Source organism: Cheilinus undulatus, linkage group 8, assembly GCF_018320785.1.
Source record: "Cheilinus undulatus linkage group 8, ASM1832078v1, whole genome shotgun sequence".
Lineage (NCBI taxonomy): Eukaryota > Metazoa > Chordata > Actinopteri > Labriformes > Labridae > Cheilinus > Cheilinus undulatus.
This window is the reverse complement of record NC_054872.1, coordinates 36,574,624-36,862,981: the sequence shown is the minus strand read 5'-3', so window position 1 is coordinate 36,862,981 and position 288,358 is coordinate 36,574,624. Positions and strand designations below refer to the sequence as shown.

At 39.1% G+C, this 288,358-nt stretch overlaps 1 protein-coding gene across 1 annotated transcript; it reads right to left on the bottom strand.

Annotated features, from left to right (window-relative positions):
- Positions 1 to 63,898: 63,898 nt before the first annotated feature.
- LOC121513893 (glutamate receptor ionotropic, kainate 3) lies at positions 63,899 to 237,459 on the bottom strand. The gene is made up of 16 exons (XM_041793912.1): positions 237,191 to 237,459; positions 136,575 to 136,748; positions 136,185 to 136,442; positions 135,908 to 136,089; positions 129,090 to 129,143; positions 124,193 to 124,363; positions 118,706 to 118,849; positions 114,085 to 114,192; positions 110,503 to 110,616; positions 101,650 to 101,853; positions 90,029 to 90,252; positions 83,398 to 83,516; positions 72,370 to 72,587; positions 65,452 to 65,677; positions 64,970 to 65,220; positions 63,899 to 64,238 (listed from the first exon to the last, which is right to left on the bottom strand). Exons 1-16 carry the CDS (start codon positions 237,303 to 237,305, stop codon positions 64,044 to 64,046), a joined length of 2,757 nt encoding a protein of 918 aa, XP_041649846.1. The 5' UTR covers positions 237,306 to 237,459; the 3' UTR covers positions 63,899 to 64,043.
- Positions 237,460 to 288,358: the final 50,899 nt, after the last annotated feature.

The following is a 288,358-nucleotide window of genomic DNA, read 5'->3' as shown; positions in this document are numbered from 1 at the left end:
CATTCAGCAATCTCCATTACATAATGGCATATTGCAAACATCTCAGTTGAATCTGGACTGTTTTTGAAATCTCCAAATGTGTAGAAGCTGGCAAAGAAGAAGTCTAACCCCTATCTTACTGACTGTCTTATAAAATACAGATTAATGGTATCATAGCCAGAGGCCTCCATCAACCACCACCAACATGTCTGTCTTAATTCATTTTAAAACTAAGTGGTTGCTATTTATTGGCCATTTGGAGTGCTAATTTGAAGTCTTTATGCCGTAAACAACCTGGTTCTCCAAATGAAGCAAATGTGGCCTCATTTTGTTAAACTTATGAGACATTTGAGCCATTTTCCTTGACAAATATTGGATTTTTTGATTTAGCAGAAACGTCTGTGCCCAAAAGAAGAATGAAGAATCAAAGTTTTGACACCTAGCATCCAGTTAACTTTAAATCCACCGTCTGTTTTTCCCTGTAAAATCCAGTAATCCTGAAAGCTGGCACTCCATGCCGCCATGTGTCGGCGCCAGCAGCAGGTATGCTTCGCTTTCCAACCACTTGGCATCTCTCTCAGGCCTCATTAGAGGTTCCTGTGTGCCGTTCAGCAGTGCTCTGACAGGCTCTGCTTTACAGAAATCAACAGGTCAGTAACGTTAGGCCTAAATCACACTTTAACATGAATCCCTTTATATAGGATCTAGTGTATATGCCAAGACATATGTCTTTTTTTCTATAATTGATTTCTTATATAAATTCCTTTGACTGAGATGAGTGGGGAGAACACAGAGGAATGGGATGTACAAAGAAGAAAAGAAGAAGAACTTGCACATGCATGGAGAGAACAGTAAATTCCAAATAGAAAGAACCAAGAACCGTCTTCCCCATAGAACAGCACTAACCACTGACATGATATTATATGGGTTCATAGATATTAGACTGAAAAAATATTCCAGCGTGTGCTTTTATCCTTTTATATGTTTTGAATCTCTCAACTTCAATACAGTCTCAAATGAATCTGTATTTGCCCACAGCTGCTTTAGTTTTACATTTTAACTCGGTGTAGAAATGTATAAATTACAGAGTCAGACAGGGCCTTTCTGGGTAGAGTTTTCATGTTCTCCTCTACATGCATGGGTCCTCTGCAGGAACTTCAGCTTCATAATACAGCCCAAATATGATGACCTTCTGGAAAGTTCTTGTAATTATGCTCTCAGTACTCGGTTGAGGCTCCTTTAGCATGAATTACTGCATCTATGCGACATGGAATAGAGCCAGTCAGTCTGTGTCACTGCTGTTTCACTGTGTATGAGATGAATCTAGACTGTATAGATGTTGAACTTTTTGAATCACAGCAGTAAATGAACATTTTATGATAATCAAATATTTTGAGATGCACTTGTATATCACAGTATGACAGAATTAAAAGATTTTTTTTTCCTCTGTTGATGCCAGAACCGACTCAAACAGCTATTAAGATACACTGAAGAGTAAATAGTCTGAAGCCGAAGCTTGCATTAGCAGTCAGTACCAAACGCAGCAGCTTTATGGGTGAAAAATGAAATGCTTCAAAAATGTTCAGTACTGCATGCAATTGAACCAGCATTGTTATCTAGCCAATTTTACCTGAAACTCACCAAATTACGCAGCATTGAATAGTCTTGCTTCTCCAAGCGCACCATTTTTAAAGAGGCAACGCACACTAAAGCAGTGGAAGCTAATTACACTACTATTGCCAAGTACCTAATAAAAATTAACTTCCAAAATACTGAAATATCCCTTTAAATTTAGGTTGGACCACATTTTACTATGTCCACAGGCCCCCTCATTCTGCTCGTACCAAGATAGATTCCCCCTTTTGTCCCTCCTTATAGGCAGCCCTAGGGGAGCTAGCTTCACTCTTGGGCAGTTGTTGCTCTGTCCATGTTAATATAGCACAGTCCCTGCTTATGCTTGGATTGATATTCCATTAGAGGCCAGGTTTTTACATTTAACCCACATTAAATTATATCTTATCTGGTGCATTGTTTTACTTTTGAATTTTATGATTTATAGTATTTCCTCATATTGTGTATTTTTTAAACCTGACACTAGAATTAAAAACAGTATCTGTTTCATATATAAGTTTGGCTATAAATGATCTATACTGACTGACAAAAAACAATGATATCAAGATTTTATAACAACGTGAATTATGTAAAAAAAAAAAAAAAAAAAAAAAAAAATCTAACTTGTCTTTGACATGGCTGGATACTTCATTATAAAATACTCATCTTTTATAAAATTCTCACAGTCCTTGGACTGGCCTCCCCAGTTTTTCCAACCTCATCTCTGACTCGCTTTATTGTCTCCCCCAATCGGTCAATAAGACACCTCCGGAGTTCTGCTCCTGCAGGAGAATCTGGAGAAAGCCGTGCTTGTTTCAGGCATTAGCTCGCTCTTGACGCATAAAGCACTAACGAGATAGCGATCAGAGAGGGCCCAACTCCAAAGGCAGCCTGCCTGCCTGGCAGCGCTTGATAATCTCTTCGTTGGTTTCACTCAGCTCCCTTTAATCTGACTTCACATAATCCTTTTTTTTACCCTCCTGATCAAGTAAACGCTTAATTACGGCTAATGAATTCCATCCAGAGCTTGGGTAAACACGTCTATCAAATGAGATCATGCTGATTTTTAACTGAGGAGAGAAGAGACGGGGAAAAAAAACAAATATGGGAGAGCAATCAGAAAGCATGAACGTTTTTTGTGCCAAAATGACTGCAGTCCCACTAAGGACTTGGAAGAGAGATGATTCTATAATAGCAGCAAATTACTGCTAAAAGGAGGTAAAACTGTGCCTCGTAATGATATTATTTTATAAAACAGAATACCCCTATGAATTAACTCATGTCAGCACGTCACCCCTTTTGCATCGTACAACAAATGATCAGTCCCTGACACCGTTCACTGCAGAGATTTACAAGCTGTGCTTAGATTTCCAACAAAAATACAGCACATGGATGCAGAATCCTGGCTGTGTACTCACACAGCAATTTAGCAGTATCGTCACTATTTATGTGTTGTGCCTACCAAAATAATAGGCACATGTTCAGTTATAAGATATTATACCACAATGGTTTGACAACAGATCAAGAGAGGATAAAAGATCAAAAAAAATATTCATGCATAAAAATATGTGACAAAACAGCAGCACATTCTTCACTAAATTTAGTATTTGGCTGTGAACAAAATCACATCAGGTCAGGTAGGGGAGCATATGCCGGTTCGTTTCTTTGCCTGTACTGCTCTGGCATCCTGATGGTCATTGTCCAGGCCTGCCCCATCTCTCCAGGTATCCTCCCAGCTGCCTGCTCCACAGTGCACGCAGTCACCCCCCAGCATCTGGACCAGCCCACCAGGTCCAGGGCACCCAGTATGCAGTGATCAGGCCGAGGAAGGTGCCCTTCTTGTTCCAGACAGCTGACCATTCCAGAGCACGTCAGCATTAGACACGGTCTGGCTAAAGATAACCAAAAATGCACAGAAGAGAAGTTGTCACAAGTTGGAACTCATCGCCCCATGCGTGAGTCCAAGTCTGCACTTGATCTCAACCTTGCAGTCAGTTGATCAGTGGTTTACACTGCCAAGGTATGTGAACAGATTTACAGCTTTACAGCTTCCACACTGTCACCATTCACAGACACAGATTCAAAGGCAGCATCCAAGGCACCCCTGAATGCCAAGATGTTTGTTTAGACCCAGGAGAATTGTATTCTCAACACTTCAGCTGCTCCCTTCACTGCCCCTGTTACCCGCCCTATTATCCAGTCCATACAGGTACTGAAGAGCGTAGGAGCAAAGATGGACTCCTGCCTTTCTATAATTTAAAATTGTATTGTTTACAATACTCTTCTGAATTTTCTGTAATAATGTCTTTTTCAGGCAATTATTAGCAATGCTATCTCAAATGTCTGCCAACAACTGACCTTTCGAATGACACCTGATTTGACCAGTTTAGGTTTATTTTTTTAGCACACATTAACAAAAAAAAAAAAAAAAAAAAAAAAGCCTAATGGGCTTGTACAAGAGTTCCACCCCTTTCAATAGTTACAAACAATTCATATTTATATAGCTAACAAATAAACTGAAAAACAAGGAGACAAAGTACTAAAATAATCGATGTTAGATAGAAAAAAGCAAAAGAAAAAAAAGAGAAGAAAAAGAAAGAAGGAGACAAAGTACAGAATAATCATTATCAAGTGGAAGACAATGGAAACAACAAAGTCTTTGTGAATCCAATAAAATGAAATAAGGAGACAAGATACATACTGAAAAGAAAATCAACGAGGGATTATCATCATGGAGAAAAGGCATAGAATAAGATGTGAGGCAATATAGGGGGCAGGAAGTGACTAGATGATTCATGAAAGGAAAAGATTTTTTTTTTTTTTAAGATTTATTTTTGGGCTTTTTCATGCCTTCATAGAGATAGGAGGACAGTGGATGGATTCCGAAACAGGGAAGAGAGCGGGGAGAGACATGCAGGAAGTGGTGCCAAAGGCCGGATTCGAACCCGGACTGCCTGTGTACATGGTACGCGCCCCAACCACTCGACCACCGGCGCGCCCCAGAAAAGATGTTTTTTAAGCTGCTTTTGAAAGAGAGAGTGGGTAGATATGGATCTTAATGGGGGAGGTAATCCATTCCATAGCACAGGGCCTCTATAAGACATGTTAAGTTGATGATATGATGTGCGAGTAAAGGGTAAATATAGATTGTTATTATTACTGTGCCGAGTATAATATGCATGAACCTCATTTGAGAAAGTAAAGAAATTTTGAAAAGTGCCAGGGAGATCTTGGTTTCTGTAAATAAACTTGTGAATGAACAAACATATCTGATAGATATTTAACTTATGAATCGGTAAAATAGAATAATTTATGAAAAGTGGTGCTGATGGAGCATATCTATTTGAATGTGAGATGAATCTTAGAAACCTCTTCTGAATAATACATAATTTCTTAAGATGGTTGGGATATGAAGCTGCCCAGACCAAATTGCAACAGTTCAAATAAGGAAACAAAAAGCTGTAGTATAGGATTAAATGAGCAGAAGGATGAATTAGAGGACATACTTTTCTTAATATGCCCATCATCTTTGTGGACCTTTTGCAAACAAGGTCTATGTGATATGACCAATTAAGTCTTTCGTCTATTAATATTTCCAAAAATTCAGTAGCTTTTACTTGCTTTATTTCTGATCCATTAATGATAATTTTGCTCTCTCTTTGGAGTAAGATTTATTTATGTTGCAAAAGATCACAAAGTTACATTTCTTCACGTTAAGTGTTAATTTATTCAGTTGAAACCATTTGGAAATAGAGGATAATTTCGTCATTTGCACAGTCATTCAGATAATTGAAGTCATTATGAGTAGCTATAAGATTGGTGTCATCAGCAAATAATACAGGAAGAAAATGTTTGCAAGACATGGGTAAATCATTTATATAAATCAAAAATAATAAAGGGCCCAGGATTGAACCCTGAGGCACCCCATGTATGATTCTGGAATTGGTAGAAGAGCAACCATTAAGTGACACAAATTGTTCTCTGTTAAGTAATTTTTAAACCAGTACAAGGCAATATCCTCCACTCCATATCTATTCAATTTGGAAATTAAGATACTGTGGTTGACAGTATCAAATGCTTTGCTTAGATCTAAAAAGACCCCAAGGGAAAACGTACTTTTGTCCATGGCCGTTGATATAATATTAGTTAACTGGAGTAATGAATGCTCTGTTGAATGTTTTTTACGGAATCCATACTGGTGAGCATATAAAATGTTATTTTCAATTAAGTGCTTGGATTTTCTTGAATAAACAAATTTCTCCAATAATTTAGAGATGCAGGGCAGGATGGATATAGGTCGATAATTGCCGAATTCATCAGTAGCACCTGTTTTAAAAATGGGAATAACTTTAGCAATTTTAAGATGGAGGGGAATAATTCCAGATTGGAGAGATAAAGAAAGAATGTGGGTTAAAGGTTGGATTAAATAATCAGCTGGGACCTTCCTTACTCTGTCTAGAGCCTAAAATAGCCAAGGGGGGCCTTGGTTAACTTTAAGTCCCAGCCTCTCTTGTGATGTCATCAACCCCAACCATATAAGGACTGGCATTCTGGCTGTAACAGGAAATAGTAAAATCTGTAAATAATCTCTGCAGGATGATATGTAAATGTAAATTCATATTTCTATTATCACACCATAACACTTGCTTTATTATTTTTTCAAGCTCCGTTATTATTAAAAAAGCTACAAATAGGACTATATTCAATCTATTCCTCTATTTCTGTTCCAGTAATACTTCTATTTTAGACCATGGAAAGGACTGCTCTTTGTGTGACCTTTCCATACAGACCAAGATGATGTCTCTTTGTTGGAGCAATCAGGAGTAGCGGCCTTGTTATTGTAGGATTATTACCATGGTTACTAATATTCCTTTTCAGAATTTCCTGTTTGTTTGAAGGGCTTTTCCTCATAAAAACAGGGCAAAAATGGGCAATGAGTGGCAAAAAAGGCAGAAAATAGTTAAAAAGGGAAAAAGGTTGAGAAAAGATACTGTAGAAATGGGAGAAAAGTGGCAAAAATGGCTAACATGAAAAAAAATGCGCAAGAAGGTCGAAAAAATTGGTAACAATAGGCATATAGGCTCAAACGGGAAAAAATGGTGTACATGGGGATAAACTGACCAAAACAAAAACAAAAACAAAAATCTGCGACAAAAACACAAGAATGGCTATAAGGGGAGAGACAGCAAATAAGTTAAAATTTAAGGCTCAAAAGCCCTCAATTTGGGTGAAATGGGGCAAAAGAAATGGCAGTAATGGATGGAAAAAGTGAAACAAGTTTAAAAGTAGCACAATTAATTAACTTCAGCATCAGAGCCCAATGATAGCTTAACACATAAATTGACATCATCAATAAATCACAACTGGGATGGCCCATTTACTGGGGCCCAGCTAATTCTGTGGTTGAGCCTGATTGATATCAGCTTTGAACCTGAACTAGCTACAGCTAAAGTGCAGTTGAGTTTTCCAGCTAATACCTCTCAGCTACAATCACCTCTGTTTCACTATGAATTTATTATATTACTCAGTACCACTGGCAGCTACTGTGAGTCTGAAACTTTGTTGTTTGATTGTTACCTTGCAAAAGACACCTTGCATGTGCTTGTACTCCAAATAATTCAAACACAGCACTCAATCTAGTATTTGGATAGATTAATTTTACCTGGAGTTTTAAGGGCTTAAGTAAAGCCAATGTGCTCCTGTTTCATATGCAACAATTCTAGCCGATCTAGTGTTCATCTTCAACATTGCATACAGTGAATCTGAGCGTCCTGCATACTACATTTGACGTCACGTTTAGTATAAATAGTGTAAAAGTATGTTTCAGACACAGACATTGATTGAAATATAAAAAGACAGTCTTTTTGGTGCATTGCAGCAGTAAATATGATCTGAGAATATCCAGCACATCCAAAGAAATGAAGCAAGTTCATACATGCAGCTTTCATCAGAGTGTGATAAACCGTGTTTTCTTGTACTTGAAGTGTTTCTATTCTTAATTTAACTGATGTAGGAGGGTTGTTGTAGCTTTTCATGTAGATGTTTGTTTTGCTTTGCCTCTGTTGGTTTGTGAGTTTGTGTGAGCAGTTCATAAATTGTTAATGAGGGGTCTGCAGATGTCAGGATAGCAAAAGCAAAAAAAAAAAAAAAGGAAAAAAGTGTGCAGGCCAGAGTCTGTTGTGTCTCCACAAATATGTCAGTCCTGCATCTGGCTGCTTTTTGTTCTATTAGCTGGAATTGTAAATGCACACTGAAGCTCGGCTTCCTTTAAAGGTTGTGCATGAAAACAACACATTTGAGCTGAGATAATGGCAGTGAAATAAATGTTTTTGAGCTGATGTTGGAGGGAAGTTGATTATATGAGAATGTAAGATGAAGTTGAATGATTTGTGTGTATGTTTGTGTATCACCAGACGGTTGATTGGCCGCTAAGCTGTCTGTCCCATGCTGCTATTTACTCAGAGGAGCAGACCACATTGAAGCAATTCACCATGGTGCTACACAGGTTATTATTATGACACACTCCATCGGTTTAAGAAGCTCATTGCTTATCTTGGCTCTGAATGTTGTTTACTGGAGTATTTGAGCGATCTACGAGACGCCACTGTTTACTTTGGGTGGCCCATTGTCATTCTCTAGCCATGCTTGACAGTTGGGCCTGGGCAATTTGTGCTTGGCATCTTTGAATCAGTTTCCCCCTAATGAGCCTGATAGAATGACCATTCATCCACAGGGGGCTCTTGATGTGCCACAGTTCAAATGTTAATCACCCAAGCTACTTTGGCAAATTGACAAAGCCCCATTCACTGCTTGCTCTGTTAGTGTGTTCTCTCTAAAAGCCAGGCTTGTGTGGCTCCTCTCGTCTCCCGATGCAGGACGAGACACGGGGAGTCCCCGCTGACCCTGTTTTACAGTCCTCAGCTTACCTCTCGCTCATTTTTTTTTCTCTCTATGTCTAACGGACAGAGCGATGGCACCCTCATCCGCTGTGGTGATGCCCTGGAGGATGGCGCTGTGGCCTGCTGAAAAGCCCCCCCCATCCGGACACCCTCCATCATCATGTCAGTGTTCACTGGGAGTTCAGTCTTTCTAGAACAAAAGGGGCTTCTGTGCTCCTACAACTCAGCTAACTGCCCCTGAGCGGATGTTTACAACCACTTGTAGTTCATTTGGAAAACCAGGCCATCAATGTCATGCTGCAATTAAAGCAAACACAGATCTCAAAATAGGGTGAAAAGCAACATCATTTTGATAGCTTGGATTAAATACTTAAAAATTAAATAAATAAAATGATCCTATCAGCACATTTGATTTATTTCCCTGTGTAGTACACATGAGTCAGTAAGTGCAGAAACTTGTTTTAGCTTATTGTGACAACATTTCTAGGAGCAAAACTCTTTCTAAAAGCAAGCAAATATATCTAGTTTATTCTCCAAGAATGTGTCATTACACTTACAACCACATCCCTCTGACAAGTCCAGACACTGAATATCTAATTTCAAGATATACAAAAGCAAAAGAAGGCTTGCAATGCTTAAAATCTGCCAAAGGGAGCCTTATGTCTCCTTTAATTTTTTAAATAATATTTATGTCTGTGTTTGTCTTTTAATTGCAGCTTAAAGCAAGTGTAATAATCACAAATCTGGGTTATAGGTTGCATCAATACAATTAGCCACTTTTGGGGGTTCTCCTAAAGGGAGATGATTTCAATGATTTCTATTTAATTCAGCAATATCATACAGTCTCTGTGCAGCTGTGTAGCTCTTTTAGTACAATCTGTTTTTGCCATTGAGAATTTCCACTTCTCCTATCTGTAGTGTGGTAGTTGAGCTCTCTACCTGCAGTAATTGTTGTGAGGTCGTCAGACAGTCTACGAGTCACTCGGCCCACCTCCTTTGGTCACTAGTTGTTTTTTAATTGAAGAATCTTTTACTTTAAACCAACACTACCCCTTTTTTTTACAAGCATGACCTGATGAGAGAAGAAAGGATGGTCTGGTCTGTGTTGCTATGTATCACAGCATGCTGTAAGCCAGGAAGTTTTAGTTTGCAATACATGACCAATAGTGGCAAATTTTCAACACATCTGCAGACGACACAGCTTAGACAAAATCAGATAAAACCCCTGGTTAGAGTAAGGGTAAGGGTTAGGATACTAAAAGTTAAAGCCAAATCCCTTGAGTTTCAAAACCTAAGTAAAGCTCATTTATGCTCCACGTTTGATACAGATGGGTCTCTTGAAGCTCACAGACACAGACCAAAGGTAGCAATACTACTGCCAATATGCAGCCAACTGTCAACCCAGACAAGAGAAACACAAGGAAGAAGAATAGTTTGGAAAAAGGCTGAACTTAATCAAGTTTTCTGAGGAAATATCACTGAATATTGAGTGAGTTGTTGGAAAATACAAACAAGTCAATGAAGTTAGCTCATCTGGGCACAAAGACAGACAAACACAAGAGCACAGCTGATCAGAGGATGGACCTAGACCGTCTGCTTACAGGAAAAAAGCTTGTTCTCCATGAAAACTACAACTCAGCTAATGTAGCTAAGGCATAGGCTGCATTACTTACACTAGCTACATTACCAACATAGGTAATGTAGTTTATGTAGTAAACCACTAAATCTGACGTAACTGCAATGGCTCACGTCATGCAATGGTTCTCAAATAGTGTGGTTAAACACAAGGGTGTGCCTTGAGGAAAATCTGGTTGTGGCTTGGGAATCTGTATAACCATATGTTATTATTACTGTGACTATATGATGACACGGGGTACAGAAGCTATATTGCATGGATATAAATACAGCAGGCCTTGAGATTTTGGCTTGATTTTAGGTGTGCCTCTGACAAAAAATCTTTGAAAACCATTGACATAGTAGCATTAACTCCAGAGCAAGTGTAGCTATGTTAGCTTTTGTGCTTTAGCACAACTACTTCTAAAGCAGGTCTATGCATAATTTAATCATGGTTTAGACCTCTGACCTTTTTCACAAAAAAAGGGAATTTAACACCAATATTGTACGGCCGATTTTATGGTACATATTTTTGACAAGAATTTAATAAGATTTGAGTTGTTGCAGTGTGACTTCAATTAAATCATATCTCTACAATTCATAGAATTTGAGTTGAAAGGTTATGCAGGTCATAAACTTAATGATTCATTAACCATAATGATTTATTGAAATTGTGCTGAACTTAAAGAAAGTGCATCTTTTACCCATCTTGAAAAGCTCCAGTCCACAACGTTCATGCTGATCTGAACACAATAGGTGTCATTTGAGGAGATCAAGGCGGTAGAGACTGGAAGGGTTTCGTTGTGTTAAAAGCCTTCTGTATTGGCTGCCTCTGTGCAGTGATTACTTTGGATGTAGCTCTAGCATAGCATCAGTTTTATATGTTTCTGTTTCAAATAAAGAATAACAACAATACCAAAAGCTTTTCATGATGTTAAAGATGTTTTGGCTCTTCTGCTGACCTGCTTCAGCATGAATTTGTGATAGTTAAAGGGAAAGGTTAAGTTGTATGAGTGGTTGTATACAATGGCTGCTAGTGGAGTGATTAGCTTGGATGTAGCCACAGTGGCGGTTCTGTGAACTGGACAACATGTTTTCATTAAAACAAGGAAAGAGACCAACACTGAAAGCTTTTCATGACAGAAAAAGGTCTGCTTCAGCATGGGTTTGTGATAATTATAGGTGGGGTTTGCCAGTGCTAGCGATTAGCTTGGATGTAGCTGTAGGAAAATGTCAGTTTAACTGAAACTGGACCACATTTCTCTTTAAAAAAGGCGCACAGATCCACAAAGAAAGCTTGTCATGGCAAAAAAAGATGTTCACGCACGTCTTGGCATCAATTTTATTCACTGAGAAGCTCCTCCATTAACAATCTAGGGCGGCGGTAGCCTGTCAGCTCAAGAGGACGTTTGTGCCGAACGTCATTTTGTCTTTTTCTCTGGTCGGCTTAACTGAACATTCCACCAATCACCTTCAAAGAATTTTTGAAAAGTCCTGCCCTTCCCAGAAGCTTTCTATGGGAGTTTTCCCAGATAAATGTGAAATGTATCCAAGCAATGGATGCACAAAACAGTCTCTCTTGCATGCCAGGTTAATGCTCTGTCTATAGCATTGTGGATACCTTGTTTGGGGAAGTAGACGGAGCTACTCCTGTCCCCTGTCTGGCATTACAACAGGCATCCCTGATAGTTGTGGTCAGCCATACTCTAGGTTTTAACCTAGTCTTGTCATTTAAGAAGTTGCTTAGGGTATGTTAGTGCTTTATGAGAACCCTTTAATCGGTAAGATGCAAAAATATTTGTCACACAAACTGTTACCACTACCTTCATTTGTCACCTCTTTTAAATCATACATAGTACAATCATCAATTAATGTAAAAGATGTTTAAGTAAATACAAATAGATCTAAGGCTTGTATTTGCTCATAGCACAAAAGCTCTTCTTCTAAAATGTTTGATTTTGGGTTAATATCAACAGGACCATGTGAGCCAGCTGTCTGAGGGGTTAAATGTGTCTCACTAAACATGTTAATTTTACCCTTTTTGGGATTAATCACTCATAAAGACACACCTCTGATTGTTTTTTTCATCTTTTTTTGGCTGTATTTGTCAAATTTTGCTCCTAAAATGGCCCAGGAAATTAGATTTTTCACTTGAACAGCATCACCAGAACAGAAGTCAAATATCAACTGGCCCAGTCTGCTGTGTTGGACCTCCCGTTCACAGAACCCTGTCAGAAGCATGAGTTGTTAAATCTATAGAGGTTCTCTTTCCTTTATAGATCGCCCTGTTTACTTTCAGCAAACAAACTCGGCCTTGGTCATACGTTAGCCGGAGATCAAAGCCTCCCAGGTCATGGTTATGGATTTTGCCCCTGTGAGAGCAGAACAATCTATATTTATATTGCTCTTCAACAGCATGACGTCCACATGATCCAACGCCGGTCGGCTCAGAGGTTCAGTGGAGTCTAGGTACTCCATCATAGAGTGCACAACCTGCTCGCACAGATCCACACGATTACACTGTAGTAGTTTATGACTAAAAGCCATCGCCCGGCTGTGGTTAAACCCTCAGTGGTCCTAATGGCCGACAGCAGTGCACCTCCCTCGAAACGGGTGATGAATTGCAGCAAGTGTTACATTTCCAGCTGGGGATCTGCTAGCAAATGGGTTTCTTTCTTGTCCGAGGCGTTTTAGTGACAGCAAATTGAGGCAGATATCATGGGGACACTTGTTGTAGAGGATGATGCAGTATCTCCTGTATAAACACATACAGCTGGATTGATATTCTTCACAGAATAATGCACACCGATGAACGCTTTCTCCTCTTGTCAGGTTAGTCTGTTGTGACGAGGCTCCTCATGCAGCAGCTCGCCGTGGCAGGAGGGGGGGATCTCGGCATCTGTCGCTGACAGTGATGAAACAACCGTTTAACGCAAGGCGACAACCAACACGTGTAGAATCATCACTTCCTCAAGGTGTGGAAGTGGCTCTGTCATATTCTTAATCATAATATTCATCCCAGCACTGAGGCCAGATTAAACAGGCCATTACCCCGACTATCATTAAAGCAAGCAGGCTCCTTCAGAGGTGGAGCCTGTTTGTAGTGACATGTGGAGGGCAGAAATCTCTAAGGTATGGATGGAAATGAGGAATACAATCCGTCATAGTTTAATCAAATAATAATAAAACTGTTTAAGTCCATGACAGGAGAATTGAAATGACTAATTACAACAATTCCTGTCAATTTCTGTCACTTATGATAAAAGGATGAGGCTTTGGATTAAGCTTTAAAACCTAGAGCTCCTGCTCAGTATCTTTTTATTTTTCTAGTTGACCCTGATTTGCTCTGTCAGTTCTCAACTTGGTGGAGGTAAACAGAAAAATAAAAAAAATAAACACGAAATGTTGAGTGGATTCCAGTGAGCTAATGAAACACTTTCCTAATCATCTGACTGCTAAAGTGGAGTACACACAAGATACCGATGATGATTTTGGGTCAGATTCCCCTCTTCCCACCAAAGTCAGCAAGTGCCCGATTATCTGATGGTTCTAAAGAATATTTTGACAGATTTCCTGTGGTATGAGGTGTGTTGAGACAGATTGTTTCCTCAGTATCTCACTTGGTGGATTGTTAAGTTGAACAAAACCATAGCCAAACACATCCATGGCAATGGCAGCAAATCAAAAGCATGGCAAACACATGCATTTATACATTGTGCATCCTGTCAAACATAACACAGTCTGACTGACAAGGAGAAGAGTTAGGCATAACCTCCTCAGCCTGATTTGTTGTATACAACAAGAAGAGAGATCAGTTACTAAAAGTTAAATAACTTTTTAAACATAAATCATAGCCACTTGCTTTTTTCCTCTTGAAGCTAGCAGTTGTGTCATTCCAATGATGATATCCATGCCTTTGATACTCGTATGGAACCTTTTCTAATGATTCTGGAGGTTAAGGGTGACTTTTCAGGATCTTTACAGATTAAATCCACACCGCTAAACCTGACATTGAATGTCTTTTTATCCATTTTCAATTAATTTTCAATCATTCTTCCTCTTAGGCGCTAACGCTAATTGGCATATTGTTTCCCCAGAATGCTTTGTGATGTGCTGTCATCCAATGGCAGGTTGTTGCACATGTTTTCCTGGGCAGATCCTGGTGGAGATAGCCTCATAATGGAGAGTGAGAGAGACAGAGAGTCTGTGATGTCTCCCTCTGTGTCACTGCAGACAGGAAGTGCTTTGCCTAATGACTCATATAGAACAAAAACAAAGACGCTTAAAGACTGGTTTTGTAAATACAGTATGGAAATATTTTAAAGACTTTTAGTCATGGAAGGATTATTTTTTCCAAGACATTCTGGACGATGCTATGCTTCCAACTTTGTGGCAACAGTTTGGGAAGGCCCTTTTCTCTTCCAACATGACTGTGCACCAGTGCACAAAGCAAGGACTATAAAGACATGGTTTGATGAGTTTGGTGAGGAGGAACCTGACTGGCCTGCACGGACCTCGACCTCAACCCCATCAACCACCTTTGGGATGAAGTGGAACAGAGATTGTGAGCCGGGCCTTCTCGTCCAATATCAGTGCCTGACCTCCTAAATGCTCTACAGAACGAATGGGCACTAATTCCAACTAAAAGATTTTCAAAATCATGTCACTTTAGTTCCCAAGACCATCAAAGAACTGTTTCATTTCATATGGTAATCAATGAGATGTTTGCGCCATATAACAGTGTTATTTGTCATTGATTTAGCTTTACAGTCCCCATAAATCAATTCTTACTGTGCTTCTCATAATATTGGCTGATATTTTTAAATTGCTGCTGAATACTTGGATTCACCAGAATCACCTGTTTTGACAGAAAGGTGACTGACACATTCCTGAACCCTGATTTGACCGGCTGAGATATAATTCTTCACACTGTGAAGGGAGCTCTGAGTGTAAACATGGTAAGACCTTGGGAAATAACTAAGATTTATTGCCTGACAGCATGTGTCTTCTTAACCCTTTCTCAGATATACAAGTGTCAAAAGGCAGGATAGATAACACGCTTTAATCACTGTTGTTTACACTACATCCCACCTCACTGGGATGTTATACTGCTGACATAACAGAGGAGGTTATCAACCAAATTATAAGGGTTCATTCGGTACTTTACGTGGGAGGAATATCCATAGACAACCAGGCTGAACACGTTCAAGTCGAGTCAAACAGGGAGCATCCATGGTGCAGAGGATAACTGAATGTGAAGAATGAAGAAAATAACTTTGGATTAATGGTGTGCTTATTTGTTACAACAAATATGTTCCTTTCCCGGGAGTAGTGAATGAAAAAATCAATAGTACGGCTATGTTATACTATCATATATAAACACTCCCACGCAGAAATGACTTCTTGACCCTGAAATATGAAAGGAAATGAGAGTTTAGCTTTATGCATCATCAGTTTTAATTTACCAATTTGACTACAAAATGATTCACATTGACCCCTGTGTTGTCTTGGGGTAAAAAATTACCCATTTTAATCATCAGCAGCTCTAAAAACCCTCTAAATTATGTTTTTTGTTTTTACTTGAAATTTGAAGACTTCCAATCCCAGAATTAGAAAAAGTGAAACATTGCTTTTGCTCATATTTTAGTAGAAGTTGTACAACCATCAGGGTACAAAAATCACCTAAAGGCAGTTAAAACCACATTCTAAGTCAACGGAACATTATTAAAAACATTCATGCACGTATTCAACAACACAACATACAACCTCACACACATACAGAGTCAGAAATAGAGATTGTGTGTGAGCAAGTGATTGAAATCCAGCAAAAAATTAAGATGCTCCTCCACAACATTTCAAAGCAATGAAACATTTCTAGAAGGCATTCTTTACTATCAGGAAGTGCAGTCAGACGCTGCCTTCATACTTAGATCAACAATGGTAAAAAAAAACCCACTGGTGCTCCAGTGTGTGTTATGATGTAGTTGAAGAGCCAAAGGTTCAAAATGTAAATACACGATACGATCTTCACATATGGACACACTCAGCTCTGTTCAGCGTCTTTTACTAATTTCAGTTCCCTTTTCTGTCCCACCATTCTGCTTCTGTATTTTACACTTTGCAATTAGGCAAACAGTGCATTAGGAAAGTATTCAGACCAATTCACTCTTTTTTATTTTGTTATGCTTTGGCCTGATGCTACAGTCAAAAAAATCGATTTTTTTTCTCATAACCTTACACTCAATACCCCATCATGACAAAGGGAAAACAGAATTTTAGAATTTTTTGCAAATTTATTAAAAATGAAAAAAACTGAAATATCACATTGACATAAGAATTCAGGTGTTTTGCAGCAACACTTAAAATTAGCTCAAGTTCCGTCCATTTCTCTTGACCATTGCTGAGATGTTTCTAAACCTTGATTGAAGTCTACCTGTGGTAAATTAAATTGATTGGACACGATTTGGAATTACACACACCTCTCTATAGAAGGCCTCACAGCGGACGATGCATATCAGGGCAAAAACCAAGCCATGCCTGCAGAGCTCAGAAACAGGGTTGTTGCAAGGCACAGATCTGAGGAAGGGAACACAAAATTCTGCTGAACTGAAGGTTCCAAAGAACAAAGTGGCCTCCATAATTCTCAAATGGAACAAGTGTGGCACAACCAGGGCTCTTCCAAAGTCTGGATGCCTTAGTAAGAGAGGTGACCCAGAACTCTAAGTCACTGACTGAGCTCCAGAGGTCCTGTGTGGAGATGGGACAAAGTTCCAGAAGGACAACCATGCAGCCATTCGCTGATCTGGGCTTATGGCGGAGTGACAGACAGACGCCTCTCCTCAGTGCAAAACACATGAAAGCCCTCTTGGATTTTGCAAAAACAAAGCACCTGAAGACACTCAGACTGTGAAAAACAAGATTCTCTGGTGTGTTGAAACCCAGTTTGAACTGTTGGACCTCACTTCTAAACATAATGTCAGGAGGAAACCTAACACCGTTCATCCTCTTCCCAATACCATGCAAACAGTGAAGTATAGTGGTGGCAGCATCATGCTGTGGGGCTGCTTTTCAGCAGGAGGGACTGGGAGATTTGTCAGCAAAATACAGAGAAATCCTCAATGAAAACCTGTTCTGCAGCACTCAGGACCTCAGACCAAGACAAAGATTCACCTTCAACACGAAAGTGACCCTAAGCACACAGACAACACAGGGCTTAAGGACAACTCTGTGAATGTCGTAGTGTCGAGTGGCCCATCCTGAGTCCTGATTTGAACCTTATCAAACATCTCTGGAGAGACTTAGGGACTTGAAGATGACTGTCCACTGACAGTCCCCATCAAACCTGACTGAGTTTTAGAGGTTTTGCAGCCAATCCAGGCTGTTGAAGCTTGTTGACTCAAGGCTGTACCTGCTGATGGAGGTGCTTTAACTAAGCTCTGAGTAAATGGCCTGAATACTTATGTAAATGTGATATTTCAGTTTGTTCTTTTTGATAAGTTTGCAAAAATCCTGTTTTCACGTCATCATGATGGGGTACTGTGTGTAGATTAATGAGTAAAGAATGGATTCAAATGATTGTGGCATCAGGCTGCAACAAAACAGAGTTGAAAAATTGAAGGAGGTCTGAACACTTTCTGAATCACTGTATCTGACAATATTCTGTTTGAATATCTGATTTGATTTTAATATATTATTGTTGTTTTTAACCTTGCAGGTGTGATCAGTGTTTAAAAGTGACTAGTCTTTTGTGGTTAAACTCCTAATTTTACAGTATATTTGAAGAGGCAATTTTACTATGTTGCCAAAAAAAGTTGGTTTCATTTTCAAAGTGCATTCAAACCTACTTTCTACACATTTCACTGTGGAAACACAGCCACATTTCCAGCTACAAAGATATTTTTTCTGCCACTGAAAATCTGCTTTTATATGTCCATCAGCAACACTGTCTCTGCTCTGTGCACACCATTCTCTGTGCTTTGTCCACCATGGTAAATGTACTGTAGCATTGTTTTTTGCATCCAAGTGTTGCAGCTGCTAACATGAGTTTTTGTGTCTTTCTGGGAGGGGTTTTTTTAAGTTTTGGAAGACAAAAACATAGCATGTAAAAACAGCTGTAGGGAAATAAAATCGTGGTTACAGACTGCACTCAGTACTCCAAACATTATAGCTCCAATTTAGAATTTGATTTTGTTTGTTTTATTCAGGTTCTAGATTGTTTTACCTTTATTTCATCATTTGTTAGCAGGTTATCATGGGTTAAAAAAACTACCAACTGTTCTTTGGTTTACTCTTGAACTAAATTTTTAATTTTAGGAATTCAGAATTAGTTAAATTCAGTCCTATTACATTTTTTTTTTTTTTGCAAAAATGACTGAAAATATAAGCCTGTGTTTTGCATCACTCCTTTAGTTCCTGTCCTTGAGACCGATTTATCTGAACATTGAGACAGCCATCAAGAGTGCGTCATCACCTACGGTTAAGGAAATAGATTGAATTGAAAAAGCTTGAAGTCATATAACTACCACACATCTACATGACAATTTAGACAACACCACTGTCTATAAATGGGAAAGAAAAGAGAGGAAAGAAATAATAGATGTTAACAGGTCGGTGTCAGTGTCTACTTCAAGATCTCAGAGCATTTCAGGAAATGAGAGCAGAAGCAATATGGGGGTAAATTTCCCACAAACTCTCATCAGATCATAGGAGAATGAGTAAAGAGAGGTGTCACTTCATCTAACAAGTGAAGATTGACTCACATGGACTGTTCTCACTGCCTCCAACAGGCTGGCTGTGGTGGGGTCCCTTGTAAGTGTCCCCTGGTAACAAGATCTCAACTCATATGTCAGTAAAGCTTCTGTTCTGACTTGAATTCTCTGACTTTTTATGTCAAAGAGTTGGTATAAGGTTGACAACATGTCAGTAATGATCATTTAACACTTAATATTGATTTCAAAATCTGAAAGATTCAGAAGACTGATGTGCCAACTAAAGCCTTACTTATAGTTATGCATCGAATCTTTGCTTCAACGCATGTAGGCCTAGGCGCAAAGCCAATGTGCATCACCTGGAAAATGTAATCACATGTCCAAACAATGCAGAATGCAGAAACTACAACTGGTCAACATAGAAGCCAATGTCTGTGGGCATTGGGTGTACAGTGTGAGATTAATGACTGCAGATGGCCATACAACTCACTAAAACTACATACAGGCATTCAAAAAAAATTGAATGCATTTTACCTCTTCCATGTGCCTCTCATTTGATTGTGACAACTACAGTACAATCAACTCCTGCTCGATATTCATCAACTCCAACTTCAGATTGTTTATGTTTGGTTTCCTGTACACAAACAAGCAGGTGGTTAAACTGAGAACTGGATTAAGATCACAGTGCAAAGTTACATCTGTTGAAATGTTATTGAATGGCATGGACTCGCCAATGCAGTAGTGTGCCGTGCTCACAATAGCTTAGATCACTACAGCGCCCCACAATGCTCCACAGGGGAGCCCAGCATAAAGTCTGCCTACAGGATATAAGCTCCTCCATGGATACATTTTAACACGGCAGGTGTAGCTAATGAAGCCATAAGGGTAACGTAGCTATAGCTAAGCTCACAAAGCAGTTATGTAAACTCTGTGTTATCTATGTAGCTAAATAAGCTTTAGCTAGGTTTGCTAAAACTCACATTGCTACAGCTATCTTAGCTTTACATAACGGAGCTATGTAGCTGACATAGCTATGTAGCTAGTGTAGCTAAAGCAGCTAAAGCTAAGCTCACAAAGCAGCTATGTGAGCTACATTGATAACATTATCTACATAGATATGTTAGCTTAAGCTACCTTAGCTTTAGCTACATTTGCTAAAGATCCCATTACTCAAGCTAAATTAGCTACATTGGCTTATGTTTAATGTTTTTACATAGCTAGTGTAGCTGTGTTAGCTTTAGGTAAAGCTAATGAGGCTAAAGCGACTGTTCATGTAACTACCTCTAAAGCAGGCCTATACATAATTTAATCCAAGGTTAGATCTCAGACATTTTCCTCTAATTTATTTAGGTAATATTTCTTGGTCTGTAGTGTTTACAATGTGGTTATGTCATGAATGTAACTGCCAGACTTTGTGCATCAATAAAGTTGATTTTCGTTTTTTTTTTTTTTGGCAAATAATGTGTCCTTTCTGAGATATATGCCATTTCAAATGAACGGCCTGTGAGAGCAGCCCTCAGAGATGAGCGGTCTGCAGCCAGACCCCTCTCAAAAATTCCCCATACCCTACCTCAGCTGATTCATTGGTCGAATTGGTAGAACCAGTGCAAAAGTGGTGCTTATGCTGATGAAGGGCACTATGGTGCAGCTATGGCATAGATTAAATGTGGAGAAAGCCATGCTTTAGAGTGCCTGTGCAACATCTTGCCATGTCATCACCACCGTGGTACATCTTTGCACTACTGCAGCAGCATTGGTAGCTTTGTGTAATGTGTCAACAATTGTACCAGATGCCCAAATTTCCCCAAAGGGAACCTTTAGGGGCACAAATGAACCAAAAAGACTGCTGATTTTGAATCAGTCTCCTCTTACAGGAATAAAGTTAGGCTATAGTTTCAGCTCTTGGGAGTGTTTTTAAATGTTTTTAACAAGCTCAGGATGTTATGAATAAAAATGTACTGAGTTTAATTATGTTTGGGCCCTTGTCCTGGTAAATTATACTAAATGGCCCTTGTTATCTCAAATTAAGTCATTATTGTAAATGCTCTCAAATCTTCTATTGCTAGTTAGCTCAGGCTTATTTTTAGAGAGCGGGACAGAGAGAGTCAGTTACACCAAACAGCAGCAGTAAGTGCCAGAAGAAGTGAAGGAGAAAATCAAGCAGCTCTCCCAAAGTTTTTACCTCCCCCCTCAGGCTCTGAAACTTTAAAGGCAAATCTGCCAGTAGGAGGAGGGGGAGGCTATGCTCTTCATGCTACAGCTCACCTGGGAGACTGACAAGACCTTGCTTTATGGGTCTGCAATTCCCTTCATGTACAACATTTGAGTTAATAGAAGTCTTCATCCCTGACCAACCTCATCAGGAGCTTACTGCTGAGGAAATTATGGGGCTAAAAATGGCCGTACGGCAGCAGCAGGGTAACTGGGGGAGGGGGAGGGCTGTCGAGGTAAGGGGGAGGGAATATCATTGCAAGGTTAGATGAGATATGGATATCGCAAAATCATAATCAGAGCTCAATTCACACACACAGAGCGTGGCGGGGGTGAGGCTGTCTGTATTAGCACATTGTAGTGAAGAATTTGTGACATACTGTAGCACAATGGCATGACAACCCTTTCTCCTGTGGTTACTTTTATTCATGATGAATGCGAATCACTGGAGATTTTCAGACCACAGATGGATGAACTTTTTAGCTACACACGCTGCACATCAGTATCACATGTTTTGCTGTGTGGGGTGCATTCAAATCAAACTGTTGAAACATTCAAGTTCAAAATGCATTACTGGCATGAATGGTAACAACCTCCAGGATTGTGCCAGGCCTGTGCCTGATCCCTTCATGTATCCTCCCAGCTGACCCCTACATGAAATACACAGTCACCTCCCGGTATCTGGACCAGCCCACCAGACTCTGGGCACCCAGAATGCAGTGAGCTGGATCAAGCTTGGGAAAGCACCAGGTGCCCATAAAAGTGCAGCATATCAGGCACACTCGTTCTCCTGAGCATGTCTGCATTAGACACACAGTCTTGCCAACGATACCTAAAAATGCACTGAAGAGAAGTTGTCACAAAAGAGTGCAGCCAGCACCTCCGGCCATCATTTAACCTGGAATTTAGACATGTGTTTGATAAAAAAGCATGATTTAACCAACTTCAAATTCTTTTGCAGCTAATTTGAAGTCAGTAACAACCCAGGAATACCCTGATCTTCAGCAGATTTTGACTAACCTTCTGTTACTTTTGAATGGAATTCACAGATTGACTGTGATTGAAGTTAATGTTCATTCAATTGCATTTTTTGTTGAATTAATTAATATTAAATTTTTTAAATACATTTTTGTTTGCAATGTTGATCGTTTATGTTTACCTCTTACTACCTCTGTTTAAAATCCAACACACAGTACAGAAAATATTCTAAATAGGATATCTTCTCTGTCTTTAATAGTACTCTGCAGTCTCTGACTAAAGCTTCTTGCCATCCTGACTCACACAGACTCACCTTTTGCCTAATCAAGATGGATTCTGTGTAACATTTCCATTCAAAGCTTCTTCCTGAGAATGTTAAGGTGTTAGAGTTCTCACTGAAGGGTCAAATAAGTGGAATATGTGAATACATGGTGCCACAGGAGCAATACACAATTTATGGCATGGTTACATAATTAAATGTATACTCAATCTTTAAAAAAATTGGCAAAAAAAAGTTTCAGTTTAACTACTGTTTCTTCTTTGTGATGTCATGTTAGAGGATAGACACAAAAATCCTTTGTCTATGCCTTTTTCATTTCATGGGATGGAGGACTTGTAACGTTTTAGATAGATTAGACTTACCCTTACTATTATCTATGCAAATATTTCTCTGATCAGACATTTGTTGGTGGCACTGTGTTTGTACAGCACAACAAAGTCAAACCTCAGAGCAGATAAATTATGTACAGTGTACAAAGTGGATGGATAGCAGCGATTTAACAACCAAACAAGAGCCTCAGTCCTTTTCTGTGTTTAGTGTCTGGGAAGTGACTGCCTAAATGAGCTTTTTGAATGATGCATTATGGGAAAGACAAGGGTAGTGCCAAAACCATGCCGTCAGTGCCACTTACAAGGGGAAAAGCTCCAGATAAACATATGGTGTATTCAATCTTGTTAAGCCTTGGGGGGCTCCAGCAATGAGCGATACAGTGAGGAGTTCCATTAAGGACTGGCTGCTTGTATTTGCACTTTATTATTGCAAATGGATGCTTTCCCTTCTACCTCTTTGTTTCGGTTAGCCTCCCTATCTCCACTCATGTTGGCATGCCACATCCTTGCTCTATTTACATCTATTGGTGCTTATTTATTTATTTTTTTTTAATGGTCAAGTATAGCATAACCTTTGGAGTAATAACACTGCTTGACAAATAGAAGCTTGCCTCATGTTTGGTGGAAATGTACAGTTTTGATTTGCTTTTAATCCAGCAATATTATCACTATTTAGGTGCATATTTGGCTTTGAGTAAAAACAAATAATGGCTGGCTGTTCTGGGATTCCCCTGCCCTTCCACGAGCCTATGTGGAGAGCATCATTGATGAGAGATCTCACATTTTGGTAGTTTCATTGTTGATGTTTATTAAAAAACAAAAAACAAAAAAACAAAAACAAAAAAAACTTGTATACATTATGTGCTTTGCCTTCAACACTGCATGGCAGCACCTGCATCCAAATGGACTTGAAGCACTTTGTGGCACTTACTGATGTTGTTTCTTCTTGTCTAGATCTTTGCTTGTGTTGTTCTTGCACACAAATGTACGTCACTTTGGGTAAAAGCATCTGCTAAATGACATTTTAACACCGTAACATTGTACAAGGACAGCCTGAGGCAGAGAGAAGAGGCAAAAACCCAGAGCAGAGCAGGTATCAGTGACAACAGAATGACACTGATTAAGTCAGAGGCAGAATTAGGGAGGAGCTGGGGTGGAGGAGGGCTGCAAAAAGCGGTTAGCAGAGGGAGCAGCAAAGCATAGCTGGGCTAGAACAGTTAAGATATGGCAGCATGAGCGATTAGAGCAAATCAGCTGGCCGTCAGCTGACAAGGGCTTGCATGGGATGAGTAGTTTTCAATTAATAATGTGATAGCGCTTGACTCTGTGGCCCACCTGTACTAATGCTCAATTTTTGTCTTTGTTTTCAAGTCTCAAAAATGGGATGTTAATCAAAAAATTTTAATTAAAAGGGCCAGTAAAGGAAATTGTGATACACATAAATAACACAAGAGCAAATTGCAACCCATTCTAACATAGCTCAGTGAGTTGGTTTGGCCCTCTTAACCATCAAGGTTATGGGTGAAAGAATTTTTTGGGGTAGGCAGTGATTTGCTGGTTAGGAAACCGTTCATCTTTTTCATGCTGTATGCATTCATGACAGTGTTTTGCCAACTCATATACTTAATATCTTTTCTGAGAGTTTCTTATGTTAATTAGCAACCATGGCATGACATGGAAACATAGCATAATGGAGGTTCAGTCAGCACATTCACTATGTTGATGGCCCAGGTTCAAGACTTACCAATGGCTCCTTTACCGCATGGGATTCCCCCTCTCTTTGATCCTCATTTCCATCTCCACCCAACATCCTCCTCTATCAATAAATATCAATAAACTTTTGAAGTATACAGTGGAGCCAACTCCTAATTTCAGTCTTATGTAGCTAAGATGTAACCTCATTTATATGGATGTATTAATGAGATTACCAGGCTACACAAAAACAGTATCACCCAACCTTCATTATCACTCTTTGTTTAATGCCAAGACAAAAATATCGCTTTGGTCTAGATCTTTTGTGGTTTATAAGCTCAACAACAGCCATTTAGAAATTGTGCAAAAATCGATCTGATGTGTAGACTAAAAGGTTTTTCAGATGATGACAGGTAGATGAAAAAAAAAAAAAGTCATCGGTTGCATTGCTAGTCCAGATATCCAACCACAGATTGACGAGGGTACCCAAAAGGGCCTGAGCTATCCAAGGCCACTTTCTCAACACACCCAAAAACACAGGTAGATAAAGAAAAGCTAAACTTGATAATACATCAGGATGAGCAATCTTCATAAGAAAACAGAAGGATCAGTCTTGCAGGATAAATACTGTTGATATAACTAAGGCTGCAGTTCCTTGACGCATCAGCACTGATTCATTCTTTGTGTCAAAAGCTCTGTGAGCACCAGGAGGGTGTCTTACTCTCTGTTGGTTTTTTAAAACAGTCTTCAACTCAGGACTCTTGCCAAGAGTGTTGATATATGACACAGCCATTCACCTAGTTTACTGATCACAAGCTATGCCAAGTTAATTTCCTGTCCTCTCTAAAGACTGGTTAAAAGAGAAGGTAAACCTCCTTAAACCCACTTCTACCCATAGGAAAAGATTTATGCATGTCACACATGCAGGAGAAATGTTGTTAAAACTTAATATTTGAGGCACCCTGTAGGTAGCTGGAGACGTTGTTTCTAATTCTCCTCATGCAAAGGATTTCTTTCCAAAGCCAGCTGCAATATGTCTGCAGATTATAAATGACAGCTGCCATGTTTTCAAGAAAATAAGAAGTGATAACCGTCAACTGTTCGTGTAGTCGTCGTTCCTCTGCAGTCAGACCATCAGAGTAATGGGTTAGGACGCACTGAAATGTGCATTCTATGTCAAAATACACAATGAAAACATGCTTTCTATGTGTCATAGCCGTCCATTGGAGAAAAAAAATGCAGTTTTAACAACTAAACAAATCATCTTCTAGACCCAATGTGTAAAATATTTGCAGCAACATCCAAAAAACACTGGCACACACATAGAGTGGAGACAGTGCTGGCTGTACGCGGTGTCATTTTTAGCTTTGTTCAATGGAATCAGCTTGGCAGGCCTGACATGTTGCCATTGCTCAATATGTATAACACGCTCTCCAGCCAAATGAAATGTTCCCTCGAAATTGAGGTCATTTCTATTCAAATATTTGTTGTCCTGACAATTCAACAGGAGGTGAAAGATATAACAAGTAGGGAAACGTAATGACAAAGGAAATATTCATTGTAATCATAACATTGTAAGACAGCAAATGGGGAAGTAAAGTATTTTCTTGTGTTTCAAATTCTGTTTCTTATTTCATGGGCCATTCGTACATGAGGGATTTTTTTTCTTTCCCTGACAGCTGAATTAGCCTGTGCATTTTCCAATGCATCAGTATTTACATCGCCAATTAGAAATACTAATAGATAAAGGCCGTCTTGTTCTCTGCCTTCAGCTCACAGAGTTTCTGTTTCTGAGTAAGATCTTTTGCACATGAAAGGGAAAGCCCCGTGATTTGGGGGATTTGTAATGCAACATAATTTGGCTGAGCATCAGCCTTAATTTTTTACTTGCTTAATCAAACTGCAAGAAAGGCTAATGCACACTACTAATTGGATTGTGTCATTTAATTCAATAATGAAAACGTGGGAGAAAAAAATAAACAAATGAGCTATGCTGCTCATTTGTGCAATTCATTCCCAACCATGCTGTAAGAGTCAGTACATGGGAAGTTGGTTATATTACAAGCCTGCTATTAAATCCCATGCCATACCACAATACACAGTGCAACAAAGAGCATTAACAGCAAGAGTCTTACTGAGAGAGTTGGTGATTTCCTCATGAATAGGTCTGACTAATTTTCTCCGGCAGTTTGGATCAAAATGAAGCCAAATTTAAACACATTTTATTATAAGCTTTGATCTATCTTTGTCTTCTCAGGGTTCAGATATGATGATAAACTGGAAACTGAAATCATTTAATATTATTCTTTTGATCAACCTCAGATTCAATCTGATGAAAATTATGCAGAAAAGCTTGGAAATGTACATTGCATAAACCAGTGGTTCTCAACTGGTCCGGCATAAGAACCCAACAGTCTGTCTTATGACAGATAGCAACCCAAGTTTTCAAAAAATTGTCAACAACACATGTTTAGGTAATTAAATATAAAGCAGTTTGGAGCATGATTTAACTAAAACACCTGATATTAAAAAGAAAAGGGACAAAACTAACACATTTTATACCCTTTTCCCCATCATTATATGTCAATTTTGCCAATTTTACAGAAAACTTTTGAAATGACTTCATTATCATGTGAAAAGTAGCCAAAACGAGGAGATAAATTAGTTGAAATATCGATCAACTTTTAAATTGACCCAATTTCACAGTAAAACAGGGTAAAATAAAAGGGATTGATGCATGCCCATTAAGGACTTCAGGACTTTTGCTACATTTTTTTTCAGACACCTAGTTGCAACCCACTGAAAACTGCATAGCAACCCACTTTTAGGTCCCGACCCATCAGTTGAGAACCACTGGAATAAATGACATGTTACTATTATTTTTACATGGTTGTAGATGTTATGATAAATATGGTTCTAAACCAGACAGCATAGTTAAAGAAACTGAAACTTTGTTGTATTTTTAACCGAGCTTTAATCAGCAGAAATTTTCCTCAGTCTGTTTACATGCACAGGTAAGTGGGTTATTAATGTTAGATCAGGACATACTAGTATAACTGGACCACTGGACCGCTGAGATGTATTACAAAAATAAAAGAGATAATGCATTTAAATGCATATTCACATGTTACTATGCCCCTTTAAAACAGAGCTGTGATGGCATACTCAACTCATGCCTGTGCATAAGAAGTGTGTCAAGCTGCCACTGACTAAACCATATTTGCTTATGTGAGTAATCACAATAAAGCCGTATTCTACTGTGCAGGACTTCATGGAGATTGCATGTTTATCACTGATTTTGCTTAGCTTTAGCAGCAGCACCAATGAGTTTGTGCTGCTAAAGAGTTTACAGCTGCTTCTCTGACCTTGTTTAACACCACTGTTGCATTTTTTAATCATTATGGACTTAACACAAGTGAGTCATCAGTTAATCACACTGTTATACAGTTGTTAAAGACAAATCTCTGTAGTGCTGGGCTAAAGATAAACTGAATTGCTCCACTGCAGCTCACATCTTGTGTTAAAGCCCTGGACAGGCCAACAGATGCTCTGCAAAGCGGCCACACTCGCTATGTTGCTGTTATCAGAGAAATCAAACTGGGAGAAGCAAAGAGCACAGGTTTACCTGATTACTGCATCTCAGTCACAATGGCACAAGTGGGTGACGTTCAGTCAGTAACCTGGCTGTTCTTAATGCCAGAGCAAGACATGCTGATGACTGGACTCAGACGGTGCTGTTGTCTGTCACATATCACTCTGCTACGCTAACAGTAGCATCAGAAAAGCCTCATGTGTGCACTTAAACACAATACACACGTATAATCACTGATGACAGAGTTGCTTACAGTAATTCCATCCCACGGCAGAAATTTTACCAGTGACAGTATTACTGCCTGTTACCTGCCCACAAGCACTGAAGAAGATTCAATGTTTTGGTGGAAATATGCCCTGCTCTCCTGCAGTAGGTTGCTATATGCCCTCCTTTCGCTAGACACTATTGGATCTTCTTCAGGTGTGAGGGGTCTGGCTGCAGATTACTCATCTCTGATGGCCACTCTCACTGACCGTTCTTCTCAGATGTTGTCTATTTTAGAACGGAAACACATGCTGAAACTTTCAAAATAAATTGGATTAAACTTCCTTTTAGGGTTAAGGTAACCGTTAGGATACCAAAAGGTATTTGTGAAAAAATCTGTTTATTAAAGCCAAGTAAACATCTGCTTACAGAAAAAGCTCATCCCCCATGAAAACATTCAAATGAAATAGGCATACCTTTCATAGCTCCGTTAGCTAGTAAGCTACACAGATAGCATAGCTAATGTAGCTATGTAGTTAATATAGCTAACTTAGCTAATGTAGCTAAAGCTAAGCTCACGAAGCAGCAACAAAAGCTTTTTATTAGCGTTAGTTTTAGTTTTTTATGGATAGATGTCAGGACTGAGTGAGCCTCATACATTTTTAAAAACATATTAAAACAGACTACTCTTCACTTACCATTTTATTTACTTAATGAGGATGTTTGAATACAACTCCAGACATAAAACTACGTCTGTGTGAAGTGTTAACCAATCAGATTAGGCAATTTTACACTACCCAGACTTGTGTGTAGGTGCCAGTTAGTATGGTTGTGTCAAAGACTTAAACTAAACGTATTTTGTCTCCATTTTTACTTTATTTTAGTTAGGTTTTTTAAGCGCAATTCACAGTTTTAGTTAGTTTTTATTTTTTTGGTAAAGCTTATTTTTGATTTAGTTTCAGTTAACTAAAGTGATTTTTGAATTTTAGTTTTAGTTATTTAGTTAGTTTTAGTTAACTATACCAACCTTGCTGTAGTGTTTGCAATGTGGTTATTCTATTAATAATCATGATTTTATGACTGTCTTCCATCATGTTTACCCTGCTAACAAGTTATCAAGCAGCAAACAGGCTGTGTTTTGAATTTTGAAAACATAAACAGCTTTACATCTCTGTACATTTTGTAGATGTGCTATTCTTTACTTTGATGTAAGTGCAACACACACTATCCCTCCAGATTTTGATGTTAGCCAAAGGCACATGACAGTGCAACCTACCTCTGCATTTATACTGTTTGACTTCAAGGTAAAAGCTGCCACAGAAACTGTGGAGCATGCTTAGAATACCTATGTTTTTGGGAGGGAAATGAGTTGTATACATGCAAGACTAAGCCATCATTGAATCCAACCATGCCGAAGCACACTTATATCCATTTCTGACCAAAAGAACTCAAAATAAACCCAGTTTATTTATTTGGCCATTGTGCCTCCTGTGTGAGAGTGTGCATATTGTAAATTGTGGTATTACAATATAATGATGTATTTGTGCTCAGGCCAGGTTGGGCTTATTGTAGCAGTGTGAGGGCAGTCAGCAGGTTACTATGGAAAGGGGCAAGCTTGCACGAGCATGGCAACTAGCCATATTGTGGGTAATTCCATAACATGTTAGCCTACTTAGATTAATTAAATTTAGTATGACTTCAGTCACACTAACACATGTACGTGCATTTTTAAAATCCAGTTTTTCAAGCTAACCAATAATTTAACCTTATCTCACTGCATGTAAACATACTTTCTATAATCTTGAATTTTTAGTCAGGTTTGAAAGCCGAGTACCTCATCCTTATCCATCTTGGAGGTACAACATATAGCTGTCAGGCTCATTCTGCCTGAAAGTGACAGTGAGGAAAAAGGATGTGGGAAGCCTGAGGCGTCTTCCCCTGGGAAACCTGGGACATATGGCTGCTTGGATGCAGACTTGTTATTCTGCAGGAAAGCAGTCCCAGTGGACCAGTTAAGTAGTAATGACAGCAAGGAAAGAATTGACAGTCATTTTTCCACAGGTGCTACGTTCAACTCCCCTTCATTGCCTTTCTTACCATTTTAAATGAACACTCCAGCTAATCAGAAAAGGCCATTCCTGTTCAGAATAAACGTATATTTGTTGTGATAGCTCTTCCGTGTGAAGTGCTCATAACGTCAGTGTAGATTGTTGTTGTGGTGCTCGAGGCTATTGCTTACCTTCCCAAGGCTAATAAGGCTCTGATCACATTTAGAGCATCCTGATCTGGCAGGTCAACAAGCGTGTAAAAACCAGTGTTCTCATTAGAGCACGGAACATTGATTAAGATTAAAATTAAAATGCACAGAGGCACAGTGAAGCCCAAGGACCATGCATAAGAACATCAGCAATGTTTAATGCACCGCAGCCTGAGTTTGCTTCATGAAACTTTAAGTTTTTCTTTGCCAACTCACCAACCACAGCTGCAAGTTTTTCTCCCTTATTGATGCTCACAGAGCATTAAAAAATAGGATAATTTCCACACTTGAACTGCAGCTAACATGACGTATGACTGTTGACTACATTCCGCTCAATAAGGCACACATGTTCAGCCATTGTTAACAGATTTTGCACTAGTAATTCAGTGTTTTTGGAGTAGTGGGAGATAGTGGAGAAGATGAGTGTGTTTCTGTAGACATTACCAGAGCGGACATGCAGGGTGAGCTGAGAGCTGCAGAGAGGTGAACGGCTTCTCAACTGTCTCGGGTCCACTGATTACGATCAGCCAGCGTCAAGCAGCTCCCAGCAGATATCAGCACATTATCTCAGGTTTAGTACAGCCTCTTAATCACACCCGGCACAGAAATCCATTAGTCTCTGTCACTTTCTCCCCAACTCAGGGATCTAGATCCCAATCTGCCATTTGAATGTTATGGCCCTCTCTCCTTCCATTTTCCTCCAAGATTTTTTTCCCCTCTGCCATTCTATAAGACCTTTCCTTTTACCCTGCACACACACATATATACAATACTATTCCTGCATTTGTCGCAGGCTTGGTGTTTCCATTTTTGTCTGGGCAGCAATCTCAATTTGTATCATCTCACAATTCTATCAAGAACAAGATTTTCCTGTCAAAATTGTGTAGCACACGAGGCAACCATGCATTTGGACGAGTAACACTCATGCTTTAGGCATGTGAAGTTTTGATTCATATTCAGATTGCATACATATATTGATAGAAAAAGTTTATTGACAGTGATACACGTGCATTTTTTGACCTTTAAGTAATTTAAACATTGGAAATAACATGCCAGGCTAGACTGTGTATCCTTCAATTACAATGCCAGCAACGAGCCAAACAAAACACATCAGTATAGATTTACTTAAAGCATGTGGAGGTATGAGATACGAGGCAGGCCTGCCCACAGAATTCACTTGTCCCCTGAAAAAAAATGTTAAATGGGCCCACCCCAGTTGTGATTTATTGATGATATCAATATCAGTAGCAGTGATGTTGACATCTTTTCTAAGTTATCTTATTTTGGTGCGGAAAAGTGAGTCAAACTTTTATTGGGTTCTAAAGTTGAGGATATTTATTCATGCTAACTTTTCACCCCTTTTCAACTTTATTTCCTGTCCATTCTGCATCTTGTCAACCATTGACAAGGGTTGACAAGTGACCAAGTTTGACCTCTTCAACCCACTTTCAGCATTTTGACCTATTGTTACCACTTTTTTTATCATCATTTCACCATTATTTGAGCCCCTTTCTGCCTTTAAACTGAATCTGCCTCCTTTTCCCTATTTTTTTCCTCTTTTGACCCATTTCTGCCACTTAACCCCCTTTGTCCACTATTTCTGGCCATTTTTACCTCTTTTAACTGTTTTTTTTTTTTTTGTTTTTTTTGCCTCTTTTAACCTATTTTTTAAACAGTTTTCACCAATTTTTACCTTTTCAACCCCCTGCTACTTTTTGACCCATTGTCACCACTTATACAACCCCTTTCTCCCATATTTAACCCATTATTTGCTTAATTTCTCCCTATTTCAAACAGCTATTTTGCAATTTTTAACCAAATTTGTATCCATGTTCACCTCCTTTTACCCACTAATTGCCACATTAGACCACTTTTCATCACTTTGACTGTGTATTTGGTGCTTTTTATCAATTTTTGCTACTTTTAATCCATTCACACCCCTTAATCTGGCCATTTTTGCCACTTCTTAAAATATCTTTTACATTTTAAACATTTTTTTTGCCATTTATTTGACCTCTTTAACCTATTTATTGCCACTTTCAACCCAGTCTCACCATTAGTTGACCAACTGTCACCACTTTTTAACCCTTTTTCACCAGTTTTAACCCCTTTATGCCATTTTTGACAAAATTTTACCCCTCTTTACCACTTAATCTACCCCTTTTTACCCATTTATTGCCACTCAAACCCATTTTTGCCACAGTTTCTGCTCAAAATTGCCACTTTTAACTCATTTTTGCCACTTTTTCTGGCCAAATATGCCTTTTTTTAACTATTTTAGGCCACCTTTAAACAATATGTACCTTTTTTTTTCACCTCTTTAACCAATTTATTGCCACTTTCAACTCTTTTTGCCACTTTTAGCAACTATTTAATCATTTTATTCAATTTGCCTAGTAGTTGTCTCAGTTTCTTCTGCTTTTCTTTCTGACATCCTGCGTTCGTGTATAATGGCTTAGCTGGTATAACTTTCCAAATGGTTTAGTTCAATGTTCAAACCACATTGTTAAGAAAAAAAAAAGTCTTAAGAAAATATTTTAAAAAATGTTATAAAGTTAAACAGCATAAGTTGATTTGTTGCTCTGAGAAGAGTAGTTATTATTGTGTTTTAAAATAAAATATGGATATCACAGATTACCTTACAATGGACTGGTATTTTGCTGACCTTCATGGGCCCTCTATTTGGCTGGGCCCTTGAAAACTCTCCTCTTTATCCTCCCTTATGGGCCTTGTGTGAGGTGAAAACCAGTTGGCATTCAGTTTTTTCCAGAAATACCTCATACCTGATGGAAAAACCTCAATCTACTGTGAACCACATTTTTATATCTTGTTCGTTGCTTGTTTTGTAAGTAGTTCATACATTGGAAATAAGATTCCTGTTTTTATATATGGTATATACTTCAGTATTTAATGTTACAGTGTCCCACACAAACCAAACCAAACATATAAATATTGATCTTTTAAACCAGCATATGGACACTACCAATATTTTTTGTTTATGCCTGCGTGCAGACTATTTTTGCGTATTGAAAAATCAATACAGCTTGAGTTATCAAATCCAACGTGTGTTGGAAGAGAGTGCCAAAGGGGGAGAGCAAGCGGCAGCAAAATCGATCCTGAGATATTGCCTTATTTAACAGGTGCCATAAATAGCTGCATTATGATGTTAACTATTGCTGAAGTTACAGGGAGGACAAGGAGAGGTCAGACTGCATGTTGCACTTTCTTTTTTGCCAACTCAAATGCGTCCATCTAAGAACAGCAGCCTAACTTCTCTCCTGTGGGCAGCTGTGTTTACCAAAATACTGCAGCGTTCCTTCATCAAGTGCCAATATTATATCATGCTCAGATTTTATCATCAAAACATGGTTTGCTCATCACTCCCTGATAAGGTCGTTAAAAATGTATTTCTTGTTCATTTAACGGGAGGGCACCCTGCATGCACAAATGAATGTGTAGACTAAATATGGGAGACATTTGAGACATGATAGTGAAAATTAATCAATTCAGACAATTAGGAGGGACTCAAGCAGATAACAGAAACCATCAATAAGAGCAATGCATCATTCTGAAGAGGACTGGCAGGGCTAAGTAGATTGCATCAGGTAAATGAGTATGGGATCAAGGTGATTAATTGACAGATGGGGAAAAAATGCCAGGAGTGTAGAAGAATGCGTATTGTTAATGGAACAGTAGCACTAGTAGTAGATTTATGCATTACATGAATTTTCTTTAACCAGATTTTTTCAAAAACCCTGCTTTATTCAGAGCTACACTTTCGATTCATTCTGTATTGTGGACAGGCTGTTGCTATCCTTATAATTAGCTTGGGGCCTCCATATCTAATCTGTTGCTATATGGCCATGCTCCAGCAGCATCTGCTCAAACCTGTATCACCACCCTCGGTGTGCCCCGCTGCAAGTGAGCCTCGGATATAACCTCGTCCTAATCCTTCCACCTCCTCCCTGCTCTCCTCTCCGTGTGAGCCATCTTGGCAGAACTACAGAGGAATGAGGGGCTTATCAGAATTTTTATTCATGTTGCCCAACGTCACAGCGAGGCCCACTCACCATTCATGGATGATTCTTGCTCCTAGAGTCTGATCTTTAGAGTAACAGGATTAAAATAAGCAATGGAATCCATATGTAGTAAGAGCAGGGGAGTTGTGCATTTCAAGCCAATAAACTTGAGTAGCTGTGGATTAGCTGTATAAAATATAAGCATACCATATTAACAGTATTGTATGACAACTACAGCAGCTATCTCACTTTTGTGACCGTTCACTCCTACAATCCCTTGTTTTTAAATCCATGATTCAGCCAGTAGTCTGATATAAAAAGGCCTGTTGTGACTATATTTGGCACTTTTGTAGCCAGAGGTGTGTGGAATACCTGTGGAACTGTCAGAGAGTTGGTGGGAGTCATCAGTGGGTGTGATGGCACTAGCATTAGTCACAGCAAACCGAATCTCTCTCCTGTTTTTTGTTTGAAAGCGCTGCACTCCCATGCTGAACTTGCAGCTTCATACTGGAGAGCAGATAGCAGAGGAGACCTGACTGTGTTTGGATGAAACCTGTCATCCAAGGAGCTGCAGAGGAGCAACGCACCAATATGTGATACTAAATATCAGTCGACTGCACCTACATCATCAAGTTAAAAATGCCTACAGCCTAGACATACTTGTAAGAAACATTTTCAGCAAAGTTAACCTGAGAAGTAGAGTTATACAGCTAAGACGTTTTTTAGGCAATATCAATTTTATCCAACAGCCACTAACCACCTCAGGCCTTCAATTTAAATACTTTTTTAGTTTCCACCTCTTCTTTGGGATCAGTAGGACCCGATGTGCACAAATCTCCTGAAGGTCCCGTTTCTGCAGAAAATCCAGCCCTGGATCAGTTTTAGAGCAGATGTTTGGCTGAGTCTTGTTGGGGGTCTTCAGTCAGTCAGAAATGGTGTCAGTCATTCAGAGAGGGATGGAGGAGTCATTTTCGTTATTGTTCTACTGATGGATCAGAAGGACTTTTAAGGCCAACCATGGACTAAAACTCCACTGAAAGTTTTGAATTTATTGGAAATGTTGCTTTTTAAAAATCGACACAAACTCACCAATTTATTCTTAAATGTTTTTGTGGAACTTTATCATAAAGCCTAAACTTTCCATATACAATTTCCCTCCAAATTCCTGCAAAATTCCTGCAAAATTTCAAAGCAGATTCCCCCCCAAAAAGAAATGTCAAGAAAAATGACACCCCCCCCCCAAAAAAAAAAAAAATTACAAATATTTTCCTGAATTTTCTATGAAAGTACCTAAAAAAAACCCAAGGCAAATTCCCCCCCCCATAAAGTCAAACCAAATATCTCAAAACTACTCACAAAATTTCCACATTTTCAAACAAATTTCAAAGCAATTCCCCCCAAAACAACTGATCAAATTCCCAAATACAGTATAAACAGATGGCCTGAAATTCCAAGGATATTTTTGGAAAATTCACCCCAAACATCAAAACTTATTCCCAAAATATACAAATGTTTTCCCCAATTTTCAATTAAAATGCCAAAAAAAAAAAAAAACAAACAAAAAAAAAACACCAACAAATATCAAACCAAACACTCCAAAATGACTAATACAATTCCCAAATTTTCATTAAAAAATTCGTGAAAATTTTCAAAGCAAATTCCCCATGCACATTTCAAAATTCCCTCTGAAAAACTAAAACAAAAATCAAAGCAAATTTTCTCCAAAGTATCCAATGAAATGCTCCAAAATGTCCAAACATATTCCCAAAATGTCCAAATAAATACATGAAAATATCCAAACAAATTCTGATCAATTTTCTTGTGAATTCCTGAAAATCCATGGCATATTCCCACAATATTTCCCGCAAATTACTCAATGAACAATCTGGACAATTATCAAAAAATTCTCGGATCAGGAATGCTTACAATGTAGGGAAGCCAAACTACTATGTTGCACATCTACATGCAGGGTCAACAAGGTTAAACCAGGACCATAGCTTCATCATCTTCATACACTATAAAACTCAACCTCTCTGTGCACATCTATGAACTGATAGATAACTTTTTAGTAAGGCTGTCACCATTAATGCATTCATCTGGATTAATCAAGGTCTATAATTTGTGTGTACATTTTGAAATTGTGATTAACTGCATGCCATATTGTTCCATTTGGTATACAGTACTTTGATTATGCCATTATAGTGTCTCCCTATAGCCACAGTGATGTAAAATAAAATAAATCCACCACTGCACCTTCATGTCTCATTTCATTAAAAAAAAAAACAAACAAACAAACAAACAAAAAAAACCTCACAGATTGCTCAGTGGACAGGTCGAAGGTCATCTACTACACCTTGTGTTATCAAGCATTTTTCTTTTATAGTCTTCTCTTATTGTCCTTCACAGTCCATATCACGTTTCTTTTTCTGTGCACTTCAAATCATAATCTTCAGTCTACCAAGGCAGATTTGTATCCAAAAAGCAAGCCAATCACTCTTACTTTGAGATGGTACAAAAAAATCCAAACTGAAAATTAAAAAAAGAAGAAGGGAATTAAAAAATAGGGCGACAAAAGAAATGTTGTTGTTCATCACAATTAATTATATAATCATTAGACAGCCCTAATTTTTAGGTTATTTTTTCCCTAAAGCTGTTGCTGAAGGTGAGCTTGTAAAAAAGGAATTCTGACAGATGAACAAAAAGAAAACTACCAGGCCATCTTGACTGGGAAATGTTGGCTTCAGCAGGGACCACACTTTAAGATAATTGGGAAAATTTTGGGCCAACAAAAGTTGGCTAAGTCCAGATTTTGTAATGGTTATAAATGTAATCTTGCCAGTTTTTCCTGTGGTGTGAGGTGTGTTTAACAGGGCTTGGAAGAGAACTGCGGTCACACAGATTTGATGTTTTAAATATTGATGTTCAGCATGGTCCAGCATTCTGCTGTTTTGGGGGGAACCTCAGGGGAATCTGAGGATTCACTGACAGCCAATTGGAGAAGAAGCTGACCAAAGAAAGACGCACAATAACTGTTGCAAATCATTTCTTACATTCCTCCAGTTCATGCTGTAACACATGCAACCATTTTCACAAGTTCTTCTATAATATCATCTTTTATTTTATTTTCATTTTTTGTAAAGTTTTGGTAAAATAAAGTTCCTCCTTGGTTGTCATCTGCCATGTTTGTTTACTCTAAAGCTTGACCATGACAGATTTTGTGAGATTTCCAGGTCTTGCATCAGGACCCTGCCTGTTTGTGAATGGAGCGTGTGGGATGATGTTCTGGTGGAGATGCACAATACTGGATTGTTGCAGATATCCAGTATGCTGAAATTTCCAAACTCATTATAGTCAGTACTGGTATACATATAAATATTTACCCGGTCACCGAGTCTCTCCTTTACTAAAGCTGCTCTGTTTATCTTACTATGATAGAAGTTTTTTTCTAGGAACACACAAAAAACAAGACAATATTTTAGTTTGACTTTATTCTATAAAATAGACACAAATCTTCTTCAAATATAGACATTCAGTAATAACAGCAGAACACTATTTTTTGGATTAAATACACATATATTTAAATTATATAGTTTATACTTAACAGTAACTCATTCTTCTCAAGTGCAAACATTTAAACCCGCTGTGGTTCAGACTTCAGACTGCACAATGTTGTCCCCTGTAAGCTGTAAGTTTATTTGTAGAAAGTGCTGCTGAAATACTTGAAGTATTACATTCTAATACTGGCTCTCAGTCTCCGTATGAGTTCATCCCAGAGGTGCTCAATGGGGTTAAGATCAGGGCTTCGTGTGGGCTGGTCAAGTTCTTCCACACCAAACTCATCAGACCATGTCTTTATAATCCTTGCTTTGTGCACTGGGGGACAGTCATGTTGGAATAGAAAAGTGCCTCCCCCAAACTGTTGCCACAAGGTTGGAGGCATTAGCATTGTCCAAAATGTCTGCATACGCTAACGTAAGATGGGCCTTCACTGGACCTGGCCCAAACCATGACAAACAGCCCCATACCATTATCCCTCCTCCAACAATCTTCTTAGTTGGACAATACAGTCAGACAGGGTATGTTCTCCCAGCAACTGCCAAACCCAGACTCACCCATCTGACTGCCAAACAGAGAAGCGTGAGTTGTCACTCCACAGAACAGATTTCCACTGAGCTACAGTCCAGCGTTGGTGTGCTTTACACCACTCCATGGCATTGGACTGGGTGATATGAGGCTTACATGCAGCCTCTCATCATTATGAGAAACCTATTACATGAAGCTCCCACCACACAATTAACACAAGTGGAAGTTCATAACTCTTCCACTATAGAATCAGCAGAGCACTTTAAGCCATGTGCCTTAGTAGTCAATGTCTGTGATTTTATGTTGTCTTTTGCTTTGTGGCTGAGTTGCTGTTGGTCCTAAACACTTGCATTTTCAACCCTGTGGAGAAAGTTCGATTTGAGAACATTATAGATACATGGGCCAGACTTTGATAGTACTTTAACAAAGACATGATTCTATCAAGTTACCAATGAAATCCTATGTCAATGTTTTGCAGATACTAACTTATAAAGACCTTGAAGGATGAAGATACACATAGTAGTTTCTCACAGGCTTTAGTTTCTCAGCAGTATGTGTTCACTTATATAAGTCTAAAAATCTTAAAGGAAAACAGCACTTGTACTTTTTGGCAGACGCGTGCTTTACCCTGGATGTACTCTGACTGTAAGTTCAACCTAGACAATCATAAAACTTGAATTAGAAATTCCTAAGACACACTCTCTAAGTAGGTTGGCAGACATTTTGTCGCCAGCAAACAGAGTTGCACCTGTTTTTTCAGTCTTAGTGCTGCTTTATCCAAGCAGGAATGAACTGTGGGATAAATCCAGAGCAGAGAGAGAGAAAAGACAGAGGGGGATAGGAAGGGAGGGGTGGGGTGTTTCTGTCTTTGCTCGTGTTCCTCTGACAGCTACAGAGGCAAAGGAAGAGTCCTTCAGGTTACAGGTGCCACGCTGCAAATGTCACACAAATAGATGAGCTTATGTTGTCTCCAACAGTGAGAGGGGGAATGGGTCAACCATGCAATGATGATGAAAACCAATACCATACAACATGGGGAGGCCAGTAACAGCTTGACACTGACATGTTTCATGAAAGGAAATTGAGGATCAGAAGTCATTCATCCAAATTTTTCCTTCAGTATCAAGATGTGTGAAGGTCACTTTGGCCTTGATATGTAACCAGTAAGGGCATAAAAGAAACCAAACAGCTCCTCTGGTCTGGTATGCTGTTGTTCTTTTTCATAAAGAATTTCTGCAAATGTTGTGGTTTGGTGTATCCTTCTTCTTCAATGTCTGCCTACATCCATCAGAAATATGGCATAAAATTGCATTAACATATATGTCTAAGTGCTTAATACTGACAGCCATATTATTCAGAGGATGTAAATCTCAAAATAGGTCTTCTGACTAATTCAGTGTGGCAGGTTTTATAGACTTCAAGATCATTTCAAGGAACTAATGTGGTGTCTAAATTTCCCAAAATATAATGCTTGATGTGAATTATGCTGGTTTTAGATGTGACAGTTCTGGTAAGAAATGCAATAGAAGACTATTTTTCAAAGTAACAAGACAAGGTTGGTAAATGACCACCACAATACCTTTGAATGGTATTGTCTTTTTGTAACTGGAAGATGTCTTTAATCAACTAAAGGCAACCAAGACCAAGGTTTCTTTTGTAGAAGACACAACAGCATTAACAAATGTTTTTCAACGAACCAGTCATGTATTCTGTATCTATATATCTACAGTGGAGTTTCTCTTATGCCAAAACATAGGGAACTGGAGGCAGCTGAGTGGTATAAACACTGATACAGCAGACAGGACGAGGACAGGCCTGAGAATTGTAGTGGACTTCAGAGAGAGGGTAAATCTACTTATGACCAATTCTTAGATTAAGTGGAAATTCAACACAGAATCATGTCATGCTGAAAGGTGTGGCTCATTAGAGTTGATGGCGAGAGCACCAGCTCACTTCTCCATGGCTGGGAGTACTAGTTCTGGGCTTTCAAGCTAATCTAGCCTTTCGTAGCAGCAGCAGCAAACAGGACTTCAGCTGCAAGAAAGAGCCATCAATGAGAGGAGGACTGGACTGAAGTATCCACAATGGACATTTAGTCTTCCTTATGAACTCCTCAAAAGGAACCACAATGGTTGGATTTTACTGTTTTAGTGGAGGTTACAGTTGAGATCATCAGTTAAGAAGGACTAATATGGGACAACTGATATTTAGACTCAATTTTCATTTGTAATGCAGTTTTAACGTAGTGTCTAGTTAACGCAGCAATGGTAAGTTATTTGTTTGGATGATTTGTTGGTGTAGCTGCAAAGTTGTGGAAGCAGCTAATGTACAAATTTAGAGCTAATGAAGCTAATGTGAAGTTAAGTGCTGTTGTGTGTTTGTTAAACATAGGTGTATGTTGTGCAGCTGACTACATGCAAGGAACAGCTCACAGCTTTAATTTAACAAAAAAAAAATTAGCAAACATTTAACCTGAATTATTACCAATCTGAAGAAGTGGCCCGTGTAAAACATGGATATCAGTAAAAACACATTTTAACACACTGAGTTGTGAAAAATGATGAAAATTAGTCAATCTAAAAAAAATCACTGTGAAGTCCAACTGCACATACAACTCAGTAATATTTCAAGCTGAAGTATATAAATAAATGCAATGGATTGCCAAGGATGATGTATATTATTGAATGAGGTCTTCAGTATACCAGCTGCATGCAGAGAAATATCTTTACATATACTGAGTTATCGAAAAAGAGTCCTGTTTTGGATGTAACAGTAATTTTAAAAAAATAATAATATATAGCAACAACCTCAGTATCACAGAGCAGAGGAAGCTTTCACCTGGTGGTTCAGATGGCCTGGGGAATAAGCTGCTCTCCATAGGGAGAGAAGAATTGAAGAATCACAATGTGGGCCAGTCCCTCTGGTTCTCTCTTGGGCTTTGTAGGGTGCACACTCGATCCCACTGGGCTTGAATCTGCAGGGTCTTTCTCTTAGAAAGCAGCAAGACAGCAACACCTTAACAAAACTTTTCTACAGTTTGGAAGAGATGCAGCTGCAGGTTTTGTCAGAGTTTTGCGCTGTTGTTTATCTTCTAACCTCGGTCATAATAGTAAGCAGTCAGACTGCTTCATTTGTAATTCTATCATTACTGGTTGGATGCTATGAGCCCATTAGCCTTGACATCTGGTGAAGAAGAGTTGTGAGATGACAAAATAAAAGTATTCAGAGTCAGACAATAATGGCTGGATGGATGGATAGATCAGTGGATGGATCAATCCATGGAATAACCCACAACTGGTATGTTGGGTTGTCTGCCCATTCCTATTGTGGCAGAAGGCTCTTCACCAATGCACCCATGGACTTTGCTGATGATGCTGTTATCTCTGCAGAGACTGTAGATGTCCTTGTGGGGGCTCTTAACTTTCTGGAGTGAGGAGGCTGAAGCATTGGGAATTCACATCTCCTGGGATCAAAACAAAGATCCAGGCTTTTGGACTTGGATGCCTTTGACACTGCCATTGAATCTGTATCTGTGAATGGTAAGAGTGTGGACGTTGTAGAGCAGTTCAGCTACCTTGGCAGCGTAATCCATCAATCCACTGACTGAGGGGCTGAGATCAACCGCAGATGGGTTCATTGAGCATGGGAACAAAAGTGAGAGTCTTTTGGTCCTTGGTCCATCCAGTCTTCTTATATTCTTGTAAGGCCTGGATTGGCTGATGGCCAGAGGCTCCAGCTGGCCTCCTTTGTGACAACTTCTCTTTGTTGCATCTTTGGGTATCATTGGCAAGACTGTGGTCTAATACGGACAAGCTCAGGAGAGTGAAGCTGGGAAGGGTCAGCTGCCTGATATGGGAATGGCACATGGTCCAGCTCACCACATAATGGGTGCCCAGAACCTGGTAGGCTGGTTCAGATGCCGGGGGCGTTTGTGTGGAGGAGTCCGCTGGGAGGATACCCTGAGAGATGGGGCATGTACCTAGCACAGGCTCGGAGGATGGCCATCAGGAGGCCAGAGCAGTACAGGACCAAGGATGATGTGGCGAAGTGCCAGACCAGCATACCTGACCTGACCTAACTTTGTTCTGGTGTAAGAAATTTTTTTAATGAGATTGTTTTTTTTCTTTTTTTTACCTCTGCAAAGCATGTTATTTTGATTATTCCATGTAACTATTTTATTGATAAAATCTTGAATGCAAGGCTTGTACTTGAAATTAATAATGTGGGTCCTTTTCTGCCATTTAAATAATATTTTTGTCCAATTAGACAACATTGTTTTTTGTTTATGGTATAATGTATGGAAATCAAAATGGACTTGCAATCTATTTTTTATGTCTTTCACTTGAATAGTAATAAAAAAATCACTAATATATTCTGTTATCAAACAAAAAAATATTGTTGCATCCTCTCATGAGCTAGGTGTCTCATCATACCTCTATTGTTACTTTAACAAGTTATACAAGATTCCCTATTTCAGTTTTCTGGTATTAATTGTGTATCTCTTTGAAATATGATGATTATTATTAGGGATCCCTTACTGTCATTAAATGACACTGTGGCACCCAACGTCCTTTAATAGTCTTTTTATAGGTCATTCTGTGACCCAGAGGTCCTGTGGAGCAGTAGAAGTTCATTCCTTTCAAAGTAAGAGATCTGAAATAAGTCATTAGATTTTTGTGCAAATGCAAACTGTTCATTTTCTTCTTCATAAGTTTATTATCCCACAGTTTTGTCTGAGTTTTGTCATTATTAAAACCCACATCCCTTTAGGGGGTGCTACAAAGTTTGTTTACTAGCCTCTGATTGGCTCAAAGTGGGGCTGCATCCTTTGTAGAGCTTGACATGTTTACTGTTTGCTTCTTTTGAGAGGCTCATTCTACCAAAGTATCAGTGGACTAAGTGACGGGTCCCGGGGGGAATTACTTATAATCTTCTCACTCAGTGTAACTTCTCAAAATCTGCAGCGGTTCTATCAATTAACAGTTCATAGTAAAGTAGTGCTGTGTGTTCCATAGAATAGCTCTCATTATTTTGGAGCTGTTTGTTCAGTTACAGCAGAGTCACTGGTGGCTCGAGCTTAACAGATGAGGTCTCTCTCTCCTAGCAGCTGTTGCAGGTTATTGATGACCTCATTAGAATGCTGCCTGCGGCAGGACGGCTGACTTTGAAGGACTTCCCATATGCAGTGGCACAAACCGCCAACGAAGCTCGTGCCGCTTGCTTCGTGCCAAGCGGCATTTCCTAACGGTCTTTTAGTCAAAGGCGAGGAATTTCAATGCCGTGGAATCGTTGTGGGGGTCCCAAATCTTCTCTTAGTACTGGAGGCTTTTTACTGCAAAGTCTAATTTGAACACTTGGAGGTGTTCCAGTAAGAAGCTTCCAAGTTTCCTTTCCTGAGGCGTTAATTTCTATATCCCCTTCATTTAAGAAATAACTGATACCCACAAGTTTTGCATAATTTAATCAACAAAAAGTATAGATTTTGTATTAAATCTCCTAATTAGCAGTTATGAATTGAATTACCCATTATTCCAACACACTCTTCCACTACCCCCTTCAGGTTTGGCTGCAGTCTCTTTATCTTTTATATCTGAATCACACGCTTGCATCCACAAAGCCTCATTGAGCAGTAATGCTTTGTAATTAAATATGACTTTTACATGTGGCCTCACTCATAAACACAGGCAACAAGGAGCCACAGAAATAAAACACAATGAGGGACATAAATTGTTATCCTCAGTGGCTACGCATTAACATTTTTGCAGCTGTGTGGGTATTAAAACAACTGTAGCACAACGGAAGTCATCTGGCACGAATGCTGAGAGAAAGACAAGTTTTAATCATGCACATTACATCGACAGCGTTGTTTGCAACTGCATATTTAATGTGTGGCATAAGGTGCTGTTAGTTAACTGTCTGAAACAAGGGAACACCCTGCAGTGATCTGTCACAGGAGCCACATCCAAAAGACTTCAGATCTCCCTGAATGGATCTGCATCAGAATATTGTCTAAAAGGCAGAAGTGAATACATGAATAACAGCAAAAGGATTAATTTCATTGTCTTTCATATGTCCAGACTCTGTTGAATATTCAGAGTAGCACATGTTGCATCTGATATCCAGGAAATAGGGCTTTGATTTTACTTAACAGAACTATTATTATTATCAATAATAACCATAATAATGATAATAATAATAAACCCAGTTATATAAAAAAATACAGAATAAAAATAGACCCAGAATAATAACCCTGAATAATCTAGACCAATCCTAACCTGACACTCCAGATAGACTGTTTCATATATCTATTGCATGAATATATATTACACATGCATCTGGGAAAGCTCCCATAGATAGATGGAAAAGGCAGGGCTTTTCAAAAAATTCTCAGTAGGTGACTGGAGAAACGTTCTGTCACATTAATGACAAGTCAATCAGAGCAGCAAGACAAAATTAGGTTTCCCGCATGTGTTGAGAATGGTGGGGCACCTCAGCGACTAAATCAACAACAGCCAGTCGGAGACATGCAAAGACATCGTCTCTGACAAAAGCTTCTGGTGTGACTCTTCTTACGTTTTAAAAGAAAATGTGGTCCAGTCCCGAGTAAACTGCTGCTTTCCTACAGCTGCATCTGAGGTAATACCCAGCCACAGCCATTGAAAAGAGAAAAAAAAAAAAATCTCTTTTGTCATGAAAATCTTTCAGTGTGGCTCTTTGCTCTTGCTTTAATAAAGACATGTTATCCAGTTCTGACAAAACTGCAGCTGTGTATATGTCTGAGCTAATCACTCCAATAGCATCCATTGTATACAACCACTCCCTGTCAGAGGCAGACTTGCCTTGGGCCTCGTTAACACATAACCAACTTAACCTTTTGTCCTGCAACACCTATGTTTTAGCAGTTTGGACTTTAAAGCAGTTATCACACTCATTAAAAGCACAAAATATTAAGCTGACTCTTTGTTAACTTAATATTTGATTTGATGAGATGGGTGGAGTTTTGAATGATGTTGTTATTGAGCTGTAAGAAATTCTGAGCCATCCAGCAGTTGATATCCCTGATGTAATGTGGGTGTCGCGGTCTCCCAGTGGGAGGCTACATAAGGGTGACGTTTGTTTGGAGTATACGCATGACAAACATTTGCTGACAGTAACCAATCAATGTGGTTAAATCATAACTCTGGACAGGCAATATGAAAGCTCATATAAGAAAACCCATTAAATGAAATGTATTTTTTTGTAATGCCCAGAAAACATGACGTTGGGACGGACAGTCTGTAGCAATGCTGTGATGAAGCATTACCACTGGCAGGCTGTTTCACGTGTGATATGATTTGTTAAATCCCTGTGAACATGACTACATAGGATGGGTTTATTTTAATGTAGCCATTTGTACTAGCGGTAAAGTTAAATCTACTGATTGCGCTAAGTATTGTGTGTCTGCTTCAATCAAATTAAATAAAAGGTGTCGAATCATGTGGCCAGATTTGTAACTTTGTTTTTTATGTTTTTAGCCGGGTTTACCACAACATTAGGCACACGGCTGGTTGAGTGCTTGGTGTAATAATTCAAGGTATGTTTCAGGTTACTTCCTTTAAAATAAAATTCTTATTTCTAAACATGCATATGTAGTATTTTGATGTGTTGTTTATTTTCTTTTATGTTACACTAAGACTGTAACAGCAGCCAGACTTCCAGGGTCCTCCAGTCTCAGGGGAAGGTATAACTGTTCGTCGTCTGCATAGCAGTGAAAGGAGACGTCGTGATACTGAACGATTTGGCCAAGGGGCAGCATATCACTAGAACATAAAATCGGACCTGAAACCGATCCTTGTGGTACACCACAGGTAACAATGGAGATAGAGGAGGATGGATTACCTATGGTGACCGCAAAGGTTCGCTCTAAAAGATAAGAATAAAACCAGCTCAGTGCAGTGTCCCTAATGCCCACCCAGCTTCTAAGACGTTGAATAAAAAATAGCATGATCCACTGTGCCAAATACTGTACTGAGATCTAAAAGAATTAGAATCCCCTCTCTCTACTGCTAAAAGTAAATATTTCGTCACCTTAAGTAGGGCCATCTCAGTGTTGTGACCTGCTCTTAAACCACACTGGAATTTCTCAAAGAGGTCATCGTGAGACGTAAAAGATAGAAGCTGTGAAGAAAGTACCTCATTTTTTTTTTTACATTGTGGATAAAAGAATAAAGAAAGAGGGCCACATAGAAAGAATGAAACAGGTATGTTTTCAGTGTGAAATGAATGTGCGATTTTAGATTTTGCCGTTTGAAAAATTTCCTTGACTCTGCCAAGAGCTCCAAAGCAGCTGTTCTTCTCTTAACCACCACATATTGGGTTAAACAAAGCGCCCAGCCATCACTTGCAATCCCGCTTGAGGTGCCAAGAATGTATGCCAAGTCTCTCCAACTGTCACTTCCTTATTTAATATTAATGAGCAGTTTACGCTACACAAACCCATGCCACAGCCACTCCAAATGTCAACTCTTTCTTTTTTTCTTACATTTTTGTTTCCTTGGTGATATTTTTCTCCTTCAACGCTCTGCCGGAGAGTGAGGAAGGTGACGTGGCGTTTTTGGACTCCATCTGCAGGCCGCTCAAATTGGCCTTCACAGCCCATAAACTCTCGTCCTGCCAGCCAGACACCCTCTCCTTCCTTCCCTGTGGACAGACCATATAACGTCCTCTTATAGAAGAGAGTCGCACGAGAGAAGAGAGGCTGGGAGGATTTTTTATATTCTACCAAGGAGGCGAAGAAAGCAAAAGACATGCTGAAATTTAGCTTTAGAATTACTCCCTCTCTGCTGCAGTGAAGCAAAATTGGCTTCACCCCTTGTTGTAAAAGAAAACCTCTATTAAACTTATCATAATGAGAGGTCATTATTGTGAATATGCCAGGCCAGGGTCGCTGCTGCTTGCTAATTTTGAAAATGTACTGACAGCTGACAAGGCTGTGCAGGAAACCATACAGCTGTTATATTCAAAGCTGATACAAGCTATTAATGGTGCTCATTGCCTTCATACCATTTTGATATTCTTTTTACACTCTGAATATTATAAAGAAATTTTACACAACCTTACATTCTGAGAGCATCAGCAGCTTCCCAAGCTGAAGCATGGAAATGTAGGGATTGAGTTTGATAGAGAATAGTAAATCATCTGCTGGTGAACTTCATCCCCCTCTGGAGCTGAGTGAAGTCTGGTCCTGGGCCAACATCAAACAGCCTTGTTGTAGGCAGCGAGAAACCTCGGGATAAAACTCTGACAGTATCTCCTCAGGTAGAAACGAGCAAAGAGGTTTGGAGTTCCTGTTTGATGATCAGAAAGACCTGCCTTACAAAACAAATCCAAACCTTAAAAAAACATACTCAGTGGTCCCTGTATCAGATAAAAAAGTAGCCAGAAAAACTAGCGACGGTCCAAATCTTTTATTTTGGATGCAAAACAACTCAAGTTACTTTTGTGTAACTCAGTGTTGCTCACAAAAAAATAAAAACATAATAAATCAATAATTGTGAAGCAGTTCATGTCAAACTGTGCCATCTACAGGAAGAACTAGAACCAGTGGTGGTTATATGCTTCCACGAGGTAGACCATTTCTGGACAATAAAGCACAGTAATGGGGCAGAAATGAGCTCTGGAGTGGTTTCTATGGTATTTAATTTTTTTCACGCTATTTTATTCAAAGGTGTATCCAGGGGCAATCGCCATACTAGAAATCTGACTGGCCACCCTAATGACCACTGCAAACCTGTAAGCTATGACTGGATATGAAAACTACTTCTATTTGTCCTCTATTTCCATTGTATTTCTGTTGCCAGTGGCCTGCTTTGTCTAAGACACTTTTTTGCTGCTGTAAATTGGAATTTCCCCTTGTGGAACTAATAAAGCATATCTTATCTTATCTTATCTTATCTTATCTTATCTTATCTTATCTTATCTGTGCTTTGTCAGTGGCCAAGAATAAAAAATCAATTTTCAGGCTGTGCTGCAGGCTGCTTGTACATGTCCCATTTGCTGTTGTTAGTACTTGAAATAATAATTTCTGAAATTATCTTTTTAACCCCCTAACCATTTTGTCTCACCTGGACTTATTGTTTTTTTGTCTAACATCCTTTATTTAAGGCAACCTGGGCTTTAAGATTGTGTTTGCTGCAGTAATGTCTCTTGAATAAAACAATACATAAATTTTAAAAAATGCCTTTTTTATGACTTTTTTTGCCCAAGCTTGTCTCCCATCTCTTTGGTACCAAAAGTGAAAGACATCTTTCTGGGACAAACACGTATAATAAATATTCACATATTTACAAAACAAATTGATGCACTTCTTTGAATTGGCTGAATTTGTGCCATTTTTCAAAGCAGTTCCTGTCTGCAGTGACACGTCACAGCCTCTCTGTGTCTCTTTCTCTCCATCATGAGTCAACTTTGATTGCTTTCTCAAGATCTTAACATTTTCATCTCATCTCAAAGTAAAACTTTGATTTCCCACTGTAAAACATGAGAAAACAGCTGAAATCAACTCAGTGTCACGGACAAAGCAATGTTGATATGAGATAGCAAGAAAAAGGAGTCAAAAAAAAAAAAATTGGAAATGAAGCGAAATAAAATGCATGGTTCCTTTTTCTCTTATTTTGGTGTTTTCTTTCCATTTCTGTTTGAATCAAATATTTATGTTCACTTCTTTTTCTCAATATCTCACTTAAAATGTAACCATTCCTTTATTCCTCTCTTCCTTTTATTAGTATTGTGGCGATGATGTTCATCTTCACTTTTCGGCTCTGTATATGCAGTTTTAAATCATATTATGTATATTCTATCCATTTGATAAATTTGATTCAAAGATACCTTTGGTATTTCAATGTTATTGACATGATATGTTGAAATGAAAATGATCCGTGTTCCAGAAACCATCCATGCAGTGATTTATGTATGAATAAGTAATAATAATCAAATCACTACCATGTTTATTCACATGGCAGTGAGAAACCATGATGTCATTTACACAGCTTCATCACACTATACTGCTACAGCCTATTCTTTAAAATGAGATTTCTCTGTGGTGCTATTCAGTATCACACATGTTGGTGGCAAATACAGTTTTATATTTATTTTGTTTACTTGATCTTTACTGCACAGAAAAGCAAAAACAAACGTTTTGAGTAAAGCCTTTGTTTGGATGAGCCCTATCATTGTCTAACACTTCTTTATATACAAGGTGTTTTTCCTTTAGCATTGCAGCTGATTGCATTGTTCAGTCAACATAGAAAAAAGTATAATTATTGCATCATGTGTATTCTTATACATATCTTTTAACACTGAGTTTAGACTTTTGGCTTCATTTCCATATGACTCAGACTCTATAGAGGAGAGTGATACACGTCAATGAAGAGGTGTACCTAATCAAGTGTCCACCAAGTGCACAAAGCCATGTTAAACTGCATAGCACTGCACCTTCTTCACAAACAGCACTCTGTGTTAAATGTTGAAAAGTGTTCTTTTATGTACACTGGAGAAAATTGCCTTTCATCCAATTCTGTATTTATATTCATGAAAAGCTTCCATTCCAGTCATTATCAGGGTCAAAGACAGAGAACAGAAAGAGCAAGTCACCGAGGCATTTCATGGGCAACGTCTCTATCAGGCTATTTCACCTGAAGCCAAATGGATAATTCAATATGATGGTGTGAAGATAAAGCTCTGATACTGGCGGTGTCAGTGATTTGCAATAAAAGAGACAGGGTCTGGAATAAACAATGGTTTTCCCTCATTCCGATGTTCCACCATATGGTCTCCCCCTGTACAAATACGACACATGCAATGCCAAGCTCATTATGGAAGGTAGAATATGCATGAGTATTCCCACTGTGCTACCACTTCATTAGAGCATTATGCTGTGTTTTAATCACACACTCATTATTTGTTCATCAGTTTAATGGTATTAGGATGGACAGTGATATCGACCTTTTATTAATCTTCTTCCCCAGCTTTGGTACACAGCACAAATATGAAAATAGAAACAATCTTGATTTTTCGCTTGCATCTTTAAATTCATGGGACTGATTATTCCCTCATTCCCATGTATCATGTTTTATAGTGAGTTAAAATCACTAGTCACTGGTTAACGCTCCCACTGGGAGTTAACGCTGGTCATAAAAGAGACTGAAATTTATGCAGATGTCTCTACATGACCTTAGAAAGCAAACAAGACCACCTGGAACACAATTAATTATTTCTGTGTAATTACTTCTTTGTGCTTGAAACCATTGTCATGAGGTAAGTGGCACATATGTGATAATACTGTAATTCATACATTTCAGTGTTAAGGGAAAACTTAGGAGACTGTTGTTTAAATCGCTAACTAGAAATGCACAAGACAGTCAGTACAGAGACTAGACAGGCAACTGGACTTGGTTAGAATAAGATAAGATAAGATAAGATAAGATAAGATAAGATAAGATTAGACTTTATTGATCCCCAGAAGGGAAATTTTGGCATTGCAGCAACACAACCCATCCATCCATCCATCCATCTTCTTCCGCTTATCTGAGATCGGGTCGTGGGGGGAGCAGCCTAAGCAGGGAAGCCCAGACTTCCCTCTCTCCGGCCACTTCATCCAGCTCTTCCCAGGGGATCCCGAGGCATTCCCAGGCCAGCCAAGCGACATAGCCTCTCCAGCGTGTCCTGGGTCTTCCCCAGGGCCTCCTCCCAGTGGGACTTGCCCGGAGCATCTCACCAGGGAGGCGTCCAGGAGGCATCCGAACCAGATGCCCAAGCCTCCTCATCTGGCTCCTCTCAACATGGAGGAGCAGCGGCTCTACTCTGAGTCTCTCCCGGATGGCCGAGCTTCTCACCCTATCTCTAAGGGAGAGCCCAGACACCCTGCAGAGGAAACTCATTTGACAGACCAATGCAGAGAAACCGCATCACTGCTGATGCCGCACCAATCCGCCTGTCTTCCCTCACTCGTGAACAAGACCCCGAGATACTTGAACTCCTCCACTTGGGGCAGGATTTCATTCCCAACCTGGAGAGGGCATTCCACCCTTTTCCGACTGAGGACCATGGTTTCAGATTTGGAGGTGGTGATTCTCATCCCTGCCGCTTCACACTCGGTTGCAAACTGTTCCAGAGAGAGCTGGAGGTCCCGGTCTGATGAAGCCAACAGGATCACATCATCCGCGAAAAGCAGAGACCTAATCCTGAGGCCACCAAACCGGATGCCCTCAACGCCCTGGCTGCGCCTAGAAATTCTGTCCATAAAAGTTATGAAGAGAAGCGGTGACAAAGGGCAGCCCTGGCGGAATCAAACACGCACCGGGAAAAGTCCGACTTACTTCTGGCAATGCGGACCAAGCTCTGGCACCAGTCGTACAGGGACCGAACTGCCTTATCAGGGGGGTCCGGCAACACAACCGGTAGTAGAAATACAATAAAAATGAACAAATAACGAAGTAAGACTTAAATAAAAATTAAATTTAATAAGGGACAGTACGTATATACAGTTCACATTCCTTTTCAGGGATAGTAAACAAAGTGACGTGTTTGTGTAAGTGAACGTGAGATGGTACACTTGTTGGCAGTAAGTTATTTAGGCAGCAAGGTTCTTTAAGATGATTTGCCTCTCCTCCCAAAGGCTTCTTCAGCTCTAAAAGTTTCACTTTCACTCAAGACCATGCTACCTCAGCAAACCTTCAACTCTGCCAATGGCTCTCAGAGGACCACACAAATCATTAGCAGACTAATAGTCAACAGGCTGTATTGCTAGCCATGGCCCCAGTCATTTTTAGAGCTGAAAAAGCCTGTAAGAGGAGAAGCAAAATGTCTTTGAGAACTTTAACCGGTTGCCCCTTTGGATGAAGCTTTGGATAAACAAGACCTGTATGGATGAGAAGCCCATAAAACAACGTCCTCAAAGGAAGGTTAAGTTTGGACAACTATAGAATTGTATTTCAGGGCAGGGAAGAGTCAGGATTATGTTTCAAGTGAAATTTAGCGAACAATTGTGTTTCTTGTTGACAGAGCCACCCAAAGATCCAAAATATTTAATAATAGAGTTTTAGCAGTGATGAGTCACAATAAAAATGAAAACTGATTTATGCCATATAAGTTTAATAAAACTGTTATACCGTTGTAAAACTGACTAAAATCAGCTATATTTTACTATTCATACAATTTATTCCCTCAGAAAACCTAAAAACCTTCCAAATATTGAATGTCTAAATGGATTTAAGCAACAATAAGGCTCACAGTAAAAACAAAAACAGGCATTAACCATTTGTGTACAATAAAACTGTTGTAGTGTTATAAAAATGACCAAAAATCACACATATCTTAATAATAATTCCTTGAAAATTTCTGGCCATATGTTTTAACAGACACCATTTTACACCCTTGAATGCTCAGGTCAGGTCAGGTATGGGAGCATATGCTGGTTTGGCACTTTGCCGCATCAAACTTGGTCCTATACTGCTCAAATCTTCTGATGGTCATTCTCCAGGCCTGTGCCAGGCCCATTCCCAATCTCTCCAGGTATCCTCCAATTGGACCCCTCCATGTTGCACGTGGTCGCCCCAGGTAACTGGACCAGCCCACCAGGTTCTGGGCACCCAGTATGCTGTGAGCTGGATCAGGCCCATAAAAGAGCAGCTGCCATTCCCGTATCAGGCATGTCAGCATCAAACACACATCTTGCCAATGATACCCAATTATGCGCCGAAGAGAAGTTGTCACGAAGGAGTCCATCCGTGAACATCCAGGCCCCACAAGAGTATAGTAAACTGGAGGGACCAAGGACCGAAAGACTTTGGTTTGCATGCTCAGATACCAGGAATGTCACACTGTCTTGCACAGCAAACCCCTCACCCCATATGTTCAAATATGGCTCCTCCACTTTTTACACTAAAATTGTAATTGCTAGAAATCCTATGCATTACTGCTGACTGGTCAGATGGTGTGATGTCACTTTCTGTGATGTTGACTGATTTCCACTGATTAGCTGGGCAAAATCATTCTGGTTCTAGTGTATTGCAGAGAGTTGGGGGAGGCTACGAATTTATGACCAGGGGATGGGATTTACATTTGGAAACAGGCTGCGTTTTTACTGGAAAAACAATAACTTAAATATGCATTTTTGCTGCTCTAGTGTTTGGTGTGGTTTCAGAAAAATAGTTTATCTTTTTAAAAAGGAGTCCACCATGGTTTTGCCAATCTTCATTGGCCGCTATGTAGTGCTGGGCCACAGAAAGCTTTCCTCTTTAATCCCCCCTTAAGGGTGGCCTTGCTGGTTAGATATTAATAATTAAAAAAATGTCACAAGTCATGGGTGAGGTTTCACAATTAAATAAAATAATAATGCAGTCACTCGTGTTTTATGGTATTTTGTAAGATGCCTTTAGTCTGGAAACAAATGAAGAGCAGATTCAGTATAACTAGATTCATTTTTTTGTAAATGGAGAACACAATGTCATCTGCATATTGTTTGACTTGAACGCATTTTCCATTGCAAGTTGGTTTTATTTTACAGTGTTTAGGGGACATCTCTGTAAAGAGTTTGTGATGTGTATCTTGCAGCAGCTCTTCATCAAACAACTCATTCTGGATCCCTTTCTATAGAACACGGAAGAGGCCTTTATTGTCATTGTATCATGGTGTGACAATGCTAAGAGCCCTACTCCTGGCTGACGTTAAAAATTAAAAGGCCAACGTTGCACAATGGATTTAAAAGTTTTACACTTACAAGAAAGACACATAGAAAGAATAGTTTTTGTTGTTTTTTGTTTAGCTGCATCCTTACAGCTGAATATCCTGTGTTTCCTACAGGAGATTCGGTTTTTGGGGTTGATGACATTGCTCAGAATAAGGTTCAGTGCACACTGGCCCTCCTATCCAGCTAATCCTCTGCTGCAGCTATGGCTCAGATAGGTCTCCCACCCAGTGGGTCTACTGAGATGGGCATAGCGTGGGTTGGACATTCACCTCCCCCCAAATGGGTCGATGATGCACAGCCACCGGGCTCCAGCACATCACCCTGGTGTGTCAAGCAGAACATCACATGCTGACGGCCCTGTCAAGGTCATCAAAGGGAGCACTGCTCTGGACATGTGCCATCTGAGGGAGAGTAGCGCGACGGGCGTGCATGAGCAACCGACCGAGGCAGTCTATGTACTGGTGAAGAAGCTGGAGGTCAGATTTAGGTTGTGCTTTCCTCACACTGCACTTTACCTTTAGTACAGTACAGTGAAATATGTAAGATTCGGTTTGAGAACATGATGACTGAGACAGTACTCCAAGGTCCTAACAACACTGAATGCCTCTCCTCTTTCTCACAACATGAGAACCACTATGTAAAACCACTCTAAATAAATAGTTTATGCTTCTACATTAGGCTGCAGCACATTAACATTAAATCAAATGTAGACTTTGCTTCATAAAAAAGAAAAACGTGCCTTTTTCTTAAAAGCCACTCTAACGTAATTGAGCACAGCCACACACAACTGCCTTTTAATGGAATTTCTTTTCATTAAAACCCATTTTTTAACCGTGCAATTTATTTTCAAAACAGCTCATTTCTTTTAAGCATCTATACTGGTTGACCCACTTCCAGTGATTGTTATCTGTGTTACTGCACCAGCAGTCTGGCTGACAGTGTTCAAACTGAACATGAAGCTAATCTTTTTAAGAGCATGTGCATGAACTAGTGTTGAATCAGTTTCCCAGATTCTGTTTTATGTCTTCCCATAGACGCATTCTCTTCATCTGCTGTTTCAATACTCATTATTTTCTCCCTTTTGATTTCTATCATAACTAATTCCTGCATTTTCTTTTTTATTCATGTCTTATAACCCACTTCTTCACTTTTCGTTTGCATGTTTTTCCTCTCCATTCACTCTGAGTAGCTCTTAGTTTTATCTTCAAACCATTCTCCATCTCTTTTCTTCAACCCCACTCCATCCCACTCCGACTCTCCACCTCTCACACGTCCTTTCACATCTCTTTCTCTTCATCTGGCTGCCTCTTCCTTCACTCTCCCTCTCTCTCTTTCCTTTTTACATACTCCTGATTCGCCCCTGCTGGCCCCAGTCTGTCCGAAGGGATTAATTGATAGTGAGAGATAATAAATCTTCCCATTAGGCGCAAGGCCCCTGCCCATTGCTCATTATGCGCCTGCTGCTCCTCAACGCCATTGCCTGGGGTTTCCCCTTGTTTCTCTTTTATTTTTTTTTTAACACGAACGTCTGCCATCCTTACACCAGCAAGGTCAGTCTCTGCCATCACAGACGACTGGCTACCTCACCACATGACACACACTTGTTCATGCGTGATCACCATGCATGACCTCTATGTGAGAAACATGTTTTCTCTCTCTCTTGTTCTGCGTTACTCTTAGTGTTTTACATGAAAGCATCTTTCGCATGCAGGAACTGCTGCATGCAACCTGCACTTTTTCTTAGAATTTATTGACTTCAACATAAAAAACTCTGCCCCTACAAAGTGTACTTCAGCGTTTCTCCATGAATAAGAGTAAGAAAAAACAAGCTTATGATACTGTAAATGTTTAACAGCACTGAATAAAACCTACCTTGAGAGAGTTACAAGAGGTTCTCAGATATGCAGTCTGAAACCTTTCTTTATTTCTTGTTTTGCCATCTCATCTGTCAGATTCATTGGCCAGTAAATGACTTGTATCTTCCTTACTACATATGCAGCGATTTTCTGGTTTTCTTCATACATCTGATCCATCTCATTGGCTTTTTTTTTTTTTTTTAACCACAATAATTACTGGGACAAGCAAGAACATACAAGACAGTTACATATCTCTACTTGAAATATAATTGCAGGACGGTGAAGGTACAGTGGTTGGTCAATAAGAAGGAGTGTCGAAGCAATGACCTGGCCTTGTACCTCCAAAATCTAGTCTAGCTTACCTTTAAGTCAGAGTAGACGTTTGTGCAAAGTTTGAAGAAATTTCTGATACACCTGCGGATGTAACTAAAAAAGCACTCAGAGAGTGCAGACCTCCGCCATTAGCCCTATCTCCCAATAGTGAAGAATCCTTTGAAAACATTTCTGGATCCAGATGGTGATCCGGATCACTCCCAAAATCTAATTTCCCAGATTACTCCCTCCCTGGTGGGGTGGAGACACAGTGAGGCAAAGCATTGGCTTCGCTACATGTGGAAGTCATGGCAGAGGGTGAATATTCCTCTACTTCTCCCAGCATTGTGAGTATTCTCACTACAATTCGCTGTCTTTCTCTCTGTTACACTCCGACTCGTCTCCTCGACCAGGCATGTGTCTTTTAAACTCTATAAACTCCAAAATGTTGAATGAGTTACTCATGTCTGCCATCTCCTGGTGTAAAGTGGTAAGAGTGCAGACCACCCCCATTAGCCCTATCTCTCAATAGTACAGAATCCTTCAAAAAAATTCCTGGATCCAGACAGTGATCCAGATCACTCTCAAAATCTAATCAGTTTTTCCTTATGCCATTTCTGACATTTCTTGAAAATTTCATGAAAATCCGTCCATGACTTTTTGAGTTATGTTGCTAACAAATGAACAAACGAATGAACAAACAAATGTACAAACCCACCTGATCACATAACCTCCTTGGCAGAGGTAATAAACCCACACACACTCTGAGCTGCAAACATAGTACAAATCAACAGTTTTTAAAATTATAATCCCACAAACAAAACAGTTTTCCCATTAATGTAAACGCCGTTAAAGGTTGTAAGAAATTTCTAACAAAAGTAACTAATATTAAATATATGAAAGCTTTAAAAAAAAAAAGATTGGTATCCCACAAATGTGATATGAACATGGAAACTAAATGTTTTAGGATATTTAAGTGGTTATTGCAATTCTTCTGTTCACCACGAAACAGGAAGTAGTTTTTTCATAGTCTTAAACTGCTAGTAGAATAAATGAATCTTAGCAAAGTGGATTACAATGTATCAAAACAGCGCTTTGAGGAAATTATAAATAACATACAGAAATGCTATTCATTCTGACAGTTTTATTGTTTTACAATAACTTATAATCCCCGTCCCTCAAAAGAAAAATTTCCTAGTCTTGTGGTGAATATCACCCTATATATTAACTGTAAGACTATTAATTTTTTAATATAAAAAAGGTAGTTTATGGGGCGCAGATGGCCTACAGGTCTAATATGTGCCCCATGCATGCAGGCAACCTGTGGTCCTGTTTCTGACTATCCACTGTCCTCCTCTATCAATAATGGCACAAAAGCCCCCAAATAAATCTTTAGAAAAAGTACTTTATTTATTTATTTGTCAGCTCTCTATAAACTGTAAAATTACTTTTTTAGCAGTACTAAACTTCCTCTAAAGGCTTAATTCAAGAAGAACCCCTTGGACTTTGTGGAATTTTCCAAACTTTAAATCAATCCTTTCCTTTTCTCATTCAAAAAAAGAATGTACTAAGATTCATGGCTCTACTAGTTTTTTTAAGACTCAGGGGAAAAAAAAAACCTTCCTGTTTCATGGCGAACAAAAAAATACCATGTGACGGTAGTGTCACATGTCGCTACATTTAAGATGAAAAGCCGCACAGGTTAAGATAGGAGAGCTCATCAGAATGATATTGCAGATACCCACAGGTCCAGACAGGATGGCACCTGGGTCTAGATCTGGACCGCAGTCTGCTAATGAGTGACTTTAGAACTGGTTATAGAACTTTAATATATTATCTTGTAATTTTCCATTTCTATGATTTGATGATTATTACCTAACATTTTTGTGTGTAAACAAACATGCAAACTGATTTATGAGTAATATGCTGAGTGGCTGATATTATTTGAGAAGAATATTTGGGGGGATAAAAGGGGTCTAAGTCTGGGACAGTTTGGAGGGAGGGATAGAGGCTTTACTTTTTCATGTGTGTGAGTAATGTGTATCATGTCTTTTTTTCTGTTTCTTTGTTGCCAATAAAACTTAATAAAAATAAAACAAACTTTGAAATATTATCATACAGTCTAATCTTCTCTTATGTTATTTTTGGTACTTTGGTTAAATGAGCATTAAATATATTTGTTTTTTACTGGGGTGCAGTATTTTGTCAGTCTCTGTCATATCAAACTTAACTTAATATTACAATTAGGTATAATTAGCCTGTATGTAGGATTCATTTATTCATAACATTTCATTTAAGTGCCCAAAAGTTGTTAGTAATTTAGGATTAAAATACCTCAAATTTCACTTAACCATGTAAAATCCACTTCTGGCCAGGAACTACAACACCAACCAATTAACGGCTCAACACACAGACAACATATTTTGTATTTTTTTATTTAAAACTTCATATAACCCATACAGCAAACTGTACAATTGAATTATTCACAATGTGTTAAAAAGAAAATAATTTGATAGCATTTCTATAACATTTTGTTGAATTTCCCCATGTTTTAGATGTCAGTTATTCTAATGTTCTCTTAACACATACAGTTACTAGGAAAACAAAATCTTTTTTTTTTCTTTACAAAACCTTACAAAAACTATATTCATAGAAATTCTGCATGTCCACAAAGAAAACCCTGGTTGGCACCAACATATTTTTCGTATTGTTTGAAAGGTTTTCTGTCTAATGAAAGAAGCTGTGCAACGCAAAAAGAAAAGTTATACATAATTTAAAAAAAAAGGCATACCGTTGTGACTGCGGGAAAATCAAAACTCATATCACACACTGCTAATGGAACACAGGTTATGTAGCTTACAATTTGCATTATTTTTCTTTCACATTTCATACAATTTTGTGTAAAATTACATTATTATTCACATTAATTTATAAAAAAGATGTATATATTCAGTAACCAAAACTGACTGAATCAGCCAAATCAGAAACCCTGTTGTGATTCCAACTGATTTTGATTAGGATGAAGTTTTGAATTATTTCACGGTACAGAGGTGAAACATCAGTGAAGTTGAGTCTTTGTTTCACCTGTATGGAAAGCTACAGTACACGCGAGGGTTACAGTAATATAGTACAGCCACATAAATCAGCGGCCATACTTAAACAGGTCCTCATCAGGATTTCAAGAGAAGTTAAGGTCCAGTTTTATACGATAAACCCCATATCTCTAAGCGGGTTTAACATTTTCATATCATGTTCACCTCCTAGAAATATATTTACCATCATTATAGATGATTTACATAGGCTTTCCCAAATATTTACCATAAAAGAATGTACTTCTATTCATAAATAAAGAAAGTCTTGGGCTGTAGAACTGGGCTAAAGTGAGGAAGCAGGTTAAAGTGACCTCTCTAATGAAATAAATAGCATCTATAACATATCAGACTGTGAACAGAATAAATTTATAACTGTATAAATTTAGCAAAATACATTTTTTCTCCTGCTGATCTTATCTACATACTCTACTTTGCAGAAGGGGATCCATAAACAATTATACAGTGAAATCTCTACCAAACCAATGCTAACTTTTACAGATTGGACTTCTCCTTGAACCATACACAGTTCAGTTATTTTTATCTCCAAGTATCGACAACTTAACCTCACAGAGGTTTGCTGTTCGTGCCGCTTCGAGGTGACGGCAGCACGCACACTCCATGAATCTTCCTACGGCATGACGATTGCTGAGGACGTAAACGTAATCTTTAGGCATTAAAGTGAAACGGACACTTGTCTCACTCTTTTTGTCAAAGTTTCTTCTGGCATGTTCATAAAATCCAAGTATGGTTCTATCTGTACAACACGAAATGCTTGTGAATTCAAACCTGACATAACCTCTGAACCTTTTTGCACATGTAAACCAAAACCTTGTAATTGTCTTTGAAGGAGGCATATGATCGAATCCACTTTTTAGCAGTTTTGCACATTTATTTGGGTATCTACCAACAAACTGTGAAATGAACAGTCCTTTCTTCGTGGTCTTCCTGTGCCTGAAAACATAAAATCTGGCTGTTGATTCAGTATCTGTGCTCCTTTTTATATCATGGGCATAATTATAATAATGCCTGCTCTAACCTGACATCTTCTTCACAGGGATGCTAACATGCAGCTACAGACCTTTTGCAGACACCTCATTACTGTGACGTTACTCACTACAGTGGACTGCAGAAGAGGCAATGTTATACCAGAGGTAACATCCGGCTACCACACTTTTTGTTGATAATAACAATGGTCATTTGGTTCAAAAGTCACTCACAGACTGGGTCATATTTAAATAGTAATGCTGGCATATGCCAGTGTTAGCCCATTCAGTGCTTTTTTAAGAGAAACATTGCTAAAATGTTTTATTTATGCTCCATAATAATTATCTCATGCTGAGATTTTGAGCCGTCTACACTCTTTGTGTACAAAATGTGCACTACACAGATTGTAGAATGCCCCTTTTGCTGCCCAGGTGGGGGCGGGACTGTGTGACACCACATGCAAAAGGTCTATAGTCTTGTGGGCATATCCCCAGAAAGAGAGGGGCTGGATCAGAAAAGTCTTACTTGCATTTAAAGAGAAAGTGTTCTAAGAAAGGCTGTTAAGAGCAGGTTTAAACAGGGTCATAAACCTCTGGTGCTTAATCCATGTTTTGAACAAAGCACATTGCAGATGTTTCATTTAGACCACAGAGGACTGTTTTCAAAGGTAGAAAAGGGGTATGATATGTCACCTTTAATGTTTATATTACAGAACACCCAGTACCCTGCCATAAAGCCTCTCCATCACAACTGGAAAATAAAATTGATGTCATGTTTAGAAGTACGTTGGACATTCAGGGGTCCTGTAGCCACATATAGATAAAGTCCAGCATGTACTTCAATGGATATGTCAAGATTGCAACAAAATGCACTTCAGTTTTATGGTCACAGTCTCTTACCCTTTGTCTCTGTGACTTACAATTCTTTTTTCAGCTATGATGAAGACATAGAAACCCTGATCCAATGCCTTTCTGACCAGTGTATATGGGCCTGTGTCCACAGCTGGTGTTTTTAGTGCCGTCAGCACTCACAACCTCAGTTTCAGAGCACTTCTCACAGGTGTTTAGTGTTGCTATAGGTAATGAATGTTGGCTTCTGCTTTCCTTGAAAGGCAAAGTCCTGATGGGGAAAATTTACCCTTCAAAAGGCAAATTGTTCAGTTTCTCTTACGCCGTTATGGAAAATCCAGTCCCTTCGTAATTTTCATTGGCCAGTGAGGGAGAAGTGACAATCACTGGCGTCAAGCTATTCCAAAAGTTGAACTGTTTGGAACCTAGCACTGTGAGCACAGTGAAAAAAAAAAGCTTATGCTAATGCTGAAAATGTGAGGGGTCATCTTTGATGGCCACTCTCACAGACCGTTCAGCTGAGATGCCGTTTCTTTCCGAATGGAAATACACACTAAAACTTTTGAAACAAATTCAGATTAAACTTCAGTTTAGGGTTAGGATCTGATACCGAAGGTAGAAAGTTAAAACCTGACCTGCAAAACTTGATTGCAAAACATTTCATAAAGCCAGTAAACACCTGCTCACAGGAAAAAAAAAGTGGTCCTCCAAACATTCTAATGCAGCAAGTGTAGCCTGCGTAGCTCTGTTAGCTGCATAAGCTATTTAGATAGCGTAGCTACTAACTAATGTAGCTGTGTTAACTGTAGCATAGCTCACAAAGTGGCTATGTAAGCTACACAGGCACTTTTTCTACACAGCTAATGTAGCTACATAGCTAATGTAGCCACGCAGCTTACAAGGTGGCTACATAAGCTAAGTCGGTAAGTTCTCTATGTAGCTATGTTAGTTTTGGTGACATTTGCTTAAAACCCACATTGCTAGAGCTACATTAGCTACAATGGCTTATGCAGTAACAGCGATTACATAGCCAATGAAGCTTTGTTAGCTTTAGCTACAAGCTTTAGCTAAATCTAACATAGCTAAAGTAGGCCACTGTTAGCATAGCTACTTCTAAAATGGGCCTATACATAATTTAATCCCAGATTAGTCCTCTGATCTTTATCCATTTTATTCCTGAGATGTTGCTTAGTCTGTAAAGTTTGCAGTGGGGTTAGTTCATATATGTAACCTCCTGATTTTTGAATGAATAAAGTTGATTTAAAAAATAATCCAAAACGTTGTACAAGCAAATTATGGCTCTTCCTTTCTGAAATAGATGGCATCCCAGAAGAACAGTCTGCAGCCAGACTGTCTTGGAAAATGTGGACCAAATTGGCATTGTATTGATAATGGGCATTATTAGAGCTGAAAGCAGCCGCTTTGGACACAGGCCCTAAATGTGGTTTTTGAAAAGGACTGATGTCTTAACATATCAAGCCAAAAGGTGAGCCTAGCCTTATGAAACTAGCTGACACACATTTCAACATTTCCATAAGCATCTTTTTTAAATTTACAGGACAGCAATGTTGGGAAATTTGTTTTATCTATTTTAACTAATTCTTATGCTTCTTCTGCAATGATTGTTTTATTTTAGAGGGCTGATAGGAGAACTTGGAGGTGAGTTGGTTTTCAAACCAGTAAATTCTATGCAATGGCTGTGCCAAATGCAGCAAACTACCAATATACTCTATTACCCTGCATGGTTAAAGAAATATGATTGTAAAGTCCTCAAATATGCCATGCTAATTTGTTTTGCACTGAACTCAAAATAGTTGCCCTCTAATGGCTACAAGAGCAGGAAGTATTTATACTGTTTAGTATAGAATAATGTGGAGTTTCAGATCTTTGGCAATTTAACTGATTAAAATGAAATCATGTACAAAATGCTTTGAAATAAAATAAACTTCTGGTCAACTAAATCAGAACAATTTAATGCTCTAAAGGTGGACTCTTTAAAAAAGGCATCTTCCCATTCTAGCTTTCTTGTTTATTCCATTTAGGATTTTAAGAAACCTACACCTACTTTCAGACAGATGAGTTTCCCATCTAGCTTCCACCAATCATGATGCAGATACTGTTTGAGTAATTGGCCTGGTGGTCATTTGTGTCCATGTGAACCATGCTTTCAGAAGATCCTGACTCAGTGACCATCCAAGCCTTGACAAAACATTTGAGGTAACATTATTTTCAGGTGTCAAAGCCCGTCCAGGAGTTTGTGTGAATCAACAGGTTATAGGTATGAACTGGATATCATATTTGAGTGTGGAAAAAAATGGATCTCCATTGGAAACTCCTCTTCCTTGTCCTCCATGTTTATTCTGTCATTTATTGCCATTCCTAACAAAGCCTGTTGTCTTGCCTCGATCCTTGTAATCCCATAAAAATGGAGTCTTTCCTCTGATTGAGGATTCTTGATGTGTATTTTCTTGTGTTTTTGTGTTGCGCACGTAAACATCAGACTTAAAACTGATAAATTGAGTATATTGTTTTCCTAGATCTCCCCCGAATATTTTCTTTTACATCTTGTGGTTTGGAGGACAGTGGTGAATGTTGTCATACCTGTGTTGCTGATGCTGCCATTTTCAGTTGCCCATGTTTTGTGAGTGTCCCAAAGTCACTGTGGTTAATGGTGAATCTGGTGATCCCGTCTATGCCATTGTCTCTAGTCTCTGGCACGGTCCCCGACACGTTGCTCAGCAGGTTCTTGCCCTGGGGGGAGCACAGTGTCACGGGAACACGGGAGTCATCCCAGTGCTGCAGCTCATGTTGTCCTTTCCCGGGAGTCGTCGGTCGTTGTAGGCGTGCATGTTGATCACTGCATCCGTCTTCACCATGACTGGAGGCTGAGGCTTGTGTTTCACCCGCCTCTCGCAGGTGAACGACAGTCTGATCTCGTCCACCATGGCACTGCACAAAGACCTCTGGGCGAAAAGGGAGGACGCGGGGAGGGGAGCAAAGAAGGAGAAGAGGAGGGGGGAAAAGGGATGGGGGGTAAATGCCTTAGCTTTAAATTGTTCTGACAGCGGAGAGTGTCGACAGTCTAAAGAGCACAAAATGCATTCCAACATAACATTCATGCTGGGTTACTGCTGGTGTGTGTTTGTGCGCGCAAATCCATGGCTGTCAGCAATGTCAAATCGCAACAGCGCCACATGGAGCCTGCACACGGTTCATTATTGCTGCTGTGTCAGAAACAAGGAACAAGTTTGGTGCATGAGATTGCATGCTACTACTCACTAAGCATGGCTCACATTAGTGATTTACAGCAGTTAGGAGTTCATGCAATTCTGACATCTCAAATGACTAATAATGGATTAATTCTCTATGCTCCAATTTGCAATTATGCCTGTTAAATAAAGTAAATGTTTTGGTGTTATGGCCAAGTACTCCTAGGGATTAGCCCAGGGCATGCAAATCCTTTTAAAACATGTTTGATCTAAAAGCCATGAATAGAGCATAGCTTCAGTTTGAGGCGATGTAGAATGAGTATCATAACAAGACAAGGCATAGTTAGTTGAAAAAAAAATGAGGGTAAAATAAACTGAAATCCTGGTGGAGTTTTATTAAATTAGAGTTAGAATTCCCACTCATCCAGATCACACAGTAGAAAACAAATTAAGAATTTTTCCGTGTGATTTATGGGGACATATACCTGCTCACGTTCCGCTGTCTTCCTCAGCTTGTAGATGAATTCTGCAATTGCCACGAAAACAGACAGCACTAGGCCAGATGCCAGCACAATGAATATACCACCCAGGTTCTGGATACCCATGGGGCCTGTCTCGCGACGCTCTTCATCCAAACAGCTGCTCCCACTCCACCACTTCTCCTTCAGCATGTGTAGGCGCCCATCCTCCAAGATGCTTAGGATTGCTATGGTGATTTTGTCCCTGTACGGGGAGCCTGGAAGGAACATAAGGCCTGTTTTACTTTGGAAGGAACGCCAGCTGGATTCTGCGATAATAAGGTTCATAAACACATCGTGGCATACTGTCTGACTAGTAGCTGAAAAAACACGTCTTATGCTGATGTACTGTCTAAAAATCAATCCCTCCCCCTCATTCTTCAGAAGGCAGCACACGAGTTGAATTTTTTTATCACTGAGTGAATTCTCTGGTCATTTGGAGCTCTTACCGAGAGGAGTGCCGATGCCGTAGCCTTTGCTGTCGATGAGCCCTCCCACCTGTGTCAGGTTACAGTTCCTCCTCGTGATGTAATCGATTGTCGGCGACTCCATAATGAGGGCATAGTCAGACTTCAGCACCCTCTGGATCCCGTCCTCGATAGACTTCACCAGCGATGTGCTCGGTTTGCTACTCATAAAAGCCCACATCTTCTCAAAAGTAGAAACCTTAGATTTCTGCAAGGGATGGAGAGTGTTGGCTTTAAAAAAGAGGCACCTTTGAACATTATTTCAACAGCCTCTCCTGCTGCAGGTGGAGAAAAAGTAGTTGAAAAATATACAATTCTTTAGCACTAAGAGGTTCAGCTTGAAGAAAAGAAACTTTCAAATGTTTTAGACAAAGGAGCTGAAAATAGAGCGAACCATGAAGAATTGCTCACTCCCTGATGAATGGTAGAAGGAGATTGCACTGAAGAGGATTCTTCTGAATACTTGGGTATCAAATCTCAAAAATGACTGTAGTATTTTAGAACAAAGTTACTTAAGCAGGTGACCACATAGATCAGTGTGATTACTCCTGCAGATCTCTATTGTCATGGGATTAAAGGACGGTAAATTGAAGCTTTGCACACATCTCATCTCTGAAGCAGCAGTAATAGAATGCCTCTCCATTAGTCTTGCATCAGGCTATGTGGTATTTCATGCTATTTTATATGGGGTCACATTTATGCCATGTCTAATCCTAGATAATTACTGTCTAAAGACTATAAGCCATTTCAAATTGTGAAAGATGCTATTATAAGAGGCCCTCCATTATGTGTAGCTAGAGTGAAAGCTCAGTCCTGGTTTCTTAAAAACTGAGATTTGATAGTGTGATATTAAACTTAAAAGTACCAATTAAGATGTATGGTATAGAAAGTGCTGCCAAGTTGGCATCCTCGTCTGTGCATTTAGCAGTTTTCTTTCCCCAGATGAGGAGGCGAGGTCAGAAAGGATCAAATGGCAACCGAGTGCGGCTGGCTGTGATTTGCATTACAGCAACGTGTAATACACAAAAGGTCTCCTGATAACCACTACTTCCCTATAGATCTCGTATCTCTGCATAGAGTGCAAAATGGCACACCAGCGCATCCAGTAATTTTCTTCAACCTTTCAACAGTAGGTGAAAGCTGCTTCACTCACAAACAGTCGTTTCGCATACTTGTGCCCTTCAATGCTCTTGGTACAATGTGCAATTTAACAAAATAACAGATCCCCATAAGAAGGTTTCCGGCTGCTGTGAACACTCCGATGCTTCAAGTGGCTACAGAACCTCTAATTATACTCCTGATGCTGTGAGTTTGTCTGAACAATATCATGAGGCCGATGACTGATTCAGTATTAAGATCATGGCACAGAGAAGCCCTCAAGTCCAATAAATGAACATGTTCTCAGCAGACAAGTTCTAGCCTGTGCCCACAGAATATTCATCACGTGTCCAAAAACTTTTATTTTTTAGGAAGAGGTACTCATCTTTCTGCATAAGTAATGATATTGTGTGCACAATCTTTTTATTTTCTACCCGTAGCAAGAAGGTTCCTGGTTCTCTTTCTGTGCAGAGTTCCCATTTTCTCCCCGTGCATGCGTGGTTCTCTTCGGATACTCCTGTACTCTCTCCCACCACCAAAGACATGCTCATTAGGTTAAGTGGTGACTCTAAATAGGTCATAGGTGTGATTGTGAGCATGACTGGTTGTTTGTCTCTATATGTCAGCCCTGTTATTTACTGGTGACCAGTCCAGGGTGTACCCCACCTGTCGCCCAGTGACAGCTGGGATAGGCTCCATTCCCCATGACCCCAAACAGTGTAGATAATGGATGGATGTTCTTGTGGGAACAAGTTATTTTATGCGCTCAAGTTATGCACTGAAAGTAGAATTATCTTGATCATAAAGATTATTGTCTGGTAGGGATGGATATTGTTAATTTTTTTTTCTGATCCCAGTGCTAAAGTGATACTTTTATACGGTGCTTAAACTGTGTCTGAATTGATATTTTTGAAATAAAAAACGTGTGTTGAAACTCAGTGGGAGAATAAAAGCTTTCTGAATATCATAAATGATTCATAGAAATATCTTTGTAAGATGCCAGTCAAACATGGGATAAGAAAAGAAACCTGCTGTAACTTAACACATAAATCACACAAGTTCCATAACAAATGTCTTGCCTTTTATTAAGGTGGCAGGGGATCAAAATGAATTCCTGTGAACACAAACAAAAATCTTGTGCCAATGAGTAATTATCTTGTGTGCATAATTTAAATCACATAGGCACAAGATTCAATCAATTTTTGTGTAAATGATGATAACAGGATGATTATCTTGTGCTTGTAAGCATTTATATTATGGAAACAATAACGCACAAGTTATTATCAAGTGCATGTAACGTTAACCTCCTGTGCACACAAGCCATATCTCGTGCAAACAGATACTTGTCTTGTTCCAGCAAGATATAATCTTGTATGCATGATGTAATTATAATGTGAGCACTGTTAATTATATTGCAAAAATTTTCAAATTTTGATTTGGGAATAGTTATCTTGTGCAAACAAGGTATTTTGTTGCACTCATATAAAAGTATCTTTGAGGCACAAGTTCTGATCGAGTGCCTAGCATGTAACTACCCTGTACACACCAGCTATTATATTGTGAGGAGAGGGAGGTCTTGCTCCAGCAATTATCTTGTGTGAATAATTGAATCTTCAGGTGGGCACAACATACAGTAATGGTCTTGTGCTCATTAGCTGTAATCTTGTGAAAACACAATCATCTGCCCAGCATGTGTAATATCATTCTGTGCACAATATGTCCACACGAGTTATGATTGTATGTGAACATATTGTGTGCTCAATTAAAAAGAACTATTTTCATAGATTTAAGAAGCTCTATTAAATAATTTTCTGAAAAATGACTTAACTCTAATTCTGCATGTTGATGATCTAACTTCGATGATGAAAGTTACAGAAAAAAGTAGTCCAATGAAGTGAAAATGTCATCTTGTGCACAAGTAATTATCTTGCGTGCATTTTATGATCTTTTGGGAGGAAGTACAAGTCATCTTGTGCACTTAATATCAACTTGTGCGCATTGGATGCTACTTGGTGTGCCTAGAATAATATCTAGGGTGCAAAATATGTTGTGCACTCAAGAAAGAAAAAAGAAGCCACAGGGCTTCCTTAAACCCATTCATATTCCATGGTAAATCATTTACTTTGAAGTATTAGTATTGCACTCTTTATGCCTTATGGGGTCTGGAAATGTGTTTACAGGTGTTCATTTCAGATGATATGTGAATCAGAGTTGAATGGGGCCAGTTATGGCTGTGATTTGCATGTATTTATTTCAAACTCCATCTTGTATCACATTTAATTCCAGAGAAAATTGCAGACATTTAAAATATGCCACAGTACCATAAAGTCTAGGATCAAATACTTGTGGCTGCACATCTGCAAAGCCTTTATCCACTCCGTGGTCTCCTCAGTATTTATCATGCTTCTCTGCCTCATTGAGCCGACATCATTAGTCCTTTTCTGTAAGAGCAAGAGGGAGCAGAGGGCACTTGAGCCTTGCAACTCTGATGAGGTAATTAAACACCTGTGTCTGCTTCTATTTATGGCTCTACAACCACAGCTACAATTTATCAAAGTACACAGGATGATCTGGGAAAACTTACATTTACATAGCTATACAGAGGAAGTGGAGGCTGATTTTCAAAGAGTCAATGATGTGAGTCAGATGGGGGACTATCATGGTTATAAGACAGCTCAGATTTGCGGAAGCAGACTTCCAGTGCTGTATAAGAAACTTTTTTAAAATAACACAACAGGCTACCACTGTTGTTTTAAATATGCATGATATTAGCAAAAACCCTGAACCCAATTACATAATCAAAAGGGAATTTAAAAGACACAGTATTCAGCAGATTCAACAATGAGGCATACACTATTTATGGGCTCAACTACAGTTTTTTGAGTGCATAAATCTAGGGCAGAAAAATGCCCTGGAAGAATCAATTTTTTCTTGTTTCTTACTATTGGATGTCATAAACTTATGGACGCTCTTCAATAGAATTGTGCAGTGTTTTCATTTTCTTACTGGGAGAAAACTGTAACTCGGTTACATGTGTTATTCAGCACCACCGCACCAGCAGCATCTAAAGCAAAGCTCAAAATAATAAAATAAAGTCAAAGACCCTGCAGGCACACGCTGAAACTTCGGAATAAAAAAATCATTATGGAGGAACACATCAAACAGTGTAAAGAAGTGGAGAAGCTGAAGAATTTGCCTTTGCTGTGGGAATTAAGATCTGAGTGAAATAAAAATTTGATATATATACAGTTTCTACCTACTACAGAGAAGAAATAAAGTTTTTGAAAAGTCAATGTAAGAACTTGTGATTTAACAGCTTAGTATATAAAATATACATCTTTGTTGCCTCTGTGCATGTATGAACTCAGCATGCTTTGGCTGCAGTATGTAAGAGATAATACACAGTGATGGGAATGCCATCGCGGATTATTAGATAGCTGTTTCATACTTGATTCTTATTGATCAATCCTGGCATTTTTAAGGCCTGCTATTTATCAAAAGCATATTCTTTGCGAAAGAGAAGCCTCTTATTACAGGATCAAGTGGGCTAACTGTATTATAATCTGCAGAGAGAGGTCTGGTAAATTTAATGGTGAAAAAACAAACAGAGGTTTAAAGACACAATAAAGCTGTGGGATATGACAAGGAAACTTAGAAAGGGGGTCCTATTTGCCTTAATGGGGGTTTCATTCTGCTAACCACCCACTCACTATACCGTGTCCATAAAAAGTATTCAATCCCCTGTATTATTGATTTTATAAATAGTAGTCAATATAATTTGGCTTTTTTGACAGGAAACATGTTCAATACAAGGTGAGAATATATTTCTTCATCTCAGGTGATTTTAGTTCAAACACACCTGTGTCTGGAAGATCCAGTCGTGATTAATCAGTATTCCTAGCTACAATTACACCATGAAGTCAAAAGAACACTCTGCTTGACTCAGAGAAAATGTTATTGAAAAGTATAAGTCGGGACGTATAAAAAAAACTACACAATGAACATCCCTGGAGTTCAGTTGAATCCATCATCGAGAAATGAAAGGAACACATCACATGTGTAAATCTGCCTAGATCAGGCCGTCCTCACAAACTAAGCAACCATGCAAGAAGGAGACTAGTAAGAGAGCCCACCAAGACAATTATGACTACTCTGAAGGAGTTACAAGCTTGAGCAGCTGAGACTGGAGAGCCTGCATACACTAACTGTTTCCTGGGTTCTTCACTGGTCAAAGCTTTATGGGAGATTGGCACATTGAAAAAAACTCATAGATCTCGACTAGAGTTTGCTAAAAGGCATGTGGGAGACTCAGTGATCAAAATAGTGCTTTTTGGCCAACAGGTAAGATGCTATGTTTGACAGACACCAAACATTGCACATCACCAAACACACCAACCCCACTGTGGTGGTGGCAGCATCATGCTGTGGGGATGCTTCTTGGCAGGCAGCCCTGGAAGGTTTGCAAAGGTAGAGGGTAAAAAATGAATGGGGTAAAATATAGGAAGATCCTTGAGGACAATCTTATTCAGTCAGTAAGAACTATGGCCTGGGATAAGATCATTTGCTAGCAAGACAATGGCCCGAAGCATACAGCGAAAGCTTCACAAAAATGGTTTAAAGACAATAAGGTAAATGTTCTGGAGTAGTCGAGTCAAAGGCCAGACCTCAATCCAATAGAGAATTTGTGGCTGGACTTGAAAAGAGCTGTTCATGCCTGATTCCTGTGCAACCTGACAGAAATTAAGCAGTTTTGCAAAGAAGAATAGAGTAAAATGATGTGCAAGCTTGATAAGACCAATCTACACAGACTGTACGAAATACTAACTTGAAGGTGGTGAATATTTATGCAGTCACATTTATGCAATCCTTATCCTTATCCTATTAAATTGACCATGACGGATTTATAAAACCAGTAAAAGGGTCATCCATCATCCAAGGGGTTGAATACTTTCATATGCACTGTACATGTAATTTTGACATCATCAGAGGAGAGAGGGTCCCACACCAACCCTAGGCCTGGCCAGACACCAGGATGGAAACCACAAAGTCTTTATTTTTCAGCCACTCACTAAAGAAATTAGTTATTTTAAATTATTAAGAAAGAAAAAGTTGACCTTCACTTCTAATTGATTTCAAGGGGATCATATATCTGTAAATAAGAAACAGTGCCTTAGGCTCTACAGTTAAAAGTTGTCAACAGAAACAATAAACTGTGGAACTTTGTTAAACTCAGTCGACTTTTTCAAATCAAGCAAAAAGGGTAAATAGGGTCAGATGAATCATTGAGGCTTCCTGTTTCTTGACTGTTTGATACCGTCTGTTCTTTTTATGTCTTTTTTTTAGATTTTTTAAAATTACTATTATACCGCAACAGTAAAGTGTCCAACTTCAAAATGAGCTGGCCTTTTCGGGGAATTGATATGAGTAGCACCGCCACTTTCTGTGGCCAGAGCAACATACTTAAGATCCTTGATGAACAATACTAAATCTTGGAATGCCAAAATTAGCCAATCAGAATTGAGTATGTTACACCACTGTTCTTTAACCTTTATTAGACATGCTAGGTGAGGGCGAATGCACCAAATAGTGTCAGGACTGGACTCCAGTGCCATTAAGGCTGTTGCCTCTGTATCCAGATGCCTGTTCAAGTAAGTAGTGCTCTAATATTGGAGTATAAACCCATATTCAGACTAACCCTCAGTGTTTGTGTGGTTCTTTCTACTTCCATATTCTTAAACATAATCCTTACAATAACAAAATGCTTTGACCCTGTCCGGTGTAGATCTGTGTAGCGTACGGTACCTTGAAGAAAGACATAGTTGCACCATCTTTAACCACACCATACTCGATCTTGGTCTGCTTAGCGATGTCATCTGCCGAGTCCACAGGTGAGTCCATCCTCTCCACGGTGAGAAAAGCTGCTAGATTAGCCGTATACGAGGATATGATGATGAGAGTAAAGAACCACCAGATGCCTCCAATGATCCTGGTCGACAGTGCTTTAGGCATCAGTTCTGAGCCTGTGAGAAGCACAACAAGGGAGAGGTAATTAACTAGATAGAATTGTACTTGCCAACACTGCAACTAAATGAAACAAATGTGGAGACATGAACACTTTGCGTTTTTTTGTTAATTAGCCTGCAAATGTTTTGGCAGGGCCACTGGGTGTTGATCAAGGTACCTTCAGGGAGGAAAACAGGAAATGAAGCCAGTTTGGCAATTTAGCTTAACTCCGGGATGAGAAATCAGAATAGTGAGATGAAACCAGAAAGTCTTTGTTCATAAGCCTTCTGGATTAGTGATAAAAGCCTCTCTCAGTTCATTTCAACCTTTAGAGAAGATGGCAGTAACTTTTATTGTGTGCTCTACTATCCTCAATCAGCTTTCAGACTTCGATGCTCTGTAGCTCTCTGGTCTAAATCAATGAAAACTGAAATGGGTGTTAATTAAAAATAAAAAGGCTTGTGAAGTGTATCTAAAGCTTCCAAACAAAAAAGAGTAACCACATGCACGTGTTATTCTAAGATAGTATGATGTAGTTAAAATCTGGTATTTGCCACAGTTCTCATTAGTAGACTCCTTTGACATCTGATTGGATGCCACAGTGTTACTCCATAAACACTGATTAGTTATCTGTCCAGTCAAAGGTAAGACTGACAATCAAACCAGTTTATTAGGTATTAGACTTTTCTATGCCGCATATTTTATTCTTTTGAACTTTTAACTTTGACTTCTGATTATATCACCCTCATGTGCCTTTTTAATTACCAAATAAACTCAAAACATTAATTAGATAAGGCAGTGGAAATAAGTACTCCACCCCATCCCTGCCCTTTCTAGTGATATAGCTGGGCAAAACCAGTCAGAGTATTTTGGACACACCGCTACCCTTCATCTAAGTGTGGTACACCAAGTCACCATTTTCCCCTCATTTACTTTGGTTTACATATCAAAAAGGAGTGGGAAGATGAACATACTTGGTTAACCTCACTCCATGAGTCAATGACAGTTGATTACTCGGGATGCACACTATGATACTGGTATCAGCAGATATTACCTTAGGAAGTTAATTAATGATATCGGCAGAAATGAAAATTCAAAACGTTTATAGTTGGCATGCCCTAGTTTGAATGGCAGCAGATTAGGAAAAAGCAGTAGCAATGTGATTGAATGCTATGGCACTGTATCTTGAAGATCAAATATTTAAAAGGCCATAACTTACAATATTTTTTCATCCTCAATTGATGAAATAGTGTAACGAAAACCTCTGAGTCAATTGTGGGCTAAAACTAGAGTGGAGCAGAGGGGTCAAATGTTGAACCATGTTTCTAAAGACTTTAAGCCAAGGATCGTTAAGAATCACCTAAAACTTTGTTTATACTTTTATGAATCTGACCATCACTCTGAAATGTCATATTTATGCATAACTCTCCTGCTATTAGATTTGGCCTCTCAATAACCATCAGAGCTTTGGTTTTTCGTATTTTAAGCTTCTAACTAGCAAATGACCCATTTATTGTTATTTATTTTGATAAAAATACAGAAAGAGGTGGGGTCGGCATAATTTGCTCAAAGTACCTGGATGTAGAACTGGACAATTAATCGAAAAATAATCAAAACCAACATTTAGAGCCTCTAACCGACATAAACCTGCTGTGCCAATTATTTCAATTTTTTCCTTTGTAATTCTGTCTCTTCTAATGTACCACCCCCTTAAAAACAAACTACTGGCTGTGTGGTCACGTGATAGGTAGCCAGGTGTTGCAAGGCAAGTAGCCTACTGTAAACCCAAGAGAAGAAGAAGTCCTAGTCATGCGCTCATTCCCATCCAGTCCACTAAAACTCAAAACACGGAGCTGACTGTTCAATGTGAGCAGTAAAGTTATTTTCTACTTTTTATACAACAGTATAGAAATAATTAATTTGTTAGCAAGAAATATAAGTTGTTTATTTTATACTTCTCTTGAAAAATTTGACTTTTTACAAAATAGTTTCTCATTTCAGCTGAAGTGTTTTTTGATTTAAACTGTTTCAATAAGTAACCATGAATTTTTGATCTGTGCCTGTTCCTTTCAATTATTGTTTTAAGATTATACAAGTATTTTCAGAACAAACAGAGTAGGAGGTTGGGGGTGGAATAATTATTCATGAATCGAAATCGAGGTAATAAGTTCAATTAATTGTGATTTTGATTTTTGCCATAATCGCCCAGCCCTACCTGGATGGGTCGAACCTATCCATAAATCTGGTGTCAACGACAAGAAAGCCTGCCACACCTCCAATAACCACGGTTCATCCAGAGTCACTTTTAAACACTTTCTATCCCAGCTTTGATGCTTGGTTTGAACTTCAGCAGAACAATCTTGACTAGTGGTTCTCAACTGGTTGAGCCCTTAGGACCTGCCATCGATTCCTCAATGAGAAATTGCAAGCCAAATTTCAGATATTTTCCCACCAATCAGATTTATTCTATTAAAAATTGAACACTTTGGGGTTTCAGACACTGCAAAACATGACAAAACAAAGAGATGGGCTAGCACATGTTAAAAGAGTTTCATAGATTTTTCAGACACACACCTATTACCTACTTTTGGGTCATGAACCACCAATTGAGAACCACTTGTCTGGACCATGTCTATGTGCCTGAATGCATTGGTTACTGCAATGTGATTTGCTGATAAGAAATTTGGATTGATTGGCAATTGAACAGGTATACCTAATAAAATGATCACTGACTGATCTAGTAGCAGTAACAGATTATCTTCACCTATAACTGTGTTTTTTGTCTAAGATCATTTTTAGTGAACTAGTGGCCTAACAATCTTTAAATAGTTTCACTTAAGGATGCGAGATGTCTGATTAGGTGTACATGAATGAAATATGCTTATATTTAATGGTAGTGGCTCTTCATATTGAGTTATAGTGAGCCACTGAAGGTCCTTTCATCAGCATAATCCAGGTCATTCACACAAGTATGATTCAGACAGCTCACATCATGTTTGTGGAATAAAGGTGGTTATTTGTTGCAAGCACTCGTGAAAGTGTGTATATAAATGGAACAAGAAAAAAAAAAAACAGAGCGCTAACCCAGACTGACAGCACACCTCTGCATCAGCCTTGACTTTGAGCGGTCCTCTGCTGTGTGATACTGTGTTTACAATGGCTCTCTGACTGGTGTTAAAGTAACTTTATATCTCATCTCTGACAACCTTTAAAATACCCTTGTGCTTTGTGCACTCTGTTACTTTACTGAGAAGATTTATGAGGGCAATTCTAAAGAGTAACAAGCCCACAGAAAGGGAGCAGAGTGGTCAGCTCTTTAACCTCCTCTACCAAATTTGATTGGATTTGTCCTTTGTGGTTTGACAAAGACTCTACATGGTTACAAACAAAGGCAGACAGTAGCATCCTTTAATTCACTGTGACTTCAGAGAGGGAAGATCCCGATGCTTTCTCTGCTTGTACAAAGAATGATGTGAGGCAACGGGTAACTCAATTGAAATCCACACTATAAAGTGCTGTTGTCAGCAGGGAGCGGTATATGGGGCTGCATCTGAACACTCTAATAAATACAAAAAGCAGATCAGTCATATGGTACCAGGGAAATAAAACGGTGTCAATATGCCATACATTTTCCTTGAGGAAGGACTCTTGAAAACCAGGAATAATGGATGTTCTTTCAGGGAGGACGATAGTGATACTATTTCAGTCACCAAAACATCCCATTTATCTCACTGACTGCATGATGCACCACTCATTCACATGAATGCTTTAAATAGCTGCCTTAGACAGTATGCAATATTATGAAACACTGAGGAGGTGAAATGACTGAGGAATCTGTGTCATGAATGTTTGGTGGCCAGACTCAGGAATACACTTGTAGCCAATAAAGAGATAGTCACAGACGTCACGTGTTGATTTCAGAAGAGGTGTTTCGAGGCCCAAAATTTGTTATCTATGCCAATCTGTTCACCAGTCTAAAAACAGGTGAAGAAGCGGAGCTGAGGCAGGCTTGTAATGGTTTGGTTTGTCCTCCAACATTAACTACACACCTACCTGTCAGTCAATTTAACCACACCCCTTTTAGGGCAAATTAACATATGACTAACAGGTATCCTTCAATAAGCATATTTTAAACCATTAGGATTCTAAGATAAGTCTTTATTGTCCCTGAGGGGCAATTTAGTCCACAACAGAAGCTAACACAAGCCATAAAAAACACATAAATACATACATGCTATACGTAAGTCGTATGGATTTCATAAGGATAGATATGCAGTGAGACTCAATACACGCCAAATACACCAAAAATCGAACATCAAATGAACCAAATGACCTCAGGTATCTGTCAGGTTTGGTCCTCCTGACATAAGTAAACCTCCTCCCATGATTGCAGAAGTCTAAAACCTGCAAAGAGAGGGTGCCCTGGCCTTCTGTATGGCCCACAATGAAAAACACAGCCAAGATCATTAAGATCAAAGCCCACAATCTGTCTGCAAAGTTGAACAATACAGGTGCATCTCAATAAATTAGAATATCATCAATAAGTTGATTTAATTCAGTAGTTCAATCCAAAAAGTAAAACTCATATATTATATATTCATTACACACAGACTGGTATATTTTAAGTGTTTATTTCTTTTAATGTTGATGATTATGGCTTACAGCTAATGAAAACTAAATTCAGTATCTCATAAAATTAGAATTTTACTTAAAACCAGTAAAAAAGGGGTTTTAACAGAAATGTTGGACTACCTGAAAGTATTTATATGTACAGCGCTCAATACTTGGTCAGGGCTCCTTTTGCATGAATTACTGCAGCAATGCGGCATGGCATGGAGGCGATCAGTCTGTGGCACTGCTGAGATGTTATGAAGCCCAGGTTGCTCTGATAGTAGCCTTCAGCTCTTCTGCATAGTTGGGTCTGGTGTCTGGCATCCTCCTCTTCACACAGTATGGATTCTCTATGGGGTTCAGGTCAGCCCAGTCTGCTGGCCAATCAAGCACTATAATACCATGGTCCTTAAATCAGGTACCGGTACTGTGTGGGCAGGTACCAACTCCTGCTGGAAAATTAAATCAGCATCTTCATAAAGCTGGTCAGCAGAGGGAAGCATGAAGTGCTCTAAAACACTGATAAAACACCATGGACCAACACCAGCAGATAACATGACTCCCCAAACCACCACTGAGTGTGGAAACTTTACACTGGACCTCAAGCTACTTGGATTCTGTGCCTCCCCTCTCTCCCTCCAGACTTTGGGACCTTGATTTCCAAATGAAATGCAAAATTGACTTTCATTTGAAAAGAAGACTTTTTAACCACTGAGCCACAGTCCAGTCCTTTTTGTCCTTAGCCCAGGTGAGATGCCTCTGATGTTGTCACTGGTTCAGGAGTGGCTTGACACAAAGAATGTGACAGTTGTAGCCGATGTGCTGGATCTGTCTCTGGCTCTTGAAGCACTGACTCCAGTCTCAGTCCACTCCTTGTGAAGCTCCTCAAAAATTCTTGAATGGGCTTTGTTTCACAGTCCTCTTAAGGCTGTGGTTATCTCTGTTGCTAGTGCACCTTTTTATACCACATTTTTCCTTAATCAAATGTTTAACGTGTTCCAGTTTAAATCACATAAACTGCTGCTTTTATGTGTTTCTCTCCACTTTCTTTCATTGATTGTTGGCCACCGTGCACATCTCAAAGGTCATTCAGATATTGGTGACATTAAATTGGTAGGATTTATCTATCATTTAATACTTAAGGAAATGGTTCAATTAAAAGTGATTTGTAAAAAACAATGCCAACCCGAGGTCTGCTTGCAATAATTTTATGAAGAGAAGTTGAATTTTGTAATTCTAAAATTCTTTTAGTTGAGGAGTGTGAAAAACTGTGCTATTGCATTTTTAACTCCTTTTAGATTTGCCTTTTCATCCTCTCTTATAATTTATATATCAAGGCGAATGTGGAGTTTTAAAGCTCTCCATTTCTCACCATTCTGCAGTTTCCCTGCAAGGCATTAATATTCTTATTAAACCAGAACTCAGGGAAACTGACAGTATTTTTTTAACTGGCCGGTTGTTGATTGAGGTTAATACAATTCAAGTGGTCTGTTAATTTCTTTTGTGTGAGGTCATTCTTCAGAGATACTTTAATAGTAGATTAAACATGATAGCAAAAATGCACTGCAGTTTCTCAGCTCATATCCTTAAGAGGATATCCAGAAGAAGTCGGTCTGACACTGCCATTCTCCTTTGAATAAATGAACAGAGTGTTTTGTATCTAATGATGCTTTTTGAAATGTCATTCTGAGGAAAAAATGCAGTTCTCTGTGGATTCAGTAATGCATCGTGCTAAACATAATGCCCTGGTTTTCTGAGAGTGTTTCTTCCCACAAGCAATGTCTCACCTTAACATGAGAGAAGTAGACTTTCCCATGAGGACCATTACCTGCACTTAGCTTTCTCCCTGTGGAGTCACTGTGCAGAAACTTCCTCTTAGAGCTCGAGGCTTTACTATTTGTTAATTGCTTTAAATAGTGGCACTTGTGAAAGGAAATGTTTATTCCATTGCAGGTAAATCTTCATGCACAACACAAGAGGGGACAAGTCAAACCATGAGTCTTTTAACTGCAGAAATAATCTGTCACTATGAATTAATTACAACATAAAGAAGAATTATGTGATTCAAATCTTCAAAGTTGCACATTTTCTCACTTTTATGACACATATGCCTGTAAAACACACCCAGCATATATAAACATGCACCGGTTTGAGAGAGAGGATGTGACCGGGAAGTGATCACGACCTATGTATCTTCTAGTTCAGTGGTTCTCAACCTTTTCAGCACGTGACCCACAAAATAAAGGTGCTGGAGACTGGGGATCCCCTCTGTACCTACTGCACCTGGAGCTCATTAACATAGCCATGCACAATCAAGAATAGTCATGTGCAGACAAGGCCACCCAAATGGGGGAAAAATGGGAGAGATTTCAGGGGCCCAGCCAAACTGGGGGACCATGGAGGTCTGCAAAATTGCAGTCAATTGTAAAGTTGAGCAGTGATATCCATTTTTTTTTCAAACCTGAATAATAACCACTCTCATCAAATAAACAAATATTAGTTTTTATTATTTTTTGCCATAATAAATAGCCTTCTGAAAAATTTGAATCAATTTTCTTATAAACAGAATTAAAATGGGTTAATATTGGCTAAAATTGGTTCAAAATGTCAAAACTTAGCGGAAAAGGTGGTAAATGGGGTTTTAAAAGTAGCAGAAATGGGTTAGAAGTGGCAAAAAGTTGATAAAAATAGCAAAAGATAAGTAAAAAATGGCAAAAACAGGCATAAACAGTAGTAAAGGAGATTAAAAAGTAATGGTTAAATATGGTTAAATGGTAAAATATGGTTAAAATGGGCAAAAGGGGTCATATAAAGTGGTTAATAGAGGCAATAAGGGGTCAACAGAGGCAATTATAGGGGGGAAGTGGCAATAATTGTATTAGAAGTGGCATAAACAACAAAAGGGGTGGACAGACTTTAAAATGGACAAAATGGGATTTAAGTGGCAAAAATGTGTTAACATTGGCAAAACTGGTGGAAAAGTGATGAAAACTGGTTAAAATTTAGCAACATTGGTGTAAAGTGGCAAATGTGCAATTCAAAAAACATTCACCTTTTTTTTTTTACGGCATCTGGAGACCCCCTCTCAGTGTCTCGCAACCTCCAAGGGGATCCTGACCCCCACATGGAGAACCACTGTTCTAGTTCACCCTGCACGATGTATGATCCAATCTGGACTTAAACTTGCAACTTCCCTAAGGACTAAGCATCTGCCACTCAAAGAACATTATGATTCGCCAATCTCTAAACCATCATTCATCATTGTCTGATATGTGATAAATGTCTCTGATGTCACCACTGAACTCACCAAAGGGGAATTTCTCCACAATTCTGATGTAATTAGTGGTTAGAGTTGATCAATTTCCAGGTAAAACTTCCTTCAATTTCTTCGTCCATAACAACACAGAGGATAGCATACATTCATCTATAGGCTATGTAGCAGTTTCTCTCAGGCCCTTGTCAATCATTTTCTCTGTCATGTTGCCAAAGTTGACAAGGTAACAATGGATCTCCTGCAATCGCGTAATCCCAAATGTCTGTTGGGGGTGTGGAAGTAGGTTACAGCCATTAGGAATGACTTGAAACTGAGGAAAGTTAGTACTTAACAGCTCTAAATGGGCCTGTAGGCTGCAATTATCATCAGGTATTACCTACAGACACTGAGTACGATCCCTACATTTTATCAAAAAGTGATTCTTTCCCACAGTTTAACAGATTTACCTAGCATGGGTAGCTGAGAAAACAGGGTCAAGATCAGAGTTAAATGTGCTAAAAATAGCAAAACTGTTCTGAACCACACCGGATCACCTATGGAAACAGACCATACACAAGGGATTTTTCAAACATTTTTTCATTTTGCCTGAGTTTTTACTACTACTACAAAGTGGCCTAAAAGTTAAGAACACTGCACATCATAACAAACACATCATTCCCACTTTGAAGCATGGTGGTGGCAGCATTATGCTGTGGGGATGCTTCTTGGCAGCCGGCCCTGGAAGGCTTGTAAAGGTAGAGGGTAAAATAAAAGCAGAAAAATATAGGAGAATCCTGGAGGACAACCTTATTCAGTCACTTATTTTACATTGTATATTTTTGTTTATTGCTGTTATTTATGTCTTCAACTGAAGATTAGAGAGATTTTGCGTTTTTTTTGCCAAAAAAATTTCAAATGATATTTTCCTTGGTTTATTTATAAAATCAATAGAATGGTAATACATCCGAGGGGGTGAGTACTTTATTCAGGCACTGTAAATGTAACTTAGTGTGAAGATTTGTGGCTCAAGTTTAAGCGTGGGATTTTTAATGGATGGCAGCTGCACTTTCACCTGGATATTTGGTAAGAGGGAGAAAATCCATCAGAATACTGCCAGTGGGAGCTGATTAGTGTGTTTTTGTGGAGTTTTCTGCACACACTAAATCCTTCTGATACACAACTGATTAGATAGATTTGACATCTTTGTGTAAAGAAGGAGCAGTGAGGTAGACCTAAATTTTAATGAATATCTTCAGAAAATCCATCAAAAATATGAGAGCAAAAGGAAGATCCAGGAGCAGGTGAACTCATAAATCAAACAAACTCTAAAAATATTTCTTTCATGAAGAAACTAATTTATGTGAAATGATGCGACATATGTTTGTAGTGAGCAGAAAGCCTACTGAGACCCCCAGGAATGCATTAGAGGCACACGGCATGTTTGCCTTTGCACCTCCTCACATTTTGTGTTCTTTTTGTTGTCTGTGACACCTCCCTCCCACAGACAAGCTGCTGTTTTTTTTTTTGTTTTTTTTTTTTTTTTGGATCTCCTCAAACACGTCCATTTGCATTTTAAACACGTCAAGGAAATGGCTTCCGTCTCAGCTGCTGTCACCGTGTTTGGCAGACAAGCAGGGGATGTCTGTTTATGTGACACAGACAAAATATACCTCGCTGCAGATACCGCCCGTGCAGCGTGTGCTACAAGGTACTGTAGCAGGGACTGTTGTCACGGAACAGCCACAGACGCTCTGTGTCAAATTTAAACTCAGACAAATGGGATGTTGGAGATCATTTTTGGGATATCTTCACGTTGAAATGGTTATGCAAGGCTAAACAAACACAGAAATATCATTTAAAACATCAGTGAGAATGAGGAAAGACTGATTAGTAGCAGCAGCTTCGGATAAATATTAGAAACACTGCAGCTCAGGCAGTGACTGACAACACTGTGAGCAACAGTGCAGATTATAATGGGGACTTTTCCCCAGTTTAGTGCAATGATATAGGCTACTAACTAGCTCATTTTGTTTTGATTCCCTCTCCCCTCTCCCTCCCGGCTCGCTACCGCTGCACTCCCAGCCCTCTGCCTGCACACGCAAATTGGCAGAGCTGCTATGCAGTTTCACAAGAGTGCTGCCGAGCCTCTGTGCTTAATGAATTGCTGAATGTGTTTGCTCTCCTTACGGGCAAAAAAAGATCCACGGCCGAGTCCTCACTAAGCCTCCTTGATTTGTCTTGTTACATTGAGGTTAAACATTTTATTACTTGGGTCTTTTTCCTCCACAGTTGACTTCATTATGTTATCTCAGGGCCTTCATTTGCTTACCTACATTTAAGGGGCAGCTAGCAAGGGAAAACTGATTTGTATCCCTTTGTTTTTCTCACTGGAAAGGCAGTGGAAGGGTTAGAAATACATTTTGGATTCAAGAAGAAAATGCTGCTTTGGCTCTGACTGGTTTAAAAATGTAACAGAAGCTTATAAAAATCTGGTTTGTGGATTCTTCAAAGCTGGTCATTCTTAGTGTGACTGCTTAAAGACATCACACCAGCCACTTCTAGCATGGCTGACAGCTGGTATTTGTCAGACATGTTCCTCGATGTACCCTTTTCCTCCCGACACTCAGAGAGCTCTTGAGCAGGACCAGTGACTGCGTTATGGGGGAATAAATGCAGCCATGTTTCCCATCCTCAGCTGACAATCCCTGACAAGTGCTTGGCACCTACTCTTCCCTTTTTAAACAGCAGGTAGGTGACAACAGCCTGCCTTTGTCGTGTAAGAGGGAGCTCCGCAGTTGTTCTTGACAGGTAAACGTCTTATGAAACAGTCAGAGAATGGAAATCATGGAGGCTGTCAGTAAAAGAGGCAGAGAGTGGGAGCTAGCAGTGCACAGGATGAAGGGAGGAGCGCTGGTGTGATTGTATTGTTTCTGACAAGGAGGAAGATGAGTGCAGCGCCATACCTTGTTGCATTAAGGAGCCGACTCCGAACCAGAAGCTGTTGAGGAGGGTGAAGTTGTTCTCCACTACGTCTGATCCGGGGTTACAAGGATGGGCGTCGTACCATTCATATGGGCTGAATCTGGGAACGAGAGAGGAAGTAGGGAAGATGTCCTTTTTATCCTTTTCTGTTGTAAGATCCTTCCTGAACACCATTTTCCCTCTAAAAGAATCTCAAAAACTGAATTATATTAGCCTGAGAGCTATTCTGAGGGTTACAGCTGTCTTTTTTATAGCACCGCCTTTGGTTTGGAGTAAGAAAACTATTGATTACAGCTCTTTTTGCAGTAGTTAAAGCAGCAGTAACAGATTTTTTAGCCACTTGCAGCAGCACAAAAGCTCTTAAGACAACCTTGGCCAAGTTACACAGCTGTTGTGGCTGAATAGGTGGATAAGAGGAGTAAAAGTAATACCTTAAATCTGAAGGCTGTAAAAGCAGAGCAAACAGCTCAAAGATGATAAAAGGACACTATTAAACTAAGGAAAGATTTTGGGACGGTTTGCTGTAAGCCACAGCACTAAAATTTAATAGAGTTTTTAAACCATTGTTCCCATAAATGCATACACTAATGAGGCTTTAATAGGGATATAATACACAACATTTGGTGTCATTATACAACCTACAACAGTGGTGGATTCAGGATGTTTGAGCGGCAGGGCTGAAAATAATAAAAAGGGCACCGGCTGTATGTGGAGCACAAAAAAAATTGCTCTACATTTATGATGAAATAGTTAGAAACCCTGGTTAGCATTTAACATTTCTGTCATTATGATTAAACCTACTACACCTCTTTAGAAAGCACAACAGGAATAATAACCTATTTAACATTAAAAAAAACACAATTTAAAAAAATCTGTGGAAATGGACTTCATGGCAGTTAGCATTTCTTCCACTATTGAACATGTGCCCATTAGAAAGCACTTTATCGAGTTTTGTTCACCAAAAGGGTACTTTGTCATGTTTTCTACTTAGCAGGCATCCCAGAGGGCACTTTGTCAAGTTTTGTTCATTCACAGGAGATTCAAGAGGGCACCTCGTCAAGCTTTTTATTCTCTTAGAGGGCATCCCAGATGGCCTTTTGTCAAGTTTATTTCACTATGGGGCCTTTCTAGAGGGCCCTTTGTAAAGTTCTGTCCACTTAGAGGGCATCCAACAGGGCACTCAGTCTGAATTTTCCACATAAAGGGGACCATTCAGGCACTTTGTCAATTTTAGAATGCTTTGGGGGCATTTTAGAGGGCACTTTTTAAATATTTTCCATTTAGAGAGGCATCCTAGAGGACACCTTGTCTAATTTTTCCCACTTAAGCAGCAACATTTTTAAAAAGTTTACCCACACCCTTAAGATGAATTTATTGTTTTAATATTATCATGTTGTTAATCTTCCATAGGGGCATCCAAGAGGGCACTTCTGCAGTATTTTTTCAAACATTACCCCCCAAAGATGGTAGATACTGGTCTGAATAGCTTTTAGAGGAATTCTTCATGATGTCATTAAGATCATTAATGAAAGCATTAAGTTTATTTAGTTGCATTAATTATAAGCATTTTTGTCCTTTGGTTAAGCCACTGTGATGTCTCCCTGCAGCCACAGTGATGTCAAATAAGTTATGCCAAACATTCCACTATTTTCCCTCGTTTCCTTTCAATACTGAATGAAATAAAGATATTGCACCTGCAGAAATGTGATTATTGATAGAGTGGACAGTGTTTGTGTGTTGAATCGGTGGGATGGGTAGTTTGTGCATAATGGGTTCTGTGTTGTTTTGATTCCATTGGGGTATACATGCTACTTTAAATTTGGAATACTAAAATTTTGTCTGTCAAACAAATCTTTTTAAATCTGCAGACCTTGGCTTAGCCTTGCCGTCAGATGCCCCTTAACTATTTCCTAAAACTTTGGAGCTAAAGGCTACCACCAAAGCATAAATATATGTATATATATTTTCAGAGGGTGTTAAATGTCATGTTTGAGAATCTAAGGCCTGAAGACTCCTCTTAAAGTCACATTAAACCATAAAGCACACATTTCTCTAAATCTGTGCCATTTACTTTGACATCTGCTAAAAATGCTGCACACCTTTATAGCTCCAGTCACTCTCGGAGGCAGATGCTAAGATAAAACACACTAAATGTCACCAGCTTCTTCCTTGACAAATATATTTATATAAACTGAAAACCCTTTCCTGTCTCTTTATTCTTAATGTTCTGCTGAGTGGATCTGGGTCTATATAAGATTCCTGATATCTGTTTTAAACATGCCATATCTGTTACTTTGATGATACAGTAGAAAATCTAGATAAGTGACTAAAATGGTCTAGGCTGATGGAGGACACAAAGAGGAACCCTCTAGTGCATATTCTCAGTCCTGAAGGACCATAGTGAGAATAATCTATGAAGATTAAATTGGCAGAAATGTGTCAGAGAGTGATACACTTCAATGTAATTACATGCTGCAGAAATATGTTCTAATATGTCAGCAGTCTATTTTAATCAGACACTTAAAAAGGACTGATGGTTAATCTGGGAACAGCTTTGTTAGGAGACAGTTCCAACCGTCCTTTTAGAGTTACTAATCTTAGTTCAACAACCACAAATTAACTGATGGACAAAATGAGGGTGTCTTCAAATAGGGCTGACTCCTGCTTTATTACTGCATCTGTGAAATCTAGCTTCTTTGAAGAGTTTCTGTAAAAATCATGCAGTCTTAAAGGTACAGTGTGTAGAATTGCAAACACCAAGATGGCAGGGTCAGTGGAGGGGTCCATTCCCATGTAGGAATAAATAAAACAATTTTATATATTTAGGTGACTACACAGTTATTCAAACATAGGCCTACTTACTTTTTGTTGGTTCAGCTAAGTACTATTACGCTCAATATTACACACTTCACCGAAAGAAACAAGCAAAGTTTGAGCATAGAGTGTATAAAGCATGAGATGCCACCCTTTGGTTTCTTGAGAGATTATGAAGTCAAATGGTAGTGGTCCCCTCATTGAAATGCTGTCTAACCCTAACTTTCAATCAATCAAGACACAAGAAGAGCATTGGAGATGAGGCAGGCCAAGATGTGTTTGAGTGCCTGACTGTCACTAGAGCCAGTCAACCACCAGATTATGCAAATGTATGTACAAATCTTAGGCTTTATAAAATCAAAATGAATCAGTTATATAAAAAATTGAACCAGACTTAAAAAAAGAAGCTGAAAACTTTAATTAGGTAAATTAATCAACTATTAATTGCCTCTTTAACAAGGCTATACCCATGTTTATTTCGAAAGGGATCTCGCTGCAGTCCGCAGATCTCAGAAGCTCCCTCTTGCAGACAACTACTGTTGAACACCACATCTGTCAGGACAGATGTGCTGTAATTTTCCGTTACAAAATATTTGTTGTTTTAGATATTTTTTTTATTTTGAAAATTCAACTTTATTCTTAAGCAAAGTCTTGCAGTTAAACTCATAAAAAAAACACACTGCAAACATTATGTCCTAAGAAACATCTCATAAATAAAACAAAATAAAGGTCAGAGGTCTTATCTGGGATTAAATTATGTATTGACCTGTTTCAGAAGGAGATATGCTGGCAGTAGCTCACTTTAGCATTGTTAGGTTTGGCTAAAGCAAAAATAGCTATTCTAGCTACGTGGTTAACATATGATGTTAGCCAATGCAGCTACATTAGCTTTAGCTTTAACAGAATGAGTTTTAGCAAACATAGCTAATCCTAACATAGCTAAAATAGATACGTAGGTAGCATGGCTAACTTAGTTACATAGGTAAGTTAGCTATGTAGCTGACATTACTAAGTTAGCTTTAACAAACAAAGCTTAAGCTAACATAGCTCACATAGATCTACTAGCTTCAGCTACGTTAGATACGTAGCCATTTTAAGTGAATAAAATAGGGGTTTAAGAGATTTACAAAACTGTAAATGGTGTACAGTCATCAGCCATGTTATAAATGCTATTGGTTTTATATTTTAAAGCGATAAAAAGTGTCAAAAAGATGCTTACCATGACCATTCAGTATTAAATTAATAATAACTAATTAAATTAATGTAAAATAAAAATACAGCAGTTCTGTCATTCCCTGAAAAGTGGTTATTTTGGAGTGGTTAACTTTTGTTTTCAAGCTTTTTTCTTGGAAGCAGACTGTTGTCTTGGCTGTATTAAGCATTGCATTATTTTATTTTGCAGGCCAGATTTTTGACTTTTAACCTTCAGTGTGCTCCTTAACTCTTAATCTCATGCTAAATGGAAGTTAAAGCCAACTCTATTTTGAAGTTTTAACGTGTATTCCTGTCCTGACAGATGCAGCATCTCACATTAGAGAGGGGGCATAAAGTCATGATCTGCAGTCAGATTGACTTGTTTATTTCTGCTGTAAAAAAAAAGGAGATTTTAAGATGGGACCTAATGGGGAATCATTGACTTTTACACAGCCTCAAGTGGACACTCAAAGAACTGCAGTTTTTACATGTCTGCAATGGCATCATTTTCCACTTTGGAAGGTGCTAAAACACACACACACACACACACACACACACCCCCACACACCCCCCACACACACACAAAACATCACCTGCTGGCAGCATGTACAAGCTACCATGGCTTGAATCTCATGAACCATGGGGGCTGCCATTTACATTGTGTACCCTCTGCAGCCTAATCAGTCAGGTCTGGGGTGGAATCATCAGAGAAGGAAAATGTTTGTATAAATACTGGCTGCATGAATGCATTAATCACCAAATGACAAATGTTCTTTTCAACCTGTAAGAATAGTTTTTTGAATGTCTTCAGCAGCACCTCTTCTTTCTCTCCTCTAATGCCTGCATGTTGTCATTACAAAATAAACAGAAACTCAGGGGTAGATTTTGTATCATATGGGAAATTTCTTTTTAAGTACTGCTAATACTAGTGAGAATTTTCTGAAATTACTTTATTTTTATGTATTTTTCGCTCACTCTCTTTGTGACTCAATAAGACAGCCCTAACATCAGTAATTTTTGACCGTCAATACTTAAATATCAAACTGAGGTCAAGCAGCCAAAGAGCAAGCATTAATGGTTGATGCTGGACTGCATACTAGATTTAGAGAGACTGCAAATCTTAACAAGAATTTGAGACAAAACTAGATGCTTGCATCATCTGTTTACTTCTAAAAGCAGGATGTTAGCCAAGCTCACCCCTGCATCATCATGCTATTTAAATCTCTCACTGTAGTACTAACACAGTCGGAGATATTGACAAGACTTGAAAATGTGGGTTACAAGATTATTTAAATCAGTAAGTGAAATTCTTGTGGTAGAGCCCCATATGCAATTAAAAAGGGTCTTGATGAACTGAAACCATGCCTATGCAATAACAAGCACATACATGCAAAATCTTTCAATATTACACTTGTTAGAAAAAAAAAGCTGTCATGCATGTTTTCAGACATCCTCCTAAGTACAACCTAGTTTTGATGCTAAGGCTGAATTATAAAATCTTGCTTTTGGAGTCTTATTTTGAAGGCCCTTAAGCATTATAGTGTATTGTGCATGTTGTTGATCTGCAGCTGTGGACAAAATTGTGCCTTTGCAAGAGTAAATATAAGGTACCTTGAAACATAATTATAATGCTGCAGCAGAGCTTTTGAAAGCCAAAGTGATTTCTGGATAATATTGTTGGTAATGCCTTGACAAGTCTGTCCAACATTTAAAATTACCTACTTGCGCTGAAGTAGCCCACTTATTGTTCACCACTATCTGTTTTATGCTCACATGCTGCGCTTTCAGAAACTGGGGTGTTTTCAGCCATCTCGGCTGGTCTCCAAAAAAACTGATGCAACAATTTAAGATGATTTTGTGCTTATGTGAAGCCACTCCACAGTTTGTTTGGTCCCACTAAAACGCATGAGCATAGAGGAGTGCAGCTGTTTGCTCTCGAGCCCCTGAACTGCTTTCAGCGCCCGCTTTTCCAGAACTTCCTCAAGCACCACTTTGCATGAGAAGCAGCAGGAAATACTGACAATAATGCTAACAGGATATTCAACATATTCATGATGGAAAAGTGAGATTCTTTTCATCAAATCAATCAGATAATCTCCCTCCATAATAACTCTTGCCAAGAATTTCAAGGTTTTTTTATGCAGATGCTGATAATTGCCTATAAATAGTCTGCTCTGATGCATTTCTCATCAGGTGTGGGTGTATTTTTTCCTCTTTTTACTGTTCAACATGGTACAGAAGTTATAATCTTCTGCATCACCAAGTATTTCTTCTTTTTCAGTGATAGTTTTAAGGTGCATCATTTAAAGCCGCATAGCCAATTCCAAAGAAATCTCTCAGGAAACAAGAAATTGCAAACCAAATGGGACTTTTCAACCCCTCTGAATGCTTTTTTTGAATCCCTCCTCCCAGCACTAGGCTGTTAAGAGCCCATGCAGACAAAACTGCCTTGATCACTACCCGGCAGCCAAAGCAGTATGAGAAACTGGCTGCTGTGCTCAGCCTGCAGTGATAAGAGAATAAATTACTGTGTCTATTGACGGACGTCATGGAGGAATCTATGAAGGAATAATAGGACATACAGTCTGTCACACTTGGATTTACCTGGCAATGACAAAAAGGACGCAGCTCACACCCAGGTAGGCGAGAAGGATGTAGACCCAGATGTCAGGAGTCATGGGGTTCAGGAAGGAGAAGAAGCCACTGTTGGTGGAGTTGGGTTTGCGATAAATGATGCTGATGCCCATGCTCATGAAGGGCTTAGAGAAGTCGATGACCTTCTCACGCATGTAGGTGATGGTGAGAGGAGCAACGGCCAAGTCTGCTCTCTGGAGGGAGAAAACAAAAAAACAAGATGAATGTTTACCTGGATTCCAAATTTTAAATTGCCTTTGTTGGCAATATCTGGCAGCACATACATTTGTAGTTCCACCATTTTAATCAAGCCTGTAAAATCTCTGCAACCATTAACACTGATTTATCAGAAATTCATGTAAAAACTGTTCAATAATTTTCAAAGCACCTGAGGACAACAGGAAACAGATGTATATCACATTTACACTGACTGTCCACTTTAATAGGTACACCTGTGCAGCTGCTCATTCACACAAATATCTATTTAGCAAATCACATGACAGCAACCAATGCAATTACGCAGGTAAACATGGTCAAGCAATCTCCTAAAGTTCAAATTAAGCTTCAGAATGGAGAGGAAAGGTCAACGTTGAATGCATCATGGTTGTTGGTAGTCTCACTGATCCCATCTTTTAAATGTTGCAGCACAAATCCAGACTCACAAAGCCAGGTGGCACTTTTACAGTGCTCTATTGTTTTCTTCTGGTGAGTCTGTGTGAACTATAGCTACATTTTTTTTTTCTGTTTTTAGCCGACAGGAGTGACAACCACTGTGGTCCTTCCCATGGCACATCTGCTTCAAAGCTCCATGTACACCGCATTCAGAAAGTATCCAGACCCCAGCCATTTTTTTTTTATTTTTCTTATGTTGCAGACTGATGCTACAGTCATTGGAATTCCTTTTTATTCTCATTAATCTGCTCTCAGTTACCAATAATGACATAGCAAAAACAGAATTTTAGAAATTTTGCAGAGCTCAGTTAGGGTGACCATTGGTCACTTCTCTTACTAAGGCCCTCCTCCCCTGATTGCTCAGTTTGACTGGATGACCAAGGCTCTGAAGAGTCTTAGGTTAGTGTGTAAAGAAAGCTTTTAGGTTTTCTGCACCTTTTGCATGGAACGCTGTACAGTCTGATTTAAAACTACAAGACCAAGTTACCTTGAATGTTTGTTTTTTTAATTCTTACTGAAAAATCTTGAGTCTAGTCTTGGTCACATGCTATAGCTGATCATTATGGTATTTGTGTGAACTGAATGAGTTTTCTTTTTTGAAACCATGTTTTGCTTTGGAAGGAGTTCTCTGATCTCTTTGGGACTGCCCAGACAAAATAAAGGAGAAATTAAAAGGAATATGATCATTGGGGTGGGGGGTGGGAGACAATATTCTAGTGGAGAAAAGAAGTAGGCTTATTAATTTCGATAACAAATGAGCACCATGAGGACACAAGAGCAGGTACAGCCTTCATTTTAAGTAAGCATATCTGCTTTAAATTCAGGTGTGCACCTAGCAACTCACAAAAGTCTGAAACATTGTGGTGTAAAACTTGCATTAAAGAATTCGATAATGTGAATGTAATATATGTCTCCATAGATGCCTTTAGGAAGGAGAAGATATCAAAGTATCAAATTCAGCTCCATCTGCAGTTTAATAAAGCCATTTTTTTATTGTCACTACAATGATGTATAAGTCTTAGTCACCCATTATATGCGTCTGACTGCATATTCAGAGGGTTACCATTTACACTGGCGGCCCACACATCTCCCCTGCACCATGGCTGGACAGGAGGTTAATGAAACCAGCTGCTTGGTTCACGCTCGGATACCTCACTCCTCCAAGAAACGATGCAGCACACAAAGGGAGGCTTTCTTTTTCTTCCTACATACTGAGCCGAGCGGTGGTGAGAGAGGAGTGGGGCTTGTTCCTGCAGCAGCTCATGCTATAGCATTTTCACCAAGTTAAATGAGATCTCATGTTTGTTTTGGAACTTTTCTGTAAAAAAGTGAGAAAAACCTACAGAAATGAAGTCTGCTGGTTGCAGATATATACAACACCTCCAAAAATTTCAGCTAAATTGTGCTTTGTTATACTTTCCTGCTATAAATCCTAAGTTTTTCAGACCCTTAGGCTATTCTTAACATGAATTCAACTTTCCCTGTGGCGAGGACAGCTCTCCCTGCAGACTCCTGTGATAATAGCGGTAAACAAAGGTCAGAAAAGGAACGTTACATAGTCCTACGAACAGCCCCATGGTGGCTAAATACAGGGTGGCCTCTGAAGAGATGGGAAGATGGCAAAACCGATGCATCCCGCCGTGCATCTGCCGTCTTCCTTAAACTATTCAAATTTGAACATCACATACCGCTCCCTCTGTTCTCGGCTGCCAACTGCAGCTTTGAACGAACCTGCCACTCAGCCGGAAGATCAACCAGCGTGTGATTCCAGACATCCCCACGGTGGGCTAATATACATGCTGCATGTCCTTGTTCTGCTCGCTGCTTAGGCACACAGACTGGGCACAGGCGAGATAACCTGATAGTGCCCCGCTGAGTGCCACATGGCTCAGTGTTATCTGGGTTTGCAGATGGCGGGCTTTGTCGTGTTCTCCCTCTGGACATCCTCACCTGAAGACGGCCTGGAGGATTTAGAAGGTTACTCTTACATGCTGATATTTTTCCATCTACTGAACATACTCAAATTCATTAAAGTTTGCTGTTTCTTTACACTAATGATAGAGCCTTTTTCTTAATCTTTTTTTATATATTTTTTGGAAAACTGTATAAGGCATGGCTGCATTTTTTTCAGCAAAAAATATACCTTTGCTGATTTTTTTCTCATAACCAAACACAAACTACAATTCCAAACAAAAAAATGTAATAATAAACCTATTCCAATTGGATACAGCATAAGGATAGGGTATTTCAAACTGATGAACTTTATTGTTTTAGGCCCAACTAATTTTAGTTTAGCCAACTTAAATTTAGATTTCTGCCAGCTCAACATTTGTAGCTATGACCATGTTATGTCAGTGTTAAACTGGGCTCCTCAACTCACAAAAGCTGTGACACTTGTTACTTAAATATTTTACGATGGGCCCTCATATTCATTTTTACAGAGTGCATCTACAGCACAATCAGGGGCTTGTGGCAACCGTACTGTCTGGACCAAAGGCCGTGCATACTCGCCACATCCACCCGTTACTTACATTGTTATTTATTTCAACAGATCATTTTCCCATACCCCTAGTAATATGCAAGGACATCCAAAGCCCGACTAAGGTTTTGTCAATTCTCCTTTGCCCTTCGGCAGCTTAATGGCTCCATCAACGTCTTACTTTTAACCTCAATTTTGGCTCAAACATGCCTAAAAGTTCTGCACAGTACTGTATAAAAAACATTTAGAAGCACCATGTACTTCTCTGGGTCCAAGCTCATCTGAGATGGATTAACATGACATGAAAAAGTGTGCCATGGTCTTGAAGAGTCCATTACATTTTTCTTAAAATAATGGCAATTGTATTTTCTGGGCCGAAGAGGAAAAGGACCATCCAGATTGATATCAACTCAAAGCTCAAAAGCCAGCATCTTTGATGGTGCAGGGGTGTATTAGCACTCATGGCATGGGTAACATTCACATCTGTGAAAGCACCATTAATGCTGACCGGTACATGTAGGTTTTAGAGCTACATATGCTTCCATCCAGCCAATGTCTTTTCAAGGACATCCCTGCTTATTTTCAGAAACACAAATCACATCGTCCATGGGTTACAACAGCATGGCTTCACAGTAAATGAGTGCTGGTAGTAACTCGAAATAAAAAATAATGGTGCAATATGAAGTATGAAATATGACAGAAACCTGCACTGTTGAGTAACTTAAGGTCTATATCAAACTCTAACTGGAAACACTTCCACTCTCAATACTTCAACAGTTAGTCTTCAGTCTCCCAATACTTACAGATTACTGTTAGAATTAAAGGTGGTGTAACATGGGGTAAACATACTCCTGTCCCAAATTTTTATCTCTGCCAAGGAGGTTATGTGATCGGCAGGGTTTGTTAGTTAGTTTGTTAGCAACATAACTCAAAAACGTATGGGTGGATTTTGATGAAATTTTCAGGAAATGTCAGAAATGGCACAAGGAAGACCTGATTAGATTTTGGGAGTGATCCAGATCATCGTCTGGATCCAGGAATTTTTTTAAAGGATTCTTTATTATTGGGAGATAGGACTGATGGCAGAGGTCTGAGCTCTTCGAGTGCTTTTCTAGTTTTAAAAATGGGATGTAGGCATTACATTTTTAATGTATGCATATTTTCAAAAGGATCATAAAGTTTATCCGTTTGAACATAAAATATGTTAAATGTCTTAACCTTGTTCTGTATTCAATTGAATATAGTTCAGCTTTTTTGGAATCTGTCTTTGTAATTCTAACCTGAATAAACAGCTGCACTATGCTTTTATTTACAATATGTTTATTTTTCTTCTCTATTGTCTGTGTATGCACACTGGAACCTGAAATCTCCAAAAGCATGTAGTGAATGTTCTAAAAACATTTAGAGCTGATTTAAGAACAATACTGTTAAATGTGTTGCAGTTTCATTCTTTGCTAAACTATGCAGTTCTTAAAATACACATTTATATTTTCATTATTGGTGAAAGGGTGGATGTAAAAGTGTCAGAGTGGCAGCTTGAGCATGCATTTGCAAAACCCATGGTGAGGAATCAATGCACAGCAGGACATTTCCGTGCACAACAGTACAAATATGTCTAAGCCTGCTTATACAATGCAGCCTCGTATCCAAATATACAAGGCACTAATGATGAAGCATATGCAATGTAATCAAGAAATAGTTGCTTTGCATAAGCAGAGCATGCAGAGCATGCTGGCCTGGAAATGTGATTTACTCAGAGGGGGGCTCTGGCAGACTGAAAAGACATGTCTTGTGCTGAGGCAGTTGAACTTTTGACCTCACAGCTTTGGGTCAGCCTCTCTCACCAGCAGGTCACCCTGCTGTCACAGATCAAAATCAAAATCACACTCGTCCATCCACTCGCGGTCATGCGATTTCCTCAATCACCCGAAAAATCCTTAGGTGAGAAATGAAAGAGTCTCCCATTAAGACACAAATCTACGTCTGGGCAGGCTGAAACCTGCGGTGTATCTGTCGAAGCGAATATTAATTACCATGACAGATATAAATGATGTGCTAAGCATGCTATTAACATTTGCATCATGGCGTGATTAAGGTGATCATCTATTGTGACTAAATCAAGTTTAACAAGCCTGTTGCATCATTTAGCACCTTCTAAACAATGCCCTTTGGCACTGCAGAGCTTTGTTACTACACAGAGGGAAATAAAGGGCTGTATGTTCCTCTTTAATAAATCCTTGCACTTGGCAACAGTGCAGTTCCTCTTTTAGACATATCAGTTCACGGGGAGTTTGCATGATAACATCATAGACAAACTTAAATGCATAAAATACAACACCAGTGTCACAACTTTCGCTTCTTCTTTTGTGCCCGATCCCCATGTTCCCACTAAACATAAAAAAATATTCAGAGAATCAGGAGAAATCTCTGTGTTGGGGCCTCAGGAAGCACTGCCTTATAAACAGGCATGATTCTGTACTGGAAATCACTGCATGGGCTCAGGAACACTTCCAGAAATCATTGTCTGTCATTACAGTTGGTTGTGCAATCTGAAAATGTAAGTTAGAGCTATATCCTGTTTTATAGGATTTGCAAATCATTGCATTGCATTTTATCTACATTTTACACAGCAGCCCAAGTTTTCTGGAATTGAGGTTGTAGAATCACCATTTGAGAATTTTGGTAATTTGGTAATTATGACTATAGACATGGGGGATGTTAACAATCTTTATTTTCACATGGTATGTACATTACAAAGTTTAAGAAACTCATAATGTGTTCTATCAGCTAGTTCAGTTATATAGATGCACCTCATACTCATAATTTTTTCACTAAACATTAGAGGGGGTATTATGCCTTTTTTCATAGCTTTACACCATCTCTCTGATACCCACATAGTAGCTTCACATGGTTTACAGCTCAAAAAACTCCTCATGTTTCTCACACTGGCGTCCTGAAAAACCCTTATTTTAACCTCTGTCTGAAACGCTTCGTTTTCACTGCTGTCTCTTTAACAGCCCCCCCTCCACTGACCTGCTTTCCTCCAATTGGCCGATTTTCTGGAGGCTGGCCGGTGGCAGGACTCAATGTTTTGTGCCCGCCCCCTCCAATGTGGCTATGTTGTTATGCTAGTTGTTGTAAACTTTGAGTGAACTGGTCCAACTGAGTAAAATATGGCGAATTTTAATATACGTCCGTACGTGTTGGACCTGGAGGCTGACCCTGATAAACGAACCGTTTTCATCAGTTTACATGCTAATTCCAAGATTACTGCCACATACATTTATCTTGCGGTTTGAAAATTTGCATACATGGAGTATGGACACCCAGCATTGTGACTTTATATTTATGTTTTAAAGATCGGAAAAGTATAATACCCCCTCTTTAATCAAATTAGATTTTTACAGTGTTATTTAAGTGAATGCTTCTCTTTGGTCTCAAGGTGGGAATGTTTTATCCTAACAGATATGACAGATTTAAATATTTCAGAATTACTTTATGAGTATCCATTAGTTGTTTTAAATGTGTGATATAAGGCTGTTCTGAGTGGATTTAGCTATAAACGGGCATAATTATTGCAGCTCAAACTGCAGAGTCCACTTCCATTTAGTTCTGTGGTGTCAAGGAGTGACAGTTGTCATGGCATGCCATTTGGATTTACTGATCATTTGGGTTGAATTCATTCAACCCACAGTCCACTGGATTTTGATGAATGACACAAGTGTACCACTGCTGAGTGATGAGAGGAAACTGACATAGCAGCTCTTTACTTCACAAATATCTACAGCATCGGCTTCAAACCTGGGGCTGGGCCTGTTACACCTGCCCACAAAAATAATAAACCACAAACCTACCTAATCTATTAGTAAGGCATATATTGATAAGGAGGTCTGCGCTCTCTGAGTGCTTTTCTAGTTAACTCAGAAATAGTATTTTATCCATGCATGAGGAGGGTCCCCGCCATGGACTCTGCCATCTTGCATGTTTCTACAGTACCACATAGGGGACCAAATAATAATAGCACAATTCTATCTAGTCAGGTGATTGAACACTAATTACAGGAGGACTATTAAGCTTCATTTTTTCTGTTTGTTCTGCTAAACAGTACCGGGTTAAAAATTACACACTGCACCTTTAAAAGGTGTCTCTGAAATAGTCTGTGCATTTTTTGCTGTACAACTATGATTTATTAGGCTGCACTAACTGAGCTTCTAACATGAATGCAAAAGTCTCAGCACTACTTTATCAACTAAAACCAAATTTCCTTCTCCTGTTTTCAACCCCAGACCTTATCTAACTCTCTAACCTTTTTAAAGAAAAAGCAACGATTCCTGGAAAAATAACAAAATCTTATCAATCAGTATGAAAAAAGGAGAAGTGAGATTTTAGAAGATTTATAGCAAATTGCTATGAATAGGAATTTAACAGACATCAGGTAAGTTCTCTTCCTTATCTCTTTCATTTTGCACAAGAAGTGAATGCAATGCATGCATACTTATTTGATAGTATATTAGAGCCTATAGAACATTTAAATAGGGACATAACCTCAGGGAATAACGGTTGTTAGAGCTGGGGGAAATGCAGCCCAGACTTGTGTCCTCACTGAAGGTAGTGCAATAGTTTAAGGTTTACTCTCAGGAAATTTGTAGCCATAGCGACCTCTCATATCATTCCAGGGTCAGATCTCTTAAGCTTGTCTTAAAGTTTATGTTTCAGGTCTGCTGAATCAAGATCAGCTTATCCGTACCGGCAGAAGTAGGAAAGGCACCCGACCACAAAATAGAGCCGACTAAAAATCCACAAAGAAAAGTCATGCGTCCTTGGTCATGCGATAAGGAGCGGTAAAAGTAATAAGTACAGATTCTAATCTTGACTTCTGCAGCTATTTATAAAAGCTTTAAAGCTTAAAGGAAAAGGGCTAAAATATATATATACGTATGCTCTGAAATAAAAGTATCTTCAACTGAAAATTTCTCAGAAGCTGCTGGCTTGTGTGGATGCTTGTGTCTTTAACAGCTTACATTAATATTCACAGCCAGCTCAGTCTCAAGGTCTCAATCACCAGATGCTACATCTTAACAACACATGTAAACCTTATGTCACAAACAACAGCACTCCTTTTTTCCTTTTAGGCTGTAAGATAATGAGCAGACTCCTCTGTGGCCACCTGCACGCTCTCCCTTTAAACCAAAGAACAGACTAATACAAAGAGCCATGTGCTGTTTAATACCGGAGTCATGCATCTCCATTTGGTGCCAGCATTCTCTGCCTTTAGTAATCCATTTGTTCCCCTCAAGGTTATTGTTATTAACATGGATCTTGCAAAAAGCTTGGATGGAGAAATAAAGTGCTGCAGCGGGAGCCCACCTTTCCCAACCCTTTCAGCACCGAGCCATTGACTCCTGCCATAAGATTCCCTGCACTAAATGCCACTTAAGCTATTACAAGTTTTCAGCTGAGTACAGCGCTGACCCGATGGGGCTGAGGACAAAGAGAGAGCACTGACAGGGACACTTATGAAATGCCAGCGGAGAATTGCCACCATCACTCGGATGGGAGGCTGTTTCATGGTCGCTCACCGTGGCTTTGTGTTTGACACAGACAGCTGCGATTGCCCACTGCATGCCTCAGTAAGATGATTGCCTTTGTTTTCTGCTGCATACCTGCAATATATTCGGCGCAGCATGCCTCGTCTTACGTCTCAGCTTTATCCAGCTGAAGGAGATGTGTTTGTCTCACTGGGTGGCTTCGAAACACTTGTAACTTTTCGGCAACCTTGGCATAATTGTGTCATAAATGTAACTGACAGCTTCGCAGGCTCATTCTGACTTGTACTCAATCATAACTCTATCACTGCCAATGCAGAGGACATAACCTGCAGCTCAGTTCAATGGCAAGCTTTTGTAAGTCTGCCTCATGATATAGAGCTGCATTACTGAAAAGACCCAGTCATTACTGAGAGAACAGTCTAACCTGCTAGAAAATACAGTGATTTTTTTTTTTTACCTGCTTATAGTAAGATCAAGAGATTGATATTTTTTAATGTTTGCATAATAAATAAGGTACTGGAGATAGCAACAAATAACCTTAGCTTAGCATACAATCCTAAAATAGGGGGAAATGACTCATCTATCCACAAAAGGTAATGAAATCTGCATGCTAGCACCTCCGACCCTTCTTCTATCCTCTCACTGTTCATTTATATTATAATACTGGGTGTCACAATTAGTAAATATTCATGTACCATTTAACCACGTATCTCACTTCTCTTGTTCCTCTGGATCTGTGCTGGAGATGGCCTGCTGTTGTGGATCTGCCTGACTGACACCGCAACTATTAATATCAGTCTTATGTCCAGTACCATTACTGGAAATGTTATAGTGAATCAAATAGCTGCACAAAAACTGCTACAATTATCAATTACAGTCCCTCCCACTCTACTTAACCCTTTGGGCAAGGAACCAAATATGATCACTTTGGCCGACTTTCTTCCTCCCCCCAACTCTCCAATACCGCAGAACCAGATTGATTTTTCTCTGCCAATCAGTGGAGAACATTCAACATCATAGGGAGTGACATAACAGCATATGACCAATCAGCAATGGCCCAGAGCGTCTCAAACTTCCTGTTTCCTCCATAACTTGCAAAATGCAGTTTTACAACTCTTTGGTCCCGAACATATACGGCCCTAACATTCTAATTAACCATGATAAGTTGACGAAACTCACACATTATAAATATGAATAGTATAGCTACATGTCATGATAAGTTTTGTTTGCGTAAGATTTATAGCAATTACTGAAATGTCAGTGTGATAAATAAAGGGACCATATTTGGACGTACATCTGTTTAGGGGTGTTAAATGTTGCCCATATGAGGACATATGTCCAAGTCACTGAACAACCATACTGAGGGCAATTTCTTGACAAATAATTTATTACAGGGGTGTCCAAACTTTTTCCTTCTGGGGTCACATAGAGAAATATACAAGGATGATGGGGCCACTTTTATATCTCACCTTGATATCAAAGTTAGTAAAACCAATGTAATGTTGGCTAAGATATGCTCAGTGATTGAGTATGCTTCAATGACGAGTTGATAGCTGACAAGCCAAATAGCCAATCATTTTAAGAATTTTGGGGAGTCCAATCAGATTTCAGTGGGGCCTAATCAGCTCTGGCTACCACTGGCTCTGCACCTGGAACATCATTGGTGCTGCTATTTTCTGCTGTAATCCATTAGGGCATAATAAATCAATATTTTGGTTGCCAATATTTTTACTATGTATAGTGTCTCAAATAAGTCCTGAAAAACAGCAATAAATCCTTCTTGTCAAAATGTTTGTTTACAGTATTAGCATGGAAGCACTGCCTTGTGCTGAAACTAAGAAGAATAATACAGTGTAGCACAAGCTACATTCTTTATTGAGGGCCATATTTCATTTAATTCAAATAATTTTTCTGGGGCCAATCAAAAATAGGCTGCAGGCCACATTTGGCCTCCAGTCCATAGTTTGGACACCACTGGCTTATTATCATGGATAACATTATTCTATAGTGTGTTTGGATATTGGAACAGGTTTGTAAAAAAATTATAAGGAAAAATAAGTGGTGTAAGTAGTGAAATACATGTGCTCTATGAATAAAGTCTGACTTGAATTGACTTGACATAACATTTGTTCTAAACTGGAGTCATACAAATAAAAATTGATAATTTATTGGCTGATTTATTAATATTTAAAAGTCATACTGATTTTTTTAGTCCCTGTGAAAACCAGGTTTCAAGCAAAGCCAAGTCCAGTGATTAATATTTGTCAGTTTGAAGAAGAATATGTAAATATCACAGAAACTACCGTAAAAGCTGGGAGTAACCTTGTAGCCTCAGCTAGAGGAATAGCAACTGCTTACCATATGGTGGCTTGGAGTCGTAGTGCGGTGGTGTCCCATTATTTTCAGAATTCACAGTAGCCCTTTCATATTTGAAATTAAGGATGAAAATCTTTTGGGTATATATATTTTTTTAACTTTAGAAAAACCTTTTAATATACTAAATATCTACATTTATTTGATATTAAAAAACAAACATTACAAGATTATACAAATCCAAAAATAAGTATTTAGACATATTAAGTAATTCTAAAGCATTTTAAATGAAATAATATGGAAACAAAACATATTCCCAATGTGACTGTAGAAATCATTTTAAAAAATAAGATTTTCTCTCCTCAGATTTCTTTGGGTTTTAATAAATTCTTAGTCATTATATCGGACAGGAAGTAACTCTGATGGGACTTTTGGACTAGGGAAAGCCAAACAGTTGCTGACAACGGCAACATAAAGTGCCATTGATCTTCTCATTAAGTCCTTGCCAAGAGAGCAAATAAGCAAATCTGAAAATGTCAAACTATTTTACAAGGAAAATGGAAAAACATACAACTTACATGTTCAATGAGTTCCCTAATCATGCCGTTCCACTGCCCCTTCTCATCCTGAGAGCCATATTTCCCATCAGGCACCAGGCGGATCTCGTAGGCGAAGCCCAGGATGTTGGCAAGCTCCTTGAGCAAGTCGATGCAGAATCCTTCGAAGCGGTCGTTCCCAACCAGCGCCTTGTCAGACTTCTTAAGCATGACATATGGCTCCTCCTGCATGGACCCAAAAGATCAAATGAAAAGCAATGGTGAGGTCAGCTTTTTCAATTTGTTTCAGCCCGTGCATCTAATTGAAGCAAAGTGATCGGAGCTGATGAGTCGCTGTTGCATTTAACAGGCAGTGACAGCAGATTTCAGTTCAGTGTGCAGATACAGGGAGTGTTAAATTATGAGAGAAGGCTGAGATTTTTCCTACATTGATGCATTAAAGAAAGGAGACGTGAGCTAATTTAAGGCTGTAATGTAAGGGGATGTCTTATAAATTGCAAAGCTGTAGCTATTGTGTACCAGAGAATGAATGTTAATTCTTTCATTGTCCCTGCTGTGGTGAGCTACCTAATCCCTGCTCTGTTATGTTGACCAACATAGCTGCTGGTGCACAGGTCTGTTGATTTTATAGCGAGGTAGCTGACACCATTTACTGGCCTGTAATGTCCTGCCTGGCTGCTCATAATTTGCTCTGTATAAAAGCTTGATTAGGAACAGAATGCCGCAGTGAAATGGAACATGCCCACGTTGTTGCCTTCATCAGCTGACACCAACCTCAAAGAGAGCGACTGAGCCGACGCCTGCAGAGACAATGACTTATACCAAATAGCTCATAAATGATTTCCTTTATTAAGTGCCTGTTACCATTTCCCCAGCAGATAGACTCACAGATCCCGCTGTGTATTTCAAACCATGTTGGTCCATTTATGCAGCAGCTGTAACACAATTTATTGCCGCCGATTGCCAGATGTATAATTTACAAACTGAGCTCAGAAGAACAGTAATTGATTCTCTAGTGAAGGTGACCCCTTGCTTTGTCTGGGGGTTTTGTTGCACTAAGTAAATAGATACGGTCAAAGTGTAGAAAATAGGCAGTCACAGTCCTCTTTATTCCCTCAGGAAATTGTTTTTCATGGTGGGAAAGTGGAAATAGTGAGGGTGGAAGTGGTGAAAAAACAAAAAAGGAGTGCCATGTAATGGTGGCACGAGGACACAAATACACTGTTTGCTTAGGTGAAAGACCAGCGTGAATCAAGGTAACACTGGAGGGAGCAGTTTTTCATCAGTTCTCACTATAAAGGGGAGGCTGTGGCTCAAAGGTAGAGATCATTTTACAACTGGACGGTTGGTGGGTCTATCCCTGAGTCTGTTATTCCACGACATAGATTTTCAAACCTATTAGGGTCACAACCTCCCAAGAATAATATCCATTGTTATTTCTTATGACATTTAGAAAGCCAAATATAATGATAATAGATAGATTGTGGCCTTAATTTGTGTACAACTTTCAAAGAAAGTCAGGACTGACACTGGAATGGATGGATGAATGGATGATGTAGTGCAGTGGTTCCCAGTGTCTTTTTTTTCCCTTGGCACACCCCCCTACTTGTAAATAAGAACCTCAGCTTCAACACAAAGAAGTGACACATTGTTGTAAAAAATTAGCAACCCTACAAACTCTATGCATACTTTCCTTACCAAAACCTTTGTAGAAACTACCTCAGCTGAGAAGCATCTACTCAAGAAGTCTGGCAGTTACATTTATGAAATAACTACATTGCAAACATTACAGACAGAGCAATAATTGATAAATATAACAGAAAAAAGGGCAGGGGTCTAATCTGGGGTTTAATTATGTAGAGACCCATTTTAGAAGAAGTTACATGAAAATTGGCTTGCTTTAGCTTTGTTAGTTTAAGCTAAAGCAAACATAGCCACACTAGCTGCACAATTAATGTTACTTCATATGCCAGTGTAGCTAAGTTAGCATAAGCTACATAGCATTAGCAAATATAGTTAAAGCAAACTACATAGGTGAACTTTCTACGTATCTTACATAGCTGCTTTGTGAACTAAGTTTTAGTTACATTAGCTGCTCTGTTATCTATTGCTAAGTTAGCTTTAGCAACATCAGCTTTAGAAAATAACAGCCAAAGTCAACTACATAAGTGACATACCTTTGTATCTTACACAGCTGCTTTGTGAGCTTAACTTCACATACATTAGCTGCTTTGTTATCTATAGCTTAGTTAGCTTTAGCAATGTTAGCTTAAGAAACATGAGCTTTAGCAAATGCAGCTAAAGGTTAGTACATAAGTGACATTTCTACGCATCTTACATAGCTGCTTTGTGAGCTTAGCTTTAGCTGTGTTATTATATTATTTATAACTACCTTAGCTTTAGCAACATCAGCTTTAGCAAATGCAGCTAAAGTTAAATTAGCTACATAGATAATCAAGCTACGTAGTTTCTTTGTGAGCTTGGCTTAGGTATGTTAGCTATGTAGCTCTGTTAGCTGTACGCTGTGTTAGAGTGTTTTCATGGAGCATGAGCTTTTTCCTGTTTACTCAGCTTTATGAAACTTTTTGTAATTAAGTCTTACAGGTCAGGTTCTAACTTTTAACTTAAACCATTACCTTAACCTTTACTCTAACCCATAAGTTCAATCCGATTTTATTTCAAAAGTTTTAGCATGCATTTCTGTTCTGAGATATACAGCATCTCAGATGATGTGTCTGTGGGAGTGGTCATCAGAGATGACTGGTCTGAAACAAACTGTCTTGTTCTGCCCTGACGTTTCAAAAAGGCCTTTAGAGCATCATGGAAAGATTTGGAAAGGAGGGTGGATTATACAGGCCTGCTTGCTTCTTCTTCCTGTCCCTTATCAGCCACAACATCATTCAGTCTATGCTGCTTAAAGAATTGACTATGAGCCATAATGCCATCAACACTCAACTCATCAAGCTACCTTAGTGTGAAAGGATTGTATATGGTAATGTAAACAAAAGTATGTATATTTTTCAACTTCATTTTAAGAAAAACAAAGTTTAACTGGGATTTTAAGGGACAGCACTACATTACCCACAGTCCTAGAGGGTTAATAGCAACGTCTCTGATTCACTGATCCTGCCTTTACCCACAAAACGTCAGTGTACAGCCACTACAGGTGACTCAAATGGTGGTTTTCAACTAAAGATAGTTTCCAGGATTTCAATTTCTTAAATAAATCTGTGCTCTTGATCACCCTTTACATCTGTCAGTACAATTAACACATTTTAAACCAACAAAAAGTGTCAGAAAGTTGCTGATGTTGACCACCACATTAACCACAGTCCTAAAGCATCATGGCAACATCTCTGATTGGTGAAGCTGAAAACTTTTAAGCTGATCACTTTTCAGCGGCTAGCAGTGAACAGAAGACATCAATTTTTGAAAGCTTACAGCAGTTGTGTGTGAATTCCCAACCTTTGGTATACAACACTTGTTGTGATCATGAATCACATGGTTTAATCCTCATAAGTGCAGTCTCCTTATTGAAAGCCATACCTTCTAACAGTGACATTTTATACCACAGTGTATCATGACAAAGGATAATCGCCTTAGTCTTTAGAGAACGGGAATGGGAACAGGAGAGCTGTCGGTTCAAACACTGGTAAAGACAAAAGTTTGAAAATTAGTTTTGTTGCTTCTAAAGTGCTGCTCAGGTGCCTTTGAGCAAGGGAACCCTGAGTGCTGAGGCACTCTTTTGTATTCTGTTCTCTCCATTAATGCTAATTCACTGGATTCTGTTTATGCATGTGGGCTATCCTCGCCAAATGTTCAGCAGAATCCCAAGGAACCATCAAGCATTTCTCCTCCTCCTCCTCCTCCTCCCTTTTCTTCACTGGAGGCATTAGTGTATGAATGTGTGTGAAAGGGTGTAAGAGTGACCAGAGAACTAAAAAAAAAGCTTCATACAAGCTCAGTCAGTTTAGCCCTTAACATTAAAACTACTCGAAGAATGTGAAGATAAATATCTGTAGTTGTTTGCAATGAAGAAATGACGCCACTTGGACATTACAATGGGGTGGCCCTTTAAATAAATTATAAGTTATGAATACTTGATGACTATGCATTCAAAGAGAAAGTGCTTAGCCAGAAACTTTGCTCAACTTGTCCAATTAACTTGATCAAAAAGTTTGCATGTTAAGGGAAAAAGTCATTACCATCTGTTTCTAGCCTCCCGATTCTTTCTATTCCCTAAGGTTTGGACTCAAATCAAAGTGTTTATTCCAGCTCTCCCCTCACAGACGCAGCATGGGCGTGCATAAGAGAATGAAGAGGGAGGTGGGCCTGCGCAGAGACATCGCAGGCAATGGAGTGCAAACAATTAATGTAAGTGGGAAAACACATTAAGCGCCTTAATCTCTTCGACAAAGTTATCACGATAAAGCTGTCAGACGTCTCGTTCACGCATCACTGGAATCAGTTTGATGCAATGTCATTACACTAAGAGGGGAGATTGATATTAAAGTTGAGACTCTCTTCCACAATTGGGAAGTGGGTGTTTTTTTTATATCATCTTAAACTAATGATTCAAGGCGAAATTGCAAATCACAAAAGTGTCAGATTCAGTCAAATGCACTTTATGGCAAAAGTCATCAGAAAAAAAAAACTGGGAGCTCAAAATGCATTTGAAACACATCAACTTCTCAAGAGAAACATGAAAAACACTCCAACAAAAAACAGCAAACACTGGTTCTTTTTTGTGATGGTTCAACATCACACCACTTAAATCCTTGTTCCAATTCTCCTCTCTGAGACAGAATTAACACAGATGGCACCTGATAGGCACTAATTATGTTCTGCCTTGACCTCACTCGTCGTAATTACAGCCTTGTCGTCCAATATAAGCATAATGATAGTGTTTATTTTTGTAGCTTGTGTTTCTGTCCTGAAAGAGCGCACAGTGGGACATTTGTGTCAGCACAGACTGATGCTGACATCTCATGACAGTGTTAAGCACGAGTAACCACACTCTACAAATGAATGAGATGTGGAGCTATAGGGGGCTTTATCTGCTCTTTTCTATCTGTACATGTAATAAATGCATTCACGACATTTCACAGCTGATTATAATTTTTTGTCTCTATCCCTCTCACCTAAAGACGATCATGACGTGACTTCTGTGACATCTGCCACTGATAATTGTTGGTTAGTTATCATCCCAGCTCCCTTAGCTAGAGTTGCTAATCTTGTCAAGTTTTCCACACAGCATACGTAGATAAGCAGTTAATAATAATGTATGGATATCAGTGTTACAATGGATAACTCAAGCAGGAATAAACTGATTTTAGACAGGTAAATGGCATCTGTCTCTGGCTGATCTGCAGATTCCTAGCTATTATGTTAATATTAGCTCCTTGAGTTCAAATACTGTGATCAACTTAACTGAAAACTTCTGGCACTGAAGAATCAAATCAATGCAGAAGTACAAAACTGCCGTTCCCAAAGTGTCCACTTGGGGCTGGCTCCAAAAGTCCCAGAAGTCACATATACACCCCATCTTAAGATGTTAAAGGGATACTTCAACATTTTGGCAAATTTGCCTATTGCTATAATCCCTATAGTCTTACTAATAGGTTTGTTACCTGTAGTTGTTGGTGCAAGCTATTTTTAGATCAATGCTGCCGAGTTCGGACCTGCTATGCCAACGCAATGGATTCTTATGGTATACCGGCTTTCCCTCATCAAACTCATCAAATACACAATCCAACAACTCCACAACGCTTTCGTGGACAAGTCGTGACCTGTACATTCACCACGCTGTGAAATAATCATGGAACATTAGAAGACGGAGATGTTTTAAAGGTAAAAGCAAAGCCGGGACTACACTCCAGACATGGCTACTGCACTGTCACTCCACCTAGTCGTTTACTCAAGAAATAGTTCCAAGTATTTGCTTCATGTGTCATAATGTTACAAAATTTTACTTATTATTTCATAGCGTGGTGAATGTGCAGGTCACAACTTGTCCATGGAGCGTTTTGGAGTTGTAGGATTGTGTCTTTGATGAGTTTGATGGGGGAAAGCCTGACTACCATAAGACACCATAGCATTAGCTGAGCAGCTCCTAACTCAGTAGCGCCAATCTAAAAATAGCTCGCACCAACAACTAAAGGTAACGAACCTCTTAGAAAGACTATAGGGATTATGGTGATGGGCAAATTAGCCAAAATGTTGAAGTATCCCTTTAACTCTGAGTGCAGAAATAGACATGTTAATGGTCCGGTTCAAACAACAATTTCAGTCTAAACAGTTCACACCTTGATCAGAATACAATGCACAGTTTTTGGAAATCTTGTTGATAACTCATCCATTTGATTTGAAGGAGGATGCGAGTTATTCGTAATTAGGGGTGTGATCCATATGACTTCAAGTGGACACACTGCAGTTGTTTGACAGGGGGCTTAAAGTGATAGTTTAGTCTTTTGAAGTGGTGTTATATGAGGCACATGGCTATGCAGACATGGGTATTTGCTTCACGTCATCAAGCTAATTCTAAGAAAAAACAAACCAAAAACATTGGCGTAAATTTTGCTTTTAAATAAAACCTACACTGCTTGTCCATAGCAGGACAAGGTCAAAATAGACATGAAAAAATGTATTCCCAAGTGGTATGTTCCTATTGGTCAGTACCACTTTAAAATAACCTACTGTGTTGCCTAGTGACATTCGCCACTCCTGGGGTTTGCTTTTGTGGGTTGACTTACAAAACTTTTGTGGGCGGGCTTTGCTTTGTTGGGGAGTTGGTTGACAGTTGTGGCCAATTCAGCCAGACAACTGAGGACAATCCATTGCCATCCACTTTAAGGCATAAGACAGGCAATGCTGTGAGTATTTAATGTTATTATAAAAAATGTAGACATTATATTTTATAGGATTTTGTTGGAATATTTTTGTGAAAAGTTTAGTTTTATTTCATGTGCATGTGAGAAGCAGTTCTTTTGTAGCAAAGTAAAACTTGAATGTTTTTATATCGTTATTTGCAGTTTTCACCAAATGTTAATGTGGACAAAGTTTAATAAATGAGAGAAACCTTACTATGACTCTCTTCATTGCAATGGTTATGCTCTGTGTTATGTCAAGAGATTTTACACACAGGACAAGAACACTACACCTACAGCTTCCAGGCTTCTGTTTGTTTGACTTCCTAATGAAGGCTTGAGGCGAAACATTAACAAAGGGTGCTTTTAAGGTAAGTATGTCACCATGGCATGACAATAAAGGCACTTTAACTTACTTTCAGCTGTATGATGATAAAACTATGAAACAACAGCTATGATAAAACACATCAATACTGGTGTTATTTCTGAAATTTGCACCAAACTGAAAAAATCTGCATTTTACGACTTTTAATTAGCCAAAAAGGACATCTGTTTTGAAAAATCTCTTCTGAAAAGGCAGGGCTTCTATGTCACAAACTCGATATAAAAGATAGAACGTTACTGCCTCTAACCAACTTTACTATTCAGAGACTACTTCCACTGTCTCCTGCTCCTGCACTGACTAAAACTATGACTAAAAATGTTTGTCTACAGCCTTTTTTTTCCATGACAAAAACGAGACTAAGACTAACAAGAACAGATATGTGATGACTGAAACTGACAAAAACTAAGTTTAGTGTTCGTCAAGATGACTAAAACTAGACAAAAATGTAATGTAGTTTTCGTTAGACATTAAAAATCTGTGAAATTTCTCCACTATCAGTAGATCTGTCAAAAAACAATGCAGCTGTAGCTATTCTGCCTCTCAGCTGTAGAAAGCAGGGACCCCAGGTTTGGCAGGGTGCAGAGAACCACTACCATGACTTGGTACCACCTTGGGATACATTAGAGAAATGTGTAACTGTGACTATGAAACAAATCTGCTCTCAGCTTCTAAATTCTGCTCTAGAAAATTCTTGTGCAGCTAAGACTACAGCCATTTTTAAACAGTAAAAGTATGTATACATGATTTGTTGAGGTTTCAAGCAGCTTACTGTTTAAAAATCCAAAACCCCATAAACCTAAGCTTTACTTTTTATGCATTCAGTGGTGACTTAGATGATTGGACTTTATGACTACAGACAAAAACAGCATTAAAATTAAAATCTAATCCATAAACCATTTCTCACACAGGAGCATTTTTTTAAATCCCAGTCAAACATATGACTTTGTTTAATTTGTTTGGCCTACATGCTTGGGAAATCAAGAAAACACTTAGTGTTTTATTGTTAATATTCTTGGCATATAGCTCCTTTTTCTCACGGGAAATTTGACTTAGTAAATAACATTCTAGATGGGCAATTTTTTTTGGAAAGCAATGCATTTCCAGTGTTACATTACCCCGATTATTGATCTGTTGGTGCCCTATTATGTCAGTCTTTACAGCTGCTGTCTCTCAAAGTAGTACTATTGGACATGAATCCATACAATCTGCCATATAACCACAGGCCAATAAGTTCCTGTGAAGGCAGTACTGCTACAACCTGATGCTTACCTCCTCAAACCCATGGGGAAAACCACAGTTTGACAGACAGACCTGCTGTGTCCAGTATCAGTTGGTAAAGCAGCATCTTGCTGTAGATAAATCCAATTTGAGCGCCTTCATAAGAAAGACAAAATATGTGGTGTCCATCACAAAGATGAGAAATGTAAACCAGGCATATTTCTTTCATAAGCCACAACTTATTTGGAATAAAATGTGTCTGGTGCTTTTAGACTAAAAGGAAAATCCCCGCTGGAAGGCTGAATATAAAACCTTTAGTGAAGCTTGAACTTTGATGTATTTCCTGGAGGGAAAACATAGGCCGGGAGGTTATAACATCTTTAAAGCGGGCTATGTGTGACCTACCAGGATGGTGGTGATGACGAGGGAGCGGTTCGCCAGAGAGTCAGTGATGTTCATCCCTTTTCGCTTCGGCACTTCTGTGATGTTAAGACCTCCGGACGCGCTCCACTTCCCAACCTGAGGAAGATGAAACGTGTGTTGCTGAGTCGTCTGTGTTTGTTGGTGGGCTGTGACCCCAGCACACTTCCCCCCCGCCAACATGTCTCCCACATTAGTGCTGGGTTGAACACATCTGCAGCAGCATTAAATGATTGGATGAGCCACCTCTATGTCAGCAGGCCAGTGTGTGTTTAGAAGGCAGAGAGTAGAGGGACTTGTGTCTTGGAAGTAGAGATGGGACATTATATCTGTTACTAAATATTTTCATCTGGAAGTGGATGAGACAATTATCAACTGGCTGGCACAAATCATCTGTATTATTTTCATTTAGAAAATTAAATTAAGCCACAGAGCTGGTATGGTATGGCATGGAATGGTATGGTATGGTATGGCATGGCATGGCATGATATGGCAAGGCATGGTATATTATGTTAAGGTAGGATATGGTATGGCATGGCATGGAATGGTATAGCATGGCATGGTATTGCATTGCATGGTATGTTTTGTTAAGGTACTATATGGTATGGCATGGCATGGCATGGTATGGCATGGTATGATATGGCATGGTATGGTATGATAGTATGTATGGTACTTAATCAAATTGTATTCTATCCTATCCTATTGTATTCTATCCTATCCTATGGTATCCTGTAATATCTTACCCTTTTGTATCCCTTTGTATCCTATCATATCCTATTGTTTTGTACTATGAGCTGCCTTGCAACTTCCACCCCTACCTTTGAAAAGAAAAAAAAAACAGATTCTTGAAATATACACTCACAGATCACTTCAATAGATATACCTGTTCAACAAAAATCTAATCAGCCAATTACAAGGCAGCAACTAATGCATTTATGCCTATAGACATGCTGAAGAGGATCTGAGTTTAAACTGAGCATCAGAATGGAGAAGAAAGGGTTTAAGATACATAGACCGTGCAGCGCTCATTGATGGTTTGACAGGCCATGTTGTTCCTATTCAGAACATCAAGTCAGGTAATGTTTCTCCAGTCTTCTATTGTCTAATACTTGTGAGCCCATGTAGGATGTCTGTGTAGGTTCTCATTAATCCAGGTCATGGTTATCTAAAGCTTGATCCAAAGGGCCAACTGGACTTTTTTAAGGTTCTTGGGGATATTTCACTTCTTCTCAAAAACACTTCTTCAGTTCATGACAGAGTCAAAGATGCTCCTCTGCATGCGTCAGTTTTAATGGGTGGTTATTTGAGTTTCTGTTGCTTTTCTATTCATTTTAAGCAGTCTAGTCATTCTCTACTGACTTTTGCCATCAACGAGGCATTGTGGCCATAAGAACTGCTGCTCATTGGATATCTTCTCTTTTTCAGTCCATTTTCAGCAGTAGATCAGCAGATTGTGAAACATTCAGACCAGCCCATCTGCCACCAGCCAAATCCCTTATACCATGTTTCCTTTCCATCCTGATGTTTGAACTTCAGCAAATCATTCTGACCACATCTACATGCCTAAGCTGCCTGCATTTGTTGCAGGTGATTGGCTGATTAGATGTTTGCCTTAATTAGCAGTTATACAGGTATACCTAATAAAATGGCAATGACAGCACTTTCTCCAGAAGATGCAGACCTGCTGTTTTACCAACAATAACTGTAAAAATTAGCAACTATAAAAATAAAAACAACAGATGAAAGAATGTTGAAATAAAGAAAAGGCTGCAGTTCAACTCATTAGTCTTTTGAAACAAACAAAAACATATTTTAAACATTAATGCTCATGAAAAATACATATAGGTTAAACCATGGGGCTAACATAAAACAAAACATTATGAAATATGACTGGTAGCTGCCTTTAATTTGAATAACAAAACAGCAGAGAGGTTGCCAGTTGGATTACATAGTGAAAGTAATTTTTCTCCGCAGCCTCAGTGAGATAAGCCAAGAGATTTGAACAAATAAAAGGAGTTATACATGCAAGGAGCCCTCAGGCAGGAAGCTCTGCATATTGTAGAGACACACTCTGAAACATATCATTAGCACAAATAGTCCTGTGGCTGTTAGTAGCAATCTCTGTTTGCAAGTCAGGCCCCTCCACCAAATCCTCCTTCCATCCCTCCTGCTTCCTCTATTACAGCAGACACACATTTTAATATTCACTCCAGTTTGAGCATGAGGTGGAGCTGTTTAAAGAAATACAACCTCCTCCCCACGCTCAAAAAAGCACGAAAACTTCGGTAAATGTCCTCCCTGTCTGATCCAGAGACGGGCATATGCTCTCATTTGAAAAGCACATTAGCTACAGCTTGTCACACCACCAAAGAGAACTCCAAGAGAGAGGTTTAAAAATATCTTTGAATGCTTTCCGCTTTGCAAAATTCTCTCTAATTGTACCCAATTACAATTAGCACAATTCATTAAACATGATTAACACGAGACTTAATTCAAAAGTTATTTTCTCATGCAGCCACACGGAGAGCGTCGCATGCATTTCACACTCCTGAGCATGCCGGCGTTGACTCAAAGTGTCACCCTGAGAAAACCTGTTATAACATAATTCCAGCATAAGCTCAAACTTGGGCTAATATTCAATTACAATGGATTAGTGTGGAAAAAAGTCCACATCTTAACCAGCTCAAGCAGTTAAAGCCGATTCCACGGATATACAAGAAAAGAAAAAAAGGGATCCAGCAATCCGCGGCACGCTGAAGGATCAACGTTTACATGCTCGGATGTAGGATTTGTCATCTTCAAGATGAGAAGCAACTAATGTGTCTTCAAATACTTTAACAAGATGGCCGTGCCTCAACTTAATTGACCAAGAAATGAAGAAGAGACAGGATGAAAAAGATGAAAGACAAGATGCCGGTGAAACAAAGAAGAGGCAAATCATTTCAAAGCAGAAGTGTTGAAGCTCCTTTCCTGAACAGAGGGGTTACATCTGGAACACGCCTGCTATTATATAGTTTCAAGCCTTTAGGGAGTACTTGAGGAAGTCATAATGGGATTTATCCCTATTTGATGTATTCATAATGTATGAAAGCCCTCTAGTAGAGAAAAGCTGTTATAGCCCAGAGGGTGTTTTTGCCTTCCAGTGTAATAAAATAAGTTCTTCATTACCAACCTTTTAGTTATTCCCTCCTTTTTTTCTAGAACATGTTTATACAGCTCATTACCACCAAACAGCATTTTGGGCATCACCTCAAATTATCATTAAGAGAGGCTGCAATTAACACCCTAATGTGTACCCTAATCCAATTTGCTTTATGATCCACTAACTTATGCTTATGTTGAAACAGCCAATTTGCTTCCTTGTTAGGAGGTAAATGATACTGTCAAATCTGCATTATCTGCTCCACATCGAGAGGGAAATCTGAAACTTATTTCTGAAATCAATACTCCATTAAATTCTCTTCATGGCTCGCTCAGCACAGAGGATCTGCAGCAATGACGCATTGCAATCCTGCTTTTATTATATCCAAACAAAGAAAGCAATAATGAACGCAGAGGCAAAGATACCTTCTCAAGTCCGTCTTCTTTTAGACTGATGATGTCCAGGTCGAAGTCTGTGCGCAGGCCGGTTGTCTTGTTGAAGGACAGTCTCCCTGTCAGACCATCCCAGTGGGACTGAAAGACAAGAAAGATTTGTTTTTACATTATTCAAATACCTTTATGTCACAATATTAACATTAGAAACCTTAATATGATAGGATGGATCACAGGTTTAAATCTAACCCTGTACAACAATGTATTTAGCACCATTCTATACAGGCTACAATGCCTATAAAAAGTAGTCACCCCATTGGATGTTTAACCCTTTAAACGAGTTCATAAATCAGTCTTGGTCAATAAAATGTGGCTTTTGGACAAAAAAAAAGAAAATTTCAAATGTCAAAGTGAAAACATATTTCTAGAGTAATGTCAATTCAATAAAAAAACATGTTATTTAAAATAGTGACTGCATAAATATTCATCCCCATTTAGTTAGTATTTCATAGATGCACTTTTGGCTGTAATCACAGCACTGAGTCTTTGTGGATAGGTCTCAATCAGGCTTGCACATCTGGACCCTGCAATTTAACGCCATTCTTCTTTGCAAAACTGCTCAAACTCTGCCAGGTTGCAGGGTGATCGAGCATGAACAGCCCTTTTCAAGTCCAGCCACAAATTACCTATTGGACTGAGATCTGGGCTTTGATTGGCCACTCCAGATCATTCACTTTAGTGTCTTTAAACCATATCTGTGTAGCTTTAGCTGTATGCTTTAGGTCATTTTGTTGCCAGAAAATAAATCTTTTTCTGCCACAGTTCTCTTGCAGAGAGAATAAGATTGTCCTCAAGGGTTTTTGCGTATTTTGCTGCATTAATTTTACCTATACCTTTACAAGCCTTCCAGGGCCGGCTGCCGAAAAACATGATGCTGCCACCACCATGCTACACATGGTGATGGTGTGTTTGTGGAGATGTGTCTGTCAAACAAAGCATATTCTCTGAGGGCCAAAAAAGCACCAAAGCACCACCATCAGACCAAAGAATTTTATTCCATTTGACCATGGAGTCTCCTACATGCTTTTCAGGCAAACTCTAGTTGAGATTATTATGGCTTCTCTTCAACAGTGGCTTTCTCTTTGCCACTGTCTCATAAAGCTTTGACTGGTGAAGAACCCGGGCAACAGTTGTTGTATGCAGAAGGAGAGTGTTAGCGAGGAGGCTAGGGCTAAGGCTGCGGATCAGCTGTTGCACACATTATATCATTAAGTGATATCTGGTAAGGGGCGTTTACATTTTGTTGTTGTTGTTGTTGTTGTTGTTGTTTTGTGGGCAGTCCTGAGGATCACTGACAGCTGTCAGTCAGAATTCTGGGCCAGTAATGTTGGTTAAAAAGCAATCATGTTTTGATCAGGTTAAGAGAGCAGAATATCCGATAGCATCACTCCTTAATTTGCTCCTCTCTGGGTTTTCTTTCTAAGATCAGGTTCTGTAGAAGTATGACTCAGTTAGTGCATCCAGTTTCATCATGATTTTCTTTCATTAAAATTCTTTATAATAAACAGGCTAAAACAAGAAGGTGGCATCCAAGACTTCTCTATATTGCACAGCAGAAGGAGGTCATTCATGTCTACCTTAAGTGGGACATAACGTCAAAGCTATGAGTTGTCGGTATTGTTTTGTATTGTCTCCTCAATATTTGATTACCCTTCACCTACAGTGACATATGTGTAACAAAAAGTAGTAGACATTAAAATATGGCAAAAATATAAAGTGAGAAAAGAGAAATGGCTGCTGATGATACAAGCACATATACACAAAACTACCACACCTTCAGTCATTCAGGAAAATATTTAATTCACGCCCACGCACACATGCATGCACATAGAGTAAAAGTACAAACACAAGCCTGCATTTCCTTTTTTTAAATTACATTTTACATCTCAACGCCTCCAACGCATTTTCCCCCCTGACTCTGGAGTTAATTAACAACCATCTCCTTTTGCTTAATTCCCCATGAGGGGGGAAAACACAAAACTGCCCCCTTATTATGATTCCCTGATACCCGTCACATCCTTTGTAGGCCTGCTCATAGCAAACACATGGCAGTGTTGACACATCTGTTTCTTTTTGTGTGTAGTTAGCTGTTTTTGGACTCATGGCATTTACAGTTGACTGTATCTGATTGTCCTTGTGGGTTTTAATGAAGTATCTTAGCAAAATGAGGGGTAATATTATCATAAAAGGCCATGCAGAGACATGCCCTTCCTTATTTGTTGACTCTTTTGTCTCTTGTAAGCGATCTTTTTGTTGCTTCTCTGTGTCATTTTCATTCAGTCACAGTCAGACGCAGGCACTAAATCTTTAACAAGTCCTGTAAGAATGGAGTAATCAATGCCAATGTGTCATTTTGCAGCACCTCGCTGATATTTAAAATCCAAACTGTGACAACCTCACAGGCTATAGTTTGCATCTGTCTTCCCTGGAGCTTGCCAGAGAAGATCGGAGCTTCAAGGAGAAATTTGTGACGCTCTCCTCTTCCAAACCCCCTCGTACCTCATTCCATCTGGCCTGTCGCCACCGAGGTGGGTGGCATGTTCAAACAGCTCTAATTCAGAGAGTGACAGAAACGCCTGAGCCGCATCACATCCAGAGGGCCGATTCGACCTTCAGAGCATATCAGATGCCTGTCTTGAAGAGGGCGTAAATCAGCCCTGAGTAAGTGTTTGGATAACGGTGCACCGCACTACGTGTGTATAAGGGCAGTGTAATAATATGTCAGTGGCTTCAGTCCTGATTATTACAAGTTACTAACATAGCTTCATATGGTACAGCTTGTTAGCTTTCGCTGTTTAAACTCACCCTATGTACCACACACAGTAGACAATGTTTGTTGTGCATTGTGATGTTATAAGCCTTGGTGATACTGTGTTTGCACATTTGGCAGACAAGCATAAGTGGTTGCCAGTGCTCATTCACAAACAATAGAATTCATGGATGTTGTGCCAGACAGGGATGTACAGCTTATACTACATGGATTGAGTTCAGAAAACTTCATGATGGCTGAAAACAGCTGTCTTGAAAGCTTTTGCTCCCCTCTAAATGATGATATGTTGCCTCATTGGTCCCTCATTATAAATGGATGGTTTCACATTGTACTTCTAAGTCTAAATATACAGGAGCAATACTCTGACCCTTACTTTTGGGGCTGTCTTTGAACACTAGATAAGAAAAGCTTGGTGGCACAGTGGAAAATCATGCTTTCTCTTTTGCAAAGACGTTGCCTGCTGGTGGAGAAAACCCTTCGAGGAGCCACTAGCAGTGGCCTTTTCAAAACCTCCCACTCACCAAAGCTTTTCTTTCAAAGCAGATGCTTTAGGGGGGAACAGAAGGTTATACTTTTTCTCCTTTAGTGCTCATATTCTGCCCCTGCTTGGCACTGAACTTGCCTGCAAGTCAGGTCATCAGTTAGACCATATACCACATTGTGGTACTCGAGCCTTGGAGGGGACTGGCCACTTATACAATGAGTTTGGGGTCACCCTGGACTCTCTCTAATCAACTTGATGGACCGCAAGAGGATTCCAACACACATGTATGCTCTTTACTCTCTATACTCTTGGGTTAAGGGTCAATGGACCTACAATATGTGAGAGTTTGATAAAGGGATTATGTTTTTGAGACATTTGAAGGTGGCGACCCAAGTCACGATGGTAGCCAACTGTGACTTTGACCCCTCACTTTCTTGGTAATCCTACTCTTTAGGAACTTAAACTATTTAATTGAGACTCAAGTTAAAGTTATCTCTTCCAAAAGAAAGGTATTGATGGACAACTTGCCCAAGTGTGCAACAAAGCAAGCTGCAAAGATGCATAGCAGATAAGTTCACCATGGAGGCATGGGGAAACCTCTGGACAAAGGCATGGTTATTAAACAGAAGTTGCCATCCATTTTGCTAATGAAAAGTGGTTAAGGAAAGAGGTTTAGTTCTGCCCTTTTATACGGACTACCCCCATAGCCATCATTCAGATTGCTCTGTGGAAATATGCAAATTTATTGGGCAGTTACCACAGAAAGGATATGGCTAGAGGGCAAAGCCTGTGCAACCACAGTGCAGCAGATCCAGGAGGTTAACAATTTAATTTAGGAATAATGGTGTATAATTAGAAAAGGTAAAACAAACAGTCTTTGTCATTTTAACATTTCAGAACCACACCTATTAAAAATACAAATGATTTTCTTGTTTGAAAGATAAAGAAACAAACAGCAGCATCTCTGCAAACCCTTTATCTGCCATTTTCGGCAGCCTTGTTTGTGTATTCTGAGACACTGTCAGACTCTCATGTTAGATTAAATAACAGCCGATTACGCTAGTTGTACTTTCAAAAGGTTACAGTACGTGCTTTCTGGAAAATAGGTTATGAAAACAGGGATTTTATAAAGCTGACAACAATGCTGCTTTGATGTGTCTATCAAGGCTTGGTTTGCTTTATATGTGGATATGATTGATTTGCTGGGTAAATATCTGAGTCCCACACGCCCACACGGCTCTCGCTCCACTCCTAATGTTGCTGTTCACCCCCTCAATCAATACGTTCTAGTACCAATGATGCTTAAATCAAATAGAAAGAGGCCAAAGGTGGCCATTCACCTCTTTGATGAAGCTCATGAAGCGTCCTCCGAATCTCCAGGGTTTGTGGCGATGGCACTGCAGCGAGTTCACCGTCATCTGCGGGGCGTGCTGGTACGAGACGGACACAATGTGGACCGCGTCATAGGTCAGAGCTGCATCTGTCTGGAATAAGGGGTGAACATTATTTCAGCTGATGCCTGTGGAAAGACATAAATGGCTTTTTTCAACAATCTAACCTCCACTTCACAAACCAAACCAGACCAGTGTACCATAGATATTCAGTGTTTTCAGCAACTTACTCTGGACTTTGAATTTTTGGGCACTTTGAATGTATATATGAAGTTTTCCTTTGTGTAAGAGCATGGGCTTGTTTCAAACTTGCAGCTCTTTACACTGACACTCAATGGAAAGCAGATGTAATAACTCACACAGCATCATGTATTTTGTTAGAAATAAGCCTAAAAGCTATATAAAACCACAAAAATCAATTAATTTGCCAAAATAAAGAACAGCAGACTAATAATTTATTTAAATCATAACTGAAATATAACGCATGATGTCAAGTTTAGAGGAAAAGTGAAACTGAAAATCAATACATGAAGATTTAACCAATGATACTGTGTAAGATTTTCCTGAGCTACATGGCATTTATGACCTTCCTTCAGCTATCATAATTTACTCTTAATTTTGTCACTTATTCCTAAATAAGTCTTACTCTTAAGATTGAAATATTTGTTAGTTTCCATCACATTTCAGCCAATTTTATTCCTTGTAGTTTTAATCGTGTTTTACACAATGAAAACTTAATAACATCTTTGTCCTCTTTGATTAAAAAAAATCCCTTACATTTTAGTTTTTCCTTTTAGTCTTGACATCAATTTTATTTGATCTCATTTAATCAGCCATCTTGTGAAATGTACATAAATACAACACACTTATACCAGAATTGATTTGAAATATACTGAATAAAACACTGACATATTTTATGAGCACAGTGGAGACATATCATGGATTCTGAATGTCATAAAGTCCCCCGATAACATTTTAGTCATGTTTGAGACTCCTTGATAAAAACGTACCTTACTTTCCGTTACAGTTTTTGTCATCTAAGAACATTAAACCAGTCCTAAATTGGCCTAAATTTCATACTTGTGTTAGTTTACTTAATCATTTAACTTAATCATGACAGGTTAGTATTGTCTTAAACTGTGCACTGTCATTTTGCACTCACACAAGACGACAACGGTTTAACCTTCTCTGTTTTCGTCTTCCACTTTTTTTTTCCAAAGATGTTTTTTTTTTTTTGGTAGGGCCTTTTGCCTTTATTCTGATAGAACAGCCAAAGAGAGACAGGAGAGCAGGGAAAGACATGCACCAAACATGCCCTGAGACCAGGAATCGATCCTGTGACCAGCACGCTGAGGTCTATAGCCTCAACATATGGGCACTGCTCTACTAGCTGAGCTACACTGGCGCCCACTTCTACTTCTTTTTCAACAGGAAGTTACAACAGATTTTAGGCAATTATAATCCAAAGTTTTGCTAATTTTACGCACATTTTTTCATGTAACTTCGATTCCATGTAAACATTTTCTGCTTAAGAAAAATGAACTTGTTTTGTCTTAATTGCCTTTTTCCTTGTTGAAATGTGCTATTGTAGCTAACAACATGTACACTAGCCAGCGGATGCTTACATTAGCTTGCGCACCAGCATGCTAACAGTACGATAGCTGTTACGTCACCAATATGGCACCCATTGAAGGTGCGAAGAGTCCATCATTCCACTCTCAATTCCTGAATGGTTTTGCACGTGTCAGTAGTAAATCTGCTTTAACTATTCTTCTCAGTGTGAACACACTAAAATAGTTAGTACAGAAGTATTCGATTTGGGACGCACTGCCAGTCTTGTCCTCTTGAAAAAAGGTTGTCGACAAACAGTTCTTGTCATAGTTCCAGTTGACAAAATTAACTTGATTTTGAAATCATTTTTGCTGCACAAGCTGGTCAGTGGGAGGCAGATCACTGTCTGACCATCCACTGAAGTGGCTTCATCATAAGAAACCATGCAGTTATGAGAGAAAAATTTTCCACTGTAGTTATCAGTGTGTGTTAAAGGGTTAAGTTTGTTTAAGCTAAACATCTATAACCCATCAGTGACATGAGTGGCTGTGGATCAGTGGCAGAGATGGCTGTCTCTTAACTTGGCAATTGCATTACTTTATACTGATAAATGCTCTACATAGCAGCTTCTACTATCAGTGTGTGAATGTGTGAGAGTGACCTGTGGTGTAAAATCCCTTTTGAGTAGTTGGATGATTGTATACGTGCGATACAAGCTCAGCTCCATTTACCACGTACCCGAAACTGCACATGATAATGTCAGAACCACTTATGTTTTCTGCAGCTGATAATACAATCTGATGTAGTATTTGTTGAGTTTATGTCCCTGATGTTTGCCTACAGAGGCTTAAGACATCATTTGTTATTTCTATTGACTTGCTTCATACTGTCAGTCAGTCTACAGGACGTCCTGTTAATCCATTTTAGAGTGCATAGAAGGTTATAATCCTTTTTGTTGAAGGCTGTGGTCAGCTCATGCTTTTGCATTAGCATAATTGCCAACTGTAACTCTAAATTTACTTTGGCACAAGTGTTGCATTATTGATTTAAATGAAGAGTAAAATGAGGTTGTGGATTTCAAATTGTTAATAATTTGGACTGACAAATTAGTGGTCATCTAACTTTTACAAAAGATACATGGAAATAGACCCCCTCTTGAATGTATAAATACAGACCTACACCATTTACCACCAGGTTATGTCAGTCAGTGTGACATAAATGGGACCTTTTAACCAGAACTCTGTTCACACCTAGCACTATAATGAGTGTTGTTTTTCTTCAGACCCAAAATGTTATTATTGACCATATACAACCTGTAACAGGGTGAATAATCCTGCAGAAGAGTGTGCAATCATTGAGCCAAAAATGCTGACATTTTTTCTCCTTTAAAACTAAATAAACCTTTCCCTGTCTTATCAAATGAACTCCACCAAGTCCATACAGACTGTGTTCTGGAGCCATGGTCCCCATCACTTCCAGATAAACATACTGAGACAATGGTTGACTATCCATTATAAACTACACATCTGAAACAGATTGGCTGTAAAGGGATGCACCTGGTCAGAAACAATGATTAGGGAGACTTGCTCGTCTGAAGAATAATTGGTGTGAAATGGCTTCATGAATGTTCTGCGAGCTATTACATCATCCCATCTGCACTACTGAAAGCATAATTGATCACCTGTGGGACTGAGATATTCCTGCCAATATATGAACCAATAACGTGCCACAGTAAGGACTTTTTCTGACTTCTGGATTTTCTGAGGTAACATTTTTTCTTCTCTTCTGCCATTTATGCTCACAACTCGGTTGCTGTTATAAAAGAATAGAAAATAGGCTTGATCCAGGCTTCTCTTTACCTGGTTTACCTACCCACTATTTCAGCATTTTCTTTATTTTTCAGCATATGGGCGTACACCAGTATCCCTTTTAAGATTAACCCTTAGAGCTCACATGGCACGGATCCGTGCTGCAGGCACACCCCTTTATAAATTGCATGGTAACTTTTGAACTTTTGACAATAACTAGCTCTTTCTAAATATGTTCTTCATGCATTTGTAGCTCTTAAAGAACATTTTCTTGTGAGCCTGGAACTTGGCTGACTTTCCGGGTGAACCATAAGTCATAGATACTAACTCTTTTTTTCCTCTGAAAGCTGACCATATTGCCATTTGTTTGCTTCCCTCAATGTCTCAGTAGCCTTAAAGGACACCGTTCTAGCAAGCCCAGAACTTCTGTGACTTTTTTGGGTCTTTACAGATTAAATCCATGGTGTTAGAGCCAATAATAAGCATATTTTTGTCAATTTTTAATCCATTTTCAATCATTTACTTTGGCTTTCTTTGGTGGGTAGAGCCATATTTGTTTAGGGCAATATTTACTTGCAGTGCATTGTGGGAGGCGCTGTCCTCTAATAGCAAGATGTTGCATCTTTACTGCTTAAAGGAATGGCACAAATAAAACTGCAAAAAAGCATATGGATATTTCTCATATGTAGATATTTTGAAAACCGTTAGTCACAGAGATGGGCGAACAAGTCTGTGCAAAGAAAATGCAGTCACTACTGTTTATTGTGTGTTATCAATAAAATATTTGAGTTTCAAATTCGGTTTTTTTTTCTTTTGTCTTCAGAGTCCTATAACTTGTTCAAAATTCTTTAATCTTTAATCCATTTTCGATCATTTACTTTGGCTTTCTTTGGTGGGTAGCACCATATTTGTTGAGGGCAATGATTTTTTTTTTTTTTTAATCAGAAATTCCTGACTTTCTGTCTATAAGAAATGGTCACCCTGACAGAATATCATCTGCTGATGCAATCTTGATGGTCAAATTACCATTAAATAAGGTGTATAATATAGGCTTTAAATAGGTTTTTTTGCGGTCATGGGATCCTGATGGTGCACTAATGTCATATAGGGACAGGAAGTAAAGACCAACAGTTATGAATCGATGGGAAAAGAGGAAAGCTAGATTGATAAAGCTCTACATGGACCTGTGTGCTGCAGTTATCATCAGACAAAGTCTACATACACTAAATATGATCTCTACACTTTACAAATGGGCAATTCCCCCTTATGGGCAGCACTGGGGGGTCCACTGTGTTTTTCAGAGGCCCAGCAAATTCTGTGGGCAGGCCTGCCCATGGGTTAAATGATTTGTCTAACATGAAGGTGGTAGATATTACAAATAACTTAGTCCCCTTACTATATGCCTAGCCAGATGAAAGAAGACAAGAGTCTTAAAGAGGCTAGCTGCTCCCCTTTTAACAGCTTTTCACCATCAAAAAAACTTTTGATGGAAACGGGGATACACCAACAAGCAAACAAACCTTTTGCCGTAAATGATGAGTAAAGCTGTGTTGCCTGTTCTACAAGGCATTAAGTATAGAAGCTGGCTCCTATTTGAGAGCCAGTTTCCCATTCATTCATTTTGCTGTTATTAAATTAACATTTAAAAGCCAAAATGGTACAAAATGAAGAGCAGTTTGGGAGCCAATATAGCAGCTCTTATTGCTGAGCTGAGCTAGAGTGCTGTCTGATACTGCTCCTCCAGACATTAGATAGAAACCATGTTGACCTTCTAAAACCTATTTTCCCTGAATGTGCCACCTTTTTGGACTCAAACCTGCTTTTTTATGTATGCTTTATACTTTATTTATGTTTAATTAATACTTGAGCCACAGCATGACAGACTCTGTATGGATCAGAAAGTGGCATAGAAATCTAGATTGATGATTATTACTGAGGTAAAAGTTATGGGTAAAGCTACAACGGCTTTATGGGAAGTAGCCATGACATAGAGATAAGGTAGATAAATGTGTTCCCTTTATATTGACACACCAATCCCTGACTTGAAATGGACCCACACAGACATTTTAAAACATACCGTCATGATGCCCTCCAGCAGGCCCGAGTCAGGTTTAGGTGGTATCTGCCTCTCCATCGACCACTTCTCCACGATGGATGCGACCTGGGGATTATCCACGTTGAGGATGCGGAATCCTGTCATGTTGACCCCGCAGAAGCGATACGGCTCCAGGTCAATGGCCATCAGGTCCTTTCATAGAGAGACAGTGGTGATGATGGATGGATTCTTTTTTAGACTGCCAGCACTGAGCATCTTTCTTTTAAGTGTTTGTCCTGGAAGCTTTCTGCTCAAATGAAAACCCAATGATGCAGCAGCTGATTAAACAGATACTATATTAAGAGCAGAGAGAGTGAAAAGAAGGAGAGATACAGTACTTTTCAATGTCACATCAGGAGATTTAAGTGTTGTGTCTGAGGCAGGGTTTGTATAATAAATGGAATCTAAAAGGCTCAGGCAGCAGAGCCGCTCTCTGTCAGCAAATCCTTTTAGAATTGATAAATTGTGATTGTTTTTGTACCTAAAAAATAATAAATTATACTCATAAACACTTCAGACTTCCAGCATTTTGTCTTTCTAAATCATATTTATGTTAAAGTATCTTTATAGGTGCAAATTTGTTATTTCAGGGAACATTTTAATTATCTTTTGTAGCTGGGAAAACTCTTAAGTAGAGGAAAAAATAACATCATTTCTGTTGGATCGCATAAATAATTCAACACTTGCATTCCCTTGGCAACTTCCAAGCAAAAAAGCAATTCAATCTGAGCTGCTGTAATTTCTGGGGCAGCCATTGTAGCTGAAGTGTGAAGTCACATGTTGACACATGTCGTGGTGGAATGGGCCAGAGGGCTCGGAAAAGACATTTGGATGAACATAGATATTTCATTAGCACCCTGTGGGGTTAGTGCTGCGGGAACGGGAGCGTGTAAGACACTTACTAAAGAATGGTTGCCGCCAGTCACTGAGATATTCCTGCTCTTTTTTCTGCCTCTTTCCCACCAGAATGCAGTACAGTAGTCTCTTTTATGAGCACAGATCAAAGTAAATCTCTGTTGTTCTTCATGACATTCAAAAATTGCTTGGAAAAACTAGATCAGGTTACAAGTTTTTTCGTATCTTTGAAGCTAAGAATACAAACTAACTGGGACAGATTTGTTTGCAGGAGTATAATTCATCTTTGGTGATATTCTCATTTCTATCAGGGCATTTTTAGGATGTCAACTTGTTCCAATTATAAGTTCACTTTTTGCAGCGCTGCCTTGTGCACACACCTATAATGCAGAATCAACATAATCCTACAATGGCATTACACTGAAATCTTTACCCGGAGAGCATGCTGAGTGCATGCAGAAGTGGTTTGTAGGAGGTAAACATAACAAAATTCTTAGCTTTGGGTGGCTCAGAGATAGCTACAGCGAGGCGGGGAGCAATGACAGACTCATTTCAAAGGACAAGGAAGTTATTACCCCACACCACTCGGCTGTTGCCTTTTCACGCTCTAATAAGTCGGCATTTCACCTCACCTCAGAAGATAAAACACAGACATCAGTGGATTCCATCGAGGGGGAAATTGTATCGCCATGTATACCGCACAAGTATTCATCATTTTGGATCAAATCAAGCCGCCAGGTATAATCTCTTAAATGGCGTGTCTATCAAAATGACAACAGCGTTAGAAAGATATCCCAGATATCCTGTCTCTGTGTGGAAAATAGTGTTGCAGAATTTTATCCAATAAAGTTAATCCTTCAGTAAATATTTTCTGTTCCGTCTGATCTGAGAGTGTTGCGAATGAGCCCGCAAAGAGAAGAAATTTAGGATTTTTCTCCATTAAAGCAATAGACACGCCACAAAAACGTGAAGCATGGCGGACCAATGCCATCGCCGCGCTGTCGAGCGTGAAAAGATGACACACATCACGCCTGAACCCTCAGTGTCATATCACATTATCACAGCAGACCGGCAGAGTCCGAAGAGACAGCGAGTGTGTGTGCACAAGTGAGGCAGAAAGCGAGACAATAACAGGGAGTGAAAGGAACAGCACAGATCATGCTGGTATTCACTCCCATTCAGTCTGTTTGTCACCAGATAGCAAACGTCTCAGTGAAGAGCAGCAGCGGCTCCCTGCTGAGCCTGCTTGTATTAGTCAGAGAAGATCTTCTCTTCAGAGCCGGAGCTGAAAAATGCTCAAGATGGGAGTAAACTGCAACAAGCTCAGGCTGCATTAAACATGTCTGCCACTGAAAACAAAGAAGCCTGAGCCAAAATGAATTTTAATTTATAATGAAAAGGCAGGGGCATTTCTTGTAATGTCAACAAATCTCAGAAAAATCAAAACAACTGACAAGTCTTTAATATTTTACATCTTTTCTCGTCCGACTGTGGCAGACTGCCTCTAGCCTGTCTGTTTCTACCAAGACATCAATATAACTTTGAGCTTATCATGTACAGCCAGTTAAATGAGCACAGTCTGATACTAAAGCTGGAAAGTAAAGCATTCATCAGGGGTATGATTTCAGTTTTTGGTCTTACAGCTTTATTTTTCATTTTGGCAGCAGTTGTTTGGGATGATTTTTAGTTAATTTGGATCATATGAGGAGGTGCTTAGGCCATATACAGTGCATTCATCCATCCATCTTCTTCCTCTTGTCCGGGGTAGGGTCGCGGTGGCAGCGAGCGAAGTAAGTCAACCCAGACGTCCCTCTCCTCTGCAACACTTTCCAGCTCCTCCTGAAGGATTCCAAGGCACTCCCAGGCCAGATGGGATATATAATCCCTCGAGTGAGATCTGGGTCTGCCTTGGGGTCTCTTCCCAGTAGGACATGCCTTGAAGACCTCCACAGGAAGGTGCCCAGGAGGCATCCTGATCAGACGCCTGAACCAACTAGACTGGCTCCTTTCAACGTGAAGGAGCAGTGGTTCTACTTCGAGATCCTTCCAGATGTCTAAGGTCCTCACCCTATTTCTAAGGCTGAGCCCAGCCACCCTCCTAAGAGGGTGAATCTCAGGTGTCTCAGTTTACAGGCACTGTACAGTACCATTGTGGTGAAGAGGGAGCTGAGCTGTAAGGCAACGCTTTTGATTTACCAGTCCATCTATGTCCCAACCCTCACCTGTAGTCATGAACTCTGGGTAATGGCTGAAAGAATGAGATTGTGAATACAAGCAGCGTTCAGACCTCCCATCACTTTTTTCTTTCAAGTTTGTTATAGAGCTCACGCAGCACGGATCTGTGTCGCAGTCACACCCCTTTGTAAATAGCTTGGTAACTTTTGAACCGTAAGTCGTAGACAATAACTTGTTTTTTTTTCCAGTGTAAGCTCTCTTTTTCACTTTTCTAATTATGTCCTTTATGCATTCGTAGCTCTTACAGAACATTTAAAACAAAAAGTGACAGTTTAGAAAAACGTTAATGACTTTTGACCCATAAGTCATCGACACCCTTTTTCTCCCTGAAAGCTGACCATTTTGCTGTATATTTGCTACCGTTGATGTCCCCGTAGCCCTTAAGGATGCCGATCTAGCGAGCCCAGAACTTTGGTGAATTTTGGGGTCTTTAAAGATTAAATCCATGGCATTAGCTCTGATAATAAGCTTTTTTTTTGTCAATTTTAAATCCATTTTCAATCATTTACTTTGGCTTTCTTCGGTGGGTAGCTCCATATTTGTTTAGGGCAATGTTTACATGCAATACATTGTGGGAGGCGCTGTCCTCTAGTCGCAAGATGTCCTCAACACAAGGCCAAAATTATATCAGCAGAATTTTAAAATTTACTGACAGATGGGGAGAGTTGTTTCCTCCATTTTACATGTATGCAATAATGTTACTAACATTTCTATATTGAATGTTTCTTTTGATGATGTCAAATTTTTTTCTTTGTCTTTCTTTTGCTGTTTTCTTCACTGCCTAAAGGAACGGCACAAATTAAACTAACTGCAAAAAAGCGCATGGACTTTTCTTGTATATATGTAGATATTTTGAAAACCGTTAGTCACAGAGATGGGAGAACGAGTCTGTGCATAGAAAATGCAGACACTACTGTTTATTGTGTGTTATCACTAAAACATTTGAGTTCCATATTCCGAATTGTTTTTTTCTTTCAAAATTCAAGTGACATTACTGTAGTAGATATATTCTTAAAGCCCAGGTTGTCCTGTAAAAAAAAAAAAGATATTTAGAGCTTCACTGTGCACCACAGGGTTGATGTTTTACAAACTTTTTAACAAAAAAAGTCCAGAAGAGACATGATGGTGAAAAAAATGTGAGCTCGAAGTGTTGAGGACTTGTCAGTGGTGCATCTGATCATCTGATTATTTGGACGTAATTCCCTGCATCATTCACCCTGATGATTTACCCTAACCTGTAAAGCATTTATACCTGTGTTTATAATGACATTTAAGTAATGAAAATGCTGTATTGATTATGAATTAAATATTTACTGATGTTGAACTTTAGTGCTATGCTAATGCTTAATAGTGTGTGTTTTTATGAAGTGTTACACAGAGTTCTCACAAAAAAAAGACATCTTACATGATAGAATCTTGCTTTTATACTACAGCTGGAGTGCCATAATACATATAAACAAGCTATTCTTTAGAAGAATTTATTTTAAATCCCCAGGGGAATTTTGATGTTTTTCAAACTTGGAAGTCACCCTTAGCTTTGAATCTCAAGCTGCTGTGTTTTTTCAAACCGGCCACCTCAAAGACTCGTGTTGACTTTCCTATGAAGCCGAGTGTTTACTATACAGCCTGCTGAAGACTCTATTATGCCTCCAGCTTGTCAAATAGAATTGATATTATGGACCGGATCCAAAGCCCATTGGCAATTAGCCACTATTCATCAAAAACCTCGAGCGGTAGGGAGATGAGAACAAACGAGCCTCTATTTGCATTAACAAGCATAGTACATTACCAGAGTGGTGAAGATATAGTGGTAATACTCTGTCATCATCCCCATGGTCTGGGCCTGCAAGGATACAAAGACAGAGAGAGGGAAGGAGGGTGAAAACGGTCATTTTACCATGTCAGGGCATTTTAAAATCAACAGCACAGGCTGAGTAAATAATGCTAAAGATATGCACCAAGGCCCTGTGCCAGTTTTTAATGAGCCTTTTCAGTTAAACTGTTCATTGTGTGCACAAGTTTCAGCTTGAGCTTGTTGGGATTTCTACCATATGTGGTGCACAGACTTATAGAATATAAGAATAGCAGCAGCGCTTGACGCTTTCCTATGCATTTAAATGGTTTGCAATGGCTGCGGGGCACATGGCGTTATATCCCAGCAGAGAAGAGGGGCCTTCAATCAAAAGAACTCGGTAATCTTTGCCTCATATCCGCACACTCCATCACCGCCACTTGTTTCACTCAATCTACATTCAAAGGCAGCATGTTCTCATGGCGGCTGTTTAATTGTACCATCTGTTGTGAAAAAATAACCAAGGTTATGTAAATAAGATGCTGTGCTTATGTGGAGACAAATTTGCTCCTCAGTCAAGTCAAATGCATGACATTGAAACTTTGTATCATATTTTGTATTTTATGCTGCAGCATTGGGTAGTTTTTTTAAAACTTTAATGCCAATATCCTTTAAAAACTGTAGTTCACGAAAGAAATGCCTTTAAGTGTTTTAAAACAAGGAAATCAAATCTACTAAATGATATGTAAATAGACAGAAAATGCAGGAAGAATAAATATTACATTTAATATAAAATACACTGCTGCAGTAGGATTCATTTACATTATAATGCAAAGCATTTCTGGCAAGATATAAAGCTCCATATGCCTGTTTCCCTTCACCACAGTAGCACGGTCAGTGCACAATTAAAATAAAATACACATGACAACTGAAGGCACACAGACACGCCAGGGACATGTGTCCTATTTTCTCCTGTCCACCCTGAGAGGGAGTGTAACCTGACAGAAGCATGCTATACACAGGTGAGACTGTCAGAGAAAAGATAGGACACATGTATGGTGCAGATCATGGCATGTGATGCAGAATATTCCAAGGGCAAAACCTGGTGCTGTACAGGTGGTATCTTTGTCTGAAATAGTCATGTCAGATCTGTTTCTCCTGTACACAAGGACACACATTTAATGCTTTTGCTTTCTACTTATTCATTTAGACAGGACCCACATTTAGTACAGGTGTAAACAGAGCAGTATTCCATTTCGCACAGTAGTTTTTGTAGCTGTATGGTAATTAACACAGATTATATTCACACTTAGTTGATGAATAGAGGAGATTGTAGCTGAATGACATTACATTTAACAGATGGCATCAAATGATGTGGCCAGTGGGTCAGTGCAGGTTATATGTGGACATACGGCTACGTCAAAATTCCCTCTGATGCATATCTTTCAGTTTGCTGCAGATTTTTAAAAATCTTTCCTTTTTTTCAGCCAAAAATAGTTCACACTGTTTAGGGGGTCACTTGGCTGAAAAATATTTCACAGGGGGTACATCACTGAACAAAAGGTTGAGACCCACTGGTGTTGGCAACTGGTCAGGGGTGGAGTCAGACAGCTAGGTAACATTTAAAGTCACAGACACAGCTTGTTCTGAGCAGGGCTGAAACAGAGGGGTTTTAGACAATGCAAAAATCTAATAATGGAGTGTTTTTTCAGCAACAAACTTCACAGGCATGTTGTGGGGATCTCCATGACCAATATAAACTCGTCTTAAAAGGGTAAAATATGCCCCCTTAAATGCTGCCCATGACACATGAGAGTGAAAGCAATGTGGACAGATGTGTGCCATGTGGTCGGAGGTGTCAGATCACAATCCTTCCTCAGGACGCCTTTAGGTGCATTCACACTTACCATTAAGGCTATTCACTTTATATAAGATCAAAGTGTGTTCTGGTGTTTATTATAGATTTTATCTGTTGTGAAAAGCCAAATAAACTAAATACACACCACTGAGACACTATGAAATTTGAATTGCTGACATCATTGTTTGAGATGGTTTTGTTTTATAAGATATGACCTTTTATAGTGCTAGCTCTTACCCTACTTCTTAACATGATAATTGTTTCCCTTTCATTCATGTCTTCTTTTATTGCTATCACATGCCTTCTCTGATGGTTTAATTTGTCTCAGTCTGATTTTACTTGTGTCTTCTCAATTGTTTTCTGTACCTTAGCATCAGTGTAAACAAAGGCTCTCTGTAATGTGTTTTCATCATCTTTAGGAAGATTTAAATAAATATATGAATGAATATTTCCTTTTTTAAGAGAAAATGCCCTAGGACCTCAGTTTTCAAGCTCAAGTATCAGATCTAGTGTTTTGCAACCACATTACTGGTTTAACAAACTAAATATTTTGGGACATTTTTTTTAGATAATACATGAATGTGGGTTTTTAATCATTGTGATGGAAATTTTCACTTATTTCCAACATGTTTCAGATCAAATAATTAAGGAAATAACATATATTTAACAGAAATACAACAATTTTTCAGTTAATGCCAAAATCCATTTTTAATAATCAGTCAAAATTGTCCAAAGATTGCGATAATTACACTAAAATGACACATTTTTTTCTTAAAGGCAACATATCTCAGTAAGTGGAACAACAGGGTGTTGAAAAAGAAAGCATTTAGCTTCCCTACCTCAGGAAAATTCATCTACCCAGTACTGAATGTGACCATGAACAGCCCAGTGTCAGTCAGACATGCATCATGACTTTCTGCTTGGCTTCTATTTGTGCTGCATTCTTGGAAACATTCATATCCCAGCCCCTCTCTTCTCTTCATTTAGAAGCTCTGTCTTGTGCTGTAGCGCCAACTCAACTTGGTCACAGACGGGGCTGTCTATCTGTCCGTCTGAAGTATTTTTGCCTCAAAACCGTCTCTTTCTTCCTCTCTCCAGAGGACACTGAATCCTTGGTGCGAGATGTGCCGAGTGGCCACGAGCAGATAAGTGTCACCTCAGATCTCTGTAACTTGGGAGGACTTTGAGTTATTTAAATAACTTGGGAGGAGATGATGCATTCAGTAAACATGTTAACAGAAGCTGACAGCAAACTGAATGGAGGGGAGGAGGGGGATTCACCAGCCTGTTCCTGACATCTCTGAGCATCAGACCACCTACACAATCTGTGCTTGGTGCATCATGCTGACAGCTGTTTGTTCACTGACAATCATTTATATCAAACACATGTATGCACTGCCAGGGTAATGAAACAAACTTATCCATTTGTTGGATGAATATTAGAGTCAAACTCGCCCACGACTCATCAGGAAAAAATAGAACAAAAACATATTTTTGTGTTTGAAGGTCATAAACCAAATTATAGAGTTGTCACTGCACTGGATTTTTAATATTTGATATGATAAAATAAATTATATACATATATACTGATACTTGTTCTGATACCAGGGCAGGAAAAACAGAATGTCTAGGCACCCAGCAGTGGATCATTTCTTGTTTTTAGTGATGACAAGTTGCCATCAAGCCCCTTTTAATGCAGTCTGTTGTATGCATTTGGAACTAAAAAACTTAAAGTACCAGACTGGTCCAAATGTTTCACGCATGCTCCAGTTTCCACTAAAGAATGCTGTAGTCATGGTGCAGTATGTCTGTCACTTACCAGGAAGTAAAGATCATGGTTGATAATTACCAAATATAAAACATGATTAAAACTCCTTTAAACCCGTTTAATGAGGCAGGGGGAGAGGGAGAGAGGTGGTCAGGTAGACGATGAAAAGCAACAGCTGAGAAAAAAAGGCAGAAGCTGCAGCTGAAGGAAACTCAGTGTTGTTGATTTTAACCCAGAAATTAAATCACATATTATTCAAATAGATAATTTAATGCAATAGATAATTCATAGATAATTTAATAGCAAACATAAGAAAACAATTCCAGAATAAATAAGAGAATAAAGGTCAAATGAGATAAAGGGTAATATAAAAGGGCACATGGCCTACCTGACCACTTTTTAAGATTATTTTTCCTTTAATAACAGCTTTACTACAAGACTACATTGTCTACAGGGAAAAACATTTTTCCTGGACTCTTAATTGTGCTCTCAAAGTGCATTACATCCATGCTAATTAACTTTAAAATGTACACATTTTTCTCCCAGAGATGCATGCCCCCTTAGGTTCGGGTCATGTATTTTTTTCCTTTTTATTTTGTTTGCATTTTGTGCTACATTGTGTTGTATGAAAAGTGCTATACAAATAAAGATTGATTGAAAGTACAGAATGATCAGAATGGTACCACCTCTGCCTCAATTTCAGCCAGCATTAACCCTGAAAGATCCATAGAAACTATCTGAAAAGGGACATATCGCCAACCCCTTTAGTGGAGGTGGACATGTTGCCATCATTAAATCGATCCTCCTGTGGTGCATGCTGGGACAGAGAAAGTATCCAGTGAAATAGGCTGAACGAGCTATAACCATCTCTCAGCTTAACTGTCCATGTAGTCGTACTCACTTTTTTAAAACAACAGCAATGTTTAATGTTGCCATGTTCGTACAGCTTGTACCGTGTTTAGGAGTTTTCCTGCATCTTATGAATGCTTCATTCCTCTCTTTAGCACTTGTCTTATAAAACAAGTGTGCAACTATTACCAATCATTAAAATAACAGAGATTTAATTTTAATAAGTTGCATAGTATCAACAATTTTGACAAATTTACTAAAATATTATTACTATTTTCATTATACTATTATATTATTTTTTGAAGGTCACATATTTGGCACCCTCCCGTCTTTGTTGTCACATGTTAGAGTGTGATAAAAGCCAGCCAACATAACGAAGAACGTGGAGGTAAAGTTAAAAATGTCAGGGTTTCTTTGTGTCTTGGAAGCATCGTAGATGACAAGAACAGGAGTTATTCAAACCAGTTTGTGCTAATATATGAAAACAGTTCTACAGACAAAGGGGACAACAACACACAGACTTCAGCACCAAATATTTACACCTATGTTTCAAATATAAGTATACATAAGCACCTATATGTTGAATTACCGGATAAAGACATATATGTGGTTAAGTTATTCCCCCTATTATGTTTGTCTGGATAATCAAAATTGAAGAAGAAAACTTATTCACCATTTTTCCATTCATATGAATGAATTATGACATGGGTGTTTAAATTCATGTGGAGGTGAAAGAAAAAAAATTGTGCTTTCCTTCAATTAAAGTGTTTAAAAATTGCACCAGACAATAAAAAACAAAGAAGGAAGGAGGATCCTCAGACCTCCTTCTCAAAGAAAGGTTTGTGTCCTCATCAAAATTGAAGACGAAAGCTAACATTCACCCGTGTGACTCATCATATTCACTCATAATTAAACAAGTGTGACACTGAGACACATCTCTTGGCACCTCACATCCATTGATCCCCCTGCAAACCTCTCAAAATTTGGAACCTAAATATTGGCAGGCATGAAATAAGAGTATGAGGGGTTTTTTGGCATTGATTTTGCAGTAACACTTACTATGCCTTCTTTCTCTATAATGAATTTTAACACATTATAAGTATACTCATAACTATGGTTATACAGCATTATAGGTGTGTAATGACACATTATAAGCACTAATGACTATTTATAATGCATTATAACAGTAGTCATACCTAATTATAATGCCAGTGTCTATAATGGCTTATAATGTGTTATAGTGTTATAGTTATAAGTCATTATGGACACTGGCATTATAAAGAGTTATGCTCACTGTTATAAGGCATTATAAATAGTCATAAATGATTATAACTATGGTTATACAGCATTATAGGTGCATTATGACATATTATAAGTTTACTTATACGCATTATAAAGGAAAGTGCTGCCAGGTTTCCTGTATATTATCCAATATCTATGTTTGTGTGGTTCCTCTATATCTTCTTTGCATCTTTACTTGATCTTTTACACGCCAAACTGGTAAAGCTAAAATGCATCAAATCATGACGGCACTGTAACAACCACATTCCTTTGTAAAAGTGTTAAAATGTACTAGCATAATGCAGCCACCATAGCTGCATTACAGCGATGCTGTTCATAAAAGGCTAACACACTTCAACATTATATCCTGATAAACGTGGAGAAAAGGAGGTTGAGTGCTACACAGGGTCAAAAATGTTGAACGAGGTGTCCTCATGAAGACTCGCTGGAGTCACAGTGTTCCCTGTTCAGTAAATGATTCTTATTACATTATCAGTTCTGACCCCCATTCCTACCATGGACTTTATTTGCAAGTCATCTGTCTTCTTTTTTCATTATATCCTGATATCTTTTCTGTGATAAAAGGATGTGGTTCTGAACCCCCTCCCCCACGGTTTCAAAAAATCCTGGAGGAAACCCTGTACTTTTTCTGCTAATTTTGTTGAACATTGCAAGAAGACATTAGAATGGACCCTTGTGTCTAACAATGGAAAAATCCCACTTTGAAAAACGATAGCTAAAATCTATATTTACTTTATAGTCTGATGGTTGCCCTGTGCTGGGTTTATGACCTGTACTGCAACATGTCAGAAGGAGAAGCCCTGAATATTTTGCCTTCATGACTGATTGATTCCTTAATTGAGCGCTGCACACATCAACATCCCTCCACCACACTGCTGCTTAACAATAACAAACCCTCAGGCAACTGTTAGTCTCTCTCCTGACCCATCTCTACCTTTGACAAGTGAAAGCCTCCACTTTTTCATTCACAGTAAATCTGATAACAATCAGCCACATCTTTCTGGATGTGTGTCCAGAAATGAAGACGCGTTCACTGACCTGTTTGAGAATCTGTGCAGCCATGTGGTGACTGCAGTCGAAGATGATGCGGAACTCGCGGCTCCTCTTCATTTCTTTGAGCAGAGGCCTCGTGTCCTGCGTGTCGAGGGGGAGCTGACGAATCTTTAGCCTGATGTTGTACCTGGAGGGGGCCATTATCAGCTCCTGAAGTCTTATGAGACCTGAAGAAGCAAAAAAGATGCAAACAATAGCTGGCTAAGGCATTTACTTTCTTTGCATTTGTGGAGAATGTTTGCAGAAATACAGGATTGTATACCTGTGCTGTCATCGTATACAACAGTGGCTGTTTTCCATTTGAGAAACTGCACCAGGTCCAGGATAGCATAGCTTAGTGATGAATAATCCGGGTATAAATTGGCATAAAAGGTGTCCCTGTTGTCCATGGGATGGTGTTTCCACCGCACTTGGACGTGCGGTACTTCCAATGCATTGCAGATAGACTGCACCGCATTTGATGATGAACTATGTGAGGGCCCGAATATTGCAACCACGCCTAACGACAGCTGGTCACAAGCTGAGGAAAAGCAAGAGGAGGACACTTAAGAAAAAGGAGAATATACTTTTACTTTTAATAGATATTTAGTTGATTTGACTGACCAGATTCTCGTCTTCCTCCCTTGACTAAACACAAAAAAGAGCCACTCACCTTTTCTTGACGCCTCAAAACTGTCGTAGATATTAATCCTCTGTATGTCATATGTAAGTGTTGTGTTTGGCAACAAAGTCCTGTTTCTGTTAATGTTATTGACAGCAAATTTAAAGGCAAGCTCCTCGGCGCTAACAAGCGGAACAGGTCCATCTGTTTGTTCGAAGATCCCACCTGAAAAACAAAAGAGACAGAGATGTAAAGCCCCTGACAGTCGGATTCAAACATAATCACAAGCAAAAAAGGGAGAAACACAAACACGGCTGCAGGTAGGAAGAAATGGAGGAAAATATTGAGAGGCATTTGCACTTAGGAAGAACAGTGAGGGGAGCAGCACACATTACACCACGTATTAAATTTGCTCAGCAAACACGGAGCAACCCTCTCCATTTTCAGGGAATGCTGAAAAAACCAATATCAGCTTTGAAGTCTAAAGCCATAATGGATTTAAGGAGTGTGCGTTTGGGTAAAATGTGTGTCTGTCTGTCTGCTCCATCAAGGCAGCAGAATATCTCAAGCTCTTGTCCCTCCATTAAGAAGTTCTTTTATTTTTACCAGAAAAGCACATCGCTGGAGCAGATAACTAGACCTGTGTGCTCTTCTTTTACATCAAATTCAAAGGAAAGTTCTTTTTCTTTTGTAAGGGCTGGACTACAGCTCAGAACTTAGAAACATGTCTATGTACTTCAAAGCAGAGGATCAATTTAGATGGTGTGTTTCAGACTCATCAGCCAGTAAAAAAGGGAAAAGCTTCAGCTGTTTAGTAACCTTGCAAAGCAGATGGATCCGCCCGTTTCCTTGTTTTTCACTGGCGAATCCATCTTCCAAAGCTCCCGTCTGAACCGTTTGGGCCCGGTTAGAAAGTGACAGGACCAATCAGTGACGAGGGGCAGTACTTTCAGGCGCGGCGGAGTCTTGATGTGAGCAAGAAGCATCAAGAGGCCGGTGCAATCATGGCGGAAGAGCTAAGAGCTACAGCGCCAGTTTTATCAGAACTCGACAAAGTTCCTCCAATAAAAGAAGAACGTCACGTTTTGTTGCTCTGATTGGCACGTAGAGATGTGACAGACGACATGTTCATCCAATCACACTCTGAGTTTTTTTCAAAGCCTCTGCCCTTTCCCAAATGCTTAGTATTGAAGGTTTTCCAGATGGATGTGTTTCACACATCCATCTGGCATGTCAGGTTAGCTGTTTGGAGGATGTTCAGGGATTTCGTGATATACTGGGCCTACACACCACATCAGACATGACATTTCTTATTTTAAATTCAAATTATGTCTCCTAAAAGAGAATCCATCCAATTTTGTACTCACAGAGTGGTTTATTTTTATGAGCACTACTTAACCTATGAAATTGGATGTGTCATCTCTCCTGTAGCTCAAAAAGGAGCAGTCAATAATCCCTAAAAATAACCCAAGGGAAATCTTAGAAATAGTAGTAACTAGAAAAATTCTGTGATACACAAATTAGAAGTTTGGGCCTCAGAAAAGTGAACCTCTGGCACGTTAATGCAATGGAACTAGTATTTTATTTTCTTTACATTAAAATACTAAAAATGAGGCATCTTGGACTCTGTTACTTTCATTTTCAGTTTTAACCTGTATCTCATTGTTATGCAAATCTCCAGTATTTCAGATATTTCTAACATTTCTGTCTCCACAGATATTCTAATGATGGTTAAGTTACTTCAAGGCCCCAGGTCAAGCTGTTAGGTCAGGAGTGGGGACTCTAGGAGGCTCCCCTCTCATCCTGGGCTTATAGTCTAAACATGTGGTTTTTAACCTTTTTTGCCCAAGGCACACCTTAGATCAAACCAAAATTTCAAGGCACACCAAATCCATATCTATACAAAATTTTCTATTTAAACATGTTCCAGTAAATCGAGCCTATAGCATTAGTACAGGCAGGCCACGGAGCCAAGCACTGCTATATAGCTGAGATCAGCTGATCTCACGCAAGCCTTCATCAGCTGACGGCCAGCTGATTTGCTTTTTAGCACGCTATTGGATAATCGCATCCATGCTGCCATATTTCAACTGCTTTGCTGCTCCCTCTCTAAGCCACTTTTTACAACCCTCCTCCACCCCAGCTCCTCCTTCCCAGAATAGTCACATATGAATAAGAGCAATAAGTACAAATTTACACCTGCCAATAAAGAAAAAAATCATAATTTATGATCTTAGGTCATGTCTCTTTCTTGATACAGTGGTTCTGACTGAACTTAAGTTATTGTATAGTTGCAGGAATTATGTATGGTTGTGTGGCACACCAAGGTTTGGCTCAAGGCAGCCAAAGCATTTGAGAACCACTAGTCTAAACTCACTGGCTTGAGTTAGATAAAATGCTGTCTCCTCCTATAGTCAAGGTTGTTTCTTTACAGCTTGTGTGTCTGTGAACCTTAGACAAAGACAGTCCGACTCCAGAACGTCTTTACTCTCGACGACAATCAGAGGCGTCTGTGTAATCATAGTTTGAATCATAATCAAGGTTAGTGTTGACCAAAAAGCATAAAAGGGTGAACTACTTTGGGCTTTGTTAGAAATCTGGCATTAGCCTCACAATGTGTTGATGTCAAGCTTTCTCCTTGCCTAGTAAACAGCTCAACATAAGCCAGCTGAGTCCCCTGTGACTCAGTGTTAGGAATATTTCTTTACCGCCTACAATTTAGAGTTCACTGGTTTGATACCAAATTTAATCAGTAAGGAGGAAAGCTAGACTTGGAAAACATTTTTTTGTTTGTTCTGAATGAATATAAAAGGTTATCACAACTCACTTATTTAAGTCCAGTCAGTCTAAAATGTAACTTCTCATACTCGAGAAAGATTACCACCTCGCGTTGAAGGTCTGTACTCCTGACTTTACAACATTAAAACACATCTAAAATGCATTTCAAACACATCCAAAACTTCATCCCTGGGCATGGTGGGAAAACTCAGCCCCTCAGATTTAAAATGGCAGTAGACAGAGCTTAGATCAAGTTACCCTAAGAGGTTGGATTAACATTGAATCACTAGATACTGTCAACTAACTCCACCACTAAGGCCATTTTACTTAGAATGGAGTTAAAATGACACTTTGAGAGTTAAAATCAACTCTGAAATGTTTGACACTGAGGTATCAACACTCCAGATTTTGCTATGTTTGTGAGACCAAACCACAAAGCCATCTGTGCCATGAGTAATGCATGATTAGGAGCATGGCAGGCAGCCTAGGACCCCCCTCACCTTTTTGTCTGGCACTAAGTTGATTTAAAGTTTCAGTGCATGTTTTCAATATGGCAGCCATCATTTCAATGGCTTCACAAGTCCCCTTTAGTAACCAGAAGGCTGATATCATCCAGACTTTATACAATATTTTATATGCTGTTATCTGTAGAACAGGAACACATTATGCACATTTCTTTTGACTGGGAAATCCAGAGAAATGGTAAAATGATAATACATTTTGGCTCTGGCTGTCAGCATTAATTAATTAATTGCATTGCGATCAATGTCCAAAAGCCACTGCAACGTCTCCTTGCTGACGTAACTATGTAAAAAACACTACCATTCCTTAATGTCTCATCTCACATCTCTTATTCTCCTTTTTTTTATATATTTGTTTGGATGCAATGCATGTTGTGTAACACTATTTTGTATGAAAAGTTGTACACAAATAAAGTTTGATTGATTGATTGATTTTTCAATCTATGACCAGTTCATTTTTTCATTTCTAAGTTCATGTCATAATCTTCAATCTGCCAAGTTCCTTATCTTACTTTAAAATAAAAACAGACCTGTGTCCAGACAGGAAGTCCATTACCTTCAGATTGAGGCATTACAACTAACAAAATGAAAGAAAACGAGTTATATATCCAAAAGAGTGGAATTACAAAACGCAATAGAGGAGATTAAACTTGAATAATAGAAATCCTGAGATTAATTGGGGCTTAAAAAATGAGCTGTATGACAGCCCTAACTGCATTTCAGTTTAATGCTCGAGCAATATTATACTCACTGGACAAAAATCAATTTCTTTTCCATGTAATGTAAGAATTTCTTCATAACTCAGAGTAGTTTAAAAGTCTTAAGTTTCACTTTTTTGTGTATAATTTGTAAGTAACAAACATTCCCTGTCCTGTCAAATGTTAGACAACAAAGTCTTTGTGTCTCAGCTGCAGCCCTTAAAGACGACAGTTCAGACAGCTGCTAAAAAGGCGCCTGTAGGAACATCAGCTTATGGAGACGATGGCTCCTCCACCTCCGCTCTCATCATGTTATCCATTTCAATAACAAAGCAGAATGTCTCTGCCAGCATCCATCAATTCACAGCTAAAAAAAAATCACTGTCATCAGAAGTTGAAAACATCTTGAGTTTAACTTTGGGGCCATCATTTCAGTAAATTGAGGAACTTTTAAAACATTTCTGCTATGAGATCACAGCACCACATAACACTGAATTACAAACTATAAACTAACAATTTAAATTTGTTTTGACTTTTTCTGGATGTTACAGCAGCTTTTGAGTTGTATCTAATTTTGGGGCTGATTATCCATTTACATATCCATCTATTTACAATTCAATTCAATGTAGGAAATGTTGGATGGCTTTTTATTTTACTGCTCTGTCACTTTTATAAAATAATGTGTTTCCAGTTGGATTAGTACTGAAGAAATCTGCCTTGAAAGTTGTATAAATAAAACTATGTCTGACTAAATAAGCTTTGACAAATCATTAAAGTAGGAATTTCCAGTAAAGTCATCCAAGCAACCACAACAGAGTGTCATCTGCGAAAAGCAGCAATAAATTTTGCGGTCCCTAAGCCAGAAACCCTCCACTGTCTGTCTGTACTTTTAAATTCAGTCCATGGCCATCACAAACAGAATCAGTGCCAAGGGACAGCAACGGCAGAGGCCAAGACACACAGGGCACATTAATCAATGACTTTTTTGTCATCATCAGAATATGAGCCATTGCAAATAATGCACCTCAAAGTTTGGAATTTATTGCAATAAACCAAAAAATACATCTTTATGTAGTCAAGCATTGCTTTCTCATTGTATTTTATACATTTGATCTGCTGTATTTAGGTCTGGGTAAAGTGGCCCTGCCTTTACACCACTTTGTTAAAGTCAAACTGAGCTATAAGCTACCCCCAGGTGAATTGCTGCAAATTAACTTGAGAAAAAATCAGCCTTTTTAAATATATTTTTGATAGAAGTGGGACATGTTGTAAGCATAGGTTTCCTATAAAACACAAGAACAACAGATTGGACTGAAAGACTGAGTTAAAGCCAATAGTCATCCATCCTGGTGTCACGGGGGGTTGGAACCTGTCCCAGGGTACACCCTGGACTGGTCACCAGTTAATCGCAGGGTGGAGACAAACAACCAGGCACTCTCACTCTCACACCTATGGTCAATTTAGAGACAAAAATTCACCTAATGAGCATGTCTTTGGTGGTGAGAGGAAGTGGGAGTCCTGGTGAGAACCCATGCATGCACGAGGGAGCACATGCAAACTCTGCATAGAAAAGCTCTGACTAAGACGGGAACCAGGATCCTTCTACTAGTCTACATGCACTGTTTATTTTGTTTATTTATTGCAGTTCACATCATAACTATGAACAATGTTACTGTACAATGCATGTTTTTCTTATGTTATGCAGGCTTGATACTTGTTGTCCCATGATATGTTGTCCAGATAGTTACTGGGTCCATTTTTGTATCATTATAGTACAACAAAACTCTGCTATAAACACCAAAAAAATCACTACAAAGAATTTGAATGCAGCCTAATGAAACAAGAGAAAACAAAGGATTTATAGTTGTTTGCCACCTTGCTTGTATTTTAGACTTTTCAGCCCCATGGCCTGGCACACCTCTACCACCTGCTGGTCTGGTATTATTACACTAATCCTAGAGAATACCTGGTTTCAGAAAGCTGAGCTTAGGAACAGCATCTGTGACCTGCTGCTGCCCTCAAACACACAGACCCCTGTGGCCTGGATCACAGAGTCACATATCTCTGTGTGTTGCTGTGGCAGAGCAGCATATCTGGAAGCCAAACTCATCTGACTATTTATGACTCAAAGCCTCCCTGGATTGCAAAGGGACGTGATGCATAAACCGCCCGGTGGAATGCGTCACATTAAAATAAATGAATCCTTCCATTTCATGGGGAAATCTCATTAGAGTACATTAAGTAATTGCTGGAGTATATAGTAATTTGACTGTTAAGAGGATAAAATGTGCATTGCTCAGAAGCACTTTAACAAATTTAATAAACAGGGGGGAACCTGCTCCTTAGGAGGAAAATCCTGTGGATAATTTGCTTTTTCGTTTCCAGAGTTCTGCCGTTAGCACAGCAGCAAGGCTTAATGTGCAAAAGCTCCTGCAACTCCCTGAAATATGGAGCTCTTTCTGCATCCTGCAGATATGATTATAATGATGTAGAGATTGGAACATGGAGGAACATGTTTACAAGCTCCCATTTAAACAACTGCTCTACATGTTTGTTATTTCAGTGAGCACAGGCAAATTGAGATGCATGTGTTTCAGAATCTCAGTCAAAAGGCTTCAGATTAGCACGTCTGCAATAGACAAGAACACAAAGGCCTTTAATTAGTCTCTGAGGTCCCACCACAATATATAAATCAGCCACTAATTGCAGCTGTTTCCATAATTTGTCCTTTGAGGACTTTGGATCGGCTGAATTCAAAAGCTGACTGAGGCTTGTGAAGAGAGAAAGATTCCAATTTTACTCATGAAGTGAAGGATATGAAACCAGAGCAGCCAAACTTAACAGAAATACAAACAAGGACACTAGAGGGGCATGCGTAGGCGTGAATCAAATAGTAAAATTAACTACTCTTATTGAATGGTTTGTTGAGAATTTACATTATGAAGCAACAACTTGGTCTGATACTTCAAGTATTTAACGGTTACCAATATGAGTCACTTATCCTACCCATTTTGTTATGTTTCTCTTAAAGATACTATGAAGAACTTCCAGTTGGTGTCAGTTTTGGCGCCCCCTGTGGCCAAAGTGATTGGTTTCGTATCTCTGCTGATCTTTTCCTGTATGGTTCTTTTAACAGTCAAAAATCATTATATAAATCCTGCCCATATTGATTAAACACACACACTAAGGTGCCACACTGATACAGACATCCTCGCTTATGTATATGGACAGAAGTTTTCGTCTGCCTGACCATTACACCAACAGGGACTGTATTGACATTGTCTTCAATACATGAAGTTTAATAGGGAGTTGCCCCCTATCGCTGCTTAAACAGCCTCCACTCTTCTGGGACGGCTTTCCACAAGATTATTGAGTATTTCTGTGGGAATTTGTGCCCATTTATTCTGTAGAGCATTTATGAGGTCAGACACTGATGTTAGACGAGAAGGCCTGGCTTGCAATCTCCTCTCCAGTACATCCCAAAGGTGCTTGATGGGGGTGAAGGTAAAAGCTCTTTTAAGTTCTTCCACAACAAACTCATCAAACCATGTCTTCATAGTCCTTGTGTTGTGTGGTAGTTCACAGTCATGTTGAAATATAAAGGGCCTTCCCCAAACTGTCGCCACACAGTTGGAAACATAGCATTGTCCAGAATATCTTGGTATGTTGAAGCTTTAAGATTGGCTTTCACTGGAGATAAGGGACCTAGTCCAAACCCTGAAAAACAACCCCATACCATTATCCCTCCTCCACCAAACTTCATAGTTGGCAGGTAATATCCTCCCAGAATACCCCAAACCCAGACGCACCCATCTGACTGCCAAACACATGTATAATTCATCACTCCACAGAACATGCTTTGGCTTAACACCACTCTATCTGATGTTTGGCGTTGGACTTGGTGATGTGAGGCTTGCATGCAGCTGCTTGGCCACAGAAATCCATTCATGAAGCTCCTCTGGCACGGTGTTTGTGCTAATATTAATGGCAACGGAAGTTCTGAACTCTTTAGCTGTGCACACCATAGGTCACAGCAGTCACTGACGTCACTCTGTGATTTTATGTGGTCTTCTGCTTTGTGGCTGTTGTTCCTAAATGCTTCCACTTTCTAGTAATACCACCAACAGTTGACTGGAATATCCAGCAGTGATGAAATTTCACAAACCATCTTGTTGCCAAGGTGGCATCCACCACAGTACCATGCTTGAGGTCACTGACCTTCCAGAATAACCCACTTTGAATAAAAAATGTTTGCAAATGGAGGTGTGGCCAAATACTTTTGTCCATATAGTGCATGTTAATAGTCCGCTACAGCCGGCAGTAATAGGAGGGCCTACATGGAGGAACAGTAGAAGCACAGATAGGAGTACCATTTGTCCACAAGCTTGATGATACTTTTGGTAATCAACTTCCAGTACCCATCTCTATTTATCTGAATTAAAAGAAAGTCTTGTGAAATTGATGTGTTCATTTTTTTTTTCTTTTTTATTGTTCTTTAGTTTAATGATTTTCAGTGCTGTTGATCATTAAAATCACAGAGATTGCATAAATTCAAAAGATGACATTACACCTCCCTGGTACCAAATGTGGCAGGCAAAAAAACCCCCAAAACAAACAAAAAAAAAAAACACCCTACTTCTTCCTGTTGCTTCATTTTTGCTTTTCTAGCTTCCAATGAAGCATCAGTATTCGTTTCAGTGTGTTTATAAACACTTTTTAACACCTCACTAAAGCTTTAATTTAAAAGATCTGTACTCTGCTGCGTTCCCCTTTTAAAATAAGATTCATGTAACTGAAATATTTGATACTGACTGTTGTGGCTGATAAATATTACTCCTGTGGTTCTGTAATGTAACATATCATAGTATAATCACTCTAAGTCTGCTTGTGTTTGTACAATAACACACATCATGAAGGGTAACATAAGAAAACTACAAGGTAAATCCTCCCTGAATACTGCACAGATTATTTTGTGGGGTTAAATGTTGATTTTGATTGAAAAAATAACTCCAAAATATGACGGAAAAAGTGCAAAAACATTATTTAAGCCAATAAATTATGCATCAAAACATTTAGCTAGCAGATAAATGAGAGGTTTTTTTTGGTAATGTGTTGTGATGGAAAATCAAGCTTAATTTTCATCTAAAATAGAGGCTTTGGTTCAGTTTGGTTCAAGAGGCCTGAAGGAGCTGACAGAGACATGCTGTGCCGAGTCAGAATCCGAGTTTTCATATTTCAGCTCTACATGGCCGTGCACAAATCCACGTTGTGGCATGAAAGCCCTGCGTGTTATGTACCCGCAAACAATGTAGGCAAGCGCACAAGCATAAACCCACTCTCCACCCGCTGTTGTGTAGTGGCAGATTGCCTGAGAGCCAGCTTAGTTTGTAAGGCTGGAATCATCTGGGTACCACTGAAAAGACTTATTTTTAACATCTGCTGCATTTACTGACTTCAAAGAGTGCGATCTGAGTGACAACATGACAGTGTGCCAAAACAAAGACATGGAAAAATGGATTAATGCTGGAAAGATGTTTTTTTTCCCTCCTCTACTTTTTAAATTGCTGTTGTTTTGATGGAATTTTACAATATGAAGCTATAAAATCTCTAGTTTGGAAGTTTTTTCTGCGTATTCTAAAATGAACCATCTTCCAGGCAATTATGACAATTATTCAAATTATGCACACTTATTTTTAGACTTTTAAATACAAGACTACTGATATAACACTGTCATTCTACTGTCTGATTTGAATGGAATATTTTAGGGGTCGACCAATAATCACCAATTATCTACATCTGTCTTTGATTTCACTGATCACTGATATGTTTAATTAGATTACAAAAAATAGCTATGTCAGCTCCACTGCATGTATTTCCTCCCCTTTATCTCTGCTCTCACTCACTGATACTCTTTTACCTAATGTCCTGACCTCTGATTGGTTATAGCCAATCAACACTGCAGCCTGAGTGCCACTGACATGTGACACAGCAGGCTGGAGAGGAGAAGTTGAGTTACGGGCAGTACTGGGAAAATAATGTGGCAGCTATTTCTGAAGTTAAAACCATTACAAGCCACAGCGTAGCTGCAAATGTAGTCCTGCAAGCAGATTTTTTAAGGGCAAGCTTGTCCAGTTTCCCAGTTAGACTGCAAAAAATGCCTGAATAGTGAACTTTGTTGGAGTGCTAATGTTTCCCTGAAGTGTCCAGACTAAGCATTATGAAGTCTGAAATGATATACTAAGCCATGGCTGCAATATATCAGTGACAGTACAACTGTTGAAACATTTCAGTTTGAACACTGCAAATTCAACACTACACATCCATTGACATCATGTTTTTTTAATGCTATATAATGTAACGTTAGCTGAAAATAATCAGTCTCTTAGAAAATACCCATAAACCCGTTCTCTGGTTCATTGTTTAGCCAGATGAATTAAAAAAAAAGAAAGAAGTGGCATTAGTTCTTGCACTCAATATTATCGGAGCGGGGTCAGCAGATGCTGAGGCGCATAGTGCACAGAGGTCGCCAACTTTCTGCAGTCAGTCGCTACAGACCTCCAAACTTCATGTGGCCTTCAGATTAGCTCAAGAAGCACAAGTGCACAAAAAAAGGTCCATAAAGACATGGATAAGAGAGTTTGGTGTGGATGAACTGGACTTGAGTCCTGACCTCAACCCAATAGAACACCTTTGGGATGTATTAGAGCGGAGACTGAGAGCCAGGCCTTCTCGTCCAACATCAGTGTGACCTTGTGGAAAGCCTTCCCAGAAGAGCTGAAGCTGTTATAGCTGCAAAGGGTGGACCGATATCATATTAAACCCTATGGATTAAGAATGGGATATCACTTAAGTTCATATGCGAGTCAAGGCAGGTGAGCAAATACTTTTGCCAATATAGTGTATTTGCCCTGTCCAAATTAAACCAAGCCAGGAAAGAGGTGAACAACTTTCCGATTGTCTAAACATTAAAAAAAAAAAACGAAAAAAAACAGTCACACATAGACGTCAGTGTTTTAACATGTTTACAGCAACTGTATTCCAACATATCTAGTGCGTTAAGACACAAATTTTGGATTTCACTTAACAGGGACTTTAAAAGGATGGAAAACTATTTGTCTAAGAACCCTACTTGGTATCTGAAAAAATATATTGGTCAGCCATTGACTTATTTGCATTTTCTCTAATATCTAGAATCATCATCATCTAACATAAAATATTGCTTCATTTAAAATACACTAAATTGTCTTTATGATAAGATCTGATTGTTTTTCTAACCCCTTGTCCTGTTCATTTTCTGAGGCTTACATCTGAAGCTGAAGGAGAAAATGGTGTTAGAAATTTAATTTAAACACAGGCGAGCATTTCAAACCATAATCACACAACACATAGAAGGTTCTTTCACAAAACAAAAAAATTGTCTGATTTAAGCAGCCATGGCCATTAATAAATAAGAGTTTCTTGTTTTAAAGAGTTCTCTGGCTTCCTTTTTCCAACACATGTGTTTAAAATAAATGCACTCCCCACATTTTAAAAGCAAAGCGAGGTCAATATTTTTTGTAACTGCTGAGGCAAAAAAGTCTGATGCGATTGACCTTGTGGAGCGGGAAATTTGTGCAGAGGAGAAGCAAGTTCAGTGACCTTTCTATTATTTGTGCCAAGCAGGAATCTGACCTTACAGGAAGATTCACAACAAAAGAGAGTCTGATTTCATTATTATTTTACTTGCCCCTCTGAACCTGAGTGACCGCATATTTTGTGGGGTTTAGCAAGGACATAGCCATGTATGATATAGTTTGGATGTCTAAAATTAAAAATAAATAGGAAAGTACTATTTTCTATGCATATGAATACATTATAACGCCATAATGGAGCAGTATGCATAGGTAGATGTAATGCAAAGATATTGAGTTTTTATTGCAGTCTATTATATGAAACATTGAGCTTGTTAAAACCAGTTCCTTCCTGCCAGACAAACCACTGCAGAAGCTCAAACAATGAAACCAGCTCATTATGCTCTTGGATGCATGTGTGTTCGCCCACTGCATTTCTGAGTGTTGCTCTTTTGTACCTTCTATTCACTGGTGGGATTCCCAATCTCGCCGTGAATAGCTTCTTTTCTCCCTGGACGTGCAACAACATTCACTTCCACAATGATGGCATCACACAATGACCGGCACACAGCACACACACACACCAGCACGAACGCTCGGAAATGCAGCCAATTTTGGAAAGAATGTGTCGCTCCATAATTACGGGTAACAACACATCACTTGGGGCTAACTGTCATACAATACCGAGACCAGTGGTTAAGCTAGCCAATTCTGCTTTTTGCACCACACGAAGCAGAAAAAGCACGCCAGGAATCTGTTTCATTTAATCGATGATAAGGATCACGAGAGGAAATTAACGGTGCTGGTTAATTAATGGTGTCTGGCAGCATGTTAGCTCATTAGTAAGCAGAGTCGGCGCACAGCAAGAAGGTTCTGGGTTTGATCTCAGCCGTGGTTCTTCTCCCCCCAGTGTTCACTTGGGTTTCCCCCTGCACAGCTTGTTTTCCCAGTTCAAACACGCACAGGTCAGGGAGGCTCTGAAAGCGCCTGTCGGTGTTGGTGTGAATGTGTCTGTGTGTTAGCCTGGGAGTGGATCAGAAGCCTGTTCAGTATGTTTCCATGTCTGTCCTGTAATTCTTTGATCAGTCTGTGACCCTTATCTGGAATAAGAGAACATGAATAACTAAATGAATCCATAATTACTTCAACAAATACTCTGTGACTAATGATTCAAAACATGAGCAGATGATGTGAAAGCCTGTTAGAGGGTTTGAGTTGAACCAAATACTGATGTCTCTATATGACCTACTAACGCAAGCAAGACCTCCAGAAACAAGCCTGATCATTTCTATACCTGCATCTGTTCTGCTATGTATTTGCATGGACAGTTTGGACTACACTTTCAGTGCCTATAAAGATTATTCACCCCCTTGAATGTTTTACCATTTTATTGATCTTCAACCATATCAACCATGGTCGATATAATTTAGACTTTTTTTTACATAAATAACTACAAAAATCTTCTACATTATCAAGTGAAAACAGATTCCTACAAAGTACTATCCATTAAATAAAAATAAGTGACTGCATAAATATTACCTTTAAAGTGGCTGACCTAATTCAACAGCAGTCCAGCCAAGTGGTCCTACTAGTCTCTCAATTAGTGAGACAGGGATCATCTGAGTGAAGTGATTGTGTCTAATGAGATCGTAGTATAAAGACACCTGTTTCTGGAAGGTCCAGTCACTGGTTAATTAGTATTCCTGGCTACCATTACATCATGAAGTCAAAAGAACACTCAGAGAAAAGGTTGTTGACAAGTATAAGTCAGGGATGGATGCAAAAAAATCCAATGCGCTGAACATCCCCTGGAGTTCAGTTAAATCCCTCATCAAGAAATGGAGGGAATATGCCACATGTAAATCTGCCTAGATCAGGCCTTCCTCACAAACTGAGAGGACGCCAAGACACCAATGACTAAGCTTCAGCAGCTGAGATGGGAGAGACCCTGCATACAACTGTTGCACAGGTTCTTCACCAGTCAAAGCTTTATGGGAGAGTGACAAAGAGAAAGACGAAAACCTATGTAAAATCTTGACTCCAGTTTGATAAAAGTCATGTGGGAGACTCCATGATCAAGTGGAAGAAAGTTCTTTGGTCTGATGAGACCAAACTGGTGATTTTTGGCCATCAGACAAGACACTATGTTCGGTGGACAACAATTACTGCACATCAACACAAACACAACATTCCCACTGTGAAGCTCGGTGGCAGCATCGTGCTGTGGGCATGCTTCTCAGCAGGCAATTCTGGAAGGCTTGTAAAGATAGAGGGTAGGAATGTGGTTAAATATAGGAATCCTGGACCATCTTAATCGGTCTAGAAGAGAACTATGGCTTCGGAAAATAATTACTTCCCAGTATGACAATGACCTGAAACATACAGGGAAAGCTACACAGAAATGGTTTTAAGGCAACAAGGAGAAAGTTATGGAATGGCTGAGTCAAAACCCAGACCTCAATCAAGTAGAGAATTTGTGGCTGGACTTCAAAAAGGATCACAATTCAGACCAAAAACACTATAAAAACCATTCAGTGTGACACTCCTACCAGCTAACTTGTGTTAATCGTGCTCACTTTGACTTTCTTCTTGACTAATTGACTCTTAAATAAAATTTGTGTTTAAACAGACAAGAAAATTAGCATTCCAGGAACATCACTACATTTTAAACAGCAACAAAATAAATCATTATTAAGAGATAGGAAGACAAATTTACACACAGACTTATTTCTTCATCCACTGCAATGGAGTTAACACAAGTAAAACTTGCATTTAGAAAAGAAAGAGTGGTGAATTTGGAAGGACCAGCTCATCTTATAACTGGTTTTAAAATTTGGTTTAGTTAGATAAAACTGATGTCATTTTCAATAGAGACACAGAAGAGAGAGAGAAAAATTAAAGGAATATGTTATGTATTGTGCAACAATTATACAACTTTCTTTCCCATAATTCTCCCCATAATCTTGGCATGATGTACAGCACTACACCTTTTTCTACTTACTACTCATAATTGCTTATTTTTACCCAAAACTGGCTAGGAATACACTTTGTTTCACTCACTGAAGCCTACAGCGGGCCACATCTGCCATCTGTCAGCTTGTGTACATATTGCCTTAGCCGAGGTGTTAACTCTTAGATTATAAAGGTCTCCAGTGTTGATATTGTTTAAAGGTGTGATGGGGTGACACAGAGTGACGGGTGTGTGCTGACATGCTAATGGGTGCAAACGTGTTAATTGCAAACTGCCGCAACAGGCTATTAAGAGTGTAAAGGCCTCATGAGTCTGAAGACTGAATTCTAATTAGGGAAATGTTACCTGACACATTTGTGTTTGTGTAAAGTCAGGATACTACGGCATCAAGTAGGAACATTTTTATCCTTTAAGAGTCATATATTGCTATATGCCAGTGGTAAAACAATAACCATGGTGTTTTATGTTGTTATATGCTATTACATACATTTTTATGTTTACTGATGATACCTTACATTAGAATGAACATTATAAAGCTCTTCCCAGCGAATATTCACCCTTTATTTTCACCTCAACAACTGTAGTCACCACTGACATTATACTAAGCCCCTATAATGCCTGTTTAATCCCTTTAATATGAGTAAAACTGATTTATCCCTGTGTAAACACACAGCAGGACAACACTTGTTATTAGAAAGGGCTCTGTAATCTATGGCATAATAGTTATGATTAAACAGTGACACATTTAAATGTCATTTGGCTGTGGGGAAAAAACTAAAATGATGCTCGGTTATTGTGTTGACAGAATTCAGATCTTATTAGAGCTCTGTACCAAAACAAATACTCCATTCAAATAATCTGATGCTAATATACTTTTGACATTTTACTTAAGTGTTTTTTCATGAATTAAATGTTAAACTATTCACTTATTTGTAGTAAATTCTGTTCACACAATGCAGTGAAAAGAATAGAATAGAATACCGTATTTCCTGCTGATAACAGCGTATGAACACCAGAGCAGGAGCCTAAGGAAATTAGCCCGATAAATGACCCTGCATATCATTAAAATGGGCTAATATGGCAGAAAGGAGTGAGGTTATTTTGCTAAATCATAACCTTGTCATCACATTCACTAAGGTAATTAGCACCAGGTTTTTAGTAATAAAATAAATACACTTGAATTTCACATTAACAGCAGTTAAAAGGTCCTCCTGTTTTCTAATGTCTCTGAATGTTGAACCAAGAAAATGAGCATTTATTAGTGAAACCACAAGAGCCAACATATTTGCCACTAATACTGTTTTATCTTACTGATAACTTTAAAACACCAGTAAAATACAAGAACAATGCACTTGCATGAAGAATGTGACCATTTTGCTAAACATTAAAATGAAGAGAGAAAGAGAAATCTGCTTTCAAGTCTGATGACGCATGCGTCTTCATCTGTAAAGCATTGTCTAGCCTCTGGTCTTAATGTCATAGCACCCTTTGTAAGAGTCGTACAGTAGCAATGACAGGCCCCAAATGACACCATGGCCTTTGTGCACATGCACACACATGAATGCCCAAGACTTGCACAAAAAGCACATAACATTAGGCTGGTCATTGGTGAAAGAGAGGATTATTATTTCTCTGCTTTCTTTTTACAGAAATATTTCATTGTATAAAATGCCAAATGTTCTATTTACTCCATTGCTGTTTGGTGGTAACGGTTGTATGACTCCCACTCACATGCACCAACTCAGGATAGCAGGCTGTCATGTTTAGAGGTATGAAAATGTGGAATAGTCCTCATCACACATCACAAGGTTAACTAGTAAAACTGTTTGATAAAAAAAGATTAAAAAAACAATATCTAATGTCTTCAACTCCCTCCAAATAGACTGAATCAAATTCTGAATTACAATTTCTGATTTTTTTGGTTCTTTTGTGCACCTGTGTGTCATTGTGAAACTACTGCACTCATGTTGTAAGAGGAAACATTACATTCAGACCATATTTTGTCAACATTTAATATAAGCCAATGGGAGATTACCTTTTTGATTGCCAGTCTTGGTCTTATTGGTGTCTACTGTAATTGTAATCATCTTGTCATCTTTATTCATGTTTTAGTTATGATTTTAACACCTTATATGTTTCTCCTGTATGGACTTTTATCATTGAAATCTGCACTGATTTTTAGTGTGTGCCTTGGTGGACCCCAGGAAGAGTAGTTGTTAATTCGGTAGTGACTAATGGGGATGCAAATAAATAAAATAAATGCACACACAATTAGGAGTTTCTATATGTATCAACTAGTGGTAGCAAACCAGTACAACACTGGGATGATTTCTGCTATAGAATGGATTTTTGCAACACCATCATCGCCAGTTTAAATGCATGAGTTGCGACACAGTGCAAACATGAGACACAACTGATGCTGCCATTATTGTAACAGAGGGATATGTGACGATCAGCATCTCAGTCAGAGTCCAGTCTTGAGAATGAGAGCAGCCAGGTAACTAACCAAACATCACCCACTTGTGTCAGTGCAATTAACATGAAACACAGTAATCACATAAACAAGTGCTCTTCCTCTCCAAGTTTAATGTGTAAAATAACAGCAGCAAACAGTGAGCAGAGCATGTCTGTCGACCTGTCTGGTGCTTTAACACAAGCTGTGAGCTGCAATAGATTGACTGGGTTTGTCTGAAGCCCAGCGCTGCAGAGATTTGATTTTTAACAGCTTCAACAACTATTTAAAAGTGTACTTTTACTACTGACTCGCATGTTTTAAGTCCATGATGATTCAACAAAGGGGAAGTTTTATAGTTCATGTAGTTATGGATTTCTACTTATCTTAACACCAAGACATAGATCTGTGGATCAGTGTCTACTGGTTGAGACTCAGGAGCCACCATCTACTCCTCAAAGTCCCTGTTAAGTGAAATCCAAACTTTGTATCTTAAGACACTAGATATGTTGGACTAAGGTTGCTGTAAACATGTGAAAACACTGAGATCAATGTTTGACTGGATTTTGGATTTAGACCCTTAGAAAATTGTTTACCTCTTTCCTTTTGGTTTTATTCAAGCAGGGCAAATATCTGAGCCCAAGACATCACCAGTCTTGATGGGGAATTACCCCGTCCCCCTAATGCTACAATAATATAAATCACAGTGCAGTTATCTCTGTACAGTCTGTTGTTAGCTGATGTCACTGCTTTCATTAAAAGCTAACAGCCAGTTACATGCTGTGTATCAGCCACAATGGTCTGCAGGTCCTGTTAGAGATTTGTGCCAGAAAACAGTAAGTTTAATCCCCAACACTGCCTCTGCTCTAACACAGAGGCAGGTAGCTGTGCTCTGATCAGAAGGATTTTTTTTTTTTTTTTTCAGAGGCTCATATTTCTCGTGAGTGGGTGTGGCTTCAGCTCAACCAACTGACCAACCACACCATGCTAGAGGAGATGTTTCTAACTTATTTTTCAGGATTTTGAGGCTTAATTTTATAAACTTACAGATGCTTTTCATGACTGAAATTTGGCCTACAAGCCTGTCATACAACAAACCTATAAAAATGTTTTTTTTTTCTTCATGACTTTGCAGGGACTTTAATAAGGATTTGTGACCCAAATATTTTTATATTTTGGAAGTCAGGCAGTAAAATAGATATACAGAGGAAAATAAGCATGTATGAGGAGTTTATTTTTCTAGGAACACATTTGCGATCCAATGAGAAGCTACAACCTACTTTTAGGTCAATGACAGTGATGATTTTGCAGGTTTGAGGGTATACCAGATTGTTTCTCTGATTGCATATTTTAGAAATTTCTTAGCAAGGATATATTTCTGAAAAATTACAGATGCATTTTGATTTGAAGGGGTCCCAATACACCATGGGCCGAGTGCAGCTATACTGTCTGTAGTTGCACCTCTACCTATTGTTTTTTCTACATTTGAAATCACATTTGCTTAAACATTTTTTACCAACCTGGGGTCCAGGCCCTCTAGGGGGATAAAAAATCTCAGGAGGGGTGCTCTCTGCTCTGAGGGACTCAAAATTTGATTTGCACATATAAACTAGAATAATTGTTACAATCTCACTGAATAGTTTCTTCAGACGTCTTGAGATAAAACTGAAAATAATGCATTTCTTCCCACTCCAATTACCATATTACTTTGTCAGCCACACTTTAAATTCAGTTTATAATAATAAACATGAAAAAGTGTATTGATTTTTAACTGCAGTGTATGTTTCATGTGCATCCTCAGGGGCTCTGCTATATAAGAACGAGGGCTCAAAGGAAGAAGGTTAGGATGAGCTGCATTAAAATGCAAAATTCAACACTTGAAATAACATGAAACCAACTGTTACAGAACCGCAGATCTAGAAGTGTCATTAATGTGATACTAGTGCCAAGACCACTGCACTTGAACAAATTCAACAACCATTATCTGTTTGAAATCTAAAGCAATAATCATAGGGTAAGAAATCCCTGCAGATTTATCACCTGGGGAATAAAACCCCCTTTTGTATGTTTAGTCATAGTGAGACACATTTGCACACACAGACATGCACAGCATTTCCTCCTGCAGAATAGTGCAGATAAAGCGTGCCTCCAGTGTCTGTCTCTCTGCTAAGCCGACTGGAATTAGAGCTTTGTCATTCAGACTGATTCATTCACTCCTCATTGTTGTCTTAATGATGTATTTAGCTTATTATTTGTAACCACCAGCGACATGCAAATAATTGTTTCCTCAAATACTCTGCCTCATAGCGATCCATTATGTACTGTACAAAGAGTGTTTGTATTAATTCTGACTTTGACAGGCTGTGCAAACAGTTAATGTGTGTTTTGTTATTTCCTCCAACTGCAGCAAGCATGGATTTATCCTCAAGTAGTTTCACTGTATTACAGCATCCAGAGGAAACTGATTATTATCGTTAAACAATTAGATATCTGTAATTGAAAGCAGCAGGGAGCTCTCACAGGCCGTATGATGCTAGTTCAAGCCCACTTTATGCCAAGTATTTGTCAAGTAAATGTGTTTTTGAGCTGATGATGCAAACTAAAATACACACACAAGGAAGGAAGGAATAATTTAAAATGTTTTCTAGAGATTTTCCTGAGTCAGTGACATTGGTTAAGAGTCCCAGCATTTAGACAACTATGTGGTAATGCATACAGCTTTTATAGAGCATAATAAATTATCATATAAATTGAATTTGAGCTTCTAATGTTTGAGTCCATAATGAGAAAGGCTGTTTTAATTATGTTATTTCTCCCTCTGACTCGCCGTCCACATTGAACCTTCATCCAGCTTCATCACAGCTGAGAGCCATTCTTATTTATTTGATACGATTAGTAGTACTCATGCAGCCCTATAATGTTGTGATATCTCCTCTGTCAGAGGACTGTCAGGTAACAACACATTTGTAAAATCTAATTTTATGCTCAAGTGGTTCTGCTTCTGCAATTTATCGCAGCTATCGCTCAACCCCTCTCTCCCGCCGTACGCTCTCGCTCGCCTTTTTTCTCTCCTCTTTCCTCCCTCTCCCGCCTCTCCGGTCTCCACCCTCTCTTCCCGGCTTAGTGAGGTGTTTTGATCTCATTATCATTCCCAAACATTCACACCGGATAATCTGTCAGGGCGGGGGCCTGTGCTCTGCACCGTACAGGGCACCCTGGTCATGATTAGGGCTGTCGGGGCGTGCTTGCAATGAAAATACCTTTTTTTTCCACTTTAAAACCAAACTAGGAATAATGGCGATCGTTTCCCCTCCATGCTATAAAAAATGTGTGTCAATTAGCCCTTTTAGCAAAGAGAAACTGCCTCACACTGTACCAGGACAGTGTGGAATGACCCAGAAGGGGCACAGAGGGACTCAGATGCCCTTTTACAAACCACAAATCCCTTTCCAGAAACATCACACAATGCACAGCGAACCTCCATTAGACAATCCACTTCCACAATACACGACACAAACACCCTCTCCCCTGAATGCGGCCTATTGTTATCACAGAGGTAAAACCATCCCCAAGCCAAATCCTCACCCCACCGCCACTGCAATCACAGGCTGTGCCAAGAAAACAGGGCGCGAGACAATGGAAACTAATGCCAGGTGGACAGGGGCTCCGAGCTCTGCCAAGCTACCTGAGTCCATCACGGTCCCCACCCCCACCATCCCCATCCATCTCCTCACCCACTGCCACCTCTCTTTGTCCACATATAGTGGCAGGAAACATGCAGGCCTGCAGCCTTGGCACCTCGTCACGGTGGGAGACAAAGGTGGCTAGCAGCAGGAAAAAAGCTCCACACTGAGCAGAAACAACAGCTTCTGGAAGGTGAGACCTCGATATTTAGTGCACGAGTAAAAGAAAGGTCCTAATACTATGATACATTTGGGTTATAACATTATAACTCCAAACTGGCTTATTTCACACGGTTTGCATGCAAAAACTGGAAAAAAAAAAAAAAAAAGTAGCCAAAGATATTGATTTATTGAATAAAGTGAGCACAGTTATGGATTAGAAGTCACCGTAATCATTTTAACAGTTTGTACCAGTAAACAATAAAAACAAGGGTTATTTATGAGGTTCCACAAGGGTCTGTGCTCGGTCCTTATTCAGATGAATGGTATCTGTACCTTAAGAATAAAAAAATGACTCTGTTTACCATGAATTCTTAACAAATATGCTCATTTTGGTAGCAGATAATGAGTTAGCTCTGTTAGAAATTATTATTGATTAATGTTAAGATTAACAAGTGTAATACATATATCAGCATTTTGCTATATGTGAATTCTTCGAAAACCTAAATTTATGTCTTTGTATGGAAAATCTACAAATAATTGAAGCTTTTTTTAAAAGTATCAACACTGTCTGCTCTCCAGCAGCGCTCCAAATGAGCACAACTTCATGTAGGTTAAGCAGAATTTCACTATAAAAACACCTACGACAAAGACAGGCATCTTGGCTTATTTGGTAAGCTCTATTAAGTACAGGAGGCAGACTCGAGCTACAAATAGTAATTGCTTATTGTTGCACCAGCTCTGGTGATGTTAATCAGCGACTCCTTGGTGCCAAATACTGGCTGGTGATTCATGACATTATCGACACGATATCGATATCAGCAGATAATGGCTTAAACACATCATTAATTACCGGCTTGGCAGATATGAAATTTTCTTCTGATGTTTACATCTTATATAGCTGTGGATGTTTTCAGCATGCCCTGTCCTCCTGAGCTTTCAGAAACTGCCCAACAAAACAAAGCCAACCTGACTGCGTTTTCAGCTAGTATATATAATTAGAGATGTAACTTTATTGTTCATTTTGCAGTACTGCAATGACAATAGATGGTCTTCAAGGCAAAAAGTGTAGGTTTTTTTCAGTACGTCAGGCCTGCCTTGGACAAAGAATTACAAGAGTGACAAAGTTTCAGAGATTGTGGAGGCTCCAGCAACTTTTAAATCTGTTATGTTGAAGTGTTTTGGTTTCCCGGTGTCAAGAAATGAGTCAGGAGAAAAGGTGACGGACAAACAAAAAGACAATATCCAGACACTGAGGTGACAAAATGAGTAAGATGAGGAGCTGCTAGTTAAATCATCACCCCAAAAGAGAGTCACAAAGATGAGAGGAGCAGGGTCAGGCCAAAAGACTCTTAAGGAAGCGTTCATAACCCCACTTCTCCATAACAGTGGTGGACAACGAAGGTTTCAGAAGGTTCGTAAACACACTGGAGCCAAAGTGTAAGTGTATATTTTTCAGCCTAATGCACACCTACGACACTTTATTTATTTATTTTTATTTATTTTTTACTGTAATACTAAGAATGCGATTGCTAGATAGTTAGTGAAATGTATTCCCATCCTAACCCTATACTTTCAGAAAAAAAAATTCTGAAGTATTTGTGTCTTACAAAATAAATGTATCAGAACTATTTACCTCTTTACATGCTCTAAAGAAGTGGTTCTCAACATGGGGGTTGGGACCCCTTTGGGGGTTGCAAGACACTGAGAGGGGGTCTCCAGATGCATTAAAAATAACTAAGTATATATATATATCTTTAATTACACATTTGCCACTTCACACAGTTTGTCAAATTTACACATTTCTGCCACTTAAAACCCTTTTGTTCTAAATTTAGAACCCTTTCCACCACTTTTTCTGCTTGTTTTTGCCACTGCTAAACACTGCCTATTGTTGCATCTGTTGACCCATTATTGCCACTATTAACAACTTTTTACCACTTTTTATGCCAATTTTAACCACATTTTAACCACATTTTACTATTTTCTATGCCCATTTTTGCCAGTTTAACCAGTTTTTCTTCCCATTTTCATCACTTTAAACCCATGTTGGCCATTCTCTAATCCCCTTTTGTCACTTTTTATGCCTGTTTTTGCCAATTTAACCCATTTTTGCCTTTTTTTGCTCATTTTTCGTCACTTGTATATAATTTTTGCCATTTCTAAACTATTTCTGCTTCTTTAAAAATCCAATTTTATCACCTTTCCCACCAATTTTAGCCATTTTTATCCCATTTAAGCCAATTTAACTGTTTTTTCTGGGATTTACATTTTTAAGGTGGCTATATATTTCTAACCTGACATGCCAGATAATAGGAAACGTTTGAGAAAAGGCAGAGGCTTTGAAAAATGCTTGGAGTATGAATGGGTGAACATTCTGTCTGTCACATCTCTACGGGCCAATCAGAGCAAAAAAGCACGTGACGTAGCCGCTAGCAAGCTGGGTGTGTGCAGCTACTGAGGACTAACGTGAAACATGGCAACTATAGACATGTCAGTACTCGACTTTTGTCGTTTTTGAAAAGAAAACAACTCACTGCTGTTCTTTGTTCTTCTTTAAACGAAGAAATGTTGTCAAGTTCTGATAAAACTGGTGCTTTAGCAGCATCCATGCTAATCTCTTCCTCCATAACTGCACCGGCTCTTGCTGCTGCTTGTTTACATCACAACTCTGCTGCGCCTGAAAGTACTGCCCCTCGTAGCTGATTGGTCCTGTCACTTTCTAACCGGGCCCAGACGGTTCAGATGGGAGCTTTGCAAGATGGATTCGCCAGTGGAAAAACAAGGAAACAGGCGTATCCATCTGCTTTGCAAGGTTAATATACTACAGCACAGAAGAAAAAAAATGTTAATTGATAAGAGTTGTTATTATTCAGGTTGAATACAAAATATGTATATCAGAGCTTAACTTTACAATTGACGGGGATTTTGCTGACATCCATGGTCCCCCAGTTTGGCTGGGCCCCAGAAAGCTGTTTTTTTTTACCCCCCTTTATGGGCAGCCTCGTCTGCACATGACTATTCTTGAATGTGCATGGCTGTGTTCAACCACCCTCGGGTATAGTGGTCTCTGGTCTCTGGTATCTTTATTTTGGGGGTCGCAGGCTGTAAAGTTTGAGAACCACTGCTCTACAGTGTAATTATTTAGTTCATCTTAAAATGCACGGATAATTTACAACGCACAGATAAATGTACTACTAAATTGTGTAACTGGGTTGCTCAGAATTAGGGGGAGTGGGAAGCATCCATGTAAAAACACAAACGTCAGGAGAGATTAAATGCAAAAATATGCATCTGTCGACAATGTAAACCTGGAATAGTTTTGAGGTTTTAAAATGTGTTGGCCGCTTACTAAAATAACAAACTGCAACTGTATTTTCACACTAACTTTACTCACAATGCACAGAAATTCAGAGTGTCTAACTTCCCAAAATGTGCCTTTCATGGTAGAGCAGATTGAGCTTTTTAAAGCACTATTTCTAACGCTTATTTCCTATTTAGATATAAAGCCTGATTAAGAGCCTAATCTGGCCAATTATCTTAAATTAATCTCTTTAGCTTCACTGTGACATGAATTGTGCCTTTAAGGTACTCACACATACTGACAGTAAAGGCTCAGCCATACAGAATATAACAACAGCGTTCTTGTCCTGATATACCCTCTCCTGCTTCCTCTACACACCCTTTAGTGTGGAAAAAACAGTTATGTAAATAAGCAGCATTGACCTTGTAACAATTCTCCTTTAAACAGTGATCCAGTACTACATCACCGAGTATAGAAACCAGCCGTCTGGATGCTGTATGTTTGAAAACATTCAAGCTTTCATACCGGCGGCCGTGAAGAAAGTTATGTCACATAAAAAATAAAGGGGATGTTCGTGATCTATGAATGACACAACATCAATTGTGCAAGAAGACTGAGAGGAAAAAAAAAACAAAAACAGGCAGTAAAAGTGACAGACGGCGATTATATTTAAGGCTAATTATCAGAATGTGGCAGAGAGGAGCTATTTTTGGAAGTAAAAGGGCTGTTATGCAAACATAAGAGGGCTTTCCCAGAGTCTTCAAAAGAGAAGACAATTTGAAGCACAGAACATTTTGTATAATATTTTAACCCACTCACATCCTCGCCAAAAGACAAAGTAAAGTGACAAACCATCAAGCACTGTAGACGCGAAACCAACTATAGACTTTACAGGACAGCCGAGTATTGTTTGGTTAAAATATAGGCTGTCAAATATAAACACAGATCTCTGCCCCCCCCAAACACACACACAAGTTAGACTGCGTTTATCAGCCTAGGCACACTAAATACAGACAAGTCTCAGCAGAGTAACACTCTGTTCCTTCAGACAACAGCTCCATGCTAAAAGATGCAGCAGCTTCCCCCGGGCCAGCGGCACCAATGTGTTAACACAGCAGGGGTGCCACTGCAGAGGACTTTGGCAAGAAATATGTGGGTAAGAAAAGGAACCTGGCTTTCATTTTTACTGAAAAGCATATGGCAAAGTCCTGGATGAACCAGTCAAGACATGCATGAAGACATCTCGAGGAAAAGCACTTTCAAACAGGATTCAAGCAGGCAGGTAGATGTAACTAGTTTGATCTATTTATGTTTATAATAAGCAGTGTCTGCATTCAGACTACTGCAAAGAAAGACTTCTCAACATGCTTTAAATATTGGGAGGATGTGCTTGGAAATTTTTAAGTATTTTAATGGAAATTTGGGGATAAATTTGCCTATTTTGGAGAATTTCATTGCAAGTTTTGGGGGGATATTTTGGAGTATTTTCATGGGAATTTGGAAAATTTGTGATTTGCTTGTTTTTAACTTTTTAGGCTTTTTCATGGAAATTTGAGGAATTTATTTGTAAGTTGTGAAAATTTGATTATTTGAGAAGAGCTGCTTTGATTTTTCTTCATCTACATTGAACTTAGGGAAATTGTTTTGTAATTTTTCAGGGGAATTTTACTTGTTATTTTAGGGATTTAAGGGATATCCTTTGAAATTTTCAAGATTTTTCATTGATTTAGGAAATTTGTTAGGATGTTTGAAGGAATTTTCAGGGCATTTTGGGGAAGGTATTAGTTTGGGGAATTTAACAAGAATTTTAAGGGAGAATTTGGTTTGAAATTCTGGGGAATTTGTTTGAAAATGCCTTTGAAGTTACATGGCATTTATGGGGACTTATTTGGATTATTTGGGCTTTATGATATGGTTTCACTGAAACATTTGGGGAATATTTGAAGAAATTTGGTGATATATTTATGGGATACTGTACATACGAACATGATTAAGAATTTTCAAATACATTTTTGGTAATTTCTTTGAAATTTCAGGGAAGTGTGTATTTGTACTACTTACATATTCTAGGCAACATAGTTAATCCAACAAAATCGATATATCTTAATATGCAGGGTTCCTTGGTATCAGGCCCAATAGCAATATCTGAAGAAAAAAAGAAAAGGAAAAAAAGAAAAAAAAAAAAAAAAAAGTACCCAGCCCTAGCTGTGTCTAGAGCAGGGGTTCTCAATGTTGGGGTCAGGACCCCATTGGGGGTCACAAGACACTGAGGGGGGTCTCCGGATGCTTTAAAAAAATATATATATTTTTGAATTACACTGTTGCCACTTTACACCAATTTCGCCTAATTTTAACTCATTTTTGCTACTTAAAACCCATTTTTTGTCAGTTTTAAACCCTTTCCACCACTTTTTTTCTGCCTGTTTTTGCCACTTCTAAACCAAATCTTGCCATTCCCCACCTATTGTTGGCTCTGCTGACACATTATTGCCACTATTAACCCCTTTAACCTCTTTTTTTTCCACTTTAATGCAATATCAGCCACTTTTGAAACCCTTTTTAACCACTCAATCTGCCCATTTTTGCCACTTCAACCCATTTTTGCCTTTGTGTGTGTGTGGGGGGGGGGGAGTGTGTGTTATTTTTTGCCACTTTTATGTAATTTTTGGTATTTCTAACCCATTTCTGCTACTTTTAAAATTTAATATCACCACCTTCCCCACCATTATCTGCCATTATTAACCAATTTTAGCTATTTTCAATGAATTTTAATTCTGTTTTTAACAAAGGGTTTTACCATTTTAAGTGGACTACTCCTTACAAAAATGAGTTAAAATTTGTTTCATTGATAAGGGTCGTTATTATTCAGGTTAAATATAAAATACCACAGCTTAACTTTACAATGGACCATGATTTTGCTGGACCACAGTTTGGCTGGGCCCCAGAAAGCTCTCCCATTTTTCCCCCCTAATGGGCGGCCTTGTCTGCACAACTATACTTGAATGTGCATGGCTATGTTCCCCCACCTTCAGGTATAGTGGAAGTCCCCGGTCTCTGGCACCTTGATTTTGGGGGTTATGGGCTGAAAAGGTTCAGAACCCCTGATCTAGAGCATAACAGTGGAGATACCAAGGTGAGGAGCAAGTATTACTATAATGTTTCATTGTAATGTCACAGTGAGCAAATGACTGTTTGATTAAATGTTTTCAGACATAGGCAGACCACAAACAAAGGACTGGGTTGGTTTATTTTCACATTTCATGGGTCGGTAATACTCTGGATACCCAGATTTTTCATGAAATGTTCCCCTTGAGGTTTACTGCCATACAATTTTGCAGATAGGGTTACATCCACACACAATGGCCGATTATTCAGGTATAAGTTTTTTTTATGGACATTAAATTTCTTACTTGGAGGTAAAGGTAAAGAATTTAGCAGTGAGTTTTAGTCTGTGCACAGGGAGGAAAACTCTGGCTAGGCTTGTATGTGTGATTTGACTTACTCTTCTTTGCAGGGGATAAAGAAGACTCTTCTAAACTAGCTGCCCGAGGGCCCAGTGCTGCAAACACCAGTGAACCTGGTTCAGCCCACATAAACTCAGCAGACCAAGGAGGATCTGCTCCATCCAAACAGACCTGGTTTGAGTTTAATCCACTACTAGCTCAATGAACTGTAGGTCAGAGCTAAATGGATGAAAGTATTTGGCAACAGTTGTTAATCATTAAACTCAGGCATTTCATCAGGTCTGTTGCCACACGTGTATAAAATCAAGCACCTAGCCATGCAATCTCCATTTGCAAACATTTGTGATAATAAACGGGTCGATCTGAAAGCTTTAAGTCTGGCACTGTGATGGATGCCACCATTACAATACAGTTTGTGAAATTTCACCCCTGCTGGATATTCAATAGTCAACTGTAGGTGATACTGTTAGAAGGTGGAAGCGTTTAGGAACAACAGAAACAGAAGATCCCATATATTCACAGAGCAACTGTTGGGCCCGTTACCTTGAGAGACCAATCAGTAAAATAGCTGCAAGTTGAAAATGGGGATACTGGTTTATCAATGTGAGAGTTGTTTCCTTTTATACCGCCACAACAAAGTAATGCAAATGTTGCTTACTAAAGTATACAGCAGTAATCCTGTTCATCCGTGACAGCAGTTACTAGTGACCAATACAGTAGTTAACAAAATGATGCAAACAGAGATTCCCGCAGGCTTTGCTTTGTGTATTGTCATTGCTTTTTTCATTAAATGTCAGGAAACCTTATATTTGGAGACAAGTCAAGGTCCAGTGACTACTGTTTCTGTGGTAAATCTGAGGAATATCTCAAATGTCCTCATATTACCAGATACTTGTCTGTTTTAGTGCCATTTCATCGTTTGTTTTGTTGCTTGCAGCTGTTTGCCACCTATGGCAAGCAGTATCAATGTATACACATGAAAATGAAAGATGCTGCTAGAACTCTCCAGGGTTATATCTTTCTTCCAAAGTAAATGTGCAGTGAATTGGCCTAAAAATCTCAGTGTTTCAGTTTTCCACTTCAACTGCCTTGAACTTGACTTTCCAAACTTTTATTCTCAAATGATACAAAAATAAAGTGAACTATGGCACATCTGAAAGTTTAAGATGACAGAAGGAAACTCAATATGAAGAGCAGTTTGAAAGACTACCTTTAAGCCTGTATTTTATATTTTATGTTTGGATCAATATGTTGTGACGATTGCCAGTGAAATAGCGGCACTGCAGTGTTATAGCCTCCCACCTCAAGGCCTCACATGGAGTTTAATGTTTATTTTCTCTCTGACAGGTCACCCGGGAGCTGCAGGGCTTCATTTTCATTAGCGCTGCTTTGGAAAGACCTTTTAATTTTTACTGTCGCCAACCTGTTGCACACAAATCGACTTCTCCTGAGGGTTAGAGCAGCACAGTTGGATATATGGTCTTTGGAGTGAAAGGTTAGATAACCGCTCCGTACCACATAAAAAAATGTGCTCTGTAATTGACATTGATTTTACAACTAAAGGTGCAATTAATATCAAGGCCTTTGTGTTTACCCCTCGGAGCAGCTTCAAAGTGCGTACTAAAATGGAAAGGCATTGTTTAATTTAGGCCAAGTTATTACCGTGCAGTTTTGACAACCACTTAGTTGCTTTAATGCGTAACATAATTAGAACAAGAGTTGGAGTTGGGCTTGGTATAAAACTCTTTGACAGTGCTATTATCGGCCTCCACCCACAGGAATGACTGTCTTTGCTCTGGGCAGAATGGAAACAGGATGAGAGTGTCTGTTTTTGATCTCTTGTCTTACTTTAGGAAAAGGCAGTAAACATATCATTCCAGCTTTAATTGCATTTACACAGTGCAAGACAAAAAAGCCCCACAGAGCTTGTTTGTAACCCAAATAATGCCAAAAAGGCATCAAACTACACATTTGATTAATTACAATGATAAGCAGGCCTGCCTGCAGAGTCGTCTGTGCCCCTGAAAAACCCAGCGAATGGGCCCTCCCTAGTTGTGATTTAGCGATGACATCAATGCATGATTAGATCATAATGAGATGAGTAGCATTGGTGCTAGAGTCCTGTCTAACAGTTACTTCATTCTGGAGCTTAAAAAATATGTCAAGCTATGATGTTCTGATGTTTAATTTACTCATTCATGCCACTTTAAGACCCCTATTATTACAGTTTCCACCCATTTTTGCCACTTTTTACCCTTTTTTCCAGCTTTTTATATATTTCCCACTTCTAACCCATTTTGGAAATTTGTAAACACCTTTCACCATTTTTCACACTCATTTTTGCCTTTCTTGACCCATTTTTGCCATTACTTGATTATTGTCCATATAAACCCATTATTTCCACTTTTGCCTATTTTTGCCAGTTTTTTTTCCTCTTCTAACCGCTTTTTACTTTCTTTCCACCCATTTTTGGACTCTTTGTCTTACATCCCCCAAAATTGCTGGTATCCCACTTTTTGTCTCCTTGAACCCATTTTTTGCCTCTGTTTGCCTACTTTTGCCCATTCAAACCCACTTTTAACCACTTTTCCCATTTTTCCCACCCATTATTGCCCCTCTTAACCCATTTTTTGCCACTGTTGTCCATTGTTCTCTACTCTAACTCATATTGCCAACTTTTACCTATTTTTTGCCACTTTTTAGCGGCTTTTCACAGTTCTTTTTAGCCGTTTCTCTGCTTGCTTAACCTATTTGCTGGTATCCCAATTTTTGGTTCTTTTCAAGCCATTTTTGGCCACTTTAACACTTTTTTGCCTCTTTTAGCCATTTTTTGCCCATTGTTAACCACTTTCCACCATTTTTCTATTTATTTTGGCCTTTTCTAATCCCTGCTCTAATCCCATTTTGCTACTTTAAACCCACTCTGTTACTGTTTTACACCTCTTTTATTAGCCAATTTTTGCCACATATAACACGTTTTTGCCAGTTTTTAGCTTTATCTAGGCCTCTTTTTTGCAATAAATGAACTAATTTTCCCTTAAAGTATCTCAGTTCCCTCCACTTAATTCACTTGTATCCTGACATTTGTGCACATCATGCTCTGTTGAAGTCTGACATTACTGTCCTAAGGTTTAGTTCAATGTGTCCATCTACATTGCTAACATCAGAAACAGGTAACTCTGTTTTATGAAGATGGGTTTTTATTTTGATAAAGGCTATACTGTACTACAGCATGAATAAATGCTAGGCGGCTCAATTAAAAGTACAGCCAGAATTCATGTTACTGGGTAGAAAAAGGGTGTGAGCTATGCAGTTGACAGGGGTCTGAAGAGAAGAGTCACCCTGTTTTTCAAAGTCATTGCAGCTGCTGCTAAATATAAAATCTGCCCCACTTCTAACTGGACGGACCACACATGCAAAGTTAATGTAGACAAATGAGGAGGAGGTGCGGGTCACATCGTTTGGGACACCTCTGGCTGCTTTTCTGGGACAGAAGGAACTCAAATGGAAATTCAGTGTGTCTGCGGGAGCGTTCACAACCTCTGGAACAAGACCAATCTCAACAAATCTAAATTGAAGCCCCCGGCGCTCATTTTTATCCACCTTCTCCAACTTTTTTTTTTTTCTGGTGGCATGAGGAGGGAGATTAGTCCCTTCGGGGCACGTAGGAGGGCCATGTACTCGTGAGGATTAGCAGAGAGCGGAGCAATGAATGTGAGGGAGCAGTCAAGCGAGGGACATTAACTGATACCTCCTGAACGAATTTCAACATTCATAGAATCTAAATTTGAGTTACAACCGGAGGACTGTTTTTCATTTTAACACGCTGCTTTAAAATCAGTCATTTTAAAAGCCTTTGACTGTGAAAAACTAGCCTTAATGATTAGCTTCAAAGCACATTCATTCCTGGCTGTATGTAAATCAATGTGCTCCACTGCACTGATGTGACTGACAGCCGACATGAAGCCTCTCTTGTAAACACACCGTCCACAGCCGGTCGTGCAGATTCATAAAACAGATGATGCAAGATAGGTCTGGATTTAAATCACAAAGATAGAGACTTTTATGATCTCTGTTTCAGAGCCTCATTGTGAAATAAACACATCAATCTACAACTTCCAGACACATCCCAGTTGTCGCCAGAGATGATAAGACAAAATGAAACGATAAGACAAGAGGCATTGTGAGAAAACTGTTGATCCTGAATGAGAACCATTTACCCTCAGCATGGAGAACAAAATGAACTGAGCTTATATTTTAGTTCTTTTCAAACATGGCTCCACCATTGTAAGTTTATAATAAAAGCTGCCTGTTTTATCACACAGCACAAGCATTATTCCCGAGCACTTTGCACCATCTTTTCAAAGCCGATTAGAGCACGAAGGAGGAGGCCTCAGCTCATCCTCGCAAAAAAAAGGCAGGATATTTACATTTCAGTGCCACGTGCCGGGAATTTTAATTTTAGCTCCTTGACGCGCCGGCTTCTTCGCACTTTCACACACGAGTGCTTAATGGCTTCGTTAACATCCTGAGGGACTTTTCCTCATTACCTGATCTGGTCAACTCTGACAGGTGCAACCGGTCTCATCAGTGATCTTTGTTCGGCTGGTGCCAAGTCCCCCCCCTCGTGCCATCGATTGCGGCGAAGCCAAAATCAAAGGAACACATGTGAGTCAAAAAGCCAAAGCACAAAAAAAAAGGAAACGTCAGTCAGCAGCAGAAGGGGAAAATTCTAATGGGATCAGCGCCCTTGACAAAAATCTATGGCCCACAGTTAAATGTCTGAATTATTCCTGTATTGCCTCTCGGAGTATCTTTGGACACAGACCAAGAACACCATTAGGACATTTTAAACAAACCCATTAAGTGTGTGTTTCATTACACAGGCACTGATACAGTTTAATGCTGGCAAAATACTACGGATTTTTATTTGTTTTCTGCTTTAAAAGACACAAAAATATCAGATTATCACCTGCATATGTCCTTGAATTTGCCAGCTTTGACATGCTGCTTATAGTATGCAGGGAAACCCCCTTAACAGTCACAACTTAGATCTTCTAATCCAGCATCCTGTGTCATATCATCGCCTCAAGGTCAAGGAAGTTATCTAGAATTGTGGACAGGTCATATCCAAAAACAATGAAAATATGCTATGCAGAAAAAATGACCTTTTTTTTAATGACAAATCAAACTGTTAATTTCAAGGTCATTCTTTGTAAGCCCTCTTTATTCAATAATCTAGTTCATAATGAATTGATCTCCTTTATGTCACACTGAGCAAATGACACACCCAGTAGTATTTGATGTGACTCTAAAAGAAAAAGAAAAAAACAACCATCACAGGGTTGTAAAGGGGTCCTAGCAGCAGTCCTTTCTTCTCGCCAACATCTTCCAAAGGCTGCAACAACTTGTTTCCTCCCATCTCTTCCTCCCCCCCGACGCCCTCCCATTGATGGTCACACACTCTGCACAGCATAAATTGTCTTCACTGTTGGCTTTGATCCCTGACATGGACATGGCATCCCGCTAAAGCAGCTCGGCGTGGAGCACTGACAATCAGCCCTCACTTTGTTGTTGAAAGAACACATAACATGTGTGCACCGTGTGGATCGCCTACACAACAGACTGTGCATCATGTCTGCTCACTCACCTGAGAACCACAGAGGAAAAACAGACCTGTCTGAAGTGGAATACTGATTTATAGCCAGACTACAGACGAATAGATGACTGTGGAGCAGATATCTGGAGTAAATTTGCTTTTTAATATATAATTGTAAATGACTGTCATATTTAAAGTCCCTGATCCCCCTGTACAAACTGAGACTCTCATCTATGTGTTCCCTTATTGATGAGAGCCAATAAGGTAACACAGTTAAGCCAACCATCTGGCTCTATGCATTACTTTAAGACAATGCATTCAGACTTTTAACTCAGTACATCCAACATTGTCTTCAGGTATGGAAACAAGTCACTCCTCATACACTGAAACAATGGGATAAGATGTGAAAGTTTCTCAGCTTTTAAAAATTCAACAAAAATGTAAAGTCACACCAGTCAAAATGTACAAGTAAAAACTAAATCTACATCACAATAATGGCCAAGGGATTCATGTAGGTATAGAATTAACAAGATATATCCATAAAGCCCTCTCTTAACATTTGAATGCCTTTATGTGACACAATTTAATTTTGACACATTTTTCATGGCCAATGGCATAAGCCCAGTCATTCACCAACCCTGATTCAGAAAAAGTCATATGAGAAAACTTGGTTTATACTGGAATAGCTAATGAGCCTCATATTCACAGTCTAATTTAAAGTATTTTCAAGGCAGCTCTGAAGATGCCACAAAGCACCCCAGGGTGCCATTGCACCCCTGTTGAGAGAGGCCAGTATAAGGTAGGATAGAGTAAGAGAGGACAGGGCCAGATGGGGTAGGGTAAGGTAGAGATAAGGTAGCGTAGGATAGGATAAGGAAGGGTAGGGTTGGGTTGGGTAGGGTAGGGTAAGGTTGGGATAGGATTGGATAAGATAGGATAGGACAGGATAGAATATGTAGGGTAGGGGTAGGGTAGAGTAGGGTAGGGTGGGATAAGGAAGGATAGGATAGGATAGGATAGGATAGAATAGGTAGGGTACGGGTAGGGATAGGGTAGGGTAGGATAAGGAAGGGTAGAGAAGGGTGGGGAAGGGTAGGGTAGGGATAGGGTGGGGATAGGGTAGAGTAGGGTAGGGTTATTGTGTTGTGATTAGTACAAATCAGATTTCTTTAATGGTGTAATAGCATGCTTGTAATAAATTTTCAAATAGAAAATTAGTTTAGTGTAAGGATGTCCAAGTGTAAGTTTGTGCTTCAATGCATTCTCTGAATATTTTTCTCACATAATGACCTTGAGCTTTGCCCCTCAAATGGAATCAGTTTATCTGTGAATCAGAGTGGACATCTGTGCAAAGTTTGGAGCAGCCTGGATGTAAAGATGAACAACCAGAAAACATAATACCTCTGTCCCTGGCTATCGCTGGAGGTATAGTTATCTCCCTGTCCTTTTAAAATCCTCATTTATAGGGCCATCTATTATTTATATTCATAATGTTGCCTCTGTTTTTCTTCTTTAGCTGGGAGGATATCTGGAAAAGTAAAAAAGTGCCCTTTAATGTCCAAATAACATACTGGCACAAATACATTTTCATTTAAAACAAAAGCTTACTATGAGGAGGGTGGGATGGGGGAGAATTTGGCATTGGTCCACGAGTTCATGAAACCATCTATTGATCTGGACTAAATAAAAAATCAACTAACTGAAATTTTAGACATTAATGGGACTAATTGCGAGAGATAGGGATTAAAGTTTAATTATAGATAATAAATACCATTAAGAAAGATGTACAAGCATTCTTGTGGCTGCTTACACAATAAGTCCATATTACTCACTGAATTAGGTTATCTGCTGATTAATGTTAAATAGATGGTTTTGTGTATAGTAGGTTTTGCTGTAATATCCACCCACTTAAAGGGTAATGTTGCTGTATAATTGGGAAGTTACCATCAAATCAGTAGCTTTAACTCCTTTTTGGCCATGATTTAGCTTTTAAGTACCACAAGGCCACACAGGGAATCATAAAAACTTCATCTCTCCGACTGCAGCGAAACGTATGCTACCTCAGCCGACAGGCATTTTCCTCTGCCAAATGAAAAAGGCAAGAAATCTCAAATGAAGTGAAAAAGGACTGAGGCAAATCCATACCTCATACTAACCCCAGCTCCTTGTGCAGTCAGGTCTCAGTGCTTTTATCTGGCAGGCCTAATACTATTGATGGGCTGTTGAAAAAGAATAGAAAATCCCCTTGCTAAAATGGCATTTTGGCTGTTTAGCATTTGTGGGAATACACAGTAGGAGCATTATGGGAGCAGATTATTTATTTTGAATGAGAGGCAATTCGATTTCTGGGGTCCAATGGGAGACGCTAAAATGTGTTCCTTGTGCAAAACAAGCGGCCGAGCGGGGACTTGAGAAATCATTTGGGGGAGAAGAGCGACCGAGGTGCTGAATTGAATAATAACAAAAGGCAACAAAGCCAACACTCTCTAAAACCTCAAGCTGACAAGTTCATTACCCACTGAAACCACCTGACTAGCAGCTTTTCTTATGAGCCTTTCACTAATAAAAGGTTTCAAAATAACTGCACACGCTGCATTTTCCATTTGGCCACCACAATGCTCGTGGCGGGGTGTCAAATCAAGGTCATGTTTTTAATCCCATATTTCCCCTTCTCAGGTTCAAGCTTTTCTATAGCTGCTGCTACTTATCAACCCAAGTATGTTTCTCCTCCATTATTTAACTGCAGAGGCGGCAGCTTGTCCACGCCATACAAAATGCATTTTGATGAATACCAATGAGAGCTTAATCGAGATATTTCTACTGATTGGGTCGAATAAGAAATATCAGTGCTTTAAAGTGGTGGAATGAGGTCATAGACACAGATTCACAAGGCAAATGAATGTTCATAGAAACCAGAAAACAGAGAAAAGCTGTATCCAAATCAAGAGTAGCCCTTATGCACAAACAGGCTCTTATCTTCTAATTGTTTAGGACAGTAATGTGCAACCTGCTGATTGAGAAGACAAATGCAACCTGCCTGTCTTCCAACATTTTAGGAATGTTAGATACTGAAAGTGCTTGAATGTTAACACACAACATGTAAGGTAAATATTCACATTTTTTCAATAGAAAAAATACTGTTACAATATTTTACAGATTAAATCCGTTTTCAAACAATTTTAGGTAACAATAGCACATTTATTTTTCAATTTGTCAAAGCATTTATTATAAATGTGTACTTTTAATATTTACAAAAACTACAGCAACATGTCTGGAGATAACATTTTTTATTGGATTAACTGTGAGTTGTAGTTCAGTTGTTCACTATTGTAGTTATTCAAGTTAAAGGCAAACATTCTACATCTTCAGATTGATGTGAACAAACAATTAGCATATACATACACTCATAACGTTATCCAAATGTCCAGCTGAAGAAACTAAGAAAAAAAAACATTTGGGCTTTATGGTCTCATTTTTAGAGTATTTACCTTCAAGAGGGGCCTGGCTACAGACCGTACATAATTTACAGCCACTCTTAAAGACCGTTCATCTGAAACACTGTTTATCTCATATAGAAAATTCCGTAGTATTTACATTCTTAGATGTTTTTTTTTTTTAATTTAGCTTTATTCATAAACAAAGACAGGCAATACATCCATGAAATAATTGTATTGTGTACATCACATACTAAGAAAAATTTCAGAAATAAAAGTTAATCTAGGATTAAATTAATGCTCAAATCTGTTTAAGAAGTAGTTACCTGAACAGTGGCTCACTTTAGTTTTGTTAGCTTTAGCTAAAGCTAACATATTTATACTAGCTGCATATTTAGCTGTTAGCTTCAGCAACGTGAGCTTTAGCAAACATAGCAAAAGTCAGCGTAGCTATGTAGATATTCTACCTACACATCTTGCATAGCTGTTTAGCTTTAGCTACGTAACTTAGCTACATAGCTCTGTAGTCTTTAGCTATCTAGCTTTAGCAACGTGAGCTTCAGCAAAGGTAGCAAACGCTAACGCAGCTATGTAGATAATGTACCTACACAGCTTACATTAGCTATGTATCTCTATTTGCTACATAGCCAACAGAGCTAACAGAGCTACATAAGCTACGCTGGCTGGGTTAGAATGTTTTCATAAAGGACAAGCTCTTTCCCTGTAAACCGACTGTTTATTGGGCTTTATTAAATGTTTTATAATCAGGTTTTGCAGGTCAGGTTTTTGACTTTTAACTTTTGATAACCCTAACCCTAAACGTAAGTTTAATCTGATTTTATTTTGGAATTTTAAATGTTCATTTCCATTCTGAGATATACAGAGTCTCAGATGAACAGAAATTAAAGGGCTACAGCTGGGATGTCTTGGAGCCCACTGCAGGGGTCTAACTATGGCAGGCACCGGAGTTCACAAATCTCCATAAATGTAGCCGTGCAACCTGAAATCATGTTAAGTTTAGCTGAAAGGCAGGATAATACCACTTTGTTTAAAGTTAAGAAATACGTGTATCTTCTTACATTATAAAAAGGCCAAAAAGTGCCTAAAGCAGGAGTTATACAGCACTGTTTCATCGTGTATTTGTTTGGCTATGTCAGGGCTGAATTGTAAATGTCCATACATGATGCATGTAACTCAAGGATACCTCTAGAGATTACACAAGAAAGCTCAGGCCATAACTAACTAAGTCTGGTATATAAAAAGTATTTGTCCAGACCTGTTGATTATTGAATTCAGGCGTTTCAATCAGACCCTTTTCCACAGGTGTAAAATATAAAGAGCCTAGTCATGCAGTCTCCATTTGCAAACATATGATATTAAATGGGTCATTGTACAGAGCTCAGTGACTTCATGTGTGGCACGGTGATGGATGCCACCTACGTATGTAATACAATGACGGTCAGCTGTAAGTGATATTATTAGAAGGTGAAAGTGTTTAGGAACAACAAAAACTAATAATAAGGGTTAAATGAAGCAGTTCTGTAAAGAAGAATTCCTCCTGAATGTTGTGCAGGTCTGATCAGCAGCTACCAGAAACACTGGATTGAGGTTATTGCTGCCAAAGGAGGTTCAACCAGCTATTAAATCCAGGGTTCACTTACTTTTTACAGCAGATCTGATGCTAAGATGCAGATCAGATCATTTAATGACCAATTATTGCAGAAAAGGGTTCACATACTTTTTCTTGAGACTATAAATGTAGAACTACCTGTGCAACAATAGCACTTCAAGAAAGCATAATTCAGGCAGGGATTTATGCAAATAAACATAATCTGATGGGACTAGAACGCTACAGAGGGAGTTTACTGACTGCTGTAGCATGTATGAGACATTTCTGTCTTTGAATCTTGGCGGGAACCTGCTCTATAACCTGCAACACAGAGAGAGAGAAAGGCACAGTTGTTTTCAAATGCTAATCTCACAGTATATTATGGAGGCCATATACTTGGAAGACACTGCTAAATCCTCCCAGCCAATCTCAAGGGTACTTGTGGGATCAGGAGACCAAATCCAGCATAACGCCAGGTCTAAAGAGAGCACACAGTGCGGTAAGAGGAGCGACTATGGCACACAGAGAAACAAATATGATGCAGTCACTTCCTTAAGGACTTTCTCATGGCTCTAGTTTAGTAACAGTCACTTGAAACGAGAAAGCAGAGATGCTGTAAAGCTGATAAGTGGATGGAGTCAAGAACCTATTTTGCCATTCAAAGCAGAGACAGCCTGGAGCAGTAAGAAGTTAGAAGGAAGTCGAGTATGAGCTGATCTACCTCGCCCATGATATCCTGTTACATTTTTCCAAGAGGGCACAGGGGAGCGCGGAAAATCAAGTTGTACAGCTGCGCAAGTGTTGTGCATCACTGAGTCCGGATCTCGAACATCAAGGGAGCCTGAGCATGCTGTCAACTTTTAAAGGACACTGCGCTAAATCATTCCCAGTGTCTGGAGGAATCAGGAAGGGACGGTTCATGACTCATTACATGTAATGCTTAATGTTTCAGGCACCGTCATAATCTGTTAACTGACTTAATTAAGAAGATGAGTGACTATGCAATCACACTGAAGTCTACTGCCGAACCAACATTTCCTGTTTGTTAATGTAACGCTGATTCAAACGGGGACAGTCACATGAAATCAAGTCATCACTTGCTAATGCCCCCGTGAATACACTTCGCCACCAATGATTCATAAAATATATTACTCCGATCACAGGTTACATCCACACCATCAATCCCCAAGATTAATTTGGCCAGGGAGATGAGTTGTTCAATAATTCATTGTGTAATATTTGCCTGCAAATTAATCCTTATTCATTGTGACAAGGGGAATTAAATGATTGCTTACCAGGTAATTTGGACATAATTATTCTTCTTTCAAGCTGTGGTCGGCTGTGCAGATTCTACAGGGTTTTATCTGCTTTCTGCCAGGTGTTGTTGTTAAGACAAAGAACCAGTCAGGATGCATTTCCCAGAAGAAGAAAAAAGCTATGTTTAGACCAGAGCATATGAAAATGATGCATGTGCTCTAGTTGTTGTTCATCTCAGTAGAAGAGATTTATGATTGGTATATTACACAAAATTTTAACCCTTGTGTTGACAGAGGGTCGAAAATGACTTCCCATTCTTGATGTCCTTTAGGATTTTGTTTCCATATGTCAACTTATTTTAATCTTATCTGAAGTTCCTTCTACACTGTGTGGATGGGCGAAGACATCACATGGTTGAATTCATTATATAAACAAAATGAACAAGACAAAATATCCTTTTATTCACAAAAGTGTGATTCTTCCCTTCAAAATAAGGTATTCAAATTCATACTTCTGCATATTCCTGCTGTGTTTTGGGGTATACAAGTTATGTTTTGTAAATAAGTAAATAATAACAGGGTTGTCGAGATTAATCAAATTAATTCCAATTATTTAAGGGCCACAATTACTGCACTTTTTTAATTGCATGAGTTTTGTCACATTCAGTACACAGTGATGTAGAAAAACTCCACCAATGCCCCTAAATGTCTCATTTTACTTTTCTAGGTCACATATAATGCAAAATACACTTTTGAGGCTTTTCTTGCAAAAAAAATGTCATGATGACATGTGGGGAGTTAGCATCACCCCCAGGTTTGGTTAGCCCTCCCCACTTTGAAGAAAGTTCCACCCTCCTCTCCAAATCTTCCTCGGGAGAGCCACATCCATTTCCGAGGGGGGCGGAGTCAGACAGCTCTTTAACATTTAAAGCCACAGTCTCAGGTCGTTTTCACACCTGATAGTCTGGGGGACTCGGTCCGTTTTGGGTGTATTAAATCACATATAAATCCTTATATCATTACGCTTTATGCCACTTCCTGTCTTTGGTTCACAAGTTGGTCAGCCTTGCTCCCCCAACTCTAACGAACCGCACCAGGGTTTGTTTGGAAGTGGACCGAGACCCCCTATTTGCAGGTGGTCCAGTGCCCGCTTGTTTGGTCCGCACCAGAGTTTGTGTGAGCTTTCACACCACTCCAAACGAACTGGACTATCCGGGAAAACGGACCAGAGTTTGTTTAAAGCAGACCAAGCAGCTCTGGTGTGAATGCGCCCTCAGAAACATCTTGTTCTGAGCAGGGCTGAAACAGAGGGGTTTTCAGACATGCAATAATCCAATACTGGAGTGTTTTTTCAACAACAAACTTCACAGGCATGTTTTGGAGACCTCTGAGACCAATACAAACTTGTCTTCAAAGGGTAAAATATGTGACCTTAAAACAAAACTCACCAGCTAGCTCAGTGGACATGTCAAAATTCATGTGCACCTTGTGTTTTCCAACATTTACCTTTTTACTGTTCCCTTTTTTCCTTTTGAATCCATAACAAGTTCCTTTGTCCATGGTTAAGTTTATGTTAAAACCTCTGACCTACCTGTAAAAGCAGCTCTGTATCCAAACAGGAAGTTAATGAATCTCAGATTAAGATAGTGAAAAATACAAAATGAAAAAAAAAATGTCGAATGCAAAATAGAAGAATTTTAAAAAGGGGGAAAATGGGGTTTGGGATTGTTTTTTTTGTTTTGTTTTGTTTTTCTGATACCAGTGCTAAATCAATACTTTTTATATGGCACCTGAAACAATACTTTTGAGATAAAAGAAGTTTGTTGAAGATCAGCGGGAGAATAAAAGCTGCCTGAGTATTGTAAATGATACGCACAATTATCTTTGAAAGATGCTAGTAAAACATGGGATAAGATAAGGAAACAAGTGAAACGTCTTTAAGGCTATAGCAAAAGTCATATGTTAGTGTTTCTGCCACAGACAAACAAAGTAAATGTGTCAGTCAATGTGATTAAGTCTTCAGTAGGAAAATGCAAGAAGAGCAGAAACATTACTCTAGAAAGCAAACAATTTAAAGACATTTATGCTCGGCTTAAATATAGAAACAAAAATCACAGGTTCCAAAGTGTATTCCTTGCTTTTCATTTGGGATGGCAGGGGTCACACTGGGTGGTAAGGTACTGAAGTATTGATATCTGTGTTGTAATTCAGTTTGGAAGGTATCAGATGTGTTGGTACCAATACCATGTTGGTACCAGCTTTTGATACTTACCCCTAAAAAAGGATGCAATTAATCATGGTAAACTACATACATTTTGATATTCATCATTCTGATCTGAGTGTTTATGAAACACATGGAATTTAGTAAAGAAAACACTAGGGATATGTGTGTTGTCATAAATAATGAGTGGTGTCCTGTAATTAAATGCAGTCTTTCTTCACCATGAAGACAAAATTATTGATATTAACTGAATATTGAATGACAGAGAGGTTTTTCCAACATTCAAAAGAACATGAAAATGTGCGAAGGCCGGTCATTTTTACCCGAAAGACAAGGGGAGTCTGACTACTAACACTGCAAGGGTTAAATGTAGGGGTCTGCCATGTAACAGGCTCAAAAGTCTACATTTTGCTGGTTGAAGAAAACTCACACTTATTCTCCACTAGAGTTCACTGAAAGGCATGCAGGAGACTACACGGTCAAGTGGAAGAAAGTTCTGATGAGACCAAAATGGTGCTTTTTGCAAATCAGGCAAGATGCTTTGTTTGGCGGACACCAAACACTGCACATCACCACAGACACACCATCCCCGCCATGAAGCATGATGGTGGCAGCATCATACTGTAGGGATGCATCTTGGCAGCTAACCCTGGAAGGCTTGTAAAGGTAGAGGGTAAAATGAATACAGGAAAAATATAGAAAAATTCTGAAGGACAATCTTATTCAGTCTGCAAGAGAACTATACCTTGGGAAAAGATTGATTCTTTTATTTCCCAGCCAGACAATGAGCTGAAGCACACAGCAAAAGCTACACAGAAAAGGTTTAAAGAGAACAAGGTGAATGTTCTGGAGTGAATGAGTCAAAGCCCAGACCTTAGAATTTATGGCTGGACTAGAAAACAACTGTACACGCCCTAAAAATTGCTGTATTTCCCTGCTTTCCAATACTTTATTAGTCTTGAATCCTGCATCCACCTGGGTGATACTTTCAGCTGCTTCCCCTTCAAACCTTAAGACATAGAAAGCAATTAAGCTGGCTCAGCATCCACCTCTCTCCTCTCCTGGTGACCCACATTTAGCCTGGATATGAGCCGTGAACCCAGTGCATGGAATCTGACAATAACAGCAGATTTTATTTGCCTTTGAGAGCAACAAAATTAAGACCGGAAAATACTGGATCAGCACTTACTTCACATTAAAAAGAGCGTTGACATGTTCTGCATTGTTCAAATCAAAGAGTGATGTATTTGTAAGACATGAAATCTTTCTTGCAGCCAGTGCTTTAAAAAATCTCATTCTCACCACGGTCAATGAAGTGCTTTTTTACACTGAAGTAGCAGCTGTACTTGTGAATTCAATTCAAACTGAAGGTCAACTTGATTAAGAGCAAACTTGGACCAGAATTAATTCATGTGAGGCTGTTAACTCCACAGTGAACCCTTAATTATACAAGTCTTCAGAATGGAAACAGAAGCTTCAGTGAAGTGACATCAAAGGCAGTTTTTCATTCTCCGCTTTCTCCAATAAAGACTGAGAGAGTTATTGCACCGGGTCGCTACAATTACTGCAGAACAACAAACCCTTACTTTGACATTTTACAACTTGGAAACTACAAAGCTCTCCACTGGAACGGGAAGAGTGGATGGATTTATTACCCTAAATGAAAAAGAACACACAGAAGACTAAGCAAAGTCCAGACGTCTGGGGAGTTTTACAAACTGATTTTAGAAAAAAAAAAAAAAAAACAAAAAAAAACACCAGAAACACTTGAAGTGAAACAGCCCTGGAACAAGTAGCTCCTTTTTACTCACACCTGCTGTCTACCTGTCAAAAGCCTTCACTGTTCTGCCGTCTCCCTCCCCTCACTACCAACCCCCCTCACTAGCCAAGCCTGTTCACGATTGCAGACCCCCTTCTGCGGCCTGTCAGATGCCAGACTCAGACATAGTGCACCACTGCGCTGGAGAGTACACCGCTAACTGTCACTTACTTTTCCCTGTGTTTCACATGAGAGGGAAAAGCACCAAAATACACCAAAGGCCGAAAGATATGGCCAAAGCTGTCAGTCGGCGCTATATATCATTAGGTTTATACATGTTGTAAGGAATGTACCATTAGGACAGTCAGTGGTGATGCTACTGAGGAGGATGTGACTGCAAAGGCAGGATAAGGGATGTGTATGTCAAATCTGACAATAAAATATGTATCCTTATCAAGCTGCAACCTCTGGTTTAAAAAATGAACCTAATGTGGGAGTGCAAAAATCTGCAGTTCCTCAACTGTCCACTTGAGGCTGGCAGCAAAAGCCCCAGAAGTCCCAATAACGCCCGTATTAAAATCTCCACATTCACTGCAGAAATACACTTTTACAGCCTACTCTAGAAAAAGGACGGTGTGGGCATGTCTGTTGAATGAGATGAAGCCACACCCACTCAGGACAAATACAATCCTCTCAGATTGAAAAAAAATGTTACAATCTGATTTGAGGAAAGCTCTCACACCATTAGCCTGCCTCTTGACTTCTCGTCTTGTTGACCTTAGAATAAGAGACAAAGTCTGTTTAATGGCTTAAATCTCTGTTATGATGCTTTAAACGATTCATAGGCCACTGTGGCTGATAGAGTTTGCAAATTTACCGAACAATAAACAGAAAAACAGCATCTAACTGACTGTTAACTTTCAATAAAGGCAGTGACTTTAGCTAACAAAAGACTATACTGAGATGAACTGCTCTGTGATTTTATATTGTAGTGTTAGTGGGGCGAGGTCATTCCCTACTGTGGGCTCGTGACATCATAAGCTCACATATTTGCCCCGCCTACATTAAACAAGGCCAGGAAATAGGTGAAAAACGGTCTCATTACAGAATTCAGTCACATGTAGATCTCAGTGTTTTCACATGTTTACAGCAACCATATTCCAACATATCTAGTGTGTTAAAACAAAAACTTTTGATATCACTTTACAGGGTCTTTAAATTTGACACCCTTTAAGTTTGTATTATTTTTACGTGTTCAAGGTTAAATTGACAATTCATTACGTTTTGGTACTTTAACACTCTAGATGTGTTAATTTTTTTCACTCAATTCTTTTTTAAACATGTAACATAATATTGTTATTTCCTTTGAGAGTGAGTTGCAGAGTTAGAAAACAGTCAAAGTGGTCTACAACCCCTTCCATATAGGTAGATCATCCCAACCACAGGAGTGAAGTGGCCAACTCAGTGGATAACTTAACTCATAGTGCATAGGTGTTTAGCTTAAAAAACAACAATGATTCACCAGAAATATGAGCAAAGGAATCCAACAGTGATCACTGTACAACAGGCATCAACTAAACATATCTAAAAACATATAAACACATCCAAAACCTGTACTAAACACTCTGCCCAAGGGCATGATGGGAAACCCCCTCGGATTTGAAATGGCAGTGGGTTTAGATCAATTCACTCTTTACAGAGTTGGATGGATGAGCACTGTCAAATAACTCTGATACTGATGGCCATTTAATTCAGAGTGGAGTTAAAATTACACTTGAGTGTTAAAAACAACCCTGAAGTGTTTAACATTGACAATTCAACACCAGTTTTTGCAAAGAAAACCTTCTATAAAACACCACATAAAACGAGGACAAAAGAAATGCTTTAATAAATTAACAGCACACATGGGAATAGGAATAAATAACCAAGGAGGAACAACAATTTTAAAGTAAAGTGCAAACTGTGCTCAAATCCTTGGAGGTCAAAGGTCAAAGGCTTGCCTCAGCTATACCTCTTTACTTTTGTCTACATCAACTAAAAATAAGTCAGGGACAGGAGAAACTAATGGGTGATATCACTGAGAATACATCCTGTGACCACAAAGAAAGGTTTATAATTCACTTATACATGAAGTGATGTTGTAAGCAAGGTGGTTAATACAGATTTATAAATCTAATTTAATGAAAACAGGCCTTTTATACAGTACACATCACTTTAAAACCATAAATGTGGGATCTACATTAGCCAAACAACAACTTGGTGCTACTTTTTGTGCAATCTAAGAAAACAATTCACATTTTTAGTCAAAAAATTGATCTTTGAAAGTAAATAAACGAGTTAAAGAGCCCAACTTAATACTGTTGCCATTTGGTTGACATGACATGCTCAGAACTATAAATCTCAAGATGACAGATTCTTTTTCCTGAAGAAATGGCTCAACTACTTTAGTTAAGCCCACTATTTCCCCCTGAAAATGCTGGCTACATGAACTTAAATTTATATACTCACTTAGTATGTGCCTTACATCGTTTAAGAAACTAGTTAAGTTATCAAAAGTGTGGCAAATATTACGCTTGCTGGTGTTGATCACTTGTAGCAGCGCCCTCAAGTGGACAAAAAAGCCATGGATGAAAGTTTAAACTCCCATCACCAGGCCCCTGCAGTGCTGCAGTTACATAACAAACCAATTTTTTTTGGTTTTGTAACTCAAGATTCACCTGTGGGAATTGTGAAGTTCCCTTAAGTAAAACTTCTTTTGGGCAAATGTCTCTGTGTGTGCGGAGTCAATAATGATCTTCTGTACGCTGCACAGAGCTTAAAGGACCAGGGCAATATGTTTAAATTAATATTAACAGAAATGAGACATGTGATCATGGCTGATCTGCAACCATTATGATTTTGTGATATCATATTATATTATATTAGTGTAACTGTAATGTTATATTTGTTAAAATTAATTAATAGAAAAGCCATCAAGTAAGAACTTGGCATTTAACAAATTACCTTTGGTACAATGTACAAGATCATTATCCAAATGTACTAAGAGTGAAAAATGGTTTAAATGAACAAAATGGAGAAAAAAAATGCTTTTTTAAATTGATTTCGGCTATATTGTTAACCCCATATATGCTTTAGTATATCAATCATACGTCTATGTCTAGCATCAACCCTCCTTCCCTTCCTCAATCCCCCTGCTGCTCTCTACCCTCATGTCCACCTCGAGAGGTGAGGCTTTTTTCTTGTACATGATATTGGCCAAGTACAGCCCAGCTGAGTTAATCTGTTTTCTGCATCAGTGACTTGCAACAAGTCCACTCTCTTTTTCATTAAGTGACTGAGGGATCCTGGAGGCAGAGCCGAGCCGGGAGCAGAGCTGCTGTCAAAACGCCCGGCCCAACAGTCTCACACATTAGCATGCAGGCTCTCATTCTGGGAAATAACAGGGTTTGTGCATAATAACAGACTCACACAAAATCATGAGCAATGTCAAAACGTATGTTTGCAACAAGTTAGCATCACAGCGGGGGAATTAAGTTTGAAATGTTACCAAAACTCCGTCCTGTATGGAGAAACAGACATATCAGATGGACTATCCCAAGGCAAAGTATTTGGCAATCTGTCTGTGGATGATGTTTTTTTTCTTAATTCCATCTTGGTAAGAAAACCATTGTTTACAGCTTTTAGCCTCCACAAGCCAGAGAAAAGAACAAGAGGGATCAGCCTCCCCGACCACGAGGTGCCACCGTCTCGTCTCTCCATCTGTCTGCCCACTCTTCCGGGGGCTAATTATCCTAATCCCTTGAATCCAGAAAGTAGGCTGGTGGCGCGCGCCTCAGTCCCAGGATGCTAGCGTTTTGCCTCCCAGTTAAAATGTGGAAATTAATTACCGCCTGCCCTGCTGCCAGTGGGAGGAGGAAGAGGAGCAGCAACCGCAGGAAGGCCTGTCCCTGGCAGGTGTAGGAGGGTGCTGCTTGGGGACTTGTGATGGGAGACTGATGTGGGGGCCATGACTGCACTTCAGTTTGTTCACTGTATTGAACCGATGAAGGACTCTTAGCAATTTAAACTGTCTGCAGGTCATATTGAATTCTCCAAGACTTGTAGAGAAAGGATTAGAGACAATAAACATTCAAAGGGTTGCTCTTTTACATGTGTTTCTGCATACATATTCCCAGCAGTGTAACAGTTTGATCCTCCTCAGTTCCACCTCCTTGTCTGTTTGTAGACTGATCTGACCATTGATTTCAACACTGGACTCACTGTTTTAACCAACAGGACTGTCTACAAAATTCAGGATTACTTTTCAGCATTGCTCTTAGAAACTTAAGAAGAAAATTGTCCTGTAGCAGCTGAAGCCAGTGATATGATTGCATGCTACTCCCAGAGCAGGTGCATGTGATTGTGTACTACTGGAAGGCAAAGTCCGACAATTAAAGGGTCCCATTTTTGGTTCAATTCGATGCACAATGATTATATGCTTTTAGATTATGCTCCCCTGCAAGAACTGATTTGATTTTTCACCAATGAAGTGACCGACTGACTTTACATCTCAGAGCCTAAGAAAGCAACATTGGTAAGCTAAAACATTATTGTTTTTTTAGGAAATCAAAATGACTACAGAACTTGGTCTTTGGGTCTCTCTACAAGACTTTGGATTTTTGCCTATATCTCATATGTTGAAATTTAAATTTAGACCATACTGATATTGATACTGATAGCTCAGATCTAAAACTTCAGTCCTTAAAACACACTTTAAGTGTAAGCAATGATGATGTTAAAGAAAAAGACCGACTTATTTGTTTGATATCCAGTATCCATGGCTGATGCAGGTGGATTTTTATAGCCAAAATAATGGTTGTAAATATCCACAGAAACTTTAAATACATTGCAAACATTTCAGACTAAGCAACATTTCAGAGGTCTAACCCTGGTGTAAATTATCTGTAGACTCATTTTAAAAGTGGTTACATGAACAGAGCCTCTCTTTGTTATTTTTAGCTAAAGCTAAAGTAGCTACGTTACCTACACCACTAAATAAGCTAATGTAGCTAAGTTAGCTTTAGCAGTGTGAGCTTTAGCAAACGCTAACATAGCTACGAAGATAGCATAGCTTTGTAATTTACATAGCTGCGTTGTGAGCTTAGCTTTAGCTGCTTAGCTACATTATCTAAATAGCTTACACTGCTAACAGAGCTACATAAGCTACACTAGCTGCGTCAGAGTGTTTTCATGGAGGACAAACTTTTTTCCTGTATGCAGAGTGTTTACTTGGATATATTTAATGTTTTATGATAGAATTTGCAGGTCAGGTTTTTAACTTGTGGTATGCTAACCCTTACCATAATCCTAACAGGAAGTTTAATCATTTTTATTCTAAAAGTTTTAGCGTGTATTTCTGCTCTGACAGAGACAGAGTCTTACATGAACGGCCTGGGAGAGGGGCCGTCAGAGATGTATAGTCTGCAGCAAAAACCCTCTTGAAATATTAATATCTGATAAGGATAATTCATTTTTAAGCCATTATCTGCCACTAACAATATTTTGCAAATAATATCATGCATCCCTTTTTGAGACGGTTTTTTGTATGGTGGCTCCTATGGATTAGCTCCAAAAGGCCCCTGCAGTAACCGAACGGCTGACATCAGCTTTAGAGTCCCTGTTCTATTTTGAAAACTCCATACTTGGCCATACTATGTAGTAGATTTATTAACTTAGAAAACATTTTTCTACACTTCCTCATTTCTATTTATAGTGATGTCACAGTTTGTCATTTCTGTTTTTAATGAGCCTTTTATTTTTCAATTTCCCTTTTGTTTTTGATAAAGGGAATGGAGGTTTTGTCTGTTGGTTTTTATCAATTTTCTATATGTGCATTTTCTATGACAGGTATGAATTTTATAAGTAATCCAGAATAACTTCAAATCTTTAGCTAATGCATGGCTTCAAATGTGCTTGAGTCTAGCCTTTCAGCCAAGCAAGCAGCGTGGTTCTTTCCACTTGTTAACACGAGCAGCAAAATGAAAAGCAAGAGGTTTCAGGACACATACACACATACACACACACTTCAGGTAGGACGTGTGGCCTGAGTGTTGCAGCCTTGAAGGCAAACAGTGGAGGACTTTGACAGAGAAGTGAAAAAGAGAAAGTGACTGAGCAAAAGGCTGAACAAAAGTAAATGTCAGAAGGGTCAGTAGTCGTTGGAGTGAGAGCGTACTGATAGCACTCCAAGACTGTTTCCACTTCAAATAAAAGTCTTAGTAAGCTTTGTGACAGTACCATGAGTGATGAAACTACACAGTATACAAACGTGATTATAGCATATAAATAATAAACGTTAAAATAACACTGATGTAAAACTTGTGGAGCTGAAAAGTCTGAGACAAGTGCGAGCCATGGATTGCCTTTTAGTTGTGTTATATTAGAAACATAGTGACGGATCCCCAATATGTTGTCACTGTTTTCTTTACACACTCAACTGAAAAAATAACCGTAAAGATACCTGAAGGCTTGCATTCTTTTTCAGAACACCCACATGGTGAAATGACACTTCTATTTAGCCAAGGAAAACAGGGTGAAACTTAAAACGATTAAAATGATATTCAGAGTTGAGAAATTACATTTTTGGCATCCATAAATGCTCTTTTTTTTTTCTTAAGAGGGCTTGCTCTCATTAGCACAAGCACTGGTCTTAAAACAAACTGCCTGAAATGAAGCCAGGATCAGGATAAGGTTTCTTTTTTGGAGATGCAGTCTCTCAAAACATGTTGGATTTGATGCACCATTGTGCCCTAGATCTGCGCAACATAGCCCTGCCTTACACCTGTGGACACATCAGATAAAAAGTAATAGAGGAGAGAGTTTTCCCTCACGGACACAATCAGCTCTTGATCACAGACACCACCCTCACAGGTCCGGCCAAATAGAAGCCAGCGTGTTGTTGCCCCAGATCCTACAGTATATCTGGTGTGCCCCAAATTTCACAAATGGGACAGCAGCGCTGGTCAGTGTTCAACCCAGTGACCGATGCCCGCAAATAAAGGTGGAATTCTCTGTAATAAAAACAACACTTTCAATCCTGGAGATATTTCCTATGTGCAGTTGAGACAAACTAAAAACACAAAACCAACACAGTGGCCGGTAGATGTTTCAAACTGAGTTTGTTTTGATCATAAGTAAGATCAAATTTAGTTTCCCTATGCTGATGCTAAAAAGCTATTTAAGAATCAACAGGTTGGGAAATAAGGTTAAATGCTGCACCAAAAAACAGTTAAAGTGGCCTCAAACAGGGTGATTTTCAAGCAGCAGAGGTCATATGAAAAACAGAGAAGTAGTGGCAAATCTACCAGCTCTGATAAAGTAAAGCTACAGTATATATGCAGTCAATGTGGTGCAAATGTTTTCAGCATATAGGGCACTCCAGATTCATCATGGGGCCTGATGTGTCACAACCTGGGGCTGAACAGAGAGGCTGGGGCAGAGTCAAACTTGACACATGTCGACATACGTCCATGCCATGCTTACTCACCACACCCACCCCTTACTCCCCTTACTCCCTTAAAAGTGTGGACTTTGTAAATTTTCCAACATTCTATTTTCTCATGCCTCTGGTAATATGCAAGGACGTCCAGGTTGTGGCTTTGGCTCAGGCTTACTTCACCTTACTTCAGCCTCTATTTTTGGCCCAAACATGCATTCAAGTTTAGCACAGTACTGGTGAAGTTTATGACAGATAAATCATTACAGTGTATCCGTGCCATTAAGTGGTGCCATAGTTTTGCAAAACTGGGGGCAAATATTATTAATATTGAAAATAAAAGCAATTATAGAAGCTTCTTGGATTCACCTGAATAAATACAACTTAGCTGTTTTTTTCTGTTTGTCTCCCTCTCTGTTTTTCTGAGGGTTTTTTTCTTACACTGGATGACACCCAAAAAATCCAGCTGACACTGAAGCTCTCACCTGCATGCGATTGCTGCTCCTAATCAGTCCGACCCAACAATGGCCTTTTCTTTTTTTCACAAAGTCTCATTATCAGTTTCTTCAAAACAGAAACAAAAATAACTTCCTGATGTGAATGCATTGTGCTTCTAAACATCTCAGAAATGTTTCTTTTTAGTCTGTTCGTTTTTTATGTGTCTTATTTTCTGAGGTAATGACATCACTGTCTGATGACATGTATTTTCTCACATGAATGTAATATAGCTTTTTATACAGGGATGTAGCCTTAACTTGTTCTGCAGAAGGGACTGACACAGTAATTCTTCAACCAGATAAATGTCTGCTTAGTGTTGATTCAAGTCAGTCTTTTATAAGGTAACCTGATAATGTAAGATCAATTCCAAGATGCACTATCTTATATGAAAATTATCAGTATTATAGAGCTCCAACAATCCTTTAACATAACAAAAGGCCATAAACTTCAATACCCATAAGAAGTAGCGACATTTGATGATTTAATCCACCCTTTACATTCTTAGAAATATATGGTGATGTCTTTGACACAACTCTAAAGATGAAAATGCATCTTTGTGTGTTCATGAATCTTTGTTTACAGACAAAGCATTCAAAAAGCAAGATTAAGTGAGCATAAAGAACATTTGCTATTCATGTCAACAACCACAGGTAGAAGTAAATATAATAAAACCATCACTTATATGCACACAGACATGTGTGAGGTTTGATGCAGTATGTTGCAGGCCAGTCTGTGATTAAATCAACCCACAGATGCACAGATGGTTCCATTGTGGCCGAGGACCCTCGTTCAGCCTCTCCATATTTCCTGTGGCCTTGTGAGTGAGATTGTCATGAAGTGCATTTTATTCGACGCAATATGTGCCTGACCCGAGTGCTAGGTAGGTAATGGAGGTCATCAGTGAGCATGTTGCTAAGGAGATAATCAAATACCCAGAGGTGCTACGAGGGTTTGTGGTGTCAGTGGTCTCATGCTCTTTCCTGCCAAGACGATGTTCTCTCCCTAAAGCCAAAACAGAGCAGGGCTCCATGCACGCTGGGCTTAACACTGAGCATTCTGGTTCTTTTCTGAAAGATTTGCTTCTATGCATACCATTTTTAAATTTTCTTTTAAATGGAAGAAGGCACAGAGGCACAGATTTAAAATGCAATCCGGATATATATTTGAGGGAAAACCCTCCATGGTATACACACAGTTACTTTCTAATTGCTAATTCCCATTCCTTAAATCTCAGATCTCAGTCACAGGTTTGCAAAACTCTAAACCCAGTCTACCTTAGGCAATTTACAAACCTTCACCAAATTTAAAAACATGGGAAACTAAAGAAAGTTTTAACAGATTTCTATCCTTCAGGGGTACAGAACAGACAATTTTGCTATACCTCTAGACCATTTTTGTATAAAGGATGATCAACATCACCTCTTTTGTGGTATGTCTTGATGAGAAATTATAAAGGCACTCATGTTGTTGCCATTATTACACCAGCTGGTCTTCTATTTCAGTATAGCACTTGGCATGGGGCAGTTGTGTTTATGTTTGCTGGCATGACTGTGAGCTGAAGAAGAGTCTGGTTGGTGACGCTTCCCTGGACAGCACAGTCTCACTGATGAAGAGTCCGGGAAATCATATATAACATTTTTGATATTTAACATTTAAGATCAGGAAGGTTCTAACTATAGGAGCAGTACAATAACAATCAGCCTGACACCACACATGAGGGCTGCACAACTTTGGCCAAAATAACTGTTGCAATAATTTATCACCATTGAGATCACATCATATCAAGGACTTTTTTAATTATTTGAGGTTTATTGAAAAATGATGTATATATCTGGGGACTTATCCCATACTGGGATGAAAATCTGACCAGGTCTGTATTCAAAAGTTTATTAGTGCTTCACTACCACACACTGGAGTATTATTTAGACAATTAAGAGATAGCAACAAGCCTTGAATTGGGCCACAATTACTTTATTGTTGGAAGTCAAATCAGGCTCAGCATCTGCACTATAATCATCAATGTGTAGCTGGACTTTTTGTAATGTGATGCACTTGTGATGCAGAATAGTATTTGTAATTGCATCTTTGACTTCAAGATTTTCCCACAGTGACTCCAAACTGGTAGAACTAGTTGCTAATGATGTGATGAAATTAATGTAAGTCAGTTCAGAGTCCACCTGTGAGTTGAAAGTTGATATCAAAGATGAACCGAGACAATCTGAGAGACAATGCAATATGTAAACCAAGTGGTGATTTTCTTTTTCTTTTGTAAAAAGACAAGAAAAAAAAAGACTCCTGAACACTCTCATCCGCACTAGCAATTCCACAGCGCTGGGTATTAGCCAATACTACTGTAAACTTCTGGACCAACTGTGCTGTGGAAAACTGACACATTTAGGCCTACAGTGAACTCAGAACATAGCTCAACAAATAGATTTGTAATGTGCAGCCTCTCTGTGGTGCTTAAAGTAGCTTTTCCTGCTAATTATTGAGTTTAACTGCTAAATATTAAAATAACAGCAACAAAGAGGGCCACATCACAGGCTCTCTATCTTTTTTTCCAATATTCTGCATATTTAACCATGCAAAGTTTTACAAAGCACGATGTGACGACAGAACAGCCTGCCATTGGTTGACAGCCCCTCACAAAACAACAATATGAGCATTAGCATTCCTTAGCATTCAAGCTAGTGGCAATGAATGATAGAAAATTATTAAAAATTGATATAAAGACATCCAGTATCAAATTAACTGGTGTGGATTTAATCCTTAAATTCCCCAAAAAGTCACCTGAGTTTCAGAACCGCTGGAAAAGCTCCCATAAGGAATTCAAAGGCATGGACAGCATCAACTGAACAGCAAAATGGCTAGCTTCAAGAAGAAAAAAAGTAGGAGGCTATGATTTATCGTTCAAAGGTTATTTAAATTTTAATAACATGTGTCATATCTTGTCGTTTACGACTTCAGTCTGGGCAGTCTTTTGACAAACGCACCCAGATGTATAATGAATGTGAATCTGTAGCTCGTGCATGCAGAGTTCATGAGCAGCGAAGAATTTATCTCTGGTTTATTACGCTAACATTTAGCATGGCTAAGCATTAACATGTGTACTCATCAATACCAATACCTGCATTTTAAGCAGTTTGGGATATATTTCCAATACTGGTATTGGAATTGGAACAACCTACTTTACAGTTTAGAGAAGAGGGTGAAAGGTTTCAAGAAATGTGTCTCAAGCTTGATTGATACTTCAGGGTTGCCATAGTATACACCGTAGGTTTGCATGGACCTGAACCTTCACAGAAGCTGATGTATAAGCTAACATTGACTACTTATTTAAAATTTAACTACATGTTGAAACAATGTAGGCCACAAGCCCTATGATTAGTCTACTTAGTAGCAGTGTCAAGTGACAGTCTTCAGGCATGTGCACTCAAGCTGGGGGAAAATGGCTACAGATGACTGACCATCAAACCTACTAACCGACATCCAGAGAATATCAGAGGTGCAATTCCTCATCCGTGTTTCTCTGTGAACAAGCTTGAGCAAAGCAAGCAAAGCGCTGCTCCTTTTTTTAGCATGTCCAATGAATGCATGCAGTTTCAGTTGCCATGATTTCCTGTACTCAAACAAGCAGAGATCGTGATGGGACCAAAACTAGTACTACAACCAGAATTGCACTGCCAACAAATGCTTTGGCTGAGTATTGCAGAGCGATGCAAACTCATTGCTGCTCACCATTGACCAGTTGATGTATAAATATAAACCAGGCATCATCAGTTGTCAAACACAGACACACAAACCTGCAAAGAAGGAAAACTATCTAACTAAACTAGTGTTTTTTTTAATTTTGCCACAAAAATCTCCAATGCCAGAAGTTTTACAGTATACCTACAATGCGCTGTAAGCAAAGAGCAGGGAGAACATCAAGTTCCTTTCAGTGCAGATCTCAGACAGGCTCACTGGAGACAGCACTACCTGAGGAAACTGAAATAAGCACCAGTCCCCACCAACATCCTCAGGACCTTCTTCCAGGGCATGGTTGAGTCAGTGCTCACATATTGCATCACCACCTGGCAGTCCTGCTGCAATATCACAGACAAGGAAGCCTTGCAGAGGGTAAAGCTAGAGGACCAGAGAGGTTCAAGGGTGTCTCAGTACACTCTGCCCGACAATTTTACAAAGCTGCTGCATGAAAGAGGTGCTGAACATTGCAAGGGGCCTCCACTATTCCCTGCACTAACTCCTGTCTTCTGACATTAGAGAAGAGATACTGCAGCATCAGAACCAGAGCCTCGACACAGTCGTCCTGCTGTTGTTAACTAGCACCATATATCCTTTTTTGGACACTTTTCCATACTGGTCACTTCATCTTGCACTGGTTATTTTAACTGGTTTGAAATGTGATTTCCACAATAGCATGTATATCTGTTTTTTGTAACTTTACTGAATAATTAATTGTTTTAATAGTTTTACCCTTTTAATCCAGCATGCTCAGGAGCTGTGCTATTTTTATCTCATCCTGCCATTTACTTCTCTTTCATTGGAAACTGCCAGTTTGATTTGATTCTGTTTTTAATGTGTCATGCACAAAGTTAATATATGTTATCATGCTTCCTTTTACCTGACCGACTTCTTTTACTCCAACATAAAATGCTCTGTCATTAATACTTTAGTCCAACCTTTTTTGCTACAACCATCTCAGCAAGCTACCCTAGCCTGATGCTAAGCAGATAGCTAACAATTAATGCAAAATGTACAAATGTAAAACAGTATATTATTATTGGAAGACTCAGGATGTTTGTGGACCAGGAGTGAAATAGTCAAGATGAGGGGTGCACTTCATTGCATGTTGTCCACTGGAAGAGAACCCTGGATGTCACTGTATCACATATTGTCACCTTAGAGAGCACCCTAGAGGGCACTTGATTATATTTCATCTACGAGAAGGGAACCCGAGAGGGCAATGTGTCAAATTTTGTCCACTTAGATGGCATCCTAGAGGGCATGTTGTCACATCATTATAAGCCCCTGCATGTACATAGGAGGACATGACATTTTAACTTTCCCTCAACATAGTAATAATTTATGCTGGTAGAATTTTTCAAACAATCCCCCAGAATGTCAACTGAAGTTTGAGTAATTCCCTCAAACTGTAGGGAGATTTTCTGCTGACATTTTTAGGAATTTTCATGGAAATTTCGGGGATATGTTTGCACATTTTGGAGAGTTTCATTGAAAGTTTTGGGGGAAAGTTGCTATGACTATTTTTTTTTTTCATTTCATGGGAATTTTTGGAGGAATCTGTTCAAACATTTTCAGGCATTTTCATGGAATTTCGCAATAAATGTATTTTAATTTTTTAGGAATTTGATTTTAAATTTGCTTGAAACTTCCAAGAAATTTACATAGAATTTTTTTGCAGGGATTTGTATTGAAATGGTTGTATGGGATACGTATAAGAATTTTAAAATAAATTTTAGATAATTCTTTGAAAATTTAGGAAACTGGAAAAGGACAACTTCAAAAAAAATTCTGAACTTTTAGTGGAAATTTCCATTTAACAAGAAAAATGACTACCTCATACCTCTCTCAATGACCGACACCATTTCTTACTGACTGAAAAAACCCCAACATCTGACAAAATGGCAAACACACAGACAAAACATGTGCTCCAAAACCTATCCAGTGCTGAATTTTCTGCAGAAACATGACCTTCAGGCATCGTTTTTGCTATATAAAAAATGATCCAATTCCTTTTTAAAGTCAAGGTTGAGCTTTAAAACCTATCAGGTCCAACTGATCCCAAATAAGTGGAAGAAACTACAAATGCATTCAAAACAAAAACTTATCTCTCAGCATGATAAATTGTCCACTAAAAGGTAACCCCAGAGGACACATTATCACTGAATGTCTACTAAAAGGGTACCTCAGAGGGCCCTTACCACATTTTGTCTACTGGAAGGGCACCCTTGAATGCATTATGTCAACACTGGTCTACTTAGATGGCACCCTCAGGTCAGGTCAGATGGAAGCATATGCCGGTTGGGACTTTGCTGCGTCAACTTTGGTCCTGTACTGCTCTGGCCGTCTGATGGCCATCCACCAGGCCCATGTCCCATCCTTCTACCAAGCTCTCCCCTCAATAATGCATGCTGTTACCCCCAGTGTCTGGAACAGCCCATCAAGTCCCAGGCACCCAGAAGTGCAGCTGCCATTCCCATTCTCACTCTCCTGAGCACATCTGCAATAGATACACAGTCTTGCCAACAATACCCAAAGATGAGCTGAAGCAAAGTTGTCACAAAGGAGTCCAGTTGGTGCTTCTGGTCATCAGTCGTCCAGGCCTCACAATAGTATACTGAGACTGGATGGCACCCTAGAGGGCACTTTAATATGTTTATCTACCATAGTGGCAGTAGCATTAAAACAAAGATGTTAACACCACCTAGTCACTAAAGGTCAAATGAGAGTTCAGTGTTTAATACAAACAAAGCACAGATGATACCGACATTTTTATATAAACTTCAGCTAAAATCATGTTAGATATGTGTCATTGTGTAATTGTCCCTGTGTTGTATTTATATTTACGTGTTTATTGATTTTTCATGGAGATATCTATCCATGAGTCTGAAATGAGTCAGGTAATATTCAGCATCTGAATCTTCTGACATCTTGCATAATCTATTGTCAAACTAACCTTCTGCACTGATTTAAAAGGAGAGTGCTTGTTCCAATATAAATTAAGTTAATTAAATTTGAACTTTGGATTCAATGAGTGGATAATAAAGCTGCCTAAATGGCACTGGCAGAAATCAATTCACTCTCAACAACTCTTACAACTCAGGGATAAGCAACCGTGTGACAGGAGATGGCTGACTGAGTGGAGGTTTTCAATCCAAAGCAAACACTGCTGATGAACATGCATTCTCACAAACACAAGAAACTCATCAGTGTAATCACCTGCTGCACATGACAACACGGTCTCCATGCTTTAAAGCCACATACCTCTGTCTCTCCCTGAAACGGTGATAGCTCGGTTGATTACAGCGTCTAATGACCTTGATAGTGTGATGAGTGGGCCTGTGAGCGTTCACAGCTTTTAGCATACTGCTGGAATCTTAACACTGCACTTGACTTCCAGAGATGTGATCCCACCTTCACATATCCTCATTAGGAGCCCTTTGCTGATCATTAGCACCTTAAGTGCCTTTAATTGATAGTCATCTCTCACAGATGACTTTCCCATTATTTGCTGACTAGTGCCTGCACTTGTTAGCCTGACAATTCCCCCACTCTCACACCTTTTCACCCCTGACTAGATTGCACAGTGATGCATCGGCACACTGCTTATCATTCCGGGAAATCTAAGCATCTCCTACTCTATATAGAGTGATAGCACTGCAGGACATTGCAAGTCATTTGTTTTACTACTCTAAAATCATTTCCCTTGAAAGCAGAGTATGATGCTTTTGATGGTGCGCATCATTTTGAAGGTGAGTCAAATTAAATTATATTTTAGGGCTCAGTCCCATCGACGGAGCGCTGCAGAGTGAGTGACAGATGACACTTGGAGACAGCAGCTACAGCCACAGCCCTCATTACTTTTTCTCTCTTTCTCCCTTTTAACCTTTACATCACCATGACCATCTATCCGTCTCCCCCCTCTACCATCATCTTAATCATCTGCTGCTGTGGTTTCCATCCATCTTCCTCCACCTACCTGATCTGTCACCTACATCACTGGCTTACAATCCTCCATGTTCCTTTACAAATGACTGTCATAATCAAATCCCTGCTTCACCATACTATATCTTTATGTTTAATAATATAGAATCCTGTTATATTCTGGGAAAAAGAACACTTTATGTCAAACCTGATTTATTTTGACTGATGTGATGGGCATCTTCTATCATGGGTAATACATGATGAGCTCTAAAAGGTAACATTTCGAGAGAACACTCTTATAATATGGTTACATCACAAAGTGAATGAACTGTGTACCCTCACTGATCACTTCATTAGGTATACCTGCTCAATGAGGGTCCAATGAATGGGGCTGAAAGGTGGTTTAGGTGACTTTGTATGTGCCACGGGTAACGGTGGTGGTCTGGAAAGCTTTCATGTTGTTAACGCCAAATTCTGACTGTAGTGTTTAAATGCTGCAGCAGAAATCGAGACTCAACAGACTAAGCAACATTTTCCAATCTTCCATTTTCAAGTGTGAATTTTATCCTCAGTTTTCCATTTTTAGCATTAAGTTTCAACGTGTTTAACTGCCCAAATATCGGCCCAAATATCATACCTTAATATTTCATTCTCACAGCATTATATCACAATGTTATAAAATTAAGAGATTTAAATGGGTATTCAGGGGTGCCCTCTTCTCCCCCTAAAATGAACCCGTGATGGCATACTCCGCTCATGTCTGAGCACAAGATCCCAGAAAATTTTTTTATCATCCTCTCTGTGTTCACTTCTTCAGCCTTAGAGGTCCGTTGGCTATTTTGCCATTTAGTTAATTTTTGTTTGACCAAATCAGCTACTCAGAAATTGTATATCATGCTCGTGTTTGGTATAATATTTTTCAGCACCACCTCAACTTAATGAAAACTATATTCTTTTAAGTTTAATTTACTGTATTAGATGTAGGGCCTCCAAAAAAACCAAACACCCCACAAAAATGGATTTTAAAAAAATATTTAAAACAATGTATTGTCATTTCTAAAAATAGATTACAATATGCTTATATTATGGAAAAATACTAGTGCCAGTGCTGCATAGCATGGTCCACTGTCCCCTATGTGTAACATTAATTTTTATATCAAATTAAAATGATCATATTTCCTGTTTCACTTGGCCTATTGACCTCCAACAACAACTAAAAGAAAGATTAAAGATCATGCTTTACACACAAAGTGATTGCAATGCAAAATGTGGCTTTGTTTTCATGCTCCATGTGACAAAAGTAGTGCGTGATGAAATCCCGTCTGAGTGATCGTGGACCCCTAAGGGCTACAACTGAACCTGTAGTTTTAAGTTTAACTCCTCCTTTGCTGAGGCGTGTCAAGCTGTTCCTGAAAACTCTACATTTCCTGATGTGGGCTTTAAGAATAAAAGCACTCAAGCAGAACCAGATCTACAGACTTGAATAGTGAAGGATTTTTTCAGTGGTACCATATTTATCATTGATTCAACATAGAAGCCTCTGTGTTTAGCACTATTTTGCAGTGTGAGCTTCGGCTACTGGCTACGTGTTCTTTCACCTCAGCATATCTGATCAGCTGTTTTGGCTCAGCATGCTACGTCAGAGGAAATAATCCTTTATTTCAGGAAAACCTGTGCTTCATTAAAACTTTACTTGAAGACAAGCAGTCTTCAAAATATTGACATCTGTACAAAAAATACCTTGGACTTTTTTTTTTAATTGACTCTATTTGAGCAATTAATCAAAGCAGTTCCTGTCTGCAATGAAACAGAGGGCCACATCACAGGCTCTCTGTGACTCTTTCTCTTCATTATGAGCTTTTCAGGCCATCATGATAGAAGTGTTAAGGCGTGCAGAGTTTGACACAGCATGACACGACGAGGGAACAGCCTGCCGTTGGTGTTCAGCCCCTAACAAAGCATTTTAACATGAGCCAGCCTAAAAATTCAGAAAATGCTGCATGCTTTTTCAGCCTTCCAGGCTTTTTTCCTGCAGATAGAGTGGCATGCAAATATAATAACAATATACAGACAACAAATCTTCTTCCTGGTAGCCTAATTTTTTTGTTTGTTGCTCATTTAAAGGATTTTTTTGTTCATTTCAGTCTTTTTCATTACTGGTTAAACCTCCTCACAGGAGCCTTCATGTATCAAAGAGGCTTTTCTGTGGTTTAAATTTCAGCATGAGGAACTAAGTTGTTACTCACAGGAAAAAAATACGTTTGAGAGCTTTATGGATATTTTCTGCAGTGCTGTTTCCCAGTCTGCTGTTGACACAATAAATGTGAATCTAGTCATTAATCACCATCTCTAAAATCCTGAAGAAACACAAAATCTGGTAGAGCAACATCCCTGCTAGTGTTTTATCTGCTCACAAATGAAAGAACAGACATCCACAGTCTGTTCTTTTTTCCTCTCCAGCAGCAGGAATTTGGCAGTGAGTGTCTGACCTCCAGGCACGCTAACAGGCTAACGATACGCTAATGTGTCCCATTACGCCCGATTTGCCAGGAGGGGATTCTTTTTGTCGAGCATCATGCTGCTGGTGGATTTCAGATGGGCACTGTATAATGATGCGCGCCTTTCTTCCTGGCTCATAAAAGATACAAGAAGTAGTCCTGCTGAGAGTCATTAGGAGGGCCATTTACGCTGCGCTTTTCTTATTCACACACTTTTTTTTTGTTGGTCTTTGAAGAGAGCCACAAGGCTATGCAGACATCCCGAAAATGAAACGTGAGCCGCCACCCGGGCGGAAAGTACTTTGTCTGTAATGCTCCCAAACAGATGTTCGGCCTTTTCGCATTTTTTTTTTAATGCAGCCAGTGTTTGAAGTCAATGAATTCACAGTCAGCAAATAAATAAATAATTAAAGGAAAAAATAAAACGTGCTTCAGGATTGAGGATGAAAAAAAGGATGCATTTTAACTTGCATTTGCAGAGCATGAAATACAAGTTAGCATGATATGATGCAAGCCTGTGGTAAATCACTCGCCATTTTCTGCCTCATCTCTATGACCTTACTATTACCATTCCATGGACAAATTGAATCCAAGGCTAATTTGAATTGCACTGCCGAATAACCTCTTATTTATTCATTGCTTTTCTCTCCCCTACATACCATTAAATCTAATAACTCTTTTTCGGGACAGCAGCAGCCACAAACAGTGGACACAGAGTTAGTCCATACTTTCAAAAGCATGCTTCCCTATGAGAGGAGAAGTGAGGAGAACATTTTCCACATGGTTATTGACTCTATTATATTCTATTTTCCATCTTCTTCCATCAAACTGGTTTGTTTTGACTAAAATCCTGTCGTGCACTTTGCCAAGTCTTGGCCTGAGTGGGCTCTGAAATACACAACGTGGAAAATCCTTCATCACAGTTAATATAGTATGGTATATTATCTCTAACATGATAAATACTGCTGAGACAGGGTGCTGTTTGGGCTAAATTAGTAAAGCTGGAACCCCATCTACAGACGCTACAGTCCTCCCCTCACTGGACGTGGGCCTGATACCAACCTGACACAGTTTAGCTCATGTCAGCCTCCACTCTTCCTCCCCACATTTTCCTCTCTATCTTCAGCAGTCCTGTCCAAAAAACGAGTAAAAAGCCCACAATCTTAAAAAATGACTTTCAGGAGACTATCTCTGAATAGTAGGAAAGTAGGAAATAATTGTCCTTTCGATAAAGAGAGATTAACAGATTTTTTACTTCTCAGTCACTTTCCTTAAAAACATTCAAGCATACCTTCCATGTAAATGGCAGAGCTTCCCACAAGTGCCATCTGTCAGCCAAACAGCCACTTAATTACAAATAACTACTTTTTTCAGGAGATGACTCCAGAAAACAGCTAGACTAACAAGTCGTGACTTGTTTTTCTGCCTAGTTGAGATCGCTTTCATTCTTGAATAAGTTAACTTTTAGATTCAAAACATTTCCTTGCGGCTTCAACATAAACTATTCCTCTTACTGTGGTAATATTAATCATCATATGTCATGTATTTGGCTGTTATGTAGGGTTTATGACCCACATTTTAAACTATAAAAGTCTTTAAATTGGGGAAAAAATAAGATCTTGCAACACTGGGATTTCTAATAATATTTTATAAAAACTATGTTTTTCTTTTTACACATATACAGCCCTACCACCAAATGTTGCTTAAATACACACCAAACTGCAGGGTATTAATTGTTGGACGCTCAAAATGTCCTTGGGGAGAAGCCCCAGATGCTCTCTTATTATTTGTCTACATCTATTTTAAAAAATGAAAATGTAAATTAGATAAATAACAACAGAAGAATATCAATAAAAGAATGGAGATTTAACAACGGCTGTTCTTCACAGGAAGATTTTTAAAGTTTATCACAATTAATCTCCTTATTCTACAAAACTTTAACATTCTACTATTTTCCGTTAAAATCTGAGCTATTGGATTTGTGTACCATCTTGAACTAAGGGTGCTTGACTTCCTGTTGGATACAGACCTGCTCTTATTTTGAAAGAAAATAAAGAACTTTGGTAAGATTAAGGATAATTACCACCAAACCACGGAAAAAGGAACTTGTTATGGATTGAAAGGAAAAATAAGGGAACAGAAAAAAGGTAAATGCTTGATGACTTTTGACTCGTCCACTGAGCTGTCTGTGAGTTTTTAAAGTGAAGGAGCAGTGGTGAATCTATTTTACATCACAGAGAGACGCTGCAGTGGTTTAACCAAAGTGTACAATAATATATGATCAATGCAATAAAAAATAATGCACCCAGTAACAAGCTGAAAGACCCTGTAAAGTAAAAATAAATCTGTATTTATGTTTGTAGTATGATAGGTCACTGTGTTATGAACCCCCAGGTCAAATTTCAGGCAAATAAAGCATCTCCAAATTTATAAAATTAAGCTTCAAATAATGAAAAATGAGGCAGTAAAATCTGCTCCAGGATGGTGTGGGCGTGTCTGTTGAATGAGCTGAAGCCATGCCCACTCAGGAGGAATATGATCCTCTCAAGTTTTAAAAATATTACAATCTGAATGGAGGAAAGCACTCGTGCCATTAGCCTCTCTCTTGACTTTTTGTTGACCTTAGAAGAGGCAAGGTCTGTTCAAATCTCTGCCATGATGCTTTAAATGATCCATAGACCACTGTGACAACAGACTGTACTGGGATGAACTGCTCAGTGATTTTAGATTGTGGAAAACTGTGATGAGGAGTGGCTCATAGATAAGTTGAATGAGTTTAACAAGCCCTAATTCAGGAAGTATGAGCAGCTGTCTTTTATTTAGCACCACAGATTATGAAACATACAGGCAGGGTAGTCTGCAGCATTAACCCCCTCACTCATGGTGTCATACTTGGAAAAAATACTTTCCCCTAAAAACATGAACCAATAAACAAAACATGCATAACTATAACTTTGCAATGAAACATGAACATTATAGAACGGTACAAGAGTGAATTCCTTTGCACAAAATGAACCCAGAAGTCCCTGCTCCAGGTGACTGCTTCCTTCCACAAAACTGTAGCGTTAGAGGGGCGGATCATTCCCTACTGCCATGCCATGACATCATGAGCCCACATGTTGGCCCCGCCCACATGAAACCAAGCCAGGAAAGAGGTGAAATGGCATAAATCCAGAATTAAGTCACATGTAGATCTCAGTGTTTTCACATGTTTACAGCAACCATATTGCACCATATGGACAGAAAAACTTGGATTTCACTTTACGTTGTCTTTAACTGCATAACAAACCAGTCTTATTTCTAGACAGAAATACCTCTTAACACTTACTTTAGGCCTCATCCACCTGACACATGTAGATACATGTCTAATTTTCAGATATTCAAAACAATTCCAGACTTGTCAGTGGCTTTTTAATACATTCAAGGATTTATTCTGACATAAAGTTAGTCCAGAAAATTGATAATATGAGATTTTTGCATTTTGGTGCTTTGAAAACAGAGTTACAGAGACCTTGTTTTTGCTGTAAGATTATTCAAAGTGAACTAAAATTAAAGAGAGAGTGCTCTTTTACTATCAACCTTGATGATGTTTCAAAAATGGATTTTTATGTTCTCGTCTAGCTCTTGGTGCATTCTGGTCTCGGGCATGTCTTGGTCTCGGATAGTGTGATCTTGACTCAATAATAAGTGCTTACAGTAAAGTTTCAATCAAATACTTTTTACTTTTACTTGAGTGGATTTTATAGCCCAGTACTTTGACTTCTACTTTAGTACATTTTAACCCGAGTATCTCTACTTTTACTTCAGTAGGATAATTCTGTGCTTTTCCATTCCTGAGCAAAAGTGAGGAAAAAAAAAAAAAAAAGAAAAAAAGGTTTAAATATCTGTCAATGGGGAAAGAAAACTTTTACTTGAGTGTCTGTGAATGAGATGTACAACTTTTTTTAGACCCCTATGTAATAAAAAGGACGTTTTTACTTCTTACAATCATTGCAGGTGTTGTTCTTTTTGGGTTTTATGTCTAAAAAAGTAAATTTTATCTGGACCCATTAGTTAAACATGGTTTTAGATAAATACAGTAGATATTTTGACCTGAGATTAAACAAATACACTTGTTCGATTCAAATGTTTACAGTGTAGACATGTTGGTATATTAATAAGAGATATTTTTAGACATTCTGCCTGGGTAAAATACAATACTTCATGTTATTTGTGTTATGAAGTGATTGTTGCTTATTCTCAAAGATGCTTCATCTGTAAATAGTAGGCTTTAAAATTTCTCCTGAAAGTGTGAATGTAGCATCCGTTTGTGCATTGAAATCCTTTAGTAACAGATGCTGCAGGGATGGATGGGAATATCTGTCTGTATGTGGATGGTATTAAGGATTACAATGGACTAGCTTAGGCTTTAACAAAGTGGGCTTTTAAACCATACAAGTGATTTAAATATAACAACTGATTCAAAGATCCCTTTAATTCTGTTGATAATAAGTGTATGTCCATTATAGTAATCCATCTAAGATCTACCAGCTGTTGACTCTGTGCTTGACCTCTCACACTGCAGTGTCTGCTGACAAAGAACATCATGGCATAAGCAGGACGTGTCAGCACACGGGTGGGTGTGTTCATGTGTGCTGTTGGTATAAAAATAATGTGATGCCAATCAGGGCTCTATGTGAGAGAAAGGGCTTAAAAACCAGACAGATGCTTGTGTTGGAGTACGCGTGTGTGTGGGTGTGTGTGAAATGAGGCGAAGTCACAGTGCTGTGTTGTGTGAAGTGTGTCCTTTTTGGACAAATTTCACTTCCCATCAACAACCCCTATGATCAATGCCGATCATGAACTTGGTAGGAAATTTGCAGACACCCTTTTTCAATTAAACACTGTCAAAGAGCATGACAACCATGAGGTGATATGAGAGGGAGTGTAATGCATACCCTGTTTGCTAATTAAGGAAAAAAAAAAGCCAAGTGAAGAGCAGTATCACTTCTGTCTTTATATGAACAAACTTTGCACTGATTACATTCAGAGATACATTGATATCATGCTGGCAGGAATTTAATTGAAGGTCATTTTCTGAGATTTTGTTTTAGGCTGATGACGCAGGATGAAAAAGAAGGAGGGACTTTACTAGAATGAAAATATATTAAGGTTATAAAGGTTTACGCTGTGCTGGTAATGCCGTGTTGAATCAAGATAATCTATCCCCAAAGTGCTGCATTTCTCCTGATCTAAATCCATACCAGGAAAAAAAAAAGACTTCCAGCTTTGACTAGTAGTGAACACATAGTTCCTCCATCCTCTAGACCAGCTAAAAAACAATGCCCACATGCTAACAGCAGCTCCTATTGATCCCTGCATTCCTGGGAACTCCAAAGAGATTATGGAATTAAAACGTCGTCTGGCAAACACGGTGGGGCCGTTCTGTATGTGCACCAACATTGACCTTTTGCAACGGAAGGGCTGAGGATATAATACACACCAGCACCTAGAGGTACCACTTTGCTGCTCAACATTCACGTGGCCTAATGCTGGGAGTCGAGGTCAACCGAGTGGATCTGCAGCCAGGAGGTCACTGATGTAGCCTGGAGGAGGATTTTTTCTGACTTGCAGAGAAAGAAAAAATTTAAAAAAGCACTTCAGCAAGTCAGTTTAAAGAAACGAGCCTGCAAGAGATCCTCTGTGCTAGCACAGTGTTAATGCCTGAAGCCACTGGTGTTTCTGGCCAGTTTTGGCAGTTTTCAGTATTAATGTTGTGTGCATGAGGTGTTCAGTAAAGTGGCTGTGATTTGAAACCATTGACCTCAGGATGAGCATTTTATTCTTTACTGTACTGAATTGAGTCTTAACACACCTCACAATACAATGACAAAAAAATCAGAACACTTGTGCATTCAATTCAAATTAATTTTTCCACTCGCCCACATGCACAGAGGTAACTGCATTCATGTTTTAGGATATGGGCAAATGATGAACAGTCAGGTTAGTTGTAATAAAGACTGTAGAGATGCTCAGATGTTAAGTATGGCTTAACTTCATTTATTTATTTTTTTATTCATCTATTTTGCTAAAGTAAAAAGGTCCACTATTGAAAACATATCAAGTGGCACAGAGTTAAGAAAATCATATTTTAATTTAAGGTTATAAAACTTCTGCAAGATTATGTAAGTGAAATGTTTAATAAAGAACAAAATATGCATTTTTTTCAAAGATAATAATCTTTCACTATAAAGTAACAATCTGTTTGATACAATGCTCCAGCTGACATGCATAGTTGATGTGAACAAAAAATCATGCTGTCTACCCTACATTAATCTGCCCACATCCTTGCATATTTCATAATTCTGATTTGCACAACTTGCAACCATGCCATCATTGTACATAGACCTACTTAAAAAAATTACCTAACAGGAGCTTGTCTACACTTAAACCTTGTTTTTTTATACTCATATGGGGATATAAGTTTAAAGTATTGGCTTCTGGATGGTACATAAAAGGTCTTTTGGTAGTGAAACATGTATATGGGCCTGTTTTATTGGGATTTAATGATTGAAAAGATTTAAAGCTGACTCTAATCTTTGGCAGTAATGCATCATTTCTGGTCCTGACGGGGCTCACCATTTTAACAATACAAGCAGGGGGGGCTCCATGGAAAAAAGGTTGGAATCACTTATATAAAGCAAAATCAGTTATAAAACTTAATTTGTGTATAACACCAGTAAACATTTGAATGCATCTTTTGAACATGTGCAATCTTCTTTGAGCGTGTCTATCCATCCATCGTTGTTACAATAGAAATTGTAGGATATGTGTTTTAAACTCTAATTTCAATGGAAAGGTCTTTTACAAAGGCTATAAAAAGAAGTGAAATGAAAGGGATTTTTTAAGTCCAGTGAAGGTGAAATATTGAGAGCAAGTCGTAATAAACTCTGTTCATTCACACAAGGTCAGACTAAAAGTAGAACCAAAGCACAAACCTGAGTCTGCACTGGTCTCTAAATCTCTAAATACTGAAGGTACACAGTTCCACCATACACTGTGGGCATACAAATACAGCACGTGGTAAAGTTTTAAAAAGGGAAAAAAAAGTCATTCATTGTTTAATAAAAGAGATAAAAAAGCAGAGCCAGAGTCCAGTGATCATCATAGTGCCAATGTTCCCTCTAAAATAGGTTGAAAAGTGAGTGATGTGGGTGTTGAAAATAAAATTATTCTTGACAAATTTCTTTAAAGTGATTTTTTTACACATCTGAATTGATTCAAAACATCAAAATATCTGTGTCTTTCAGCATACTTTTTGATATTTTTACACTTTGAGTACAGCAAACCAATTGCTGCTATAACGCCTTTTCACTTGTTTGGTTCATGCAACAGAGTTCTGTTGGTGCTGACTCATTAGCTGTGCTGCTAGCAGTAGAAACGCTAGCTCTCAGCATCAGTAATCTACAAGAGCAGCTGTGTTGGACATACCAACCTACTGTCTGTACCCTGAACTTTCTATCGAACTACAAGACACTAAGCCCGTCCTGTTATTTATTACAGATAAGTGTTGTGACGCGTATGAATTCCACAATCCCCCAAGTAAGAGGAAGCCTGACCCAACATACATGCAAGGTCTGCTTAATGAAGTGAAGAACATCAGGAATGAGCCTAAAACTAGAGATGGACTGATTATTGGCCTGGCCGATTATTGCTGCTGATATTTGGAATTTGGCCCATCATCGTTTCAGCACTTTATTATGATATCCAAAAAAAATCAATTCATCAAAAAGTGTACTATTTTGGCAGCACTGAAAGATATGTCTTCCCTTTGGATTTATTTACGCCCTCACAAAGTGTCCTTTATACAGCATAATCTGATTGGCTAGGTGTCATATGAGTCCAAGCCAACCAGCACTTAAGCCAGGGAACCACAGACACTGTTAGTGTGTGGATTCACTTCCTGTTTTCCTGCTGCTACTGTGTTTCTCTGTGAATTTCTTATGCTGACAGAGCTAGGGCTAACTTGTTAATTTTCCATCTTTTATTTTAATCATACAATTTCACTTTTGCAACATAAGGTACATGTAAACGTCATAATAAATGTTCCAAATATCCTTTATCAGTCTCACAAACGGCCATATCCATATCAGCCCTGAAAAGACAATATTGGTTGACCCTGACATAAAACCTGAGCTCCAACCCTACACCACCCCCTGGATGCAGGGCCGGCCATAAAGGGGGGGGACTGGAAAACTTTCTGGGGTCCGGCTATAAACTGAAAGCCCATTAAGGCCAATATACAGTTATTGTAAGAATTTAAAATCATAATGTGCATTTGCATTCCTCATGTATACAAGACTTTAAGGACATACATAATGCTTTATCCAGAAGTATAAATGTTAGATAAGTCAAAATTAGACAGCAGCTTTGTAATGTTAGGCACTTATACATTTTGAACCACCATTATTCTTCTTCTTACCTGCATTAATACTAAGAGTGTGCATGAGCAACTGTTTTTACTCATTGCATCAGCTCTATTATTATTCGGCCTTTGATTCTGAGCTCCATCTAAATGCTCCAGTTAAGTGATCTGAGCGCACCGTGCTGACAGACTCTCGGTCTGAAAGCTGATTTTTCTGAGAGAAAATAAAGGTACAGCATGTCTTCCCAGGCACAATCATGCTCACAGGCGCCCAGCTACTGCTTGTCAACAAAATGACATGCTGTACTTTGAACTGAGGTGAGTGTATCTGTCTCCAGCAGTGACACATTACTGGGAAGGTGTGCAGCTTTTCAAGGTTTTGCGTATTATTCAGCGCATAAAGGAGGGGAATCTTGAGGGGGGACATTGGGCTTAGGTGTCATGTTTCATCCCATTCCATCAGTGGGTGAAAAACCTCCCAGGTTCACTGAAAAACACTCCATTTAAAGGTTTTACTGTTATATTTCAAGAATCAGATTGCTGATATTTCTGGAGTTTTTCTGAGCCAAAGCTAAAAAATGCTGAAAGCAAAGCCTGTCTTTATTTTCAGCAGACTGTTTGACATAAATAACATGACATTTTGTGATTCCTGCCAAATGTTTACTTAGAAACATCAACATTTGTGGAGACAGACTTCGTGTTTTTGCTCTGCTCAGTACTGTGCTGAAGTCTGATGCAATAGAGCATATGTTAATGCAAACACAATGCTTCCTGTCGCAGCTTATTGCTGCTTGAATCAATGTAGGTGACTGCGGTTCGGAAAATACACCCACATAGAAAAGAATGACAAAATAGGAACACCCACAGTGAGCTGGTGTGTTGAGTACACTTAAGGTTAGCATGATAGCATAAAAATCTGAAGTTACCAGGGTAAGGAACATCCCAGAGGGTTCACTGGTGTTGTTTTAACCGACAAGCAAAATTCATTTAAAGCCCTCAATCCTCATCAGTTCTGCCCACTTTCCCAAATATTGCCCAAAAAATTGCAACTTAGACACAGTACAGAAAGTTTCCTGCAACTCTTAAAGATTAAAAATCAGTTGTCCAATATTGGATGTCTAGGACTTATTTAAGTTATTGTGGTGGTGTGTAACATATCAATAGCATCTGTTTTTCACTAATAATATAAAGCTCCTAAAATACAAAGAATAATTAAAATGATTATCTGAGGCACATATAGCCTAGCTATTTCTATATGGGCATGTGCATAAGCTTTAGGTATGCAGGGTGCTACAGATTCATCATGGGGCACTATGTGCTACATCCCGGGGCTGAACAGAAGGGGGAGGGCTGCCGGAGTCAGACTTGACACATGCTGACAAACATGTCTGTTGCTCAGCAGTCAAGGTTAACAGCATTTCTGTTGTCCAGGCCTTTTTGCCTCTGGTGATATGCCTGCAGACCGGCATCATTTTTCAGGCCCCTGCAACATCCACAGCATGATCAGAGGTTCATGGTAACCCTACGACCCAGATGGATGGTACCCTAGGCCAGGGTTTCCCAAAACTTTTCTGCTCATGACCCCCAAAATGACAGCATCGCAGACCAGGGACCCCCACCTTCCCTGGAGGGAGTTACAGTGTCTGATGTTGTACACATTACTCACATTTAAGCACAAGTATAACTTAAATACTACAGTTTTATTTCACATTGAACAAGTTTTAAGAATATTCTTTACAATAATTGATAAGCTATACCACTTCGAAGCATTCTAAATTTTAGAAAGCATCCAGCAAACCCCCTTCAGAGTCTTGCGACCCCCATGGGGTTTTGATCCCTACTTTGGGAATCACTGCCCTAGGCCATTTACTTGCCACAACCAGGCGAGGTGCAGACTTTGTTATTTTTGAAATAACAAATAATATAATATGCAAGGACATCCAGAGCTCGACCTGGGTTGTGTCAATCATCTAAGAGGATCTGGCTGCAGACCTCTACAGTGGGGTGTTTTGGGCTCATGTGTTGCAGTCCACTACAATGGGGTGACCTCAACCATGGGGTGGGAAGTGATGTACATTACCCAAGCCAGAAACAGAATGATGTACTAAATGAGGTATATTTTCCACTTGTTACCAGAGGTTACGGTAAGTGGCTATTTTTTCACAACAGCAGAAATGTGTGCAAAAAAGACAAAAATTTACTGAGGGGAATGAATTTGAATTAAACACACCAAAAACTAAAGAAAACCCAAAGAGGGTTAGGATTAGGCACCCAAACCCTAAAGGTTATGGTTAGAGTAAGGGGATAAAATTAAAAATAACACACCATAAACTAAATAAAAACCCAACGAGGGTTAGTACGTCACTTCCCACCTCATGGTTGAAGTCATCTCATTGTAGAGGTCTGCAACAAGTGAGCCCAATATACCCTACCATAGAAGTCTGCAACCAGATGTCTCGCCAGATGTCTACACTTTAATGCAGCCTCAAACATGCCTAGAAGTTCTCCGTAGTACTGTACATCTCAAACATTCAGGACTGTGTTTCCCAACCACATTTCCCGGACCCAAGAGAAAAGAAAAAGTGACACACTGCCGCCAGAAATCAACATAGATTTTAATTTTTTCACTGATAAAACCCTATAAAAAGGACTATGCATGCTTTTCTTATCAAACAACCTTTGTGTAAACTAGATATTAACTGCTTTTTCATGGTTTTAGTCAATATTTGCAAATCTAGTTTTGACAGCCTCAGAGCAGACAAAGCCTCAGGCCCCCCTTAGGATCTTTCCCCTCCTGGGGGGTCCCAGACCCCAGACTGGGAACCAGTGATTTAGAATACACTTGAAGAAAAAAAAATCTGGTCTCTGTTTAGCTTTGTACTTTAAGGGTACTCTGGGAATATTGGCTAGATCCTCCTGAAATGTGTACCTTGTTATAGCCAGTGTTACAAAGCCTCTAGAGAAATCTACTCTATGTTGATGATGAACCACTATACCTTAGAGGAGAAAGCAAATCAGGCTTATTGTACCCAATAATTAAAATTTGAAAACATTTTTTAACACCCCCTCTTATCAAACAGACATCAGAAATAATACTGACCCATGCTGTTGTGATCAGCTCTGTGCACACTCTTCCTCTACCTGAGTATGTACTAAAGCGTGAGCTGCTTGGCTCTTCTTATTTGTATTTGAGGAAAGTTTCCCCCATGTGTCTTCTTCATTCCCTTTGGTCAACAGTTCACAACGTGGGGCGCTTAAGGTAAAAGTTTACCTTCCATTTGCTTGTCTGTTTAAACAGAATGAGCAGAGGTTTAGATTTATCAGAGGCTGTAAACACAGCAGAGCTCAACCTTCACCTCTTCACCTCTCTGTTGTTGGAACACTTGACTTGTGTCTGTCTGAGCAGAGCTATTCTGACAATGCCCTGAGGATAATCCAAAACAGAGGCCGTTAGAGCAAAAATGAGAGTGCAACGAGGAATTACAAGCATTGAATAAACAAAGGTGAGCTCTAAGGAATTCCTTGTCAAATAATGGCACGCACACTATTCAGATGTGTCACTGAATGTGGTGGTATGAAGAGGGTGACAAAAGCTGCAAAATTGATCCCCATGAATCACCGCCTTGACCTAAATAATCTTATTAATACCAGAAAAATAGAAACACTCAAGATCTGCAAAGAAATGAACCACTATCATTCCCGTATCTATGCTATCTGTCTCTTGCAGATGCTCAAACATAGAAGGCTAAGGAGAGGCTAAACCAACATGTCATTTTTACCCTGGTTACAGCGCTCTTCAGGGACCCTTGACAAAGCTTATATTTTTCTCTGAGGCTTCCCTTTTGACACACCGTGAACACCTTGGCTCAGTTCTTGACTGAACAAATTTGTTATGTTACGTCAAGCCACTCATCTGCTACAGGCCTCTACTTCTTATGTAAATGCTTCAGCTGAAAATGACGGTGGATTTACTTTTCAATACAAATCTCCTTCAGCGCTATAAAGTCTATCAGCCTGTACAAGGCTGACACTGAGTCCTTTTTTATTCAAGAGCTGTGAATCTATTGCATAGGCATAAAGAGAAAAGCCATGTTTATGGTTGAGGTTTAAAAACTGAAGAAGGTGAGATGATCAAAACTATAACGGTTCAGAAGATCATTAAAAAAGCCAAAAGATGCAGAAAAGGCCAGTGCAAAAGTGAGTTATTGGAAACTAGCCTTTTATTTATGTCATGGGGGAAATAGGGTTAAAAGAAGGAAAGTGCATTAACAAACTCCTGAGTAATTTTTATCCAGTTTGTCAACAGAAAAAAGTCTATTTGGTGAGTTAAAAGTCCAAACATGAATGAGCCTGTGGCTGCAGTCACCACTTCTTTGGTGGAAAATAAGATAAAAGCCAGCCAGTGGTTAAATGCAATTGCACACATCACAAACAGTAGGCGAGTTATTTTACAAAACATGGAGCTGGTCTTTTACATCTGAAGTTTTACTGCGCAGAAGCTCTGTGGGTCTTGAACACAGGGAATGGCTTTCAGGAGCCAAAACAGAAGAGGGATGCCATTTCATGTGTCTCGCTTGAGTGAAAATCCGCTGCTGCGCTGAGTGTCTGGAGGTCATCTCAACTATCATGTGAGTGGAAAAGCCTTGCATTTTGTGTGAACATGGCAGACCTGCTGGGTCTTTCACCGGAGGCAAAGTGGGACTGCCTGGAAGCGAAAAAGAGCGCACCTGAGACAGAGTTCTGCTGGATGCATGTGGCACAGAGCAGCTCTGTTATCCTGGCCTTTAAAGCACCCTTCCATTTCTGACTTTTTGATAAGAGCAGAATACCAATATGGTCTGACTTGTATGTAAAAGGATTTTGATAGACAGTTTTCTTAACACCAAATTTTGTTCCAAAATTACTGCGCTTTAGACTTCCAAAACTTTGATATTAAGGGTGTTAAAACCCTTCAACTTCAAAATAGGGCTGCAACTTAGTGCTGTAGCAAGAAGGTTCCCAGATCTTCAAGACAGGTATCCCCCAAATACATTTTTTACCCATCCCTCACCCTTGTCCCCCACAGGCACATGACAATTCTAGACAGCTCAATTACAGACAATTAATGTCACCATGCAGAAAAAAAAACATTATATTGTCATCCAAAGCAACCTCTGATCAGCACCACGGACAGCAGCCAGAGCAGGGACTTTATGCACATTGATCTAATATCCCTTACACCATCTTAGTCGGTTTTAATTCATCTACAAAACATCTAAATTCACTTCAAGAAGTATCTCACAGTGTGTAAGGGGTGCGCGACAGGACAATTTTAGATCATGAAGAAACAGAATGTGTCTGCAATCTGCTGAAACAGAAAAATCAAGGGGAATCAGATTCTACTTGACTAGATCTACATCCACTCACCCCTTCCTCTTCTGCTTTGGCAGAGCGGGGTCTGATGGCTGAAGATGAAACTTAAAATTCTGCCCTTTAAAAGAGCTCTAATAGGCCTATAAGGAACTGCTTCTGGTTTTGCAAGGAACAGTCATTTGAACATTCTTCACAAGGTTTGCACAATTTCTAGAGACAGCATCCTAAAAATCTAACAGGTGGGCGACCACAGACACACGACGAGTCAGCACCGCAGTCATCACTGCATTACTGTCTATCACACAATAAAGTATTTAAGCTTCTTCACCTCTACATGGTGGTAATGTCACCATGTAAATTTTTTAAATATTCAAGAGTATTTTTTATGGCCAGAGGCAGTGTTGCCAACAAGGTTTGGACCTCAGTTGTTTTTATTTTAATTTTTAGACAGCAGTATCAGTGATTTCAGTGCATTTATTTGCATTCATGCTATGCTATTCAAATGGACCCTGAGTCTGCAGTTCTCTGTCTCTCATCCAGTCTGAATCAGGCAGACTAACGTCATCATTATTTGTCCATAAATAAAGGATTTCCAGACCCCTTTATGACTGAATGACCATGTTTCACAGAAATTAATCCCATCCTGGGTTAAACTTGTTTTATTATTCTTTCAAGTCTATCAACAAAGCTAATTTAACAGTCATATAGTATTGCATACGAGCATGCTACTTGTATAAAGCTGCAGCTGTATGCACTCTTCCTGTAGTCCACATTTTAAAAATAAAGTAAATGTGTAAAATGTGCCTGATGAGCACTGAACTAGATTTAAAAACTAAAAACACACTCAACAAAATCATAACTTTATCATGGTGAATGCAGGGAGATAAAACAAATATTAGGCTTAAATTATTTGGGAGAAGACCTCCAGACCCCCACTTAATTGGTGGTGCCAGTTCTAATACGGCAGATATTTAGATATCGAATGCTTTGACCAACAGGTTTTTGCAGAAGAAAAAGATTTTAAAAAAAGGTAGAGTTTGATTTTAAACTCAGCATTTGTGCATTTAAAATATTGTATGGAAAATGCTTTTTTTCATTTTCTTTTTTTTTTTTTTTTTTGGCCAGTGATTTAGAAATTGGCATCAGAATGCAAAAGAATCATGATAAAATTATGATAGTGATCTAGAAAAATATTTTTTTTTAAATCCTGATGATTTATTTTTCCATATCGCCCACCCCTAGTGTGTCAGAATTAAACAAAAAACCATGAAGAAGCACATGGATGCATCACTGTATGTTATGAATGACAGCATTTGCGCATGCACATGCAGACTTTCTCTTTTATAATTAACGACAGTCTTAGCAGAATCATGTTTTTTTATGAAAGGTAACACTAACATATTATGGAGTTAACTTCCATCCTACCCCACAACAATGAGAAATCTGAAAAGGCCACTCATGCCTGCATACAGCTTGGGCCCTGGTGCAGGTCTATGGTTACGCCTCTGCCTCTCTTGAATACAAGACTAATGCCTTTAGTGTGAGGTCAACATTCTCCTTCTGAAGATTAAACAAGAAATCAGTTGTCAATTTTTAAAAGGAAGTAGAATAAGAATGTAAAACATGTAAGAATTGGAAGAAACCTCAGTAAGATTGCCAGTGTCTTCTAATATCTCAAGTTTGCACCAAATCATATTTTCCCAAAGCCAAAGCGCTCTGGACTGCAAAACTCTGATTTGGGATGTCAGTCAAACTTATGTGCCCATCTTTATTTATGTGTGGACAGGAACTTTGTGAATTTCTGCATAAAGTTTGCCAATGATACAGTAGTCATAGGTTTGATTGGCTAGAATTATCAGAAGCTCTACTTTGAATGGGGGAAGCCCTGTCACAATTATGCAAGGATATTTTTGAAGATTAAGCATAAGCAGTCAGTTTAGGTTTTTAAAAGAAAGTAGTTGATGAGTTGATATTTTCAGGACCCTTGGTTAGAACTGGCAGGACACTTCAGAGTGTCAGCGTCTTCAGTTAGCTGAGAGCTCACATAAGAGTCTGACATAAACCACACTCCCTGAAATATTGGCCAAGACAGCAACGCCTTAACAACCTCAGACAGATTAGGAATCTGAGTGTCTTTGAGGGAGCATGTCTTGAATTTTTATCCACTGAAGTTGTTTTTTTTTTTTTAAGCTCCCTTAGCTCTTTAAGTACAGCCTTTAGCTTGTGTGAGGAATAAATAAAGCTCTGAAACCTTGGAAACATCCATTTACGGTCCTAATCCACAGATGCTGAGTTCAGGATCCAAAAACTGGCTCCAAAGCAATATCAGCCAGTTTATCACAGAATGATTGAAACACCACGGGCACAAACCTCAATTTTAAGGAGTATACCAGAGATGAGACTTAAAAATAATTAATACAGCGTATGATTTGATGAGTTCCCCACCTCAGGGCAGTTCATCCACAGAGGCTATATGAATCAATAAAGCCGGCCCGAAGTCGGAGTTCTCCATTCTGACTTCTTTAACTTTCAATCACGTCGACCAACTCAATGATTATAAATGCCAAGACGGCAATTCTTTTCCAATTGCCTTAGTAAAAAAGACATTATATTGGGCCCATTTGCTGCTGCCTGTGCTGGCAGACAGAGAGACAGAGAAAGAAGAGGAACTCATTGAGATCAATGTTATCCTGAATATCTGCAGCTGGTAGAACACTTTTACTTTGTATTCACTGAATTTGCTTTTGATTTTGTGCAGCTATCTCAGCTGTAGTGTTGGTCTTTTGACATAAAATGTCCTCTAGTCTCATTCACATTTCACTCATTTTCACCTAATATAGTTAAGTCAAGATTTAGTAAACAAAAACACAAAACTGAAGTTTAGTTTTAGTCAATAAGAAGCTCTTATATTTTAGTCACTTCTTCTAGTCGGATTGTTTAATCTGTTAATACAAACTTAACTAGCCAAATTGTTAAATTAATATACATGTAAATATGCAGAATAATGCAATGCAAACACTTTATTTTAAAATGGACAGAAGAAAATTGACATACCATAAATGAAGGACTTTTACTCTTTTGCCATTTTATTAAATTAAAACCTTAAAGATACTCCAAATGATCCTAATCTTTTTGTTCAATACTACGTTATTATTTAGTTGAAGACAAGGCAATCATTAATTTTAAACAGAATGACTGTATCCGTTTAATATTAATGGAGGAAAATTACATTTCTCCTCCAAACAACTGTATTTATTCAAATTTCTCACCAATGTCTGAATTTCTCTTTTTCTTCACATTACATATGAACACATCAAAATCATAGAGAGTATCCTTTGCCTATTAGCCATTTTTCTGCATCATCTTTTAATAATGATTAATTAAAAAAGTCTATAGTTAAACACAGTTTATATTACTTTTGTCCCATGCTGACATCCCATTATTTGCAGTTGTAACTTTTTTCTTAAATAAATGGCAACTGAAGTCCTATATGGTTACAGACCTGCTTTTATTTTGAAAGTAAATAAGGAACTTCTGGTTGGTCAGAGGTATTGGCGTGAACATGGACTTTTTTGGGAATGTGACTGATCCTAAAGAAGATGGACTGTGCACCCGCTGCAGCCAGCAGGAGGTGGAAACAGAGCTGAACTTTCTAACCACCTGTCCTTTATAGAAGGAAATCAGAGACAACTTGTTTCCAGTTTTCACCAGCAAACAAAAATCATTCACCAGCATGAACAATGAGCAGAAACTTCCATATCTGCTGGGTGAAGTGTGTAACAGTGTGTAAATGCTGCAGCTACGTGACCAAAACAGAGCCTTAAACAACACACCACCATGAACAGGACTGTCTGCACTGTTTTAGTATTATTTTTTGGGCACTTGGCCTCTATTTGATGGGACAGCTGAAGAGAAACAGGAAACATGGGGAGAGAGAATGTGGGAAGACATGCACCCAACATGTGCTGAGCCCGATCCTGCAAACAGTGCGTTGAGGACTCTAGCCTCTGCCTATGGGCGCCTGCTCCACCCACTGAGCTACACTGGCGCCCTGTCTGCACATTAAAAAAAAAAAAAAAAAAAAAAAAACTTGGCATAGTCAGTTACACAACAGTATAACAGTTTAACTTAAATGGCATAAATTGTTTTTTTAATTTAATTGTGGTCCTCATTATGGCTAAAATTCACATAGTTATTCAATATTTGTGATTATTATAGGTGTCCTGTTGGAATAAATAAATCTGGGGCTACCAGCATTACATATACAGTCAGGGGCATAGCTAGGGATTTACTGCCCCCAGAAAGAAAATGACTCAGTAATAAGAATGAATATATCTATATGATAATAATTCAGGCTCTTTCATGTTTGAACAAGATGCTCTTCTTTTCTCATGCCCACTGACATTTAGTCACTTTTGATTCAATAATGACACTAATTGAAATTTTAAAATATTTATAAAAACAAACTTTTTATTTCAGGCTTCTCAAGGGCCCACCCCCACTGTGGGCCAAGTAATCAGTCAACCTTAGTCAAGTCAAAGTCAACCTTAACCCCTTAAAGCCTGTTGTCGCATATTTGATACATACCTTTATCTAATCAATATGATCATAAATTACCAAAAAAAACTTCTGAATACAATCTGAAAAATGATAAACAAATGCCCTCAAGTGGATTATCAGTTACCAAAAACACCTAAAATATCAAATGATATGAAAAAATATATAAATGTTGAATATTATGGAAATTTTGATTTTTTTGGATTTCAGTAGAAAGTGAAATAATAATAATAAATAAATATTTTATTTCCAAAAAGTTAGAATTTTCTGGCTATAACTTGTGTTTCAGGCTTTAAGGGGTTAACATGTCTTGTAAAATGCACATTTTGCATTAATTAGACTCTATGTGTTCATCTTCCATTAATATAAATATACTTTATGGATTTTTTTTTTAATAATAAACAGGTGAGGAACCACACAGTCACCTGGTTGACATTAATTTTCATTATATAATGAAAAAAATATATAAAAGTGAAACAAGTAAAAAAAAAAATCATGGGATGTCCACCGATTATTTTCTTGGGCTTAAATTTAAAATCTCCAAGTATTTAAATAAGTGCCTTATAGAAGATTAAGGATGGTTGTACATGTGACTAGTTCTATGCATTGAATGTCCAAAAAAGTGTTTTCCTTTTTTGGCTCCTGTTGAAATTTCAGTCTAGCGACTGCTTTGTCTTTGGCCCCCCATCCATGCAGAAACATTTCAAGTGTCTGAAAAGCAACAGGAAAAGTCGAGCATTACATGGTGCATTCTCCAACGTGAAGATGAGATGGCAGCACACCGGACACTAAAGCAGAATGGGGGCCAATTATGAAGCAACATGCAATCAAGGGGGTCCCTGACAGGCTGAGTGGGGTCTGATGAGCCAGTGTGTCACTCCGGAGCTCCAGGACTCCACAGCTAATCAACCACCAAGGAGGGGCTTGAGGGGCGCGATCACTCAAAGCCCTCCATCACCACGCTGGAAGGAAGGCAATCACCAGCCCATTTCCATGTGCTGCCATTCCCACCCACCACCCCCCGTCTTCAGCTCTCAAATCAAGGTGCACAGACGACAGGGGAAGCACTGGATGGAGGCAAGGTGGCTGGTGGGTGCAATCAAATGAAGTGTGGAGAAAGAGACAAAAGAAAAAGAAAAAGTAGAAGAACTTTCAGTCCTGCTAGCACATTATTCATGCCGTTTAATGTATTTAAATCACCGTACATGGACTGGAAACATAGGTGGAGCAGGCTGAATGAGACCCAAATGGTTTCCTACCAGCAGCTTATAAGATGGCCTGATTGGGCTTGCAAATTGAAATGTAAGTCTTGTAATACAGTGCACAGAGGAGACAGAAGGGGTACAGGTCAAGAAAGGTGCCAGAAAGGAGCTCTCATTTTAGCCTTTCAGGGGATTAACACAATGAGCATTTGTAAGTAGGGTCTCATCTTCTGTCTGGTGAAAAAAAAGAGGGCGAGCAGGAGACTGAAACCCAAACAAAAGCTTATCTTTTAGTCTCTTAAAAGAACATGACTTCACATGAATGGCTATTCCTTGTTTAAAGGATGGGACGATGGGTAAAAGGAGGAGACAAGACACAGTGTGAGGGGAGCTCTTTTCTTACTGTGGTAATAAGTACAATTGAAACAAAAATAAATTAACAAATGGGCAAAAACTCAGACAGCCCATCATCTCTAAAGCCCTCAGATCTGAGTGCTTGAATAATACCTCCTCCTGTCCTTTCTTTTAAGCTGGACTGTGGCTGAAAAGGCTTTGTATACCAAAAAGCTCCCACTCAGAAAAGCACACATCCACACCAGGATCATCCTGTCATCTTGTGCTGCCCTCCCATTCTTGGACTGAATATTGACAAAGAAGGTAAAGTCTCTGATCTGTCCAGGCTGGTGATTCAGACATCATTACAGACCCAGGATCCAGCTTACAAACACTGCTGATCTTTCTTTGGTCTCCTAAAGGCCAGAACAGAAGGGGAAGAGATAATATCCCCCTTTTTTAAAGTCATCCCTCCTACTTGTGTGGTTAAACCTCTGAATTTTGCACCATGCTGGGTACAAGGGATGTATGCACATCTAACAAAGGGAAGCCAAGAATTCTTTTAATGCAATACTCTGTAAGGACATGTACGAAGCGTTGGGCTTGATTCTGTTTCAAAGTGACTGCCTAAGCTGAAGTCAGGGCTGCAAATAAACACTAAGCTTTTCACTGCAACTGTCTATTATATTCACACTTTATTTTGTCAATTAAAGGAAAAGGCGTTTGACTATTCCTGAGGGCAAGTTATTATCATCAAGTTAATTGTTTCCTCTTCCCTCAGGTTGTAACAATGTTTGATACTTTTTGATATCATGTTTTAGGAAAATATGATCACTGTTACTTCACTGACAACCAGGCTTTTCGTCAGCCAGACAAAAACTTGGCGGCCTAAAATAAACTCATACACAGACTAATCAAATAGTTGTTGAGTGATAAAACAAACCTGCACCTTTATCAACGTAATCCATGACAGCATCCTCTCAAGATTTTGAAGCACAACAATCTTTTAAACCTCATTAAGAATACTGAAATAATGTTTCACTTAAGCTGATCCATGTTTACCTGCCTGAAATCATACAATTTCTGTCATTAAAGCACAGTGAGTATTTATGGTGATAAAGTAAATGTAATGTATATTTACATTTTTTGTTATATTTTAGATCCCACATGGTGTAATTTCCAAACATAAATTCTGTCCAGACAGCATGCAATGTGTATTTACTGAGGTGAACACAAAGTAAGCCTGCAGCTCAGGGTGTAAAGTAAATCTCTCAGGGACCAATAGACATTGCTGTCTTTCTCCTCTTCTCTCTATCTCTGTAACACATACTAATGATAACGTGTATTTTAATGAGATGTTAAAGTGACTTAATACAATGTATTAGCTGACCATTTGATCAAAGAGGTTGCAGGGGTAGGAGGCTGTGACACAGGGAGAAGCAGGGCCCATATCAGTAGAGAAAGTCCAGCATTTTTGTGTTGAGGTGTGGATGTGTTGTTTTGTGGGGCAATTGTGGTTGAGTATGGTCGGTCATTTTCCAACTGGAAGGTCGGAGGCTGACCCGCAGCTCTAATAGTCATGTGTTGATATATTCTTGTGCAAGACTGTTAACCCTTCAATTTCTAATCTATTTTTCTCACCATTTTGTCTCGCCTGGACTTATTGTCTTATAAAGCTTGTAAAACATCAACTCTGCGGTCATAAATGTGCAGAATGACAAAATATGACAAAATGAAGGAACAGCCTGCCACTTGCCACTCGTGGCAGAAATGGTTATTTAACTTTTTAGAACCTGTGTCACTTCTTGCTGTATATGACAGCACTGGTCTCAGAGGGTTAACCCCAAATTGCTTCCACTGCTCTGTCCGAGGTGTGTGAATGTGTATGAATATGTATGTATGGGGTTATCTAATATTGATGGCCACTCTACATAGTGGCTTTTGCTATTAGTGTGTAAATGTGAAGAGAATGGTTGAATTGGTAATTGTGACCTGCAGTGTTAAAATGTGGCTTTGAGTGGTGGGTGACTAGAAAAGTGCTTAACAAACCTACATCTATTTGTTCCTAAATTCTTTAAAGTATGACCATTGTGGAACAATCAGAAATAAAAGCATGTGCAGCTACAATAAGTAATGTGGACTTGGCTGGAAGGGGCTGTCATAGCTTGTGAATAGTGGAGCTATTTGGTCGATCAAACTCATGTCAAGGCTGGTCGGGAGTAGAGCAAAAACCTCTTTTCTATCAAGAAAAGCTCTAAGTGTGGTTATTTAATTATTTTAACCAATATGATATCGACTGGGATAAAGCTCATCAACCAACTAACTGACAAACTGACAGCTTGGTGTCAGCCCGATAGACTTAGCACCAAAGAGTAAGCGATGATATCAATACCGATTATCAGCAATTAACTGATAACTGATATTTGGAATTGATTTGCATTTGTCGTGACAAACAAAATGCATTTAATGTGGCTAGAGTAGAACTTCACATTTAAAATGAACAGTTTGGCACCTAGCTTTGTCAACATGAGAAACAGCACAGAGCACAACTGTAGCGGCAGGAAACAGGAAGTGATGCCATACACTCCCCTGTGTCAGTGCCACCCAGGCCTTAGTGTTGATTGGCTGGTAGTTGTGCAAGATCAAGCCAGTCAGATAGTGCTATGGGCGGGACATTAGGTTAGACTGTAGAGAGTAAAAATAGAACCAGAAGTAAAGACACACCTTGATTTTGGCCGGTTATTGTTAAATAAAATACTGATACAGATAATCGGCTAAATGCCAAACATTGGCATCAATAATCGCCCAGGCTGATAATCGGTCTACCCCTACCAAAGAGTACCAAAGCTTTCAAAAACTTAATCTGTTATATAAGGCATGGATGCATTAGCTATGTCTAAAACTCTTGCACTTAAAAAAATAAACAAATAAAAATTAACTGACAAAAAATGTTGCTGCAGTGTTGAGAAGGATATCGATGCTGTTGTTTTTTTTTTTTTCCATGCTCCTGTTAAGTGTTTTTATTCTGTTGTTGTTGCTCATGTAAATCATTTTCTTTGTATTACAGTGCTGTAAGCCTGTACAGTACTGTGTTCAACCGAGGTTGTTTCAAATGTGCTATATAAATAAATATGACTTGACTTGATTTTTCATCAGCATTAAAAAATGGTAACTCATGTTATGACAACCTCCAGCTCTGATTAGGCAATCACATAAGACAAAGAACGTCAGAAAATATACGTAATTCGGGATTTGAAATGAGGGCCTACTGGTATTTTTGCTTATAAATAATCAAAACATTAATTGTTGGCTGTCAAAAGGCTAATAACAGAGTTTAGAAAAAAGAGTTTGAAGGTAAGCTGCTGGGCTAAATCCCTCCAGCCCTTGTTGAAATAGTGCCTTTAAGACGGTGCTCCTTTACTTCCCTCTTTTTATAGCCTTGTTGGCTATTCTGTACAGTAGGAATGGCCCTAACCACATTGAGAGTAATTACCATGCTGGCAGACAGGCGATCCATATGTGAACAGTGCAGAGGGAGGCTGAGCAGGACATTAACTAAGCATTAATTCTGTGATGCCAGCATGACACCAATTATTTTAAATGTGGTCAATGTTCTGATGGTTATACATTTCTCCAAGTAGCAATCAGGCTAACAAAAGGACCTTAGTGTGCATGGGAAATAGGCATAAAAAGCCAAAGCAAGTCAAACTGTGAGCAACAATCAGGTAGTTAAAATGGCACAGGATGAGAAATAGAATAAGCAGAAATGTAAGTCCATGATATTTCTAGATGTCCTTATTTAGCACCACAGAGAACCTGGTTCCTCTCCCCAAGTAACAGTTTGTGACATTTCTAATTGACCTTTCAAGACATTTAGAATATTGACATTTCTAAACTGTGCTGTGCTCTAAATTTTCTTAATAGATTTTTAAGTCTAGACATGTAATTGCAGTGAAGAGCTCTGACTCCTTTAGTAGACTTCATTCATATCCTTATTTAACCTAAAAATGCCACATAAAAGCTCAGCATTTGCAAGCACTCGCACATGAAATTCCCATTACTGCAGCAGATGTTAAATATCCAAACATCTAAAATAATGTGGATGGATATTGAAAATGTGTTTTTAAAGACCCCGATGACATCTGATGTTAATGTTTCATGGTTTTTCTGTCTAAAATGGAATTCGAGAAGAACACACATTGTTTGCCTTTCCAATGAAAATAATCAGCCTAATACACTGCAGATGTCTCATTAAATTTGCATACGATTATTGCAGCGTTACTTCAGTTGATTCTTTTCATCAAACCAGATAATACTTGCTGATTGCAGATTATTTTGGTGCATGCAGTTGAAATTTCATGGTATAATTTTCACTCTTGGTAAAACGCAATTAAGAGCATGGCTCATAGGTTGCCTTGCTTTGTGCAGAAATTAGCCAGCTTTCATGGATTTAAGTCTTTTATTTCTCTGGGCGAGTAAAAACAGCTCGTGGGTTGAGGGGTTGAAAAGAGGCAGACTATATCAAGTTGCATTCTTTCTTTTTTTCTTCGATTGTGATGTCTCTGGGGATTGGCCTGGGAATTTTTGATCAAAAAGCACACTGGAGAGAAGGAGAAAGTCAGATATGATCTCCTAATATCATGGAGACCATTCCATATTAATATAAACTGAAAAATGTGTAGCCATAAAAGCATGGGCTGTCAGTCATATACACTAGGGCTGTCAGCATTAGTGTATTTATCATGATACGACCAAAGTACATGACTAGAACTTTATTTCTATTTAATCCCATGCTTTATTGTCTCTTTCAGCACATTTTGGTAAGGCCACTGTGATATCTCCCTGCAGCCACAGTGATGTAAAGTACATCATATAAAAAAAAAACAAAAACAAAAAAAAAAAAAAAAACTCAGTGACAAATTAGTGAACAATTCAAAGGTTTACTGCTCTCGGGACTAGCCAGCTAAACGGTTAAAGTCAGATCACTTGGTAGTAGGCTCCAGAATTACAAGTGGGTTAAACTAATTCCTAATATATTCACTCCTGGTCAAACCCTTTCTCTAAACCAGTGGTTCTAACTGGTCTACCTTGAATAAAGTCTAGGTGTGCTTGGGAATATGTAAAGATATATTTTTGAACCTAACACTGATTAAGATCACCATTACAATAATACTATTTTAAAACTCTTAATATCATAAAATATTTTTTTAAAATGGACAACCTCTTCAAAAGCTAACACTTTCTGTGGCATTTCTGGTATTTTCGAACCCTGCTTTTATTTCATATGTAAAGACTGCATTAATCTACAACTGTTGATAAGGCAGATATAGCTGAAAAGTTTGCAGCAAACAACTATATCCTACAATAACTACAACTATATATCAAAAAAAGATACATATCACAACATTTAAAAGAGTTTTGCATGGATATGGAGATGGTGTGCCTTAAGATTTTGGCTGGATCTAAGGCAACAAAAGCTTTGTCAATCACTGGTCTAAACTATAACATAGCCTCCCACCACTAGTAGCCACTGTAGTAGTTTAGCTGGCCCAGTGCACTTGAATCCTTGAAAACAACGGTGAACTGATAGCACCAATACCATGTATTATAGGAGCAGTGCTTTTTAGCACTATTTTGATTGAGAAAATGGGGATAAAGTTGTCCAGGGGCTGTGTCCCGTTATACGCATGTATAACTGACAGATTGAGTGATGGCATTCAGCACAGTAATGTGGACGTTGAAACTGCAAAGAGGATTGGAGGCTGGCAGTGCTATCTCTGCTATGGTGAGCCACATTCTGTAAAGCAACTTCACAACATAACAGTGCAAAGTTGGTTTACAGAATGTGTTTTCTTGATTTTAAACTAGACCAGTGGTTCTCAACCAGGGTCCGGGACCCTCCAGGGCAGTGGTTCCCAACCTTTTCCAACTCAGGGCCCACTTTTAAGTTTCAAAAATTTTCAAGGCCCCCCTCCAACCCCATATCCTGATACACAGTATATATCGCGATATTTTGAAATGGCCTCTCAGCAGCTGTATTAAATTCAGCCCCAAATGGCACTAGTTTGGTGATAAAAATAGACTGTTCTATTGGACTTTTAATAAAATTATATGCAGAAAGTAAAAATCAATGTAAAGTCATATTTAGCTGTTTATTTTTCACTAATAAACCAAAAATACACCAGTCATTAAATACTCCGTCTTTTACAGTGTATGGATAGTCCTGAAATGTTTTCTGTGTTATGTTTACTATTGATGATTATAAAATGATTTTCTTCATTAAGGGTGAAGCAAAACTCACCAATTATGCATGAAGACCAAAACCCTGCAGTCTAGTCCTCCATTCAGGCACAGCTGTGATTATATTAGTCCGCTATCTGTGCTGATGAACGCTGGAGCAGTTTCTGACAAGTTCATGAGATGAGAGCATCTTTAGACCTTATTCATGAAGCTCTCCTCTGTGATCATGGGGGGAAAGCTTGTCTGGAGGCAGGAGCATTTTAACTTCTCGTTGTCGGTGTTTTGAACTGTAAGGCTGAGATAGGTCTCCGTTGTTGTGGAAAAGTGGATCACATTTTTCCGCTGCTGGACGTCTTCTCTCTGACATGTACGTCTCTGGCAGGGAGTTTTCAGCAAAATGTTTGCACCCAGGCAAATCTCGTATTCTGGGTTAAGTGTCTTTATGAGATTTTTAAACTCCTGACTTTTCAACAACACTGGGCTCATGTCTTTAGTGGGGTGTTGTGTTACTCCCGCCGTTATCTCGGAGTCTGAATACCGCGTGAGTTCGACCTCTTCCTTTTCAAATTTGAATGGCTGCTCAACGCTGCAGACCCAGCGCTGTTTCTGTCTGTAAAGTCAGCTAGCTCCCCGCTAACTAGCCACGCGGCTGCTGTGTTGGCCTTCCTCTCCCTTGCTTCTCGTCGCTGATGCGCATGTGCAAAGGATTTTTCTGAACGGGCGCAGGCGCAGGAGAGAGAGTGAGCTCTCTGCTGTGAGAGATGCATTCAGGGACAATGGGAGAAGTGAAACTCCGGCGAGAAATGCACGCTGGCGGCTCAAAACTTCCACACAATTTATACTCGAAAATTTGCGATATAGTCATTTTAACGACACGCTACATTCACAGACCGAGGGTGAACAGGTAGCACCAGAATCTATTTGCGACGGGCCTGATTTATTTGTGGCGGTCCGCCACAAATAAATGAATGTATGGGAAACACTGCCATATAATGCGTTCTAAGAGCACTTTTTTAAATTGAAAATTGAACATAAAGGACTGAACTGAATACAGGAGAAACATGTTGGAAGCTCCACAGTTGCTAACACAGCATCTGTAACATGTTGCAACACCTTCAGTATTACAGTTTTCAAGAAGCTGTCAACACAATAACCTCTAGATAACAACAAAAGTTCCTGTCTCTCATTAGCTTGTCACATGTCTAATAGTTGAAGGAAAAACAAAATAAAATAATGAAAAGAATATTTGAACATTTCTAATATCCTTTTAAATGTAACTGAGTTTCAGCAATAAAACACTGTTCTGTATATTTTTATTTTTATATAATTACCCCCCCCCCCCCCCACATACACACACACACACACACACACACATCATACTATTTTGGAAATGATTTGGCGGCCCACTTGCAATACCTCCGCGGCCCACCAGGGGGCCGTGGCCCATAGGTTGGGAATCACTGGAGTAGACTAAGCCCTGGAGACCACCGGACTAGACGACTAATTATTAACTCCTATTAAATCGTATATGAGTGTATTTACCTATATCTATCACTAATTTTCACTTTGTCTTATAAAACATTCAGCTTTTTTACTGCTCCTTCATTTCCTTTTCTGTCCATGGCAAGTTCTTTTTTCTAAGTTCATGTAATAATCTTCAATCCACGCACTGTTCCTTATTTTCTTCAAAATAATGCAGGTTTGTATCCAAACAGGAAGTCAACTACCCTTAGCTTAAGACAGATCAAAATCCCCAAATGAAACAAATGCATCTTTAAATACAAAATATTGGAATTTAAAAATGCAACAGAAAGGAGATTTATCACAATTAACTAAAGAAATTCTGACATTATTTACAGTTTTATTGACTAATTGTTTAGGGGCACACAAGGCCTTTTAAGATTTTTTCTCTTGCACTTTCATTGCTGGTTTGAGGGACATTAAAAGCACTCCAGTTCCAACTCTTTGCATTAAAATCATATGTATAAGTGTATTTACATATCTAAATTTGGAAAAAAAATACTGAACTTGTGAAAAGGAAAGTAAAAAAATGTGAGGCTTGTGGCAAAGTAGCATGCATTTAGGAATCCCAAGCTTATTTTTATGATCAATCACTAATAATACAGTGCAGCTCACTAATATAGAATTTATGTGGCCCAAAAAACAACACATGGCTCCTTCAGAAAAAAAAAAACCCTAACCACACTGTATAATCTCCACCAATCACTTCACCAGCATCGTGAGCTGTTGTTACTATGACAGCCATCTCTCAACCTGCAGGCAAGCACCACCTTTTCTGGCTTTACATTAAAGCCCCCCTAATTCATACAAGCATCACTAATAGCTCGACTAAAATGTGCTGCCAGCCTCAATCCGCCCACAATCACCCCCTCTTTTTTCCCTCTCCTTCCCCTGTCAATGATAATCTCTGTCTTGTTCCGTATATCTGACGCCAGTCCCATGCAGACAAGCTGTCTTCAGATGAGTCACCGGGGAGCATTTTTGCGGTTAACCACACCGCTCTACGGGGGCGACCTGGACAGTAGATCGGCAGTCGGTAAAAACATTAGCTGAGACAGGACTGGACAGGAGAGACCATCCCAGATTGTCTCGCCCGCACACTGCGCGAGTGCTGACTGGAATCTTCTGGGTATTGGCTGTGTTAACTAAATTGACATTGGCTTTCAACCTCCTGGCTATCCATCAGTGGAGGGATGAGCACAGAGGTAACCCCAGAGTCGTACGCACATCCTGCAGTCGTGCTGGCATTTGTTACTACCAGGACGAGGTGGAAAAAGGAGGCATCTCTGTTTCCCCGCTGATATTTTTGGTGATAGCCATTCATTTGTAGCAGTTTTGGCCCTGCAGAGGTTTGTCTTATCTGTTCCTTCTCTTCCTCTCTTGGGGGAAAATAGAGGGTGAGTGTTCTCTAGCATACTCTCTCACAGTTGATTAGTAACTCCTGCTCTACCCCTACGCTCCAGGGATTCTACGCCAGCTCCCCTTATACATCCCCTTGTCATGCACACGCTCCCACTCCCTCTGTTTCTCTCCTTCACTCGCTTTTTCTCCCAAACACACTTTTCCCTACAGTCATGGAACGGCAATTTGAGGGAATCACACACCCAAGACCTGACATTTATAACAATGAGGCCTTGATTAAAAGGGCACAGTGAAACGGTGTCACCCCCCATTCATTGTCCTTAGCCGGAGTTAAATAGGATTTAAAACTGTGCAATGCGCCTGATACCTTTACTGTCAATTCCTGATTGCTTCAGAAGAAAAGGTCTTGTTATTGTAATGCGTGTGCGTAACGGTACGTAACAGAGGTGTCAGAGGTGACCGATTTTACACGCAGCGTCTGGGAGTAGATAAGGAAGGACGCTAACACGGGAAGGCTAATGCAGCTCTGGTGAATGCTGGTGTGTTTGAAAGGCACTGGAATAAAGCTTGGTTTTATCTGGCTCGGGGATACACACAAAAGGCGGCAGCGGTGCAATGTGGCGGGTTTTAAAATTGGGATCAAAAGGTTCAAGCTAATTAACAAGCTAAATAAGAGTCCCCTAGCTTCATCAATGTAACCACCCTCGCTCTTCCTCTCTCGCTCTGTCCTTTTTTTGTTGCTGTGGTACTTCGCCTGTGGTGCATGTGCGTGGCCAAGACATGCTGGAAAAAGTGAAGATAAATTACACCCCCATGCTGAAATGTAAAAAATAATCACCAAATTACCTCCAACAAGATCATTCTAATTAACTGAGTTATATTGCCTGCACGACCCTGAGAGCTAAACGCCGCGTGATCAAGCTTTTCTTCTCCGACTGTTTTTGATGTTATTTGACTTTTCCAGCAGAGCCCCGAGGAGGCCTGAGACGGGAGAGTCAAATGGAAAGGACAAGGGCACATAATAAAGACAAATGGCTAGAGCATGAAATTTGATTCATTGCCTTGCTAGAGAAACATTCGCAAGGAAATAGCCGGCATTGACATGCCATGAATTTCAAAACTCTGTCAAATCCAAAATGCATGCATCCCCCGCTGTAATGACATTGGGTCCCAGAGGGGCCTTCATGCAGATTGTGGACCAAATCAATCAGGAGCTTGTTTCTGATGGACGTTTCATAGCTGGGTTTAAAGGCAGCCCTTCTTCAACTGAGTATAAAAACTCATATTTTGTATCTTCCTCTAATGGTGAAATTAAAATATCCACTTTTTTTTTCCTCAAGGTTTGAAACATTAAGAGTAAAATGTATTTCAAGCTCCTTCTCTTAGTCTCTAAATATCTGAATGGCCTTTCCTCAGCCGCTGATTGGAACATTCCTACAAGCTCACCAAATAACAAGGCATTTTTGCTCAAGGCCTCTCAGAAACATGAAGCTCTTCTTGTTGCTGTTTACCTTTTGGCTGTCTTCTTTCTTTCATTTGCTATTTGAATATTCCTCTCTCTACACTTTTATATCAGCATTCTTTTGAGCAATGTGTGAACATTACCAAAAAAGTTGGTTTTAATTGAAGAACTGCAGAAAAACTCCTGGTCTAATTTTGATCAAACTTAGTGGAAGGATGTAAAATGAGCAAAGGAAGAATTCACTAAACTATGAAGTGGAGTTGTTAACATTTTGGAAAAAAATCACTAGTACAAACCAGGTGCATGACTTCATTTGTGTACTGTAAAAGACCAGACTGCTGGCGTTTGCTCTGTCAGTGCACGTCTAGTTTGGTCTCACTCTGATCTAATATTGTTATCCAGTGAAGCACTATGTTGCCCTTTTAGTGCTCTGTACACTAATGAATGGTTTTATTATCTGACTATATGATTTTTGGCCCCATGCCCCAAAAGAAGGAGGCAGGGGAAGTTTGTCCTTGATGCCTACAGGGATTAAACAGCATCATAAAGATCTGATAGTGTAGAATCGTACAAAAACACATTTTTATACATTTCCTCATTGATGCCATCAGTTTTGAGTGGAACTTCCTTTATTTATCTATCTACTAAAGAAAATCTCTTAAAGGCGTGGCATTGCCGTGTTAATTTCATCGATTATGATGAGACAAAATCATTAACCGATGGACTATTACGAACTAAAAATAAATATCTGATACGAAAACTGTGACAAAAAGTATGTTTTGTTTTTCAAAAGGAGACTAGACAGGTCTAAAATGTTTGTGCTGGACTCTAGAACATTCAAAATCCATGACATTTCTCCACTTCTCAAAATACAAGGAGACATGATGTGAGAAAGCAGGAGCATGTGTGTTTTTTTTGTCTGTGTGATGTTGTGGGACAGAGAGAGCATGAGCTGTTAGGCTGGTTGAATAAGTGCCACTTCAGGGTTATATTTGTATCAGCTCAACCAAAATACATTACTGTGTCCAAAAAAACTCAGCTCTTTGTGCTGCTTTTAGTAATTCGGACTCAATATATTGGCTTCAGCTGGAGGAAAGTCCAATTTATCATCTTTCTTCAAATCAGCCGTGGCAAACACCCCCGAACTTTATTTAAGACCTTCTAGTTTAAAATGTTGATACAATGTTGAAATCTGTCTTGAAACAAGCTGGCTAAAGCTTCATTAGCTAGCTAAGGCTACATACTCCACTGTTTTATGGACAACTTTAAGCCATAGCCTCCCTGACCTCGAAACATAAACATCAAGCATGCTTGATATTGTCAAATCACAAGACAGAAATAACATGAAACAAACAATAGGAAGAATGAAAACTATTACAACTCACTAAAACATGAACCCCCCCACCCAAAAAGTGACACAACACAATAAAAAGAATACAAAGATTAAAAGACAACAAATGAAAGTGCAAAGTATCACCCATGAAATCAATTAAAAAATAAAATAAATGAGCCTCAATTAAGCCAGGGTAAAAACAAGTTTAAGACTCAAATGTAGGACAAATGCATGAAAACAACAAAAAATTTAACAACTATGGAAAATATGGCTACGGCTTGTTCAGTTCAGCGATAGCAGCAGGAACAAAGCTGTTTTTATACCCCTTTGTCCAGCACCTTGGGACTAAAAACTCTCATCAAGGAGGGAGAAGCTGAAATTCACTGTCTAATATACTTGGATACTTGGTGGAGTTGTCTCATGTGTGTGCTCAGAGAGGACAAAAAATCATTTGAAACTGTCCGTGGTCTCCCATGTTTTTAAAATTGTGCCGTGTGGCCAGCCTCAAGGATGTGTTATATTATAATGTCTTCAAGGTCAGCTCAGAAAAATGACTATTAGGCAATGGTATATGAAAAGATCATCATAGTGTCTTCACATGTAACTTCAAGAAAGTAAAAATTAAAATCTGGGTGAGAAATTTAAATCAATTTATTTGTTTGGAGGAGAGATTTGCTTGCTTTCACAGGAACATGAAATGTGAAAATGGTATGAAAGTGTTGATATTATCAATGAAGACTTGGATTATTAAGGAGTGTCAATATCAATCAAACTTAATGAGGAGAGCAGAATTTCTATTGGTTTATCTTAAATTAACCCTTTATTGGGCAAGGAACCATATATGGTTATTTCAGTGACTTCCTTGGTGGCCTCCTATAACTTTCTGTGATGCAGTAGAACCAGAATGATTTTTCTCAGCCAATCAGTGAAGATCAGTCATAGTCACTGAAAGTGGCATGATACCATCTGACCAATCAGCAGTGGCCCAGACCATCTCAAACTTCCTGTTTCCTCCAGAACTTGAAAAATGCAGTTTAACTTCTCTTTTAGTCCCAACCAAATGACCCTAAAACCATAACTAACCATTTTAAGTTGGTGAAACTCATTATTAAGGCACAGTAGTGCTAAATGCCATGGTAGGTTTTGTTTGTATAGGATTTCTAGCAACTACTGAAATTTTAGCCTGAAAAAATCAAGGAACCGTATTAGGACATAGGTCTGGGGGTGTAAAATTAAAACATATTATAACATGTGTTAAAACATATGGCCAACTCATCTAGCAACCACACTAAGGCTATTTTTCTTAACAAATAACTCATTAGAAAGTATGATAACCGTACGATATAGTGTATTTAGATGTTGCCACAGATTTGTAAAAAAAAAGAAGAGTGAACCGGTGGTATGTTTATCTAATTAATATAAATTTTCAAGGTATTGATATAAAAAGCAGGTGTGATTTTAAGCCATTTTTACATAATTTAAACAGTTTAATTATACTTGTGTGGTTTTTATTTTCACTTTGAGCCTTTGTTCTGCAAAAAATCATTTTGACATTTAATATTTGTGATATTTTTAAAAATTTCTGGAGGAATTAATAAGAAAATAAGTCGTAGAAATAGTGAAATATGTGTGGTTTTAGTCAGTTGTGTAACAGTCACTGGTAAAATCCATTTATTTGTTCAATATTTGTATTTATCATAGGAGGCCTGTTGGAGTTATAAGATAAAACTGGTGGTATCTCCATCACGTATACAGTATCCTGAGGCTAGACATGTCTTGCCTCTAGAAGAGGTCAGAATCTAAAGACAACCTCAAGATGCCTTGTAAAATGAATATTTTCTACTTAAATAATTTTTTAATGTGTAGGTAAATACTCATTATACGCTCAATGTGTTTATTTTACATTATTGGCATCTTAAATGCAAACACTTCATGGATTTTCTCAAATCATAAATGGGTGAGCAACCATAAATGGTCACTTTGTTGACATTGATGTTTGCGATAATAATGAAAAAAAGTCACAAAAGTAAAATAAACAGTATGGGGATGTCCACCAATAATATTCTAGGGCTTAAATTTTAATTTTCCAAGCATTCCAATTTGTGTCCTATATGGGTTAATACAAATAGTGATAGTAATTTAATATTAGTGTTTTATATGTATTCATTTTACATTTCAGCGACTTAAATTAGTTTACAGAAAAATGTTTCGCCTAAAAGTAAAGACTTTAATGTCATCACTTTTTATTGACTTAAACAGGACTAAAATGCGTTTTTGTTGATTTAAACTTGACTAAAAGTATGAACATGAGGTCTACAGCTGAAGAACATTTTGATCCAAAGACTAGGACTAAGACTAAACTTAAAATAGCTGCCAAAATTAACACTGTGGTGTGCTGGGAAAATGAAGAATTTTCAACAGTTATCACAAACAATCCTTTTACTTATAAAAAGCCTATCTTTATGAAACATCTATCTGCAGAAATGTGAAGCTGTAGTTTCTTTTACAGTCTGACCTTTTAATGCCCTACCCCCTTAAAAAAGAAAAATGACAACATGAATTGCTGTCTGCAAACCTTTACCGTATCAGTCCAGCTTTGTCCTTTCAGAATAAAAAGGTATTTTGTATCCATGAGGAACCACACGCCTTATTTATTTCAATACGAATCTGAAGCATATGCTTGCAGCAGACCTTTCACTGCCGAGCACCCACTTTGTAGTAAGATATGAAAACACCATCTGGTGTGTTAGCAGCAGCTAGGCTAAGCTAGCTGGGGCTCGATGGGGGCCCTGCTGTGTCACAGGATTATCTTACTGGTTGGTAGATCCGTTCTATTAGCCCCTGGTGGCTTGGATTATTGGATGATCATTATTATGTGTGACTGAACAACCACCTAAGTACCTGAATTTTCTTGACACACTTGAGTCTTGTTAGTGATCAGGCACATTACGAGCACATTTATTACACCTTATCTGAGAGGTAAACATGCTGTTTAATTAATGCACTCTGACTCAGACAGTATGCTTGATACATTTTTACTGGATTTCCTGACTAAACCGAGAGAACAGGCACTGAGCTGGAGCACAAAAACAAACCATAGCAGGCATGGAGCTCGCATTTGTTTGTGGAAGTGGAATGTTTCTTTCTAATGCGTCTGCACAGGATCACAGGCGAGCTCAGACGACAGCACGTTCAGAGACGGAGGCTCTCCGCTCAACAAAACGAACATCTGCCGTTTCTCATCAGCGAGATTGAAGCTAATGACGAGCCGTGAGTGTGCTGACAGAGAGAATGGAATTGGATTGTGTACAAGAGGCCCAGTGAGACCAGACATATGTTTTAGAAAAATATTGTGGTTAAAGAATGGCTTTAAAATGTGCACGTCCACGTGTGTGTAGGAAATAGACCCTTGCTTTTTTCTTGTGGAGTTCATTTCTCGCTCCATGTTTGTACAAGTGGACAGAGGAGGAGCGCGTAAGTGTAGGTAGAACAACTGTTATATTCCTCCTTGCTTTTCAATCTCTGCGTTCACTAACAGATAATGGAATTACACATCAAAGAAGCATCCCCCTCTGTATCCAATTCTTCTGTGACCTCTACCAGCCTTTGTTCATATTCACCACGACAACTCCCCAACCCCGAGCCTCCACCAGCAGGCTTCTCCCTGCTTCCTCCCTCAGTCTGCAGGGAGATTAAATTTAGATGAAAATGAAATATTCATTTGCACTCAGCAACTGATGGCCATCTTAATTTGATACAACTTTTGATGCAACATCTCCTCATTGTACCTTTTCACCACCATAGTTTTTTTATTCTCTCCGTCCTCCTCTTCACTCCTCTTTTTCTATCCATACCGTCCCTCTTGTGGATAATTCTCAATACAAGCAGCCTTTTGGGTTTGAATTTGTTAAAAGTAGAGCTGCAAAGTACCATTACAGCTTTTTTTGCCACGGTCTCTTGAAATATGTCTGAGTCATTTCACATGAGACATTTGCAAAGAAAAAATAGTGAGGAGGATCTTGCAAGTGGAGGATGCACTCTCTCTATAGCTGGCTGGAAGAGTTAATCACACGAAAACTTCCTAGTGGCTCTCTCTGCTGCTGCTGCTGTTGCTGCTGCTGTGGTGTGGGGATAAAGACAAGCCTCTGAAGTGGCTCTGTGTTTGCAGACTTCAACCGAAAGTGGTGACCAACGAACCCGCTTTATCCCACTGGAAGCTTATGAGCGGTCACACTGCATGCAGCTTCAAGTGGTGCACATTTGTCAGCTTACATTTTGAATGTTCAGGGCTGTTTTACACAAAATTATGTATGGGGAAAATGCATGAGCTAGATGGAGAGCAAGAAGTAAGGAAATGAAATCAACAAGAAATCATGAGGGAGATTGATTAACTGGCACTGATTAAGTGCTTTAAGTATTAGGTAGATAAAGTAATTGATTATTCAATAAATCCCTGTCAGGCAGTGAATAACCTCAGTGAGAGGGAAAAGAGGCAACAAATGATGAATTAGTTTCATCAGTCTGCTCATGTAAGAGACAATATATGATAATCTGTCATTAATCCATGCTTTATCAACATGTAACATGCTATAAATACACATGATCAAATTATTGGACTATCTAATGGAGGAGAAAGCAATGCATACAGGGAATTTAATGAATACTCCTGCAGGAAAGAAAGCTTTTATTTTATGCATCTGCTTCAAAATGTGTCTTATTTCCACGTTGGCAAACATACAAACTGCCATCTTCTGAGAGAAAAATCCTATCCACATCCTCCAGCACTTTCCTCTTTATTATACCAACATTGCATTATCAGCCGAGATGCTTTCTAGATGAGATGAGAGGTTGCAAAAACATGTCAGGAAGAGCAGGGGAAGGAAGGAAAAAAAAAGACAAAATGCAGGCAGAGGGAGACTAAAGAGAAGCACAGTGTGTAAGAGGACAAATACAGGAGCTTTTTCTTCCCTCCAACAAATAAAAAAGCTGCAGAATGAGATGGAGCGACCATCTGGCCTCAACTTGGAGCAACGCACTGTAAAAGCACTAAAATCAATGGCAACAACTCTACCTTGGATGCCCACCATTACCCAGATGGTGTACTTGGAGGAAGAGCCGCGCAGGCCACCTAACCGAGAGCAAGACACAGCACAGGCAGGGAGCGAGCACCGCCGCCCACCTCACTGGGTTTGTTTGTGTTGGGAACCAGTGGACGTCGGCCACCGTGTGAGGACTGTAAGAGGGCCCTCTGTTGGTTTTAGAAAGGGGGGGTGACATGTGCGCTTGCACAGTAGATTACAAAAAAAATGGAGGCAGAAATAGGCGCTACACTCCCACTTAAAAGGCGCTTATTCCTAAATGCATCAACAGACTTGAAATATGAACTAACTCATGTCTGCAATAATAAAAACACACTTGTGTGCAAATCTTCAAGTCATTTGAACATATTTGAAATAAAATGAGTGGAATTTTTAGTGCAAATCTGTTGAATATTGTTTTGTAAGTTTTGTTTGCTTTCAAACAGGGCTTTTTATGCACATTCATGTTCAGATTTAAGAGAATATATAAAGATTTTCAGGGGGATTTGAAGGAAATTCAGCATCCATCTCCAGCATGTCCCTCATCTCCTCTTGTCAAAAAAATCCAACCTCAGAAAACAACACAAGGAAACCAAACCGCTCCCCACGCCGCACGCCGAGCCATGATAGATTCTAAAAAAAGCAATGGTGTGACTGTAGCACATTTCAAGGTAAATTTGTCTCAGCACTTTGACATTTTTAAAAACAAAGCCTGTCAGGTCTATTTCAAGTCTTCATCTGAGCTACCGCCACTGTAAAAAAAAAATGGAAAGAAAGACGGAAAAGAAAAGAAAGACGTCCTTTTGACCAAACGATTCCAGTTCAGATGGGTAGAAAGAGAGCTTTAAGGATTTATGCAGTTCCTTAAGACGTCACCAAAGTCCATACACAGCAATGTCAGAGGAGTCATGGCTCCTCAGAGAGCGGCTGTCAATCACAGGGACGTCCAGGGCCCTGCACATCTTCTGTCTTTGACTTATTCCGCCTCTTTCTCCTGATTCTCTCTTTTAAACATAAAGAAGCCATGACATGAACATTCAAGGTTACCCAGCTGAATAATTCCCCTTCATCCTGATCAAATGTAATGACTTTAATTTGAATTAATGTAGCTTTTCTACGACCACCCACTGAGCCTGACTGGAATTCTGAATTAGAAAATCAGAGCTGGTGATTTGCAGACACGTCAAACAGAGACAACTACTACAGAAAGGCCATTTACTTCTCCTTGAATATACAATCTGCAATTTTCCAACATCCATCCACTTTCACCTCCCATTATTTATACCTCCAAGACATAAATGCTCTCTTGCCATTAAGACGCTCTCCTCCTGCCTCTCCCTGCCTGGCTGTACTCCGGCTCTTGTAGTGGCTATGTTAATGTGGGCCAATGCCATTTTGAGTAATTGTCCTGCATGGCACTCCGCCAAAATGTCAAAAACGATTTGCCTCGTTACAAAAACCGTATTGATCTCCATTCTGTTCTTGTCTCTTGGCGGCGCAAAAATGTTTCATCACATCGCCAAGCCTCCAAATGACAATTCTCACATTGTTCCTGCAGTGAGTGATTGGAAAAGTGACAACGCTGCACAAACCCTGCTGCTGCTGCTGCTTCTTTTTTTGTCTCAAATGTGTGAAAGATCAGAAGGAAAAACAGATTGAGACTGTTTTTGTGCGTAAAAGGGAGAGAAAATACACTCGGAATTGATGAAACTTTTGGATTTGGTGCCTAAAAGTTTCTCTGATCGTATTTGATGATGATCTTAGTTGAATGTGCTGCGTTTATAAGGTAAAACTTCCTTCCAGAAGGAGGAGAGATTTTTGTCTGGCAACTCAACAAGCTGGCTGCAGAAAATGAAACGGACAAAGCAGGGTGCATAGAGGTCACACTAACCCACAATATTTCACTGAGTGGTCTCTGAGTGGAGAAGGCATCTTCAATTTTAAAGGCAATCGTTTTTAATAATGCACTGCTCCCTGGTTGCCCCTCGTTTAAGTAAAAATGAAAATCCACGCACGAGCCCACAGAGGCAAACGGTAAATGAAAGAGGACTGCTCATTTACGCTCCAAAACCGGATAAGGACCCGCGCTGAATAAGAAGCAACTTTCAAGGTTACAATACAAAGGTGCGTGCATGTTGGTGTGTGAATGTACATGTGGATAACTTACCTATTCGAATAACATGCGGCATCCCGTAAGAGTACTGAATCCAAAAGAGACATGCAATCAGCGAGGTCCAGTATTCCCAAATCGCGCTCCGGGGAGACAGCCAAGTGTTTCGCATGGTTGTAAAGTCTCGGGATCCACTTTTTAAAATTCCAAAGACGACTCAGAATTGCTCATCAAAACTGAATTCGACGGAGCATAAATGGATTTTGGTGTCTGCGACAAATGTGCGCTCATTGTACTTGATGCAACATTCTCTCTCTGTGGTGTGTTTTTTTTTTTCTTTTACTCACAAGTCCGAGAGCAGCTCGATCAGGATGAAGCCCCCTAGTCCTCTTACAGGCGGATCAGTGATACACCTGCGAACACGGGCTGCTACAATTAGCCTGCAGGAGTCTCTGTATCCCCTCCTTCCGCCGATGCTATCTGTCTACTGGCGAGCACCACGGCAACAGCCGAGCCCGACTCCCGCGCCGCTGCTGAGGAGGAGATCTGCGCCTGCGGAGCTTTGGGTCGCCTCGAACGATACGAGACAAGCAGAGAGAAGCGTTACGCGATGAGTGCTGAATGCTCGTCGCGGTTTAGTCACTCCAGTCAGGGAAAACTGTCCGTGCAACACAGAGGTACTTTGTGAAGAAGCTCCGTGACGCTCCTCTCCAGTTGCGCGCGGTGATGGCGCGAGGCTGGCTATTGAGGAAGGTCCAAATCTGCTCAAAAAGCCTCTTTGTTACACAGTGTTCATTTCCTAAATCTTCCAGTTTGTGCTGGATGGAAAGGTAGAGCAGAAAGCCGCGCATCTGTGTGCGTCTGACGACTCTCCTTCCCTCCACGGTGCCACTAGAGGCACGCGTCGTTACGCATACTTGTCAACTATGTCCAAGAAGTATTTTATGGAGGTGAGGGGGATCCGAGAGATGACCCTGTTATCTGCATGTCCAGTTGTAAACACGTGCATCCTGCTCTCTGTGTACATTTTATGTAATGAGATTTAGGGTTTTGTATTCTCAGGGATGTTACAGATGCAGATTTATTTCTTATTTACAGCACTGGCATGGAAATAGCATTTTTTCCTCTCTCTTAGCCTTGAGCAAAGAGAGATGGAACCCCCCCCCCCCCCCCGGCTGCCTAGGACTGTGAATGGGATGAATTATTTGCATGAGGGAAATAAGTGTCAGCTGGGGATAGGACCATTGACAAAGCAGGCTTCTTATCGCTGTTATTTGAGACATTCTGTCTGTGTCAATGAGTACATTAAAGCCCCGTAACTGCTGGCTGCCTATCTGCCTGTCCATTTTTCATGCCTTCCAAAGAGCCGTCAAATACAAGCTGCAGGTTACATATACAAGCTCACAGAGAGAGGGCTGCTCATGTCTCTCTCAGCATTGCAGAGGAGGAGGGAAAGCCGGGCTGAGAGGAGCAACTGAATTACCTGTTTATGGGGCTTATTTCTGTGCAGTTTGCCTTAAACAGATGCATTTAAATCCTCTGAGCAAAGGGCTGGAATTCACTTTGGACAGATGAAAGATCTATCTATCTATCTATCTATCTATCTATCTATCTATCTATCTATCTATCTATCTATATGAAAAGGGTACATTCAGCTTTTAAAGTCCTAATAGGCCCAAACAAGTAAAACAGCCTATTTCACATTAATGATTTTCATTTTTTATTGAAAAAAATGCCCTGCTACATCCCTTTGTGCTTAATAGAACCGTGTTGATGAGATAGTGCTGCGGCTCATTGGTTTTATTTTTCTGTTTGGAATGGGGGAGAGGAATAAACGGTGCATCAGGGGGCATGCACGCAGGAACAAGCCAGACTGACTGCCACTGCATATTCATGTCTCCCCGAGCAGATTTATCGCCTCTTGGCACAATGTAAGGACTATCAACGTGAGTTATGTGGCCCCGGCTCTCGCATTATCGAGATTCATTGACTCGCTGCTCTTTCAAATACAAAATGTACACAGCTCCAGCAAACAAGACATTCTGGGTCTGTGGGTGCCCTCTATAGAGAGATGGAGGTCTGTGCTCTCAATCACCTGAGGGTGATGAGTGGAGGGAGTCAGACCCCAGAGCATGGGAGTCCCCTTCTGTGACACAGAGAGAGGACATGTTAAGATGGACCGTGGCTGAGTGATTTCAGCATTTTAACAGCTGTTGGAGAAAACTGGATGCATGTCTGTGTTTCCCAGTCTTGGCATTAAATCAAGGACACATCAGTCCTGTCTTCCTGTTAAGTACTGTCTCAGTCTCAAGTGCTATTTGTTCAAATTTGCCCTGCTTTTAAAAAAGTGGCAGACATGCTCTTTGGTGTTTGGAGGAAGTGGAGAAAAAATAATTTTGTGCAAATAAATTTGCATGTGTAGTCTGACAAGTTGAATTCTTTTTTACACCAAGTGCAGGAACAATTTCTGCATTCCAGGGCCTTGTTTCTGCAAAAGAATGGGCATAACTGAGTTTTCATCATCAGAGAGGTAAAAATTTGGCAACATGGTTTTAATTGTTTTGTAAAATTCAATTAAGTGTAAGCTTTTCCTTACTGATGCATTTTATGCAGAAGTAGTGCTTTATTTAACTGTCAAGGTGGAGTTAACCTCAGACTGTTAGTGCAGAACTTTTGCCTCCCCCTTTTGGCAATAAGAGTCATTACAAAAATGCAGGTGATATGTGAATCCCCCTTTGGGTCCCCCAGCACAGAAAAGCCACACCAGTGGTTAGCCTCGACTGTCTTTGCAGCCTGATCTCTCTATTTTGCCATAAATGTTCATTATCATCAAACCTCTTTGATGCATTAGAGGTGTTATTTTTCTCTCATTTTCTAATCAGTGAAAAATGAACACTCCAAAACGTGTTTATTGAGTAAAGTGCACCATTTAAGTGGAGATGTGTTATGTGATTTGCTGGTTTAGCTCAGTTATAATGGTCGTTTGTTGGTTTCTAACATGTTTCATGCATGTTATCCCCCACTCATTCTCTCACCATAAACCCTATCTCTCTCAAGCTGTCCTATCAATTAAAGGTCATAAAAGGCCCCAAAATATATCTGAAAAAATGACATTATTTACATATATTTGACTCTTTAAATATCAAGACTTTATGTGTTTATTTGAGTGGATTTGTGTATTTTCACTTTGCCAAATAGGCTATACATTAATGAAACATATCTCCACAAAGGTCACAATTCATAAACCTGGAAACACCAGGACTGTAAATGTGAACACGTCAAGGCCATACATTAATGTGTTAGGTTTTTCAAATCACATGAATTACATGCTATTTTTGTCCTTTTAGGTACACATTATGGTATCAAAAATTTCATGTTTAAATGTGTTCTTTAGTTTATTTAAATTTTATTTTTACATCTGTAAAATATCCTTTTTTTCCTGTGGTTAAGCTAGTGGCGTTACTTTCAATCTACCACCATTTTTTTTTTTTAAATAAAAATCTTGTTTTATTATTTTTATCATTATTTTTTGATCTGAACAGGAGGTAAACCTTTATCATAATACAGTACAAATTTCAAAGTAAAAGTATAACCAAGAGCAGTTTCTTAGCTTTGCTGTTAACCTTAACTGAGTTACTTGCACGGAGTAAGCCACTAATCTAGAACTGAACCTGACCTGAAAAGTGTAAATGCTGTCACATTACAGTGCTAAATTACAAGATTTTGAAGAGTCATTTTGTACATGTACTCTTGTAGTTGTGTCAATTAAACTGCAACTAATTGCAGCGGAAACATGTTTCGTGAATAAACATTGACATCTCTGAGTTAACATGCAAAGGTAAGCACACAGGGCTGTTGCTAACTCTTCAATGAGTGAAGACAGTCTGGCTGCAGACCACACCTCTCAGACTTCCACTCTTGTAGACCACTGCTGTGAGAAGCTGCATGTGTCAGGATGGTAATGCACACTAAAATTTTCAAAATAACCTGACCTGTGAAATTTAATTTCAAAGCTGAGTAAAAAAGTCAGTTTACAGGAAAAAAAACACTCTAGCACAGCAAAGCTAAGTCATCCACAGCAAAGTCAAAAACAAATAAAGCTACATAAGCCACATTTAGCTGAAGTCTGTACATCACAAACCCATTTATTCATGTTGAATAGCTATGAAGGTCAAGTTAAAGCTAACTCGGCAACTGTAGCTACATTAACTATGTGGCTAAAGAGGCAACATAATTAACTTAGCTACATTTGCTAAAGCTCCCATTGCTAAAATTAAAGCTAATATAAGTAGACTGGCCTATGTAATTACATTAATTAAATAGCTAGCATTGCTTCATTAGTTTTAGCGAAATGTAACAAAGCTAAAGTGAGCCATCATTTACGAAACTACTTCTAAAACAGGTTTATAAATAATTACATATCTGATCAGACCTCTGACCTTCATTCTGTTTATTTCTGAAATGTTTCTTAGTCTATTATGTTTATAACATGTTTTTTAATACATGTGACTGTCAGACTTTATGAATAAAGCTGAATTCAAAAGAGGTCTGTGGTCTGCTGTCAGACCCCCCTTCAAAGAGCGCATAGGTTTTGAAACAGTAGTTAAACTCTCCCTCATCTTGTTTGTCTTGTCACTAGCTTCCAAGATAGGCCAGTCTTTGACCCATAATGCAACAAGGTGTTTAGCCTTTTTCTGAATGATATTTTTATTTTATTTCAAACACAGTGCCACCTACGGTTTAACTCTTTTACTACTCATACTTGCACAACGATTGTGGATGAAAACACACAGAAGTTTGATTTTTCATTTGCAAAATTAAAAAAAAAAGTTTTGCAGAGAATTTTGCAATACGTTTAGATGTAAACTGGACAACTGCTGACAAATGTAAAGGAAAAGATCTGCAAAGCTATCAATTGTTCTGCTTTGTTCACAGGAGGTACCAAGATCAACAGAAACTTTCCTCACAGATTTAAAATAGATTGTATAATTCATCTGATATGACGTTTGCGCTAAACTGTACTCTATCTTTAACGTGCTAATTGCTAGCATTACAGATTTTTTTTTTTTCCGAAATACATAATGACCCTCATTTATGATTGAAAAAGAGCAGGTTTTGTTAGGGGTTGTAGCATTTCCTTCTCTAATTATCCCTGATGTGTAAATGCAAAGCGTACTCAAAAAAAAAAAAAAAAAAAACGACAAATGAACATGTAGAAGTGGCATAACATCAGACTGAGGTCTACTGTATCAACACCAAACACCGTTGGGAGAAGGCAGCTCTATCTTTACTTTGAGAAAATTAAGAAGTCATCTAAGTACACACCATTTCAGCAGGTCACACATCCTTTCACGATAGCACAGTCAGCTCCATTCTTTTCTCTGTGAAATGATTGCTGTTGCATTTACAACTGGGCCGACGATCAATGCCTCGTCTGGCAACTTGGTCATAACTAATGGCTCCAGAAGCTCCGAGCCTCCTTTGTGAAGCCCGAGACATTGACAGGAGGTGTACTTAGTTGACTGGATTGATCAGCACATTTTGTTTATTTTTTTTGAAGACTGTGAGAGAGGAGAAAGAAGACAATCAATTTCCACATGTCGCCTTTCACTGCTTGCTTACACACCCAGTGATTGGTTGGAGAAGATGTGCAATCCAAGATACTAGATTGTTCATAATTATTTGGAAAAATTGCCATGCCTCAATTGAGCCTTAAAAATGAATCATGTGAAACGTTTTCACCATCGATTTTGCTCTTCTCTTCAAGAGAAACATAAAGAACTCAGCCACCAGGCTGCACATAATGCTGAAGATCGAACATCTCCCCTCAACTGTGGGTCAATAGGAACTCATCTCTATCTCTGTGCTTTAAAATGAGATGCGTTTTCACATCTTTTGATGGGATTCACTGATTTTGAGTAAGAAGCTTTAGCTTTGTTAAAAAAAGAAAAGGATGATTGTTTCATCAAAAGGCCACAGAGTCAACCTTTGAAACTACAAGAGAGCTGTATTGATCTTTGGGAAGAAAAGAAAAAGACAAAAAATAAGTTTGAAGGCACAGAAGTTTGATGTTTGAGAATAAATATGCCTCAGTAAAGTACTCCTACGATGATTCTTTTTCTTTCTTCCTGTTTTAAGATCTAATGACAGAACCAAATTTTGTCAGGGAGTCTCAGAATACTTGTCAGACAGAGCTATGATGCTTTGGACAATGCATCCCAGTCTCTTTCCATAATACAATTTGAAGCCAAAAGACCCCTATGACAAACCGTGATAATGACATAATGTGCTATGTTCACATTTATGGAAAGTTGAGTGGCTATACTACCTCACTTTGCCTAATTGGTGTAATTGGCCTGTAATGAATGTGATAGACAGAATGTTCACCAATCACCTTCTGAGAACTTTTGAAAAAGTCCTGCCCTTCCCAAACACTTTGCATGAGAACTTTCCCAAATGAGTGTGAAATCTATCCTATGCATTGCCACAATTGTCAGAATGGAAAAAAACAAACAAAAAAACATGCTAAAACTTTAAAATTAGAATCAAGTTTCAACTTTCAGTTAGGTCAGGGTAAGGGTTAAGGTAAGGGTCAGGATACCAAAAGTTAAAAACCTGAAATGCAAAATCTGATGACAAAACATTTAATAAAGCTGAGTAAACCGTGTAATTACAGGAAAAGTGTTTCTTCAATGAAAACATTTTAAGATAGCCAATGTAGCTGTCGCTCCATTAGCTGAGTAAGCTATGTAGAATATGTAGCTACATACATAATGTAGCTAAAGGTCACAAAAATCATGGATATCTATACTAATAAAGCTCCAACGCTAATACAAACTTTGGAGCTATGTTATCTATGTACCTCACATAGCTACATTAACTTTAGCTACATTTGGTTAAGCTTACATTGCTAAAGCTGAAATAGCTAAATTGGCTGAAGTACTAACGTTAACTATGTAGCTATCATAGCTTTGTAAACAAAGCTAGAGCGAGTCAATGTTTGTGTATCTACTTGTAAAAACAGGCCTATACATAAGCTTTTCTTTGTCTTTAAAGACCCTGTCAAGTGAAAATAAATCTGTATATCATGAAAAATGAGGCAGTAAAATCTGATGGTGTGGGCGTGTCTGTTTAATGAGATGAAGCCACGCCCACTCAGGAGAAATAGAAACCTCCCAGGTTTTAAAAATGTTACAATCTGAATGGAGGACAGCACTCACACCATCTGCCTACCTCTTGACCTTTTGTTGACCTCAGAAGAAGAGACAAAGTCCATTTTCCGGCTCAAATCTCTGTTATGATGCTTGAAATGATCCATAGAGCGCTGCAGCTGATAGATTTGGAAAATTTACCTCAAAGTGAACAAAAAAAACAGCATTGAAATGACTGTTAACTTTCAATAAAAGCAGTGACGTCAGCTAACAACAGACTGCACTGAGATGAACTGCTTGGTGATTTTATATTATAGTGTTAGAGGGGCGGGGTCATTTTCCACCGTGGGCTCGTGACATCATGAGCCCACATATTGGCCCTGCCCAAATTAATTTTCCAAGCCAGGAGATAGGTAGAAAAACTTTCTTACAGTCTAAATCCAGAATTCAGAATCAGAGTTCAGTGTTTTCACATGTTTACAGCAACCTTATTCCAACATATCTAGAATGTTAAGACTCAAATTTTGGATTTCACTTCACAGGGTCTTTAATGTTTGCAGTGCAGTTATTTCATGAATTTAATTGCCAGACTTTGTTTATGGATAGAGTAGAATTGAAACAATAAACATTAAAGTTCTGCGAGAGGGATTGTCTGAGATCTAGGGTCTGCAGCCAGACTGTCTAGTTTAAACCTTCCTGGCACTATGTGAAACTGCTTTCACAACCCTTGGCGGCAACAACTGCAAACAAGCTTTTGCAATAACTGTCAATGAGTCTTTTACTTGCTGCAGAGGAATTTCAGCCCAATTATTGCTAGTTTCTGTGATTCTAAGTGATTCTTGATTTATTCATATTGAAATCTCTAAATTTCTTCCGCTAAATTGTGGATACAAGCAACTGTCAGGACCATTTTCCCCCCAAGGATTACTGATTCTGCTAGTCCAGTTGAGAACAAAACATCTGATATTCATGATGTTACATCTGCTCTTTTAGCACTTAATACCTTATTCAAACAAACACCCCAAAAAAATGGACTCTTGGGTATAACTCATCACTACAATGACTATAACAACAGTATTTCAGTTTGACAAAAATGTAGTTAACGTGTGTTGACTTGATAGTTTGACTCCTATCTGTTTACATGGAGGAGGTAGAGTTTATGAGCTTCAGCCAGTCAGCAGAGGTTCTCTTAATATTTTGGCTTCACTCCCAGATGGCTGTATCTCTGTCAGAGCATATAGTGCCTTCTAAAACAAGCTACTATGTCATATATATATCTGTGGTTTCCACATTCGCCGCCATGGCAGGTTTTGTGACGACTCTATTACATCACGTCTACAATACCCATGCAGCTCCTGTGGGCAGACACAGATAATTAAATGTCGATTTACCCTCTTCTGCTATACTGGAGCAATATAGCTTCTTTTGCTGACAGATTGAACACTTGCTTGGGCCTTACACTCTTATGATTCAAGGCGAGGTGCCACGTGCAGACAAGGTTATGAGGAATTGGGCCAATTCTGCCGCTGATTGCAACGTTTACTGGGGCTCTATAGAGCTCCAGCTCCGAGTTAGAGACTGCTCAAGATGTATGTGCTGCTGCTGACGTATGCGGCGATGGTGTGTTTGGGAGCGGCTAGACAATCACAAGCCTGATCAGTCATCCAGACAGTCTGTGAGATGGGAAATGACTGCTAGCGGGGTTCAGCCACTGGTTATAGATGAGAAAGGCATGGAGTTATAATAGATTCCTGGCCGGCCTGATTTATCAATTGAATTATTAGAGTTATCGTCCTTATCACCCCAATCATCATTCATCAATAATGACTGAATGCCGGCAACAAATTGAGAAGAATGCATAGTAAAAAAATAAATTCTCTGCCACATTTTCATGACCTTTAAATCAACACCTCTATATTTCACTTCATGTAGACACTTCTACGATGAATGTCATGGTTACAAAGATCTTTATATGAGGCTGTCAAATAAAGAACAATTCAAAACCCACAGTCGTTCAGGGCTCAACTGTTAGATCCTTGGTGTTCAAGCAAAGCTTTAAGGTCAACAAGGCATGCTGGGTAATTAAAATCATACTCGAACATCTCTGTTGGAGAACCTATGGAGTGCAATCAACGTGTGATTCATTTTCCAACAAAACTCTGTGATTATACTCGACCCTGTCTGCACAGTATGTCGCTGTTCCTGACCTCCACTCAGGATGTCATCAGGACATAGTCAGAAAAAGAGGTCAGAGGATTTACATAGTAGTTTTAAGGAGTGGGATTTGTGTATTTCTGTGGTTTTAGGTATGATTTTACTTTCATTTTAGGAATTTTTTGCTGTGGTTTTGTCCTCTAAGTAATTTTCTTTGTATGACCTCATTAAACTATCACAGAGGTAAAAGTAACCCAAAATATGAGACTTATCAGAGTAATAACTAGTTAGGTCTTTAACAGACCTTTTGTACTGTGTGATGTCACAGTGTATGTTCCACCTCAGCCTGGATGGTGAAAAGGACATGTTACCCTCGTCCTCAAATTCTCTGCAGTAATCTTTGTAGTGCACAATTTGTACACGGAGAGTTTTGAAAGCATGAAATGTCAGTATCAGATACCTGCAAATCATATTATGAAGTGTAAACCAGCATTTTCCATAATGTCTTATTTGGAACTGAAGCACTGGATGGGGTATTGCTAATGCTATCAAACATCCCTGGTTTAAAATTTGACCATGTTTACTGCAGACTTTTAACAAAACCAGTAATAACATTAGAGTGAGTACTAGTGAATGCTTCTTTGTTTAGTTTTGGCTTAATACATGTCTGAAGAGCTTATTTAAACATTTAATTTAAAAAAAATAGACAAGATGTATTTACAAAGACAGTATTAAGACTTTTGTACACTTTAAGATGACTTTTTTTTAGTCCAGACTTTGCAAAATTTTCTTTGAGCATCTACGAGTTGAGTCAGCTCATTTGACAGTCACTGACATTTTTGTTAAATGGCTAACTTAACATGTTGGAGGGCCAATTTTGCAAAAGGGTGGCTAGCTGCAGACTGCACATCTCAGACCCCCCCCCTCTTGCAGACCACTACTGTGAGACATCTTTGTCAGAGCGGGAGTGCTGTAATTTGCTGGTACAGCGTGCTTCCACTTTTAGATTTCTTTTTAAATCAACTTTGTTTATAAACAAAGACTGGCAGTTAAATTCATGACATAACCACATTGTAAACATTACAGACATTTCATAAATAAAACAGACAGTAAGGTCAGAAGTCAATTAAATTATCCTTAGACTCAGCTATGTTAGCTTTGTTGCTACATTATCTATGTAGCTTATATAGCTTTGTTAGCTTTAGATGTAGCTACGTAACTATGTTGCCTTCATAGCTAATGTATTTTTGTCAGCTTTATGTAGCTACATTACATTAGCTTAGTAGCTATGTAGTCTACGTATCTAACGTAGCTTTGTTAGCTTTAGCTTTATCTACATACAGGCTCTACTTTCTTTTTTCCTCAGTTTTAAGCAGTATTAGAGCATATTTATATAAAGAGAGGGCAAAAAACACTCAAGCGTGTGTTGTCTATTGGAAAACCTGGTGAACAGTTTGTATGGGACAAATGAAGGAAAAGTCACTTGCAGAACGCAAAGGGGACTTATTTTTTTGGATGAATTTTGGAAATTAAAATTCATGAGTTTTTTTTTCTGCAACCATTCAGGACCTTTATGGTTTCCTTCAGAACTGTCTTTACATTGGAGTACATTACAGACTTTGCTTATCCTGTGCGAATGCATCACACCAATCACTGACGCCAGGGGGTAATTCACAAAGTATCAGAGGTCCACAGGTGATATTTGTCCCATGCAATTAATACTTAAGTTTTGTCACTTTTGACCCTACACATCACCTGGGACAGTATTTAAATCACTAAACCAGAAAAGTCTGAGCCAGAACATAACCCCAATGATGTTTACGTGTCCTTATGTCTACAGGAGAATCCTTCCCTTTATGCCACCACCAGGATGAAACTCAGTAAAAGTGCTGACACTTTTAACGAATGTGCTGCTGTTTGGGAAGTGAAGGACAAAGAGTTCTTTGTTGAAGTGCTCTATCGCTATTGTGCACGTTACTTAATGCAAATGTAAATGTGCTTTATTTATAAAGCCTTTTAAAACACTCCACAGGTGACCGAAGTGCTTTACAAAAAAAAAATCAAATAGCAATTAAAACACACAGCACAAGACAAATTCATAAAAATAAAAAATAACAGCATTTATGAATACAGACCAAAAGGATAAATGAGTCACCACACTACGAGGTGTTAAAAGCCATCCTGAATAAATGAGTCTTAAATTTTGATTTGAAGAGGCCCAAGTCAGAGATAGCACGCATCCCAGAGCAGAGATTATTCCAGAGCCTGGGAGCAGAGGTGAAAAAGGCTCGGTCACCCCAGTGTTTACATTTGGACCTGGGCACTTCCAACAAAAGTTGGTTGGATGACCTCAAAGCTCTGACATGTTCACGAATAGTTAAAATTTCAGCTAGATAGGATGGAGCAAGGCCATTCAGAGTTTTACATTAAACAACCATTAAAAGTTTAAAATCAATTGAAAAATGGACTGGAAGCCGATGAAGGGAAGAGAGAATGGGAGTAATGTCTCGTCTGGTTGTGTTGGTTAAAAGACGGGGTAAAAGTTAAAGGCGTCTGATTGAGGATTGGGAGTAATTATGCCAACATAAAGTGCATTGCAGTGATCCAGCCTGGAACTTGTTAAAGCATGGATAGCTATGTCAAGATCATGATGGTTAAAAAAAGGCTTGCATCTGGTGTGAAAATGTAATTGATAAAAATGTGTCTTTACTGCATTATCGATGTGTTTGTCAAGTTTTAGAAGAACGTCAAAACTCAGATTTCTGAAAGTCTGACTGAACCTTAATTTCTTAATTTTTTCTTTATTAAAATGAAGAAAATATGGGGCTAACCACTGCTTTATATCAGAAATACAATTGAGCAAAATCTTTAGGTTTCATTGGGGGATAGATTTGCAAATTATCCGCATAACAATGAAAACAGAAATTAGAATAGATAAACCCACGCATGGCTATAATTGACCCGAGTAGCAGCATATATAACAGAACAAGAATGGGTCCAAGAATAGACCCCCATGGGACCCCACAGGAGAGAAGAACTGTTAAGAACAGGTCACCAAACATTACAGAAAAGCTTCAAATTGAAAAATAAACCACTTGAGTGCAGTGCCATGGATGCTAACATAGTGGTTTAAGCATGACAGGAGGACTGTGTGGTTTACCGTGTCAAAGGCCCAGAAACACTAAAGACTACACGATTTTTCTGGTCATTCACGACAGCACTATGTAAGACTATGCAACAAAAATCTTGTCCCATCTTGGCTGACAACATGGCCACACTACAAGAGTGATCCTGACTGCTCGCCATGCTGATGTCACCATTGTCGCTGCGACTGAGTGTGAGTTTACAGGTAGACGGGGACGGGTCAAAGAGTGTCAGTCACTCTACAACAGAAGCGCTAAGTGATTGTAGCAGTCTTTTGCTCATAAAAAAGGAAAATAAGACACAATTATGGATTGGATAATGGAGAACAGTTATGGATGTCTCAAGAGGAGGACAATATGGACTCACTCTCCTTCAGATAGAACTTAAGGTATGCATGTGATAACGTAAATGAAATAAAGTAAAATTTACACATTAGTTTTAGGGAATAAAAGGGATCAAAGTGGTAAATCTCGTAAATGATGATGCAAAAATAAGGAGCAAATGCTCTCCTGTTGGTAGACGTCAGGATTCACGTCGTTGATGTCGGGTCAGGGTGTCAAACTAGACGATGATGTGAGAAAAATTCTGACATGCTAGTCTCGTTGAATCGTGGTCGTGGGGCGTCTTGGGTGCGTCGTTAATTGTGTCGCACTACAGGACCGTTAGTTGTTCCCGACTCTCTAAATCAGGCCCGAGTTTTGACGATGGGCTGCGACGTTGCAGTCGGGCTTAAATCTAGCTGAATTCGTGTAGTCTGAGCCGGCCTTAAGACAGCATTGTATTTGGCCTCAACAGACAGAGCAATATCATTGTAAACCTTTAACAATGCGGACTCAGTGCTATGATGAGACCAAAACCCATTCTAGAATGTCTTAAGAACAGTTGTTTACCAGAAAGGACTGTAATTGTACCAAAACAACCTTTTCTAAAACCTTAGAGAGAAAGGGCAAATGGGAAACGACTTTAAAATCAGATAACACTGAGGGGTCAAGATGAGTCTTTTATACCACAGTATGTTTAAGGGCAGCTGTAACAGATCCTAAACTAAGGCAGGTACTGATAAAAACCAGAGGGCCAGGCAGGCTTTAAGGATTTCACTATGTCATATCAGGATCACTGTAAGCTGTCAGTCAGTGTTCTGGTCCTGTAAGTTAAAAGACAGTCATATTTGATCAAGGCAAGATAGTTAGTATTAACCTGCTATTTCTTCTTCCCTGGGTTTTCTTTCTTTTCTTATTTTGTAGACATATAGAAGTTATGAGTAGTGACTTTGCATATTCTTTTTCCCTCAGCAAATCAAGCTTTTCTTTTTTTTACTCGAGCACCAGTGATAAAAGAAGCTAGATATGCAAAATTCACAAAAAACAAGTCTACTTAGAATAAATACTAAATATACAATTATAAAAAAGATAAAGGAGAAGAGTGTAAGCAGCAAACACATCCATTTTTATAAATATGCTGAAGATGATTAATTTGCAAAAAAAAAAAAAAAAAAAAAAAAAAAATAGGCACTCAGTACCAGCCTCCAAGCAATAATTATTTTCATAATTACAAAATCTGCTGATTATGTTCTGGACTAATCAGGTAATCGATTTCTTTTTCAAATTACCCAAAATGATGAAAATGCATTGTAGAGTTTCCTGCAGCTGCAGCAGCAATGTCTTCAAATGCATTTGTTGTCTCAGCAGAGACAGTGTTAGAGGAAAAATGCATCATTTAAAAATCTGGAATCAGAGAAGATCTGCTCTTCTGCTGGTAAAATAAATCTGCTCTGTTTCTTTAAATATATGTGGTGAGAATGTGATATAACTAATTTCATAAGGATCTGGGGCCTCATTTATAAAGCTTGCTTACGCACAAAACAGGGCTTGAAAGTGGTGTACACCATTTTCACACAAAGGTTATGATTTATAAAAACAAACATGGCGGGAGAATGTGCACATCGTTACGTCAACTTTGATCCTCCACAAATATTTTGGAGACGGGGGGAAACTTGCGGCGCAGATGGTGAGGTGGTGAATTGACGCCAGTTTCATCTCATACATTTAATGTCATCACATATCAGACTTAAAGACCCGCGTAATCATAAACACCCAAGTCTGCAGTGTTATAGATGTGTTCCTTTAGTGAGCCATCAGACTTACTACTGTATGCACAATGTTCATATATCATACCTTCATCTTCAAATGATATAGAACGGCGATAGCACTGATTGATTAGTATTAATTGTGACAAGGTGTGTAACAATCAGTCTAATTGCTGAGTAAGCATACAAATAGTGCGGTGACACTCGTGCGTAATGCTGCTCAATGGATGGGCTGGCACTGCTGGAAGATCACGCAAATGGTAGGATCAGGATGGAGAGAGTCTTCAGGGACCACGAAGATTTCCTGGCCCATGATGATGACTGGCTAACGTGCCGATTTAGATTCCCTAGAGTAGTGCTCTTGGATCTATGTGCTGAACTGGGCCCAGTGTTAGACAGAACCACCCGCTGGAACCGTGCCATCCCAGTGCATATACAGGTGCTGACCACTCTGGGGTTTCTGGGAACCAGCTCCTTCCAGCGGGAATTAACTGACAGGTATGTGTTTGATATGATTAACAATATATAATTTTACATTTTCTGTCTAAAGCCCCTTTTGGGTATGATAAAATACAGTTAAATTCTGTCCTTAGTTTGGGATATCGCAGCCATCCCTCACCACAATAACGCCAGCTGTTTTGGATGGCAGAGATTATTTTTTGGCACACTTTCAGTATGGATCCTACGCAATGTTTTATAAATGAGGCCCCTGGATGTGTTTCTCTATCATGCTGATTGCCCATGAGAGGGTGACTTAAAGATTTGAACAGCACTGAATGCAAAATAAGAAGGCTTGAAATTTGTATGAACATGTGTAAAAACATTATTATGTTTTTTGTTTTGTTTTGTTTTTTCCAACCACAGAAGAGCCATCAGGGCAACATCTTTTGAGTGTGTTTACATCTCCAGTGTGTTCATTTAGTTCCTTAAAGTAAGGCCGGCATCATCACATGCCTTATAACTCCAGCAGCAGTCATTATGGTCACACGGCTTTGTTTCAGAGGTTATCTCCACCCTCCACTCAGTTCACTGTAGTAGTCGATCTATCAGAGACGGAAAGAGAGCAGTGGTGACAGCCACAGCACGATTAGAAGCTATGTCAGCTAAAACTGCACAGGCAGTTGAACAAGGCCAGCCTTTGTTGTTGTTTACACAGCGTTAGCCCATCATTAGACTTGGCAAGGCTGGCTGCTTCCTCCTTTTATATTAATTAAACTGAATATACAGTAAGGACCACACGTATGGCTCTTAGCCAGAATTTTGAAGTAAGACTCAATTAACCCCGATGACCCTGTCTAACACAAACAATGAGGAATTAATTATATGCAGCATCTAACCCAGACAAGCTTCATGGCTTCAAAACTGCATTATGAATGCTTTAGAATGCATTTCTGCCTTGTTTTCATTTGTGTCTGCCAAATCAATGGCCCATTAAAAAATCAGCTGCATCATAAAATGGAACTGATGAATGCACAGGTGCTGGCAGGAAATGCAAGTTAAGGGAAAAAATATTTTTTTATATATGATTATACTCAAGTGGGCTCTTCATTAATATCTATTTGAAGCTTGTCAGATTTTGAACAAGAAAAACCACCGTGTAATTTAGTCAGAATAACAATGAGCTTTTTGCTCCAGTTAGATTTTTGTGTCCTCTGTACAGCCATTATTTAACTGTTATTCAACTATGTACTGATCACTTTATTAGGTATAGTTTTATAAGTACTCATTAACACTATCTGATCAGCCAATCACATGGAAGCAACCAATGCATTTAAACATGGTCAAGATGATCTGCTGTATAAACCGAATATCCAAATGGAGAAGAACGATGATTTAAGTGATTTTCAATGTGTCATGGTCGTATGTGCAAGTGAGTACAACCCCAAATTTAAAAAAGTTGAGGTGCTGCTCCGCCTACTGAGGGACTGTGGCTCAGATAGAGTTGTCTGTCTTGCATTTAAAAGGTCGTGGGTTTGATCATCAGCTCCTGTAGTCACATGTCGATTTGTCCTTGGGCAAGACACTTAGCAAAGTTTGCTCACACTGCTGTGTCATTGGCACGTAAATGTGTATGTATGTGTATGGATGGGATTAGCTCACACTGATGACCAATTCTCCATAGCAAACTCTGCCATCAGTCCATGAATGTGAAGTAAATGGGCATGACCGGTGTGACCAGGAACTGCCCACAGAGAAAGGGCCCTCCCAAGTTGTGATTTATTGATGAAGACAATGCAAATGTGCTGGCTTAGTAGCACTGATGTTAGCATCCTGGCAAACTTTTCTTTTATTTTGGGAAAGTGTGTACAGCTCTATGTTGAAGTTCTTTAGTCATAACACTTTTTAACCCATTTCTGCCACTTCCACCCCATTGTTGCTACTTTACATTTGACACCTGGTTAACCAGTTGTTGCTGCTTTTTGAGTTTTGTTGCTGTTTTTCACCAACTGCTGCTGCTTTTTGCCCTCATTTGCCACTTCTTTTGCCATTTTTAATTTTTGCTGCTTTTTTTCTTTATCTGCCACTTCTTAGCCACTTCCTAGCGTTATTACTGCTCTTTACCCTTGATACTTTTTTGCCACGTTTATGTAATCGTTGCTGTTTTATACCCTTTAAATGCCATGTTTGAGCACTTGTTACTGCCTTTTTTTCTCCTTACCCGTCATTTCTTTTAGCCACTTGTTGCTTCTTTTTGCCCTTATTTGCCACTTCTTGTTTCCACTTCTAATTAATTGTTGCTGCTCTTTGCCCTCATTCGATACTTTTTTTGCCATTTTTAAAAATGTTTTTACTGCTTTTGTCTTTATCTGACACTAGTAATTTTTTACTATTTTTGCTGCTTTTTATTTGAAACTTTTTTTTACACTTTTCAGTCATATTTGCTGTTTAATGCCCTTGTATGCCCTGTTTGAGCTCGTATTGTGCTTTTTTACCTTTGTTGCCGCTTCTTTAACCACATTTACAAATTATTGCTACTTTTTGCCTTTATTTTCCAGTGCTTCACCACCTTCCACTCAATTTTTTTTCTGGTTTTTCACTCATTTTTGCCAATTTACCACTTTTCAACCAATTTCTGGCCCTTCTTTTTGCCAAGTTTAACCCATTTTTGCTGCTTTTCATTTTACACCACAGTTAACCAATTGTTGCTGCTTTTTGGCCTTTTTTTTTTTTTTGCCATTTTTAACCAGTTGTTGCTGCTTTTTGACTATATTTGCCACTTCATTTTGCCATTTTTAGCTACTAATTGCTGCTTTATGTCTTTCTCCAACACTTCTTAGCCACTTTTTACCATTTTTGCCACCATACATTCATTTTTTTCAGGTTTCACTCATTTTTGCCATTTCACCACTTTTTAACCCATCATTGCTAGTGTTTGCCCTTATATGCCATTTAAGCCACTGTTGACCACTTGTTGCAATTATTTATGTATTTATTTTACCTTTGTTGCCACTTTCTACCTATTTAGTTTGTTTTTTGCCCTTATTTGCCTCTTCCTTTGTTATTTTCAAATAATTGTTGATGGTTTTTGCCCAGATTTACCACTTCTTTTGCCACTTTTAATACAATTTTTGCTGGTTTTTATTCATTTTTGTCCATTCTTGACACTTTTCCCCCATTGTTGCTGCTTTTTCACCCATGTTTGCAACTTATTTTAGACACTTTTAAGCCATTTTGCAGCTTTTGCTGCTTTTTGCCTCATTTCATACTTTTTTTCTCTTTTCAAAATTATTCCTTTACATCAAAGTTGTCTAAGTTTCCCTTGTGGCTTAACTCTGAAGTCTGACATTACTTTCCTAACGGTTTACAGTGCGCCCATACACAGTGTTCACATTACCACTAAAGAGGTCATTCTATTTTAAGAAAAGGAGTTTACATTTTGGAGAAGGCTCTATTGTTCCAGAGCATATATAAATAAAATACATCTACACTTTTTTGTTACTTTGATAAGAGTGGTTATTATTCAGCTTAAAAATAAAATATGGTTATAACAGCTTTACTTTACAATGGACCAACATTTTGCTGACCCCCATGGGTCTCCAGCTTGGCTGGGCCCCAGAAAGCTCTCCCCTTTATACCCCCTAATGGGCGGCCTTAGGTGTGACCTGCAGTCTGATGACTAGAATAGAGCAATACAAGTTCAAGTCCATGACCACTTACCATTAGATAAAAAAGAATGAAGTGATTTGGAAATCTCATAAACTCATGTCCTGGAAAATCATTGCATGACCCCTCATATTCATATCAGTGTAAAGATGCCAGTACCTCTTTGTTAAAGCTATACTTAATTCAAACAGTACGAACAGTGAAAATGCACCTGAGAGACACTATGAGAGATTAATCTTACAAGTAATTGACAAAGCATGTCGCCTTATTCACAAGCAACCAACTAACATGTCATATGTTGTTTTGTTTTATTTTTTTATCTTTTATTGATGTTGCTGAAGCTGCTCAGTGGTCTTCATTGACCAAATCAGCCTCAAGCTTCATGAATGTTTTTTAGAAGATTTCCATCCGCGAGCAGAGAGAAAGTGGTACCACTTCTTCTTGCTCAGGTCTCCTTGATCTTCTTTAGAGGCGCTCATGGAGTTCCCTGTCTTCTTGGGCTGGTTCAACTGGAGACGGTCTGTTGTCTGAACGGGGCAGCACTTGTCTTCCTGAAATGTGGTATTTTGGCCCAGCAGCTGCTGTTCGGCCCTCCTCAGAGCAGCTGCAAGCTCACTGTTCTCATGTTTCTGCTGGTTCAGCTGAGACAGTAAGGAGGCTTTGGATGCCTCCATCTCCTCCTTTTTGATGGCTTTTTCCTCCTGCTGGTGGAGGCACTCGGCTTCCAGCGAGTCCTTTGCCTTTTTCAGGGCAGAACTAAACTTCTTTGTTTCTGCTCTGATCTCTTCCTGCTGAGCCTGGTGGGACCTCTGTGCTCTTTCCAAGCAGCTCTTAGCATCCTCTTTCTGTTGTAACAGAGCTTCATTAACCTGGCTGAGATTTTCACGCAGCTTTTGGACTTGATCCTTCTCATATTCAAGATCCTTTTCCATTTGCTCTGCTCTGGAGTGAGACTTGGACTCTGCTGCTTCTTTCTCAAGGAGCTGTGCCTTCAGGCAGTCAGCAGTCCTCTTTGCGTCTCTTTCAGCCATGTCTTGAAGCTTCTTGGCCATGGACACCTCAACCTTTAGAGCCTCAACATGGTTTTGAAGGGCTTTGTTCTCAGACTCCGTTTTCTCCAACTGGACTTGTAGGTCTTTGATGTGAGAGGTCTTCTGCTCTAGTTCGCCTTGAGCTTTAGTCAGACTGTTGCTGACCTTACTCACCTGAGTTTTAAGGCTCTCCTCCTCTCTGTAATGAGGTTTTTGGACTTGCTTTGCCCAAGCCTCTTCCAACTGGACTTGGAGGTCCCTGATTTGGAAGGTCTTTTTCTCAACTTCAACTTGAGCTTTTGTCAGACTTTTTCTGAACTCCCTCAGCTGAGATTTAAGGCTCTCCTCCTCTCTGCGATGATGTTTGTGGACAAGTTTTGCCCGAGCCTCGTCCAACTGGACTTGGAGGTCCCTGATTTGGAAGGTCTTCCGCTCAAGTTCATCTTGAGCTTTTGTCAGAGATTTTCTGAACTCACTCAGCTGAGATTTCAGTTTCTCCTCCTCTCTGTGATGAGGTTTTGGGACTTGCTTTGCCCGAGCCTCTTCCAACTGGACTTGTAGGTCCCTGATTTGGAAGGTCTTTTTCTCAACTTCATCTTGAGCTCTTGTCAGACTTTTTCTGAACTCCCTCAGCTGAGATTTAAGGCTCTCCTCCTCTCTGCGATGATGTATGTGGACAAGTTTTGCCCGAGCCTCTTCCAACTGGACTTGGAGGTCCCTGATTTGGAAGGTCTTCCGCTCAAGTTCATCTTGAGCTTTTGTCAGAGATTTTCTGAACTCCCTCAGCTGAGATTTAAGGCTCTCCTCCTCTCTGCGATGATGTTTTGGGACATGTTTTGCCCGAGCCTCTTCCAACTGGACTTGGAGGTCCCTGATTTGGAAGGTCTTCCGCTCAAGTTCATCTTGAGCTTTTGTCAGAGATTTTCTGAACTCACTCAGCTGAGATTTAAGGCTCTCCTCCTCTCTGCGATGATGTTTTGGGACATGTTTTGCCCGAGCCTCTTCCAACTGGACTTGGAGGTCCCTGATTTGGAAGGTCTTCCGCTCAAGTTCATCTTGAGCTTTTGTCAGAGATTTTCTGAACTCACTCAGCTGAGATTTCAGGTTCTCCTCCTCTCTGTGATGAGGTTTTGGGACATGTTTTGCCCGAGCCTCTTCTAACTGGACTTGGAGGTCCCTGATTTGGAAGGTCTTCCGCTCAAGTTCATCTTGAGCTTTTGTCAGGCTTTTGCTAAACTTGCTGAGCTGAGATTTCAGGTTCTCCTCCTCTCTGTGATGAGGTTTTGGGATATGTTTTGCCCGAGCCTCTTCCAACTGGACTTGGAGGTCCCTGATTTGGAAGGTCTTCCGCTCAAGTTCATCTTGAGCTTTTGTCAGAGATTTTCTGAACTCACTCAGCTGAGATTTCAGTTTCTCCTCCTCTCTGTGATGAGGTTTTGGGACATGTCTTGCCTGAGCCTCCTCCAACTTGGCTTTTAGGGTGCAGATCTCCCTCTGCAGCTTCTTGATCTCAAAGCTCTCCTCTTGCTCCTTGTTTTCTCTGAGCTGGTCGAGGAAATTGGACAGTGAGTCCTCCTTGATTTCCAAGAGCACTCTACCCTCAGTTTTGCTTTGGGTAAGCCTTGCCCCCTCGTCATTCAGATCGCTCTGAATTTGTGCTTCGAGGAAGCTAAGATAGAAGTTAATTGAAGGATCGGCCTCTAGAAAATTGATCTCCATGTCTTAAGTGGTTGTTGTCTTGTTTTCTTGACTTGACTTGTTCGCTACTCTTTCTCTACTCCAACAGTTCGCACTCACAAGCTTTCAGTAAAATACTGCTTGACTGTGGTTTGGTTGGAATGTTCATCATCTACAGTAGGACTATGACAGCAGTATCATTCTTTTAGAATGGAGTTCTGTTCCGTTCCAACCCTTCACTGTTGCCATTAGAGCTCAGTTTGCCTTGTTTAAACAGTTAGTGGTTTATTAAGCTCAGGGCTATTAAAAAAAGATGCCAGCTACTAAATATTAAGCCCTGATTCCAAAAAAGTTGGGTCACTATGCAAAATGTAAATGAAAACAGATTTGCCAATCTCATAAACTCATATTAACTCACAGTAGAGCACAAGTAGGGACAGTGCCATGTCTACTATTGTGTAGCATCTCTACTTCTTTTAATAACAGTCTGAAAATTTCTGGGAAGTGATGAGACCAGATACTGGACTTTTGGGAGAGTAATGTTGTCCCATTCTTGTCTAATATGGGATTTTAGCTGCTCATCAGTCTTTGGTCTTCTTTGTAAGTTTTTTTTCGATACAGAAAACATACATGCAGCTGTGATCAGCTGATGGCCAGCTGATCCCAATTTTTGGCTCCCAGTTCCTGCACCCAATCACAGGTGCTCTCTCTTAGCAGAGCAGTCCGTTCAATTATGACATGCTTCACACCAATCCCTGCTCATAAAGGCTGATGCAACACCTGCAATGCTTCACCTCCACCACCCCAGCCACCTCTGTTATAGCACAAGCTTGTCCCACCCTCATATTCAGACTTATGCTACTATGAGTTAATTGCTTCTGAATTCATTTCATTCAATACGCATTGCGTTTAATGTACAGTGCCATGAAAAATTTCCCCCATTTCTGATTCCTGACTTTTTTTTTGCATATTTATCACACTTAAATGTTTCAGATTATCAAACCAATTTTAATGTGTATTAAAGACAACCCAAGTAAATACAAAATGCAGTTTCTAAATGATGATTATATTAATTAAGGGGAAAAAATCCAAACCTATCTGGCCCTATGGGAAAAAGTAACTTCCCTCTGAACCTAATAACTGTTTGTGCCACCCTTGGCAGCAATAACTGAAATCAAGTGTTTGTGATAGCTGGTGATGAGTCTGTCGCATCGCTTTGAAGAAATTTTGCCCACTCATCTTCACAAAATTGTTTAAATGTAGCCATAATGGAGGGTTTTTGAGCATGAACTGCATGTTTAAGGTCACACCACAACATCTCAATTGAATTTAAGTCTGGACTTTGGCTTGGCCACTCTAAAACCTTATATATTTTTTTACTTATTCACATTGGGCCAGATAGGTTTGGATTTTTTTTTTGTCTTAATAAATAAAATCATCATTTTGAAACTGCATTTTCTATTTACTTGGGTTGTCTTTGTGAGATATTAAAATTGGTTTGATGATCCGAAACATTTAAGTGTGACAAATATTCAAAAAACAAACCAAAAATGGGGGTAAAATATTTACCTATGGCACTGTATCTATCCATATAGGGTTTTCTAGCAGTGTGCTCCTAGAAAATCAAAGCATGTTGCTTGACTAACCCAGGAAGCATCTTTTGAGCAGCCTCTTCAAGATTTGCAATCATCTTTTTTATTTACATCCAAATAGCACCTCAATTTATTAGGAATTGTGGCTGCATATAAGCATCTTTATAAAACAGTTCAGTGGTGGGTGGTGCAAAAGTTGCTAAAATAAACATGATAATAAACTTTGTAAGTCTGTAACAGATAGAATAATTTACAAAAGGTACTTTATTTGCAGTATTTGCATCTAGAAGGGTTTGCGCGACAGTCCTGTGTCCGCTTTATTAAATCTGTTTTGCAGTAATAGTGCACAAGTTGATCTGATAGATTGCATAAAAACAGCGGCTTTTATATTGCATGAAAGCCTGTCAGTGTGTGCATAAACAGGCCCCTGACACACAAGCACACACACAAAATTAAACAATGAAAGTGTCTCAATAATTTGAAACGTGTTTGCGTTCATGCACAATACAGTGATCCGCAGACTTTCATGTTATCACATTGGCAGTTATGAGTAATTGCACCCTGCAGCAGTCCCTTCTTCTGGACAACTTTTAATTATGTTACAAAGTGCACTCGCTCTCCTGCATTAATGTCTCTGCTGGAGTCTGGAACGATTACATTCACTCTGGTGTTGTACAAGCACTGTAGCTTCCTTAAATCACTAAAACATGTTTTTTAATCTTCTGTGATAAACTCACACCATGCTATTTGTCGATGTGTGTTAGGGATTAGCTTTTATGCGTAGGTACGATAAGAAATTTAAAGATAATGTGCATTATGACCATGGAGTGCATACAGACGCTGAGAGGCAGCAGGGGAGCTGAAGTGTTTTTCGTTGAAGGAAGAGAATAGCATCGACAGCGTGCTGACAGAGTGAATGAATGAACCCAGCGTTACATATTCCTCGGGCACCGTGGATCATTTATGGCTTGTTTGGCCTATGCCTGGAACATCTCTCCCCATGGAGACGAACGTGTGTGCGTGCTGTCCATCATCGGAGCAGCAGATGAGTGTGAAGTCAAGCACAAACCGACCGGCAGCATGTCACTCACAGTTTCATGTCGGGTGAGTCCCTCTTGTCACACTTGAGTCGAGGAACACATCGAGGAATGATTGCTTCAGCAGCAGTTTGACCAACACATCAAGAAGTACAAAATAAACCTTCAACTTCTTCTTCTAACACTGCAGCTGTGAAAGAATAAAAGCCAACACTTCAAAATACTCTCCCTCAAAATACAAGTTTCTATTGGAATAATTTGGCTCTGTTTTACTATGCAGCTCATGTGGACACTCAGATCTGTTCAATTAGAAATACTGTGAGAAAAGCTCAATTATTTCTGCAGTTTATCAGATCCAAGCTAGGCAGGATAATGCATAAAACCAACTATGAAAAATTAGCAGAATCACACTAACAAGTATCCAATTTGAACATTTTCCTCCCTCCAGAATTTCTTAATATCCTAGGAGATATGAGACTAATTTTCCAGTGAGGATTAAAGAGCCCTTTGGGACACATGGTTCGAATTGAAACCATCCACGATGTTCTGAGTTTGAGCTTTTGATAATGATAGAATCTAAAATCTGCTTTTTATTGTTGTACATTCCCCATCAAGACATCCTCTATCAAAGATTTATTACATATTTAAATGCTGATGATTTAAAGGCATGCACCTGTGTGGGTATGAAGCACCTATATAATGCCTGACTGATTATGACTGCATGCATTAAGCACACAGTGAAAATGACCACAGAGCAATCACAGACTGGGGGTTTTGAAAAGACTCCACACAGCAGACAGGGGTCGTTTGGATGCGTGCTCTCACAATCAATGTACACCACACCGCGCCGACTTAATCACAGATCTTGTTCGTGAATAATCGCTACAAGTGAACCTTGCCTGGCTGACATTTGCATATATTGAGTTACAGGAATCAGTCTCTCTCTGACTCTATCTGCTGGATCATTGCCTGTGATCTTATCTGCATGAAAACATCAAAAACGCTTTCTTCAAATCATTTTTCCACACATCAGTGTGGTTTTAGTTTGACGATGATTCTGGTTAATGGAGGGCTGAGATTTGAACTCTATCTTGATTATGCAGTGATGCTTCTCTTATTAAAGTAGACATGGATAAAGTAGAGATGTTGGTTTGGTAGTCAGGCCTGCCCAGAGAAATGGCTGGGCCCCTGAATGGCTCAGAGTTGTGGTTAAATGAACGAGCCAGCTTCCCACTTTTCTTCCCCTCTTTCTTTTGGCATCTTAACTTTTTTTGAATGTTCTGGCATTGCAAAACACAGGCAAGAATTGCAGGCCAAACAGTAAGGTCAATGATCCAGCCTACTATGTTAACTGTAAAAAAGGCTCACACAATTTTGAGGAAGAATTTGATACAGGCCACATGTTTACCAAGGCAAAAATGAATAAGAATAGGATCTATATTGCTCTGATAAATGGTGAATATTTTGGTATCACCCCCTTTATAGGTGGCCTTGGTGATAATGGACTCTAAAGTGTAATTTTTATGGACGTTATGCAACCATGTGTCCTGTAATAACAATAAAACCCAATAACTATAAAATATGTAATGAAGGGCATAACAGCAATAGCCCGAGCCAGTGTTTCCTAACGAGGGGTTTGGGATCCAACTAAGGGGTTGAGAGAAAAGAAAAAGAGGTCACATGCACATACATGCTTGGTGATTGAGTATGCCTAAAAGGCTAGTTGATGGCTGACAGGGCAAATAGACAGTCATTTTCAGGATTTTGGGGAGCCTATCAGATTTCAGAGGGGCTGATTTAGCCCTGGCTACCACTGGCTCTGCTCTTGAAAAGTTTTTGTTGCTGCTATTTACCGTGATAATCCATCAGGACATTATCAATCAAAATATCTTCTTGTCAAAATGTTTGTTTACAGATTTAATATGGTAACACGCCTTGTGCTGGAACCAGGAAGTACAATACAGTTAAGCACACCCTTTATGTTTTAATGTGGGCCAATCAAAAATGGGCCATGGGCCACATTTGGTCCCTGGTCCATAGTTTGGACACCCCTGTCTTATAGCAGTGGTAATGCCCAAATTATATGTATAATTTTGTTTCCTATTGAATGATATAATTCCTTTTCATTAAGACTTGTCTGTCATACTTCCCACATAAGGTTCACAGTACATTAGAGTTTATGTGACTTCCTTAGTTAACACTCTGAGACCGGCGTTGTTGTATACAACAAGAGGCGACGCAGGTTAAGATAAAAGTTAAATGATTTTTTATCTCTAAATCGTTGCCACCTAGTTTATTCCTCTGGATGTCCTTTATTTAGCTGTTCTAAAGACGCTATCCACGCCTTTGTAGCCCTTCATACACTTTTCTAGCAAGCCTGGAACTTGAATGACTTTCCAGGGTCTTCAGCTATTAAATCCACACAAGTCACGCTGAATTTGAACGTCTTTTTACCATTTTCTAATCCATTTTCTGTCATTTAGCCACCAGCTTAGCATGCTAACCCACTATCTTGTTTTCCCACAGTGCATTGTGATGGGATGTGACAACCAATGACAAGCTGTTTTGTCATTGCATCATACTTTACCAAACTGCACCTCTCTATACTTAGCTCATGCAGAAGACAGCCTGAATGGCTCACAATGAAGAGAAAAGGAGACACACAGCCTGTAATGTGGCCCTTTGTATCACTGTAGATAGGAATTGCTTTAAATAATGGCTCTAAAACAGCCAATGCAAAAAAAGGTGCAATGACTTTTTTATGTGAATATTTTGAAGTATTTTTGTCCCAGGAGAAAATAGTTTCAATTTCTGTTTAGATTTTCTTTTGTCTACAGGCCTATAGCGTTGTGTAATTCTAAGTGACATTCCTGCAGTATGTATTCTTGAAGCCCAGGTTGTCCTGAAAAACAGGATGCTTAGAGCTTGACTGTGCACTGCAGGGTTGATGTTTTACAAGATTTTATCAGACAATATGTGTAGGTGAGACAAAATGCAGTGTGTTTTCTTTAGCCAATAAACCAATGTAATAACTTGTGGGGCAAAAAGAAAAACAAACAAAACAGAATATCCAAGCAAAAATGTCAGTCACATATTGACAGCAACATTTAATGAGGTATTATAAACAATATGCCATTTTTTATCGCTTTAGTCATAAATAGTCATCAGATATGGAGAAGACCCCCCCCCCATGTTGCACCTTGGGCTTGGAATTACCATCAAAAAGAGCTCAATTTTACATAAGAAGATTACAAATCGTCTTCACTGTGCATTCCCACAATAGCACCATGGTAAATAATGCCATCTTTATGCCTTAACACATTTGTACTGATTCCACATTGAAGGTGATATTACTTGTACCTAACCTGTGAATTCACAGAGTGTTACAGCATTGCATCACAGTGAGCTGAAGGTTCACATATTCACACAATCAGACATGCACACACAGACAGCGCTGTGCTCCCCAGTTGGCTCCACAAATACTGTTTCCACCTCTGTAACACCTCTGTGACTACCTCTGAAGACAGCATAGAGTGGGGACCTCCTCATGCTCCCTTTGTGCCTCTGTAACATTCAAAGCAAAGGGGAAACACCACAGAAGGGTAAATATAATGGCAGGTAGAGCTTGGCGTGTCGCATGCACCAATTTTTTTATTTACACCTTGAAATGCTTAATTGATTCATTTATTATTAGTTGTAGAGCATTTATCAGGACCTTTAACCTGGTTTACTCTGTTTTAGAGAGTTGGTGTTTGAAAGTCTAGATGTTTGGGTGAATTCATGCAAAAGATGTTGGAAAACATATCCATTAATGCATTTAGTAAAATATAAACATGGTATATAATATCTAAAAGTATATAGTTTCATAACTCCTCTTTCTTCTTTCAGACTGTTCATGCTTTTCAAATAAAACTAGTTTATTTCTGCCTGCCACTGATATTTCCCTGTGTCTGAAGACAGTCTATACCAGTGGTACTCAACCTTATTCTACCCAAGAGCCATCTTAAAATACTTCAGCGAGAGCCACATTCCAAAACCGGGGATGTAGAAGACCCATAGACCAGCTGATCTATAGTTGAAATTAAAAAAAAAACTGTGAATTGTTGGATTATTGTGTAGTTAAATGGGATACACTAGGCCAGATAAAAATGTCTATAGTGGCAGATGAAAGGATATGTTACTGATAATGAGCATGTATGTTTTTTTGTTCATGCAAGCTCCATCCGGTCTAATGACGTGTTAAAATGTTAGTTTGAGCTTTGAGATTCTTAACTTGAAAGAGATGTTTTCAATTTTTTTCCACTCTTTCTTAATGTTTTAGCTAAAGGGAGAGGGGCCTCATATTGGTCTTGCCCTGGGCCTGGAAATGACTAAACCATCCCTGCCTCACACCTGCAGCTCTATTAGACACTGTCCCACCTTATTCTGTAGCTTTGGTTTCCTGTTTCTGCTCTTTTGACAGTATTTATCATCAGTGATTTATTAAAGATGAAGTAAAACCCCCATGATATTAAGTCATTTCAGCATGTGCTCCGTGTGTCTGAGGCTCGCTGATGACGAGGCGCTTATCGCAATGATCATCATAAAATACGGGGATGAGAGAGCATCGGCAGAAAGTGACTGAAGAAAATTATTAAAATGAGAGGATAAGAAGTTTCAGTTTGAACACAAGACAGCACACCTCAATGAATGACCTTGCTGAAGAGACGCACCACCAGCGGACCTCCTCTGCTCTTTCTTACTCATATTCCTCCTACACACCCAACAATAATAATACATGGATTAAAAGGAAAGACAAGTTTTCATTTAGACGTGGCACTAAAGAGCCACTGGCAACTGGGTTGAGTTTCTCTGCTCTATACATTGAGCAGAATGTAACATAATGGTGTGGTGCATTCCTTAATTAATTTTTTCCCTATTTTTACTGTCATTATTGTAAGGGGGGCTGAGGAACATTTTAGGGTGGCTTCAGCCCCCCCCCCCCCAAAAGGGCCTAACAACGTCCATGGTAATATAACTAGGACTGGATCCAAACAGGAAGTATTTATCCCAAGCTCAAGATATTATAGAACTACAAAATTAAACAAAAAAACGCTGTAAATGCAAAAAGCAGAATTTCAAAATGGAACAAAAAGAGAGATTAACTGCTTATAAATATAGAAAATCTGAGATAAATCACAATCAAAATTTCCAGTTATTTGACTGCCTTTGTATAGATGTATAATGCTGGATCATTGTGACTGACAGCACAGGGGAGTCACTCCCTATAAGCCCCAGTGTTAAGAGCTGCTCTTAAAAACGGCATTTGAAGTATATTTTGTTCATCCTAGACAATCTGAATCTCTTCCAAACACCGCTACCACAACAGATCAATAGCCACAAAGACAAATGACTTCAGGACATGATATAAGAGCAATAGCAAACCACCAAATGGAAAGCTTGTTCTGCTTCAAATAACAAGAACAAGAATATCAGAGGTGACAGGGATCCACAGAGCTGGGGGAAAAATATGAGGAGAGAAAGCACAACAGTGATATTGACCTGCTGTTGATTAATGAGATAATCATTGTTACATTGTAGAATATTTCTGTTTCATCTAGAAAGACAATGTGACTTTTACTTTCATGGACTCTGCTCAGTGATTTCATTCATCCCTGTGAACACAGTCATCACAGAGCGGAGCAGGTCTCATGAGAATTAATTAACCTGTATTGTTCCAGGGAACATTCATTCAAGGCCTTGAGGGAAATAATGCAAGTGAGTGCTCTTCCTTCACGTGCATAATCAATAAGAGGGAGTGTCCTGACAGGAATGTAAATTTTATTTAAGTTGCTGCAGTCACAGAATAGCCCTTTAAAATGACATGCTTACTTGTTTATTGTTATTGATGGTTGGAAGAATTTAAACTGTGATCTTCACTGGTCTGGATTATTTTATTTGTCTCCAACAGTTTACAGTCCTTCAGTTTTTTTGTTGTATTGTTTATTTCTATATCTCTACTGCCAGAGCAGAGGGGTAGAAATTTAAAGTGAGCATCTTCTTCTCTAAAACAATAAAGCACAGAGCCGAGTCTCACCTCCACCAGAGAGCATCCTTAAAGATCGGAGCTTCAGCCCAAAGACCACACATTTAAGTGTTTCACCACTGGGAGGTTGCAAAGGTCTAATTAGCCACTGTGTGTGCTCTGTCAGCGACAGCAGACCTGTACAAGGCCTTTCCTTCAGCTGCCAAGTGAGCTGCGGTTTATTGTAGCTCCGTATAACAGAGTGGAGCACAAGCCCGCCAGTTTCCTGTTCTGTTCGGTTCTCCCCATGGGAATGCTTCTGAGGAGAGGGTTCAGCAATTATCCATGCTCTGCAAAAGCAAAAGGTGAAAGGATTTGTATTTACCAGCCAGTGAGTGGTTAATGACAATACAATATGCTGGAATTATGGGGATTAGAGGCCAGGGATTTGTGTACTGTACAGTCAATGCTCAAGTTCAATCAACACCTTAGTGCTACCTCAGGAAATAGAGAGTGGATGGAGGAAGGAGGGGGGTGATCCACTGTGGGAAAGGACATAAGTGAGCAACAAGTGTGTAGTTTCACTCACAGGGAGCATGTAATGTTCCTTTTTTCGTATGTACTGTGACTATTTAAAGATACATGGGGAACATTATGATGGTCCAGGAAGCCTTCCTGGCCTTGACAGGGGTTTTTAATCACCTCTTATCACAGGCTAAGTCTCAAAAGTCTCCTGGATGACATAAAAGGTCTAAGAACACAAAAGCATGGAAAATAACAAGCCAGGCTAATGACTTAACATGTAAAATTGCATTTCTTGTCCTTTATCTGGTATAGGTTATATATGAAGTGGTGCAGCCAGGGTGTGATGCTTACAACTAAGAGTACAATCTCACAAACACAGCAGCACTTAGTTAAGCACTGTAGGGAGAGAAACCCCCAGACATGTGTCTGTTAATGCTTAATTTCAAGAGGAATTGCAGAGCTCCACAAACACTGCATCTACTACTGTGTGGAGGGCAATAACATGGCAACAGAAGTGTTTGCAAAACACCCATCAGGGGGCCATAAAAACCATATGATACTTGATTTAAAGTATACACACAAAAATATGTGTGTTTATCTCTGTTTTGTCTGTTACACTCTACAAGAAAATCATGCTGATTCCCCTATCCTACCCAAAGCCAGCAAAGGCCTGATTATCATCTGGTTCTAAAGATTATCTGGATAGATGCTCCTGTGGTGTGAGGTGTGTTAACTGTGATCTTTTTCTGACCTGCCAGGAAGGCAAGCTGCTCCCACTTGAAATTGTAAACATGTTCAGTGTATGATCAGAAACTCTGTTGTGTAGAGGGAACACCAAGCACAGCCAAGAAGGCCCGAGAAGGGGGGTTGCTATGTGAAACAGAGATGAGGCCAATCAGGAAGCAAGACGAACAAAGGAGAGAGCAAAACAAAAACAGCCATGGCATTGACAGTAAACATGAAGGATGTCAGAAATGGAGGATTTCTGACATGTTTGATGTTTTGGTCATAGGACCACAGTGAGAGAAGAACCATGAGCAGATTCCTCAACTTTGGGGTATTTTTTCCTTTGTAAACTGTCAAACAGCAGTGTCAACCCTCAGTGTGAGAGATTCTTTAGTTTTAGAGAAAGATTGGCAAAATAATAAAAGAAAAAAGGGAGAAATGATTCAGCTACAGAGAGGCTGATTGTCCAAGAAAACGACGGAAATACAGTTGCGGAAACATGACAGCACATTGAGCATTTCTAAAGACCTCTGTCCATATGTTCATTAATGCTCCCTCGTGTCTTCATTTCCCCTTTCTCTGAGGAAAAAATGAGCCAAGATAACTTCTTTAAGCTGATATTTAGTGCTGGCTTGTTGTGTTTTAGAGGAAATACAGTCTAACATTAGAAAATCAGCATTTTTTGAGTGATTTGAAACCTCATACCAAGAGATGTGTCACTGAGCACATTATAGACTAAGATAAAGACAGTATGTTGATAGACAGCAAAAATAAGAAACAGCGTCTTAAAATCTATAATCAGTCACTGGTGCAGGGACAGAGAGTGAGGTGAGAAGTTAGCATGCTACAGCTAGAGTAACTAAGGCTGCAAACCTGATGAAGGAAAAGGTGTTATTTTTTAGCATTAATAAATAATTCAGTATTTCTAATTGAACTGAATTTCCTCCACATATTGTTGTCTAAATATTCTCCATAATTCAGGCAATTCAGATTTGAATGCTCAAAATTTCCTCATGGGGGACCCCCAGACCCCGCTCTTCTTCAACAGCCCTTGTTTCAATTAAATAAGCTCTGTACTGTCCCTCCCTGAGTTAAGGGAAATGTTGTGTGCACAGAATTTGTGAAAAATTACATTAAAGATACGACCAAGGAAAGCAGAAGTCAACTGTTGTCATCAATATATACTGTAAATAAATACAGATAGTGAGCTGTCTTTGGAGATTTTGTTCATGCACTTAACCATGCCTGAACCCAAGTACTTATATTTGAAAACTTCATCCAGATAAATAAGCACATGTTCAAAGAAGATTTCTTTCTAAAGAGTAAATAAAACCAGAGAACACTTCTTTCCGCTGAAAACCAATAAGGATAGTTTTTTCTGCTGCTGTTCAGTTAAGGTCCAAATCTGGACATCTGAGAACAAAGTATGTTAGTTCCACATTTAGTGTTAGAAATATTTCCTCTACAGGTTAAACAGCAGTACTGCAGCTGAATTTTTCTATTGGCTGTTTGGTAACGAGCGATGTACGCGCTGCTATACATTGTCTCCATAAAGCTCTGTAGATACTGCCCAGTTTTTCCAAAGCCATTACCTAGTTGATAGCCGAAATTCACAGGTAATAACCAGAACCACCAATCAGAGATGTTGCAGTAATACTCAAGGGTTTAGGGGATTTTAGTTTATTAATATTTGTTTTGATATACTTTGCCTCTGCAACAAATGTCCTAACCATTCATGCCATCAGGCATTTTCTGAACCTTTTGAACCATTTTTGATACACAAACTTGGACCGTACACCATCATTCACATTCATGTACAGTACTGTATAGAACTTTTTGGCCTGTTTGGGCCAAAAAAAATGATGCTGAAGTGAGGCATACCTGTGGCAATTAAACTACCTGTGGACACCAACAGGTGGGAAGAAGGATTGACACAACCCTGGAAGAGCTCTGGATGTCCTTGCACTAGGGGTGCATCATTACTAGGGGTATGGGAAGCTAATCTTTTGAAAAACTAGGGTACCATCGGTGGGTAGTCGGGTTGCCATGAGCCCTTTGTCATGTAATGTAATGTGGATGTCCCAAGACACTTAAAACTGCCAGCTGATTCAGGCCACTGTGATGAATCCTTAGCTTCCTCAATGCCAAAAATGTATGCACATGTGGTATGCTAGTGGTAAGTCTGCCTTGGCTGGTTATGACATTATGGCTTGTAATCAAATCCAAAAGACCAGCATAAGACCATATTCTCCATAGCTGGCTTGTTGTTGCCCCCCCCTTGTCCAGCACGAGGCCATATTTTGAAACATTTGCTCATGGTTTGTTCTTAAAGTTAATGTTCATATAGAAAGATGGAAAAGCGAGTCTTTGTTGTCTGGCTGATATCTGTGTAACGACAGTCTAATCCTGAGGCTGTGCTGCTGCAGTGTTCAGAATACAGGGAAACTTGCTGAAAGAAAATAGCAGGAAAAAGAAGTTTTTACACAGCTTCCAACTTGAATGATTTTTACAAAGGTTGACTCAGAGAGGCACATCAATCGTGACAACGCCATGGTCTAACCGGGCATGTAATTGAAACAATCGATTGCAATTTCATAAACACAAATGTGCATAAAGCACAGAACCGGTAAAGTGAGCTTCTGCTGGTTGAGTGATCAGAACTGCACGCCTATCAATCTCCCGTCTCCCCCCTCCAGGCTTGTTTATTGTTTTCCCATTGAATGCTGGATAGGGAGGCATTGAGCAGGTCTTCTATCATTTCAAGGAGAGGCATTTTGTGAGCTCTGCCTAAGGATCGGTTATCTCACTTCAACAGAACAAAAGATCTTGTATTACAGGCTCAAAATATGTCCTCCATCTCTGAAAACCTTCAGAGAAGGGTTGGTGTTATTAAAATTCCTCACAGAGAAGTAACAATGTAAAAATGTCAGTGCTGTTGTAATGAGACCAGATCTGACGAGAGCAAAAAGAACATGACTGTCACCTGAAGGCTCATAATGGACAAGCATAGGTCAGTCTCTCCATAATAGTAACACAGGCCTGGTTTGGACTTTAATAATCTCTAAATATCTAAATCAACGTAGGCGATAGGCTGATTGTCATTGACTAACAGATTCTGATGTCAGGCATGCTGGTGCGTAGAAAGCTTCCAAAAAGTGGCAATTGTGGCTCATAGGTATATGTCCTTGGGCAAAACACCAAACCCCAATTTGTTCCATCTGCTTCACTGGGGGCATATAAATGTGTATGACTGTGTTTGAATGAGGTTAGCTAATACTGATGGCTTATTCTTCATGGCAACCTCTGCCATCACTGTGTGAATGTGGAGTGAAAGAATAGGTTTGACATGTGGTGTAAAAGCGCTTTGAGTCAACTGATCAGGCCCAGCTAATCTGAGAGAACCAGGAGAAGTCCTGATGGGTCAGTGTGGTTTTAGGGCCAGGAGGGCTGGTGTACAGTGGCATTAACCAGGCTGCTGGACACGGACAGGAGTGCTCATTGTTAGATTTGGCATCATAAACCCTCACCCCCGTCTGTCCGACTGGAAACACTACCATTACCTCCATAATAATCTACTGTGATAGGATGCCACCTGTGCAACAAGTCCAGTGGTGAAATTTCCTTGCTCCTAAATATTTCACAGTCAACTGTCAGTGGTATTATAACAAAGTGGAAGTGATTGGGAATGACAGCAACTCAGCCACGAAGTGGCAGGCCATGTAAAATGACGGAGCGGGGTCAGCGGATGCTGAGGCGCATAGTGCACTGAGGTCGTTAACTTTCTGCAGAGTCAATCACTACAGACCTCCAAACTTCATGTGGCCTTCAGATTAGCTCAAGAACAGTGAGAGAGAGTTTCATGGAATGGGTTTCCATGGCCGAGCAGCTGTATCCAAGCCATACATAACCAAGTGCAATGCAAAGCGTGGTATGCCATGGACTCGCCACCACTGGACTCTAGAGCAGTGGAGACGTGTTTTTCAGAGTGATGAATTATGCTTCTCCATCTGGCAATCTGAGGGAGGAGTCTGGGTTTGGTGGTTGCCAGAAGAACAGTACTTGTCTGACTGCTTTGTGCCAAGTGTAAAGTTTGGTGGAGAGGGGATTATGGTTGTTTTTCAGGAGCTGGGCTTGGCCCCTTAGTTCCAGTGAAGGAACTCTGAATGCTTCAGCATACCAAGAGATTTTGGACAATTCCATGCTCCCAACTTTGTGGGAACAGTTTGGGGATGACCCCTTCCTGTTCCCTACCTGTTCCTGTTGACTGTCCATAAAGACATGGATGAGAGAGTTTGGTGTGGATGAACTTGACTGGCCTGCACAGAGTCCTGACCTCAACGTGACAGAACACCTTTAGGATGAATTAGAGTGGAGACTGAGAGCCAGGCCTTCTCGTCAAACATCAGTGTGTGACCTCACTAATGTGCTTCTGAAAGAATGGTCATAAATTCCCATAAACACACTCCTAAACCTTGTGGAAAGCCTTTCCAGAAGAGTTGAAGCTGTTATAGCTGCAAAGGGTGGACCAACGCCATATTAAACCCTATGGATTAAGAAGTATTCGCTCACCCACCTTGACTTGCATATGAACTTAAGTGACATCCCATTCGTAATCGATGTATGGCTTGGATGCAGGTGCTCAGCCATGGAAACCCATTCCATGAAGCTCTCTACGCACTGTTCTTGAGCCAATCTGAAGGCCACATGAAGTTTGGAGGTCTGTAGCGATTGACTCTGCAGAAAGTTGCCGACCTCTGTGCACTATGTGCCTCAGCATCCGCTGACCCCGTTCTGTCATTTTACATGGCCTGCCACTTCATGGCTGAGTGCTGTCATTCCCAATCACTTCCACTTTGTTATAATACCACTGACAGTTGACTGTGGAATATTTAGGAGCAAGGAAATTTCACTGCTGGACTTGTTGCACAGGTGGCATCCTACCACAGAACCATGCTGGAATTCACTGAGCTCCTGAGAGTGACCCATTCTTTCACAGATGTTTGTAGAAACAGTCTGCATGCCTAGGTGCTTGATTTTATACACCTGTGGCCATGGAAGTGATTGGAACACCTGATTTACGTTATTTGGATGGGTGAGTGAATACTTTTGGCAATCTATCTATCTATCTATCTATCTATCTATCTATCTATCTATCTATCTATCTATCTAGTCATTCCCATCTTTTGCTAAATATTTCCTTTTGCAAGTTAGAGCCGTCTCTTACCCTCGCTTCCTCCCCACCTCTCTCTCTCCCTCCCTCTCCCTCTCTCCCGTTGTTAAATTAGATGGGAATAGGTAATGAGAACATTTCATGCCAAAGGCATTAGTAACAATGATAATTAATGTCCATTGTCTTTTGAATCAGCCAAATATTAGGCATCAGGCAAAATTATCTCTCTGTATCAAATCACATTAATCAACATTTGGGGCCACCTGCTAATCACACTAATGTGCTCCATATCCTGGAAATTGGAAAAACAGGCTGCATGAACGCATAAAGAACTCCTGAAATTGAATGTGGTGGTGAGCAATCTCTTTTCTCAAGACTGTAAAAAGCTAATTTATGCTTGGATTTGTAAAACAAACAAAGGATATTTCAGTAATGAAGATAGCAGTGAATGGCAGAGGAGACATGTTTTACTATTTGAAATATTTGGTGTTTTTTCTATCCATCCAAAAATCCATACACTGTAATGCAGTGAAACAGCTGTGGGTTACTGGGCCAACTTCTTATGGATAACTGACCAACCGTGGGCTATGTGTAATCACACAGAGATATTTTCACTGTCGCTGTATTGGAGATGGACTCACTCAGCTATCTTCAACATCAATGTAAACATCAGGTTTTGTTGAGATTGTGAGGGTATAAGGACCTGATCACATCTTGTTGCCTCTATATTCAGCAACCATTCAGGAAGAAATCTTTACAAAATGAAAGGCAGGTTTTTGAGTAATGGGTCCAAGTCACCTTTATATGACCTGAATATTTTCAGCTTTATTGCTTGCAGTATTTTGCTACATCTCTTTTCAACTGTACAGATTGAATAAATGCTCAGGTTTCATTTTGGGTATAGAGAAAGTCATGCAGGGATACAAACTAGACAGAGTAAAAGGTGTAGTGACCAGGTAAGAGATTTGGCGCAGTCAAAATCCCTGAATATTCTCTTTTACATATGCGAATGATAAGCTTTCAAGTTTTATATCTTAGGTAGAGAATGGAGTTGTATTGATCATGAGAGGGTGCTGAGCATTTCACTTCAACTGCTGCTACTTTACTCTGCCTGCAGAAATCCTTCCAGATTCCCACTTTTTTGCCAGCTAGCATACGCACGATGAAAAACCACATTTCCTCAATCCTGCACAATGCACTGAGACTGAAAAATGAAGGTAGGGGCCAAAGCAGTTTCTCAGCTCCAGGACACGGATTTAAGAAGCCAAATGTCAGCCAGAGAACACTGCAGCAATCAGTGGCTATACTTACTGTACTTTTGTTCTATTTGTGTTTCAGCATGGAACCAAAACAGTGAGACATTGATATTCTGCAGATAAGTGTTCACAGGAGTGGACTGAAAGGGAGTGCATGTTCAGTTGTGGCCCATTTTGGTCTGTGCTGTACATCAGATTAGGTGAGGCAGGGTGGCTAAGGACAGTGTTTGCAGTAGTTATTGGTGACGTGGGAGTAATCATGGAGGATTTTGAGGAACAGCGGTCTTATTTTGGAGTTATTGATTTTTTTTTTGACTGCCCCTGGCAATGTTCGACAAGTGAGGCAGGAATTTTAACCCCTCCCTATTGGAGAGTAATAGAGCTCCTCCAGAAGCCACGACGACACGCTCATTTTAAAATCTACTCCATGATAATATTTACAGGATAACCCCAGATGCCTTTTTTGCCCCGCTGGCAGTGTTTTGTTTCCAGTTTAATTTACATGTCATGCATCTGGTACACACTCTGACAGAGGATAAAAATTGCTTGCTTTTGTCAAAACTATGGCTTCGGATGCAAAGCTGTGCAAAAAGGATCTTCTAATTTCTCTCCCTGATCCCATCCTTCCCAGTTTTGGATCACTGCACACATGCAGTGGTGCATTTCAACCAGCGCCCACTCACAAGCCCCCTACCTCTACCCATTTTCCTCTATTTCTGCATTTCCTTTCTGGAATAATCCGAACAAATGTCCTTCCTCAACTCAAACATTGCACCATTATCCTTTTGTTTTTGCCTTTTTCACCTTCACACCAAAACTCCTACTTGCCCTCACAGCTCGCAGAGCTTTTACCATTTCAGCAGTAACATCAGCCAGAAGATTTGCATATTTTGGGAATCTCTGTGGGTATGAAGTGAAGTTTTCTGTTTCTGAGCTAACAGTGATACATGCCTGTTCTCTAAGTCGTGCTAGTGTCATTGCTTTGGGGCTGCAGATGTCAGAAAAAGAGTTGCACACTGTACTGAGAGCCACATCCTAATCAAACATGGATATCATTGTGTCAAGTGGCTCTGGGGTGGCAGTGCTGGTCAGTTGGATTGTCCACCACTTTCAAAACTAAATTATTTCTGACACAACTGGATGGTTGTCCTTTAATTGCTTCTGACTTGTAGTATCCCCAGATGATGTGTCCAATGGCTGTGGTAAACCTCTGACTTTTCTGAACTTTAGAAACTACTGGATAAATTCACTTTGTATTTGGTAGTCTCTTTATGCCCTAACTGGGACTGACACCGTTTTAAACACAATCTTTTTTCAGATAAACAAATAATACAGTCACATGTTCAATAGCAGCAGGCATGTCTGGTTGGGCAGCCTACTAGTCTTAACTGTATGTGGTACTGATGTGAATCACCTAGAATCTTCTTAGTTTTGTGAACAGGAACTTCATTTTCCATACTTTGATAGTACCTCCTCAGTGTAAGTGGGTCTTCATAGCTTCATACTGTCATGCAATGACATCCTGTCAAAGCCCAACACAACAACAGTGGAGGTCATCAAAGTGATACCTGGTTCTAGGTCTAGGGCTTTTTCTCTCAGAATGAAACAAGTTTTGTTTCAAAGACAGTTACTTATTACCTCTCAGAGATCCACAGTGTCTTGACGTCACATTTTGGAAAAGGTTTTTGCAAATGGCATCATACAGCAGCAGACAAATCCTCTTTGGAAATAATAGTTTCTACATTGAGAAATGCAACCAAAAAGGCCATGTTTTGAGCAATGTACGACTATGCCAAGTGTTCAAAGTGCAAAAATGAAAACATTCAGAATTATTAAGCTACTTTTATGTCCAGAGAGCAGAGCTTGAAGAGACTTGAGACTCTTGTACTCAAGTAAAAGTACAGTTACTTGGGGTGCAGATGGTGTAGTGGTTTAAGGCGCTCCCATGTATGTGGGCAGCCTGGGTTCAAGTCTGACCTGTGGCACCAATTTCCGCATGTCTGTCTCTCACTCTTTCATCCCTATTTCTGAGTCTATCCACTGTCCTCTATCAAAAAAGTCATATAAAGCCCAAAAATATATCTGAAAAAAACAAAGTACAGTTACTCTGGTTAACATTTACTTAAGTAGAAGTAAAAGTATTAGTTGACAAATCTACTTAATTAAAAGTAAAGTTTTTTTTTTTTTTTGATGTATTTATTTTCTATTTTTATTAAGTAGCTTAAATACAGGAGAAGACGATTATTATCCAAAACATAACATTAAAAGAAATGAGAGAAAAAAAGAGAAATAAAGAAATTAATAAAATGAAAAAAGAACACACAAAACAACAAGACAAAGCCCCTTTTGAAAATAACAGTGAACTTTCCAGTGAGACATAGAAGATGAAAAAGGCTTCTTAGTAGTTTTAGAGCATTATGAAATAACAAACAGTTGATCTTTGGATAGGGCGATGATCATGTATATTTTACTTTAAGACTAAAACAAATCCTGCTTATATTCCCAGCATCAGCCTTTTACAATAAATGAAACACTTTAACATTGCCCAACAGTTGGGAGAAAGGTCCCCAAATTTCTTCATAACATTTATCTGTCCTTTTCAAAATATAAGTTAGTTTCTCCATAGTATAACAGCCACTCATTTCTCTCAGCCACTGACTCAGCTGTGGTCTCTGAGTATTCTTCCATGAGAGCTATCAAACGTTTTGCTTGAAGCAAACACATATTTATAAGGGTTTATTTTATTTAATTTTTTTATTTTTTGGTATGACTAGGGTGGCTGGGTATAACCCCAAAATAAACCACTTGGGATCAACCACTGAGGTAACTTCATTTGTATCATTTCTTTGATTATTTGTGAAATTTCACACCAGAAAGCTGCAAGCTCCTTACACTCCCATACACAATGGAAAAGTGTGCCTTTATAATGTCCACATTTAAAACAACTGTCTGGTATGTTGTTATTGAATTTATGTAGCCTTGCTGGTGTGATATATGCTCACATTAGTCGGTTGTATTGTAGCAGCCTCAGTCTTGTATTTGCAGTTTGTTTTGTGCCTCAGTACACACTGCATCCCAGTCATCCAAAGAAATATCCTCCTGAATGTCTATTTTCCTAGATTGCAGCTGATCAATACTGGATTCAGATGACTTAGAAACTAGCATAGCATAAAATGCTGAAATACGGCCTTTCTTTCTGGCTGCTCTCGGAGACAAGTTGTTCCAATTTATTTGGAGCAGGAAGAATGAGTAACTGATTACAAGAAGCAGCAATAAAGCTCTTACCTGTAAGCATTTGAAGAAGTGGCTGTTTGAAAGGTCGTATTTTAGCCGTAGCTGTTCAGATGACATTAGATTCTCACCCCAAAATAGGTCACCAATTTTATTTAGACTTTTATTTGACCAGAGGTGGAAACCCTTGTCCTTCTTGCCTGGTTTAAAATTGCCATTACCCCAGATTGGACTAAAGCAAGATATTAAGGAGCTGTCCCCAATAGTTTATTAGTACTATACCAAATGTTGATCATATTTAACACAAATGGGTTGGATGTTTGTCCTTTCAGCTTTTTAGTATTTGCAGAGTATAAATATGTGTTTGGTGACATCTGTGGTCTTAGTGAGGAGGATTCAGTATCTACCTATGCTGGGGTAGGCTCAGAGAGAAAGTAACTACTTTAAATGGCAAAGGGGCCATTTTTTTTTTTATTTTATTCTAGTTAGTTTTGTAAGTGGACTATACAGTTTTAGTTAGTTTTTTTTGGCAAAGCTAAGTTTTTATTTAGTTTCAGTTAACTTAAATGATTTTTAAATTTCAGTTTTAGTTATTGAGTTAGTTTTAGTTAACTATAATAACCTTGCTACAGACGATCGTGTTTTGTGGAAGTAAAACTTCTGTCATTTTCTTGTTGCAAGAGTTTGGACTTCTCTTTATGGCTTTTGCCCTTTTATTCTTTAACCAGTACTTGATGCGTTTGAAAATATAATGAAGTACAATACTTTCCCCAAAATGTACTAAAGTATAAGTAAAAGTGGTGATTTTAAAAAGTACTCAAAAGAGTACAAGTACACAGAAAAGATACTCAATTACAGTACTTTGAGTAAATGTAATTAGTTACCTTCCACCTCTGCCACAATGTAGGGGAATATTCAGGAAATAAAGTTTAAAAACTTGCAGGGAAATGACAGCAGGCAGGAATAAAAAAACCTCCACCTAAAGCCTTGAGGAGTGATATACAACACTCATGTTGGGTTTGTTTCCACAAAAGCGGTCCGAAGAGTTCAGTACAGTTTGGCCATGATTTAACCCATTAAACTTTGATCTTCACTCAGTTTTTTAGCTGATTTCCATCTCACCAACCTCTAGCCTTGCTTATTGTGACAGAAAATCAGTCTCTTTTTAGAGATCCAGATCATTTGGCTTATCTCAGTATAGCTGGTTGTTTGGCTCTCAGGTGGCTCTTCATTTGGTACCAGTTTGGCCTTTAAGTGTGGATCAAATGTCCACAAAGGGTGGAGGAAAGGAAACTGGCACTCAAACAGGAGCTAGCTACAGTAGCTCACATTAAAGATTTTTTCGTAGAACAGGTTTGTTTGTGAACAGCTCATATCACAGGTTTTATCCAGTTGATAGAACATCAACGATTCAATGAAAGGCATGTTTGTGACAAAATAAGGATTTTTTTTTTAATATATGTCAAAGGGGCTCAGAGGCTTCTTAGCTCAGTACTGAACTCCTCTAGACTCTTGTCTCCCTTCATGTGGCTTGATTACGCTAGGAACTAGCAGGCTACAGGACTGAGTATTTGTGATACTGATTGCCTCTGCACCAGGTAAATCCATTAAACTGAGGTAAAAATCACTTTTTTGCAAAGCGTAGGGGTCACATTCAATGTATGTAGAAATTTTCTGATGATAATTGCAGCAAAGAGGTGTATTTAGACCTGTTAAGTACTAACTTTCCTCCATTCTCAGGCAATCCTACTGGCTGTCCACCACTTCCTGACCCCCAACGGACACTCAGATTACAGTCGCAAACAACCTGTTGGCATAGCCTGTTTGGAACTCGCCAAGGGGGAAACACGGGGGTGGGGAAAAATGAGAAAAGACAACAACAACAACAAAAAACTAGAGTCAAGGCTAATCTAGCAAGCAAAGCATGATACGTATCCATGCAATGTCAATGAATAGGTCCTACTGTATGTTCAGACATAGTTTAGTTGTACTGCAAAGTTGTAACAATGGCGACCAGAGAAGTGACTAGCTTGGATGTAGCCAGAGGCCGTTTTTATCATAACTGAACTGCATTTTTTATTGAAAGGAGAGTTAGAACCACACTGGAGGTTTGTCTAAGTGGAAAAGATCTTTGCTCTTCATATAACCATCTACTAACCTGGCACGTCAGATGGCTGTTTCACACATCCATCTGGAAAACCACTCATATCACGCATTTGGGAAAGGGCAGAGCCTTTGGAAAAAAAAAAACTTGGAGGGTGATTGGATGATCATTCTGTCTGTCACATCTTTACGGGCCAATCAGAGCAACAAAACATGTGGCGCAGCCACCAGAGAGCTGCGCCCCCTACTGAAGGAGTAAACTCCATTAGAGCTGCATAATGCGAATCATGGCAACTGCAGACATGTCAGTACACAACTTTTGTTGTTTTTGAAAAAAAAAAAACAACTCACTGCTGTTCTTTGTTCTTCTTTTAACGAAGAAATGTTGTCAAGTTCTGATAAAACTGGCACTTTAGCAGCATCCACGCTGTCTTCTGCCACAAATGCACCGGCCTGCTCGCTTATGTCAAGACTCTGCCGCGCCCGAAAGTACTGCCCCTCAACGCTGATTGATCCTGTCATTTTCTAGCGGGACCCAGACGGTTCAGATGGGAGCTTTGCAAGATGGATTCACCAGTGAGAAACAGAATCCATCTGCTTTGGAAGGTTAAACATCTACAGTAAATACCAATGTGGATACATACTGTTATTTTATCACCTTTCCTTCCATCAATACATTTTCTGCACTGCTTATCCTGTTTGGGGTCTCAGGGGGCTGGAGCCTTTTTATCTCCTATCAATATTTCTGTTTAAATAATAATGTGTTTTGGCTTATATTGTCAAGATATATGATCATTTTGTATCAGGATGCTTTTGAAAACTTGTCCCTTTATATTTCATTTATGGAAATGAAAATTGGAAGTGAGAACTTTTGATCCTGACTTTTCAAGTTGTTACATCACCAAATGAAAAAATGAATTTTGTATTTTGGATATGATCAAACACTGGCATTACTAAACACAATCCAGTAAGCCTTTGCTCTGCGTTGACTCAGAGGAAAATCCTTCACTGTTGGCATGCACACATAATAATTCAAGAAGGTGAATGGTCAATATTTTAAATGCATAACATCAGCTTTAAAGGGTTTCATTAAAAGCCCACAGAAAAAGCACCACTGTGTCCCTTTGCAAGCTTACCAGGACATTAGCACAGCTAATCCTTTTATCATCAATATCATCAATACCACATATTCCTGTTTACATAAGTAGAAAAGCCTTAAATAAACATCAAGGGTAACCATGTCTTTCAAAGATCTGTTCCCTGCCTGGAAAGCAGCAGTAAATTAGCAGGGAAAGTAATGGCTCTATTTTCAGACTGAGGGACAGGCTGCAGAATGCATTATGACAGTGCTTCAATGGAAGTCGAATTCATCATGTTCCGTCGTACACTGAACACGGTCAGACGATTTCTCATCTGCCCGGCCTCATCTTACTCAGCGTCTAGGAATGAGGTTTCTGCCAAGGTCATGAACCGTGGAGCAACAATCACTTCCATATCAAGAATCATCGTGTGATTACTGTAAAGCTAATCAGCCTGTAATCACCTTAAGAGCCTGTCAAGTCTTTGATAGAGTGTGTGAGAGCCCCCTGTTCTCATCAATGTGACCACACAGCTGACACAAGTCTCATCCCGTTACGGGGCCTCATTTGAGCTCCCTCCTGCAGGAATATGCTGACTGAGATATCCCACCTCAAGCTATTGTTCCTCTTTTAATCTCCTCACACAGAACATTTTCAATTTGAGCTTTTCTCTGAGCAGCTTCTGTGCAGACCCACAGGTCTGATCTCACATTTCTCAGAGAAAATGCAGTTTCAGATTTATGGAAATTAGTGCTGAGACTTCTGATTATTAGAAGGATTATTATCATGACTTTTGTCCCAGCGCTAAAGGTGACAACTTTAGATTTCTTGTTTTATTAGAACTAAAAAGTCAAAAACGTACAACAGTCATTTGTCTCTAGGGGTGTCCCTGACTAAGGATTTACAGAGTCAAACTGGATTTTTGCCTGGTCCACAAACTGTTGTATAACCTTGGTTCCTCTCATTGATCCATATTCTCATTTGTAAAATAAGGGATGAACCACACAATTTAATTGTTTTTTATATCGACTTGTAATAATGTTTTATTCTATGATAGGACATGATCAAACTTTTTTTTCTCTCTCATTTAGTCTGCATCATCATGACCTGGTAACCATGACAGCCAATTTACAATACAGAAAGCTCATAGCATGACAGTCTTCATTAGCGTAGCAGGGATGGGCTACCTGAGGTCTGGTGGCCAAATGTGGCCCACCTCCTGACTCAATGTGTCCCTCAAGTTAATTTCAGATATGAAACAAATCTGCCATGAAAACATTACATCAAGTCATATACCTGATGTGTGGGATGTAAATTACAAATATGGCAACACTGAGCTCACAACTTACATGGCAAATACCAATAATCAGAAGTAACCACTCAGACTGATGACCAGTGGTCAGAACGACCATCTGCACTCCATTTCTTAAACATTCTCCCCAAGGCACGGTGTAACAGTCGTGTGTTTCACTTCAGCAAGCAACCAATGCCTTTTTGTCAACTTTGTTTGTCGTCTCTTGAAAGAGAACTTATCCATCTCAGCTATACTTTATGGAAACATAGCATTGTCTACAATGTTTCGGTATGTTGAAGCTTTAAGATGACCCTTCACTGGAGATCAGGGGTCTAGCCCAAACCCTGAAAAGCAGTCCCATACCATTATCCCTCCTCCACCAAACTTCACAACCGGCAAAAAGCAGTCAGGCAGGTTATGCTCTCCTGGCATTCACCAGAGTCACCCATTTGACTGCCAAACAGAGAAGCAAGATTTGTCACTACACAGAACACATTTACGTTGCTCCACAGCCCAGTGTGCGTGTACTTTACACTAATGGTTCCCAGACTTTTTCCTAAGGGCCTCCTCTATACATATCTAAGAAAGGCTAAGCCCCCCAACGACCCACCTGAGAAAAATGCACATCAATTTAAATTGTTTTCATTAACAAAATCCCAACAAAACTGGCCTACATACACTTGTCCCTGACAAAAGATCAATGCATAAAATATCCACTTTAACAACAGCATATAAGGGCCACTCTAGAAAAACAATGTTTTCAAGAAAAACCTTGAAAACAAAAAAAAAAAAAGAAAATTTATATATATATATATATATATATATATATATATATATATATATATATATATATATAACAAAAATGTATGTGCACCAAAACTTGATAGATAATTTGGTCAAAAAATGGAAAATTAAAACACTGAGTGTTTTAAACTGAACACTCAGTTTGGTTTCAAGTACGTTTTTGACTTTATACTATAGTAAATTTATGATTTTAAGAACTTTAATTTTTTTCAGTTTCTAATGGAAGATATAAGACTTTTTAAACATTGAAATTTAGAGCTTCTCTTGTAAATTTTATGACAAATATGCAACTTTATATTCTTGACAATTTCAATCTTCTTTGCTTGAAAAATATTAGATTCTCCTGGTTTTTTAAATCTTCAAGATTGGGCCTAATACGGACCATACATTATGTTTCTTATCATGATTCTCATAAAATATGTGCACATCTAATTTTGACAACGTCAGAGCAGACAGGGTCTCGGGCCCCCTGGGTTTGCCCGGACCCCAGGTTTGAATCCACTGCTTTAAACCATTCCATGGCATTGGACTTGATCCTGGAAACCCATTTGATGAAGCTCTCAATTCATAGTTTTTGTGCTTACATTAATTCCAGTGTAAGTTTAGAAATCTTCAGCTATGGAATCAGCAGAGTGACTTTTACACTCCATGCCACTTAGCGGTCGTTGACCCCTCTCTGTGATTTTACATGGTCTTCCGCTTAATGGCTGAGTTGCTGTTGTTCCTAATCGCTTCCATTTTCTAATAATATCGCTTACGGTTGAATGGAATATCCAGCAGGGATGAAATTTGACAAACCATCTTATTGCAGAAATTGCACCCATCACATTATCACATTTGAAGTCCTTGAGTTCCTATGAACCAACAATTTTGTATTACAAACATTTGCAAATGGAGATTGCTTGGCTAGGTGCTTGATTTTAAACAGTGGCAACTGATTAATCAGTTTGCTTTGTCAAACTTTCTGTGTGTCTGCTGCTGTACTGACTAACAAATGCCTCATTTACACACATGCATACTGCAACTTCCGTTTATATTGCATTGATGTTTGAGGATATGCAGCTAACATACGTACATACATGTACTTGTAGTAAACGGTGTATACCTGGCCTATGATAAGTAGTTGAATGTGCCTCTTTTGAACCCATCATTGGATATTTTATTTGGGGTAACCCTTACCTTATTACTGGTGAAAAAGAACATGAAAATCAACACATTCAACCAACTAAATCTGACAAATGTGAGTCATTTTTGCATGTTAAATTATTTTTCACCCTCTGAAATAATAACTAACATTTCAGAACTGGAAAAGCTGTTTTTCTGTAAGTATTCCACTGCCAAATGGACGGGTAACATGAGGTAGTTTGATAAACAGACTGATAAATCAAGCACGAGTGACTCATTTGTCCCAGAAGACTATACGACATTATGGTAACTGCTCAATTGGTGGCGTCAGCTCATTTGTGCTGCTTTGCATTCTGTTGTTATTCTTTGCAAACATGTTATCTCTTTAGTCCAGAGCCGGCGCTGTGTCGCAGAAGTAAACAGTTGTCCTACAGCTTATTAAAATGGTCATGAGGAAAATACACAGTGAGTCATTGCTAAGTGTATTCATTCCTCATTTGTGGGTGATATTAAGCAAAATCTACAGTGTTTAAATACTTCCATTCAGACAGTTTGGCTTCCCTGAATTTAAGACTTGGTAATGAGGAGGAAAATAAGCAAATCTGTTTCATTTCAGTTGGGGAATATCCTGTGTGGGGGATTTGTGAGTCCACACCAACCCACTATGCAATTTTTAGCTGTCAAAAAGTACTAAAAAAACCAAAGATGGCATAATAGATTTTGGGTTGTCTTTTCCTCTCATATTAAGAGAAGTTTTGTGAATGCAAAGATGCATTCAGTGGACCATGTGAGCTCCGGTTAATTAGAGGTTTATATACTGTATTCTTTTTTTGCAGCTCAGAGGCAGAATTACAAAAGCAGTCAGAAGTCAAACAGCAGATATGGCACACAGTGCGAGTCGTGAGGGTTTATTTTGTGTCAACCGCAGCCTGTGGGCCTGTCTGTTCCCGAGCTCTTTTTAAAATTACTCCTTCTTACCTCCTTCTAAGGCCAATTTTTCCACCATTAAGCTGACGGATTTACTCTTGTGATTTAATTCAATCAATTGGAAGCAGCAATAAGATATATTCCAGCCACGGGACAAAGGTCTGCATCATTCTTCTGCTCTCAGTCCAAGCAAAACAATTATACAAATGACCTTTGAACACATTACCTTATTTACTTCATTAGGTTAAGTGGTTTTCCTCTGAGCTGCACAGCCGGATAATCTCCTCTGACTTGGCTACTTCTGCAATGAGCTTGATTTGAAGAAAACACAGCGAATAAAAAGGTTAAAAGTCATCTGACGGCATACATCAGCCAGTTTACGTCCACCCCCGTGTGCTTTTAGTTATATAGTATATTCCAATCTTAACTCGATGTCAGCAAGAGCTTTTAGCCACCTTTTTATTGTGAAGCTCTACAGATGAAAAAAAAAGGGAGTGCAGCATTTTAGGTGGGGGGGGAAGTGGTTAGTAGCAAATATAGACTGTCACTGCTTGGAGAGCAAGAGGGAACGAAATGAGAGAAAACAGGTACATCTCCCCCAGGTCTATAATCCTGAGATTACTGTTTGCTCTGGGGCCTGTCTGACTGCACTCCGGGCCGCCTGTGCTTCACTTCTAATCTCCTCGGCCCCAGCTGTCCAAGAATTGATTTGAAGATTCTCTGAATCAATTACTCTCCTGTCCAAGGTCCCGTTGCTGGTGAGATATACTCACATGCGCACGCGTTCACAAGCACATGTGGATAACAAATGCATAGGGAAAACGATGCACCCACATACAAACACACTACAGATGCATGCCTGTGTTGTGAGCAGTCATTCACAGGGGTTAATTGCACAACCCAGTGACACACCAGGCCTGATCCAGACCTTGTACCTCCTTGTGGTACATTATACAGTTGGTAGGTGGCCAATTTACTGCCTTAAATGAGTTTTGATCTTTTAGTTAGTCCATCTTCTTCTTTAATGGGATTGTCTCCTTCCACCTTCATTTTTCATTGGGTGCGTTTTCTGCTATTCCTGGTTGTCTTGTTGCAGAGTGCCAGTTAAAGCAACTGTGGAAACCTTAAAACTGGTTATGATACACACTGAAATAACTACTCATGCCTCTTAATGTCCTACAGTATCAATTAAGACCGTAAAGGATCATCTTTACACATTTGGAACAGATTCTAAGTGATTTTTAATTTCTCTACAAACAGAAAAAAAATCACTGGGGCCAAAAAATTTGATTTTTCTTCCAAACCACTAAACATTTAACTGTGAGAGTGGTTATGAATATCTGACTTACTACTACCACCAAAATCAAGTCAATCCTACCTTAACAGTCCTATCTTAAATGTTTCTAGTGAGTCTTGCCACTTACTTGCATCATTTATAAGGTGTTCAAGATGCTGAAATAACAAAAAATAAAGCTATCTTTACTGCCATTATTGTGATATCCAAGAAAATAGGTATGGATATATAATGAATATGGAAACTATTTTCCACTATTGTTGTTGCTCTGCTTGATTTCTCTTTGTATCTTCGTCTTCTCATTATCTTTACCTCCCTCTTCTATCTTTCTGCATCTCCCTCCTCTTTCTTTCTTCATTTCTCTCTCCTCTCTGTTTCTCCCTCCTACCACTGGCTAGATTTCCCTAAACTTTCTTTTTCCATCTCTCTTTTCTCTCTTTCTTCATCTCCATATTCTCTCCTTTTGCATTTTCTTCTTTCCATCAGCATCTCCCCCATATTTTTTCTGTGTACCCCTGTTCTCCTTTTTCTGCATATCACTCTTTTCCCATATTGCATCCCCTTTGTTTTTACTTTCAGAATCTCCTTTTATTGTTTTGGGCATCTCTCTCTCTTTTTCTGTCTCCCTCCCACCGCTTTCTGCATCTCCCTCTTCTTTTTTTCTGCATACCTCTTCTGTCAAACAGCATCTCCATCTTTCTTTTAGCATCTCCCTTTATTCTATTCTATTCTTCCTCTGTTGTCATCTCCCTCTTTTCTCTTTCTTGATATCTTTCCTACCCCTTTCTGACTTTCGCTTTTCTCTTTTTCTGCATCTCTCTCTTCTCTCTTTCTGCATTTCCCTCTCTTTTTCAGCATCTCCTGAAGTTCTTTTTTGGTGTCTCCTTCTTCTTTCGTCATCCATCTTCTCTCTTTCTGTATCTTTCTCCTAGCCCTTTCTACATTTCCCTCTTTTATTGCATCTCCCTGTTCTCTTTTCCTGCACCCCTTCTGTTCTTTTTTCTGCACCTGTCTCCTTCCCCTTTCTGCATCTTTCTTTTCTCTCTTTCAGCATCTCCTTCTTTCTTTCTTTCCGTATCTCATCTACTCTTCCGTATGTCTTTATATCCATCCTTCCCCTTTCTACATTTCTTTCGTCTCTCTTTCAGCATCTCTCTCTCCTCCCTTTCTGGAGGATTGAGGATGAATGTGGCATCTAGCTGATCAACATGACTTTGGCTCCGTACAAGGTTTCTGCCTGTCATAGAACGTTTTTTATTTTTTCCACTGTAACAGTGCTGAATGTTGAGCTTACAGAGTATTGGTGCTGGCTCTTTCTTAATAGTACAAAAAAAAGTCTTGACTTACCTTCTCTATAAAGTCTCTTGAAATCACATTAGTTCTGATTTTGAGCTATACAAAAAGGGGGTTTCAAATGGTAAAATTCTAACTTTCTCAGTTTTTCCCTCAAGAGGAGAAGCAAAAAAACTTTTAAATGCTTCTTTGTTGACTAGAGATGGGATTGATCATCTTGGATGCATTCAGGGGAGTTGGGAAATTTAAATACTGATTAGATGTTGGCAACACAGCATCGAGCAGATTGTTTGGTCAAGTTGAAATTTTTGATCAAAACTGATTGTTAGCTGCACTTGCATGCTGATATCTGTTTATGGTGATAATTGCTGTAAATCCTCATCAGATTGCCACCAACAGGAGCCTGGATGTCATCATA

Bases quoted from the DNA above. Each gene is read 5' to 3' on its own strand.
- LOC121513893 (XM_041793912.1), bottom strand. From the start codon at position 237,305: ATGCGAAACACTTGGCTGTCTCCCCGGAGCGCGATTTGGGAATACTGG. The intron at 114,193-118,705 runs GTGAATGGCCAC...CTTGTCTTTCAG, and splicing joins TCATGAGCTTCATCAAAGAG to TCCCACTGGGATGGTCTGAC. The intron at 65,221-65,451 runs GTAAGAGCTCCA...TGTTCCTTCCAG, and splicing joins CGGCATCGGCACTCCTCTCG to GCTCCCCGTACAGGGACAAA.